Source organism: Cavia porcellus, unplaced genomic scaffold (assembly GCF_034190915.1).
Source record: "Cavia porcellus strain 051 isolate PalLab524CR breed Dunkin Hartley unplaced genomic scaffold, mCavPor4.1 scaffold_7, whole genome shotgun sequence".
Taxonomy (NCBI): domain Eukaryota; kingdom Metazoa; phylum Chordata; class Mammalia; order Rodentia; family Caviidae; genus Cavia; species Cavia porcellus.
This window is the reverse complement of record NW_026947490.1, coordinates 48932988-49208374: the sequence shown is the minus strand read 5'-3', so window position 1 is coordinate 49208374 and position 275387 is coordinate 48932988. Positions and strand designations below refer to the sequence as shown.

Here is a 275387-nt window from a genome sequence, read left to right as displayed (position 1 = left end):
CTGGGTGCAGCCGGCCTGCGGGTGAGTGGGTGCGCATCGGGGGCCTGGCCGGGGCTGGGACTAGGGTCAGGCTGAGGGTCAGGCCCAGGGCCAGGGCTAGAAGCCGCGCTCCTCGCTGGCGCTCGCTGCGCCAGGCCGCGGCTCCTGGCCTGCTCCCTCAGCAGCCCCGCCGCGTCCGTCCGTCCGCTCGGTCCGCCCTTCTGTCCTCTGTCCCGGGGCCAGAGCTCCCAGGAGCGCAAACGGTCCTGCCCGCCTGGTGCTCCCGGCTGGATGGCGGCGCGCTGAGATCCCGGCGGTGCGTGCCACGGTGGCTCCACAGTCGGTCCGACGGCTGCGTGGGCAGGCAGCGGGCGGGGGCGCCGGACGGGCTGGAGTTGGGCACGTCGGGTGGAGGGGGCCTGCGCTACGGGTGGGCGGCGGGGCGGCGGGGCGGCGGTTAGGGGTGGCGTGGAGCTGCGGCAGGAGCCCGCAGGCTTGCCGGGATGCGGAGTCAGGGGTCCAGGCTGGACGTGGGACAGGCGGCGGCGGCGGCCTGGGCGCAGAGCGGCGTCGTCCTCGTTAGTATAGTGGTGAGTATCCCCGCCTGTCACGCGGGAGACCGGGGTTCGATTCCCCGACGGGGAGGCCGCTCAACCTTTTGCCCGCCCGCGGCGATCGCTGCGCCAGGCCCAAGGGCCCCTTCCACTTGCCTGCCCGCCACCCCCGAGCCCCCGGCCCTCTCGCCTGCCTCCGCGGCTTGGCGGCCGGCCGCCTGCAAGGCCAGGGAGCAGGGTCTCCTGTGAGCACGCGCCGGCCCAGGCAGAGCAGGCAGAGCGCCCACGGAGCTCAGCGAGCGGAGCACCGCGGCTGCCCAGACAAGTATCCGGGCGGGCGGGCGGCGCGTCGGTCGGCGGGGGCCAGGACAGGACGGGCGCCGGCTGGGCGCCCCGGTGCGGGAGCGCCAGGCGTCGGGCAGGGCAGCGGCGGAGCCTGGCGTGGGTCGCTCGGGGCGCCGCGCCCGGGGCCTTCCGGGCGTGTGGCGTTGGTGGTATAGTGGTGAGCATAGCTGCCTTCCAAGCAGTTGACCCGGGTTCGATTCCCGGCCAACGCAGCAGCAGGGCCTCCTTTTGCCTGGGGCTGGGGCTGGGGCTGGGGCTGGGGCTGGCAAGCCGCGTGTGCTGGTATGTGGGAGCTCGGGCCTAGGGCCAGTAGATGCCCGGCCGAAGGCGGAGCCCGACCTTTTGAGGGCAGGGCGAGCCAGCTCAGGGACAGCGGCCGCCAGGGCGCGAGGCTTGCCAGGCGCGGCGGGAGGGAGGCGGGTTCCACGTCGCCTTTGCAAGGCAGGCCGGGCGGGGCCCAGGCGCCAGGGCCCCAATTGCACAGGAGGCGCTGGCTGCAGGCGCACGGGGCGCACGCCGGGACGAGCGACCGACGCTCCCTGGTGGTCTAGTGGTTAGGATTCGGCGCTCTCACCGCCGCGGCCCGGGTTCGATTCCCGGTCAGGGAAGCCCTTCTTTTGGTTCTCCCACTTCTGCCCTCACCACTCTTCTTCCCAACTAGACTCCCTTTCCTTCCCCTTGCCTTTCCCCTTGCCCTTCCCCTTCCCCTTCCCCTTCCCCTCCCTCTTCCCCTTCCCCTTCCCTTCCCTGGGCCTGCCGCTGCCCCTGCCCCTACCCCTGCCCCTGCCCCTGCCCCTTCCCCTTCGCCACCCCTTCCAGTTCGCCTCCTCCCTCTCCTCCTCCTCCTCCTCCTCCCCCTCCAGTCCCCCTGCCCTCCCCGTGGTTTTGGCAGGACACCCCAGCCTCCTGGCCTGCCACCTCTTCTTGCACGCCCCCTGCTTACCCGCGCGCCGCACACGGTGCCAACGCACATCTCCAGCCGCCCAACACGCCTGCGCCCTGGCGCGCCTCCTGTGCCACAGGCCTGCCCGGGGACTCGCTCAGGGAACACCTGCACCTGGCCACCTGCTCCCAGTGCCGCAAGCAACAAGCCCTGTCCATCTCAGCGGCTTGGCTTCCGCTGTCAGCCCCTGACACACAGCCTTCTCTCGCCTCTCCCCATGCCTCAGCCCCCCACCCACCCACCCACCCCATGCACCCGGGACACCTGCTGCTGACCCGACCCGACCCGACCTGCTCCGACCCTTGACCCTTCGGCATGGAACAACGCTCTTGGTGCACTCTTGTCCTACAGTCATACTCTTGCAGGGTTGACATCTGGAGCATTCATTCTATGACCTTACCCATCCTTTGGAATACACTGGAGACTGTTTCCTGGGTATCTCCCGGTTCAGAGGACAAAGTCGCCTCATTTGTCTTCTCCGCCGGTTTCTCATTTTCCTTCACTTATTGCTTCCTTTCTCTTCGGAATTCATCTCTGGGCCCGTTCTCAAGAAGACAGGGGAACTCTTTCTCTCCACCCGTAGGTAAAGCATAACCAAAGATGAACGCGCTTTCCCTGGCTTGTGTCTGCCTGACATGTTCTGCTGCTGCGATCAGGAGCTTAAGCCACCCTCTTGGAGAGGGATTGTTGAGGTCGCGGAGCCCTGAGACCCCGGGGAGGAAAACGCGTCTTCAATCAGAGGCACCAGCACTTCCCAAGGAAAGCTTTAGAGGACACTCAAGAATGGCGTGGTGCAGGCCCTCACAGAAGCCAGGGCCGCTGTCCCCTGCAACTGGAAATCCTTGTGTGTTTTTGGTGGTGGGAATCTTGGCATTGGATCACCCGTTCTCTTCCACTGAGTCTAGTGGGTGGGCAAGTGGCAAGTGGAAAGGGAATGGTGCAGACCACGCTTAGTGCCATGTGGTGCGAGACAAGAAGGAGAAACAGAACACAAAGCCAGTCCCGTCCCCCCCCCCCCCGCCCGCCAAATGAAAATCCAACACGAACACGCCAAAGGGAAGCTGGGCTTTCTGCCTGGAATCGCTTTCTTGTACCTTCCTGTGCCTGGGGCTTGGGTTGCTGGAGTCTCCTTGTACAGGTGCTTTCTAGGTTCTTTCTCTCCTGTACAAGGAATTGGTGGAGCAAAGTGCAACACGGAGCCAGGCTCATCGTGCACCAAAGCTATGAAAGCAGTCCTTCGTGCTCAGGCTCTCTCAGTGCTCGGCTCTCCCCCTACACAGCATCCTTCTTCCTCGACTTTCCTTTGGCCCATACCTGCTCTCCACAGCATGCTTCCATTCTACCTCGCCTCAAAACAAAACTCGTTTTGGAAGGGAAGTGAAACAGGCTCTGTAGAGTGCAGGTGGCCAGGTAAGGATAAGGGGAACAAAACGAACCCAAGAAAACAAGAAAAAAGCAAACGAACAAAGATGCTGCAGAGCACAGGCTGGGCCACTGGCAGAGTTAACAGTACAAATCCGGCTTGGCTGTGCCTGGCTTTTGGATCTCACACTCCTCAGGATGAAGTGAGGTCTAGGCCAACTTATCCTATGACAGCACTAAGAGTTCTAGGGAAAATCACCCAAACGGACAGGCTGCTTGTATCTAGGTGGAACTTGTTCTGCACATGTGTGCTGGAATTGTGTGACTGACAGGTGATGTCCCCTTGCCCAGCCAGTTTGCCGTGCTCTAATCTCCTGCCTCATTGCCTCAGGTCCACTTGCAATCAATTAGTTGGAAAAGAGGGCACTAGAGGCTGAGATGATGGTAGAGAGCAGCTCTTTTTGAGGTGCAAATGTGGCCAGAGGCAGCTTCTAGGTAGGAAACAAGTTAGGCTTTATCACAATGGAATCAGGGACCATACTTTAAGATGCTACCCGTAGATCAATCATACAAAGGCATATACTCAATATGTCCATCAGCGTAGGAAATTATGTGTGTCTCTGTGTGTCTGTATGTTTGTCTGAATGCCAGATGAATGAAGAGGGAGAGAAAAAAAAATGAAGAGCAAGATTATGTTAAGAAAGAAAGGAGGAATCCAAAGGTAATAAAAGACTAGGGAACCCAGCTCCCTGACATACCTGTGAAGAAATGCACAGGGCATCAACCAAAGGATGGTCATTTAATACGTAGAACAAACACACCTACATTTATACACATGTACACATGGTCTCATATGAACATCATTCTATTGCGCCAGATACATTCCTGTCCCTTTTCCGTAACCATTCACTCTCTTGTTACCATTCCATATGAGTACACACACATAGACCGATAAATAAATGCCTGTGAGCACACACACACACACACTGTGAAGGGACACGACATAATTAAATGGACAGCAAAATGTAGACAAAGGTTCCCAAGGTGAAAAACAGTAAAGCACTCAGTATGCTGGTCACTACTTTGAGGTGCCCACATGGAAAGTTAGATTCCAGATGGTACTTGTCAGGGTTTCCCTTCCCTTCTAGTACCAGGTATCTCCCCACCCCCAGATACACCCTCCATGCAGCTTGGTTAAATCTTGCTAGCCAGGCTGGCCAGGCTGTGTTGCTGGGCTCCCCTCAGTCCAGCCACAGTAGCTGTCCTTTGTCTGCAGCTGCTGCCTAAAGCCAACAGCAGAGCTCAGCCCACGGGCCACCCATCCTTGATGTTCATTGAGGCCCACCCGCAGCCCATCACACCAGCCAGAGCTAAGTCCCTGGAGGGACTTGGGAAACTCTCCCTCAACTCACTTCACCTCACCTCTCCTTCTCCTCTGCTCTCCTCCTTTTTCCTTTCTTGGACCACCAGTGGCCCCCACCCTCTCCCGGATGCCCAGCCTTAGCACCCCTTGGGCAGAGGTTCTTGGGGCTGGGGCGGGTTGTCCGTGGCTCAGGAGGTGGCAATGGACGAAGGTGTGGGTTCTCCTGGGTAGTAAAACTCTCTGGTCCTAGTAAAGAAGAGAGCAGAGTGGGCAGGGAAGCCCCGAGGTTGATGGCCTACACTTGAGCGCTTGGGAAGCCAGGGAATTCCTGGGGTGAAGGGTGTGTCTTGGGGAGCAAGTTCTGGAACTTTGAGATCAGTGGGTGGTGTGTTGCTTCTCAAGTAGACAATTCTTTTGTGGTAATCCATGCGTGCACCTGCGGGATGTCCCAGATCCGTGGGATCACCCCAATCTGGTGTAGGGAGTGAGATGGCCAGGCAGGAAGTAGCTTCTGCCCTGCTGGGCTCCCCTTCAGTACAGTCCAGCTATCATTTTTGTGCTGCTGCTGCCTCAAACCATTGTCTGATTTTAATGTGCCAATATTACTAATCTACTAATTTCCCAAAATTACATCTTCATTGTTAGCGTGAGTAATTTATTCTCAAAGCTTGTTAGGAAATTTGGATGTAAAATGATGCTTCTGCCTTTTTTTTTTTTTTTTTGGATGCTTCTGCTTTTGCGGATCTAAATTATATATCTTTAGCAAACCTACCCTGTGCACCTTATCAAAATGTTTAGAATCAACTCAACATTTTAGCAGAGCAATTGATGTCTATTGGAGCTGCTTGATTGCCCATACGTGGAGAATGAAGAAACTTTTCTACATTTTCAAGATATGTGTTGTTCTGGTGTTTAAAGTATGATGCACTGCTTGGTTCCTAATTAGAAAATTAAGCACACTAGCCAGGCATGGTCGCACACTAGCCGTGTGTGGTCGCATCTGCCTCTAATCTGAGACTTCACAGCCTGAGGCAAGAGGATTATTGTATTTCAAGATCAGTTTGGCTACATAGGGAGTGCAACATCCCTGAACCTAAAATGGACATATGGGAATCTCTGAATAGTTGGTGGGATGTAGTGATGCAAATATTAGGGGTGTTGCTAATAATTTCCAGGCTATAAAGAACTCCAAAAGATTAACTGCTTTGGGAATCTCGAAAACCAAGGGAAATTTACATTCATTATTAAAGTTGTTTTTCTTGACTGAAAATACATGGCATGTGTCAATCTTAAAATTAAATATCTTCAGGTTATACATTTGTGATTCTCTATGTAAAGCCATGGCTCATAAGGGGCATATTTGAATAACTGTGTTGTTAATGATACAGGCTGATGCTTGTGCACTGGACCTCTGAGTCTCTTGAGTCTTTATATGTTTTAGCTTCTCCTGGGATATTTAGTACTTTCGTTATTCTTGGGAGAGCTGCAGAGCTCACTGTCATGCGGCTTAATTTACTTGAACAAACGCTCAAACGTGGGTTTAACTTTCAGAAAGCGATGGACCTGGGCTTCAGAGAACTTTGTTAAAGACATCGGGCTAAACTCCGAAGGTGAGGTCTCTAGTTCAGTTTGGCGGCGAGCTGCATTTCCAGCGCACCCCTGCGCACTCCATTCCCCACTTCCTTAAGGCAGTAGCCAACTTGGTTTTGCTGGTTGCTCCCCCCAGTTTTGGGAAAAAGAGGCCAACTGTCTATGGCGCCAGTGAATTAGGGAGGAAGAAAACGAGAACTCGAATGATGTACTGTGGGAATCGTTTAATGTTCTGAGTTTTAGAGTTAATTACTCAACCCTAGAGTAGAGATGTCAGAGAGCAAAGTCCAGCGGCACCTTAATGATGACTAAAGTTTTGTAAATATCACAGCTTACAGGTCCCCACCTAGTGGCTTAGTCTCTGTGGCGCAATCGGTTAGCGCGTTCGGCTGTTAACCGAAAGGTTGGTGGTTCGAGCCCACCCAGGGACGGCAACGTTTTTTACGCTCACTATCACAATAAAATCCCTGGGATTTATAGTTTTCTCTTTTCTCTGCCCTCCGTGACTGGAAAGTTCTACTTTAGATCCAAAAAGCTTACAGATTAGTTGCCTCATAAAAGGCACTTCCTAGCTCACACTACATCCACACTTGGAGGCTGACCTGGGTCAAATCACAGTTCCCTGTGGTTTTTCCTCAAGAAGCTAACTAACTCTTGAGAAATTTCTTCCCTGCAGAATCTCACAGCCACTGGGCCTTTGCAGGTGGGCTCTGGTATGACAGAAACAGTTTTCTGGCTCTTTTTTGCTCAGTTAATTCTCATAGCAGATGCTAAACAGCTGGAGAAATCCACTGACCTCTGGCCAATTTGAAAGGATATAGACCTGGTCACCCTTTTATGGCCACTGACATCTTGTTCCTTGTAACTCAGGTTAGGGTTCACTCTCTCTTGCTATACTGAAAAAAATAAAAATAAAAAAGTTTTAAAAATCTGCAAGAAGGGCTTGGGATTTAGCTCAGTGGCATAAACGCCTGCCTGGTAAGCTCTAGGTTGTAAACTTGATCCCCAGTTTGTGTGTGTGTGTGTGTGGTGGGGGAATCCGGACAGAGGCCAAGTGTTGTGGCACATGTCTCTAATCCCAGCACTGGGGAGGCTGAGTCAGGAGGATTGCTGCAAATTGGAGGCCAGCAATGGCTATAATTGAGTTCAAGGCCAGCTTGAACTGCATAGGGGAACCTTGTCAAAAAAAAAAAAAGGACAGGAAAGACCTCATTAGTCATATTAGCTAGGTATAGAGGGATAATTTTCTCTTTTTTCCTTGAGGTAGAAAATGGTTTTTTCATTACTACATTTAAAGTTTCTCAGCTACTGAGAGGTACCAATTTCGAACAAGTGCCTCTGCGACAGGGAATGTGTAGAGAACCTGAACTTTTCGATTCCGAAGGGTAGAAATTAACTGTTGACCAGTAATATTTCAAATAGGAACTGAAGGGATAATTTATTAAAAACCATTACGTTTGTCAGTGGTGTCATTTTAAGAGAGTAAATATGGAGGGGAGGGCAAATATTGAAATACTTGCATTTTTATTTATTTATTTTATTTTTATTTTTATTTTTTTGTCTTTTGAGACAAGACCTCTCTCTGAACCAGAATGTCCTTTTACTCCCTGTGTAGCCCAGGCTGACCTCAAACTCTTAGCAATCCTCCTCAGCTTCCCAAGTGTTGGGATTATAGACATGTGCCACTACAGCTGGCAAAAAAGAAGCAATTTTAACAAAATCTGTCTAGACTTTTCTCAGGTTTGACGTCTCAGTGAGCATATGAACATTACAAGTTTCAGCTGGGAATTGCATCTCTTGCTTTTAGGAAACACCATGAAGATGAGAGCCATCTTTTTACTCCTGCCTCTTTTCAAGTGTGTTTATCTTAGTCAGTGTGCCAGAGTGCTCTATTTTTAACTATTTTAACAGCCTGTACTCCTTAATGTACTCTAATTTACCCAGCTACCCAGCTAGTTAGAAACTGCCCTTCTACAGAGAGCTGCAGTAAATGTTCTAGAAATCCTTTAAGAGCTTTACCCTTTCCCCCAGCCCTTCTCTCTGAATATTATGCTCTCTTTAGGTGATCTCACCATTCCTGTATCTGTAGTTACACCACAGACAGCTCTCAAATGTGTGTCTCTAGCATTTCCCTGAGTTCTAAATCCGTCCAAGTGTCCACCTGCCTGCCTCACACAACCTCTTAGCCCATGCCATGAGGAAGAATTTTTCCAGAAGGTCCATTTATCAGGCTTAGTCCTGGGAGCACCACTAGGAAGTCCTTAGATTATAGGAAGTGTACCTCAGAAAAGCATGGTGGGACCTCCTTTTCATGCCGATTTCTCCTTGCTGGATTGTGATAGGTTTGCTGCACCAAGCACTTTGGCCATGTTGTGCTGCCCTTACCAGAACTGTGAGCCATGATAAATTTCTCTCTAATTTATCAGTAGCTGACAAATTCAACCCTCAAATTCACCTCCCAGGCCGAATGTGGTGGTGCATGCCTCTAATCCTAGCACTGGGAGGCTAAGGCAGGAGGATTGTTGCAAGTTTGAGACCATCCTGGGCTACAAAGTGAGCTCAAAGCCAGCCTGAACTGCATAGTAAGGCCCTGTCTCAAAAAGACAAAAAAAAAAAAAAAAAATCACCTCCCAAATGGACTCCATCTTCTCTCTACTCATCTGAACAGGCATGTAGCTTTTCCAGTGCTGTCCTGTTGAAGGGCACAACCACCTCCTTGAGGTCTTTTTCCCAGGAAATCTGTTAGTTATCAAGTCCTTTCCACTTTCATCCTGCCTGCTCATCCTCTTAGCCCAGAGCCAGTTTCCCTGGGAAGTGGAGCCCTGCCTGCCTATGGTATCTTGGTGTAGCAGATGCTGTTAGGACTCCAGTTTGTTCCCACATCAGGAACTCCAAGGAGTTGGACTTTCTCCTCAGGAAAAGCCAACTTTTTGTCTTCTCAGATTTTGTTCTTAGCTTAGGAGTCTTTTTTTTTTTTTTTTTTTGAGCTAAATCCCCAGCCCTCCGGTGATTTTTTAGAAAATGCCAAATCCAGGCTCACTGCTGATCTCTACATATGCACCCATTATACATCTGTTCACTTGTCTATTTATGTGTGCATTGGTTCATTCACTCATTCATGGTGACTGGGTACTCTGCAGGAGCTGAGAATAGAATTATGATACAGTTACTATGGTTATGTAACTCCTGCACTCCTGGAAATAAGGATGGTGTGAACTGATTGTGCTTCTTGGGGAACTTCCAGCACAAATGGGTTCCCTGGTCCATAATTCTCCTCCTTTTTCTTCCATTTATTTAGAAAGTGATGAAGGTTCAAGGCTGTACTTGTGCTGTGCTGTTCAGGCATCCTATATTGGTTGAAGCAAAGTGGCTCTTGAGATCACCTCAATCGATTCCACTTCCAGTATCAGGATAGCAAAACTGTGTCCTTGGCCACAGAATTGAGTTTCCCCAGGTGTTGGCACTAGGGCCTGACAGTACCCCAGAGTACACTTCTAGTGTTTGGCCACAAATGATTCAACAGGAACTGGTAGCCAGTGGACTTTACCTCAGCTTTATCTTATAGCTGTTCACTAAAAGTCTACCATTGTCCTTTGAGATGCAAAATACCCTTTCTTTGGTCCTAGAAGCTGGGTGTGCTAGCACATGCCTGAAATCCCCAGCACTTAGGAGGCTGAGGAAGGAGAATCACTGTAAATTTGAGGCCAGCCTGGGCTACATAGTGTGTTCAAGGCCTGTCTGAACTATATAGAAAGTATAGTAAAACCCTGTGCCAAAAAAGACCAATAAGGAAAAAAATTTCCCTTCTTTTTGTCCCTAGGACTTCATGTTCCTCATCTCTCTATAGGCTACTCACCTAATTTCTTTGTTCTTTTAATTTTTATTAGTATAGTACAAGGAGTGGTCGAAAAATACAGTTATGCTTAAATTAAAACCAGTAAAAGACAAATTGCCACAAAGGACGGGATAAAGTGTGTTCAAAGTGAGGAGAGAACTCTTAGAAGGATTAACAGCAATGTGTATTTTATTATAATAAAGTTAGAAAGTTGGTGTGGGGAAAATCTTGACATTAGCAATATAATTTATACAGGGTAACTTTCAAGGCAGTTTGATAACATAGTTTTAGGTTTTTTGATAATCTGATACACATACTTTAAATGGTACAGGACACATAAACTGTCTTGTGGTTAGTAGTAAACTAATAAATACGTAACTAGCAGGAAATGTAAAAACCTTTTATTGGCACATATTTGCAGTACATAGTGATTACATTCAATGTGGGGAGTTGGTACCTGCATATAACACATCTTAATATTCGTCTTATTTCTAGATCATGGTGTAACTACAGGAAAAAAATTCGTCTTATTTCTGAGTTGTTCTAATAATAGAGATGAAGATTCTTGGATGAGAGAAGCTTCTTGAGTAAGAGTTATCTTGGGTGTTTTTTTGTTGTTGTTGTTCTTTTTTTTTTGAGACAGGGTCGCGTTATGCAGTTCAGGCTGGCCACGTGCTCACTTTGTAGCCCAGGATGGTCTTGAATTTGCAATGATCCTCCTGCCTCAGCCTCCAGAGTACTGGAATTACAGGAGTGTGCCACCACACCCAGCTAAGCGTCATCTTGACAAAAGACTTTTGAGTTTAAAAAAAAAAAAAAAAGCTAACTAACCCCACACCTTCAAAACACCATGTTGGGACAGGCATGGGTTAACTGTTATGTATACTCACACTCAAAAAGTGGAGATTGGAGGTGCACAGCAATCTCGAATCCACAGCTATTCTAACACCCAGGCAGGGGTGTACATCACCAGTCTCTCATCAGTTCTGTCTCTGGGAACGTGTCAGTAGCTGTCAATTCCACCTCTTTAATTATCTTAACTTTCTCATAGGAGAGTGCCAGTGTAGGAGTTCATTACTTTTTTCAGCTTGATTCCTGCCCCTAGAACTTTGGAGGGCTAGCTGTGTATAGTGGCACATGCCAGGAATGCCAGCACTCTGAGAGGCTCTGGACCTGCCAAGTCTAAGCTCTGTCCTTACAGACAGCCTTGCACTGATCACCTGCCCCTTACCTGCACACACCGAAGCCTAAGCCACCTCTGGCCTATTCACATTTCAGGTATCTGTATAGATACTTCTTTTTTTTTCTCTCTCTCTCTCTTTTTTTTTTTTTTTTTTTTTTTTTTGTCTTTATCGGTACCAGGAATCGAACTCACGACTGCCTGCTTGCAAGGCAGGGGCTTATGCCGCTGAGCTAAATCCCCAGCCCCTGTATAGATACTTCTTAGGCCGCACACACCAGAGCATGACCTGGAAGAGGAGAGCAGCTCCGGGTGGATGTGCACCCCTTCAGCCTGAGGCAGGAGGCTCCCCCCTTTGCACTAGGGTTGGGCATGGGAGTGTGGGCTAAAGAGGGGGCATGTTGTCCTCAGTTCACCTAGGGAAACTGTAAATGTGAGAGAGGCACACATTGCAGGAAAATGGAGGAAGACAGGGAAGGGAGACAAACGACAAAGATTTTCATTTTCCTTCAGTTGACTTACAACAATCTTTCTTCCAACTTTTCTGCCACCTAATTTCTTGCTACCCTCTGACTCAGGTGACAGTCTGTATATCCAGCATCACACATGTTCCCTTCAAATATTCTTTAACTGTCCCTAATAGTTACTAAATGCACTGTAATCACAGCCCAGAATGTTGCTAGAAGGTCGTGCCTAACCACTTAATGTTTCTGCCTGATGGCCCATTGCTAGAATTTGTTCCTTTCACTGCTGCAACGTGGGCTTGACTCCTGTTCTGGGTAATAAGCTTTTACTATCATGGGCGCCCATACCATTGTCCCGCCAGAGCCATGCCCCTTCATCCTCAGTTCAAGTTGCCCAAGTCTTCACATCTTTCAAACTTCTCCCTGGTGACCCTGAAATCCATTTTGGGAACCCAGGAAGAGATCAATGGGCAACAAGCCCCAATGTCATGTAACGTGTCATTTTAGGGGCATTAAAAAAAAAAATCTATTTACTATAGTTTGTTTGGCAGGTAAAAGTAAGTAACATTACCATATAGAAATGTGTTCCTAATTTTCAAAAGAACAAACGGGCTGAGAGTGGTTTTCCATCTTAAAACATGTAAGTCTAATAGACTGGTTGCACTTCCCAAATGGGACTTGGGAACAGCAGCGGACCAACGACATTACCTGGACAAACTGCAGCCTTGGAATGAAACTGCTTCTAGAGTTTCAATGAACTGGGGACTCTGTGGGAGGCGGGGGAGGGCGTGTACATTAAAATGAAGAGAGAAGAAAGAAGAGGAAAAAGAATACAACAAAAAAATACGTCTGTTGTTTAAATTGTGCCTGCCCTAATTATATCTTCCTAGATTTAGGAGCCCTTTGAAAGGGCTCATTAAACGTAGATCCATAATTCTCAACAGAGGAGGATAGCAGAGAGCGAATTTACACTGTTTATTTTCTTTCCCTTGACAGAAAGTCACGGAGAGCTTTTAGCTACAACCAAGCCCGGTACTCTGCTCAAAAAGAGGTACTTTCCCTGACCGGGAATCGAACCCGGGCCGCGGCGGTGAAAGCACCGAATCCTAGCCACTAGACCACCAGGGAGAGACACTACCGTGAAGTGTTGGACAGCATCTTCCTGAAAAGATCGTTAAACCAAAACCATTGGACGTTTTCAGTACTGTACATGTTAGAAATTGTTAGGACAATCTGAAAAGTATTCCTAACATTTAAAGTACTTTTACCTTTGATCGGGTACTTTGTAAGTAAAATCCAATCAAACACTGGAGACTATGCTTGAGCAGGGGAGATGCCAGCAGTATTTTTGCCTTCCTCACCGCTCATTTACACGTAGCATTGCTGCTCCTGAAGGCCGCACAGTTCCGGCGGGCGAGGCAGTGGGATCCCGTGAGACTCTGAGAGAACGTGGAAAAGCTCGTTGCCCCTGGAACTGAGTTAACAAACGAGGGAGCCCCAGGGCCTCTTTAAAGCCATTCTAACCAGAATTTACTTCAAAGGCAAAAAGGAGGCGATGGTTTTCTAGGAGCGATCAACATCTGTGTATGCTGAAAAGGGTGTCGCGGAAGAAAAAGGAGAAGCAAGACAATCACCCCTTCTTTACCTTTCAGTCTTTCCTGACTCATCAGCAAGCCAAAGGCAGACAGCCAGAGGCAGCCAAAGCCGGCCCTGCTCGGAGCTGTGCTGTGATCTCCATTTGGATCCTCCTGGAGAAATCTTGCGTGCAGATCCATACACAGGACTCCAAGTTAGGAACTATGAGGGCTAAGCACTTCTTTGAGCAGCAAGCAGGCAGTTTTTTTAGGGAAGAGCGTGCACTTGGGAGAGGTCCACGCAGGCAGGGCCTAACGCGGGTGTCTGTCCTGAGGTCTAGGTTGGGTTTCCGTTTCCTCTTGAGGTCTTTGGGTTTGAACAGGGTTGTTGAGTGAAGGATTCTTTATAATGAACTAAGACTTTCCACCCCACGGCGGAAGTGGGAATTTTTGAACTTACAGGGACTAAGTTGGGACCAGCAAAGCAGCCTAGTCTCATGAGGAGGTAAAACTTAATGCAAACGCACGAGAGGGCATTGGTAGGCAGGATGGCCCTGGTTCACCGTGGAGCCCATGCCCCTGGGCGCCACTGTGCAAGACCAGGCAAGTGGGGGTGCTCTGCAAGGGCGAGTGATGCGCCCTTCTCAAAAAAGCCTGAGGATCGCAAATCAGGAAATCTAGCCATAAATTTCCTCTCAGCGGCCTGCTGCCAGTTTCTCAGAGCCAGCTCCACCAGAATATCCATATCCAGAAGTGAATTAAAAACAGTCGAGGACCAGGGATGTCTTTTAGCGGCTCTGCTCCTACCTGGCAAGTGTGAATTATGAATTTGATCCAGGTACCAAAAAAACGAAAACAAACAAAAAGTCAAGTCTATTTTGTGCAGCGTTTCCACTGTTCTAATAAAGACAAAAATACACGTGCATGTAGGAGCTATGAAATATGGGTTGTGGAATTTTTGTTTTCGTTTGCCTTGCTTTGTTTTGTTGTTTGTTTGTTCGCTGTTGTTTTTGTGACAGAGTCTCACTATGTAGCCCAGACTGGTCTTGAACTTGAGGCAGTCCTCCTGCCTCAGCCTCCCTAGTACTAGGATCACAGGAATATGCCAGGATTACAGGTGTGTGCAACCACACCTAGTTTGGATTGTGTAATTTTAGTAATTCTGCATATGAGCTAAATTCTTTTTGTCTAGAAACTATATTCGTGGCTTATAGTTATATGTTTTATATTGCTTGGTTAATTTATTCATTTATTTTTTTCTTAGTATGTATTTGCCATACATATTTATGCTCATTTTAGGGAGTAGGTACATATACTTAAATATCTTTTTTTCTTTTTTTGTCTTTTTGAGATAGGGCTCACTATGAGGTTCAGGTAGGCCTTGAACTCACTTTGTAGCCCAGGCTGGTCTCAAAGGATCCCCCTGCCTCAGCCTCTGGATTACAGGAGTACAATTACAGGAGTGTGCCAGCACACCTGGCTATTTAACATATTTTAATTCCCTCCTCTCTCCTTGCTTCCACCTCTCTCCATCTCTAAATCGTTTTCTCATCTGCAAAGGATCTATATCTGTTTACTATCACCTTTTATTTTATCTTTAAAAATTATTTATACTTTGGGTTTCTCATATAAGAGAAGTTATATCTAATCTTGTGTGTCTGATTCACTTCACCTAACATCATGGTGTCAAAGTTCATTGATTTATCATTAGATGTATATTAAAGTATATATATATATATGTATATATATTTTGTCTTTTTGAGACAGAGTCTCACAATACAGTTTAGGCTGGCCTTGAGCTCACTTTGTAGCCCAGGCTGCTCTCGAACTTGCAACAATCTTCCTGCCTCTGCCTCCTGAGTTCTGGGATTACTGCCCTGCGCCACCGTGCTTGGCTAAAGTACTGTATTTTAAACTCTTTTAATTGTTTTGATTTGTAGTGAACAAGATAGCTTTCTACTTCCTACTACAATTAACTCAAGCGGAGGCATTTTATGCATAATTATTTAAGTCATAAATACATCTTACAAAATTTTAAAAGAGAAAGAGTAAAACATAAGCCTTCTAACAACTTTTCTCTAAGCAAACACTCAGGTGTTCCCAGAGGCAATTGCTATTAGTGGCACATTCTTCGTCCTTTCAGATATATGTGGATATGTTACGTATGTGAAAGATAATTCTCCTTTTGAGGTACTGTGTTTTCTTTTGCACTGAAACACACAATATCCTATAGGAGTGGTAGCCCATGCCTATAGTTCCAGGGAGGCTGAGGCAGGAGAATTGCTATGAGTTCGAGGCCACCTTGGTCTACATAGTGAGTTCAAGGCCAGCCTGAGCTACATAGAGACGTTCTAACTCCAAAAAACAAACAAACAAAAAACTCCCTCTTGGCCAAGATAAACTCAAAGAGTTACAGTTGGCTACAGTGTGATAATCATGCTGTGAACCTACATCTCTATGTTTTTCTATTTGGCCATCAACATGAATTTTGCCATGAAAATGTTGGTGGCCTGACTATGCTATGTGATCCCCATGGCTTGGCAAGTGCTCTGAGCAACACCCACAGCCTGACACTGACTTTCACTCAGGAGAGAACGGTATCTGGTAATAGGCTACGTGCTCTGCTGTGGTTCCCCTAAACTGATATTATCTCTTCCCTTGCTACTTGTTGGGCACAGGCGCTCAACATACCATACCCCACCCGGGACTAAGGACCACGCCAGCTTCCGCAATGCGCTACGTCCCTCTTTAAATTAGCCAACCCGTGCGCACCCCGTGCTCACTCCGTACTCTGTGGCAACTCCTGATTGGCCACAGCTGGATATAGTAGCCAGAGCCTGCATCCCATTCCCGCCCTGCTTCCTTGTGGCAGCCTGTGATTGGTCACGGCCAAATATATAAACCAGAGCCCGCGTAAATAAACCAGCAGTTAACTGTCGTCCACAAGAGCGTCTCCTGTTTCATTGGGGCTGCGCTGGTCAGCTACTGCCATCTTTGTGGTTTATGTCTTTTTAAAAACCTATACTGGGTTGAGGATGTGCTTTGTGGAAGTATGTGTGAGGTCCTGGGTTTGATCTCCAGCACCACACACTCCAAAAAAAGTCATACTGGGCATAATGGTACAAACCTGTAATTCCAGCACTTGGGAGGCTGAAGCAGGAGGATTGTGAGTTTGAGGCCAGCTTGCACTAAATAGTGAGACTCTGTAAAAAAAAAAAAATCCAGAATTGGATAGTCATCAAATAGTTCTATTTCTTAAGTCATCAAATAGTTCTATTTCTCCTAATCATAGGCATGATCCAACAACTATGTTTTGTTTTTGAAATGCTTGAGATTCTTGAGAAAGTCAAGAGATTAAAACCAAAAAGTCATAAAAGCTGGTTTCAAAATTGGAATTACTTTCTCTACTTTCTTGCCAGATTACACATTTACAATCCAGTTTTCTTCCTTAAAACTAGTCCTGTACTGGACTGATTTCATAACATGTCTTAGCTTCCTATCACCACTACCATCAGTACTATAGAGGAAATCTTCCTTTGCCAGTTGTTCCCTTTGTTAGACAGATATCATTGTCATGAGAAGGAGGAGGTGGTGGAAAGCACAGCTGTGGAGAACAAAGAGTCAAGGACAGACTTAAGGTCTACAAGACAGTGGGGAGAGGAGACACAGCAGAAGCTCTGAGAGCCAGGATTTGGGTTCTGCAACCCAGCATGGAGAAAGAGCACCTGCTTCATGTGGAGGTCGGTGATTCCCCTCCCCTCTCCCAGGAAGAGGTGACTGATGCTGCTGTCACTGTGACTCAGCTCCCCACAAAGCACCGCCTTAGGAAGGGGCCTGGTAAGGACTGTGAGAAGTAGGGGGTGAAGGCTGACTGCCCTGAGCCAGATAGGGGGGAAGAGACCAACTGTGGGGACCCCCCCCCCAGCCCTCAGGACGACCCCAAGGGCTCTCTGAGCATGGAGGTCCCAGGCACTGAAGCTCTGCCTTCTCAGAGAAACACAGAGGAAAACACAATGGTGTGGCATCCTGAACTCCAGAATGGAGGAGCAAAGCTTACCAAAAGGGGCCTCTTGGGGTGCAACGGGTTACCTAGGTGCCATGTCACTACATATAAATAGAAATCACTCAGTAGAGACTTTTCTTAGCAGGGAACTCATTAAAGGAGTAACTTTCCTAATGGCTACTCCAGTTCCCAAAAATACATTCCAGTCTTCCCTCTTATCAGTTACATTGCAGTCTTGCCCTCTCCAGAGAACATGTGTGATGGCCACCTCAGTGTACCTACTTTGGGGGATATTTGGAATTTGTCAGCCATAGTTTGAGTGGGGTTAATCTAACCATGAAGTAGACACTAATTGATTTAACCTCTTTACACAGGCAGTTCTGTTCAATAATGACTTCTGCAAGAAATTAAATGCTTTTTCCTACTAGATATGGACAAGGGAGCCTATAGCCCAAGTGATCAACCATGGGTGTTTTAAGAACATGCGAGCCAAGAGATGAAGAGAGAGTAAAAAGTTAAGATGTGATTTTATACACTTCCCACGATGTGTGGAATCATTGTGCAATGCAAACATACACTAATAAAAATGTATTTTGCTTTTTTTTTTTTTTTAATTTTTGTCTTTTTGAGGCTGGGTCTCACTATGCAGTCCAGGCTGGCCTTGAGCTCACTTTGTAGTCCAGGCTAGTGTCGAACTTGCTACCATCCTCCTGCCTCAACAACCTGAGCGCTGGGATTCCAGGCGTGTGCCACTAGGCACAACTAATAATAAAAATTTTAAAAATTAAAAAAGAATATGAGTAGGTAACCTGTGGAGAATGGAGTCCACATGGAGAAAAAAGGACCAAGAGAAATTTTTTGAGTCTGTATAAAACTTAAAATTTTTTTCTTCTTTTTCTTTTTTTCCTTAAAATAAAATGGATTTGGAAAAGAAAAAAATATTTATAGTATCCTTATACTATACACCCAATGCACGTATATTTGCATCCATATACATCCAATAAGTGTATATTTATTTATACATAAATAAACATAATTTTAAAAAAACGTAAAACTTGCCTGAGAGCACATCTACCTACTGAGACAAGAGTTTCCTTCATCATTCAGGCCCCTGCAAGGGAATTGTCCATCAAAGTGACTTAACTTGATAAACTCGCTAGCGTTTGCAGTCAGCCTTTAGACGCGGCAGAGCTCTTGTCGCATTCTGCACGGCCTGAACCCAGCAGCCAGCTACTAATCGCGCTGAGTTTCCTAGGGAGGAGCCAGGAGTTCTCCGTGCCTGCTGTGATTGCGATCCAGGCCTCCCGGCTCCTTCCCCAGGGTAAGGCAAGGCCAAGTTGGTGGTTGGCTTGCCCGGGAACTCTGCTCTTAAGCAGCAGACACAGTCCGGACCCACCATATTTCAAGAGTAGTTCATACACAGCTTTGTCACAACTGAGTTTCCGTAGTGTAGTGGTTATCACGTTCGCCTCACATGCGAAAGGTCCCCGGTTCGAAACCGGGCGGAAACATAAGGTAACCTTTTTCTTCTGGTTCCGCCAGGAAATGACCGGGAGCTCGGAGAGACACAGACAGGCAGCGAGAGAGGACTACTGCGCCTCCTTGTGGCACCGGTGGGTAACTTGATCCCGCGGATTAACGGAGACCTCAGGCCACCAGGAATACCTGCTGCTACTTCACTTGTTTATTTTCTCTCTCTCTCTCTCTCTTTTTTTTTTTTTTTTTTTTTGTCTTTTTGGGACAAGGTCCCACCATGCAGTTCAGGTTGGCCTTGAGCTCACTTTGTAGTACAGGCTGGTCTCAGACTTGCAAAAATCCTCCTTGCTCCAGCTTCCCGAGTGCTGGGATTTACAGGTGTGCGCCACCACGCCCAGCTTCCTTTCCTTTCTATTCCTTTTCCTCCCTGATCCTCTTTTTCTTTTCTTTTTTCTTGACCCTCTTTTTCTTGAAGCAAGAAAAGTATGACCTATTGAAAAATACTAATCAATAGGAGATTCATAAACAATATAGATAATAAAATTAGCAGATTAGTACTTTAAAAGAACAGTTATAAATATACTTCACATATTCAAGAAGGTATAAAAAGGCACAGACATAGTAAGGGATATGGAAGAAGTAAAAAAGAGACAAATGAAATGCATTGGCTATGGTTGTGTAGAGAAACAGAATAGATGAAAAAATGTATAATTATGCGATGGGATGTCCTTTCAGTTCTTGTGTTAGAATTGAGTTATATGACACCCAGCGGGGGTCCACTGAGGATTAGAGAACTGCTCCATGTAGAAAACCCCTATCTGTGGTGTCAGCTGTGTGTGAGAAAACAAAACAGAATTTTCCTTCATTATGTTGCTGTGGTAAATGCTAAAGAGAAACAAAGACTGCTGCAGGATTTGAAGTCTTTCTCTGTCTCTCTGGGCTCTGTGGTGTGTGTGAATAAAATTTTAAACGGAATGATGAAAGGACTCCTGCCCCTCAGAAAGTGACTCTAAAGACTTGAAGAAAGTGAGGAAGCTAGCTATGCAACTAGCAGAGAGTTCCAGGATGATGGGCTGCAAGTGCAAAGGTCCCATGGGCAGGACAAGCTGTTGAGTTCCAGAAATAGCAAAGGCCAGTGTGATGGAATCAGAGTGATCTAGATTTAGGTAAAGTCCCTAAGAGGACATAGTGAGGACTTTGGCTTTTACCTTCCATGAGACACACACCTGTACAGTGTACTTTCTTGCAGTGTATAACAGAGCAGGCAATGCTCAAGAAAGCGAACATCCAAATAACCGGATCCTGTGGTTTCACTGGGGCTTCCTGTTGATATGGTATAGGAAAACTACAGCAAATAGAGCAGGGAAGGAATAACTGTAGCTCCCCTGGCAGCCCCACTTCTTCTCCAGCCCGGAATAATTAATTCCTGTCCTTCACTTTCGTCTCAGACCAGCCACCCTAGCATTCCCAGACTGCCCACTCTACTAGCTCTGTTCTAAGCAAAAACTGGTAACTTGGGGAGACCCTAAGGAAGAGGACAGGGCAAATTCCTCAGAGCTCCATAGACCTTGAAAAAAATTCATTCTGCTGGTCAGAATATTTCAGGACTTATGGCGAATACAAAGAAATAGAGTGATGGGCCTGTACCACCCAGTTGGGCCAGGACCATCCAGAGTTTATGAGAGTAAACAAGGCCACAGTTTCCCACGGATGTTACAAGTTTAAGTAATCACAGTAAAATGAAATTCGTAGGAGACTACTGTTTCGGACTAACCCTTCTGTATTAAAATCAACTAACCAAGTCAAAACGGAGTCTTTCATGCTAAAGTCCCACGTCACCAAACCAAAACTAACGTGTTTAGCTGACCTAAAAAGTTCCCACTTCCTTCCCGCAGAATGGGGCGGCCCGGCCAGGCTGCGATCTGCAGGGCAGCGCGCTACTCACATCCAGGGCCCCAGTGACCCGAGACCTGGACACCAACCCTGAACCTAGGCCAGCTTCGCAAAGCCAAGGCGGGAAAGCCTGTGGCCTGTGACCTGAAAAAAAAAAAAAAAAAAAAAAAAACAAAAAACCTAGATTTTCTCAAAAACCAAGGAAACTCCACAGCCCCGGCCCCGCCCGCCCCGGCTCTGCAGGCAGCCCCGCCCCTTCCCGCCTCTAGCCCCGCCCCGCAGAGGCCTTTCCGGTAAGCGGTGCTGAGTCAGGACCGGAAGGCGAGCGTGCTGATCTCATTTCTAGACGAGCGGCCGGCCTGGGGAGACCGTGCTGGGCCGCCCACGCAGGAAGGCGCAGGAAGGGCGTGGCGCAGGCCAGCGAGGGCAGCTACGGGCCGTGGTCTACGAGCTCTGGAGACCCGGCCTGCGCTGCCCCGAGGGATCTGCACCCTGCGCGCGCGTTCACGCCGTCTGCACTCTGATCCCGTGTTCCCCAACTTACAGATGCGTTATTGGTAAACGTTCCATGAACGTATAAGCCAGGGAAGTTCTGATTTCAACAGCTTGTTGTGAACGGCAGTTCTCTTTAGTTAAGTAATTTTCCAGATCTTTAATTTGCTGATAACCACTTTCCAATCATAATGACATTTTACACTTGCTTTGTTTCAGACTAATTCACAGTGTCATTTAGTCCTTTTAATAACCCGATGAAGAGTGCTACAGATAAAAAAACAAAGTTGTAAAGGAGGCCAGCTTGAGATCCCATTATATCACTGAGTAATGGAGCTAGGTGTAAACCGGGTCATTTACACGGATTGTCCACCCAGCCCTTTACACTTGGGGCCTCCCTTGAAACCAGTGCTACACACGGTGCACTTTGTCCTGCAGTACTTGGAGCAGTCGGCTGTGAGGTTCAAGCCAAATAAGAGATCATGAGTCCCAGGTTACCGTGGAAGGGATGGATTTTGCCTGGCAATCTGCTACAAGGTGAGGCAGTGGGGAAACTGCTGGAGGGGGGCCTTCGGATGCCAGCAATACTAACTCCTGCCTTGGACACAGCAGGTCTCTTTTACACCTGGGCAGCACACTCTCAAATATTCCAGTGAAACCTGAAGGTGAGGCTAGAGCTGGAAGGAGGAGTGTCAATCCCATATGGTTTTTGTTTTTATTTTTGTTTTGTGATAGGGTATAGCAGTGTTGCCCAGGCTATCCTGGACCTTTTGGGCTCCGGTGACCCTCCTGCCACAGCCTCTGGAGCAGATACTATAGGCAAATGCTGCTGCATTTGGCTTTCACATCACATTTAAGAAAAGTATGTGGTGTGGGATATTTTGTAACAATCCTTGTGAAAAATCCAACCTGCCACAGGGCAGAGGAACCACGAAAGAGCAAGCCTTTGCCTACAAGGCCTAAATAACTTCTACACCTGTATCTTGGTTTTAGTTATTGAGGGAGTCAGACTGCCACCATGCTAGGCTGACCAGAGGCCACCTAAAGCCTCTTCCAGCCAGCCATGCTTTCACACCTGCTAAAGATGTAGAATCACGGGTTAATGAGGCCCAGCATTCTTCAGCCTTGTTCTTAGCAGGCAACCATCACACTCTGCACTTTCTCAAGCCTTGTCCCTGGCAGGTAGCCACAGCTCCTTTTCACTGAACTCTTCCCCTTGAAAGCCTCATTTTGAACTTTTGCTTTCACTGCCCCTCCTCATGCTCATGACCCTAAGAAAGACCTCATAGCCTGTAAAGATTCGCTGGGCTGGTCTAGGTGTGTGTGTGTGGGGGGGGTGTCTCGCTCAAGTTTGTTCTAGTAAACTTGTCAGACTGATGAGCTCATACTTTTGTCTTTCATTTGTTTGTTTTGTTCTGAGACAGGGTCTTGTTACATAGCTTGGGCTGGCCTGGAAATCCTGCCTTAGCCTAAGTACTGGGATTACAGGAATGCCCGTCACTCCGGGCTCGCCCTCCTTCCTGAATTGAGTGAGTCTATGACTAAGATGGAAGTGATATAAGGTCAATAAAAGGTGATACATCTTCCACTTTGTTCTCCTGGGAGTCCAGCCATGTGAATGTGAGGGAGCAGGAACCTCAAGGAGAAGCTGTGTGTTGGGTCCTGCTGGCACCCCTTGCTGAGATCATGTTATTCGGCCCCCAACTCTCAGGTCACCTCCCACTTCCAGGTCTTCCCAGGTGAAGTCCCAGTGAACTGGGAACCTCTGCTGCCCCATTATGCCTTTTCCAAAGTCTTGGTCCACAGACTCTGTAAGTGTAATAAACTAGTTGTATAACCACATTAAATTTTAAAATAATCAGACAAAAAAAGGGGGGGGTGGTTGGGGATTTAGTTCAGTGGCATAAGCGCCTGCCTTGCAAGCAGGCAGTCATGAGTTCAATCCCCTTTTGTACCGATACAAAGGAAAAAGACCAAAAAAAAAAAAAAATTTAAATAATCATTTGTTTTTTAAGGTTCTCTTGGCTGGCAGGGACTCGGTCAGGGCTGTTGTGATGGGAGCCTGACCGAAGCTGGACCATTCAAAATAGCTTTGATTCCTCCAGGATCCCGTCTCTGTGGCAACATGACAGACTTCTTCTTCTTCTTCTTTTTTTTTAATCTTTTTATCGGTACCAGGGATCGAACTCACAACCACCTGCTTGCAAGGCAGGAGCTTATGCCACTGAACTAAATCCCCAGCCCCAACATGACAGACTTCTTACATGATAACTGACTTTGGAGAAGGATACTCTAGTCAGTGAAGGCAAAAACTAGAAATGTGTTAAAATTTTGCCCTTAAAGTTACATACTAGCACTTCCTCCCCATTGTGTTGGCTAACATAGGTCACAGAGCCAAGCCAGATTCAAATGAACAACAAAATTTCTCTCCCGCTGCCCTTTCTCCTGCTGGGGATTGAAACCCAGGTCCCTTATACTGAACTACACACTCCCAGCATTTTTTTCATTTTTTACTTCGAGACAAGGACTCTTAAGTTTTTTTGTTTTTTTGTTTTTTTTCCCTTCTTTTTTGGTACTGGGGATCAAATTCATGACCTCATGCTTGCTAGGCAGGTGCTATGCCACTGAGCTATCTATCCCTAGATCTCATGAAGTTGTAAATTGCCCAGATTAAAATGTGCTTAAAATGTGCAGTCCTCCTGCCTCAGCCTCCTAGGGTGCTGGCATTACTCTATGTCTTGAAGTCCAGGCCACATTGCAATGGGATGGGAAGGAGATACTGCTCTGGTCATCTTTAGAAACAATCATTACTGTTACTTAAATAAGCAAAAATTATGGTAACTTTACCTAAGCAATTAAAAATTTCCCCACTTCTCCTCATAATGTAAGGTAGACACCTAAGAACAAGGCTAGGTCATATGTAATATGCCATTTTTGCCCCCTACATATCTTAATGTAATTAGTAATTTGTGAGCCATTTCATCTCAAAATACTGGTGTGCACTAGAGAATCTTATAGAAAATTGAAGAAACATTTTGGGTCAGGATGGAAAATAGGAAGATTAACTTTGGATTTGTGTGGTGAATTAACTAATGGTCAACTTGTAACACCCAGTGGAACTGAAGGCTCACCTGAGGATTGTTGCCAACAGCAAAAATGGAGAACTAGAGGGGAAGATGGTGCTGTTGAATCTCCTGGAGAAGCTTGTCACACTGGCTCAACTATTCTCATCATCAGAGGAGCTCAGATCCTTACTGTCACTGGGGGTGGCTGTGGTTCTTTTGGGAGAAGCGGTGGTCCTTGCCTTGAGCACTGCTCCCTGGCTCCAGTGTAGGTCCCTCAGCTGCTGGCACAGATCCTTCATCCACTGGCACAGACTTTGCAGCTTCCACCTTTGCAAGTCCTTTGCAGATCTTTGATACTGCATGAAACACTGTTGTGGACTCATAGAGGACCCTGCTGTGGGCTCTAGGTCTTCAGCTGGGTTCATACAGGACATTGCCATGGGATCTCAGCCTTCAGTGGGATTGTTTGAGTCTTTAGTGTGTGGACAGATCTCCTGCACTCTTTTGCATTTAGCTTTTTAAGTGAATATTATAAAATAATCCTATAAATTATGTGTCCCTTGTAAACCCTGACTACATTTTGTTACTAAAGCGTTTGTACTCACCTCTGTCTATCATATGAGTGCTTAGACTTAAACACTCCTAGGAGGGTCAAATGATCATTGAGGCCTTTAAACATGACTTCTTTGCCCTCCATATCCTTTGTTCCTGCTCTAGTCCAATCCACAGTGATACCTCACCTTACCAGTTGCAGGGGACTTCTACAGTTGCATCTAATCCATTCTCTATGCCTGATCTTACAAATATACCTGAAATATAAAAAGATGGCTATATAACTTTTTAAAAAAATTTGGAAGGTAGTAAAATACAACAAAACAAGACAGAACAAAGCCAATCAAGACAATGCAATGAAATTGGTACAGAACTTCAGAGCAGGATACCAGGATAACAGTAATAGGTACCATAATATATCTTGTTATCTTCACAGTAGTTGTCCATTCAATCGGGTACAGCAAAATCAAACCAAAAATGGAACATTAGGGGCTGGGGGTTTAGCTCAGCGGCATAAGTACCTGCCTTGCAAACAGGCAGTCATGAGTTTGATCCCCGGTACTGATAAAAATGAAAAAAAAAGACAAAAAAAAGGAACATTATAAAACCTATCAAAACAGCACACTGAATAGAGCAAAACAATTAAACGGAACAAAGAAAAGCAGTGAAAACAATATTTGCCTTCAAAGAGAAGCTAGAAGGAAATCCCCCATATTTGCTCTATTGCATACAGTCATCCTCCCAAGAGATGCTCAGAGCTCTGGCCACAGGCCTGCATAATCAATTCAACAATACAAGCACTTAGTTGCTTCATGTGCCTTAGTTGCTATCAACTCCGGCTGTCCTTGACACCATCCCATCGCTAGGGGTGTGTATGGAATGGGACATTTGATTCTCAGGCTCACTGGAGACACGGACTTGTTTCCTCCCTGGCGCACCTGCTGCTTGCACCACTGCCCAGCTATATAACTTTTTATTAGTGATTTTGCTATGATGTTTTTAGATGCTGAAAGCTGGAAGGGGGCTAGAGATGTAGCTTAGTGGTGAAGTGCTTCCCTAGGTTTGATCTCTAAGGAAGGAAGGAAACAAAGAAAAGAAGGAAGGAAGGAAGGAAGGAAGGAAAAAAAGAAACAAACAAACAAACAAACTCAGGGACCAACCTTTTCACTTTAAGAATGATGAAATAGCCTCATAGAAAGTAAGCAGGCTGCACAAAGGCAGAGTGATTAGTTGGTGGCACAGGACTTCTTAATCTGCTGATCTTTCCCTCATCACATTACCTTTCAAGTAAAGAGGGGACGCACATTATAATAATAACATATTCCTGTAACCCATATTTACACTTTTCAATACCCTTTACTTCTTTTACAGCAACCTTGGGAAGTAGGTAGGAGAGATGTTATTATCCTTCATTTGCAGAATGAAATGGCAAAAGTCCTTGGTGACTTTTCCAGGATAGAATAAAGTGCTTTGGGTCACTGTAGGTTTCACATGTCTTATTTTTGTGATATTGGGGATTGAATCCAGGGCCTTTGTACTGAACTACACCCCCAGCCCTCTTTAAAAAAATTTTTTTTTGAAAGCAGGATCTCACTAAATCACCAGGTTCTTCAAGCTGGGCTCAAACTTGCAATCCTGCTGCTTCAGGCTTCCAGAGTTGATAGGTATAGGCTACCATGCCTGGCTGTAAATGTCTTCCTATAAAACTTTTGTTACCAATTTTTGTAACTAATCAACAAGAAATGGGAAGTGAAACTTTCTTAAGTAAAAAATAACAAAATGGGAACCATAAAGGAAAAGACACATTTAGCTAATTTAAAAATATGATTACACACATTGTTAAAACTAGAAAAATTCTCAAAGGAATAAATCCAAAACATATGACTAATAAAGAGTCTCTGTACTATAACCAGAGTGCCTACAAATTGAAAAAAAGAAAATGGGCCAAAGATATGAGTAGCAAGTCATGAAAGAGAGATTTTCTTGTAGCCAGTAATCATATGAAATGTGCTAATCCTTGAGAAAGTAGAAATTAAAAAATAATGAGACACAATTTTTCATCCATCAGATTGATGAAAAGAGTGATAATATTCAGTCACTGAAAGGACAGAAGAAGCACTTTTGTGTTTTGCTAGTTAAAATATAAATTACTACAATTTTTAAAGGTGATCGGCAACACATCCCAAAGTAGAAGCACACCTCTCTGTGGTATGAGTATGCATCCCCCAAAGCCTGTGTGTCAAGGGCTTGGCTCCCCTGCCTTGGTGCTACTGGGAGTGGGGAAACCTGAGAGGCAGGGCCTTTTGGAAGGTCTGCCAGTCACTGCAGTTGTGCCCTTGAAGAGGACATGGCCTATACCTTTTTCCTTTGCCTTCCAGCCAAGGCATGAGCAGGTTTGATGTGCTGCCCTCTGACACAGGCCTAAAGATGAGGGCCTTAGGGGAAAAAAAAAAAAAAAAAAGATGAGAGCCACCTGATCAGGGACTGCAACCTCTAAACTTATGAATCAAAGGAAACCTTTTGTCTTTTTAAATTGATTACTTTGGGTATTTGTTACAGAGATGGAAAACTGACTATACACACTCATTTCTGCCAGCAACCTACTTCCCATGTTTGGAGGATCACCTTCCACCTTACAAAAGACAGTTTTTCTGCTACCCCCAAATCCCAGACCTTGCTTTTCCAGCCATTGTAGCTGGACATGCTGCAGATCAAAGGCATGAGTCCCACATCTTGAGCTGGAAACAGGTGAGTAACAGTAGAGACACCAAATCTCTTCCGGTGAGGTTACAGCAACAGGAGCAGCTTCACCTAGTTTCCAAAGGTCACAGCTGTCAGGCAGGTCTCAGATACAACTGGGCCTGAGGGACAAAGAGGAGTCCAAAGCAGCACGCATAACCATTAAGTTAAAAAAAGGCATCAGAGTATAACACATTTATAACCATTCCTTAGGTCTCAGACCCAATGCAACCCCACAGAGCACGGTGGCATCTTCAGATGACACTTTGAGCCCAGTTCTGACACCTGGTCCCCTGCTGTCTAACTGCAAAACAAAGGATACAGCACTCCTGGTTCCCACAGCAAAGGTCTTTAAGAGTCTCTTGCCTTGGGACCTGGTTTAAAGCAAGAACATAGCTTTCTCAAATTCTCTTTCATTAATTCCTTACATGATTAAAGCTCCCAAGGAAATGCTATTCATCTATAAAGGACAGCAACACATTTTGCAATTCCAACATAACTTCTCAGTAAACTGTGGATAAGCATCCTAAGAATCCTGGTCCCCTGAGCCCCAGGAACAATTTCTGTATCTATAAAATGTATCTAGAATTGCACCAGTGCGGCTAGGGGGCTAGGGCGTAACTCTCTGTATGTATTTTACAATAAATTCTACCTAGACTTCTGCACAGCTGCCTATGTATCTTGACTGAATTATTTCATCAAGGACACAAAGAACTGAAGACTGAGGAGTGAGAGATAGGTTCCTTGCTGTGTCAGGACCTGGCTTCCCAGACAACGGCTTTTGCAGTAGCAGCCAATGACCAGAACCCCACGTAATCTAGGGGTCCCGGTGTAAAAAGAAAATGTAGGGTTTCTTGTTCCATCAGAGCATTAAGACAAAGGCCCAGAAGAAGGGCCCCTATGTGATACACAGATGGTGTGCTGTGAAGCCAGTCATGGTAGCATCAGTCAGTCACACCTGCGAGCCAGGTGGGGTTTTTTTTGTTTTGTTTTTTTTGCAGTACCGGGGATTGAGCTCACAACCTCTTGCTTGCCAGGCAGGTGCTTATGCCGCTGAGCTAAATCCCCAGCCCAAGCCATGGGTTTTACCCAGAGGCAATGGCAGTACAGGGGACCAATTCTGGATTGTCAAGAATAATTTAAAATCCAAGTTAGTTATCCTGCCTTCCAGAACTGTAATAGTTGCTTCTTGCCCCTTAAAAGTTACTTTTCTGCCTAACTAGCCTATAAATTTATATCACTTGCAACTAAGAACTCCAACAATGATGTTAAAAGGGCAAATGGAAATGTCAATGGTATAAGACAAGAAAAACACTTGGTCAGGGATGTAGCTCAGCAGTACAGTATCTGCCTGGCAAGCCCAAGGCCCTGAGTTTGAATCCTGATACCAAAAAAAGAGTAGTAAAAAAACTTCCAAAATCCTCCTCTCTGGGTGTGTGGCACACGCTTGCAATCCTAGCACTCACGAGGCTGAGGCAGGAGGATCATTGCTTGTTCCAGATCAGCCTGGGCTGCAAAATGAGCTCAAGCCCAGCCTGAATTTCATAGTGAGACCCTGTCTCACAAAAGGAAAAAAAAAAAAAAAAAGGAAAGAAAGAGAAGAAAAGAAAGGAAAAGCAAAACACCTGGAAGAATCTATAATTAGCCAGGTTCAGGGGCACATACCTGTAAAGTAATGAGTTCCTAATGAATTCTGGAGAATTGTTCATATGTTGGATTCATTCATAAGCTGACAAAGTGAGTCTTATAAAGTAAACTTGTGAAAATTCACAGCTTAGAAGTTGTTAAGCAGTTCCAGCTACTCAGGAAATTGAGGTGGGAGGATTGCAAGTTTCAGGCCTCCACGCCAAAAACCACCACCAATACCAACAATAAATACATAATAAGTGTTTAGTAGCAAAGAGAGTTCTCTGACAAAATTTCTTTTCCTAGTTTCATAGTAACAAAAATTTTTAGTTGGGCACATGCCCATTCTGATAAAAACTCTTGATTCTAGTCAAGTCTGGTGTGACACACACTTTTCATCTCAGCACTCTGGAAGGGTGAGGCAGGATGACGGTACAAGGAAGCAATTTCGTAACTTAGCAAGTCCTTGTCTCAAATTTAAAATTAAAATGAAAAGGTCTGGGATGTAGCTCAATGCAAAAATTTAGAATTCTAGTTCTTTTCCAAAATAACTGGTTACATTCTAGGACAAACCAGATTGAAACAACACTGTGTAGTCCATGCAGAGTTTAACAAAATTTAGTCCAAGTTCCTTAAGATGTTGCATGAAAAAAACCCAACAAAACAAAAAAACCAGTGACTGAATGAGTTGAAGCAAGGTTGCATACTAATTGTATCCCTCCTTCAATGTTAAAGAATCTCAGTGCACATTAGAAAATTAAACAGCTGAGAATTCCCACAGGAAAGAAATCTGTTTCTCTTTGTTTACTCAATCAGATTAAATGAGGACTAAAGATTTTAGATTTCAGGGTCTGGGCAGGCCACTTTGATGTTTTACCAGACTACCTGGATTGAAAACTGGCTCTACAATTTATTAGCTGTGTAATTTGGGGAAATTCTTTCACTTTCCTATGCTTCAGTTTTCTCATTTGTGAAAATGTACTATAATATTCCTGTCTTACATGAGGTTGTCATGAAAACAAGTTAAAATATTTTGGCTAATTTTTAACTGCTCAGTGATGATATAAGCATAATAACTGATCTAGAGTTTTTAGAAAATTTCTGACCCTGTGCCTGGTTTCTGACAAAAGAAAAAAAGAATGAGTGAGATTTGGGTCATTTAAGGCAGAAGTGCCAAGTGATCTGTGCATGTTAAAAAGAGGGCGACAGGAGCCTGGACATTCCCCCTTGCAACTGTTAAAATGAGAAACCATCTCATTCTGGCATCAGCCCCTGGCCCCCCAGTTACACTGCTCCCCAGCAGTCCTCAGGCAGGGTCACCTCCCCGCCCAGTGGTGGGACACACATGAAGTGCACTGCCTAACCATTTCTGAGTACACATTTCGGGGACATTTATACTGTTTTATGATCATTATTACTGTCCATGTCCAGACCTCTTTTCACTGTATAAAACTAAAACTCTGCACCCATGAAGCATATTCCCACCCAGCCCTAGGCAACCTCTGTTTCTGTCACTACAAACTGGACTCTTGTGGAATATTATGTGTATTGGATCATGCATCATTTGTCCTTTCTGACTTATTTTATTTTGTATAAGTATTTGTCCTTAGGTTTCATTCATATTGTAGCTTATGCTAGAATTTTCTTTTTTCCTTCCTTCCTTGTGTGTGTGTGTGTACACTCATGTGAGTGTATGCACACGTGCAGAGGACTGAACCCAGAGTCTTGTACATGGCAAATACACACACTCACTGTGAGATGTACTTTCTATCTTTGCCATTTTTTGTTTGTTTGTTTTTTGAGAAGGGGTTTCACTGTGTAGTCCATGTTGGCCTCGAATTCACTATGTAGTCCTGGCTGTCCTCAAGGAGCCTCTTGCCTCAGCCTTCCAAATGCTGGGATTATAGGCGTGCACCAGCACACCCAGTTTCCTTCCTTTCTGAGACTGAATAATATGCTACTGTGTAACGCTGGATAAAATTCCTGTTGCTTTTTTTTTTTTTTTTTTTTTTTGGTACTGGGAATGAACTCACAACTGCACACTTGAAAGGCAGGCGCTTATGCCGCTGAGCTAAATCCCAGCCCCCCTGTTGCTTTTTGCTACTTTAGGAGTTATGGCTTGGTGGCCGTCATTAGCATCCAACAAATTTGGAAAGTTATTTTTCTGTCTCACTAATCTCCTTTGTTGATTGACTCCTGGAGAAGCATTTACATTATGCATGCAGGAAGGTTAGCACATCTTATTAGCTGATTTTTTTTCACTACATAATTTCAATGTGTCAGAAAATTCATCTCTGAAAGAGAAGAAGTAAAGGCAAGACCAAGAATGATGTGGGATTGGCAAAATCATCATTTAGATGAGTACATCATGTTTTGTTTTGTTTTTTGTCTTTTTCCTTTTTATTGGTACCAGGGATCAAACTCAAGACTGCCTGCTTGCAAGGCAGGCACTTATGCCGCTGAGCTAAATCCCCAGTCCCAAGTACATCATTTTTAAGCTAGATACATGTTAATGTAGATTAAAGTGGAGACTAGGCCTGAAGAATCCGTGAGAAGACAAAAACACTGAGGTTTTGTAGATGACTTCAGCCTGGCTCAATTTGCAAACACATGCAAAGTTTAACACGGAATATTTCCTGTAAATATTTGTAATAAGTAAAAACAGAACTTGACTTCAACCAAGCAGAAGTAGCCAAAAATTTATATAACTATGGACTTTCCCATGAGATTGACTAAGGGGGTTGTTTAGTTGTAAAACTGCTAAAATATTTTCTTTGCTCTACTTTTGTGTTTAATAAAAGCCTCTATCTTGCATTCCTGCATTAGATCTCCAGGACCCCTTCTGGTTTGGAGTTATTTAAGTCATGAATTTTGTTTCCTTTGTTTTTTTGGGTTTTGGTTTTGTTTTGTTTTGTTTTGGTCTTTTTGAGACAGGTTCTCTCTATGCAGTTTGGGCAGGCCTTGAGCTCACTTTGTAGCCCAGGCTGGTCTCAAACTCCCAACGATCCTCCTGCCTCAGCTTCCCAACTGCTGGGATTACCGATGTGAGCCACCATGCCTGGCTGGGGTTTTGTTTTTTGAGACAGGGTCTGGCCATATAGTTCAGGCTGGCCTTGAACTCAGTATGCAGCTGGAGCTAGCCTTGAACTCCCAGCAATTCTCCTGCCTCAGAATCCTGAGTGCTGGGATTACAGGCACGCACTCCCACACTCATTTCTAATTCATGAATTTTGTTCAAATAAACTCTTTAAAGATTTTTGTGCTTCAGTTTCAGTTTTCATTTTCCCAGTACTAGTGATTGAGCCAGAGGCACTGCACTGAGCTACATCCCATCCATCATCTATTTTTGAGATGTAGTTTTAGTAAATTTCCCAGATTTGGCCATTCTGCTGCCTGGGTCTCCCAGAGTGCAGGGTTACTGGTGTGCACCACTGCACCCAGTTTGTTTATTTTCTAACAATCTGAAAGGACAGAACCACAGGGCTGAATTGCAGAGTTACATTTTATACGATCAGAAAATGAACTTCGGAAACAGGACTATTGTTACTGCTTCTTGCTTACATTTTCAGTGGAAACTGTAAAAGGAGTTGAGGTACATGCTGGGAAGGCAGCAACTGGGGGGATCACAGGGCAACAGGGAACGTGGAAGAACGTATATTCCGAAAGTGGGTTAGATGTCACTGCACTAAGAGCTATGCGCACTGCGTGAATCACAGTACTGGCCGTGGAGTAACCCAGCGCTCTCCATCACCCCGAGAGGAGCCAGTTATTTGGCGGCCTGGCTCCGCCCCTCCTTGCCTGCTGGGAACTGAGGAGGCCACCAATCTCCCAGGAGGCAGAGCTTCAGTGCCTGTGACCTCTCTCAGCGCCCAGGGAGCCCTTGGGGCCGTCCTGAGGGCTGGGAGGTCCCGCAGTTGGCCCCTTCCCGCTGTCTGGCTCAGGGCAGTCGGCCTTCACCCCCTACTTCTCACGGTCCTCACCAGGCCCCTTCCTAAGGCGGTGCTTTGTGGGGAGTTGAGTCACAGGGACAGCAGCGTCAGTCACCTCTTCCTGGGAGAGGGGAGGGGAATCACCGACCTCCACATGAAGCAGGTGCTCTTTCCTACGCTGGGTTGCAGAACCCAAATCCTGGCTCTCAGAGCTTCTGCTGTGTCTCCTCCCCCACTGTCTTGTAGACCTTAAGTCTGTCCTTGACTCTTTGCTTTTCCAGTTCTTTTTTGCTTTTTTTTTTTTTTTTCTTGCTGTATATTTCAGGCTGGCATTGATATCGCAGCACTCTTCCTGCCTCAGCCTCCTGAGTACCATGATTACAGGCATGTGCCACCACACCTGGCTCCAATTCATGCTGGCTACAAGTGGCAAAGGAATTTTGTGTGCACAGAATGTGGGATATTGTCTAAGGTTTTGTTGTTGTTGTTGTTGTTGTTGTTGTTACTGGGGTTTGAACTCACAACTTTGTACTTGCTAGGCAGGTGTGTATGCCACCAGACTAAATCCCCAGCCCTGTCTAAGATTAATCACCACTAGAGAGACTTTTAGAAAAGAAAAAAAAACTGATTGTGAAATTTGTCGTGTTGAAAGGGAGCACAGGTATTAACTTATTTTGAAACAAGGGCTCACTATGTAGTTCAGACTGACCTCAAACTCACCTTGCAGTGAGTGATCCTCCTGCCTCAGCCTCCCAAGGCAGTGATCCTCCTGCCTCAGCTTCCCAAGTGCTGAGGTTACAGGCATTCGCTGCCATGTCTGGCTGTATAGCTTTTATATTGTACTGTAGTGGGGGTTTTTTTGTTGTTTTTTTTTTTTTTTTTAAGAGGGTGATTTTTAAAAAAGTTTTTTAAACAAAACAAATCAAAACAAAAAAGATAGAAATGATATTGAATTTCAAAAAAAGGTAGGGAATTAACACTACTTAATATATTGCATATTGTCTTAGAAATTGTACAACTTACAAAATCTAGACACAAAAGTAATCAAACAGTGACAGTACTGTTTTTTTGTTTTGTTTTGTTTTTATTGGTACCAGGGATCAAACTCATGACTGCCTGCTTTCAAGGCAGGCACTTATGCCACTGAGCTAAATCCCCAGACCCCGACAGTACTGTTTTGTTTTTTGATGAACTGAGATTAGACAGTTGTGAGCCATCTTGTGAGCCCACAAGAAGGACTCACACCAGTCTCTTTTACAGATCCATCCATGGGAAGGCCCAAAGGTCAGCGGTGGAAGCCAGAAAGTCCATGCCAGCAGGGTGAAGGAGCTGTGCTGGTGGAATGAGGGTTCTAAGAGCCAAGAAGTCACACAATTTGTAATAGTAGCACAATTTGTAATAGCTAAATGTTGGAAACAACCAAAATGCCCATCGACCATAGGATGGATAAAAAAAGATGTGGTATTTTTATATAATAGAATATTAGTCACCTATAAAAAGGATGATCTTAGTGGCTTTTATAAGTAAATGGAGGCAACTCGAGACCATACTCATAAGTGAAATAAATCAAATTCACATTTATAAGTATCATATTGTCTCCCTAGTATAAAAAATAAAAATCTGAGAATAATGATTCTAAATATACAATAGATATTATAATAATGAAAGGGAAAGAAAGTGCTCAAGGACAGAACAACTAGGATAGGAAAAAGGAAAAAAGGAAGAAAGGAAAAAATTATAAGTATGTTGGTAAACACACATGAATATGTGTATGTATATGTATACTAGATAGATAACTATGTACTGTAGTGTTACACTGTACTTAACTTCTGTATTTTATACTGTATTCTAAGGTCTTACAACCTTTATGTTGTAAAAATAAAGAATTCTTTTTACATTTTAAGAAATACTGCTTTAAAAGCTTACTCTTGCTGGGGATTTAACTCAGCAGCATAAGCACTCGCCTGGCAAGCGCGGGCTTGTGAGGAGTTTGATCCCTGGTACCAAAAAAAAAAAGCTTACTCTTGTTTTATAATCATGTAAAATACATGGTCCCAAAATCAACTCTGAACAACAAAGTACATTCAGAGAAGTTTGTTTTCTAGCCCTGTTCTTTTCACCTAATTTCTTCTTTCCTTGAAGGTAATTAATTTTAATTATAAAGTATTTTTAAACACTTATACCTCCCTTTTTAGGCAGACAGCATGCTGTTTATCAATTCAATATTTTACTTTCTTCCTTAAAGTATTCTTGGGCTGGAGATGTACTTGGCACAGTGTTTCCCTAGCAGGACTCAGGTTTGATTCTCAGCATTAAAAAAAAAAAGTATTTCTTATCAATCACTCCCTAGGAGCATACGAAACTGTCCCTCATTGTTGATACACTGCCCAGACTGGGCTCAGCCTCCCAAAGTCCTGGGGTCACAGGCTTGTGTTACATACCAGCTTCTTCATTGCTTTTTTAGCTGCAGAATCTTCTATGTGTGGAGGACCATAGCCTCTTACTGACCGAGAAATGGGTTGTTTCATCTGTATCTGTTACAAGTAATGCGTCACTGAATAGCGTGGAGCTAGTGCACTTCTTTTCCTATTTTTGCCAGTGTCTTGGAGACAGATTCCCAGAAATAGGATTGCTCAATCAAAAGGCATCTAATTGCCTGAGCCAAACACCACCAAATCCCTTTCCATCAAGAGTGTACCATTTTGTATTTTTATACTCAATATATTAGGCTACTTGTTTTCTAAAGACTGGTCAACAGAGTATGCTTTTTAAAAAAAAGTTATTGGGGCTGGAGATTTAGCTCAGCAGCATAAGCGCCTGCCTTGCAAGTGTGTGGTCGTGAGTTTGATCCCCAGTACCTCTAAAAAAGAGAAAGACAAAAAAAAAGGGTATTGATTTATACTAATCTCATGGGTAAGATATTGTTGTAGTCAGGGGTTGTGCAGAGAACATTTAGAATCAGGACATAGAGTTTATAATATTATTTTTATAATGGTCACCAGGAGTTAACACAAGAAAATGCAGGAAATCTATCCGCAACACCAAAGACATAGAATATTTAGCCAAGGGCCTGAATCCCACAGCAATGTCCCACATAAGTCCAGATGAAAACCCAGAGCTCATGACAATGCCTCCCACAAATCCAACTGGAGGTCCAGAGCCCACAAGAAGGACTCACACCAGTCTCTTTTACAGATCCATGCTGGGAAGGCCCAAAGGTCAGCGGTGGAAGCCAGAAAGTCCATGCCAGCAGGGTGAAGGAGCTGTGCTGGTGGGATGAGGGTTCTACACTGGAGCTAAGAAGTCACACGTACAACAAAGACTAGCGCTGTCCTGAAACGCACCATGGCCATCCTCAGGGACACAGAGGCCCCGAGCTCCTCCAACGACAAGCACAGTCGGGTACATGCCAGGAAACCAGCGTGACGAGTTCATCCTGGAGGTAAGCGGCACTCGTCTTCCCCTCCAGAGCCAGGAAGCAGTGCTGGATGTGAGGACCAGAGCTTCTCCAGGAGAACCAACGGCTCAAACAGCAATTCGCAGAAGAACCCACAATGCCTCAATGCAACAAAGCATTAACGCCTCAACACCCCCTTCTCCTTCATCTATTTATGCTGGCAACTTTCCTCAGGTGGGACATCTTCGCTCAGTGCCATGCTGATGTAATCCAGTTGGTGTTAAATTGACCACCAGTTCTTAATCCATAACAAATATCGTATCTCCATGTTGTTTTAATTTGCATTTTTAAAATGTATGAACAATGCTGAACATGGTTTTTTGGGTTTTTTTGTTTTTTTTTTTTGTCTTTTTCTTTTTTATCAGTACTGGGGATCGAACTTATGACTGCCTGCTTGCAAGACAGGTACTTATGCCGCTGAGCTAATGCGGTTAATAGCAATTTGTGTTTATTTTTCTGTGAAATGTCTATTTATATCTCTAGCCCAGTTTTCTCTAAAGTTGTTATAGTCTTTCTCCCTCTCTATATCTGTATCTCTTTATCTTTTTTGAGAGGGTCTCACTTTGTCAATAAATGGGCAAAGGAACTGAGCAGACATATCTCAAAAGTACAAATGAATAATAAGTATATGAAAAAGAGTTCACTATCTTTAGTAACTAGGAAAATGCAAATCAAAACTACTCAATCCTGTCACAATGGCTATACAAAAAACACTGCTGGTGGCAATGTAAATCAGTTTGACCACTAGGGAAATCAGTAGAGAGCATCCCCAAAAAAACAAAAATAGAGCTATCATTCAATTCATCTACAGTATTTTTTGGTGTATACCCAAAGAGTTAAAGTCAGCACACTGAGGTCGGTATACCTATGCTTACTGTGCGTAGTTATTCATCAACAGGTGAATGGATAAACAAAATGTAGTATACATATACAACAGAGCATTGTTCAGCATAAGGAAGAACAAAATGAAGAAACTGAAGATTATGTTAAGCACAGGAGGCCAGATTCAGCAAGATAAGCAGTGGATGTTCTCCCTAGTACAGTATGTGCAATCTAAAATGATAACATAAAATTAGGCGGGAACACACATGGAAATCCATTATTTTGTAAAATTAATAAGCACTAATAATAAAGGAAAATGTAAAAAAGATAAGTGTTTCACCTAATTTTAAACATTATATGATATAGGAGGTGTGATTAAAGTGTGGTGAATGTTAAATATTTTTAAATTGTTACAGTGGAAGACACATTACCATTAATCCCTTTCAAATACCTTTTCTCACTTTGAACACACTTGTTTCATCATTCTTGCCACTTTCTAAGCAGTTCTGGAGGTCTTTCCTGAGTGCCTTTAGTTGTGCTGTCGTGGCTGAATTTGAAACATTACCTTTCATGACCATTTGGCTTTGGGGAAAGAGCCAGAAGTTGCGAGGTGTCTAATCTGGTGAATAAGGTGGAGGATAGCACACGGCAAGCTTTTATTTGACCTAAATTATCATAAACATTTAACCAATTCACGGTATTGAAGCAGACATGAAAAAACACTTATGACAGAGGACTCCCAGAACTGCTTCCCAAAGTGGCAAGAAAGCTGGGATAAACGTATTAAACAAGAGGGGGAGGGAGTATTTTGGATTCATGGAAATGTGTCTTGTAGTGAAATAAATTTTTAAATGAAAACATTCACCATACACTTTGACCACACATCATATACGCGTATCAAAATATCACATGGTACACTGTTATTATGTACAATTTTTATTTTTTACGTATGGCTTAAAAATGAATTTAACAAACTTTTTTTTAAAAAGTAGGGGGGATTATAATTAGATAAGAGGGAAGGACTAGGGGAATAGAGACATCATAGGGTAGGAATATCACCAAAATAGACACATTGAAATCCAATATTTGTAAAATTAATAGATGCTAATAAAAAAAGCATTGAAAAAAAAGCAGTATTCTTTGAGGCACATGAGGGCTGGAGGGAGCTGTAACCGCAACCTCCATTAGAGGGAGCCTTAGTCTCAGGAAAGGAAATGAGCTTAGTGATTTATAGAGAAGTTTTGTGTTTGCAGTCATGCATCTCTTCCAGGGTTACTATGTACAGCACTGTGATTTCACATCCAGTAAGGAGATCTACAACAGCCACGGGTATGAATAGTTGTGCCAGTAGCTTGGTTGGATGAGATTCTATCACCCCTCCCCCATAATCAGTCCCCAACTCACCACTGATCTTTGCTCCCCATCTCCAGGTACTGAGCAGAGTATCTTGGAGCTACTGGAAAGAAACCTGGGAAGCTGATGGCTTTCCTGCAGGCAGTGACGCAGCAGGTCAGACTATGTAATAGGTGCTTGCATCTTTACTAATCAGTTCTCATCATTATTCTGGTTTTAAAACTTTGCCACAAGAAGAAAAACACATTAAAAGTTGAGTTAAATTTTTGGCTAAACTTATACATTAGAAACTACTAACTATGGTACTTTATCTAACAATACAAAATTTTGAGGAATTTACAAAAGTTTTTTAGATAAGCTACCATAGTTACCGTTTTTAATATCTGGGAAGTGGTGTGGGATGACAGCAGACACTTTGGAGCATTAGTCAGCCTGGCAAGGCTTCAAGATCTGCCAGAAAAACCTCTGCAGAAGGCAGTTTGGAAACCTCCATCATTATATCCCCACTTCACAATTTCATTTAATTCCTTGTGTTTGTTGTTGTTGTTTGTTTTTTGAGATAGGGTCTCACCAAGTAGTCCAGGCTGGCCTCAAACTCTCGGTGATCCACCTGCCTCAGCCTCCCAAGTACTGGGATTATAGGTGTGCATATTATGCCCCGCTCCAGCATCACTGTTATTTTAACAACACCTAATTCAGAATAAGAGCAGCAGAGGCTATGATCACCCCCTGCTTAAGCTGACAGAATTTTTTTAAGTATATGTGCTGCCGAAGCGAGCATACCAGAATTTGTGTTCTTTCCATTCTCTCCTATTAGTCAGAATCTCTAGGGACAACCCAAATTACCAGTTCAGTAGTGTTCAACTTGGGAGCAAATCATCTTGGCTGGCTTGCAGAATAATAAAAATGATTGCAGTAAAAAAGAGATGATCAAGGAGACAAAAAGCGAGCCCACTTGCTATATACTACTATACTTGCTACTTTTGGAATAGGTTACCATAGCTTTATAATAGCCCCCCTTGAGGGAGGTTTTGCTCACCAGATAGTCTAAATGCTAAAATTATTGAACACTCACAATACATTAGGCATCATAGCTGGGGATTTAGCTCAGTGGCATAAGCAAGCCTACCCGGCAATTGTGAGGTTGTGGGTTTGATCCCCGGTACAATATATATATGCACCATACTAGGTGTGTTGTGTATATTTAATGCACAGAAAGAAGATTATCCCCCTGATTGACATGCCTTGAAATTTTGTTGTAGTTTTTTTCTATTTATCTTTGAATAAAATGGATTTAAAAAAAGATTATTCTCATTTTAGATATAAGATCCTAGAGAGATTAACCTGTTCAAGATCTCCATTTAAGACTGAGCTAGAATTCCCAGGCAATTTGAGTCCAGGACTTGTGCTGAGACTGTCACTCAGGCCCAGCTGGTACATGGCCCACAGAACAGAAGTAAACCTGCACTTCCATGAGGCTAATCGCAAACTACACAAAACATTTCCTTGGGCCCTACTTTTGGGCATCAGAAGTTAAGTACGTGATGGAAGTATGTCAAGGTGTATTTTGGGGATGGGACTTGACGAGCCCTTCTAACTTTGGAAGAGTTAAACCTGATCCTAGTCACCTGAAACCAATCACTTCATTTGAAGAAAGGCTAAAATTGAATACATTTTCTGCTGTTTTAGATCTAAAATGGCCCCACGGTTACATGGTGTAAAAGGTGGTTGGATCATGGGGGTGCTAAGTACGCTGCTCCTATAGGTGAGGTCTGCTTGCAAGTGGTGGGACCCAGAAGGTTGTGTGTATGCCCCTGGCTCCTCTCTTTCCTCTCAGATTCCTGGCTGCCATATGGGGAACAGCTTTCCTTGCCACATGGTTCTGCAGTGCCCCTTCTGCCTTGGAGCCAGCCAGCTGCAGACTGAAAACACTGAAACTCTGAGCCAAAATAAACCTCTTTAAGTTATAGGTGTCAAGTATTTTGTCACAGCTACAGGAAAATGACTTTTATTAGGTAAAGCCAGGTGTGATGGTGCACACCTCCCATCCCGGCTCTCTCCTGGTCTCAGTTATCTCTTTGCACAACTTCTTTATTTTTTGTGGTTCTGCAGACTGAATCCAAGGTCTTCATGTTGAGTTATATCTCCAGTTCATCCCTCCATCCTTCCTTCCTCCCTTCCTTGTTTTCCCCCTTCCTTTCTCCCTCCTCCCCTTTCTTTTTTCTTCTAATCTTTTGTGTTTTAAACTCATGACTTCACAGTTGCCAGGAGGCCCTGTGCCACTGAGCCATATCCCCAGCCCTCATCTTTCTAATCTTGACACAGAGTTACACTAAATTGCCCAAGATGGGATTAAATTTGTGATCCTCCTGCCTCAGCTTCCCAGAGAGCTAGAATTATAGGGGACACCACCAACCCAGATAGTCTTATTTCTTAGTGTCTTCATTTTGGCACCTTACAATACAGACAATTGACAAAGCAGTTCCACTTCACTAATTCTCCTATTAGCTCAGAGGGTAGGCATTATAACACCAACTGAGAGGAATCACAGAGGTTGCCTAGTCCCCCTGATACTAAGCTTGTGTCCTGGCACATCCATGTGACTCTCAAACCTGATGCTTTCTAGTTTCTCTCACCAGCCCCATCCTGTCTCCCTGTGCCAGCTCCTCTTTCCGCACCACCAGCCAACACTAAGACCTGTGTTCCTAGGCCTGTAATGGAGGAGACAGGAAGCATTTAGGACCAAGGATATATTTTTCCTTCTGGGAACAAATCAAATGAGTCACTTTTTAGATGTTGTTTGATACTCCAAGAAAATAAAACATTGAGACCTATAAACAGTATCTTACCAGTTATATAAGCTGTCTGTTCTCTGGAGCATAATGCTCAACACCTAAATTTAAATGGTGAAGAGTTAATTTAGCTCATGTTTTGGGGGATTTGGCCCATGGGCAGCTGACTTCAAGGCAGAAACATCACGCAGAAAGCATGGTAGAGCTCAGCTCTTGAAGCAGAGCAAGGCAACAGTGCTGGAGAGGCAGATAAGGGACAAGACCTAGATGATCCCTCCCATGCTGGCCTCTGTGACACACAGAAACACCCAGAAGTGTGCACCACCAGTTCCCCTAAGGGGGATCCCAAAGCCAATCAAATTGACACCCTCCCCTAAGTGCCACACCATTGTTACATTGCTATGACATTGTCTAGAAACTTTACTCACTTCATCTCATTTACCCTGTAAAGCCAGGCTATTAATTTCCACAACACGAATGAGCCAGACAATGAAGTGAAGACAATTAAGTGAAACCAGCAGTAGCTCAAGGCCTTACAGCTTCTTCGTTCTTGTGCTGAACAAACAAGTCCCGTTTCTAGCTCTCCAGTCTGTGGTTCATCAGGACACACCGCCCAATGACAGTGGTCCTTGGGATTCCAGGGTTTGTTAATGTGGTTAAAGTGCTAGTCAAGCACAAATTGGGAATTTAAAGGAAAACTAAGTTATGCTACGAAAGAGGGAGACAGAGGGTGAGAGAGAGAGAGAAGGCTGTTACTCAGCTGATTTTCTAATGTTTACTCAACCCTACACATCTCTAAAATGAAGCCTGACTTTCATAAAGTATGGAAACAGTGTGAACCAAGGAAAAAACAAAGCAAACTGCTGATTGGGAGGGAGTCCCAGATATCTGCCTTCTGCTGTTGCCTGGCAACGAGTGTAAACAGCACAGGATCATGGCCACTAACTACAGTGCCAACCAGGTAAGTGCTTTCTCTTCTTTACCATATTCCTTTACATTTAATCTTGCCTTCTAGATGCTGCTGTCTTTGGACTGTGATCATCGAAGAGATGTTAAGAGTGCTGGGAGACAGTGTAAAGTTGGGAGGCCCCTGAGATAAGCAAAAGGGATCTCTGGGTCACATTTGTAGACTGCAAACTAGAGGTCAGCAATTGTTTTCTGTAACTGGCTAGAGAATACACATTTTATAGGCTTTGCACATCAACAAGCAAAGTCAAAGATACTCTATAGATACTAACATGAGAAAAAATATTTTTCTATAAAACTCTGTCAAATTCCAAATATAATTACTGAGTACAATGTTTTTTGTAATACTAAGAAAAATAGAACTCTTTAGGATGAGAAGCTATTTTTGTTTTGTTTTTTTGTCTTTTTATCGGTACCAGGGTCGAACTCACGACTGCCTGCTTGCAAGGCAGGCACTTATGCCGCTGAGCTAAATCCCCAGCCCCCAACATTTCAACTTTTAAACAGCAATTTTTACTTGACACTCCTTATTATTTTTTTTTTTTAACTGGGGATCAAACTCACAACCTTGCACTTGCCAGGCAGCACTATATCCCTGGCCATACATGATAATCTCATATTTTACATTTTCTTTTTTATTCTAAGTCTTTAAAATCCAGTGTATTTTATATCTATCAAGCCCCTCAATTTGGGCTAGGCACGTTTCAACTGCTCAGAAGTTACATGTAGCTATGGCTGTTTGTGGAACAGCATACGCCTGAACCAGATTGCACCCCTGGTACACTAAATTAGTATCTACATGTTTCAGGCCATTGTTTTTCAAATCTAAGAAACCATGCCTCATCATTTCCTGAACTAGGGCCTTTGGGCCTCACAGGTCTCCTCATCTTTGTCTTCACAGTATGAAAAAGCTTTCTCACCCACCTATCTGCAGAATTGGTCTCTTGCCAAGCCGACAAAACAGGTACTCCAAGTTCAGCACTCCTACAAGGGCAGTTTATGGTTCTTTTTTTTTTTTTTTTTTTGTTTGGTCTTTTTCGTTTTTATCGGTACCAGGGATCGAACTCACAACTGCTTGCTTGCAAGGCAGGCGCTTATGCCGCTGAGCTAAATCCCCAGCCCCTAGTTTATGGTTCTTTACATCGTTAATTTCTTGCCACCAGACTTCTGAGCCTTCTCTAAGTGTCCTCCTCTCCTCCCCCTAACCTTTACTCCAGCCCTTCAGATAGGTCCTCCCTCTTTGTTGCTGCTGTTGCTTTCCTCCTTTCACTCACAGGCACACTTCTCCCCTACTTCCACCCCAGAGCATCTCTTCCCATGAAGGCTACACTCAGATTATTGCCAATGATCGTGGTCATCTGTTGCCTTCTGTGCCCCGTTCCAAGGTAAGATACCTGTCTCTATTCCTATCAACAAGAATAAAGAATTGAGGCACTAACCTAGAAAATTAAAGTGCAATCTAAATCACATGGACAGGTGAATTCTCCAAGTTTCAAACAGTTTATCCAACAGGGCAGATTTGTGCTTCACACACACAAGTCCTTAAGTGGATAAATGATCTGAGGAAATCAATGTCTTCAGGTGACGATGTCTCTTTTGCCACAATTGGCCTTAAGATGTAAAGTTTAAACTGGTTGAGCGAAGGGTATAAAAGATTAGGGTAACCTAAATGAGGGACAGGAGAGAGTGGGGGAGATTATGCTTTCAGCTTGTTTCATTACCATGCATTCCCAAAGGTTTAAGAATGGCAGTTAAGACCAAGAAAGATCCTAGGAACAGGAGGACTGTTAGGACAGTGAGAAATCCCTGAGTCCCTTTTCCTTTCAGGCAAGTCCCTGGGGTTCCTTCATGGGCACCTGGCAAATGCCTCTGAAGATACCCCCTGCTCGGGTGACAATGACTGCCCGGACAACTGCTGATGCTGCCTCGCTCACCAAATGGATACAGAAAAATCCTGACTTTCTCAAGGCCTCTAATGGGCCGTGCCCTGCAATCTTAGGCAAGGTATCTATTCTCATCTAACCTTAAACCCTACTGTCTCTACTTGCTTTCAAACTAGAAAAAAAAAAAAAAAAAAAAAAAAAAAGAACATGCAGTGTTTTGCCACCTCTCCCCCCTGCAAGGGAAGCTCTGACTAAATTCGTTTTATCCTATCTAACCTCTGATGATTTTCTAAGGTCTTAAGGGATGAGTGAACTGAGGACATTTTACTTCCCCCTCCTCCCATCTCAGAAAATAATCTAATCTCAAGGGAAGACTAGGAAAATCCAATTTAACTATTTTTATTTGCAAACTGTCCTTTTTGCTCCTGGTAAGCAAAGATGGAGTTAGAATTATGTGGTGGACTGGGGATCATTTGGACCTGGCTAGAAACATGTCTCTTCTACTCTATCCTGACAGCCCCATGATGCAGACTGTCAGAAGATACTCGGGAAGAAGTCTGCCACAAAAATGGTACAACAAGCACCATGTCCAACCATAATTCCAAGCTCTCCAAATACTAGTCTTGATTCCCTAGATGAATCTCGAAGTTCACACCCCTCTGCAGGTCACACTCCAGGTCCCCAAACCCCACTCAACTCTCCTGAAAGCCCACCGGGAAGCCCTGTATGTCTGAAAGCAGGTCCTAATCTTGCTGAAATCCAGAACTGCAAACCTGGAACTTCTGAGGGGATCAAGGGGTCACACTGAGAAAAATCTGTCCAAGCCTTGATCTGAAGTGAATGCCATCCCCTGGTCAGAAATGTGGAAAAGAGAAATTGTGGGGTAGGAGTAAAGGCAAATTTGGACAATAAATACCATTTGTTGACTGACTTGATCTGGATTTTCTTCTCTCAACTCAACTGAAGAGGTTTGGGGGAAAAAGAGCAGGGAAAAGAACACTTCAGTGATTGGGGGTTAACACATTTGGATTGAGTCAGTTATACTCCAGAAATGACCCAGAGAAAATTGATCCTATCACAGTGAAAGGGCAGAACCTTAAAGAATTAGCCCTTTTTCTTATCCCTTCATTTTTCATCTTGAGTATGCGTAGCTAACAATTTCAAAATTAAAACTGTATAGAAGAAGTGTGTGTTTGGAGATAGTGGAAGGGAGGCAGGAGCTGGGGATGGAGCTCCATGATAGAGTACCTGTCTAGAATGTGTCCTGGGTTCACACATACACACATGGCAGAAGATGCCATCCTGCCTAAGACTTTATATCAAAAGTATATATACTTGGAAATCTGAAGATACGGAAGTGAACAGAAGACACAGAAGAAAAATAAAGTGATGGTAAGTAGAAACTTAGGACAGAAAAACTGCACTGCTACCTACTTGCTTTCTCTTCCAGCTGTGGAATGGTAAAAAGCTATCAAAAAACAAAAAAGTCACGATGTCCCCTATTTTCCAGTTCCCAAAATATGTTTATCATTGACCCCATTCTGCATTTTCCTGGCAGTGTTAAATATAATGCCCCTGCCAAGCATTTTCCTAATTCTAATGCCAAAGAGTTGCCTTGTGAACATCTGTCCTTCCCTCAAAGGACAAAGTAGAGGAGAGCCGGTTAAGCTGCAGGAAGAGTACAAGACGTCCAAGGACGCGCCTAGCAAAAAGGGCAGACTATGTAGCACAGCCTGCCGCGGCAGCAGATCCCACCATCTTAGGCAAGGACTTCTTGCCCACCTGACATAGGCTAATGCCACAGCCATTCCTCTCCAAACTGCAGTGAACTAGTTGGCCAACAACTCATAAGGGCAGGAAGATGGATTTCTTACTCCAGAGTTTGCAAAGATTATCAAGACAGAGCTCCTGCCAAGGGATTTAGGGACCCAAAAGCCCGATCTATATGGATTATAAAGGCAGCAAGTTTTCTTCCCATAAAAGCAGCAAGTTTTTTTCCCATCATCTTGCCTTTTCTGAGGATCCTCTATATTTAAATCTCTGGCTACTTGTATTTGATCTTCTGAAAATTTTTCCAGTGGGTCGGTCAGCTGTAGGACAAACTGTTTCCCTGCTAGGAAAGGTCACAGGGTTGGGGTGGAGGTTAGCACCTTTACCATCTCTTGATTTTTCTAGATTTAAGGAGAGTCAAAGATAAAAGGAGTATTTTAATTATTTCAGAAAAGATGGTACATCAACTTGGATTAGAAAACATGACATTTAAAGGGTTTTTTTTTTTCCATAAATGCAAAAACAAAACAAAATGAAAACCAACCAGAGATTTAAAAAAAACCTTAAAATAGTTAATGATCATTTTTTGGATTTTCCTCTTCTAAAAAGCTATGTGTCTTTTTCCTAGGGCACCTGCTCTGAGAACCAACCCATCCTTTTTATCTCCCTCTAGCTGGGCCAGGACAATTCCCTTCCATCCCCACCTCCCTTCTTTCAGTCACACTGTGTGGGTGCTAAAGACCCTGGGCTCTGACCAATGAACAGAACTGTCCTTTAAGCCAGCAACCCACAGGCAGTGGCACCCAAAGCCTCACCCCCCAGCCCCCATGGCAGAAGCCATAGAGCTGGCATTGTTTCTACTGTCTCAGGAAGAAGGAGCCAAAAGCTGACCCTCAGCACAAATCAAAGTCCAATGTGGAGAGAAAAAAAGGCTTCTAGGCCCAGAGTAGGCTGTAAGCTGTGGGTAAGAAAAGGGCATTTTTACAGCTATTCCATGTGAGAAACAAGGAAAAAACTGGACCCTTGCTGCTATTGTGGTTTTACAAGCCAGTCTACTGAGCTAAGTGGGATCTGCAAACACAGAAGGATCAAAACAGATCAGGGAACTTTGCTGGCTGGAAATAAGAGCGACAATCAGGGGTGAAGCAGTTTGTGACAATTAATTTGTAGGAAGATGATGCTGGGAACGTCAGCTCTTCACATGGCTGCCAGCCCTGCAGAGGACAACACAGAAAGAACCAAGACAGCCACCCCAGACTGGTAGAGCTGGGCAGTCTTCAGGCCTTTTCCCAGGTCCCACATCTGTAGAAAAAGGAAAAATAAATTCACTGATCAGGACCCTGATCACTTTCCTAGCTCCTGTCTTAGAATTTTTTACATGCATGATTCTAGAGAAAAGTACTCATACCCTTACTTCTTACCTTTTCCCTTCTCAAAAGTATCCACCACCCACTCTGCCAGGGATAGAAACTCTAGTCCTATTATGTGGTGGTGAGGAATTCTCTAGAATACCAAACTCTACACACAATAGCTTCCTGACTAAAAAGATACAACTTTTCCTCATGACAACATAGCTAGGTCAGTGTTTGCCCAAAGGGTGTTTCCCCCAAAACTTGGTTCTGTATAATGGTTTATGGCACCATGGGGGGAAAAGTTCTGTGCTCATATAAATTTATTTTTTTCCTTCCTCCCTTCCTTCTTTTCTTCCTTTTTTCCTTCCTTCCTTCTTTCCCTCTTTACTTCCTTTTTTTCTTCTTTTGTACTAGGAATTGTACTCAGGACCTTGCATGTGCCGGGCAGGCACTGTGCTGCGAAGCTATATAATGGCTCCCTCATATAAAATTTTCAAGCATTTAACTGCCATATTCTCAAATAATTTATGAATGCACATGGTTGATCTCTAAAAGGGTACATAATATTCATGATATGGTCACTCACAGAATTCCTTTTTAGAGAAAACACTTCTATAGAATACTATTTCTCAATTTTGTTTTGACAATGATCCCAATAAGAAGTATCTTTTAGACTAGAACCCCATAGAGATGTATACATATCATAGCAAAAATTCATGAAACAGCAAACGATTTTTACCATTACTAATGTGTGCTGCATTCATATTTTCTGTTTACATTTCTCCTTTTTGGTAGCAACCCACTAAATTAGTTTTCTATCCATTATGTCAAAACCCATTAACTAGACTCCCTTGTGCTCTAAGGATATTAACATATGATAGTGATTCCTCGGTTCATGAATGCTTTCATTTGTGAACAATCTGGTTTTTTTCTTTCTTTCTTTCTCTCTCTGTCTCTCTCTTTTTTAATTTGCTTTTCAAGCAGAAGTGTCTGACAAAATTTTGTTTTTGTTTGAAAACTCTACATCAGGTGACACACAACCACAGCCATCTTTCCTACATGAACACAAACGTGGCTAGCTTTTCCAAATTAAAGCATAAGAAAAAGCCTTCCAGTTCTATATTTTCCACACACAGCTGCCTTAACACACACATTTCCTACAAGTTATTCTGCATATCAAACTGACTAAGCTAGGAGTAACTTTAGAGAAAAGCTTGGTAGTAGGTGAGGGGAACAAGGTGAGACCATGTCCTTATCTCAATCCCTGAATCAGATCAGGAACCGGGCACATCCCACAGAGAGCTGACTTGCTTGTGGAGGCACACAGTGTTTTGCAATAAACTGACTCCCACTGAGTGGAGATGGTAGGAGGACAGTCTAGAGTGCTCCCACTCTTACATCAATACCACTTTCCAGCCCCCATTAGTTCTGCTGGTCAGGCAACTTCCAAGCTCAGAGGCCAAAACAGACTGTCCAGGAAACAGTTAAAAGTCTGACTAGAACCCAGAGCCAGTCTTTGTTAGAAGAAAAAAGGAAAGCAGATTTAAAGATTTAAGAAAAAGCCTTCCATTTCTTTATTTGTCTCAAGAAAGAGATTATCATCATAAACAGGAACAGGGGCAATAAAGCAGAGTGAGGCCTGGGACTTCATAAAACCTCATTCCTGCCCTCTCCCTGTACTGAACAAAAGCACACGTGGTGGCAAATCCATGCTTGAGCTAGGACGCGAATGGAAGAAGCTGGTCAGCTGACCTTCTTTGGAAAGCTTTGTTCTGTGGAATAAAGTCATTAATGGAAATGCCCTCCCTCTCCATTCTCTTCCCCTGAGGGAAGTGAGAAGTCCTTTTAAATCAAATCAAATATCACCTCAGGGAACAATTGATAAACACACTTAATTTAATAGGTCAGACACTCACTTCTTTTTATTTAATTAAGCTGTCTATTGGACCAGACTGAAATCCAGAAAGTGCTTGCCCCAAGGTGCTGATGCAGAAGTTACAAAGGATCAAATTAATGTAAAAACATCCATCTGACAGATGGCTCAGGATCGCAAGTAATGGAAAACTAGAAGGGCTAAAATTTTAATTGTCTTCTTGAGGTAGCATGTAAATCTAGGGATAAGGAGGCCACAAATTTATGGAATCCCTAAGTGCTGATTTGACAGACTGATCTGTGACACGGGACAGGTTTGACTAAGAGACACAGAGACATCAGTTTTGAGCTGATACCAAGATCACACAGGTGGCAATGTGGACAGCTTTCAGCCCATCAAAAGACTCCTAGACCCAAAATTAAAACCTGGGACCACTGGAATCTGGTTTCTGTGCAAGTTGGCCTATTCTCACTGATCACTCAAAAGGAACAGACAAGGTTAACAAAATCTATTATCAAGGTAACAAAAGTAATGTATTTGAGCCCAGAAAGCAGTAGATGTGTGTACTAAGCTTATAAGTGAGAGCCCCTCACCTGTGTCTAGAACAGTGCTTAACAGACAAAAGGTACCAATTCATATTTACATAATAAATATGTCTTCTATGCCAGACACTGACCTAGTTTGAGCAGTTGCTTTTAATAGCATCCCTCTTAAGACTGGGAAAGTTCTCAAAGAAACTAAATATCTGCTTGGCCTATGCCCATTAAGGAAAGTAAACAGAGTCTTGTTTAATTTTCCCCAAAATGACCTTGAGTAAAGATTCAGCACTATTAACCCTAGGAATAGCTCTAGGAATTAGTGTTATAGCAAGTGCCTAGCAACCCTGAGGCCTGGGATCAATCCTCACCTTGCGTTTAAAACAAAACAAAACAAAACAGATGAAAAGGGAAGAAACAGAAAAGAATCTTCTCAGCCTCTGTACTCACTTCATCCAGAATTGTCTTTTGTTTGTTTGTATGTAAGCATGTACGCTATGTATTTATTTGTTTGAGAAAGATAGGGTCTTGCTATGTACCCTAGGCTGACCTTGAAGAGCAGTGCTCTTACTATTATAGACAAGCAAGTTAGGATGAAGGCAGCAGGCAGCTAGAGAGCACTAGGGCCAAGGTAGAATCAGGATGACAAGGCCTTAGTCAGATAGGAAGGAGCCTGAGGTCAAGAGTTACTAAGAATGAGGGGGAACGATTAAGTCCAAGCAAGGTAATAATCAAGGTGATGGATGACCACTGTGACAAATTCTGCTCCTACTCATCTGGAAAATGGTTTTTCCTTTTCACTTTGCTCTTTAATTAAAACACTTAAACAGGAGAGTGGCCAAGAAGCACCTTGCAAACATACTACATGCCCTGAATCCTCATAGGCTCATTTCTAGGAGTTTTGTTTTTGTGATAAGCTCTTGCTATATAGATCAGGCTAACCTTGACTTCATGGGGATAATTCTAGATTAGGCTGCAAAGTGCTGGGACTACAGGCATGTGTCAACACATCTGGCCCATTTCCAGTTTAAGTAAGCTTATTTTTTATTTTTCAGTACCAGGAATCCAACTCAGAGCTTTGCAATTGCCATAAGTAAGCTTGTTTTAGTCTAACAGATTGACCTGAGTTGGACTCAGAGTGGTCTGAGCTGCAGTCATCTTTTCACATAAAAACTAAAGAGTCTCCTTGGCAACCTACTCCTGGGGCCCATCCTGACTACTGTGAACTATTTGTCTCTTCTTAATAAACTTTCTTCCTGTCTACCTCCCTTGTCCTTGAATTCAATCTTCAATTGTGTGTGACACAGTGATTACACTGTTACACTACTTTGGCTTCCTCAATGCTGAGATTACAGGCCTGAATCATGATGACCAGCACTTCCACTAAGAAAATATTCAGATCCACAATTAACTTACCAAGTGACGGATCCCATTCCAGGTGTGATACATGAGTGGGAAGGCGAGTGTAAACTTGGCTGAATAGATCAGTGTTGGTCCCAGACACAAAGACTTCACAACTTCCAAGTAAGACTCAAAGTTCCCAGGAAGCAACAGGGCCGACACACCTAACAGAGAGACCCCTGAGAAGAAAACCAGGTAGCCCATTATAAATACTCTCCAGTTATAATTGAGATAATGTGCAAAACTGGGTTCTGTGAAAGCCCCTGACACCTCATACTATTCTAAACTATTCTGAAATAGACACAATTGGAACTCGTTCTTCAGTTTAAGTGGGAGACAGGACACTGGGGATCTGCTGGAAGTCTCAGTTTGCAATACACCTGGCACATCATTCCTCCTTTCAATCTCTCTCTCTATGAAAACCTGATTTGACAAAGTCACCCCCTGTTGTACCATCCTTCCTGTAGAAAGAGTAAAAACAGCATATTCAGCCCTAGGACAAGAAAGAAAATATTTTACATCATTCAAATCTCTATCAATAGAAACTTAGCTCAAAATAGTAAGAAACCTAAATGTTTTAACTGTAAAACTCAAACCAGAGTGACAAAAAATATATATATATATAATTTGACTTCATCAAAATTAAAAGATTTTGTGCTGCAAACAATACTATCAAATAGAAAGGGTAAAAAGGCAGCCTCCAAGAATGGAAAGAAATGTGTGTAAGTCACATGTTTGATGAGGGACTGATGTGTGTATATGTAAACCTACTCCAGCACTGAGCAGAGATGAGAATTGGTTATTTTAGAGAATATAAAAGCTCTTTAAAATGTAAACAGATTTCAAATATGATGCAGCAATTTCACTCCTCTGCCAGAAAAGAAAAACATGTCCATACAAAAAGCTGTATGCAGATGTTCATGGCAGCATTATTCACAATAACCCCAAAATGGAAAAATCAAAATGTCTACAAATGATGAGTGGGTAAATTAAATATGGTATATCCCTACAAGAGAATGGTATTTGGCCATAAAAAGAAATGGTACAACTTGAGTGAACTTTGAAAACATGCCAAGTCAAAGTAGCCAATCACAAATTTTTTTTTAACTTTTTTTTTTTTTTTTTTTTTTTTTTTTGGTACCAGGGATTGAACTCATGACCACCTGCTTGCAAGGCAGGTGCTTATCCCACTGAGCTAAATCCCCAGCCCCACCAATCACAAATTTGTATCATATACTTCCATCTATAAGAAATGTCCAGGATAACCTGGAATGGTGGCACATACTTGTAAACATCACTTGAGAGGCAGGAGGAACCCATGAGTTCAAGGCCATTTTGGGTTACATGGTGAGTTCAAGATAAGCCTGAACTGCAGAGTAAGACCTAGTCCCCCAAAACAAACAAATAAACAAAAACACAACACAATAAAAGCACCACCATGACCATTAAAAAATGGTCAAGAATCTTTTTAAAAAAAATTTTTTTTTTCTTTTTTACCCGTACCGGGGATCAAACTCATGACCACACACTTGCAAGGCAGGTGCTTATGCTGCTGAGCTAAATCCCCAGCTCATGGTTAAGAATTTTAGACATTTCAGGGCTGGGGATATAGCTCTGTGGCACAGCACCTGCTTAAGTTTGATGGCACACGCCTGTAATCCCAGCACTTCGAAGACTGAGGCAAGAGGACTGTTGTACATTCAAGACCAGCCTGGGCTACAAAGTGAGCTCAAGGCCAGCCTAAACAGCATAAAACAGTCTCAAAAAGATTTAAAAAAAAGGAATTGTGATTTGACTTGATTTGATTTTTTGAGTACTGGGATTGAACTCATGACCTCATGCTTGCCAGGCAGGTACTTAGGCCACTGAGCTAAATCCCCAACCCCAGAATTGTGATTTTTAACTAAGAAAGCTTATAGGGCTTTGGTAGAGGTTTTACGGTTTTTGTTTTGAGACAGGGTCCTGCTATATAGTTCAGACTGGCCTTAAACTCAACTATGTAGCCCACAATGGCCTCAAACTTGTGGTGATGCCTCCTGCCTCAGCTTCCTCAGTGCTGGGATTACAAGCATGCATCACCATGCCCAGCTAGCTTATCATTAATACATGACATTATTCTTTATTTTGTTCTTAAAATGATACATGTTGACTGATCTGTATAGCACCTATAAAAGAAGATCCATGAAAAAAACTAGGCAATAGGGGGCCAGGGATTTAGCTCAGTGGCATAAGCGCCTGCCTTGTAAAGCAGGCAGTTGTGAGTTCGATCCCCAGTACCGATAAAAAGGAAAATACAAAAAAACAAAAAAAACCTAGGCAATATATCTCATTGTTCAGAGGAAAACATGTCTTATACCAGAGCCAGTAAGTACACACAGCAGAAATGTTGAGTAGAAAACAGATACACAGGATCAGTGGCCCTAGCTATTAAGATCAACCAATCTTTGTTTTGATTACATGCTTACCAGACACCTGAGGATTAAAATATGGTTCCCCACATCCACTTGCTTGTAGGGAAGACAACTTACATCTCTGGAAATAGTACAAATTTTCTCACTGTAAGTCTTCTGTTTGAAGTACTAGGGATCAAAACAGGTCTCACACATGCAAAGCAATTACTGAGTTATATTCCCTCTCATGGTAAATTCTAAATGGGCATTCTGTTTATAGTATCAAGTTTCTTAGTGAATCAGTCCACAGAGCTGAATAAATATTGAACAAAGTCAAATTTCTTTGCCTACAGAGCAAAGGATTGATTCTGGTAGCAAGCTAACTTTTCCACCCTTTGAGAGTTCACAGTATGAAGAAAGATATAAACTGATTAAATGTACCGAGAAAAAAGGACATAAGAAAAAGGAAGCACATGTTAAATGAAAGACTGCTCTGCTACCCTAAAGAATACCTTTTTTAAAAAAATTATCACTGTTGATAAAGGCAGAAGTCTTTCTTACGTCTTCCCTGACTTAAACTATAAGTCACAACTGGTGGCACTCAGTCTAAAACATGTTCAGCTATGTAGTTTATTTGTAGTATTTGTTTCTTTTCAGTTTTTTGTTCTGTATTTTGTTTTTTTCAGTACAGAAAATTGAACATGCACTGAGTTACGACCCAGCCTTTTAAAATTTTTTTCTTTTATTCTGAGATGGGGTCTCACTAAGTTGTCCAGGCTGCCTTTGAACTTATGATCTTCCCACCTGAGTCCCCCAGAGTGCTGGGATGTACTACCATGCATAGCTGGCTAGTAAAATACTACTTATACATACAACTCTATCAAAAGTAGAAAAGAAGGGGCTGGGGATTTAGCTCAGTGGCATAAGCGCCTGCCTTGCAAGAAGGCAGTCGTGAGTTCAATCCCTGGTACCGATAAAAACGAAAAAGACAAAAAAAAAAAAAAAAAGTAGAAAAGAAGTCAGGTGGATGGCACACGCTCGTAATTCCAGTACTCTGGGAAACTGAAGGATCAAAAGTTTGAGCACAGCACGGGAAACTTTTAGATTTATCCAAAAACAAATACTGGAATAATTAAGAATTATTAAGAATTCTTAGAATTACTAAGAATTACATTTTTCTCTAGCTTAGTTTTTGATACACCCATCTAACCTTATGTATATGACATATTTTGCTTCCTCCTGCAACCAGTTCCCACTAATTTGTATTCAAAATCTTTTGATACTTTCCCTAGCACTTTCTTGAGGAAATCCTGAAAAAAAAGCACACCGACTTAACCTACCAAAAGTAAAGGAAACAACAGAATCACATTTGGTTGAATTACTTATGTATTTACTTATGAAACAGGGTCTAAGAAGTTCAGGCTGGTCTTGAATTCATATAGATCCTCCTGCCTCAGCCTCCAAGAATGCTGAGATTATAGGTGTGTGCCACCACACCAAGCACAGAATTATATTTATACTGCTAAGAACATAAGCCCCAAAATGAAAGATATGGTTGGCAGGGCTAAGGGAACTCTGAAAGAGAATTCTGCCTTCACCACTACCTATGTAGATTTTATCACCAGTTCTAAAAGGACAATTAAGAATCAGGAATTTAAAGTGCTTAGGAAAAAAGTATAGCATTAGTAGGTAGATTTCTGAGTTCAGGGTTTAAGTCCCAGCCTTATCATTTAAGTACTATACTAAGCATATTTAGATAAACTTGTTTTTGAGCCTTAGTATCATCAACTGTTAAATGGGAAATCCTAGTTTTTAAGACTGTTATAAGGACTAAGTAATTATGTAAATGTTTAATAAATAATGGCTGAGTAATAACTGTATTTGAAATAGGTGGTTTTTCTTATGGGTTCAATCTTTAAACAAACAAACAAAAAATACACACATACACACATAGCTCAAATGAAACCAAAGTTCCTGGCATACATCAGCATGGTGGTTAGTTCTGATGCTGCCATTATGGAGAACTTTTCCAGAATGTTTTAATTGTCTACAATGTTTCTGTAGTCAGAAAACAAGGTTTTTAGACAATGTGTCTGGGAGTTCTAGGAGATTTGGGATCATTACACAATTCCAACATGGATTTAATTAGAAGACAGATCATGTTGGCTGGCTACCTTTCTATTTTTTCAAAAATAAGGCTCACCTTTCAAACAGAAATGACTTCAATCAAAAGTTACTTTATCCAAACTTTTCTTCATCATGTCAGAAAAATATGTAAGAAGAAATTCAACAAGGTTTACTAAACCCTCTGCTGATGCCCAGTATACTAAGAAACAGGAAACAGCCTCCACTCTTAGAACCCAAGTGCCAGAGTAGACTCCTTTAATAGCAAAATGGTTTAAAATGGGAAAACAAAGTCACTGACACTGTCCCATATAATCATTTAGACAAATTAAATGGTGCTTCTGCATGGCTGCCAAGACCAGCTCTTGCTGACTCCACAGTAGTTAAATGCTATATATGGAAATGTGCACCCTGTCAGTAAGTCCTAGTGCCACTTCCAAAGCCATCAAAAAGCTCTTTCAGACACTTCTTCTTAGCAAGCCCCTGAGATGTCACTGCAAATGAAAATGAAAACATCCAGAAGAGCCTAGGTGATGAAGCTAAGTGGTGATTAAAAATCAGGTTGATAGCAGCTGATTGCTCTCTTATCTGAAGTGTTGTCATACTAATCTCACCATGATGTGTTCTGCTCACCTGCTTCCCTACAATCTCTCTCTCAGGGTCACGAAGTATTCATGTGATGAGGTGAAGTAAGGCATGTCTGAGTAGCATTCTGTTCTGGTAATAATCAGTTTTTCCAAGTCATTCTATCTTGGTAATGCATGAACTAAAAGCAGTCATGAAATGCGAAGGATTTAGGATGGGATTTTTAACTACAAACCATTGACATTTTCTCATGAGTACATGATTAATTATTCTAATTATTAACAAAAATAATAATCACCACCATGCCTGTATTAGAACTTTAAATTCTCACCACTGTAAGTAGGTATTATTGTAAGAAGAAAAGGAAATGATGATATAGCACACTAAAAGCAACTCAATGTCTTTTTCTTTCTTTCTTCCTTCTTTCCTTCCTTCCTCCCTCTCTCCCTCCCTCCCTTCCTTCCTACTGGGAATCAAACTCAGAACCTTGCATGTACCAGGCAGATGCCTGTGCTGCTGAGCTATAACTCTGGCCCTCTCAAGATCTTTCAAGGGATCTCAAAGACGACAAGAACTCTTGGTAACTTTTCTAGTCAGTGACCTAGCTGCTCTTTAGTCTTGCCTAAATTGAGACTAAAACCTATGAAACAGCCATGAGCTAAAATACTGTGGGGAATTTTTACAGATACCCAAAATTCATGGGCTAGAAAGCCAGTTTAAAAATTAGCACATCAAAAAAAAAAAAAAGAAAAGAAAGAAAAGAAAATTAGCAAATCAGAACAAATGGAGAAGCCTGGCATGGTGGCTCACGCCTGTAATACCCCAGCACTCGGGAGGCTGAGGTGGGAGGATCATTGTGAGTTCAAGACTGGCCTGGGCTACAAAGTGAGCGCAAGGCCAGCCTGAACTGCAAAGTGAGACCCTGTCTCAAAAAAAGACCAAAAAAAAAAAAAAAAAAAAGCACAAATGGAGAAATAATTGTTTGTTTTTGGAACCAAGAATCAAACTCAGGATGAACTCAGAAACTTGTGCTTGCCAGGCAGGTACTTGTGCCACTGAGCTATATCCCTGGCCCTGGAGAAATAATTTTGAGGAAAATGTCATCTGCACTAAGGTAAGGCCACAAAATCAAAATCACCTACAAGTCACAAGAATATACTTTTCTGGGGCTGGGGATTTGGCTCAGCGGCATAAGCGTATGCCTTGCAAGCAGGCAGTGATGAGTTCGATCCCTGGTACCGATAAAAAGGAAAAAGACAAAAAAAAGAATATATTTTTCTACTGACTGGAAAATCTGTGTCCTCCAGGTTCAGAGTTCCTCTCTTCTAGAGTTAAGAATAAACACTCTTAACACTTGTCTTATAGGTCTTCATTTTTTTCTCTCTCTGTTTTCTATGCTCCTGACTACCTGGTTCTCTCTGTCACTCCCTTTTTGCCCCTCCCAATAGGCAGGCCCAACACAAATGCCTGTAAGAGCTAAGTGGAGCTGGGTGTGGTGGCACACACCGGTAATCCCTGCACTCAGGAGCCTGAGGATAAAGGATCAACTCAAATTTGAAGCCAGCCTAGGCTACATGGTGAGTTCAAGGCCAGCCTGCATTACAAAGCAAGAACCTGTCTCAGAATTTCAGAAAACAAACAAAAAAAAAAAACCAAATGTCTACAAGAGCTATACAAATGTGCAAAATTGTATAAGGGAACACAGACTAATGTGGTTCAGAATGAACTGTGAGGGATGGGTAAATATCATGACCCACCTAAAGGCATTCAATTCTACATTTTTTTTCTTTAAAAAAAAGTTATGCGTTAGGCCAGGGATTTAGCTCAACAGCAGAAGCCTCTGCCTGGCAAGTGCTAGGTCATCAGTTCAATCCCTAGAACTACAACAACAACAAAAAAGTTATGCCTTAACTCATAGTAATGGTACATGCTTATGGGGTGTACAGTGTGATGTTTCAATACATGCATACCTAGAGTAATGATCAAATCAGGGCAATTAGCATTATCATTTTTTCCTGTGAAAAACATTCAAAATTCTTTAGTAATTTTGAAATACATAATACCTTACTGTTAATTACAATCATCCTAACCCAAAACTTCAAAATTCCTGGAATAAAACATATTTGAGAAACACCTCATGACACTGGTTTGCACAAGAATTTTTTGGATGACACCTCAAAAGTACCGGGAACAAAAGCAAGAAGAGACAAATGGGATTACATCAAACTAAAAGGCTTTTGCAACAACAAAGTGAACATTAACACAGCAAAAAACCTACAAAATGGAAGAAGATACTTGCAAACTATGTTATTAGATGAGGGGTTAATATCTAGACTATATAAGGAACTCAACAGCAAGAAAACAATTGGATTTAAAAATGGGCAAAGAATTCAATTTTTTTTAAACACAGTACAACCAAACAAAATGCATCTGTTAACCAAATATGGACCACAGGCTGCCAATTTGTATCCCCTAAAATAGACTATAATACTATCAACTACATTTCTGCCTCATTTAATTTCAATTACATTCTGGTCTTAGGTCTCTAACACACTTTATTAGGTCATCTTGGTTTATCTAGTTAGTTTGGAGGTCAAAGCGATACACAAAAAAATGTACATATTTAATATATATTATTTGCTTCAGCTTCCCCAGCGCTGGGACTATAGGTATGTGCCACCACACCCAACAGTATTTAGAAACTGAGTGTTGAAACTTGTTCTATCAGTTCAATGCAAGCAGGTTAAAAACCAGGAACCACACATGAGTTCCCAGGCCAATCAATCGTCTTTTTTATTTATTGGTGCTGGGGATCGAACTCACAATCTTGCGCTTGCCAGGCAGGTGCTTATGTCACCGAGATAAACGCCGGCCCTGTTTTTTTTGTTGTTTTTTTTTTTTAATTTTATAACAATCATCATTCTACTTGAATTCTATCATCCCTTTACCAACCAAAGCAATGACAGCATAGGAATGACAGCATCAGATCTCAGACAGGACTTCCCATCCTTAGTAATCAACGATACTATCTCTGTGTATGTATATACTGTATACACACATATAGATGTGTGTACATATATTATTCTCATACATATGTATACTGTACTATAAATAGCCGAGACTTAGCTTAATATAATTCCGACCAATGCCAGCTCCCTAAATATAAGATCCCTACCTTAGAGCCACTAGCCCTGCTGTAGGCACTTCAATAAAAATAGTTTATAGAGGCCTAGGAGGGGCCCTGAAGGATATTACAAAAAACAGAAAGAAGGGTATTTTTCCAGTACTACCACTTTACCAAAGCAAATTAAGAAAAATCCCTTTCCTGCCCTGACAGTTTTAATGGCATCAAATTTCTGAAGCAGAATCAGATAACATGCTAGGACAGGAAGGTTGCCCTTTGCTCTATATTATACACATGGGCCATCTCCCTGCAAACTGGTAATGATGCCTGATAGGATGAATAAAACTTGGGCTTTGCTCTCAGCCTAAAGTATCAAGAGACAGGGGGTTGGAGCTTTCATAACATAAAGCAGTAGGGCTTCTGTCTCTCAGGTATATAACTTCATACAATTCAGGCAATATTATTTCCTTGATATGTCCTAGGATGAGTTTAAAGGCATAACAGGGAACCAACCATAGGAGAGAAGAGTCTGTATACATGGCACCGATTTTTATGGTGTTCCAATCATAAGGTTATTTTCCTTTGCCAGCAAAGGGCCTTTGCCAGCAAAGGACTGGCAGCTCAGGACAGAGGGCTTGTTGAGTATGTGCTATAACAGTTCATCCAAGCATTTCTTTTAAAAATGGTTTGCATATAAGAACTGGTTTGCATATAAGACAGCACCATTCTCTGGGTGACTTAAGGAGACAGAACAAACTGAAGATTTACCTATGCAGTGCTCTAATGCCTGATAACCTCCCTCCCGCTCTTGCTCCCTCTGAATCAAGCACATCTCAGCTAAATGAGCAATCATATCATACAGAAATACAAGTGTTGAAATACAATACAGTTCAGTAGTCTTTTAATGTTTACTGGTTTATTATAAATAATACTATGAAAGATATAAATGAACCACCAGACAAAAAGGTATGAAAAGGTTAGAAGGGTCCCAAGTCCAGGAGCTTCTGTCCCCAGAGAGTTGGATGCATCTCCTTCCCATCATGTGGATGTGTTTATCACTCCAGAAATTAGTTACATAGCTATTAAAGGTTAGCATGGAAGGGAATAACCTAAGCTACCTCGAGAACCAGAACGTGAAAACATAATTACACACAGAGCAGAAATTTAGAAAACATGAGACACTCGTGAGGCCAAGTTAGAACTAAGAAGCCAAGTTGCACTGTCCCGTGCACTAGCCAGAGCACAGGCCAAGAGAGATGAGCTACTTGCCACTCCACCTCAAGCGACTGGCTGATATGGAGAACACAAGCTGAGATGATAGCAACTGGAGTAAAGAAACAACACAATGCCTGTATTGTTTGACTGACTTTGCAGGCCTAAAGCCAGTAGTTTGGGCATCTATTTAGAGAATAATAATATGCAATATAGTAACTACTAGGGATTTTCTACTGTCTGGCTTTTGAAATCCAATATTGTTCTCATTATTCTGTTTTGTTCTATTTCCTTTAAAACTAACTTTAAAAACAGAAATAAAAAAAAAAAAAAAGAAACTTAGAAAACATGGCTAGGTGTATAGCTTAGTACATTAGGCTAAGGTACAGGGTCCTAGGTCTGATCTGCAGCATGGCAAAAGAAACTTAGGAAACAAACATGTAAAAACATGTAGTAACAGTAGAGGAGACTAGTATTCATTCTGAAAGTATTTACTGAATATCCACTGCCACTGTAGGCATCCTGTTACATTGATACAAATACAGACAGATTTGGTCTGAGCCCTCATGGGACATACAATCCAGTAAGAAAGAATAATAATGAGCAAGCAAATTACAACTCTGATTATGTATTATGAAAGGAAAAACTAGAATTCTTTGAGAGTATGTATTTGTGAGAATCTAATCTATTTTTTTGTTTTTGTTTTTGCTGAAGGTGAGGGTACAACGCACACTTACAGTCCAGAAAACAGAAAACTAAAAAAGCAAAATATGTATCTATGTCTCCAGCACTAACCAAAGAAATATAAACAGTCTCCTGATTCTCTTGTATATTCCCACTGTGAAAAGATTCATCAGATCCCAGAAGCCTGCACTCCATCCAATACACCTCCCTTCCTTAAAAGGATGTACTAAGCACAGTATACAATTCACTCTGTGACCGTATTTCATATTATATGAATGAATAAATAGATACTCCAGTCTGTGTGCCAAGATTTTGAGATGTGTTAGTGTGTTAGTCTTCTGGAACCTGGTAATTCCAGGTGACAAAGAATAGATGCTAAACCTGAGGTACTAAAAGAATTTCCCACCACCCCTGCTGCCACTGTGCGTGCAGCTTGGCACAGGGGCCGGGTCTGTGGGCACACTGCCTTCTGCTGCCAGCAGGACTGTTTCATGCTGCCTGGAACACAATGCCCCCCAAAAAGGGGGATGATGGAATTAAACTATCCCCAATCTTTGGAAGATTTAGAACTTCACTGAAAATAGGTACTGTTGGATTGCCAAATGCTGGGAAATCCACCTTAATGTATTACTGAAGAGTCAGGCTTTAGCAGAAAACTTTCCATCTGCACTACTGATCTTAATGAGAGCAAAGTCCCTGTGCCAGATGAAAGAGTTGACTTCCTTTGCCAGTATCACAAACCAGCAAACAAAATCCTGCCTTGCTAAATGTCATGGATATTGCTGGCCTGTGAAAAAGAATTCACAATGGCAGGGCTTGGGAAATGCCTTTTTATCTCATATTAGTGCTTGTGATGGTATCTTTCATCTAACACGTGATTTTGAAGATGGTGATATCACCATGTTGAAGGAATTATAGATCCCAATTGAGATATAGAAATAATTAATGAAAAGCTGTAGCTTAAAGATGAGGAAATGATTCCGCCCACTATAGATAAACTACAAACAGTGGCCATGAGAGAACGAGATAAGAAACTAAAACCTGAATATGATATAAGGTACAAAGTCAAATACTGAATTATAGATCAAAAGAAATCTGTTCACTTCTATCATGATTGGAATGACAGAGATTGAAGTGTTGAATAAACACTTATTTTTTACTTCGAAGTCAATGGTCTACTTGGTTAATCTTTCTGAAAAAGACATTAGCGAGATAAACAAGTGGCTGATAAAAATTAAAGAATGGGTGGACAAGTATGACCCAGGTGCCTTGGTCATTCCTTTTGTGGGGCTTTGGAATTCAAGTTGCAAGAATTGAGTGCTGAGGAGAGACAGAAGTATCTGGAACAAACATGACACAAAAATACTTTGCCAAAAATCATTAAGGCTAGGTTTGTAGTACTCCAACTAGAATTCTTTTTCACTACAGGCCCAGATGAAGCATGTGCACCAACTATGAGGAAAAGGACGAAGGCTCCTCATGCTGCAGGAAAGATTCACACAGATTTTGAAAAGGGATTCATTATGGCTGAAGTAACAACATACAAAGATTTTAAAGAGGAAGTTTCTGAAAATGCAATCAAAGCAGCTGGAACACAGACAACAAGGCAGAAATTATATTGCTGAATATCTTCTTCAAATTTAATACACTTCAGCAACCAAAAAAGAAGTAAAATTTTTTTAATAATTGCTCGGATAAACATACAATTTCCAAAAGGCATATGGTTTTTTAAATTAAAATTTCTGAAAACTGAAGGGACAAATTTAAGTTGGGTAATGGAAATCTACAAAGAAATTATTTTTGTTTTTAAATTATAAAATACTGTGTACTTCCACTGAAATGTAAGTTACTAAATGTGAACAACCTTGCTTTTCATGTGATTAAGACCCTATTTCAAATTGCTGAAGCTTTAGCTGCATGTCTGTAATCCCAGCACTCGAGAGGCTGAGGTAGGAGGATCACTGCAAATTTGAGACCAGCCTGGGCTACAAAGTGAGCTCTAAGCCAGCCAGAAATACATAGGGAGACCTTGTCACCAAAAAAAGACAAAACAAACAAACAAAAACCCCACAAATTGTAGAAGCTTTCCAAGAGCCGTATTACTCTCATGACACTTCATTAATCTCCACTGTGTGAGCCAAGCCTGACACATTATAGACAGTGAGGACAATGCGGCTTGCTCCTTTTAGAATCTACAGATAATGTATACTGTACAGTACTCCAGATGTCTATACTCAATAAAACATTTGGTAAACCAAAAAAATAAAGTAAAAGCATGTCAGAAGGCTGATGACTGATCTTGCCTCTCATGGCCACTTTTTCTAGTTTATCTATAATGGGCCCAATCATTTCCTCATCTTTAAGCTGCAGCCTTTCATTAATTATTTCTGTATCTCAATTGGGATCCATACTTCCTTCAACATGGTGAAATCATCTTCAATGCTGATGACTGCTCTTGGACTATGTTTCTTTACTCAGCTGGCTCATCTCCATTACATTTCAATCTCTGCTCTATTATTTTAATCAATTTAACATCAGAAAATGAGTTTAAAACTAGATTAAACTATATAAACTGGGCTGGGGATTTAGCTCAGCGGCATAAGCACCTGCCTTGCAAGCAAGCAGTCGTGAGTTCAATTCCCGGTACTGATAAAAAAAAAAAAAAAGAACGATATAAACTATATAAGTTAAACTAGAAAATGAGTTTAAAAATTCGCTAAGAAAAGAATCTGAGGATATGGAAACTCATAATTAATTGTTAAAGCAATGAAGTTTAAGGGGTCTCATCATTCTCTCTGTATCAGGTGGCTGAACTGCCAAGGAGGCAGTGACAAAAGCCACAGAGACAGCAGTTCTTCCCAGAAGTATATGTGTGCATATATTAAAATATTCATACATACCTCCACTCAAGGCTACACCAGTGCCGCGATGGCAAATGGACATCACCATAGGAAGAGACCATCTACAAAGAAACATGTAGATAATTTTTAAAAAGGAAAAGATACCAGGTGTGGTGGCACATACCTATAATCCTAGCCAGTTGAGAGGCTTGAGGCAGAAGCATCAAAAGGTTAAGCCAACCTGGGTAACTTAGTGAGACCTTATTTCAAAATAAAAAAAGAAAGGGTGGGATATGTAGCTCAGTAGTAGAGTGCCCTTGGGTACCATTCCCAGCATCACAAGCACATACACAACAGAGAAAAAAGATAACCTCATAGTAAAGAATCATCTTGGCAAAAAACAAAAACAAAAAACTAATATATTTAATATTTCTTTTCTTTTTTTTTTTTTGTGACAGGGTCTCATTATGTAGTTTAGGCTTAAACTCACTATGTAATTCAAGTTGGCCTCGAACTCATGGCAATGCTCTATCTCAACCTCTGAAGTGCTGGGATTATAGCTGTATACCACCATGCCCAGCCCATTAATATTTTCTATTTCCACTTTCTAATTTGAAATAAGAAAACTGAGCTGGACATGATGGCTCATACCTGTAATCCCAGCATTGAGGAGGATAAACTGGGGCTGGGGATTTAGCTCAGCGGCATAAGCGCCTGTCTTGCAAGCAGGCAGTCCTGAGTTCAATCCCCGGTACCGATAAAAAGGAAAAAAAACTGGTGCCAAAAATGAAGGGAAAGAGGAGGATAAACCAGGAGGATGGCCATGAGTTCTGGGCCAGCCCAGGCTACATAAGCAAGTTCAAGGCCAGCCTGTACTACATAGCAAGACCTCGTCTCAAATAAGCAAAGCAAAGTAAAACAACACAACAGAAAGAAAGGGGAGGAAAGAGAAAGGAAACTATGCTGGTGTAGCTCACTGGCAGAGCATTTGCATTATCTTGCATGAGGCACTACAAAAGACAAAGAAAACTGATTTATTAAGAAAAGTCTTTCCCCTTTTAATAAACTGCATGACTATTAGAGCTGAGAGAAACTACTCTTTTTACAAGGAGAAATGACATAAGCCACCATGTTTATACCAGTGCAAGTAGGTACAATTACAAAGTAATCACCAGAATACAACAACCCGGGTTCTGCTGTTTTCCAGTCCCAACAGCGAAGTAGAAAAAAATCTGATGAGTTTTACTTATTCAGTTTAACAGAAATATATGATCATTCTTAAGACTTCCTTATATCCTCTCAAATAACCATATTTAACATACCACTTTATCCCCAATAAATTACGCAACCCTCAATTTTATATCCAATTTTGCTGGATTTTATAAATATTACTTAATCCATGATAGAAATTTGTCATCAGCCGGGCATGGGGGCTCACACCTGTAATCCCAGCACTCAGGAGGCTGAGGCAGGAGGATCATTGTGAGTTCAGGACCAGCCTAGGCTACAAAGTGAGCCCAAGACCAGCCTGAACTGTACAGCAAGACCCTGTCTCAAAAAGACAAAAAAAAAGTCATCAAATTCCTCTTTAAATCATGAATCATCAGTTTGCCAAAGCACTTCCACAGAAGGACAACTGTCATCTTATTCTAGACCTAGTTCTCATGCTCAAGAAGAGGATTGGTCAGTAAAATAGAAACAAGAATGTTTGGAGAAAGCTGACATTTGGAATGTCAGCACAGAGGGAATACAGAGGGAATACAGAACATAGTCAGGCCACATACTCAATATTCTGAAGCAAAGTAATTTAAGGTTGAAAAGATCTCAAAAAGTTCTACCTAGCAATAAAAAGAGTCACACCCATAATCCCGGTACTCGGGAGGCTGAAACAGGAGGACTGCCAGTTTGAGACCAGCCCAGACTACCAAATAAATTCAAAGCGAACTTGGACTTCTATGCAGTAAGACTTTGCCTTAAAAAAAAAAAAGTAGTAATGCTCAAAAACACAAAGAAGAATTGGCTAAGCATTACTCTGATGAATTCATTTTCACTGGACAAAGGCAAAAGGTAGAATAACATAACCAAGGACAAACAGAACAATGGCATAATTTGATAAGATTCAGAAGAATAAAACCCAGAATGAGCTGAGATTTGCAAAAATGTCAAGGACAACAAAAAGGGGCTTTTAAAATTGTATTCAGGGAAAGAAAGCCTAATTGGCATAGACAATTTTACGTTAACTGATAACAGAGTGTGAAATAGACTGCTCTAGTATTTTGTCAGAAATGATTACCAGACTGAAAAAGACTAAACATTGATGGGACAACACTGAAATCCTAAAGACTTAAGGACACTGTAAGACATCGCTCAGCATTCTGAATGCACCAGATGAATTAGAACCCCATAACAGAAAAAACACAGCTGAATGTAAATGCTACCCTCATTTTAAAAAGTAGTTAAACCATAGCTTGCTTAGTCTAGTACTGAGTAGGTGAAGCATTTTATTTATCTAGTACCACATAATCTTCAAGAAGCTTGTCATTTCTTACCAGTCAAGTATTTAGCCCCTTCCCTTGGGCTCAGGCAGGACTTCATGCCTCAGGAAACAATGCAGCAGAAATCAGGATGCAAGGCTTTTGGATTTCCCTTCCTCCCTCATGCTGTAAGGAAGCCCAAAGCAGTTTACATAGAAGGTTTGGGTACTGAGTACACAGCGTTTACATGGAAAAGCCCATGTAAAGAAAATAAGGGCCCCCCAGACAGCCAGAACAAGGCCAAGATGTGAGCAATTGATCTTTGGATGAATTTAATCCCCAGCTTCTCTGTTTTCCAGCAGAGGCCCCAGATATTATGGAACGGAGACAAGTCATCTCTACTATTTCCTGTGTGAACATCTGGTTAAGACTCTAGTCAAGACTTTTAATTATCTTACAGAAGAGGTGAGCAGTAGGAAATTCACTTTTGTGGAAAACACTGAGCTCCTTCTGAACAAAAGTTACAGCTTACTTATCTTTCATTTCTGACTTCCTGAAAGAGTACCTAGCACACTGAGAGCCAGCTACTGGCATAAATTGCATTAACCTTTTTTTTTTTTTTTTTTTTGTCTTTTACGTTTTTATCGGTACCAGGGATCGAACTCACGACCACACACTTGCAAGGAAGGTGCTTATGACGCTGAGCTAAATCCCCAGCCCCCATAAACTGCATTAACTTTATTTCCTTTTTTCTTACTTTGTTAATGGAATGCTAACAAAAGGAATACCAGAGACAGAGAATATACAAATTTTAGCAAGTAATCTAACAATTGTGCGCCAAATAGTACTATCAAAAAAGTAAAAGCACTTCTCCAAAGATATACAAATGGCAATAAATACATGAAAAGATGCTCAACATCACCGACTATTTATTTCCATGTCTTTCCAAAGAACTCTGAATAGTCAGGAATAAAGGGTGATTTCAGATATCCCAGACACCTTTCCCTAACATATCACCCCAGAAAAAACTTCTGTGTTCTCTATTTCTTTTTTTCTACAAAAGTGTCAATTGTGTCTGGGGATTTCACTTCTGTCCAACCAGAACAGCTAACTATGTAGGCTTTAACTATAGATTTAGAATAATTAAGGACATTTCTCATCATTATAATCCTCCCCCAAATCATGTATCTCTTTTACAAAGGCTTCACCATAAAGCAGCAAGGGACCACTTGTTAGTCTATTCTGGTAGAATGTTTAGTTTCTGCAATCAGAATTATTCCTGGAATCTGAGTTAGGAAAAAACCCAAAGTTGTGGTATTTGTGGAGGTGGTCAAAATATGGCCAGCCTTCCTGGCAGAAACTAAAGAAAAAAGGGTAGACAAGCTCAAGATGCTTTGCTGGGTTAACTTGAGGAAAAAAAAAAAAAGCAGCAGATTTTCAGCAACTTTTCTCAGAGATCACTGATAAAAAGTTACCAATGTCACTTCTGCGAAGAGACATATTTATATGTATATACATGTCTTCGGGGTGCCTGCCAACATATGAGGAATGATTGAAAACTATATTACATTTTAAATTTTTAAAATTTTATTTCAGTAAAAGATATACTGTCATTAATCCCCCTCAAAATACTCCTCCTCACTCAAAACATATTTATCCCATTGTCATCGCCACTTTCCAAAGCAGTTCTGGAAGTCTTCTTTGTGAGTATCTTTAATTGTGCTGTTGTGGCTTAATGTTCTGGATCAATTAAAAACACTTACTTTTTTTGACTTTGGAAGTTGCACAGAGCCAGATCCAGAGCTACATGAGGACATACTGTTGTTTTCATGTGGCAGAAACTGCTAATGAGGAATGCTCAAAAAATATGGTGACTGTTTAAAATGAAAAAATGTGTTCTAATTAAGAACACATTGTCATTAATCCCCTCAAAATACTTCCCCCCCTTCAAACACACTTACCCCATCATTTCTGGCAATGTTATTTACTGTAATAATTTTTAAAATCTAAATACTCAACATGTTTTTCCATCACCTTTTGTATATTTTAGCTATATCCAATGAGAGGGTCCAGATTCTGATTTCACAGAGCTGTTGTGAATAAATACTGGCCAAGTCTGGGACACTCTGAACATCAGAATAAATAATGAGAATAACAGAGCATAACTCTTCAGGAAAAATATGAATCTTTCAGTCCAAACTGAAGAATAAATCAAGATTTGCCCTATAGAAATAAATACATCATGTTGGGCAGAGCAGCACACGCCTGTAATTCCAGCACTTGGGAGGCTGAGACAAGAGAATCACTATGAATTCAAGGCCAGCCTGGGTTACATAGTGAATTTAAAGCTAGCCTGAACTGCATAGTGAGATCCTGCCCCTCTCCCCCAAAGAAAGGTAAAGAAAGAAACCTAGGAGATACATGCAATTAGAAAAATCACAATTTGACAACCATCACAGTATTTACTGATTTAGGCAAGTAGTATCAACAAATGCCAGTGGGTAAATGATGAAAATCAAAGTATTTAGAGCTCCAAAATAGCTTTCCACAAACTATGGATGAACTGATAAATACATTTACAGTGGAGAAATCCAGTAGACAAATCTTGGGAACTAAGGACCTTGTGCTTGCCAGGTAGTGACACTGAGCTACATCCCTGGCTCCAGTAGGCAAATCTTTACCAGTGACAAAGTCCATCACCAGTTATTAATGAAAATGTAGTTCCTGATACAATGCGCTGGGCAGAGTACAGCATCACTTCAGGGGTACTGCTGCCCAAAATGCATAAATCACAAGAAAACATCAGACAAACTCTGAGGAATATTCTAAAAATGCCAAGGTCATAAAAGATAAGGAAAACTAAAACTATTCCATATTAAAGAGATGTGACAACTAAATGCAATACAAAATTCTGGATTTGATATGATTAAATTCAGGACCCTCATATTGATTGATTGTCTCGATTATCTGGGTGGATTACAATGTAATTTTTACAAGAGTCCTTAAAAGTAGAAAAGGGAGGCAGAAGGTTAGAACTCTTATTATTACAAAGTAAGGACTCTGCTGTTGCCTGCTTTGAAGACAGGAACCAAGAGGCCGGGGATTTAGCTCAGCGGCATAAGCCCCGGCCTTGCAAGCAGGCAATCGTGAGTTCGATCCCCGGTACCAATTAAAAAAAGAAGATAGGAGCCAAGTATGGTGGTATGTCTCTGTAGTCCTAAGTATTCAGGAGGCTGAGGCAGGAGAACCTCAAGTTCAAGGCCAGCCCCACAAATAAAAAAATAGAAGAAGGCCATAGCCAAAGAATGTGGAAGGCTTACAGAAGCTACAAATGGCAAGAAAACTGAATCTTTCTTAAGGTCAACAGAAAGAAATGCAAATCCTAACAATACCTCAATTCATAGATCTGTATCACACTTCTAAATCACAGGACTGTAAGACTATAAATTTGTGTTATTTTAAGTCACTAGGTTTATAAAAGTTTGTTATATGGACACTTTGTTGAAAACTATACAGCATAATGGGGCACTATCTTCAAAGCAGGCAACAACAGAGTCCTCACTTTGTAACAGAGCATAGTTTCTATAATTTGCTCATAAATCATTCAGTTAAGATTAACAAGCTGACAATCTACAAAAAGGCAGATAGGAACACTATTATTTCTGAAACTTTATGAAAATCTGATACTATTTCAAAAATGTTTTAAAGTAATGGAATTACATTTGACTTATCAAAATTTCCTAAATTACAGTTTTGCAAAATAGACAAGACCACAAGACAGAATTTAGTTATCTCCATATAAAAAAGGCCCAAGAAAACTTTGTTCTCTTCCTCCACTCTGAAGGGTTCAACTTCTTTATACAGCTGTACACCTGTTGAGTAAATATTTCTCACCAGTTGAGGCACATACCAGGGAGGCTGAGGACCAATCTCCAGAATTTGACCTCCTATCCCTAGCTTCTCTGGTGCAAGTCCTTACCTGTAGATAGTGAAGTGGGGAGATACAGGACGGTTTGAACTTGTGTTCTTATTCCAGAACCGCTCCATCTCTTCTTTGGCTGTGGTTCCCAAAGGCACAGCACTAAAATAAAACCAGGTTTTAAAAGACATTAAAAGTAAGCTTGGTTTAATATTTTACATAACAAAAGTTTGGTTTTTTTTAAAGGCAAGGTGAGCTGGACAAACCTCCTGCCTCCTGGACAAAGCTCCTCCAACTGCCTTATCTTTATGCTGAGTTTGAGTCAATAAATAACCTTGACTGTAGCTGGGCATGGTGGTGCCTGCCTGTAATCCTAGAATCTGGGAGGCTGAGGTAGGAAGATTCCTGATACTTTCAGGTCAGCCTTCAATACTTCATGAAATTAGGGCCAGTCTAAACTACATAATGAGAATCTGTCTTTAAAAAAAAAAGTCAGTAACAACAAAACACTTCAACCGATACTAGAGGGTTGGCTCAGTAGTAAAGTGTTTGCTTAGCATGCACAAAACCTTGGGTTTGGTTCCCAGCACTGCAAATAAATAAATGAATAAAACAATTTAGGGGGTAAACCTTCAATTGCCCAAAGAAATTATATCAGAGTATCAGAGGATAACTCTTCTAATTCCTACTAATAGATAGGTCCAACAGTGAAAAATTCAACTTCTATAGGCCAAGTATAAAACTTTAACTCCATTTGAACAAACATAGGTCTTGGATGCTACCTCATTATTATTATCTGTACTCTTCTATCTTTCTAAGGACAGAAGGTTCTTAAAAATTAAGACTTGCTAAATTTGAGACTTATAGCTAAATGGATCTCGAGACTATACTCTTAAGTGAAATAAATCGGACACACATGTGTAAATATTGTACTCTCTTGGTGTGACAAACTGAAAGTGCAAATAAGAACCAAAATGTATAATAGAAACTGTGAAATAGGAAGAAATTGTTCAAAAGGAAAGAGGAGCTAGGGGATGGCGGGAGGAAGGACAAAGAAAAACATGAGAAAAGAAGGATAAAATGGAAACAAAGCTTTGTAAATAAAGAAGGGAACAGAAATTGAAGGGAGGAGAAGGAAATGGGAAAAAAAACAGGAATCAAGACATATCTTGTACAGGTACAAATTCCCTATGATGAATGTGATCATTATGTATACCTAAATTGTAACTGTATTGATTTTTTAAAAATCTGTACTCACTTCAGTACCTCAAAAATTCCTTGTTTTATTCTGTAACAGGATCTCACTATGTAGCCCGGATTGACCTCAAACTCAGTGACTTCCTGCCTCAGTCTCCTAAGTGCCGAGATTATAGCCATTTGCCACCATGCCCAGCTCTTGGTTTCTCTTGTCAGTGGGCTAAAATGAAAGCAACCATTAAAGAGTTATGCTCAACAATCTATTATGTGCTTGTATTAATTATTCCAAGGCTGGGGGTGTGGGTTAGTGGTATAGTGCTGCCTAGTATGCACAAGACCCTGGGTTCAATCTCCAGAACATTAAAAAAAAGAAAAAACCCAAAAATACAACTGAGAAAAACTCCACTGAAACATGATCCATTCCAAGGGTAGGGCATCTCAGTGGTTGATTGTGTATGTAGTATGTACAAAGCCCTAAGATCAATGGCCAGCACCAATAAATAAGTACGAAAGGAAAACACTGCAACTTTATGGTAGGAAAAAACCTATTTCCTTATGCAAACGATCAAAGATAAAAATAACTAAGGACACAAACAGCATCAACTTGTCCCTGATATGAAGTAATGCACTGTTTCCAATCCTTAGAAAAGTCACACAAACTCAACTTTTAAGACACTACAAAACAACAGGTCTATATTATTCAAAATGTCAGTGTCCTAAAAGACAAGGAAGGCTAAAACACAGTTCCACACTAAAAATACTGCCAGGGATGGGAACACACATCTTTAATTTCAGCATTCTGGAGGACCAAGGCAGGAGGAAAACAAGCTCAAGCCAAACCTGGGCAACTTAGCAAGACTCTGTCTTTAAAATTTATTTATTTATTTATTTTTAAATTTTAAAGAGAGGGGGAAAAAAATCACAATAAAAACCATGATACAGAATTTCAAAATAAGATAATAGGAAACTAACAATGGTTAATATATTGTATACTTACCTTTATAGTTGCTCAGATTACAAGATAGAGGCATGCAAAGCTGATCAAACAATATAAGTACAAACTGTTCTTTTCAATGAATAGAAATCAGTAGTATAATTATCTTAGCTGGGCTGGGGATTTAGCTCAGCGGCATAAGCACCTGCCTTGCAAGCAGGCAGTCGTGAGTTCGATCCCCGGTACCAATGAAAAAGAAAAAGACAAAAAAAAAAAAAAATTGTAATTATCTTAGCTATCACTTATACATTTTTAAAGAGGGCTGGGAATATCACTCAGCTCAGTGTAAATGTCCTGTGTGAATGTTCAATCCTCAATAGCACAAAAACAAACATACAAACAAAAAAGTACTACCCTTACGAAAATATGACAGCTAAATATATTTGTGAGCCTAATTAGACTCTAGGTGGAGGAAAAGGAGATTCTATTTCTATAAAATATATTAACCTGTGAAAAGAAAATCAACTATATATCATTAAAGCATTTGTGAATATTAAATTTCTAAACTTGATAATTATGTTTTTAAATTACACTGTTATATGATTATTTTTAGGAGATTAAGAGGTAAAAGATCATGATGCTTGCAAAGTACTCTCAAAGAATTTAGTGAATATAACAAGTATATATTAGGCTAAGCCACACTAAATTGTCAAATATTCAACCAGATTTGGTCTACAAAACAGTAATTTCGTATAGCACAACCAACAGTGTGATAAGCAAATACAACAAAATGTTAATAATTGATGAATCTGGGGAAAGGGTATATAGAAATTGATCATACTGTTCTTATAACTTTTCTGAAAGTGTAAAATATTTCCAAAATAAAAAGTTAAAAGAAAAAGCTGGGGGCTGGGGATTTAGCTAAGCAGCGTAAGCACCTGCTTGGCAAGCACGAGGTCATAAGTTCAATCACTGGTACCAGAAAGAAGAAAGAAAAAGAAAAAGAAAAAGAAAAAGAAAAAGAAAAAGAAAAAGAAAAAGAAAAAGAAAAAGCCGGGCTTGGTGGCGCATGCCTGTAATCCCAGTACTCGGGAAGCTGAAGCAGGAGGATCATTGCAAGTTCGAGACCAGCGTGGGCTACAAAGTAAGCTCAAGGTCAGCTGGAAATGCATAGGGAGACCTTGTCTCAAAAAGACCACAAAAAAAAAAAAAAAAAAAAAAAAAAAAAGTTAAAGAAAAAACTTTGAGTTCAATCCCTGGTTAAAAAAAAAAAAAAAAAAAAAAAAAAAAAGGAAAGAAAAGAAAAAACTCAAAGGCAAGCAGTTGTGGCCTAGTGTTAAGGTGATGGACCAGAAAAACCCAAAAAGACAACTGTTAAGCTCAACAGATCCAGAGTAAATACTAAACAGAAAGAAATACATTAAAACTCAAGTCTTGAAACTGCCTAAAATTAGACGGTATAAGAAAAAAAACACTGAGGGGACAAAAATTGAAGAGAATTAGATACTTTTTTTTTTTTTTATTGGTACCGGGGATCGAACTCACGACTGCCTCTTTGCAAGGCAGGTGATTATGCTGCTGAGCTAAATCCCCAACCCCCAGAAAATTAGATACTGAAGTAAGAATCAAGAACTAAGAGCAAACCATTGAAGTAAAAGACAAAAACAAAAAAAGCTGAAAGAGGAAAATTTTAAAAAGACCAAATGAATACCTTTCCTTCTACTACCCCCAGACAAAACAGTGGGGCTACGGTGTAGCTCAGTGGTAGACCACTTGCCTGGGAAGTATGAGGCCATGAGTTAAGAAAAGAAATCATAAAACTTAGTGATAATGATTATTAAATTTTCAGCAAAATATCTACAAATCTCCCATATCTAAATTAACAACCTTCTGCTTCTCCCTGAGGAAAAAAACAAGTTAAATAATAATAATATGCACAGACTTACAAACTTACTTTCTGATACAGAGCTGAGGACTAAGGTGGGAACGGAGGCAATGACGGCCAGCATGTCTGCAAGATAAGAGTCAAGAATCAATACACATTCAGAGATAACCTGAGTATATCAAATCCTCCTTTTTGTATTACACTGGACTTAAGTGCACAGGAATAGACTTAAAAATGAGAGCTGACTGTAGCTCACAGTAGAGTGCTTGCTTAGCAAGCATGAGGCTTTTTGGGTTTAATTCTCAACACTGCCAAAACAAAAACAAAAAACCCCAAACAAAAACTGGAGTAAACCACTAACAACAAGCATATAGTTTAGCTTGTTGGAGAGACCTGTTGTAAATAGATTAAAAATTAAACAAGGGATCTGTGGAAGGAGGGTCCTAATAGTTAAGTTAAGGAACCACTACCAGGTCCAGACAATCTGAATGAGCTTCAAGTCAAAAAGTCTCTATATAATCATACACAGGATTTTTAACACTCCTACATACAGGTATGTAAAGATATGTAAATTTCCTACTTAAAAGTTGTTCTTGGCCAGGGATATAGCTCAGTGACATAAATGGCTGTCTGGCAAATGCAAGGCCTAGAGTTCACTCCCTGGGGTGGAGAGTGGGAGTTGCTCTTGGGCCTGGGATATAGCTCAGTAGCATACCATCTGCCTGGTAAGGTAGTCGTTTGATTCCTGGTACCAAAATAAAATAAAATAAAATAAATTGTTTTAAAAGTTTCTCTTTCTGACATGTATACATTAGTGCCAATACTGCTTTTCTTTACTTTTTAAAATTTTTTTTATTTTTAGTTTTTTGAGACAGGGTCTAACTATATTTCAGGCTGGCCAGCAATTCTCTTGCCCTCGCCTCTGCTTTTCAAGTCGAAAAGTAACATGTGGGCTGGGGATTTAGCTCAGTGGCATAAGTTTCTGCCTGGCAAGTGTGAGGTTGTGAGTTTGATCCCCAGTACCACAAAAAAAGAAAAGAAAAGAAAAGAAAAATGACATGTGACAAGGTATTTTATTAAGGTTAAATTAAACCGACCCAAAGTTTATGTCATATTAGGAAAAATATAAAGCCATTATTCTCTTTAGTTATTACATCAAATCTTTCTAAAAGCAATAAAGATCACTGTGATGGTCTAAAAGCAAAAATTAAAAATCTGTTGTTTCCACAAAAGTTTATTGTGTACCCATTATATCTCAGCAAAGCACTACAGGAACACAAGTGTCACGCGGTTACATCTTCTAAAAGAGCTAATGAGCTGGGCGTGGTGGTGTGCACCTGCCGTAAAATTTTTTTTTTTTAAGCCAGTCAAATTTAGCAGTAGGGAGGTGGTATACCAACTTTAGTGACACTAATGTTAATAAGTTCTGATAACCCAGGGCTGGGGATTTAGCTCAGCGGCATAAGCGCCTGCCTTGCAAGCAGGCAGTCGTGAGTTCGATCCCTGGTACCGAAAAAGACAAAAAAAAAAAAAAAAAGTTCTGATAACCCACTGCAATTGGACCAGCCACCTGCCGCAAATTTGAGGCAGTGAGCTCAAACGCAGCCTGAAATACATAGCAAAACCCTGTCTCAAAAAAACTTATGTAAATAAACAAGCAAGCTCATGATATCCCTCATGTCACTGATACTAAACATTTTTAAGAATCTTATACTTTACAGCAGTTCACTAAAAGGCCCACAATTTGAAAGGAAAAATCCAATCAACGCTGCCTTCACAATCCAGCTCTTCCTTCTTCCCAGCTTTGGAGACAAGAGGTGAATACAGACATTGTTTACCCAAGACTCCCAGAAAGAAGTGGGAACAAATCTCTTTAATCAACTGAATTGTCTCTGAAGTTGCAGGGGATGCATTCCTCACACCAGCTAGGTCCAGTTACTCAGTACCAGCAAGAGTTTGTAGATGTGGGTTGGAATCTATGGCAAGTTCTGTCTAGTGCCATTGTTTTCCAGACAAATATCAATGTAAGCTTTCCACAGACCCTTACAGAAATGAGATGTACAAACTCTATCATCTTATTTGAAATATGACAAAAGGAAATACCTACTCTTTTCTTTCCTATGAAACCAGGACCCCTGATATTTTATTTTTTCATTAAATGGTATTAAAATATTATAGCAGATGGTAATATTTTATTGTTTGTCTCACTGTGTAATCCAAACACTTTAACTCTTTGTGTACCCCAAGTTGGTCCCAAACTCTCACAATCTCCCACCTCAGCCTCCTAAATTCTTAGATTACAGATATGTGTCACTGTACCCAGTCCTTTGTTGGTTCTTAGAGTATCCTCTCTCCTCTTTTCATCTCTTTTTTTTTTTTTTTTTTTTTTTTAGGTCACAACCTTTAATTTCCAGTTAGTATTGTCTCTTTCATTTTCTGTTTGTTTTGTCTTAATGTTAGCATGCCTCTTTCGAAATGCATAAGTATCTCCCCAAAACTGTCAAGTCATTTTTGAAACTCCTCTGGATATTGGATTTAGGAGCACAGGAATAGATTTTAAATGAGGGTTGACTCTGTACTAGTACTAGGAAAGAATACCAGAAAATAAAAATGCCAGAATGAAGTCTTGGATCTGTATGAGTAACTTGAGGGAGTCACTGAACTTCAGCTTTTCCATTTATAAAATGAGACTAAGATATCCCTTATTGGTATAGGGAAGACTAATAAGAAAATGCACAGGATCACATTATATTATTTCACTGTTCTCCCTAAGGCCTTCAGAATTCACAACACATTTTTCTTAAAGCTCTCAATGATGACAAAAATATCTGTCTGCTGGAAAATGGATTTGACTTCTGGAAAAAAAAATTATTCAAAGCCAAGTCTATGTGACCAAACTGAATACTATTTTTTAGTCCAAAACAAGATGCTACTATAATACAAATGAGTTTCTCTTATATGACCTCGAAACTTTACCAATGGAAGCCCCAAAATTTTATAAATGTCTCAAGTAACAGCAAAAAAAAGATATATAACCTTGAATAACATGCTGGGGAGGAATCATTTGTATACAGAAACATGCATGCCTTTGTTCTGATGGAAACTCAGTCTGAAAAGTTCATCCATTAAAACCCACCTCCTGACGTCAAAAAGCACGATTTTTTCAGTATTACTTGCTGTGTCTGCCATACTTCCCCATCACTGTTTATATCTATCAGCTGTATGTTGTTTAATAATTCATCTAGTTATCTGTCCTGCTGGACTTTGAGCTCCTGAGGATAGGATTGGAACACTGCATCTATAATGCCTGTAAATATCTGACACATAGAAGAGGCTCACAAATGATCATGAATGAATATGGGATTTTGATTGAGACAGGCTCTCACTATGTAGTTAGGCTGCCCTTGAACTCACTATGTAGCCCAGACTGGCCTCAAACTCAGTGACCCTGATGCCTCAGCCTCCCAAGTACTGGGCCTATAGGTGTGTGCCACCAAGTCCAGCAGGTGTCTGTTGTTTTGTTTTGGTGCTGGGGTTCATATCCAAAGCCTCTTGCATGTTGAACAAGGTTCTGTCTCTGAGCAATCTCATTAATTGAGAGTTAAACCTCACATTTTAGAGGCATTATAGAGTTTATATTATTAGAAGACAGCTGACTGTTGGTGACTTCATGCTTAGCACATACATTATTAGATAGAAGCCCAGCTGTTCTCACTTAGGTATCTATTCCTTCTTGACTTTGGCAAGTCATTCCTTACCGAGTACAGAGGGAGTTTATGTAACTTGGCTGCTGTTCATCCCTGGCTGGCCCTTGAGCTGTTTGAGGAACGTACCAAGTACAGAGCACTATTCAAAAGGCATGACACACAATACTCTGGTAACTAGTAATTTTTAATTAGCAAATTATTAAAACTGTGTGGGGGCCGGGACAGTGCCTGCCTGGCAAGCACGAAGCTCTGAATTCGATTCCAGGTATCCATATGCACAGACAAAAAAACTGGGCCGGGGATATAGCTCTGCAGCACAACTACCTGCCTGGCAAGCACAAGGTCCTGAGTTAGATTCTAGGTCCCCCCAAAAAAGAAACAAAACAAATAAATTGTTTAAGCAGGAGGCCAGTTTAGGAAGATACTGGTCACAGGATATATTACAGTTAAACACAAGGAATTAGTGCAAGTACACTATTGTACCACATAGTGATTTTTTTTTTTTTTTTTTTTTTTTTTTTTTTTGAGACAAGGTTGCAATTCAGGCTAGCTTTGAATTGACTATGTAGCCCAGGCTGGCCTCAAACTTGTGGCAATCATCCTGCCTCAACCTCCTGAATGCTGGAATTACAGGTGTATGCCACCATATCTAATTGGTGATTTTTATCATTTTGTAATGAATATATAAACCATAAAAATTGTATATAGATACTATGTAATGTATATATATATATATATATATATACTGCACAATGTTTCACAATAGTGAAACAATTTTACATATGAGAATAGACTGCAAGTGCTCTCACCACCCTAAAAAAGAAGTACGGGATAATACATGATGAGTTATATTTAACACAATGTATACATATTTTGAAACATCATGTTGCACACAATATATAGTCTTTGTCAATTAAAATTAAATATAATTTTTACAAAGGCCTACTATTTCTTTTAAGTGGGACTCATTAAATTTTTCAACCCACAAATAAATAAACCATCCTCATAGTCTCTGTCCTTGACTTGTCCAAAATAAATGAAATTAGCGACAACACTAAAACTACACTTTCTGGGCAGTATGTCTTTATTTCTTTTTCTTTTTGAGAAAAGATTTTGCTATGCAGTTCAGGCTGGCCTTGAACCTGCAGCCATCCTCTTTCCTCAGTCTCTCAAGCGCTGGATTAAAGATGTATGCCATCATGCCTAGCCAGAAGGTATATCTGTAAAAGCCCTTGTGAGAAAGACAGGCTCTTCCCACGAGCATTTCAGATCATCACTAAAGAAAAAGTCCTTTTTTGGCACTGAATTCTAGTGTGGACAATGCTATACAACTCAAGTTGACAATATCTGGATTCATTTAATGACTGGTCACAAAGGATTAGCCCCAGGACCCCCAGAAGATACCAAAATCCATGAATGCTTAACACTCTTCTATAAAATGCAGCAGTGTTTGCATACAAAGGTTGATTTTAAAAATGTTTTAACCTGTTAAAAAACTATCATAAAAGACATTGCATTGGGGCTGGGGATTTAGTTCAGCGGCATAAGCACCTGCCTTGCAAGCAGGCAGTCGTATGTTCGATCCCTGGTACCGATAAAAAGGAAAAAGACAAAAAAAAAAAAAAAAAAAGACATTGCATTAATCCCCCTCAAAAATTCTGTTTCACTTCAAACACATTCATCCTTATTCTTGCCTCTTTATGAAGCAGTTCTGGAAGTCCTCTTTTGTGTCTTTACAACATTATCAAAAATATAGTGAATGCTGCTCCTGAGTGCCATTTAATGGAAAATGAACTTCATTCATTATTGTGCATCCTTATCTATCATTGTGAGACTTTTTAGCTCTTCTTCAAAGTCAAAAAGACTATGAAAGGCAAGTTTTTAATCAAATCTGGTCATTAAGACAGCCATGACACTGCAACTAAAGATGCAAAAGGATACTCCTGGAACTGCTTCAGAAAATGGCTGAAATAAGTGTTTTTAAAGTGAGGGAAAGGATTTTGAGAGGGATTAATAATGGCCATGTATCTAACACATTGAAACATTAGCTCCATTTTTGATTATATCACACATTATTGGTAGTTTATTACATTCAAATTTGTAAGGGCTTGTAAAACAGTTGTTATACCATGTTATTCAAATGATAAGGGAAAAAAGCCTGTACACATACACTGCAGATACAACCCATTACAAGTCTAACTACACAGTAAACTGAAGTGAAGCAAACAAGTCTCCCAATAATATGGTGCTAGAGATGAAGGATCCGTGAAACAGTGTGGGCCACAACAGGGTATACCAACATAGCCCTTTATTCACTAGGACTCAGTGTAATGCTTAGCTGGTGGCAAATTCAAGTTTTGCTTTTTGGAACTTTCTGGAATTTGTTTTTAAAGTATTTCCATCTGAGGTTTGTTGGTTCAGTTCATGGATAAGAAACCCATGGATAAAAGGAGCAACTGTGTAATGAGCTTCAACTTCTAAACACTAATCCTGAAACCCATAAAATTATTTAACCAAGCAAGGTAGCACAGATCTGTATGGCCAGCACTAGGAGGCTGAAGCAAAAGGATTTCAAGTTTGAGGCCAGCACAGGCAAATCTGCATCTTAAATCCTGTCTCAAAATTTAAAAAAAAAAAATTGATAAAGGGCTGGGATATAGCTTAGTGCAAAGACCCTGTGTTCAATCCCCAGTACCACAAAAAATAAGGAAAAAAAAAGAAAGAACACTTGGAATCCATGTTTCAAGCCAACTGTTCCTCCAAAATCCCCTAACATTTAGCAAATACTAGTCAAAGAACTGAAAAGTACTCAATTATGATAAAATCATCAGGACTTAAAGGAGGCAAGTCTGGCAACAATGGTCTTCATACATCTTAGAAAGGTATATATTTATCTTCATATAAAGATGAAGGAGGACAAGTGGGGAGTTTAGTTCAGTGGCACAGCACCTGCATGGCAAGCATAAGTTCAAGTCCCAGTACCTTCCCCAAATAAAAATAAAAATAAATAACATTAAGGAGGAGGAGAAAATGAACGATTAAGAAACCTGACTTCAACTGCATGAGGAATCATTTTTTCACGAAGAAAACTAAACAGTTCCTCTATTTTTATACTGTGTGACTAAACTGGGAAGAGAAATGAGAAGGCATTTGGAGAAATCAGGGATTGAATCTCAACAGCACTGAGTCTAACTTTCCATAACAAACAGTTTCCAAAAATAGGGCTGGCACAAAACTATGTTGGGATGTGTACCAGGATTGTTGAAAGGCGCTAATCGTTAGGACTAGAAAGGTTGAGTATAGAATGAAACCTAGACAGTGGAGAGTTAAGAAAAAAATCTACGCTACTTCTCTTAACGGTGAATTGAATTTTTGAGAAAAGCCGCAATCCTCACTCTATGACTTTCTATTCCAAGGTTAAAAAAAAAAAATTAACTAGGGTGCAGCATAGGAACAACTGAGTGCTAATGCTAGCAGCTGAAATGGCAGGAATCCAGATTTCCTTCACTCTCTGCCTGTGGCCAGTTAGGAACCTGGACAGGGCCCACTCACTGCCAGTAGTAGCTAGTTTTTGCAGAAGAAAGAACCAAAGGGAAAGCGCAGCAAGATATTCCCCCAATCCCACCCCACACATCCTGACCCAACCCCTAAATATGACCTCCAAACTGCAGGATCAATGGTCAGCTAACAGCGAGATTAAAACAATTTTTACACGGCTCGGCTCTGGGTGACACCACATGAGCTATTTGGGGAGAAGGAACAGCGGTGGGTGAGTTAGAAAAGGTGACAGCTGCGCCACTCCTAAGTACGGAAAAAGTGACCTCAAAGCCCTACAGAATTGCAAGGCAGAGGCTGGGGGAGGGGAGGGGCTGCTAGGATTCCAGAGCGCGTGGCCTGCACACCGACGGGTTCTTTCCTTGCAGGAGCACAGGATAAAACGCTGTCGGCAAGCCGCAAGGGGCCAGGTCAGAAGTCCTAAAGGTTGCGGGTACCAACTCCCACCCAAATTAAAGTCACCTCAACAAGAGCGCCGCCATCTTGGGTTCCGGACTGGACGGAAGTGACGTAGATGCCTTGTGCTCTGAGGCTGGCAGAGGGGTGGGAGGGGCAGGGAGGGGAGGGGCTGATCAGTCACGTGATAGCGTTGAGCGCTTTAAAGGGCTGAGCGTTGTGTTTCGTTTTCTGTATTGCTTGACTCCGCAGATTTTTGCCGATGTTTGCCAGGAGTTTTGCAGAAATACCGCTATCTTGGGCTCTGCAGTATGCGTTTTACTAGCGTACACATTCATTTTTGTATTGTTAGAACAGCGCGCTTTGCTCAGGTAGTACCTGCCTCTGTCCGCGGCTCGGCTGACGGAGACATCCAGGGAAACAAATACTATGGGCTCCCTACCTTTCTACTGTGCAGCTTCAGCAAGGAAGAGATAACACACAATGAGATATAAGTTAGGAGAGTGAGGTAGGGCGGTCACCACCATTCCCAAAGGCTAGGAGCCACCTCTAACCACCAAGATTAGGCCCTATCGTTCCAGGGCTTGAGCTGCTTCTCAAGACAACCCTCCTTTGTTCCATGTTTCAAACCTATGTGGGTGACACCCACAATCTGAAGAACCTGGGATGTGGGAGAATCCGCTTTGATTTATATAAACAGTTATGGGGAACTGTATATAAATAGTTTCGAGGAATGCAGCAGAGAAATCAATTGCAGAGCACTTGCAACTGGAGAAAAAGGGCAAGTGAAAAATGAATAAAAGAAAATACAGAAATCCTTGACCCTTGGGGGGGTGAGTTGGGGAGGAGTAAAGGGGACAGCCCAGAGCAGCAACTATTCACTAAAACATACTCGGTTATATTAATATTCAGATCTCATATTTAGCACACTCATATTTTTCCTTTCAGGATTTAAATAGCACAAACGTGCTTCATTTTGCATCAAGCGAAGAAAGCTGTTTTGCATTTCTATACTGCTTGACAGAGAAAGCATTTTCATAGATTTTAGGATTGGAAAGGACCTTTGAGACTCACTAATCCAACCTGTTGTCCAATGCAAGACTCTCCTTTGCAGTGTTCCTCAGATCTTCAAGACTGCGCCAACACATTTTAGTATGGATTCCTAAAACAACAAAAACTTTTAAACAGCTTAACCATGAGAAAGTCAGGGCTGGTATATACTTCAGTGGCATAAGTGCCTGCCTGGCAAGTGCAAGGTTGAGTTTGATTTTGGGACGACAACAACAAAAAAAGTCGTTTTAATGTAATTTTCTAGAACTTCCAGTCCTTAATCTTCGTTTGGCCCTCTGGAGCTTCCTACTAATGAATAACTCTTTCACTTAGCCTGTTTATTCATTTGTTTAGTTGCTTTTTTTGTTTGTTTGTTTGTTTTGAGTTTGCAGTTCAGGCTGATTTTGAACTCACTATGCAGCTGAGGTTGACTCAAATTCATGGCAGTCCTCCTGTCTCAGTCTCCTGAGTGGTGGGATTATAGGTCTGCACCACCACACATGGCAACTCTTTACATAATTTTATTTACCATATCTGACCTTCTGACTTTTGCCAATCTGTGAACAGTGCTGTAAGGGATCTGAGACATAGATACTGTCCTTGAGGAGGAAATATAAAACTGAATTGTGGTGGCTCACATCTGTAATCCAGGCTCTCAGGAGGCTGAGGCAGGAAGATCATTGCAAATTTGAGACCAGCCTAGGCTACAAAGTGAACTCAAGGCTACTCTGAAATGCAACAGAGACCCTGTCTCAAAAAGATAAAAAAAAAAAACCCTGAATAATCCCACTTACATGTGAGGTTAAGGTATAAAGATTGCAAATTCCAGGAGAATTTGGACAATTATAGTGAGACATTGTATCAAAACATTTAAAAGACCCGGGAATGTAGCTCAGTGATAGAGTATGTCTAAGCTCCTAGTCTACATAGAGACATCCTGTCTGAAAACAAACAAACTCAGATCTGGTCGTGCAAACATTCTTAACTCCATCCCCAAATCTTCAGAAGATGCTTACAATGTACTGAATTAAACCTACCCTTTCATCTGTAATTTAAGGCCCTATACAAACTGGCTTCAGCTATTCCATTCAATTAGTTTCCTTTTATGCCCCTTCAGATTCCCTCAAATCCAATAAAATCAGATCAAATCAAAGCCAGTGACACAAAATCTGCCCTAAATATGCCCAGTGCCTACTGAACACCTGCCTGCGTGCACATGTACTCAATCATGTTTTCTCACCACCTAGTTCTTGCTTTTTCTCTTCTGTCACTTTTTACCTAGTCCTTCTTTTCAAAATATCACACATTCTTCAAGGTTGGTCCATGTCTAACTGCTTCCTAGATATGACTACATGTTCTTCTGAACTTCATTTCTGAGGGTTTTGTTTTGTTTTTTCTGTCCTGTTTTTGCAGTACTGGAGATGGAATCCAGGTCCTTGCACATACTAGGCAAACACTCTACCACTGAACTACACCCTGACCCTCATATAACTTGTCCTTCCAACACTTTGTTTACTGCTAAAACAAGCATTATAATTTATTATAGCTGGTTGCTGATGAGTTTGTCATTTGATTCCTCCCTTTCAGCTCCTCAAACTAGATTTCAAACTTTTAGGAAGAACTTATTTTTTATTCTTTTATTACCTGCATTCCCAAACTTGACATATAGCCAATGTGCAGTGCAATTTTGTTGTCTTGGTCGAAACTGAAATGGGCTTAAAACTGTAGCATGAGCCCTGGAGAACTTTGTAACAAAGAGGGAAAGGTCTGGGGCTTCTTCCCTGAATTTTTTCAGTGCAGAAAACTTTCTGTCTTGGAAAAACCTCCCAGGATGTGGGAAGATGGGGGGGAGGATCCCCATAGACCCAGTCATCTCAAGAAGACTGTAATGCAGCTCATTGTAATCAAGACAACAGGGCATAATAGCCAATTCCCAGGGTTTTGTAGCATAAACCTGCTAGGGATCCAGGGGAGCCACTCTCAGACAAGGAGACTACAGAGGAATCCTTACCATGGATTTTGGATTTAGATTTCCTTGCCTATCTATTCCCCAGAGAAGTGTGTCTGTGTCCCTGTTTCTGTCCCTTTTCTTTACCACCCCCCCAACATTCCAGCCTGGGGTAGGGGGAGGCCAGCAGATACAAAGCCCTCTGTGTATGGGGTGGTATGTGTCCCCCCACCCCCCCACCCAGAGTATACAATGCCCCTTCTGCTCCCTGCACTCTACTGAGCTCCCCACCACCTCTCAACTGCACATGCCAGGACGCAATTGGTTACTGGCTCAGGACAGCCCCCTCATGATGACACCCCAGGGGATTTTAAGGAGGTTCCAGGAACCTCCCGCTCAGTTCCTTGTCCCCCACTCTCTCCACCCCACTGATGCTCCGGGCCCTGGCCCCTGCCCCAGCTATGGCTCCTGGGGCCCCCTGGTCCAGCCCCAGCCTTGTCTTGGCTGTGCTGCTCTTCTCTTCTTTGGGTAAGTGGAGCCACATAGCAGGGGAACCCTGCATCTCAGGGTTCATTGCATTGCAGGTTCAACCCTGCTTCATTGCATTCCTCGTAGCCAAGAGCCAGTGTACAAGAGCAGAAAGGCATTGTTCCATTCAGGAACAAAGATGTCATTTGGAAGGAAGCAGGAAAGGTATTCTGTGAAGGGAGGTGGTAAAAGAGTGGGCATGGGTGGAACATTGTGGGAAGCCATGATCATGCCCCAAGGGTCACAATGAAAGCCAGAGGAAAGAGGTGTTAGAACACAGGAGAGTAGCATCCAACACCAAGTTCTGCTCTCCACCCCACTCTTAGTAGTGCAAGAAGTGCCCAACCTTAATTTTCCAGAAAAGGCAAGGAGTATGATTTGAGGAGGGAGCCCAAATTTTGTGAGCTCAGTCTTTACTTCTTGGTGTCTCTGTTCTTTATCTCTTATGTGGCTGAATGGAGGTGAAGGAAAGTTCTAAGAGATTGTCCTTTTAAAGTTGCCTTGTTCTATAAGTTGAACAAATCTTTCCTTGTCCTCTGGCAGATGTTTGGTGAGCAAGAGAAGGTCAAAGCATGGTTAGCTGAATATGCCCTTCCCTTTTCCAATCTGCCCTGATTCCTGGTGCGATAGGTGAGCAATAGGCAAGTGGGGGTGGGAGTTGAGGAACAGTAGGGGAAAGGGACCGGTTAGAGAGTCTAGGGTTCTCATTATCAGCAACTTGCATCATAATCCCAAAACCTAGACTGTTTGGGGGCTGTATTGGACTATTCTGGGGCACCCTGGGAAAATGTTAAGGGTAAGAGTTGGATTAGGACACAGTGAGGTAAATGGGGAGAGAGAATCTTGGAGTATAAGCAGGAGAGAGTTCTGTCCCAGTATGTGGCCTGCTCATAGAGCCCCTGAGCAAAGCTGAGAAGTTCAGTCGTTGTTATCATAACAGGAAGAAGAAGTTAGAACCAAGGACTAAAATCTTTTGTGACACTGGGGATTCTCAAGGTGGCAGTAAGGTAGAATCCCCAGAAGGTGAATAAATGATACCAAATACTGAGATGGGAGACTCAGGACAGTGGGAGTAAGGGTGGGATTGGCATGAGCCCCTAATACCGGTTAGACAATGGGATTTTGTTTGGGTTCCTTCTTCTTCTGTAGAACAAAAGGGCCTATATTTGCCCCCATCCAGGGCCAGCCCACACACATTGTCTGCCAGGAATGTCCTTCGTTGTGTGGGTGAGTTTTGGGGAAAGCACATGGCCAGAACAGCCAAGAGGAAGGTGTGAATGGTTGAATCACAGAGGCCTATGTGCATAGTTACTTGAGCTCTAAGCTTGGGCTCCTGCTCTGCACCCAAATTCCCCTGAGAGGGGATGAGATTCTTCTTTCTCTAGCTGTCCCCACAGGAGCAAGCTGTCTAGAAACCAGATACTCGACAGTCAGGACTGCTGTATAAGGGAAGAATGTTCTCTAGTTATTTTCATTTCTTTTCTGTAAGAAATTTAAGTTTACTGTATTGTGAAGTATTATACAGCCATTAAAAATAAGACAGATGTCTATGAATCAACATCAAAATCTCCCTCAGACATCCGTGTTCTTTTTTTTTTCTTTTTTTTTATCAGTACCAGGGATCACTCACGACTCGCAACTCACGACAGGCAGGCGCTTATGCCGCTGAGCTAAATCTCCAGCCCCCAGACATCCGTGTTCTTAAGCTAAAAGAAAAAATTTAAAGTAGCACATAGTACAATGTATATTTTTAAAATGGCCCTACAAAACTACCATTTGTTGTAAATACAACTCTACCTTGAGTTTATTGAGTTTATATTGATTCTGATACAAAAGAAAAGCATATATTGAACTGGTAGTTGTGATACTGTGTAGGAGGGACTACAGGAAAAGAATTGGCAGAGGTGTATATGTCAAAGGAGACTAGCTTTATCTCTATTGTTTGAATAGTTTATAAGAAGAATGGAATATATATTAAGTGGGTAATTTATAAAAATTTTTAAATCTTTCATCAAAGGGATAGCTTAAGAGTTAGACAATGGGGGCTGGGGATTTAGCTCAGTGGCATAAGCGCCTGCCTTGCAAGCGTGTGGTCATGAGTTCATCCCTGGTACCGATAAAAAAGAAAAAGCCAAAAAAAAAAAAAAATAGGGTTAGACAATGGCTCAAAGGGAAAGTGGGACTCGGAGATGACCCATCCCTGGAAGACTGCAAAAGCCCCTCTTGCTGCTGACTTCATTTCCCCTCCACGCTAGCTGAGATCTTGGACAGAAGGACACAGCTTTTACACTCATCAATTCAGTTGGCTCAGGGATTTGGGCCTCAGATTCAGTTGCCGTTGCTGTAGGCTCCAGTTGCTGACTCAGCGTTGCTGCCTGTTGATCGCTCATCCTCTAAAGCCCTGGATTGGCCCACATGTGTATCTGATTTCCACTCTGTACTTGCAGTGCTGTCCCCAGCCCAGGCCATTGTGGTTTACACGGACAGGGAGGTCCATGGTGCTGTGGGATCTCAGGTGACCCTGCACTGCTCCTTCTGGTCCAGTGAGTGGGTCTCAGACGACATCTCTTTCACCTGGCGCTACCAGCCTGAAGGGGGCAGAGATGCCATTTCGGTGAGTGCCTGAGGGAATTCTGGGGTTTGATGACAGAAAAGTGCTTCTGAGAACACAGTAGAGAATTTGGGCTAAGGATGGGGAAATTCTTCATGAGCCATAAGCCCAACTTTGGTAAGGTAAGTAGCAATCTTTGTCACACTGACCAGGCCCTGTCTCCCCCAGCACTACCTCTCTGAGCCAGGATTCCTTACCCTGAGGCCAGAGTTCTGCCTCCACAGCTTTGTTCTCTCTGAAGTCCCCCCACTTGCTTTCCCTCTTCCTTCCAGATCTTCCATTATGCCAAGGGACAGCCCTACATCGATGAGGTGGGGGCCTTCAAAGAGCGCATCCAGTGGGTAGGGGACCCTCGCTGGAAGGATGGCTCCATTGTCATACACAACCTAGACTACAGTGACAACGGCACTTTCACTTGTGACGTCAAAAACCCGCCAGACATAGTGGGCAAGACCTCTCAGGTCACGCTCTATGTCTTTGAAAAAGGTGTGAGAAGCAGTAGGGGACCAGGGAGGGTCACCAGGCTGAGGGAAAAGGCAGAAACCCCAGCCCAAGGGTGTTCAGGCTGGGGCAGGGGCAGCCTCGGCTAGCAGGGCAGGCACCCCTAACCGCAGGGCAGGGGTGTGGGGAGAGAAACCAGCGGCCCAGGACCCTGCTCATCGCCCTACTTCTCCCTCCCCTGGTAGTGCCGACTAGGTACGGAGTGGTGCTGGGGGCCGTCATCGGGGGCGTCCTTGGGGTAGTGCTGTTAGCAGTGCTGCTTTTCTATCTGGTTCGGTACTGCTGGCTGCGCAGACAGGCGGCCCTGCAAAGGAGGCTCAGGTAAGGGGCGGAGCCTGCTCCCCACTCGCTCTGTCCCCGCCCCTACACGCGCGCCTGGGCGGAGCCTGCTCCAGTGGGTGGGAGGGACACGGGAAACCAGAAGAAGCCTCCGAGGTGGTCTAGAGAGGCCAAGTTCACCGCGCCCCTTTGTCGCGCAGTGCCATGGAGAAGGGGAAGTTGCACAAGGCTGCAAAGGACTCCTCGAAGCGTGGGCGACAGGTCAGCGGCACTTGGGGACCAGCTGGGAAGGACCCGGGGAGCCCCTGGGCGGCTGTGAGGGTGGGCTGGGAACCAGGGATCCCCTCCAAGCCGAGGCCTGAGCTGTGCGCGCCTCCCCGCAGACACCCGTGCTGTATGCCATGCTGGACCATAGCAGAAGCACCAAAGCTGCCAGCGAGAAGAAGGCCAAAGGGCTGGGGGAGTCTCGCAAGGATAAGAAATAGCGGTTAGCGGGCCGGGCGGGGGATCGGGGGCCAGGGGCGGAGCCCTCCAGAGGCGCTCAGGTGGTGGTCATCGAGATGGAGCTACGGAAGGATGAGCAGAGCTCGGAGCTCCGGCCTGCTGTCAAGTCCCCCAGCAAAACCAGCCTCAAGAACGCCCTCAAGAATATGATGGGCCTGAACTCAGACAAGTGATCGCCGCCGCCCCGGGCCCTGCCAGAGCAGGGGGACCTAGGCCCCTCTCATCCCCCGTCTAGGTGCTTCCCTCCCTTGCTCCCCAGCCCCTGCCCTGCCCTCACTTCCTTTGAGATGTAAGTTTCATTCCAAAATCCGTTCCCAAGCACTTGTATCCCCCCTCATCTTCACACCCTGGGTTTCTGGGAGCCCATAGGCTACCCCTACCCCTCACCCACCCCCAAGGGCTATGTGTTTGGTGCCTGGCCCTCTGGCATCAAGAAGAAAGGAACCTTGACAGCTGCCGTCTCACCTGCGGGCTACCTGGCCTTCCCATGCCCCCAGCTGACCCCTCTGGCTCCTGACTTTCTTGCCCCTCCATCAGTGGCCCAGCTCCACATTCTGTGCTCCCACTAACACCCAGGTCACACGGATCATACTCTCTTTCAGGGTTATTTAGGTTATTGATTATTTTTTATTTTTAATCCATTCTTTGTTTGTTCGTTTGCCTATGCCAATGCTCTGCCCTGACCCCCATGACTGAGGACCAATGACGTCATGCGGCTTTTGCAGCTCCCCCACCCCATGAAGTCCTTCATGGTGAGCCAACCCAAGCTGAGGGGCCCCTGATCCTCAGCCCTCGGCTGTAAGACGGATGCCCCTCCACACACACACCCACTTCGGAGTGCAGTTCTGAGACTCAAGATCCTGCGGAAGGAGAGGGAAACAGTGGATCCTCACAGGTCCAGGGTGAAGCAGGGGGCAAATGAGCCTCAAAAAATGGCTTTAAACAATCATCCTGAAGGCAGGAAAACCAATGGGAAATAAGGGAAAAAGAAAGAGGCTGCACTCCCAGCCACAGGGGATTCTTAGGGATTTTTCTACATTCTGTATATTTCTTCTCAAACCTCCAAATGTCTTTAAATGTTTAATAAACACTGACCTTTCCAGAAGCTGCTGTCTCTACCTTGCCTTTCCTAGTTCTCCTGGGAACAATCCCCAACCCTTGCCTGTCCTTGGTCTCCTGTGCTGCTTCCTTATCAACAGGTGTCTGCTGTTATCAACAGGTGTCTGCTGAGTCTATGAGCTGATACCGTATAGAGAAATACCGCTGAAATAGGTCTACCAGACGTGTTTGTACATTCATCAAATAACCAGTGAGCTTGTACTATGCGCTAAACTGTGCCAGGTTCTGTTTTTACAAGAGTGGAAACGGAATCATTCTATCAAGATCTGAATTCTAAAACATCCCAGTCATTAGCTGTGTTACCCATGATAGTTAAATTTGGTAAGCTTCAAGCATTTGTAAACAATGAGACCATGATACCTGCCCTATTTAATTCCCAGAATTTTTGTGGTAATTAAGTGAGATCCTGTGTGTGGAAATTTTTGTAAACTGTAAGTTAATACACAGCTAAGATATTACAGGTCAGTTCCTTAAAAGAAGCTATGTAAATTTATTTTTTATTAATACGTGTTTGCAGTACTTTAAGATGTTTCTAACTCTTGCTTTTTTGGGGGGGTGGTGGTATTGGGGATCAAACTCACAACCTTGTGCTTGCTAGGCAGGTGCTTATGCTGCTGAGCTAAATCCCCAGCCCTTTCTAACTCTTGCTCAAAGGGGTACATTTTAGGCCTCAAAAAGACAAAAAAAAGAAAAAAAACATATACTTTATAAACAAGCACACTTCTCATTCACCTCTTAGAAAACACACAACTTTGATTTGTTGATAAACTATTATTTATTTTTTATTATTATTACATATTTTTTGAGATAGGGTCTCACTTTGTAGTTCAGCTGGCCTTGAACTCACTGTGTAATCCAGGCTGTCCTCAAACTCATGGCAATACTTCTGCTTCAGCCTCTTAAGCACTGGGATTACAGGCATATATACCACCATGTCTGGATGTTTTGACACTATTTTAGATATACTACTAGCACTACATTGGCTAATTATTTGGTATGTAGTGTACATATATCAATGTCCTGTAATCCTTTAAATTACTGTGGAAAAATATACATGTATGATTTTCCTTTGTGTGATCACTGCTGGCAAAAACTCAAACTCCCACAAGTCATTTCTTCTCCTTTTTAAGAGGCTAAAGATAGGATTAGCATGGCTTTGCCAAAACCTGAGTACTTCCATTTATTTGGGGGTGTATCTTGCTTCTTTTAAAAGAAAAACAGTCTGAATTAATATAAAACCTAGTGAAAAAAAACCCAGTAGATGCTAGAAAACTTTTTGAGGAGTGAGGGAATAACTTAAGATACAATTCACTAAAACTGAGGCTAAGTGAAAGATTTTCTTTCTCTTTTGTTATTTTGGGTTTGTTTTGTTTTGTTTTGTTTTGTTTTGTTTTTTGGTACTGGGGATCAGGACCAACTCACAACTTTACACTTACCAAGCAAGTGCTTCAATCCTTGTGCTAAATCCCCAGCCCAAAAGATTTCTTATTAGGTAACCAGTCCATTAGTTATTAGGTAGTTGCAGTGGGCAGCTGGATACTGTGTTTAAATCTTCTGGCCTTTTATCAGAATCAAATGGGACTTGTCACTCCTGAGACATGACCTATCTCAAATTGTCTCATTTAATTATACTTTTGTTATAAAAATGATTAGCACTGCATCTGACCAGCTCTATTAACCCAATGGGCTGAATACTGTATTTTCTATTCCATCAAGTTTGCAGGTACCCTAAAAAGCATTTTGTAACCCTTTGATGGGGAATCATGGTTATTTTACCATTGTTTCTCTGAAGGCCACATTGCAGCTGACTGACGACTCTGTAGGAGGATATTAACCTTCCACTTTGTGAGCTCTGCCCAAAAAGTATGTATACGTCATCAGATAACCTAATGGCCTGTCATCTTAACCCCATTTTCTTCCTATCTGCCAATATTACATTAAAAGTTCCTTTCAAGTACAACCACAGATATTTTATTCTGATTCCCTTAACTAGTAACAGTCAATTTTTACAGATTTCTTCATTATTTTTACCCAGAAGAACATCAAGGTCACTACACTCTGTTAAGCAAAAACACCACCTGGCTTCTCCTGAGACAGGTGGACAACAGAACCACCGTGACCTGACTAAAGCATTCCTGCAGGGCATTACCAGCATCCTCCTCACATCAAAATCAAATATAAAAATCTCAACCTCTCACCCTGAGCACTCAGTCCCTTTTTGGATTCATCTGCTGCCCTCATGCAGTGTATCAATAAACCCTTAATATCTCTATATTTCTTTTATTTCTTTAAGTTTACTGGTACATTTTAGGTATATATAATGATCATATTCATCATAGGGAATTTGTACCTGAACATGATATGACTTGATTTTTCCCCATTCCTCTACCTTCCCTTTGACCCCTCTTCTCCTCCTTATTTACAAAAGGTTTGTTTTCATTTTTTCCTTCTTTTCTCATCATTTTTCCCTTCCTTCCTTTCCCCCTCTTTCCCTAGTTGTCCTTCCTATTTGAATATTTTCTTCCTATGTCACAATGTCTATTATACATTTTGGTCCTCATTTAGTCTTAAGGTTTTTTATACTAGAGAAACAATGTGATATTTACATGTGTGTCTGATTCATTTCACTTAAGAGTATGACATCTGTTTAGCTAGCAATGTCTCAAGTTTATCCTTCTTTATAGCAAAACACCTCTGTATTTCTTTTTTTTTTTTTACTTTCCTTGACTCTAAAATGTATTTCTTGATTATTGGTAAATTATCTCTACTATCTGTGGCACCAGCATCTCAGACTCTGCACCTTGCATGGCACCTTCCACAATGCATCACCACAAGCATCACACACTTCTATGAATTTATCTAGAACTATGTTTATTTTTCACAATTCCAACCAAGGTAAATAACATTCATCTCTCCCCTGGAATTAAGTATTAAATAGAGCCTATAATGATTCAGGTTTATCTGGAAACAGTGTTATCCTATGAGAAACTTTGAACTCCATCTAATTGTTATTTAAAAAAAAAAAAAGTCATCTATGACTGTCTTAGTTACTTTTCTCATTGCTGAGACAAAATACCTAACACCCAAAATTAAAGAAGGAAAAGTTTATTTGGCTCACAGTTTGTAGAGGTTTCAGTTCATAGTTGGCTGGTTCCAAGGCAAGGTGGCAAGGCAGAGGGGCACCACAGAGGAGAAACAGTCCATAGCAGGCAGAAGGCAGCAAGCTACAAGCAACAAGAGGCAGCAGCAGCACTCTATCTGTCCCTTATATCCCATCCAGTCTACCCACTCTGACGGTACCCAGAGTGGAGCACCCTTAATCCTACCCAGAACTGCCAAACCAATCAGTGGACCAATTTAGTAATCACATATCCTTGTCCCAGCCTCACACACTTAATCCTGGTATCACACATTCTAGATCCTTCCACTCTGAAAAGCCCACCCATGGCTGCATAAGGCTGTGGGGGGGAGGACATCTAAACTCAAACCATAAAAATGATCTTCAGTACCTCATTAGTAAAAATATCAGTTTTGATCAGACACGTGAACACTTTAAGGTAATAAGGTCTCAGGGCTGGGGATTTAGCTCAGCGGCATAAGCACCTGCCTTGCAAGCAGGCGGTCGTGAGTTCAATCCCTGGTACTGATAAAAGTGAAAAAAGACCAAAAAAAAAAAAAAAGATAATAAGGTCTCTTCCAATGTTAACCTTAAATTTAAAAAATTATAATTCAATTTATGAATATACATAAAAATTTGATTAAGTTAGCAAATACAATCCTATAAGCAAACACAATAATAAATTGTGATTTGTTTTTTTGGTACCAGGGTTCAAACTCATGACCTTGCACTTGGCAGGCAGGTGCTTATGCCACTGAGCTAAATCCCTGGCATAAATTGTGATCTTGAAGAATTAAATCTGGGAGGCTAGGCATGGTGGCAGAAGGATCACTGTGAATTTGTAGCCTGAGCTACAAAGTGAGTTCAAGGCCAGCCTGGACTACACAGCGAGACACTGTCTCAAAATGACCAAAAAAAAAAAAAGCCCGGAGATGAAAGAATGTGTTAGGATTATAAAATCTAACAAAATGAATTATGTCAACCTAGAGGAAAGAACTTGTTGTAAACAAGATATGAAAAAGATGGTAACATTAAGAACCACTTTTAGGTGAAATAAAGAAGTTTTCTGAAGATTAACTTTTTTTGAGAAAGGAATTTCTATTATTTTAAGGGTAGAGGAAAGGTCATTTGCCCAACGCTACACAGCAAACTACTGGCCTAATTTTATATCTGTCTGATTTCAGAGGCTGATGACAACTATTCTTTAAAACTCACAAGAGCTGGCTGTGGTGATGCTCACCTACAACACCAGTACTTGGTAGGCTGAGCAGCAGGATAATCAAGAGTTTGAGACAAGCCTGGACTATATAGCAAGACCCCATATCAGAAAAAATAACAATCACCAGAAACACACATTTAAGAAAACATCATAGCCAAGTGCAGTGATACATGACTGTAAACCCAGTGCTCTGGGAGGCTGAGGCAGAGGATTTCAAATTAGAGCCCAGTTTAGGCATCCAAGAAAACATTTTTTTGAGACAGGGTCTCACTATGTAGTTCAGAATGGCCTTGAACTCACTAGCCTAGACTGGCCTTGAACTCAAGGTGCCCCTCCTGCTACAGCCTCCCGAGTGCTGAGATTAAAGGCTTGAGCCCCATGACCAGCTCAAAATAAGAAAAAATTGAAAAGGAGCTAGGGTCTATTGTTTTCCTCAGGATGGCCCACCCTGTGTCCTCTAGGGTGTACCTATATCTTGGTTTTTCCTCTTTTACTCAGCCCACGCTCACTCTGCAGAGCCACTTTCTGATTTACTCTTCACTTTTTTAAGCAAACCTTGTTACCATGAAAAAAAAATTTTTTTAAAAAATAAATAAAAAGGGGCTGAGAATATACCTCAGGAGCATAAGTGCCTGCCTAGGTTTGATTCCCGGTACAAAAAAAAAAAAAAAGATTTTGAGAAAAATATATAAAAAGGCGCTAGGGATGTAGCACAGAACAAAGGCCCTGGATTCAATCCCTGGAACTTCAAAAATAAACAAACAAACAAAAAATAAATATAGGAAAGCTAGGGTATAGTTGAGTCCATGGTAGAGCATTTGCCTACCATTCATAAGGATTTGGACTTGACCCCAAGCACTAAAAGGGGGAAAGAGGTTTGAAACACTGTAGTCATCATTATTGAAATAGAAAACAAGACATGTGCATTCATTATCATCAATAGTATTCAACATTGTTTTTTGAAGAATTTAGCTAGTATGAATTAAACTAATTTTTTTGGGGGGTGGGGCTTTTTTGAGACAGAGTCTCACTATGCCGTTCAGTCTGGACTTGAGCTCACTTTGTAGCCCAAGACAGTGAACTCACAGTGATCCTCCTGCCTCAGCCTCCCAAATGCTGGGATTATAGGAGTGTACCACCACGCCAGGCTCAAATTTTATATATTTTAGAACAAAAGAGAAAATTATTTTTTTAGATGATGTAATGCATCCCTAGGAAACCCTTAAGACTCATTAGAAAACCATTGAATTCATCAGTCAATTTAGTAATATGACTATAAGATAAATTTATTGCTCTATATAACAAGAAATCTAGACTTAACTGGAAATGAAGAGCCCATGGTTGACAGTAAAAAGAAGCAAGACAAAAACTAATGAAAAGTACATAACTTATAAGAAGAAAATTATAAAGTGTACTGAAAGACTGAAGATCTGAATAAATTAAAAATGTTTCATTCCATTAAGGCAATCTGAAAAGAATAAAACTGTCCTCCACCAATAATAAGTATATTTAAAACATTCCCCTGGGAATTCCAGTGGGCTACTTTTAGAATTGGGCCTATTTTAAAGTCTGTATGGATGAATAAATACACAGGAACTTCTGGGAACATTTTGAATCAGAAAAATAAGATTGCCCTGTTGCATATTAAAACTTACTGTATAGCTACTGTACTCTGTTTAATGCAAACACATTTAAATATTTGTTCAAATAAAACAGAACAGAGTCCAGAAACACGCAAGTGAATGTGGTACACATCATGCTGTTAAAGTAGCATTTTGGTCAGCATAGTGTTGAACACCTGTAATGCCAGCACTCAGGAGATAGGAGTAGGAGGATCACTGTGAGTTTGAGGCCAATGTAGGCTACGTAGTGAGTTCAAGGCCAGCCTGGGCTACAGAGCAAGACCCTCTCTCAAGAAAGAAAAAGAAAGGGAATTTCAATTCTGTGATGAATAAATTAATTATTCTCCAGTTCTTGTGCTTAAACTATTCTCTTGCCTCAGCCTCCCAAGTAGTTGGGATTGTAAGCACACATCATCATGCCTGGCACAAATTGATTATCTAATAAAAGTTATTAGTTGACTTATATATCTGGAGGGAAAAAAGTAAGATTATTATGTTTGATATCCCCTATCTCAGGATATTTTCTTCCAACTGTTGTTCTGAGTCTTCTGTTAGTCATTCCAACTTTCAAATAGACATCCACTTCCAAGTAATGAAGGTATTAAAATCACTTAACCCATGGGCATAAGCCATTACTGTACTTGGCTATGAAATAAGTTCCAAGATTAGATACAATACCACCGGAATGGACTCTGGATATGACATTTGGTGAGTCCACAAATGGTTGTACTAGCAAAAACATAATCAATAAGGAAATCAAATCCATATTCAGAGTGTGTTTATTCCAAAGAGGACAAATCTTTGCCTCCTCTGTGATGGAAACAGCACAATATATTTAACTCACCATCAATTGGCAGCTGGCCCCCCAAGAAAATAGTATCAATTAGTGTTGGTGTATACAGTTGGTATATTAAGGCTTTGGCAGTAGCATTGATCAGATCAGCATTGGTAAAGGCAAGTCTATATCGTGGCCAATTTGTTCAAAAGTCTATTGAGCAACCAGTGGGGTAATCAAGGAAAGAGGCTTTTGGTGGGCCGTCATATGAAACATGACTGTTTTCACAGTCAGAATTCACTCTGAGCATTTCAATTGCATTTCTCTTCTCCAGACTGCCTTGTCATCAATCTTCCAATCCTATTACTTCCAAGTCTCTGACTGTCCAACCAAAACATTAGCAACTGTCTGGGAATCAGATAGATCTGTACTACTGGTTATCTCTCACAGGTACTGACTATCAAGGGAATTTTCATTGACTATCATCTGTCAGAATTATCACTGAGTGGGACTGTATTGCTGTAACTCTTTATTTGGGGGTGGTACTAGCATATGGTACAGATCCACATGCAAACAAGATTCAAGGGTTGTTTTTTTCCTTAGTTAACTGGTTCCAAGGAACACCCACTAGGCCACAAGCAACCTGAGAACATGTAGCAGGAACTTGAGACACCTGTTCATACCACTTACCTTCTGGACTTCCTCAACCTTGCTCTCTCACATACTGTAGTCAGGGTTTTCCAAAAGATGAACCAACAAGCTTGAGGATGGATAGTTAGACAGTCAGACACATAGATATTTTATTATAAAGAATTGGCTTATGGTATAAATTCCAGTTTGGAGATGAAAGCAGATCAAAGTCCCAGCTTAGAGACTATGAGGTATAGAGAGTGAAATTTCTCTTGTTCAGCCTTATGTTTTATTCAGGCCTTCAATGGACTGAACAAGCCGGATAATAGGAAAGGCAGTCTGTTTTATTTGGACTATTGATTCAAAAAACCCCATTGTAGGCTACCCAGGGGCCCTCAGGAGATTTTCACAAGTGAGTTCCCAAGGTTAAAGAATACACATGTGCAGAACATCAGCAATAACAGCAAGCAGCATGGGGCAGGGCAGAGAGCCAGAGTGACAGCAAGAGCAAGAGCTGCCTGTGTCTTCATTGTGTAATTCCTATACAGGTTGTTATCTCATGTTTACAGTCTTGCATAGGCCGTAACCAGCACATGCCTGTTTACCTGTTAAGCCATGATTACATAACTGTATCCACTGTGCGCCTGTACTAGACAAGCAGGGTCACATCCTCAGGGGTCCTTAGATGCTCCTAGGCTTTGAAGCAGTCTAAATGGTTCCCCACACTCATCAAGAATAATATGTAGGGCTGGGGATTTAGCCCAGCAGCTCAAGTGTTTTCCTGATAAGCGTGAAGTTGTGAGTTCAATCCCTGGTACCAAAATAATAATAATAATAATAACATGTAGCTAAATATCTAGGTACCCCATGGACCAATCAAGTTGACAAACAAACTAGCCATCATGTAATTATTACATTTTTTTTGTGTGTGTCTTTTTCCTTTTTATCGGTACTAGGGATTGAACCCACAACTGCCTGCTTGCAACGCAGGCGCTTATACCACTGAGCTAAATTCCCAACCCCTTACATTTTCTTTTATGGTAAGTGGTTGTAGCACACACCCAGCCGAATGGTTGGTTAGATTGGTCAACAGTACTTGGTTTATGATGGGAAGCTCAGGCCCCATAGTTACCTGGCATATTCTTTTTTTTTTTTTTTTTTTTTTTTTTACCGGTTCCGGTGATCGAACTCACGACTGCCTGCTTGCAAGGCAAGTGCTTATGCCGTTGAGCTAAATCCCAGCCCCTGCCTTTTTTTTTTTAATCCTGGCATATTCTTGGTGCATCCAATATAGCTGTTGAAATTCTTGCGGGGAGAATGGTGGAGGATGAAGAAATGAAGGCAAGAGTCAGAACACAGAAAACTGAGGTCAGATGGAGTCCTCTCTCATGGGAGGAGGAAACTTCCCAAAGACCGCAGTGTATTTATGTATATAATCAGCAAGAGATTGATAACAGGATAAACCCCCCACATAATGGTAGAAAGCACCTGTCTAACAACTTATTTGTCTGGCTCGCCTCAGATGCTCTGTGTTCTTGGGCTGGCTTTGCTGTAGCCCTGCATGTATGATCAATCTTCAGCTCAGCCACTCTGCACATCTTCTAATCTTTTCCTATTTCATTCACTCAAGGAAGCTGAATGTGTCCCCTGGTTTCCAGGTCAAGCTCACACATCAAACACTAGGGGAGCAGAACCAAATATGAGTTAAGAAATCAGCAAGGCCTAATGTTTGAGGTAACAGTGACAGAGGAAGATTTTTCAATGGGTACAAAGTTACAGTTAGATAGAAATAAGTTCTGATATTTTATTGCACAGTATACAACTATAGATAATGATAATGTGTATTTCCAAAAAAAAAAAAAAACCAGAAAAATATTTTGAATATATCACCACAAAGAAATGATGTTTGGGAAGATAGGAATGCTTAGGCTGATTTGAACCCTATGCAATGTATGCATTTATCCAAACATTACATAGAACCTCTTAAGTGTAGACAGTTTTTATGTCAATTAAAAATCAGTAACTAAATAAAAAAGAAAAATTTTCCTCCTTCTCCTAAAAAAAAAAAAAAAAAAAAAAAGGAAAACCTGAAGTTTTGGGTGAGGATGTAGTTTAGTGGCAGAGTACTTCTCTCGCGTGCCCAAAGCCCAGGGTTCAATCTCCAGCACTTCTAAAGAACAAAAACAAAAAGTCTGAAGTTTTAATGAGGTTATTTAATCTCTAGGAACCCCTCTGAGTCTATAAAATGAGAGTGCTAATATTCACTTGTTATTGATAATCTAAGAAAATACTGACTGTCAAATTATTAGATTGCTGTTAAAGAGTCATTCTTTTGATAGGCCCAATTTGGAATAGTTTTACTAACACTACCCTCTCTTTAAAAGTACCTTGGAATCATCAAGAAAATTTTAAGATTTTAAGTCAGATTTATCTTCTAGATCTGAAGCCCTCATAATATTTGTTATGTAATCTAGTGGATTTTTCTCTTAGAAAAATCAAATTAACAAATACTATTATTTAAAGCTGGGGTGGATTGACAATTGGCAATCAACTTGTAACACCCAGCTGAATTGAATCAGCGTGGTGCTGGGTGTGAAGGGCCCACCTGAGGATTGTTGCCAACAGCATAAAAATGAGAACTGGAGGGGAAGTGGTGTTGGTTCTCTTTGGTGTTGCTGATTCTCCTGTTGTCACTGGTTCTCCTTGAGGAGCTTATCAAGATTCTTTCCTGATATGAACTTGGTTGTTCCCTTCAGAGGAGGAGCTTCAGACCTTGCTGTCACTGCGAATGGCTGCAGTTCATTTATGGGGAACTCTGGTCCTTACTTTAAGCATTGCTTCCTGGCTCCGGAGGAGAAGATAGGGTGCTGTTCAGTCTCCTTGGGAAGCTTGTCACACTGGTTTCCTAATATGAACTTGACTGTTCTCATCATTGGAGGAACTCGGAACCTCACTGTCGCTGAGAATGGTTATGGTACTTTTTTGAGAGCTCTGATCTTTAATTTGAGCATTGCTTCTTGGCTCCAGTGCAAGTCCCTCAGCCTGCTGGCATAGATCCTTCATCCCGCTGGCACAGACTTTCTAGCATCTACTTCTGACCTTTGGGCCTTCCCAGCTCAGAAACAGACTTGCATGAGACATTGTCATGGGCTCTAAGTCTTCAGCTGGACACATGTAGGACATTGCCCTGGGATCCAGAACCTCAGCTGGATTCTTTGGATCTTTAGTGTGTGGACAGATTTCCTGCACTGTTTTGTATTTGACTCTTTGGGTGACTATTATAAAATAATCCTATAGGTTGTATATCTTGTATTAAATTGTTTTCCTTGCAAACCCTGACTGCAACAAAAGTCATACCAAAATCTATGTTATATAATTCTTTCCAAAAGACAATTTTGAGGCAATATCTCACTAAGTTGCTAAATTGCTCAAGATGGCTTCCGAGTTTTGATCTGTTGGCCTTGGAGAGTATTGTGACTACAAACATGCTACAGGTCCTTCATGCTAGGCTGAGTGCATTTTGAGATAAGGTCTAGCTACGTGACTAAGTTGCCCAGATTGGGCCTGAACTTTGCAATCTTATTCAGCATTCTAAGGAGCTGGGATTAAAGATATGGGCCATCATACCCAGCTCCATTGGTTTTTGCTTTTGTTGGTTTGTTTGTTTTTTGAGACAGGGTCTCATTATGTAGTTCAGTATGACCTTGAACTCACTATGTAGTCTAGGCTGGCCTTAAATTCTAGCCAATCTGAGCCGGGCATGGTCGCTCATGCCTGTAATCCCAGCACTCGGAAGGCTGAAGGCAGGAGGATCGTTGCGAGTTTGAGACTAGCCTGGGCTTAAAGTGAGCTCAAGGCCAGCCTGAAGTACATAGCGAGACTCTGTCTCAAAAAGACAAAAAAAAAAAATTCTAGCCAATTCTCCTGTGTCAGCCTCCCAAGTGCTGGGGATTACAGGCATGTGCCACCACACCTGGCTTCCAACGGGTTTGTCAAGGAAGATATGAGACAATTCTTTACACTGTCCTGATCATTGCAATATTGTATAGCATCCTGGCTCCTGGACACTAAATACCAGGATCCTCCAACATCATCTCCATGTGTGTTATACTACACACACACACACACACACACACACACACACACACACACTCACGGACACCCCAAAATACCCCTACATATTCCCAAAATATCCCCTAGAGGGCAGTACTGCTCCCATTGAGAATTGATTTAAAAGAGTAAATGAGGCCTGGGATTCTACCAAGATTTAGAAAAGGGAGTAGTTTTGCCTCAGAATGATCACACCCATTCACAGTATAGCCTGTCGGTGCTTCTTTCTCTCCTGACCTGCACATCGTCACTGCCTCCCAAACTCAAACCACTTTTCATTTCAGGGAGTCTGATCACAGGTTCCCTGGAGCAATAAGGAGGTAGCTAGATAAGGAAATCAAGGTGCTGGTACAATTCTGGGAGGAATCCACTAAAGTAGGCAGATAAAGCCAGCATCTGTGCCTCCATTTGAAGGATGAAGGTCCAGAGCTGACCTGTCCGGGCTATGAGGGACCAAGCAGGTATGCCTGAGCCCAGGGGAGGGATACTGTGTCCCTTTGTTCTATTCACCATCGTTAACAACTACTCTGGGTGGCCTTGAATTCATTCAACCCTTTCTCAAAGTAGAAAAAAAAAAGCTCAAATTATGGAGTCAGTGTTCTCTAGTGCTGGTCTTAGTGTAACCATTCACTTGCTTTGGAAAAGTTTTCAGGACAAAAATATTTCTGTGCCTCAGTTTCTTTGGTTGCATAATGAAGATAATAATGGTAAATCATGAGTTGGTACATGAGCAAGGACTTGGATCAGAATCTGACATACGCTATGTTACAAATCCTAGCTCTTACTGTCATCATTATTTATATCTTAGAGGTTTTACAAGTAGTATAAGGCTAGAGAATCATCCCAGTTTGAGGGGTGAGTATCCCTAAGGAGGACCTTAGGTACAAAGAGCACTAAATCAATAGAAAGTTATGTGCAGGTAAGAAAACTCAGCTTCCCTAAAGAGGAGATGGGAACCTCAACTCACCCTGTGGAGTGCGTTCATTGACTCGTTAGAGAAAAGGAATATCAAGTCAGGTGTGGTGGTTCATGCCTGTAATCCCAATACGCTGGAGCCTGAAGCAGAGGGTTGCAAGTTGGAGCCTAGTGTGGGCAATTTAGTAAGACTCTCTCACTCACTTGGTCACTAAATAAATAAAATTTTTTAAAGAAGGGGGGGCATGTAACTCAGTGCAAAAGCCCTGAGTTCAATCTTTAGCAGTACTGCAACAAAAAAAAAAAGAGAAAAAGAGCTCCAGAACATGTTAGTGAGAGGCATAAGCAGATTTCTTAGGCAGAGTTAGAGTATATGGGAGAATAAAGAAATCTCCAGATGAAGAGGTTCAGACTGCCCCTTTTACCACAGACCTCGGCTGGCCTTTCAAAAGAGATTAGCTGATATGGGAAAGGTTCTGATGATCATCTCCTCAGTTCTGGTTTCATGAGCTCTAGAGGAATTCTACAATTTGAAGGGCAGTTGGAGTCCCATGAGATGACTGTGGCTTTCTGGGAATAGACAGCCTTGGTTTCATGGGGTAGTTGCTCCCATTTAGGGGAGGTGGTCTATGCCACTCTGCTTTTCCTGGAATCCAAGGTGATTGCAAGTTTAGGGACCATGACTGGAGACTTCTAGGCATTGCACAAGGGAAGTCTGGAACTGAACCATAATAAAACCTGGCAATTTGCAGTCCCTGCAAATCCTGCAAATTACTTTAGTTACTCTTATTTTATTGGCCTCAGTCTTGAAAGCAGTTGAAATGGACTGGGTGAACATAGGGCACTTAAACTTTGCATTACAGACTCTGCTTAAGAGATTAAGGTGCCTTTGTGCAGAGCTGAGCAGAAATCTGCTTAAAACCAAAGTTTCAAGGAAATAAAGGAATATAAATTGAAAACAAGAGACATCAAGTTTTGTCTTGATTTTAGTTACCTATTGGGCATCTGCAATCTAAGGCTTACAGGTCCCTGTCTCTATCCATTATTCAATCTTCAGGGAATTACAGAATCAGTCAATTTGGCTTTGCAAGTGTCCTAGACAGCCAGGAACCTAGTATATGAGAAGGTGACAATCTGAGCTTCTGGGATGCATGCTCACAATTCTAGGGAGTAATGTTATGGAGTACAGATATGGATAACCTTGGGTAACTGTGGTCATTCTTCCAACTATAAACCAGTACTTTAGAAGCAGAGGATTGGAGTTTTCAAGCTCTCTGGATAACCAGCAGAAAAGAACTGGAGACGGATTTAATCACCACTATCCAACAATTTAATCAATCATTCTTATGCAATGAAGCCTCCATAAAAACCCGAAACAGTGACATGCAGGGCTCAGCTCAGGCAGCTTCCATGTTGGTGAAGACGTTGAGGAGCTGGGAGATTGATGTGCCCACAGATGGCATGGAAGTGCCGCACACTCATCTCTGTGCCTTGCCCTATGCATTTCTTCCATCTGGCTATTTCTCACCAATATCCTTTCTAATTTACTGGTAGTATTCAGCACAAATAGTGCTTTCCTGAGCTCTGAAAGCCATTCTAAAATCACTGAACAAGATGGAGACCACACAGTGGGGCTTCTTGATTTGCAGCCCAGTGACCAGAAGCACTGGTCACAATGTGGGACTTGCACCTGTCCTTATCTCTGAATAGTTGGTGCCATTTGTGATTTGTAGGTCATACAGTTGATGTCTGGAAAGTTGAAGAATTTTTTTTGTGCACAAAAGGGGAAAACTCAAGGACTTGGTGTTAGAATCATTGACGTTTTTTTCTTTTGATCTTTCTTCCTTTAGTTTTTCTGTTTATCTCTTCTGTTGTCATTTATAACAGCGTTCACTAATTCCCCAAAGACTTTCAGTTTTTGTTCCACACAATAAAGCACTCAAGAAAAACTCCTGTGACTAATGCAGATCATTTCCTCACCACAGAGAAAGGGACAGGAAAGAGAAGTAGGTTCTAAAGGCCTAAGAAAGAGATCCCGGCTAAAGCTTGGGACCCTAAGGCCTTACAGGCAGTCCAGAGAGTCAAGACCTCATTGGAGTACTGAGTCTCCATTTATTTATTTATTTATTTATGGTACTAGGGATCAAACTCATGAGCTCACACTTGCAAGGCAGGTGCTTATGCCGCTGAGCTAAATCCCCAGATAAGTCTCCATTTCTGATTAGGACCATTTTTCCCAAAGCATTGAGTATGTGGTTGCTACTATGCTGTTTATTAAAAATATGAGAACACTATAACGTGTTTGGAGCAAGGGATAGTGAAGGGGAAATCATTTCATTAATATGTTACAGATCAGTGTGGCACAGAACAAATCAGCAGATACCCTGCAATCATGAGAGTCTACAGAAGAGGGGCTGGCGGCTGAGAATACCACCCTAAGCACCTGGCAGCTCTCAAAAGCCTACACGAATAGTGAGTGGAAGCACCAGTGTGTTCTCCAAGCAATAGAGGAACAGGAGATGCCCCTATTTTCGTAGGATGCACTGGACACATGCCAGGTGTGGCAATACAATAATTCTTTCATTTGTCTACAAAACTGGGATATCATACTACCTACAGTGCCTGAACAGATTCCAAATTAACAATAAACTTCCTTTTCTCTGGCATCATGAGGAAGTACCTCCTTTCACAGGACTTTCCTACAGATGACACATAGATAAACTCTGGGATATTGCCTTCCAGAGATACTGTCCCTTGTTTCTTATTCTTAGATGCTACATGGTTTTGACTTCTACACTCTAGAATCAAGAAGGGAAAGGGAAATATTAAGAAATAATAAACCAAGAAAGTAGAACAGTTCTTTCCAGAGGCTGGAAGAGAGGAGATGTAGTGTTATTGTTTAAATTTTTAGTGTTGTGATGCACAGCTGCAATCTCAACATTCAAAAGGCTAGAACAGGAGGATTGCTGCAAACTGAAGGCCAGCCTGAACTACATAGTGAGACCCTGTCTCAGAAAAATAAAACACAAACAAAGAAAGTTTTAGTTCTACAGCATGAAAAGATCATGGAGATGAACAGTGGGGTTGGTAAACATCATAAATGTATTTAATACTTTGCTGTATGAAAATGGCTAAAGCCAGGTGTGGTGGTTCAAGCCTATAATCCCAGCACTTGGGAGACTGAAGCAGGAAGATTACTATGAGTTGAAGGCCAGGCAGAGCTATATAGTAAGTTTCAGGCCAGCTTGGACTACAAAACAAGATCCTGTCTCAAAAAAATTGGAAAAAAAAGAAGTGGTTAAAATGGCAAATTTTTAGGGGTAGGATGGATACTAGGAATTGAATCTAGGTCTTTCACACTTAGCTACAAAATGAACCCAATTTTATTTCAAGATAGTGTCTCTGTAAGTCACTAAATTGCCCAGGCTGGGTTCAAACTTGTGACCCTCCCATGTCAGCCTTCCAGAGTGCTGATTACTGGCATGGGCCACTATACCCGGCTTGGGTAACTTTAATGTTATGCATTATTTATCACAGTAAAAAAAAAAAAAAGAAAGTTGGGCATGGTAGTGTTCCCCTGTAATCCTAGCACTCAGGGAAGCTGAAGCAGGAGGAGTGCAAGTTTGAGGCCAGCCTTGGAAACTTAATAAGACCCCAGCAGAAATACAGAAAAGTAAATAAATAAAGTATCAGTGGGCTGAGGATGTAATTCAGTATGAAGCCCCTGATTTCAATTCCCAGTACAAAAGAGAGAGAGAGAATAAAAGAAGAAAAAGCAAAGTGAAAGGAGTAGCTGTCGATGTCCGCTCCCGGCCGATGTTCCCCTTGACGGACCCCTCTCAGGAGCTCCCTGACTGGGCCTGCTCAGATACCCTGCGTACTTTTGTAAGCTCTTGAGAGCTTTCTCCACAACCACCCTCGCTCTTAGTGTTGCTACCTAACATGTTTCCCATCTTTTAATATGTTACTCACCGCGTGAGGCCCAAGGAATCCGCCACTTACGCGTGAGCCTGAGGGGAGTCTAAAAGCCCTGTAGGTGCGCGCCACCCAGAGCCCAGGCTTATCCCCAACTCACCTGTCTCGCAGCTCTGTACTGGAGCGTTGTCCACTTCCACGTCTCGGGGGTGATCAGTCCCCGTACGGGCCACCAAATGTCGATGTCCGCTCCCGGCCGGCAGGAAGGACACACGACAAAGTCTGGTAGTGGACAACCTTTTCTTTTTATTTTCCTTCTCCGTACAGCCTGCCCTGGGTTCTCCCAGCTGAAGCCTCCTCTGGTCCGCTCCCCGCGGCTCCTTTTGTGCTTCAGTCTGCCCCAAAGCCTCTACCGGTCCGCTCTCCGCGGCTCCTTTTGTGCTTTTACTTCTGGGCTTCTACCTGGCTTCTTCTTCCGCCCAGGGGTGGCACCGGTATATATACGGGTACAGTGTCCAATCATGTTAAAGTAAGCAAGGCAAGCTGATTGGCTAACATCATCAGTTGCCAGGCAGACTATATTGTTGAGCGGGTTGTTTACGCGGTAAGCAGGAAACTAACATATTCGATGGGAGGGGTAATCTACCTCAGGCTTTGCTCTTTACCACAGGCCGCACGTCCGCCGCGCAAGGCGAGCTATCACAGACTCGGCTCCCAACATCTCCCCCTATTTTATTTTTTATGAATGTGCGCATCGTAGCCCTTCCTGGACTGGGTGCAGAGGCTTATGCCCTATGTGTAGGCCCACCGTAGGTCCTTGGCTTAGACCCTGGTTGGCCATGCCATGGTCTGCCAAGGCCCTGAGGCCCTCGTCCTTTTTCTAGGGCCAGGCACAAACTGGACGGAACCTGGATGCACACAAGCTTGCACTCATTTCCTCTCCGTAAAGAAATCCCCTCGGAGAGAAATTTAGACCTGGGCAGCATCTAACAGTCCAGCGGCTTACGTGCAGGATGGGGTAGGGCCTGGCTTAGGTCGAGTCGTGCTGGGGAGGCACGCTCTTACCCGTCATTGACTCACCTACCCTGCTGTGTATTGTCACCTTATGGAGGAGAATGAGGGATGCCCGCCATATCTAGACTCGGTCGTGGGCCAATTGAGCAAGCCATGCATATGCCTGAGGATCTTCTTGTCCATTTCGGGCTACCGCTATTTCTATTCATCTTATTGGTTGGTCTGTGATGGATCTCCAGTAGGGCAGGTCTGATCTTCAGTCGAGGGCTTTGTTGCCCGTGTCAGTCTCTCCGGTATCCACAGTGGTTCTCGTCCCGGTTCCTGTGGGAAAACACAAACCGCGCCTCGGTTCCAGCTGACCACTGGATCCGGGCCCATCCATTGTCCTGTCAGGACATCTTTCCACTTCACCCACCCTTTATGGTTGGGGGAAGGGTTGCAGTGCTCCACAGCTGGGGAGCGATTATCATTATTTAAATTTAAAAAATTGTGTGTGAATAGTGCCATGGATAATCGTGCCTTTGGGGCCAGGCCTTGGCCTACTCCCCCTTTTTGTTTTTGTAAAATTTCTTTGAGGCTTCTATGAGCCCTCTCAATGATTCCTTGACCTTGGGGATTGTATGGGATACCATGTTTTAATTGAACCTCCATCATTTTGCAGAACTCATTGAAGGCTTTGCCTATATAGGCTGGTCCATTATCAGTTTTTAATATTTTTGGTTTGCCCCATGCGGCCCAAGCTGCCAGGCAATGATTGATCACATTAGACACTTTTTCACCTGTTTCTGCTGTTGCGAATATGACGTGAGAACAGGTGTCTGTGGAAACATGAACATATTTAAGAGTCCCAAACTCCTGTATATGTGTGATGTCCATCTGCCAAACATCACCAGGGATCAAACCTCGAGGGTTTACTCCCATCAGTATGGCAGGTTTGTATGTGGCACAGGAGTCACATAGTCGCACGATATCTCGTGCATCTGCTCTAGAAACATGGAAATGGTTTGCTAGTGTCCTGGCATTAACATGAAACTTATCATGGAAGGCACGGGCTCGCTCGATTGGTGTTAGTAAGGTAAAAATCCATAACGGGCGAGTGGCAGTGTCAGCAGCCGCATTCCCCTGTGCCATGGGCCCCGGCAGGGATGTATGTGCTCTTATGTGGGTGGTGAAGACCTTATGGTGTCTGTTCTGAAGCAATGTCTGGATAGACAGGAACAGTCCAGCCACTGTGGAAGTGGATCTAATTAAACTGGCAGTCTCAAGCACTTGTATAGCATTGACCACATACCTAGAATCGGAGACAATGTTAATGGCTTCTGAGAACCGTTCAAGAATCATTTTAACGATCTGCAGTTCTACCACCTGAGGCTGATCTGGTTTAAATTGTATGGTAACCGGGGGCTTGCCTAGGATCACATAGGCGCCTATCCCCGTCTTGGAGCCATCTGTGTATATTGTAGTTGCTAGGACTAATGGCTCAGAGGCAGTAACCGTTGGAAAAATTATAGGGTGCTGAGTGACAAATGACAAGATAGGGTCTTTAGGGTATTGATTGTTTATATCCCCATGGAAAACACATCTCAGAATGGCCCAGGTATCTATGCAGGCAGCCAGGGTCTTGATCTGGCTGGCGGTATAGGGTACTCGGATGGCTTGTGGTCCTGAGCCAAAATGTTGGACAGCTCTATCATGCGCTTCAAGGGCCAATGAAGCGACTGCCTCCGGGTAATGCTCTATGACTTTTGCAGGTGAGACCTTAGGGTGTATCCACAGTAGTGGTCCTTTCTGCCAAATCACCGCTGTAGGCTGTAGACTAGTCTGTAGCAAACAGACATCAAAGGGTCGCCCTGGTTCAATTCTGTGTAAGGTAGCCCCACCTAAGGCTTTTTCCACTCTCTGTAAGGCAGCTCTTGCCTCAGGAGTGAGCCTCCTGTGGGAGGCTATATCTGGGTCTCCCTTCAGAAGGTCGAACAGGGGTTTGAGATCTGAATTTGGTATATGTAAATATGGCCTAATCCAATTAATGTCTCCCAATAGCTTTTGCATGTCATTTAGGGTCCTAACGCCATCCATCCTAATGGTGACCTTCTGCGGAGAGACTAGCATAGGGGAGATTCTCGCGCCTAAGTAGGTCACCATTTCTCCTCCCTGAATCTTGTCGGGGGCAACATGCAGATTAGCTTGTCTCAGGGCCTCGACCAACTGGCTGAGCATATTATTTAGCATGTCTGGGTCCCTGCCGCTGAGCAAAAGGTCGTCCATGTAATGCATACATCTTATCTTGGGAAAGGATTTTCGTAGGGGGGCCAGTAGGGAATCAAGGTAAATCTGACACATAGTGGGACTGTTGGCCATACCTTGGGGCAACGTTACCCACTCGTATCTGAGATCAGGGCTTTCTTGGTTAATGGTGGGCAAAGTAAAGGCGAACCTATGAGTGTCCTCTGGGTGCAGGGGAATTGAGAAGAAACAGTCTCTAAGGTCTATAACATAAACTGGCCAGGACTGAGGGATGGCTGAGAGAGCTGGCAGCCCCCTCTGGACCGCCCCCAGGGGCTGCATCTGCGCGTTGACCGCCCTTAGATCATGGAGCAGCCTCCACTTGCCAGACTTTTTCTTAATTATAAAAATGGGGGTGTTCCATGGGGAGGTTGACGGCTTAATATGTCCTAATCTAAGTTGTGTACTGACTATTTCTGACAAGGCTAATAGCTTCTCCTTAGGCAGGGGCCACTGAGGTACCCAAACCGGATCATTTGATTTCCAGGTGATTTTGATCGAAGTGGGTAGGAGAGCTTCTTCAGCGGCCCCTAAGAAAAACCCAATCCTTGCCTACCTTTTTTGTTTTCTACTGGTATTGGGGATGTCCGACCCTGCAGGGCATTGCCCAAGCCTTTGCCGGGGGTATATCCCTGGTTCCTGAGTATATCCTTAGCCTGGGGGGAGCAGTTTGACGTAAGCGTGACATCCATCTGAGTGAGGATGTCCCTTCCCCATAGAGACACTGGCAACTGCAACACAAACGGTTGGAAATGGCCCTGATGACCCTCCTCATCGCACCAGAGCAGGGTTGAAGCACTAACCTGAGGAGCTGACACCATCCCCAGGCCCTGCAGCGTGTTATCTGCAGTGTTGGTGGGCCAGTTGGAAGGCCAATCCTTTCTGGAGATAATGGAACGGTCAGCTCCTGTGTCTAGGAGCCCTGTTATATTCTTGCCATTGACCTTAAGTGAGAGCATGGGCCTTTTACCAAGTGTCATATGGAGTCCCTCAAAGACTTCCCCTGAGGAACCGAAACCTTGACTTTCTCTAATTTTCTGCTTTGAGGGAAATCTCTTGTGGAGACTGGGGAGCAGCAAGAGCTGCGCTATCTTGTCTCCTTTATTGATTACCATAGTACCCACAAGAGATTGAACCATAATTTTAATATGTCCTGTGTAGTCTGAGTCTATGACCCCTGGGACTACTGTGAGACCCCGAAGGGCCGTGGAGGATCTCCCGATCACCAGACCCACGGAATTTTCGGGTAACGGTCCCTTAAAGGTGGTTTCAACCACTTGAACACCCATATCAGGCACTAATATAAGTCCTGAGGCGACACTGAGGTCCACACCTGCTGACCCAGGGGTGGCCCTTGTTGAAGGCTGCCACCCTGAGCTGTCCTGTCTCTGGGGCGGGGGCCCGCCTGTGAAGGGGGCCCCCTCTGGCCGTTTTTTGGCTCTCTAGCATCTTGTCCACAAATACGGTTGCCCTGAGCATCAAAGACCGACCTACACTCCTCAGCTTTGTGTGATCCCTTTTTGCATCGCCCACAAACATATGGTTCTTCATTCCTAGGGCGAGGCCTAGCATCTGCATTGTTTGGGCAATGACGTTTAATGTGTCCTGGCTCCCCGCAGGCAAAACACCCTTTAGCCTTACATTCCCCTTCTAACCCGCGAGGTCCCCTCTGCTGTACAGCCGCGGCCAGGAGAGCAGCCACTCCCGAGTTGGAGAGCGGCCCCCCTATCTCTCTGCATATCCTAATCCAGGCGTTGAGGTCCTTGTTCTTATGAGGAGCTATCGCTGCCTTGCACTCCTTTGTACATTGCTCAAAAATCAGCTGTCTTACCAGCGGTTGAGCCACTCCCGGATCAGGAAATATCTTATCGGCAGCATCTTGCATTCGGGCCACAAAGTCAACAAATGGCTCTGTGGTACCCTGAATTATTTTTGAAAGACACAAGGAGGCTGTTCCGGCACCACTTACCTGTTTCCAGGCGCGGAGCCCTATGGCATTGATTTGTTCATAGACAGCGCCGGGGAACTGGGTCTGGTCATCAGCGTGCCGACCTTCTCCCATAAGCATTTCCTTGTTCCACCCCCGGTTTCCCCAATTGGCGTTTCTCTCAGCCTGCTCTGCAGAGAACTCTGCGTACCAGGCTCGCCAATCCAGGTAACTGCCCGAGGGCAGACACGCCTTTGCCAGCTGAATCCAGTCCGCGGGGGTGAGGGGCCCAGAAGACAGATTCTCCAGCATGGCAATGGTGTAAGGCGCAGTCGGCCCAAAGGTTGTAACTGCATTTTTAAGTTCTCTAATCTGCTTTATCTCAAAAGGCTCCCATACATTGCGTCCCTGGCCCATAGCTACTTGTACAGGAAATATCCCGTAGGGGCCACTATCTATCCCAGGTGGATGTACCTCATGAGACAAGCGTCCCCCCTGCCAAAGCCGCCTGTAAAAATACCGACCCGCCGGCGGCGGAGCATAAGACAGCGGCCGTGATTGGGCGGAAAATGGGGGCCCGTGCATCACTTCCTGTTCTGGCGAAAGGGGAGAGAGCTCCCAGGCGGCCGCCTCGTGGCGAGGAATCGCCTCCCGGAAACGGCCCCCAAGGTGGGGCGGAAGGCTTCGCCTCCCTCTCGCGCCGGGGAGCGCTCAGGAGCTCTCTACTCCTCCGCAGACCAGGTTGAGCAGAGCGCAATTCGCGGGGCAACGCTGGAAAAGAACCCTGCGACTCCTTATTGAGCGATTTAGGCTCCTGACAGCTGGTCTCTTTGGCCTCCTTGCCATTCAACTTTCCCTCGTCCTCGGAGTCAGACGACTCCGAGGCTAGAGCCCCGTCCTCCTCCTTAGCATCCTTGTTCCCCTTGACGGACCCCTCTCAGGAGCTCCCTGACTGGGCCTGCTCAGATACCCTGCGTACTTTTGTAAGCTCTTGAGAGCTTTCTCCACAACCACCCTCGCTCTTAGTGTTGCTACCTAACATGTTTCCCATCTTTTAATATGTTACTCACCGCGTGAGGCCCAAGGAATCCGCCACTTACGCGTGAGCCTGAGGGGAGTCTAAAAGCCCTGTAGGTGCGCGCCACCCAGAGCCCAGGCTTATCCCCAACTCACCTGTCTCGCAGCTCTGTACTGGAGCGTTGTCCACTTCCACGTCTCGGGGGTGATCAGTCCCCGTACGGGCCACCAAATGTCGATGTCCGCTCCCGGCCGGCAGGAAGGACACACGACAAAGTCTGGTAGTGGACAACCTTTTCTTTTTATTTTCCTTCTCCGTACAGCCTGCCCTGGGTTCTCCCAGCTGAAGCCTCCTCTGGTCCGCTCCCCGCGGCTCCTTTTGTGCTTCAGTCTGCCCCAAAGCCTCTACCGGTCCGCTCTCCGCGGCTCCTTTTGTGCTTTTACTTCTGGGCTTCTACCTGGCTTCTTCTTCCGCCCAGGGGTGGCACCGGTATATATACGGGTACAGTGTCCAATCATGTTAAAGTAAGCAAGGCAAGCTGATTGGCTAACATCATCAGTTGCCAGGCAGACTATATTGTTGAGCGGGTTGTTTACGCGGTAAGCAGGAAACTAACATATTCGATGGGAGGGGTAATCTACCTCAGGCTTTGCTCTTTACCACAGGCCGCACGTCCGCCGCGCAAGGCGAGCTATCACAGACGCGGCTCCCAACAAGTAGCAAGTAAGGATCTCCTTTTGGTTCATTCTTTCATAACTTGCTGCTGGTTTCAATGTGGAACAATATAAGCTTACTTGCAAGCCATCATTTTATTTGTGGTTCAAAATCTTCAGCGTAACGGTGGTGATCTCTACTGACCGGAATGATTGTCTCCTTCGTTCCAGTCTAATAAACACTGGGTGGAGGGGAGAATGGCAAAGAACCACAGAGCGGGAAGTAAGATAGGTCATTTGGGGTAGGGATCTAGAAGGCCAGGCTTATTTTTGGAAGGATGTGTACCCTGTGTGTTGTTAGCTGCAGGAGAATGGGAGATGAACTTGGCTGCAGGTGTGGTCCGGGGGTGGCAGTGGCAGCAGAGACACCACGTGGGCGGCGCATCAAGGTGAAGACAAGGTCGGGAGAAGGAAGGCAGAACTGGCTTCAGCCTGAGAATTGTTCATGCAGAAGTAGCTTCCTGTGCCCCCATGGAACCCATGCAGTTGTTCTCGCTGTCCTCCCTGAGGCCAGCTCAGGCTTGCATTCATATTTCTCCCAAGAAAAAACACTAGTAGAGGTTCAATGACCCCATTGGAGGGATTTTTATTTGTTATAATTATTAAACATGCTAAAATCACAGAGTAGCTATTCCATTTCTGCCCTGACTTCGCAGGGGGCAGGTGGGAACTAATGGAATCACTTGGCTCGCACAGCCTCGGGACTGGGGGTTTGGGGGAGTAGAGTTGAGGGTTAGAGGTAGGCAGGTTAGCAAAGCCCCAAGAATCTTTCATGTACTGCACTTGTAATGGCCATAGCCTGTGGTTTTAGAGATCTCCCCATTCTTGACTTTTCTTTCTTCCCTGAATCCCCTCTATACCTTAATTCCTTGCTAATGGCCTTAGAGCCTATTCTGCCTCTGCCTGTTATGGTCTTAGACTGGATGGTGAGTGAAAGTTTTCTTTGCCTCCTTAGGTGGGAGCTAAACTGTTCAGCATGCACTAATGTGGTAAGCTGCTAGGTACAGGTCTGCCTGGGGAAAAGGAGGCTCCAGTCCCCACGGTGACTTTGATCCTAGGAAGTTGGAGGTGGTGGGTGGAAAGATCTGGAATGTCACATGAAGTGGGAATGTTGTAACCGGCAGACAGTGCCTCTGCCCCAGTCTCAGGTACCCTATTCTAAAGGCTCCTCCCTTTTCCACATTGTTGATAGGGAGTGGGGAAGGGACCTGTCAACCTGAAAGCCTCTTATGCTCCAACCCCACAGGGCAGACCTAGGTACTTAGCCCAAGGAAAGACTGGTTCACCCTTAGGGAGATGGCTGCCACTGAAGTTTTCATCTTCTCCATGTTCTTTGTGCCTCTACTGCTGTGATGGCTTCAGAGTGTCAGAGAAAAGAGTTTAGAGCTAGGTTGGCTTTGCCTCAGTGAGAGGCTAGAGGGACAAAGGGCCAAGACACATGGGAGTCAGGGCTGTGGAGAAGGGAAAAGAAGGTAGCAGCGTGAAGGGCAAGACTGGCCATTCAGGGGCTAGGGTCCTTTTTCCTTTTCTGGAATCGCCGGAACTTGCCCTGAATGGCAAGAGCAGCCTTCTCTGTCTCCGGTGCCGTCAGATCGATGTCAATCTCCTCCTCCTCCTCAGCCTTCTTGGCATTGCCAGCTTTCCCTGTGATGGTTGGATACAATTGATTAGTCCACCTGCTCACTTGACCCCTGTTCCTTGGGCCCCAAATACAACCGTTAAGGGGCTCCTCCAATCTTTGCTAGGATTATGGGTGACTGATAATTCCTCTAGAAGCTTGAATCACAATACTTAGGCTGGGAACCCACTACAGTTACTTTAGGAGTAGTTTTGCTATTTTGACAAATGTCTTCAATACCATTTATCCCTAAATCCTACAGTTCAGATCCCAAAAATACTTTTCCCATACTTTTGCTAATTTTTCTTTCTTTCTTTCTTTCTTTTCTTTCTTTCTTTCTTTCTTTCTTTCTTTCTTTCTTTCTTTCTTTCTTTCTTTTTTTTCTTTCTTTCTTTCTTTCTTTCTTTCTTTCTTTCTTCCTTCCTTCCTTCCTTCCTTCCTTCCTTCCTTCCTTTTTTGTTTTTGTTTTGTTTTTGTGAGACAACATCTCACTATGTTCAAGCTGGACTTCAACTCACTTTGTAGCCCAAACTGGCCTTGAATTTACAGCAAGTCCCCTATCTCAGCACCCCCAGGGCTGGAATTACAGGCATGTGCCACCATACCCAGTTTTGCCCCTAATTTCTGATGGAGACAATGACCAGGATTACCTGATGAGTTTCTTTTTATCATTGTACTGGCCATCCCAAACCACTGCAGACCTATTAGCTTCTAAAATAAATGAGGAAATACTGAAAGGTTTTCTTCTTAAAAAGAAGTGGAGGGGCTGGGGATTTAGTTCAGCGGCATAAGCGCCTGCCTTGCAAGCAGGCAGTCGTGAGTTCGATCCCTGGTACCGATAAAAAGGAAAAAAAAAAAAAAAAAAAAGAAGTGGAAAGAAGCTTGTAGATATTCTTATTCATCTGAGGTCTAACTTTTGGAGATTACAGATTTACATCCCTGTTTGTCTTCATGCCCTTACCTTCACATGCTCTGCAAGCTGCTTCCCCCAACCCTACTCACCTTTTTCCTCTGGGCCAGATGCCTGGTTGGTTGCTGGGGATGTTTTGGTGTTAAGCTGAGGGAAAAAAAACAGAATATTAGACATTTGTGGGACTACTAAGGTACCATCCCCTTAGGTGCTCATGCTGTTTATGATTAGGCACATTCTCTTGGTCTTTTGAAGAAGTAGGTCTTGAGATCATGGAGAGAAGAAAAATCACTCAACAAGTATTTACTGGTGCTAGGGAAATGAGAAAGGACAAAACAAAGAGACCTGGTCTTTGTGGAGATTAATCTAGTGTATTCTCAGACAAATAAGTAAATAACATGACTACAATGTTAGATAGTGATACCTGCTATAGAGAGAAGGCAGATAGTAAGTGTAGGGGGGAAAACAGGAATTGAGTTTTACACAGAGTTGTCTGGAAAAGCCTATCTGACAGATGGCATCTGAGCAAAGAACTGAATGAGATGAAGAAGTAAAGGCTGTGACAAGCGCTTGCCAAGGCAATGGGTGAATACATGATTAGCTTGTCTGAGGAACAACAAGCAACTGGCGTAGCTGGAGGAGAGCAAGGAAGGAAGAAAGATGTATGCAGGGGAAATCAGAGCTAACCAGGTGGGCAGATTTTCTGTGCACTAGAAGGGTACAGAAGCTGCTGAGACAAAAGCTTCCCTGGGGCAATCTCCTGGGGCAGTCTCCACATGTCAGGGGAGATAGATGCTGCGGCCTTTGTTTGGCTTTGTTCCTCACAGCTCCAAAAAGAATCAGGATCTTGATAAGTTCTATGAGCTGAAGTTCAAAGCTTGGCCCATTATGAACCAGTTTGGTCCCTCAGCACTTATACAACTCTCCAATTTTTCATCCGTAAAACCGGAATCAGCCAGCACCCCTCCACAAGGCTCCATGCCCAATAGCACCACTGTGGTAAAGATACCAGGGACTCCTGGGACAGGAGGTCATCTCAGCCCTGAGAACAATCAGGTATTGATTAAGAAGAAGTTATAGGACTTAGTAAAATAAGTGGATCCTAATAAACAGTTGGATGAAGATGTGGAGGAGACACTGCTACAGATGGCTGATGACTTTATCAAGAGCATGGTAATGGCAGCCTGCCAGCTTGCTCAGCATCGTAAGTCCAGCACGCTGGTCCAGCTGTATCTAGAGTGCCAGTAGAACATGTGGAACCTAGGATTCAGCTCTGAAGAAATCTGGCCCTACAAAAAAGCTTGCACCACAGAAGCATATAAGCAGAGAATGGCATTGATCTGGAAAACACTAAGAAATAACATACAAATAAACCAAGCATGGTGGCTCACACCTGTGATCCTGGCACTCAGGAGGTTGAGGCAGGAGGATCATTGTGAGTTAGAAACCAGTCTGGGTTATACAGTGAGTTCAAGACCAGCCTGAATTGCAAAGTGAGACCCTGTCTCAGAAAGACAAAAAAGAAGAAGAAGAAGAAGAAGAAGAAGAAGAAGAAGAAGAAGAAGAAGAAGAAGAAGAAGAAGAAGAAGAAGAAGAAGAAGAAGAAGAAAGCAAGCAAACAAGAAATAAGTAACACACAGGAAGGCCAGCCATCTAATCCCTGGAGTTTGTTTTTTAAAATGCTTTACAGAGAAGCATATATTTTTTTATTAACAGTGCAGCAATATCTATAATGATTGAGAAGATCTACCAAAAGAATAAAGCTTCCTACCTCTACAAAAAAACGAAAACAAAAACAAACAGGGAGGGTACAGAAGAAGCAAAAGATTCATTCAACAGGTATATCAGGCCCTAGGATGTACTGTTCTAGGCACTGAGCATACAGCAGAAAGGAAAAAAAAAAAGGTCCTGGGACTCACTGAGCAAACATGCAAGTTAATGACATGCTAGGAAAGAAAATAAAATCAAGTAGTCTTGGAAGGTGTCTCTAAAGACTGACACTGAGTAGAGGCTTTAATCACCTACAAGAGTGAGCCACATAAATGTCTGTGTGAAGAACCTTATGGGCAGATAAGACAGGAAGGAGAAAGTCATGACGCAGGTCGGTGCCTAGGATGTTTATGGAACAGTAAGAAACCATCATGGCCACAGCTAAGCAAAGGAGAGATGATAAAAAATGAGGCTGGGGACAGAGCCAGAATTCATCCTTGACCCTGGGCAAAGAGTGGATTTTTGTCTAACTTGAAAGTCAGTAGAGGTTTGAGGGCAGACAAAAACAGGCTGGGACATGTTTTTCAAGGATATCTGTGACTGATGGGTGAGAATAAACTGTAGAGACAAGAAAGAAACCAGGGGAAATAATTAGGAGCATCTTGAGGTGACACCAACTAGGATGTATTCACACTTCAGAGAAGTTTCATGGTAAAATAAGCTGGATCTATTTTTTGTTACAGAGGGTCATAGGAAAAGACAGCAGAGAAACTGGAGAGTAGCTGGAGCGACTGTGGGCTCATGGGAGGGTGTTTGTTAAGACAGGAGATTAAGTGTATTTGAACGATGCTGGAAATGATTCAGTAGAGAACAAAAAAAATGATCATGGAACAGAGAGAGAACAATTATCCAAGGGAAGTCTTGGATAAGCAAGAGAAAATGGACTTCATGCATGAGTAGAGGGTTTGGCCTCAGACACAGAGAAACATCATCTACATTACAGAAATGAAAGTACAGAATGGACGCAAGCATGGTGGCAGATTCGGTGGGAACGCCATAGGAGTTCAATTGTTTTCCCAGTGAAAGGAGGACAGTTGTCCACTGAAAGTGAAGAAAAGACAAGAAGCGTTAAAGACTTGAGAGGGGGAGGATGATGAGAGACATGATCATCTAAGTCAGAGAGTGAATGTTTGAGAAATAGAGCAGGATTGGCTGACAGTAAAAAAGAACCTCTTAAGGTAGATGGCCACAGATTTAAAGGTCAAAAAGATATTGTTATCTCCCAGGGAAAGTGAAGCGATAAGGAAAGTACCCAAAAAATATTCATTGAGCATTTACTGTGAGACAAACATTATTCAATTTAATCCTCTGAAGTATCTGAAGGGTCACCCCGCTTTATAATTGAGGAAATAGGCTTAGAGAGATGGCAAAGATTTTGCTCCAGGTCAAGACACACAAGTAGAAAATAGTGGACTTGGTTTTGGAATCCAAGAAGACTGACCTGTCATTCTCACACAATCGAGCTGTACCACCCCTGCAAAACCAAATGCTGCCATATTGTCACAAATACACAAACATGTCGACAAGTACTGAATCTAAATGTAAAGTATATGGATATGTATGAATTCTTTCAAGTAAAATTTTCTAATAAGGAGAAAATAAAAATAAAATGGTGTTTTTAAAAGGCTGATAGCATGGTGTATTTGATATAAGATTATGTCCTACATAGGTTATAAGCCAGGCACAGCAGCACATGCCTGTAATCCTAGCTACCTAAGAGGCTATGGCAGGAGGATTGCAAATATAAAACTAGCTTTGGCAACTTGGCAACCTTCTTTCCTTTTTCCTTCCTTCCTTCCTTCCCTCCTAACTTTGTATCTTCCTATCAATCTATCATCTGAACATTATCATTTTAAATTCTGAAAGAGCATATACAAAAGTGTTCCTGAAAAATCTATGGAATTCCTGCTAATCTCTCTTTGAGTGAAAAAAAGCTTCTATAGGAGGCTGGGGATTTAGCTCAGTGGTGCAAGCACCTGCCTGGCAAGCATAAGGTCATGAGTTCAAACCCAGGTACCAAAAACAAAAACAAAACAACATAAAAAGCTTCCATAGAAAGATTATTTCTTTTTCCTTTTTTTTCTTTTTCGTTATACTGGGAATTGAACATAGTCTTTGCACAGAGCTACCTCTGCAGCTCTTTTTTTATTTTTATTTTTTTATTTTGAACAAGGTCTCTCTAAGTTACTAAATTGCCCAGGCTGGGCTCACACTTTTGATCTCCTGTCTCCTGGAGTGCTAGGATTACAGGTGTGCATCATCCTACTTGGCTAGGATTATTCCTAAAACTCTTGGGAAACTGGTCTAATCATTGCTTTTTCTCTTCCTGTGATCTCCTTGGGATCTTTTTATTTTTGGAGTCAGGGTCTTGCTATGTAATTCAGGCTGGCCTTGAACTCACTATGTAGTCCAGGCTGGCCAGGAATTTGTAGCAATCCTGCTGCCTCAGCCTCACAAGTACTAGGATTACAGGCCTGTGCCACCATGCCTGGTTTATAGGGGTCAATTACTTTTACGTTTTGCACATGAATGAAATAATATCCCAGTACTTACAAGATGACACTTTATACTACGGCATTCTGTCATCATTAAGAGGTCTGTCCACACTGCAAAAGTGTGACATGGACGAGGTCTGCAGTAATAGGATAAGAGTCAAAGGTCTCAACAAGAGACATGAGTCAAGAGGCAATTTCCACTTCAGGGGCATCGGCGTGAGGATCACAAGTTTGAGTCTAGGCTGGGTAACTTCAGTGAGACTGTCTCAAAACAAAAAGGTAAGGAAGGAGCTCAGTGGTAGAGTGCTTGCCTACCATGTGTGAGGCCCTGGATTCAATCCCTAGTACTACAAGGAGGAAAAAAAGAGGCAAAAACTGTAGTCTCATGATCTCTGACTTCAAATTCTACCTTTCTCTATTGTCAGCAAGCCCTCAACTCTGATCCTTATTTTAATAATCATGTTTCTGCCTGTGTCTAACTAAGCCTTTTCTCGAATCCATCAGTACTCCCTCATCCCACTTGCTCCCCTTTAAAGGGAAATCTCAAGCCCATTCTTTTTTTGGGGGCGGGGGGGCGGGGGGGGGAGACTTGAACTCAGGACATTGCCCTTCCCAGGCAGGTGCCAACATCATTCTAGATATCTCTCCTCAGATGACTCTTTCTCTACTTTGCTTTGTGTATCAGTGGACCTTGAGGACCCCCTAAACAGGGGTATGTGTCAGGACTGAACACAGGGCTGCCATATTCCCTCTGTCCTGCCAGCTGCCTCTTCCTCAGCCTCTCCTGAGATTACCGACCCTGGAATGGAATAATGACGCAGGTGTCATCTGACTCCCCAGGAGTTTCCAGCTCCACTTAGGTTAAATTTATGAAAGGTCAGAATCTAACCACCCCGATCTCCATGGGGAGAGGCCAGAAGACAGTGCTGCAGAGAATAAAACCCCTCTTACAACACCCCTTGAAGTCTCCCTCCAGCTGCTGTTGGAAAGTAGTGTGCTAGAGCTTCTGCCTCCTGTTCCTCCTCTCTTCACTCTCACTAGCCAGCTCTCAAAATAGCCAGTGTGGACACTGGATTTCTGGATTTGGGTGTGATTGGAGGTAGGGACAGTTAGGTCACAAGCTATTGGCTATCATCTTCTATGTGGTCCTCAGTCCTTCCCTGATCTCCGACCTCTGCCTCAGCCCTCCCAGAAACTCAGCTACTGTAAATGAACCAAGATCCTCTGATACATCCACTTGCAAGCCACCAGACTACCATACTTCATGTAGGCACAAAGGCCCGCAAGCCCACATACTCTCTGGAGCACCTCTTACAAAAACTCACACCTCTAGAGGAGTGATGCTTCACCCACAAGAGCTATAACTTGTCGGTGTTGCTCAGTCTCTCTCAGCCCCTCATCTTGTCAGTACGGATTACAAACCTCTCAGGGTCTCATATACTCTTTTCAATACTTCACTTTTCTGACCATAAATAACAACAGTGAAATGGTTCGGCAAATCCTTCCTTTTCCTTGCAGGACCTAAGCAGGGGACCTGGAAAGCGTCAAGGACTTCACAATATTACCTCACCTTATTTTACATTAATAATCACCTGTCTCATACTATGATATGAGACACTACTGGTGACTTCTCTATGTACTTTAAAAACACACACTGAGTCATTGTAAGAGCACTATAAAATTGTTACTGCTATTATTCTCATTTTACAGATCAGGAAACTAAGGTTAAGAGAGGTTAGTTTTTTTTGTCTAAAGGTTACAGAGCTAGGAAGTCACACAACAGTCAGGCAGCTGGCTTCCGAGCCCAGCCTCTCCATCCACAGTCGCCAACACTTCCTTCATGTCCACTCCCCAGGGCATGTGGGGAACAGGCTCCTGTCCTCCCCTTATGAAGGCATCTTGCAGGTCACGTGAGGACATGATCCAGACCACACCTACTGATTCAGATTGCTGCTCTGCTGGTTGACCTGATCACTGGATTCTGACTTTTGTCCCCCATGCCTCCTCCATGGGTCTCCTGATCCACAATGGGCTGACCTCTGGGGGACAACTACAGCCATGGCGTTCATTCTTTACCCCCAGGGCCACATCCAAGCCCTTCAGAGTCAGAGCGTTCCACGAGCAGGATCATCTCTCTTACTTCTATCCCAGTGGCCCCCTGGCCTACCCTCAAGTCTATTAGCCCAAGTTTCAAGTGAGCTTGGAGCTTGTTCAGTTCAGTCTCACTGCCCACACAGGACTAAATGGTTCTCACTTCTCAATACCTACGGAATGCTAATTAGCAACTGCACGGCCCATCAAGGCTTGCCTTTCCCTGGAGAGACCTAGTTTCTTTCCTTGCCTACCTTGCTGCATCCTTTTCCTCCTCACCCATGGGCCTGATTCACAACAATGTTCCACTCCATCCTCTTGGCAGTGGCTGCCAATTTCCCAGGAGTCCTCTTTGATTCTTTGGTTTCCTTTGCAGCTGAAGGCTGTAGACTCTCCCTTCCCATGGGGAAGCAGAAAGTGAGGCCTCCTGGTTTTAGTTTTGGGTTTTGTTTGTTTTCAGTATTGGGACTTGAATCACTTTGGGAGTGCTAAATTAACATTCCTAGCCCTTTTAGTTTTGTCTGAGACTTGCTAAACTGCCCCAACTGTGTGGGATATGGTGATGCACACTCATAATCCCAGCACTCTTAAGGCTTAAGGCAGGAGGACTGCCACAAATCTGAGGCAGCTTGGGTTACACCATGAGTTCAAGGTCAGTCTGGACTATATAACAAAACCTTGTCTCAAAAAAAAAAAAAAAAAAAAAAAAAAGCCCTAAGTGGCCTTGAACTTGCGATCTTCCCACCATAGCTTCCCCAGAAGTTGAGATTACAAGCATGCTCCTGGATTTTTCTTTAGGCTTTGAGACTACAGAGAGGGACATGACACAGTCCTTTCTTTCCCTAGTAGTTTCTATTTCCTCCCCCTTCCAGCAAAGGGAATGACCCTGTCTACTTTTTCTCGTGTAAGTGTTGGAACACTCAAGGTTTAGGACTACTCTTTGCTGTTCTCTCTTCCTAGATAATTTTACCTGCTCCTATAACTTTAGCTATCACTACTCTGTCAAATACAACAAGGGCTGGCAGGCTGCCTGAGGCCGCATATGCCAGTAACTTCAGTTTTGGGGGCAGAACATTGTGAGTTCAAGGCCAGCCTGGAAATCTTATCTCAAAAAACAAAACAAACAAAAAGAACAGAAATTCTGCTGGGCACGGAGGGATGGCTGAGTTCAAGGCCAGCCTGAACTACATAGTGAAACCCTGTTTAAAAAAAAAAAAAAAAACAAGCTACAGTGCATGGGTCAAATCTGATCTTCAGCCTGTTTTTGTAAATAAAGTTTTTCTGGAATACAGACAAACTCACTTGTTTACATATTACCCATGCCTGCTCTGGCACTATAGTGGCAGAGTTGAGAGCATAAAGCTCACAAAGCCCAAAGTATATTCTTTTTTTTTTTTTTTTTTTTGTCTTTTTCCTTTTTATCGGTACCAGGGATCGAACTCACGACTGCCTGCTTGCAAGGCAGGCGTTTATGCCACTGAGCTAAATCCCCAGACCAAAGTATATTCTGTAATGGACCAGACTATTCTATCTGGTCCATTACAGAAAAAAGTGACAGACCCTTTCAATAGAATTTTCTGTAATAGAAATGTTTTAGCCAGGCATAGTGGCACATGCCTGTAATCTCAGCACTCTGGGAGGGTGAGACAGAGGATTACAAGTTCAAACCTAGTCTGGGGAACTTAGTGAGACCCCGTATCAAAATAAAGAACAAAAAAGCTGCTCAGTGCAAAGATCTTGGGTTCAAGGCTTAGTAGTGGGTTCAATCCTGGTAGCACAAAAGAAAAAAGTAAGAAAAGTTTTGTATCCGTGCTATCTATTATGGCATCCAATAGGGACATGTGGCCACTGTGTTTTTTAAAATGGGCTAATGCAGGGCCCGGGATTTAGCTCAGTGGAATAAGATAAGCACCTGCCTGGCAAACATGAGGTCATGAGTTCAATCCCTGGTACCACAAAAAAATAAAGTTGGCTAATGCAAATTAATATTTTATTTTATTAATTAAGATGTAAGTTAAACAGTTACATTCAGCTAATGGCTACCATACTGAATAACACAGAACATTATTTCTATTCCAGCTGTCTAATCTGAACATTCAAGCATCTTCACTTAGATGTTTTATAGGAACTTAAAACTTCATGTGCCTCAAACTGAATTCGTAATCCGAGCCACCCAACCTAATCTTCTGCAACTACCTTCCGTTTCATCTACTTACACTAGCCAGGAACCTGGCAAGTGTTCTTCAAATCCTTCTTTCCCTCACATTGCATATCAAATTCAATATTAATCATCTTCTAAATATCTCTTAAACTATTTACTTCTCTCTACTGTTGCCACCCTGCATGAGTCCATTTAATTTGTCATATCAAAAATCTGCTTCCGAAGGTGTGGGAAAGGGCATTGCTTCTGCAAGTGTGCCTGGGAAAGAGCTGAAGATGAAAGGAAGACCCTTTCACGAGGGGTTACTCATCTTACTAGTATTATAGTTATTGTGCATTTGTCTCCCCTTTCCTATAATCAGCCACCTCTAGATTTCATTTCCCTGAAAGCATGGTCCGTATATCCCATTTACTTGTGTATCACCTGTAAAAACTGTGACCCATATCTTGCACTGGTAGACACGCAAAAGAAACATGTAAATTAATAAGCTTCAAATTCCTGGGAGTTGCAAGGTGTTCCATTGAGTGGTGCCACACAGAGTGGGGTTTACACCCTGGATCTGCAGAGACTGTCTGTTCAGATCCCAGCTCTACTATTCTTAGCTATATGACCCTGAGTGAATTACTAAACCTTGTCACGCAAAGGTAGCATACCTGCAAAAGAGAAACATCTATTTTGAAAGATGGAATGAACTACAGAAAAAATATATAAAGTTACAGATTAAATTAAATTATTATTATTCTGAAATAATATAGTTCTGAACTCTACACAAGAGTAGGTCTAGGTCAGCTTATGGCTTGTCTTTCTAGCATTTGGGAGGCCGAGACAGGAGAATTGCTGGGAGTTCAAGGCCAGGCTGACCTACATAGTGAAACCCTGTTTCAATAAATAAATAAATTGTAGAGTACTGAAATCAAAGTGTGGTATTACCATGCAGTAGACCTTCACTAAGTGGGACTGAAGGAATAACCGGGACTGTTCTAAGGACTCTTGCACTTATTCTGCTACCATACGGTCTTCATGAATGATCTTCTTTGACTTGAATCCTGGAAAAGCCCATTCTCCCTGTCTTCCCAATGTCTGTCCCCAAGAATAGCTGAATAGCTTTCAACTTCTGGTAGCTCTTTGAGTCTCAGGCTCTGTCTTCTCTTTCTCTCTTCTCTCTCTCATTATAGAAAACAGGAGAAGATTAATGATTAAAAGCACATCAATCATATCTCTCTTGATCAAATCCTTGTCCCCCTTTGTATGGCACAGATGATCCTGTGTCTATTCCTCGCCTTATGAGGTAGTATTGTCTTAGCAAAGCATCTGAAGACAGTCGAAGCTGTGGGAGCTCAGGTGCTGTTTTCCATTATGCTACCATTATGGGGAATATGCACCCTATAACTCTGGCCCAGACACCCTGCTCCCTTCTCTCACTGAGTTTCTTTCTTCCTTTGTTGCCTTCCTCTTTAATAGCGTTACCACAGCAACCACTGCCACCAGAAGAGGAAAGATAGTGTCATACTCCCTCTGCTCCAAGCAGCAAGTTAGCACTAAACCTGAGAAAGGTATATTCAGCTTTCCTCAGACTCTCCAAACCACTGGGTTCTTTAAAGAGGGGTCACAGGTGTTCAAAAGCAATAAAGAGGAATAAGGATCCTGGGCCAACCTAATCTGTACATTTGCATGATATAGCCTAGATGCTATGCAAATGAGAATACAGGATGAAGATGGCCAGAGTCAGTTAGTTTAAATAAACAGACACAAGTACTAGGAATTCTGTTTTCAACTTAGAGCAGAGACACCTAAAAGAGGTTGAGTCCTTAAAAGCCTAGATATGAGCCTTCTTGCCTGTGGGTTGACATAAATCCTAGGCTTCATATACTAACTGCTTGCTCTTAGGGATACAGGAAATAAAAGGGAACAGGAGCTAGTGGCTATGCTTCCCAGTGGTGACAAAGAGGCTGCATCTCTCCTACTCCCCAGGGATTTTCCAGCCCTGCCAACAGTTTCCTCCAATGTCAAATGAAGGTCACCACTGAAGGACCTTCTACAGGCCTCTGGGATCCCCTGGTGCCCTGGATAACCCTGGACTGCTGTTTTTGGAGCACTTTTGGAACTGTTTCAATTCTTCCAGTGCAGCAACCAGCTGCAGTCCTCAAACAGCTTCAGAAAGACTTGCTCAAGGTCACCCTCAAGATAATAACAGAAAGAAAAAAAAAAAAAAGAATTCTTACTCCAGGTTCTACATATACATATTCCTCTCCCATTATATGAAGCCCAGCCTTGTATCTTAGATGCCTCTTAGAACCTCAACAGCCTCTGCTCCTAAAGCCCCTTGATGTGTCCCTCCCCGCTTAGACAGCCCCTACCGTTTCCTGAAATAGCAATACCCCCCACTGGAGTCAGAGGCAGAATCCACAGCCTATGCCAGCTTACCGTATGCAGTGAGTCAACAGCCCCAGCCCATTTCCCCCAGCATGTGTGCATGGGCTGCACACTTTAATGAGTGGTTATTTGTGGCAGTCTGCACACAGCTTGGAGCTGTGCCTTTACCCCAAGAAGGGGCCAGGGGTTGGGGGAGAGAGAGTAGTGCCAGAGCATCATTTATTACTATAATCTTCAACCCTGCATCCTACCCATGGTGTTAATGTACTAAAATAAACTCAGGAATGCCCCCCAGAGCCTACAAAGCAAACACTCAGCTGGAAGGCTTTGTGTGGGTGGGAGGGAGGCTACACAGAGGACACCAGCAGGATGATAAGTGGCACCTCTTTTCCCTCCTTTCCCTCCGTGGAGGGCTGGAAAACCCAGGTGGGTCTGCTTTTAGGAGTCCACCCCAAAGGGAAGCAGAAATCAGACATGCTTTATCCAGATGAGTGAAAAGAATAGGATGGAAGGTGCAGATTTCTTGCAAAAAAGGTGTTTTATTGCATTTTGATTTATCTCTGCAGTATTTGAATTGAACCCAGGGCCTTTGCTCTGAGTTGAATTCCCAGCATTTTTTTTTTTTTTTTTTTTTTTTTGTACTATGGATCAAACTCACAACCTCGTGCTTGCCAGGCAGGCTCTTATGCCGCTGAGCTAAATCCCCAGCCCTTATTTTTTATTTTGAGACAAAGTCTCACTAAATTGCCTGGGTTGGGCTTAAATTTGAGATTCTCCTACCTCAGCTGCTCAGAGGCCTGGGATTATACGTATAAACCACCACATCCAGCAAAAAGTGATTTTGAATCTGCTTCTGATTTAGCATAGTCTCATTGTTAAAATAATAATTCTGGGGCAGGTCAAGCCATTTTGATCATCAGATCTGGAATATGAATTTAGAAAATCATGCACTTAGGATTCTGTAATCCTAATGAGGTTTCATTATTTAACTTGATGATTTAATTTTTTTTTTAATCTAACCTAATTTTTCTTTCTCCTTTTTGTCTTTTCCCTCTGAAAACCTTCATACTGTTCATCTGGAAGTCAATTGGCCAATGAAGAAAAGCTGAATGTCCTACACCTGTTTGGTTACTAGATACATGAATTTTACTGCTTTCTTGCGCTCCATCTTCCAAGTCGAAAACATACAAAATAATCTAATTGCTCTGATAGTAACACCCTAGATTTCAGAGAGAAAACCTGCCCTGGGCCTTGGTGCTCTGCAGTTATAAGACTCAGTCACAAGGGATGGACACTAGAAACTAAGAAAATATGAAAAGTAAGGCTAGGCATGGCGGTGCACATGAGTAATCCCAGCATTCGAGAGGCTGAGACAGGATGATTGCTGCAAGTTTGAGGCCAGCCTGAAATACACACTAAACTCAAGGCCATTCTGAACCTCGTGAGATCCTCCCTTAAAAAAAAGAAAAAAGAAAGAAAGAGAAAAAAAGGCCTCTACAATTCTCTTTTTCTTTATTCCTACCAGTTTACCTGCTTCACTCCATCATATGCAGTGCATTCAATTTTTTGGTACTTTTTGTTGTTGTTGTTGTTTTCCCCATACAAAGGATCAAACTTCAGGGCCTCACACACGCTAAGCAAACATTCTATCACTAAGCTACATCCTCAGTCCCTCGATGAACTCATTTTTAAGATGACTATGCATCTTTATGATGGATAGTATCTGCCCTGCCCAATACTCTCCCAATATGTACCATGTTAGTAATTATTCCATATGGGACTGGGGATTTAGCTCAGTGGCATAAGTGCCTGCCTGGCAAATGTGAGGTCGTGAGTTCAATCCTCGGTACCAAATATATATATATATATATATATATATATATATATATATATAATTCCATATGGATCTTTCACCTCTCTCATCCTATTGTTCAACATTTGTTGAATGACACTGTTTATATTTCTTGTAGAAAGCTCTATAATACTTTATATTCATGAGAAGTGGCCTATAAATTACTTACCATTCACTGGTGTGACAAGTTTAAAATGTCCCACGGAAAGTTCTTTTGGGATGAGAAGTCAGCAGAATTGTGCCCTAGTCTTGGTTCTAGTCCTGTGTAAACTTAGATAAGCTTAGGATCTCCTGTAAAATGAGAAGATTGGGCCAGATGATCCTTAGAGCTCTTAAACAAATCTAAATTTAGGACACTAAAATGTTTTGATATTTTATTTGAGGTTATCTTGATGAGAGATACATCTGACTTTCTATCTAAGTTTATTTTTTTTCCATGACAGAATGGGCTCATGAAAGACTGTTTGGAAATTTAGAAAAGTAGAAAGAAAACAGGAAAAAAAAGAAAGAAAGAAAGAAAGAAAGAAAGAAAGAAAGAAAGAAAACAGAGGAATTCACAGAGCCACCACTCTGAAGAGACAATCATTGATCTATCTTCCTCTTTCCACCAGCAACCCAATATCCACCACTTCCATAGTTAAGACCGTTCTCAGGCAAACATAAAAGATGCATCAGGTTTGTGTATTTGGATTCCAGTTGCTTACTGAAGGACTGCCTTTACTTAGTTACTTAGGGTTGCCTGTCTCATGGAGACTTAATATTCTAAGAGGTTAACTGATCACAGTCACCACTTGGATAAAAGAGTCTTCTACATTCCCATGTTACAGGATGACAACATCATCTACTTACTACCAACCTGAAGCTACAAATCAAGCAGCTAAAGCCAACAGCCTAACTGCGTGACCAGGAAAGGGATGAGCAAGCTTGAAAACCAAACTCTAGTTTCTTTACTTTGGAAGACAGATGCTTCCAGAGGTTGAAGGTATTCCAATAACAAGTAGCTATTCCTTATATGCTGTATGTCCAATATAACTATCATCATCATAACAAATATCAGTGGGAGAAATTTGGTTTTCCTCCAGGTTCCTCTGTACCAGGTTCCCTAGAACAGAAAACATAACCAAACTGTATCACTGTGACTGAATTTCCTCTGTGAAAAAGTTGCATACGCAAACAGAGGTGCACAGAAAAGTGTGACATCCCATGCCTTTTAGGTAAGGAGAGAGCACCAGTTTTAATGATCTAGTTGATCTATCCCTCACTCTAGCCCCTACCAGCCAAAGAACAGGAAGGTATCATGAGGACAGTCACAGTAATCCATGATCCCACTTCAGCAGAATGACTGCTGGATCCTGGGATTCCTCCAGCTACATTCCTCACAGATGAGAAATTCCTCCCAGAAGAATTACAGTTCTGCATTAAGCAGCCAGCTATACTGCATGGGAGGAATTACAGAAAAGAGCGCTCAGGCACTGACTGCATCCCTGGTTCCTGTCTTCACTGAAAGCAGGGAAAGTTATTAAACTAGAGGAGACAGACTGTGATTCACAGCAATCAAGACCTGCCTGCAGCTGTGAATGCAGACAAGCTGGAGATTGTCTCTACAGCTCCTCTATGCGCCAGCACACACTCTCAATGCTCTGCTGCAGTACTGAGTGACAGCAAAGGGCCACCAAAGCAAAACAGAGAGAGATAAAACTCCCCAGCAGCCCCCACCAGAACCCCTGTAATGTTAGCTGTGCTAGGTCTGGAGGCTCCTTCCTAGTTTTTACTCTTTACTTGAATTAGAAGCCTCTTAAAGACATGCCAAATCCTCTCATTTCTTGTAGCTTCTCTGAAGCAAGGAAATAAGTGCATTGGGGAGATGAAACTTATGTACGCGCAGAGTACCCAAGGCTTTCCTGGCCCGGGCAACTCAGCCTGAAAGAGGAGACCCATGGGGCTGGGCTGAGAGAATGGAGCAGTTCGGAGTCTCCCTAGAGCTACAGGGCTCTAGGCGACACTTCCACTTTTCATCATAGTTTTTAAAAGAGGAAGAAAACAAGCTGCAGTTGGCCTCCAAGGAAGCAGAGATTCCCCAGGGGATCTAGTTCAGAGACAGCTGGTCTCCATGTAACCCAGGTGGCTGCTTCTGGATGGTATGAATACTCATCCCTGAAATCAGGCTCCGCTCAGTAGGAGGCAGCTCTGTAGGCTAAATTGCTAGTTAGAACCCATTTGCTTTGACAGCCTAGGCTGCCAAGCAATTCTGCACACCCAGTTACATGTATCCACATCCAAGGATCTACTCTCACCACCCTGCTGAGACCCTAACTGAGGCACGCCAAGTTCAACTGCTGTCAGAAGGCGCCCAAGACCTGACTTCCCCCAGCAAGTACCCAATTGTGTCCCTGGCCACGAATCAGCTTTGTCACTCCACCTCATACCACTATAAGGACCAGCTCCCATACTGTGCCCTGCACAACGGCCACAGACTTCTCCCCTCAAACCACATGCTAACCACAAACCTTTATGCTGGAATAACAATTGGATAAACTCTCAAGGGATGACTTGGATTAAAATTTCCAGCTTTAGAAACAGCAGGGTGAGGAGGAGTGGTCCAAACCCTCAGTTAAAAGAGGGGAAAGAAAACCTCCCTTCTCATACTGGAGCTGAAAAAAAGCAAGAGCAGAGAAGGCTGCTTCATTTTTCTTTTTCTGCCTGAGACTACCATGGTCACAGTCACAACCAGTTTGAGGAACGGGAAACCACTTTGTTTCTTCTGCAGCCCCCAAGACTAGCTGAATTTTCCAGGATAAATTTAGAGGACATGGCAACCAAGACAACATAGCAGTTGGCACTAATTGGCTCCCTAGATAATGGCTCTTGGTGGGAGCCAACAGAACTCCTACTGACAATCTTCACTTTAGTGTCTGAACTCAGACCCAGCCTCCCAGGTCCTCCACTAACCTGATGTCCTTGGAATTCTTATGCTAGTTTTTGGTAATACTGTAACAGTAAAACACACACACACATACACACACACAGAGTGGGATAATAGCTAATACAGACTGAGTGCCTGCTCTGTACTAAGTACTTTTCAAAGTATTTTGCATATATGATTTAATCTCATTTACTCATTAAAACAACCCATTTTATAGATTAAAAAGATGAACCATATAAAAGTTTTATAATTTGCCTAAGGTCACATAGCTAGTCAATAGTTGAACTTGTGCCTGGTGTGCAGCTGAGAAGCTAGGCTGAACACAAGGGCCTGAGTACCAGAGAAGAACTTTAGAGGACAAGTTTGTGATTCCATTATCTGGACCAACTTCACTTGGAAAGAACAATCCACGAGATTGCAGGCATAGTCAGCTTTCCAAAGTCTCTGCGTTGACCACCACCATGGACAGTGTTCTTTGGAATGAGTAAATCAGCTGAAGAATCAAGTCTGGCTCCTAGCACCCCAAAGAGCCTGCCTGAAGACTTAGAGGTAAGAAGCGCTGCAGAGGGGAGACATCTCCTGTGGCGCTAGACATGCCTCCACAGCAGGGCTTCTAGTACCAGAAATGGTCCCTCCAATGTTCCCGACTGAATGCGTAGAAGATGCCACCTTCCCAACAGGGGAAAAGTGGTCATCCCCGGGCACCATGGCTGGAGCTCTTGCTGGTTCTACCTGAGCAATGCAAAAGCAACACAACTCTAGGAGAGGGTAGCTGAATGCCAAGAGGGGAATGAAGGAAACCAGCATCAGCCCAGAGCAGTAAGACAGGCAAGGGCAGCACGCCGAGATGGTTTCTGTCTTGGAGCTCATTCCCTCCCTCTAAAACCACCCCATTTGGGATGCTTAAAACACTCCTCCTTTTAACAGCTTCACAACACCCGGAGATGGGAGCTTCCCGGGAGGGCCAACGGGCATCCCGGAGTCTCCGAGGGGCCCGAGCCTCAGCCGAGCCTCAGCCTCCTCCCGCCGCAGCCCTCACCCACCCGGTGTGCGGGGCCGCGCCGCTCACCTCGCTCATCGCGGCTGCGGGACCCGAGCACAGGTGAGGCGCGGGGTCCCCGGGGGCGCGTGGACAGCAGTCGGGAGTCGCGGGCTCCGAAGGTAGGACCTCGGCTGAGCAGAAGTAGCAAGTTGGTGCGCAGAGCTGCCGCTTGGCTGCCAGCACCTGCGGCGCTCAGCGCCCAGCGCCCAGCGCCCTGCTCCCAGCCTGGGAACCCTGCGACCCAGTCCTGGCCCTCGCACCTCTGGGGGGCTCCACCTTTTATAACCAGTGCGGTACCCACCTCACCGCTCAAACCCGGCCAACCGGAGCGCCTCCTACCGCAGAGTGACAGCCCCTCGGATCCAATGGTGGCAAGTTCGGAGGCCTGCTGCATTTCCAAACTAGGGTAAGACAGAGAGCGGGAAGGAGGGGGACCCTGTCGTCGGGGGATGAGAGGACAGAAAATGAAGTAGGGAGAGCGATGAAGAGGGGCCAAGAAGTGGTACGCGAGAAAGGCAAGGAGCGAGAGGGAAGGAAAGAGCGTATGAGTTTGAGAAAGAAGAAAAACTGGACGTGGAGAGGTACGTGGAAAGCAGGAACCGGTGAAAGAAAGGAGTTAAACCAAAATGTGGCAAATTAAGATTGAATGGCGAACCTCGTGGAGAGGGAGGGGGAGGAGAAAGAGAGACTGGAGCAAAAGCCAGCGCTTGGTCGCAAATAATAGGTAAATTTTGAACTGCCTATTTGATTTGGAAGATTGTGGAGTTTAGGAGCTGGTAGACACTTGGATTCATCAAATGCTTTTCCCCACCCGAGACAAAATAAAAGGTAAACTCTCCAATGGTGGTCCTCCAGGGTCCATTTGAATAGATAATGAGCTTCCCTAAAGCTAATTTACAACTGTGTTTTCATTCAAATTCAGTCCAATAGTGTGCCCTCCATTGTGCCACTGCCTTGAAGATTAAAAAAAAAAGACACAATTTTCACCTATTGTTACCACTGAAATATGCAAATCCAATCTCCCAGAGGCTAGCTTGCACCTTCCTGCAACCAGGGAACAATATATCCTTTGATGGGCTATGTTTGAGTCTCCCTGGTGTAGGTAGCAAAGGTAAAAACCCACAATCCAAGCCAATCTATATGGATTATTCTCCAATAAGGCAGAAGTTACTATGCTTATAATTTTTAAGAAAAAAGGTGTGATAAGGGAAGTAGAAAGCAAAGAGAATACCTAGGTAAATAAACTTCATGAACTTCCTGGTAAATTCAGTTAGTAGTCCAGTAACTTTCATTTCTGCTTTAAGAAAATCTTTTAAATTCTCATATCCCTACTACTTCTGGACATTGTAATTTTACTTACAGCTTCAGCCAGCCAAAGCTGAATATTTTTAGCTTTAGCAATTACGCGCTTTTGACGGTATTTTTCATGGCCTGTTAAAACAGTCATTAATAGCTGAGTTTGTCTCCCGCAGCAGTCACTGATGGCTTCCCAACAATCAGATTTAGGTAAGACTTCAAATAGCTTTTGCTCAAGCTAGATCCTCTGTTCAGTGCATTTCCTTTGCTAGGTTGGAAAGAGAGAAGATGGAAAAAAAGATCACCTCTTTTTTTCATCCACCTGAGATCTTCTGGCTCTCACTTTCCAATGGGATCTAGTTGCCTGAGTTAATAAATTTCCAACCAGGCTAGATTCCACTCACTCAGTGCAGCCTCCCTACTCAGACTTCTCCCACCTTTCTAATGAACAGCTAATTAACTTTAAAAAGATGTCTTTAGTGAAATAGACTTCCCATAGTTCTTTTTTTTTTTTTTTTTTGTCTTTTTCGTTTTTATCGGTACCAGGGATCGAACTCACGACTGCCTGCTTGCAAGGCAGGCGCTTATGCCGCTGAGCTAAATCCCCAGCCCCCTACTTCCCATAGTTCTTAAACATCTGTGAAAAGATTATAAAGAGAATTCAAGATCCTAGATCAGAGATCAAGTTTTTCCTATAAACAACCAAAAAACAAAATATTTTAGAATTTGAACCATATCTGCAATCTGTTAAGACTCAGACCTCCCATTTGTAACTTGAAAGTAGCTGTGGACAGCTTGTGAATATATAGGTGTGTCTGTGTTCTAATAACACTTTACTTGTGGGCACTGAAGTTTGAATTTCACATCATTTCATCTGTTACTAAATATTCATCTTTTAAATTTTTAATATAAAACCATTCTTAGCTCACAGGCAGCTGGCCAAATTTGATTCATAGGTCATAAATTGCAAGCTCCTGTCATAGATGATTAAACATCCAAGGATAAAAAAATAATAAATTATATGATAGTAAATAGTAGTAGGTCAAAGAAGAAGGACATCAGCTAGGACCAAAAGTCAAAAGCTTCCAGGGGAAAACAAGATTTAGGTTGCACTTTAAAGGGAAGGTAGAAACTTAATTAATTTTGTTTTTTAAAAATAAAAGGTAACAGCCAGGCATGGTGGCTCACACCTATAATCCCAGCACTTGGGAGGCTGAGGCAGGAGGATCATTGCAAGTTCGAGGCCAGCGTAGGCTACAAAGTGAGCTCAAGGCCAAGCTGAACTGCAGAGAGACCCTGTCTCGAAAAGACAAAAATAAATAAATAAAAAATAAAAGGTAAGATCGAATATAGACAGGAAAGAAAATAGATGTCTTTCTCTGGCTTCTGGGTGATTACAAGAGAAATGTAATGAAAGAAGACTCAGGGTTATGATTAAGAAGTTTTGGAACATATGGAAGGGCCTTGATATCAGAATAAAGAGCTTAAATTTAGTGGGCATGAGGGGCTGGGATTTAGCTCAGTGCCTGCCTTGCAAGCAGGCAGTCTTGAGTTCGATCCCCCGGTACCGGTAAAAACCGAAAAAGACAAAAAAAAAAAAAAAAAAAAAAATTTTAGTGGGCATGGTGGTAGAAGCCTGTAATCCCAGTTACTTAGGAGGTTCTGGTGGGAGTACTGTAATTGTAAAGCTAGCTTGGGCAATTTGGCAAGACCTTGTCTCCCAAGAAAGACCCTGTTTAAAAAAAAAGATGGAGACCTGGAGCTGTAGTTCAATGGTATAGTACCTGTAAGCGTTACCAGCCAGGGTGCTGGGGACTCTTTCTAGAGATCTTTTCTAGGTTCTTCTTGTTTTTAGTAAAAAATTGGGCAAAACAAGCAAAAAGTTAGTGAGGTTTTACATTTATTAAAGGTAGGGAAAAAAACATGCTGTGCAGAGTGAGTGCAGGTCAATTAAAAGTAAAAAAAAGAAGTGTGAGAGTAGTCCGTTGTGAGGAGAGAACCCAGCGGCCAATCTGAATGGCAGCCATCTTTTTATCTCCCCTTCTTCAGGCTAAGGTCAGGTGTAGGCCTCTATCAAAAACCTACTTTAGTTCTCATGAGAAGAACTGAAGATAGGGCTTTCTTTTTTTTTTTTTTTTTTAATTTTATTTAAGGAGAAAAGAAAAAAAAAAGCAGGGAAAGGGTACAAGTTATACAGATTTACAGAAAAAAAATGAACAGTAGGAAATCACTAGTTAATGGATTACATATTGTCATCTTAGAAATAATTGTTCAAGTCACAAAATTAAAGCTTGTAAAGTGGACATTCCATCAATGATACTGCAAACAGTTCTGTTCATTGATCCAATAAAACTCTGTGATATCATTTTCTATCTTATACACTTAAATATACATGCAGTTATATAGTTTAGAGTACTTTCTTTTCCTCTCTTTTGTACCATGACTATTACACATTTTGGGTTTCATTGCTCCCACGGTTCTTAATACTTTTTTGGAAGAGAGTAAAACCAAATGTGACATAACAGAACAGAATCGGTCAAGTCAAAAGGGTGGACATAATAGATAATGTAAAAACATAATACAGGTGATCAACAATGGTTACCATAATGTCTCCCGCTATCTCTAATAGAATTGCCTATATCATTAGTTATAATACAATTGAACAAAACAGTAAAGAATAAAACCGACAAAACCAAAACATTGGAGACATTGTAGGTCTTCAAAAGTAGCTAAAAGTCAACAAGAATGGGCGTCATAATGAATCTCATTATCTTCACAGCTGATGCCTAAACTTTCGAACCTGATACTATCCAGCAAAACAGAATAGGGGAACATCAGTTAAAAACCAGATGGTGAGAGTAATACAGGGCTTTAAATCAAGGTAATGAAAAGTCAAAATGGGTTACTATAATATATCCTGCTATTTTTTTCCTTTAATTAAAAGGATAAAGATAAAAAAGTAAATAATGGAGTGGAGATTGAGATAAAAGAGGGCATAACAACCAAACAGCGCAGATCAAAACATAACCATTTAAGCAGAATAGTGTTTCACCACCAGATAATCCTAACCTAAAAGTAGTTACCATATTGTTTCTTTCTTTGAAATCCTTGAGTACAACTTCGTATACTGTAGCATTAAGTATATCAAAACAATGTAAAACCATTCAAGAGAATGACAGCATTACAGAGTATTTAGAATCGACTAACAGAAAATGAACAATGGTTTCTGTATAATCTCCTTGTCTTTAAAAGGTTTTTGCTTATACTATCGTACATAATAAAATCCAATAAGATACAGCCTATTTAGACCATTGGAGACAGAAGGACAAAAGCTAGATGAGACTTCAAAACAAGATGATACTAAATCAGTATTACCTATTAAGATGTCATTTTCTCCAAAATAGCTGTTCCTATCATCCAATCTTCTCTGCCTCATTTCTGTTAAGCTCTTTTTCTGTCAGTAGCTGTCAGTTTGTCTTCTTCATTTTGTTCTCTGCTCCATTTGTTGTGGCCTCCCCGCCACTATTTCTGGGTTCTTTGTATTTTTCTTTTTTTAGAATATCCTGCAATACTTTCTGTAGAGTTGAATTGGTGGTTGCAAATTCCCCCAGTTCCTCTTTATCCTGGAAGCACCTTGTTTTTCCATCAATTTCCAGGGACAGTTGTGCAGGATATCTCAATCTTGGCTGGAGATTATTATCTTTCAATGCTTGAATTATTTCCCCCCACGCTCTTTGTGATTTGATGGTTTGTGCAGAGAAATCTGCTGTAATTCTGATGGGTGTTCCCTTGTAAGTGGTCTGTTTCTTGTCTCTTACAGCTTTTAATATTCTGTTCTTGTATTGAATTTCTGGAATTTTTATTATTATATGCCTGGGTGTTGCTCTGTTTGGGTTGTAGGTAGCTGGGGTCCTGTATGCCTCATACATCTGAGTATCTTTACCTTTTGCTAAATTAGGAAAATTCTCCTGGATTATTTCTGTGAGTAGCTTTTGTAGTTCACTTGTTTGCATCCCTACTTCTTCTTTTATGTTCTTAATCCTTAAGTTATGGATCCTCTTATCATCTTCTTGTCTTTGTATTATTGCTGTTTGTTTCTTTGTTATTTTTAAGAAGTTTTTCATTTCATTCTCCCATATTACAAATCTGCCCTCCAGTTCAGATAGTCTGTCCTTAGTTTCTTTCAAGCTGTTATGCCAGTCTTCGATAGACTTCTTAGTATCTTGGTAGTCCCTTTGAACCTGCTTCACGTATTCTATGCTTTCTCTGTTTTCTCCATCAAACAATTCTCCCCTTTTTTTCTGTTCTTCCATTCCATCACCTGTTTTTTCTTGGGTGGTGCTTAGCATTTCTCTAACTATTCTGCATACTTCTAGCTTCAGGTCGTTGATAACTTCATTCCTGAATTGGTCTATGAGGCTCTCTATATGGTGCCTTATGTGTATTGGTGCGGTGTCTGCTATTGCCTGTTTCTCAGAATTGGGGGCCGAGGAGACTTTCTTGTTGCTGCCTCTTCCCATGCTGCCTCTTCTTCTCTGTTCCTTATATATGCAAGCTTATATAAGAGGCCCAGCTTCTCTCCCAGTCAGCCACAGCCTGATCGAATTGCGCCAGTTAGGTGTTCCCGCTCACCGCTGCGCACCAGGGAGTTACGGACCAGGCAGCCTACGCGTCTCCCCTCCCGGCCACCGTCAGGCTCTGGGATCTGGGTTGGGACAGTCTACCAGGTCCGCCGGCAGCGTCACGCAGGCCAGGCACTTTTCACCAATCCCGCCCGAGAGGGGGATGTGTGGCTGGAGTCGCCACCGCGCCCTGCTCCCGCAGGACTGCTCGGGCCCAGAAAGTCCTCTGCTGGAGTCAAACTGTGGTAGAGTGTCAGTTTCTCTCACTCACCTCACCATAAGTCAGTGCACGCCTCCCTGCCGTTCGCAGATTGCCGTTCTCAGAGCTTCTGCACGTCTCTCCCCTTGCCGAGCCGCTGTAGAGGCAGCCAGCCGCTGCGCGGCGGGAAACCCAAATCGCGGCTTACAATGGCGCGGTTCCAGCCTCCACACCGAGTCTTTTCTGTTCCTGTTTTAGCACCAGGACTGCATTCCAAGTTGGCTTCTCTCAGCCCAGTTCGTTCCTGAGTCAGCACAGCATATCTCCACCTGCTTATGTCTCCTTAGTCCGCACCATTCCTGGCTTCTGAGCCGAGTCTTTCAGAGAGCCGCCGGTAGTTGCTGTTATCTGTCCGCCATGTTCTCCCGGAAGAGTCAAATGGCAACTTAATTGTGTGTACTGAGCAATTGGCTAGATCTTACATCTTTGACATCCTCCATAATATATTAAAAGATCTGCAATACAGTGTTTCTTAGTGCTGGTCTTCCTCTTTTCTACGTTAGAGATAGACAAGCCCAATGTGGGCGCGTCTGGAGACCTAAGACCCTGAGGCACCCGCGGTAACATTAACAGGTGACCTGACCCCGCCGAGGGAAAAGCCATGAGGACCTCGGGGTCTGGAGCTGGGCGGGAGGCTGCAGCTCCCAGAGCTCGTTCTGCCGCCTCCTCTCAGACCTCAGCCCGACCCCATCCCTTCCCCGGCTCCCGTCCCACAATATCACCACTGTGTGTCTTTCCGGTCTCCAAGAGTCCTTCCATAAGGCCTGTAGGCCGTAGAAGTCTCAGTAAGCAGTCTAGCCGGGACAGAAATTCTCAGCACTACGTTGTGGTCAGGGCAGCCATGACACCGGAAGTCCACACCCCGAAGATAGGGCTTTCTGATTGGTTCAGGGGCAAGGCTGGGCATGTCTCATGGTTCTTCATGATTGACAGGTTGGTCACATTCACTTGCCCAGCTGGCTTGCCACATCCTAATCTCCTACCTCACTGGCATGTGTGAGGCTCTGGATTCAATCTTCACTACAACTACTACTAATAATAATAGTGACACTTGATGACTAAAAGGACTTAGAGAAGGGTTCAAAGTTATAAAATCCTAGAAATCATCTAATCCTTCATTGTCCAATTTTTTTTCTTCTTCCTGTACCTTTGGTACCAGAGATTGAACTCATGACCTCATGCTTGCCAGGCAGGCCTTGTGCCACTGAGCTAAACCCATGGCCCCCTACACTGAATGTTAAGCTCACATTATGGCCACACATTGGGTATTGGGATAAAAAAAACCCATGCAGGGACTGGGGATTTAGCTCAGCACCATAAGTGCCTGCTTTGCAATTACATGGTCGTGAGTTCAATCCCCGGTACCGATTAAAAAAAAAAAAAGAAAGAAAGAAAGAAAAAGAAAAACCCATGCAATATAGACCTTATGGTCTAGTACAGGACAGACAGTCATGCAAACACAAAGGCATGATATTTTTATAAGACCTGTGATAGAAGTTTTGGAAAATGCAGTGGAAGTTCAGAGAAAAGAATATAATAAAAATTAACTTGAGGAGGCATCAGAAATGACTAGTAAGAATAGCATGATTCAGGGGCTGGGGATTTAGCTCAGTGGGATAAGCGCCTGCCTTGCAAGCAGGCAGTCGTGAGTTCGATCCCTGGTACCAATAAAAACGAAAAAGGCAAAAAAAAAAAAAAAAAAAAAAAAAGACTAGCACGATTCCATGCAACTAAAGTTATAGGTTTTGAAAAGATTCACATTCTAAGATGATGAAAAATGAAATAAAGCATATAAAGGTATTCCATAAGCTGTGATATTAAAATGCTAGCTATTTTTACATTTTACTGGAACCTTACAAGAAGATGAAATATTAGAAAAGAATACAAGCCAGGCATGGTGCCACATACCTGTAATCCCAGAAGGAAGAAAAAGAGAGAGAGAGAGAAAGGAGAAGAGAAGAGAAGAGAAGAAGGGCGGGGGGGAGAAGAAGAAAAGGAAGAAAAAGAAGACAGAAAACAAAACAAACAAACAAAAAGAAGACATCAGGACTTCAAAAGCAACAGGGAGCTTATTTGGGAGAAATATAAGAAAAAGCCCACTAAATTCAACAAACCATGGAAGATCACTGGTAATTTTTTTTTTTTTTTTTTTGGCGGGTCTTTTTTGAGACAGGATCTCCCTCTGCAGTTCAGGCAGGTCTTGAACTCACAACAGTCCTCCTGCCTCAGCCCACTGAGTGTTGGCATTCCAGGTGTGCACTACCACGCTAGGCTGATCATTGATAATTTTTTTTTGTTGTCTTTTTCGTTTTTATCGGTATCAGGGATCGAACTCACGACTGCCTGCTTGCAAGGCAGGCGCTTATGCCGCTGAGCTAAATCCCCAGCCCCTAAATTTAAAGAAAAAAATGAAAACCAAATAATAAGGCTCAAATGATGGGAATCTTTCATCTTCAAGGAAGTGTTTGTACCAGCATAGGGTGAGGGTGGGAGTGGCCAAACAATATGGAACAGGCCCACACTGGAAATTTGGCTTAGTGGACAACAAAGTGAAGTCAGCCAGGTATCAAATGCAAATGTGTAAGATAGGAACAGTGTGTAGCAACAGTTCAGAAGTCACAGGGAATCAGGAATCAGGCTGAAAGACTAATGGAATCCTTCCAAAGAGTCAGGGCAGCAGAGGACAATCAGCTATGACAGACGGCAGCTGAAGGAAAATAGGAACGTATCCAGATGACACATTGGAACCTGCAGTATTAGCAAAGTGCCTGGCACAAAATAGATATCCATTAAATAAATATTTATTGAGTGAATGAATGTGTTCCTTTGATGTTTAGTTAAATGAATGAATGCCACAATAATAGCTTATATTGAGAATCAGTCCTTAGTTCATACCCTACCCTACTTATTTAATCAAGAAAATGTTTATTATATGTACCTGGAATATATGAGACCCTAAGGAACCAGATTCTCCCCTTAACTTCAGCAACTCACGATTGAATGACAGAAACAAGTAGCTGTTCTGCAATGTGACAAGTACTATGACAAATTTGTGCATAGAAGAATAACTAACCCAGAAGCTCCCAGAAGTGATATGCACATAGATCTGAAGGGCCAAAGGGATCAGAAGGACCTGGCAGGAGAGCTTGGAAGTAGATGGGCATGAGGGGTACAGTGGTTCCAACCAGACAAACAACAAGGGCAGATGTTCAGAGGTATGAACAATTTGTTATGGGAACTCTAAATGTTTAAGTACACCAAGAGCCAAAATGGGATGTGCTAGGTCAGGGAAGAGAATCAAGGATGAAATAAAAGAGGCCAGAGTAGTAAGTAGGGGTCAGATCATAAAGGACTTTGTGTGACATGCTAAAGAAATTGGAAAAAAAAAAGAAAAGAAATTGGATTTTTTTTTCCGTCTGAAGGTGATGGAAAGCAACTGGAGAATTTTAAGCAGGGGAAAGACATGATCAAATTTGCATTTTAGAAATAGCAACAGTGTGGAGGATGGGTTGGAAGAGGAGGCTGAAATTAGGGAGAATAATTTAGTAGGTTACTGCAGTGATAAGTCAAAAATGGTGAGGGCCTGAACTCAGCTAAGGGATAACAGGCATTTAGGGGGCAATACAAAGAATGACAAGTCACAGCTTTTGGTCATTTTTAGGGTGTGAGGGATAGAAAGCTAAGTGATCCCCATTTTCTGGGTTGGAATCTGGGAGAGGAAACAATAGAAAGGAAGGAAAGCAAGAGGAGAATAGACTGAACATACATCACTTTCCTTCCATGATTTAATCAATGTATGAGGAACTTTACAGATATTACTTTGTTTTTACTACAAACCTGGATAATGATTGTTATTATCCCTTTTTGTCAGATTAAAAATTAGAATTCCAAGAGATTACTCACATGCCACAATAAAAGGTGTGCTTCAGATTCTGGCCCAGGCCAGGTGTATTGGAAGGTGAGAACATCAGTTCCCTCTGAAAGCCTGCCACCATAGATGCAAGAGGCCTCCTGGAACTGATTCCAGCTGTGGTCCTGCTCCACCCAAGGGACCCTAATGCTCAGAAAGCATTTCTTTGTATAGAAAATCCAGCTCAGAGAAGTCTGTGCCCTCAGAAACTGTCTCTCAAAGACCTGTCAGGTGGACTTCTCCAAGAGGAATATGAGGGCATGTATCTAGATGTCCCCCCAAAGCCTTACATACTCATTGGTGGGGCTTTTGGGAGGTGGCTGGATTAGGATGTGTGATACTGGATTATAGATGTATAATTGGATTAGTTTAATGATTCTTTTATCATGATTTTGGGTGATGGAATTGCCAAAGAGGGGAGCCGTACCCTGGGTATAAGTAGCATCGATCAGTAGGTTTGTAGCCTGGATGGACTATAAGGGAAAGAGAGAAGGCAGGCTTGCTGCTTTCTGCCCACCTCATCATGGACTGTTTCTCTTCTTCCCTGTCCTTCTGCCATGCCACCCTGCCTTGGAGCCAGCTGACTAAAGACTGAAACCTCTACAAACAATATGCTAAAATAAATACCTCCTTTAACTTGTAGGTACTGAGTATTTTGTCCCAGCAATGAGGAAGTAACAAGCCAAAGAACGAGTCTCAGGGTAATCCTTTGCCCCCACTGAAGGGACAGTCCTGGGCTAGAATATTTTTCTTCCTTGTATGACTGTCCCTAAGTATTTAATCCTGCCCTAGGAAGAAGAGGTGTGCCTCCCTTCTCTGGTCTTATGTTGGCCTATTATGATGATATATGATTCTCATGCTCTGTGGAACTATGCAACTGTGTCTCAGTTGCATCAAATTACTAAAGAAGGTGCAAAGAATTAATTCATCTATCCAGAATGAGAATCAACTTGGGTACCACGGCACTCACCTCTAAACCTAGTGACTCAGGAGCTAAGGCAGGAAGATTGCAAGTTTGAGGCCAGTTTGGGCAACTTAGACCCTGTCTCAAAAATTTTAAAAATTGAAGATGGCAGAGTGATGAACCGCAAAGAAAAGAGTATCTCCAACATTTGGTGTCCAGATGTTGGAATATAGCAACTTGAGGAAGAAGGAGGAACACAGAAAGAATCTGAAGTAAGAATTGAAGTCCACAGGTAGAACAAAGAGAGAGACTTCAATGAAGAAGGGGATGGCAGGTGATAGATTTCCCTGAGCCTGATTCACTGCATGAAAGGGTAACTACTGGTGACCCTGGAGGACTGCAAGGAAAATGCATCAATGGAGTAGAGCACTGGATGCAGTGGACTGCAGTGGCTGGTGAATTATTTGCATTCGGAAATCCCTCCACCTCAGGAGAGACTAGTAGCCATCTTGGAAAAGGGCCAACTGAGCTCAGAACTCACAACAGAGGTTGGCTGTCTCAATCTAGCAGCTGCCTGTGTCAGGGTTAGGCTTCCAGGTTCAAGTTGGCAGAAGTGAAGGAGATGAGTTCAAGCTGACAGGAAGCATATGGAGTGTTGCAGGTTAAACAAATCGGGTTTGAGCCCTACAACCAGCAACTAGCCAAAACTTAATGGAACTAAAAATGCAGGATTGCTGATATTATCCACTACCCCACCATCGAACTATAGCTGGCTTGCTTGGACTAATTAACATAGATCTTCACTCTGTCTTCTCACTTTATCTACTATGACAGCAGATACATGCCTTGAAGTAGACTTTTTTTACTTTATTTTTTTTCTTTATTGCTCTTGTTTTTATGAGTGTGAACATTGTTTAAAGTTTATTGTTGTTGCAGTTCTGGTCTGATCTTATTTCCATGTCTCCTATCTCTCTTTCCCTCTTGTCTTTTTCACCAGTTTCCCAAAGTTTGCATGATCTTCCTTTTTCCTCCAGCCTTGCTTTCAACCTCTTCTCTTTCTCCTTCCTTTTCCCCTTCTTCCTCTTTTTCTTCTTCTTCTTCTATTTTTCTGTTTCCCCTAATCGCTTTCAAATTTTCTCTACTGGGAGAAAACCACATATTGAGGGCTTATTTACTGTGCACAATTTTATGGTTTGTTTTAGATTTTGTTATATAATCACAAATTTAGTTCATAAGGTTAGAGCTGGTAAATTAAAGTTACCAGTTTGTCATTTTCTAGGCTGTGTTTAATTCTATCATTACTACTGATAGTATCACTTTAGCCAAGGTGATTTATTGTTCTGAATTATTTGCTCTTGGTATGTCAAGACTGAGATGACCTAAGGATCGGGTCATAAAAATACTATAGGTCAGGGCTGGGGATTTAGCTCAGCAGCATAAGCGCCTGCCTTGCAAGCAGGCAGTTGTGAGTTCGATCCCTGGTACCAATAAAAAGGAAAAAGACCAAAAAAAAACTATAGGTCGACTTCTGGGAGAACATGGCAGATAGATAACAACAGCTACGGAGGCTCTCTGAGATAGCCAGCTTAGAGTCCAGGAATGGTGTGGTGTGAGGAGTCCTAAGCAAGGGGAGATATACCCTGCCAACCCAGGAACAAACTAAACTGAGAGAAACCAACTGGAAATGCAATCTGGGTGCTATAACAGGAACAGATAAAATCTCAGCGTGGAAGCTGGAACCTGCGCCTCTGGAAATTGCAATTTGAATTTCCTGCCACTGCCGCCGCCGCCACATCCCAATCAGCACAGCAGGGAGAGACAGTGAAAGCTCTGAGAGTGGGAAGCAGTGACCGGAGTTGAGAGCTGGACTAGCGAGGAGCCCTGCATCAACATGTGGTGAGTGAGAGGAACGGGGATCTTTCCATAGACTAGGAGGCTCCAAAAGAGGACATTCTGGGACTGGGCAGACTAGCTGGAATAGGACGCTGCAGTGACTTTAGTTGCATCTTCCCCTCTCAAGCAGGATTGGTGCGGAGCGCTTGGCCTGGGTGACGCTGCTGACTAAGACCCAGTAGGCTAGCCCAAATCAGGTCTCAGCACCTGGCGGTGCACTCTAGCAGTAGAGCCTTCACTAGGTTGACCTGGAAGGGCAGGCCCAGCAGAGGCTGCCCAGGTCTGTGTCTCCTTAGTACACTGCAGTGGGCAGGAACACCTAGCCCGCACAATTCAAACAAACTGTAACCAACAAAGAAAAAAACTGGACCTCCTATATATGCTTGCATGGAAGGAACAAAAAGTATGGGAAGAGGGAGCAACAAGAAAGGGTCCTCAGTCCCCAATCCTGAGAACACTGATCCAGGAAAGGTAAATGCAAAGGAGAATGAGGACAGAAAACATGCAATATCAGACATGGCACCAATAGACATAAAGCAATATCTCTGGAGCCTCACAGACAAGTTCAAAAGTGAAGTATTTAATGAAATAAAGCAAGATATAAGCAGAATAGTTAGAGAAATGCTAAGCACCACTCAAGAAAAAACAGATGGTGGAATGAAGAACAGAAAAAAAGGGGAGAATTGCTTGATGGAGAAAATAGATGCTAGAACTGCTAGATGGAGAAAACATAGAAAACATGAAGCAGGTTCAAAGAGATTACCAGGAAACTAAAAATTCTATTGAAAGCTGGCATAACAGCTTGAAAGAAACTAAGGATAGATTATCTGAACTGGAGGGCAGATTTGCAATGTGGGAGCATGAAACAAAAAACTTCTTAAAAATAACAAGAAAACAAACAGCAATAATACAAAGGCTAGAAAACGATAAGAGGATCTATAACTTAAGAATTAAGAATATAAAAGAAGAAATAGGGACACAAACAAATGAACTACAAAAGCTATTCACAGAAATAATCCAGGAGAATTTCCCTAATTTAACAAAAGGTAAAGATACTTAGATATATGAGGCATACAGGACCCCAGCTACCTACAACCCAAACAGAGCTACACCCAGGCATATAATAATCAAAATTCCAGAAATCCAATATAAGAACAGAATATTAAAAGCTGTCAGAGACAAGAAACAGATCACTTACAAGGGAACACCCATCGAATTACAGCAGACTTCTCGCCACAAACCATCAAATCACGAAGAGTGTGGGGTGAAATAATTCAAGCTTTGAAAGACAATAACCTCCAGCCAAGATTGATATGTCCTGCACAACTGTCCCTAGAAATTGATGGAAAAACAAGGTGCTTCCAGGAAAAAAGGAACTAGGGAAATTTGCAACCACCAATTCAACTCTACAGAGAATACTGCAGGATATTTCTAAAAAAGAAAAATACCAAGATTCCAGAAACAATGGCAGAGAGGCCACAATGAATGGAGCAGAAAGCAAAATGAAGAAGACAAACTGACAACTAATGACAGAAAAAGAGCACTAATACATTTGTAATGGGAGCCCTCAACACTCCACTGCACTGTTACAAATAGGAAAGTGGACCAAATATCAACAGTGAAATATCAGAACTGAACCAAACTTTTGAACAAATGTACTTAGTGGATGTCTACAAAGTGTTCCACCTCATAACAGCAGAATACACATTCTTTTCAACTGCACATGGGATATTCTCCAAAATAGACAATATACTAGCTTGTAAAACATGCTTAAGTAAACACAAATGAATTGATGTGTATTATCAGACCACAGTGCAATGAAATTGGAAATCAATGGCAAAAGAAACCACAAGAATTTCATAAGCATATGGAAATTAAAGAACACCCTGCTGAACAAGTGAGTCACAGATGAAATTAAAAAGAAATTAGACAGTTTCTACAATTAAATAATAACACCAATACAATATACCAGAATTTACAGGGTGCAATGAAAATACCTATGAGGGAAATTTATAGTAGTGAATTCTCACATCAGAAAAACAGAGTGAGCTCAAATAAATAACCTCATGTTGAACTTCAAACTTCTAGAAAAACAAGACCAAATCAAATCCAAAGCTCATATGAGGGAGGAAATTTTAAAAATCAAAGCAGAAATTAGTGCAATGGATACTAAGAAAACAATACAAAGAATCAATGAATCAAAGAGTTGGTTCTTCAAAAGATTAAACAAAAGTAATGAACCCTTAGCCAACCCTTTTCCTTTTTTATCAAAAAAAGGAAAGAAAAGACTCCAATCTGTGCGGTTAATAATGAAAATGGTGAAATCACAGGAATCCATAAGATCAAACCTACTTTGAGAACCATTATTCTAAATATAATGGAAAACCAGAAGAAATGGACAGATTCCTAAATACATATGAATTAAAGAAAACTAAACCAAGAAGACATAAAAATTCTAAATTACACAGTATTAGTCAATGAAATTCAAGATGTAATTAAAAATCTACCAACAAAATAAAGCCCAAGTCCTGATGGATTCCCTGCTGAATTCTACAAGAATTTTAGAGAAAAAATTATGCCACTATTTCTCAAATTCTTTAATGAAATTGAAAGGGAAGTAATACTCCCAAAGTCAGTCCTGGAAGCATTATCCTGATAACAAAGCCAGAGAAGGATACATCCAAGAAAAGATAACTACAGACCAATCTCCCTAATGAACGCATACACAAAAATCCTCAATAAGGGGCTAGGGGAGCAGGGTGGGGTGGCACACGCCTATAATCCTAGCACTCCAGAGGCTAGGAATGGAGGATCATAGCAAATTCTAGACCAGCCTGGGCCACAAAATGAACTCAAAGCCAGCCTAAACTTCATAGTGAGACCCTGTCTCAAAAAGACAAAAAAATTAAAAATAAGGGGCCAAGGATATAGCTCAGCAGCATGGTGACTGCCTAGCAAGCGTGAGGTCATGAGTTTGAGTCCTGATTCCTGGTACCAAAAAAAAAAAAAAATCCTCAGTAAGATACTGGCAAACACAACACAGCAAATCATCAAGAATATTATACACCATCACTATAACTAAGTAGGATTCATGCCAGATATGCAGGAATGGTTCAACATATGCAAACCAATAAATACAATATCATGGTTCAAATATGGTTCAAATGGTTCAACATATGCAAACCAATAAATGCAATATCAAACAAAGCCAAGGACAAAAATATATGACTATCTCAATAGATGCAGAGAAAGCATTTGACAAAGTCCAACATTAGTTCATGATAAAAACCTACAGAAAATTAGAATAATGATCTTTATCTCAATCTGATAAAATCCAGCTAAAACAAGCCAACAACCAACATCATACTAAATGGACAAAAACTGAAAACTTTCACTCTAAAATCAGGAACATAGCAAGCCATCCAAACCCCTCCTGTCTCTTAGAAGCTATTCCTATTCCCTATTTCTTCATTTCTACTACTCAGTCTTTTTCTCCAATAAATTTGCCTACACTTAAAAATAAATAAATTAAAATAAAGTAAGGTCAGGAACAATATAAGCATGTCACTGTCACCACTCTTATTCAGTGTAGCTCTGAAAATATTAACTAGAGCAGTTAGACAAGAAAAATAAAAAGAAAAATATAGGAAAGGAAGAAGTTAAATTATCATTTACAGATGACATGATACTCTAGATAGAAGACCCCAAAAGCCCCGCCAAATAATTCTAGATTTAATAACCAAATTCAGAAGCATAGCTGGATACAAACACTCATCTGGGCATGATGGCACATCCCTAAAGTCCCAGTACTTGGAAGCTGAGCCAGGAGATCACTGTGAATTCAAGGCCAGACTCAACTACATAGTGAGACCCTGTTTCAAAAAAAAAAGCAGACCAAACCAAACCGACCCTCCCTCCAAAAAAAGCCAACACAAAAATCAATAACCATCGTGCATACAAATAAGGCACTAGGACTAAGGACATAGCTCAGCAGCACAGTGCCTGCCTGGCAAGTGTGAGGTCATGAGTTCAATCCCTAGTAAAAAAAAAAAAAAAAAAAAAAAAAAAGGAAAAAGAAAACAAAGAAAGAAACAGAGAGAAATTAGGGAAGCAACAGCTTTTACAATAGCATCAAAAAAAAAAAAAAAGTATCTAGGAATCAGTTTAACAAAGGAAGTAAATGACCTTGTTATGGTTTGTGTTTAGATGTCCTCACAAAGCCTCATGTGGTCATGGTGGGGCGGTCCTTTCCAAGGCTACTAAATCACTAGTTTATGAATGGTTTATTGTCTAGTTCTGGGATTCGGGGTATGAGTGCTGCACCCATCCAGGGGCGGGTAACCAGCATATAATACAGAGGAGAGAATGAGGCTGTGCTTCTCTCTCTCCCTTTTTGCCTTTTCACTCTGTGGCTTTTGGAATCTGCTGCTCCAGTCATTGGCTGTCCCTCAGCGACACCACCCTCTCCTGGAACGAGCTGATTATGGACTGAAACGTCCAAAAAACTCTAAGCTAAATAAAGCTTTCCTTCCTTCATTTTGGGCATCGGTATTTTGTGTCAGCAATGAGAGAAAAGTAACCAAGACAGATCTTAACATTGAAAATTACAGTACTCTGAAAAAAAGATACTGAAGAGGATATCAGAAAATGGAAAAATATTCCTTATTCTTGGGTAGGAAGAATCAACATAGTGAAAATGGTTATCTTTGCAAAATTGTTATACAGATTTAATGCAGTCTTGATCAAAATTCCAGTGGCATATCACACAGAGTTAGATAAAAACAATTCTAAAACTCATTTGGAACCAAAAGAGACATAGAAAAAGCAATTTTGGGCAACAAAATTAAGGCAGGGAGCATCACAATCCTTGACTTAAAATCACACTACAGAGCTATTGTGATTTTTTTAAAAAAATGGCAAAAAAAAAAAAAAAAAAAAAAACCAGACCTGAGGATAAATGGAAAGATTACAAGACACAGAAACAACTCCAGACACACTCACTCAGCCACCTTCTCTTTGACAAAGGAGACAAACATCTTCACTAGATGAAAGATAACTTCTTTAAAAATGGTGCTGATAGGGTTGGGGATTTAGCTCAGCGGTATAAGCGCCTGCCTTGCAAGTGTGTGGTCGTGAGTTTGATCCCTGGTACCGATAAAAATGAAAAAAAAACAAAAAAAAAAAAAAAGAAAGAAAAAGAAAAATGGTGCTGATAAAGCTCACTTTCTACATGCTGAAGATTAAAACCTGATCCATATATTGCACCATGCACTAATCTAAAATTGCAATGGATATAAGATCTAAATAATTAACCAGAAACACTAAATCTCCTGGAAAGTAGAATAGGTGGAATTTTTTAAGACATTTCTAGCTAAATGAGCTAGAGACCATACTTGAGATCATTCTCCTAGGTAAAATAAATTACACACATAATCTGGGTGTGGTGGCACATGCCTGAAATCCCAGCACCCAGGAGGCTGAGGCAGGAAGATCATTGCAAATTTGAGACCAGCCTAGGCTACAAAGTGAGCTCAAGACCAGCCTGAATTGCACAGTAAGACACTATCTCAAAAAGACCACCCCAAAAAATCAGACACACATTTTCTTTTCTTTTCTTTTCTTTTTTTTTTTTTGTCTTTTTTTGAGACAGGGTCTCACTATGCAGTTCAGGCTTGAGCTCACTTTGTAGCCCAGGCTGGTCTCCAACTTGCAACGATCCTCCCACCTCAGCCTCCTGAGTGCTGGGATTACAGGCGTGAGCCACCATGCCCGGCCACATTTTCAAATATGGCATGATTTCTCTGGTGTAGGAAATGGAAAGTGTAAATAAGGACCAAAATATATAATAGATATTAAGAAAGGGAAAGAAAATGTTCAAGTGAGAAAGGGAACAAGTGAGGGGGAAAGGCTAAATTAAAGGAGAGATAAGAAAAAATAGAAGAAAAAATGGAACAAAGTTTTTGTAAATAAGGAGGAAAAGGGGGACTGAAAGGGGGAAGGGGAATGAGGAAAAAGTGGAATCAAAATATATCATGTAAGATACAGACTCTCTATGATGAATGTCATCATTATGTACATCTAAATGTACCAATAAAATAAAAAAGGTTTTTAAATGAAAGCAAAGCTTTTGTGAATAAGGAGGTGGGGGAGAAGGGTTGAGGAGAGGGACGGGGATGACAAATAAAGAAGCAAGACAAATCATGTACAGATGCAAATTTTCTATGATAAATGTTATCTTTATATATATCTAAAATGTGCCAATAAAACGAAAATGTAAAAAAAAATTTAAAATAAAAATGCTAGCTGGGCACAGTAGTGTACGCCTGTAACCCCAGCACTTAGGAGGCTGAAGCAGGAGGATCACTGCAAATTCAAGACCAGCTTGGGCTACAAAATGAGCTCAAGGCCAGTCTGAACTACATAGTGAAACCCTGTCTCAAAAAGATGAAAATAAATAAAAAATTAAAAATAATAAGATAAAATAAAAATTCTGGACTTGGTGATGCACACCTGTAATCACAGCACTCAGAAGACTAAGGCAGAACTGCTATAAGTTTGAGGGAACCCGGGGCTATATAGTGGGGTCAGGATCATCCTAAACTGTGTAACAAGACTTTATCTCAAGAATAAAAAAAGTTCTCAAAATTAAGAAAAGGATGGGATGGGGCTGGAGATTTATCTCAGTGGCACAAGCACCTGCCTTGCAACCGCGCAGTCGTGAGTTCAATCCCCGGTACCAAAAAACAAAGGATCGGATGTAGCTCAGTGGTAGAGTACCACTGAATTTAATCCTCAGTACCAATTAATAAATATATAGATGATAGATGGATAGATGATAAATGATAGACAGACAGAATTTGAATCTAAGTCTGTGTGACTCTAAGGCTTATGCTCTTTCCACTTTCCACCAGTTAGATCACACAGGAGGAGTTAGTTTGTAGAGGACTGATAATGAAATTCATTTGAGACATATTGAATCTGAGATGCCCTTGTGATATTCAAGTGAAGTCATCTAATGAACCATTGGGTATTATATATCTGTCCTTGTACAAGTTATTTAAAGTCCCTTGGCCTCCATTTTTAATCTGTAAAATGGTGATATTACCTATCATAAGGAGTTAACTCAGACAGATTCTCACATAATACTCTGCTTCCATCAAGCACTCAATAAGAATAAATGAATGAAGAAACTAATACCTATAATATTGTATACATTATTTTGGGGGATGGTGGCACATGCCTGTAATTCAAGTGCTTGGGAGGGTGAGGTGGGAGGATCACCATAAATTCGAGGTCATTCTGGGTTACATAGTGAGTTCAGCATATGTTATCCAAGCTATATAGTCAGACCCTGTCTCCAAAAAACCCCCAAAATACATATATTCTTCACCACACAGTTTAGAACTTGATTATTGCTTTCTTTTAAGGTCTATTAGTTCAATTCCCTTATTTTAAGATATCTCACCTGTGTATCTTAAAACCCTCCTCCCTTATTGATCTCTATAAATGAGTATAAGTGTCTTTATAATAGGAATCTCTCTTGTGCCCCTCCTGCATGGTCTCTAACTACAGAATTGGGGCTTGATGACCAGTTGCTGCTGCAAGTTGTCAACTATGGGAGGGGATCAGGGCTCAAGCACGGAGGACCCTCTGTCTCCTCCAGCAGCATCTTTGGGAATCGATGGTACCATCTTGCACTCAATCATCTGTGCTACAAGCCCAGAGTCATCTGTACCTCTGCTTCCTCTATCTCAGCACGCACTTTCTAGTAGCCACCTGATTCCAGTGATTTCACTTCACCTGTGTATCTTCAAACCCTCCTCTCTTCTGCATCCTACCATTACCCTAGATGAGACTTCATTTTCTCACACCTTCATTATGGTAAGAGCTTTTAAACTAGTCTTCTCAAAAGCATCTTCCAAACAGCTGGGGATGTAGCTCAGAGCAAAGGTCCTGGGTTCAATTCTCAGTACAAAAAGAAAGGAAAGATAGAAAGATGTAAGGCCCCTTCTTAAAAAATCATATTTTGGGACCAGGAGTTTAACTCAGCAGGAGAAGTGCCTACCTGGCAAGCACAAGGTCATGAGTTCAATCCTGGTAACTAACTAAATAAATAAAGAAAGAATCATTATTTCAAACCAGGTATGGTAGTGCATGCCTGTAATTCCAGCACTCTGGAGGCTGAAGCAGGACGATGGCCATGAGTTCAAGGGCAGTTTGAATTACAGAGTAGGACCTTATTCCAAAAACAAAGCAACAACATAAATCTTTATTTCAAAGCTCAGCGTTGCAACTAGCTGGGACTCCTCTGAATGTGTGGTCTTTGTGTGGCTGCACAGATCACACACTTGTAAAGCCAGTGATGGCAGAGTTCTTAACCACAATTCCCTGTGACTTATTAGCAGTCACTCTGTTTTCATTCTCAGCCATCACTAATAAGGAAATGGGACTCCTTCTAGCTCTATGCTCAGGCCCTTAGTTAGACCCTTCAATTTACAATTGTTTGTTTGTTTATAACTCAGCCAGGGCTTCAAACTCATGATTCTCCTGCCTCAGCCTCTCAACTGCTAGAATTACAGGCATACATGTGCCCATCTGGCTTAAACTCTCTTTTTTTTTTTTTTTTTTTTTTTTTTTTGCAGTACTGGGGATTGAACTCATACCTCACACTTGCCAGACAAGCATTTATGCCACTGAGCTAAATCCCTGGCCCTTACACTCTTAAAATAACTTCCTTCGAGCTGGGTGTGGTGGCTCACGCCTGTAATCCCAGCACTTGGGAGGCTGAGGCAGGGGGATCATTGCAAGTTCGAGATCAGCCTGGGCTACAAAATGAGCTCAAGGCTTGCCCGAACTGCATAGACACCCTGTCTCAAAAATAAATAAATAAATAAATAAATAACTTCCTTCTAGGAGTCTGAGGCAGTTGTTATACCTTTTCTTTCACTACTGGCATACAGCTGTGAAAATACTCACTTGCTCTCTTCCCAGCTATCCAGGACCCGTATACATAAAAGGCCACAAAGGTAGCCTTGAAACTCAGCAATGAGGAAAGCATCTATAAATTTAATAAGGAACAGCTTCTAATAAGTCCAGAGGTCCTTGCTCAACACAATTGCTCATGTGCCACCAACCAGGACCTTGGTCATGCTGGAAGAACCTCCCACCCAGGCCTTTGCCCTGGGTCCTGAGTCCGTGCCACATACAACATATGCGACACATGCCTCTTGTTTTCCAGCCACCGAAGGCCACAATCTCCAACTGTGTACTGCTCTGGAGACCATGGAAAGCTGGGTCAGTGTGGGAGCTTGGGAAAGGCATCCCACAGCAGAGTCTGTGGCCTGCATGCTGTACATTGCTAACAAGGAACAGGTAGGAAGTCTGTTGGGGGCCAGTGATGAAAAGGAGCCTTCTTGTTTCTAGAATGGGTAATGTTAGGAATCAGGTCCAGGTTTGGGAAGAGGCTCTGCAGAACAGAGAGAAGGTCAAGTGTTTTCCAGAGCTAACTGCTAACTCCTCCCACATTCAGGAGTCTGTGATGGCTACCCCAACACCTGAATCCATGTGCAGTGGGGAAGATGAGCCCAGAAACTGTGTGGTATGTGGGGACCGAGCTACAGGTTATCATTTCCATGCCCTGACCTGTGAGGGCTGCAAGGGCTTCTTCAGGTGAGACCCTCCTCTGCTGCAGACAGTCAACCCTCCCCAGCCAGACTCCTTTGGTCCCTCGCGCATGCTTGGGCTTGTTCAGGTACATTACTTGCTGTATCTGAGTCGATTCTGTGGGTAGTACCCTATATTCTGGTTACCACAGCACTGTGTAAACTGGTGGAATAAGAGAGGCCAACCATCTGTGTCATGCACATAGCCCAGAGTACTTATGTGCCTACTATCTGCAAAGCAGCCAGGCTTACCTAAATGACCCTGTGTCCTCATAAAAATACTTGAGATCTGTCATACCCTATACACCCTTGAGGACCTCTGGACACAACTCAGATTAGCTTGCTGGAAACTTCCCAAGTCTTTTAGACCATATCCTCTCAACTCCTCATATGCCTGTCTACTGGTTTTCTACTCCCACCCAGAATCTATATCATCTCTGTCACTTATAGACGAGCAGTCAGCAAAAGCACTGGTCCCACCTGTCCCTTTGCTGGAAGTTGTGAAATCAGCAAGGCCCAGAGGCGGCACTGCCCTGCCTGCAGGTTGCAGAAGTGTCTAGACGCTGGCATGAGGAAAGACAGTGAGTTGGCATCCCACCATCCCAAGAATCTATTCCCTGTATCTCTACACTTGGTCTTTGTTCTGAATAGCACTTTTCCCACATAGCGTGCCAAAGAAGCCTTTTGAAGCTAGGTGGATTATGTCACTATTATGCTCAAAACCTGCAGTGGCTCCTCATTGTTCGGAAAGTGTGTGAGTTCATGGCCGAGTTCCTGCACCCCACCTTTTGAGCTTTACTTTCTTTTTTTTTTTTTTTTTTTGTCTTTTTCATTTTTATCGGTACCGGGGATCGAACTCACGACCGCCTGCTTACAAGGCAGGCGCTTATGCCGCTGAGCTAAACCCCCAGCCCCTGAGCTTTACTTTCGAACTCTTTCCCCCTTGCTCCATTCATTCCAGCCACAGACTTCCTCAAATACAGCAAGCACTCTCCTCCCCAGGGCTTGCATTCTATCTGACATGCCCTCCCCTGGATATTGTATGGCTTGCTTTCTCTCTCTTCTGCCTCTTGAGTATAATACCTGTCACCTAGTCAGTACTTCGTAATGGTTGAATTAAACAATGTTTCTCTATGCCAGTAACCAGTTTTGTTTCCCGAAATGACATAACAGGCTCATAGACATTAAGTTGCTCAGGTTCATTCAGCGTAAAAGTTATAGTCAGTATACAAAGTCTGTGGGACTCCCAGGCTCACCTGTTCCATGATATCAACTACTTCATAATAGGGAGCAACAGAAAGGAAACCATAGAAGCCAAACATCTTGGTTTGAATTCAGTCTGTATCACTCATTTTATGACCTTGGACCTGTCACTGGAAACTAAGCTTGTTTACATTTCTGAAACAGATGAATACTACTTGCCCTCTCTACCACAGAGTTGTTTCATCCAGTGAAATCTGACCTCAGAACCTTTGAATTTTTTTTTTTTTTTTTTTTTTTGTGGGTACCAGGGATTGAACTCACGACCACACTTTGCAAGGCAGGCGCTTATGCCACTGAGCTAAATCCCCAGCCCAACCTTTGAAATTATAATGCCAGTGTAATGAGAAGTGCCTACCTATACTACCACAATCGAGGAGCCCGAGGCAGGAGGATAAGTTTGTGCTCAGCCTGGGCAACTTTGGACTGACTGTGTCTCAAAATAAAAAGAAGAGCTAGTGAGTATAGCTCAGTGGTGAAAGCCCTAGGCTTAATCACCAGTACCACATATAAAATATAATGCTATACGTTAGGTACTAAGATCTTCATTGTTTCTCCGGACGCCAAACATCTCATAGCTTTCCACTTTGCTTTCCACCCTTCATCTCTCATGGTGCAGTTTTCTACTGTAGTGCTCCACAGGCACTTAGGAGGTTGCTGAGACCGTGTAGGAGTCCCCAGCCAACTGGAGCAGTCAAGCTCAGGGAAGTTCTAAGAGTTCAGCCAAGATCAAGGAAGTGTTAGAAACTCTCTTCCCTCCCCCATTGTTGCGCAGGGCACCTGGAGGCCCAGATCTGGGACTGTTAGACAGGTGCTGTCTGCTGGTCTCAGTGGTCTTGTCGTATCTCTCACTTGGCACAGTGATACTGTCAGCAGAAGCCCTGGCATTGCGGCGAGCCAAGCAGGCCCAGCGGCGGGCCCAGCAAACAGCTCTGCAGCTGAGTAAGGAGCAAAAAGTGATGGTCCAGATCCTTCTGGATGCCCATACTCGCCATGTGAGGACCATGTTTGACCAGTTTGTTCAGTTCAGGGTGAGCACTTTGCAGAATTTGGGCTGGGAAGTGACCAAAAGGGAACCCAAAAAGGTAGCCCAAGGGAAAGGACTGTGTTCCCTGTACCAAGAGATGACAAGTCTTCTGTAACCCCAGGCTGGTAAGGATCCTCAGCAAATAACTCTTCTAAGACAAGGCAGCCAAGGCCTACAGGACAGCCTTGGCCCCAGGGCGTCTCACTCACATTAGATCTCTGCAGCCTCCAGCTTACCTGTTCATCCGACACCAGCGCCCACCCATCATGGTCCCTGAGCTGCCTCTGCTCATGCACTTCGCAGATATCAACACCTTCATGATAGAGCAAATTATCAAGTTCACCAAGGAACTGCCCCTTTTCCGGTGAGTGGCCCGCCCTCAACTTCTAGGTAACAAATATTTCATAAATTTCCACCTTCTTTCCCCTCAAAAGCCACTGATCAAGTTAACATTTCTGTCTAAACGTCAGTTCACAAATTTTCAGTTTTTCACTTTTAAATGGTACTGGAGGATGAACTGAGGGGTCTTATGCACATTAAGCAAGCACCATACCACTAAGCTACATCTGCAGCCCGTTTTGAAACAGGGCCTTGCTATGGCTTGAATTTAAATCTGCTTCAGCCTCCCAGGTAGCTGAGACATAAGATTGTTCCACCATACCCAGATCTAACTTTGTTTGAGGGGAGTCCCTCTCCATCTCTAGAGTCCAAGGTTTGGTCTCAAGTGCCCTTATTTCTGACAATCCACAGGTCCCTGCCCATGGAGGACCAAATCTCCCTTCTCAAGGGGGCAGCGATAGAAATGATTCAGATTGCACTGAATACCACTTTCTGTCTCCAAACTCAAAACTTCCTCTGTGGGCCTCTTCACTACACTATAGAAGATGGAATTCATGGTACGATGGTGGCAGAACCGTTGAAGGCATGGGTCCTTGTGCCACGGAATATGGTAAGGTGACTTGGAGTCCTAAATCCAGTGTCTCTCACAGTGGGATTCCAGAGAGACTTTTTGGAGTTGCTCTTTCACTTCCATGGGACACTGAGACGACTAAAGCTCCAGGAGCCCGAATATGTGCTCATGGCTGCCATGTCCCTCTTCTCTCCTGGTGAGCATTTCCCACAACCCAGAAACTGTGATCCTGCCACCTGTGTCCAAATGTTGGACTCCTTGAATGCACCCACCTCCAGCCATTCAGCCTCCAAACCTAGAGGGTCAGTACCATCTGCAGCTCTGTGGGCAGCGTGTAGGCCTCCCCTTACCTTGACCTTCCCAGCTCCTTATCTTACAGATCGGCCTGGAGTTACCCAGAGGGAAGAGGTTGATCAGCTACAGCAGTGCATGGCACTGACTCTAGACAGTTACATCAAAGGCCAGCAGCTGAGGTCTCGAAATCGGTACGTGGGCTTAGAGACTGCACCTACGAAAGGAAGCTTAGGGAAGCATAGAACTTAGGATAAATAAAGATTTTTATGCTTTTTCTTTGGGAAAACAGGTCTCTTGTGGTTCTGGTCCTTCCTGTGGACCATCCTGTTTCAAACAGTTCCATCATCAAATTGCATTTACTGCAGCTTCATCTCACTTTTTCCAGATTTTTTTTTTTTATTCAGTAGAGATGCAAAGTAGTAGCTCACAGGCTCAGTATAACAGCATTCCTGAGATTGATGACATCCATCACTTTGTCACTCCAACATCTCTAGACCAAAGTAGCCCCTGAAGAGTTTTGCTCACTCTTTTTCCCAGGCCCTTTTTCTCCTCTCTAGGGGGCCAAGTCCTTGGAGTTTTCATATCCTTTGAAGTTATGGTCATTTGCAGTCCCATGGCCAAAGCCAATCCCTGGTTCAGTAGTCTACAATCTACATAGGTTCTGAAGTAAGCACCACTTCTGTCTTGCTCACTGCTTAGTGAATGAGTCAACTTGCCAGAAAGGGGATGCTTTATACCACATAATTACAAACCTACCTTCTAGAACTTGCTCTAGAAGGCCAGATTCTCACATTCCGTACAGATGAAGTTCTGGCCAAAGTTGAGGCTTTCTTTACACTTGGCCCCCAGAGATCTGGGTTCAGGAAAAACTAAGCATGGTGAGAGAAGACAGTGTCAGAGGCCTCCTTGGGGATCTTTGGAATTTTTGATAAATTTGTCATATCAGAGTGTGACTTTCTCTAACATTCAGACAGGATTACTCAGGGACAGTTCAGGAGATCAGGGCCTCAGAACAGAATACCCATCTGCCTTATTTCCCTTCTCTCTCTCTGGTCTTCCTGATACTTCCTCCACAGGTTTCTGTATGCAAAACTGCTGGGCCTGTTGGTGGAGCTCCGGAGCATTAACAGCATATACTGGCACCAAATCCAGCTCATCCAGGGACTGCCCGCCATGATGCCCCTGCTCCAGGAACTCTGCAGCTGAGGCCGGGCTCATCACCTCCCCAGCCCTCCTGGGCCATGCTGGACGGGAAAGGGAAATTGTTGGGACAACATATTGGGAACAGGAGGAAGGGAGCTCAGTGATTACAGTGAAACACAAAAGTAATAACTGCCTCTTCATGCGGTTGTGGGGGTCAAGTTGTTCTCTGGAAGCACAGAATGTGAAGAAGGAAGCACCCTCAGGGAAAAGAGGTAATGCTCCTTCTGGGAATGGGAGACCCCCACTTTCTGAGGCTAAAGATTTAGCCTCTCAGCCCTACTTTCTCAGCCTCAGGAGGCTGTGGGATAGGACAACAGAATGGCGAGCAAGTCTCATGCAGACTTTTCCGCTCTGAAGAGGAATGGGCCAGGTGCTTTAGTCCAAAGGAAAACGAGGACGAGAGGAAGAAAATTCAGCCAGACACACCTCTTAATCTTCTCCCTTTGTCCAGAGCCACAAGCCTGGGGAAGGGGAGAGTGGGTCTGGTGGCAGAAGTAGGAGCCTCAAACCACCGCCTCATCAGCTGACCCTGTGGCAACTCCAGTTCTGAGGAGGGCATGGTCCTGTCCCCCACTCTGCTCCTGAGACCTAAGGGTCACCTAGCAAGATGGGCTCTGGAGAGGAACCTAGTGTTTGGCCCCATGGCACCTGACTCAGAGGTTCAAGCTGCTGTGGGCCCAGCTCTGGGACAACCTCAGCCCACAGTGATGCTGAAGCCACAGTGGAACCTGTTGCGCCAGTGGTTGAGGAAAGCTCCAAGAGCTAGGGTGACGGGCAGGGGAGGCATCTTCTTCTCCAGCACAGCACCTACACACCAGTTACTATCCACCAAGCCTGCAAGGGAAATGAGTATCAGCAAGGTTATTTAACCGGCCTTGGAGAAAGGAGACTGCGGAAGTAAGGGAGGGCCTCCCTCCCTCTGTATCCCCTGATCCCTCAGCACTTCCAAATGTCATCACAGTGACACTCACCTCTAAACACCATGTTGGCCTGGGGCAGAGTCAGGTGGTAACCAAAGGAGAAGGTTGTGTCCTGTAGCCTTGTGTTTGCCTCAAATTCCACTCCAACCTGAACCTGAGAAACATAGGCAAGGAGAGGGGGATCCATGTCACTGAAGACCAGAGGGTCCTCATAGGGGACCAGCAGAATGAAGGCAATGTGACAGTGTGAGTCATACCCAGTGTGAGGAGGAAAAACACTAGGCCAGAGATGATCAAATCATGTTATACACATGTACAAATATGCAAAAATGAAACTTACTATTCTGTGTGACTAATATGCACTCATTTTTTAAAATGACAGTGAGAGGGAAAAAAAATTGGCCAGCAGAATTTGTGGAGGTCTAGAGTGGCAAAAGTTGACAACTGACTTGTTAGGGTAGGAAATGACATCGGAAGCCTTACCTGTTCATTTGCCCTGTGGTAATAACTTGCATGGGCCCCACCTGATCCCACATTCAATGTAGCTACCCAGTGTACAGCTGTAAGAACCAAAGGATGGGAAAAGGAGCGTTACAGGAGGACACAGGCAAGAACACCAACAAAGTTACAACTGCCCCTCCCTGTCACTACCCTGCTTTACCCCATACCCGAGTACTTCCCAGCCAGGGTCAGGATGGCCCCTTCTTCGCCTGGCCGCCGGTGATAAACTAGCTCTCCTCCAAGCACCAGCCGATGAGTGAGGCTCTGCAGGAAGTGAGCAACCATGATCACTGTGGAGGAATGGAAAGGCATGGAATCAGTCACAGAGACCAGGTCGGGCCTGCACCCCCATCCCCAGTTACCCCCATTCCTGCTCACTACCCAAGAAGTTCCTTCTCTAACTCCTAACCCAGACATGGCAAACCTGTGGCACATGTGCTGGAGCAGGCATACAGAGCCCTCTGTGTCAGTATGCAAGCCAAGTGCATAAGTTGTTTTTTCTAAACTAAAACTTCAATATTCAGGTGTAATTGCAGTGTTGGCATTTTGCAATAAATAAGTGGGTTTGGGGTTACAGTTTGGGCACTTGGTCTAAGAGTTTCACCATTACTGTCCTAAATTATACAGTAAACAAAGAAGCAGAACCAACATTAGCAAATGGGCAACCAAGACAAAAAGAACCCTGTCCCAATTTCTCACCTGATTCCCCAATCAGGTCAGGATTTCCTAGGGTCAGAGTGGCTGTGTAATCATCTCCCCGATACTCGCCATCAAACTGCCATGTCAGGAACTTAGCCTGCTGTGTCTGAGCAGGGAGACAAGAAGTCAAATTGCCCTCCTTCTTTCTATGATTTCTTCTGCCTCTGCTCCACCCCTGGGTCCCCCAGGGCAGGATACCCATGGAGGAGAAAAAGAAGTGCCTCAGTGGATGGAGGCGGGAACTGGGGGTCACCTGGAAGACAGCCTTAGCTCGGAGCCGCTCTGCCAACAGAAGCAAGACCTGGGCGTTGAGGCTGCCACTGCTGTCCATATCCCCCACCACAGTGGGGAACACCTGTTGAGGAGGGTAGACAGTAAGGCTGAGCTGGGGAGCATCACTCAAACTAAACCCAACTCACTACTGTAGGATTTCATTAACATTATCCCGCGCCCCCTGGTGGTGGCACAAAGACAAACTCTGATATCCTCACACAGGAATGTTTCTCTGCCCCTTCCCATTCAAAGGAAACTCAAAAAATCCAGTTACTTCCCATTCTTCCCCATAACATGTACATTTCCTTCTCCTTCAGCTCTAAATCCCAGGTGAGCTTTTAGGGAGTTGACTTAGGGGTGTGATGCCCTCACCTCAGTAGGGCTAAGCTGCCAGTCCCCTGCATAAGCGGCATGGAGGTGATAGCCCGGCAGGCCCAGGGCACTCAAATGCACAGTGTGAGACACCTAAAGAAAGAAGAGGCAATGGAAGAAAGAGCATTCCTGCTTTATTTCAATCCCTTGTTCCACCCTTCATGTTCTCCCCATTTGGAGGGACTCTCAAGAATCCCCAATATTCCAGCATAGGCAGAGGGTCACCAAACTTAAAGCAACAAGTCCCACAGGCAAGGGAAGTACAGAGAACCCCCACATCCTCCCTCACTTGTCCCAGATAGCCTGATTAAGGTTGGACTACAGAGGAAAAAAGGATCTAGGAACGGGTAGAGAGGAACTGTAAGAAAGGGCCAGAGGAGTGGGAGCACCTGGAAATGGCTGCTCAGAACCTTGTTGACAACGAGCTTCACTCCCTCCATCTGTGCTGGGAATACATCTGAAGGGGGTGAGGGGAAGGGAAGGAATAAGCACAGACCAGGAACCTCTACCCAAAGAGGTACTCTCCCCTTCCAATCCCAAAGGAAGCACGGGAGGAATTGACCTCCTTTTAGATCCTGCAACAAAATGCTCCACTTCATTTGGGCATCTGAACCTCCTTGAGGCTGGATGCCCCTGTGTTCTCCCCAGTCCTGCTCCTATCACTGGAAGGATACCCAGTATTCCCTCCCGTCCTCTGCCCCTTCAACTTGAGACAGCCGGATACCAAGTTCTCACCTTTGCAGAGTCGGTGCAACTCATCGAAGCTCCCAGGATTGGGCAGAGGTTCTTCTCGGCGGGGGCTCCGGCGGGGCAAAGTCCCCATCGGTGCCAGGCCCAGTGTGTTCCCCATTTTAATCCAGAGGACAAGGAGGGACCAGGATTAGCCTGGGAAAAGACGCTGTTGCTCCCTCTACCAGCCATGAGTCCCACCCCCCATCATCCAGCCCCCCCAGTCCCAGAAACTTCCACATGGTCCAATGCTAGCCCTGGAACAGAAAGAGCTGGAGGAGAGAGCATCGATGAGGAGCCTGAACCTCAGGCACACTCCCGCCCCATCTTTGATCCCTCACCCCCACCTGTCACCCCTGTCCTTTCGCTCATTCTTTAATCATCCCTCTTACCACGGACCTCATCTATCTTGCTAGTCTCCCTACTTTTCATTCCTGCGTCCCCCAAACAGACCCTCACTGGAGCAGTAGTCCTTACCATCTCAGACCATCCTGCTGCCCCTTTCCCCTAGGCACACCCCGGTCATCTTGATGGGGGCAGCCATCTTGAGTGATGGCAGAATTGAAGCTTCACGCTACATTCTTAGCGCGGTCTTGAGCGCCATCTTGGAAGCGGGCAAAGAAATCAATCAAAGACCCAACCCTCTCCTGTGAGCTCCTCCCAATCCATGAAAAAAAGGAGTCGCGATCTCCCAGTAGCCAATGAAAGAGATGGAAGTAAAAGAGTGACAGGCCTGATGACCTGAAAGTTTCAACCCCGGCACTGCAGAGGCGGGTGAAATTTAATTGGTGGCGTCTTTGTAGCAGCTCAGATCTCCCGGCCTTTCCAAAATTGGGATAAACCTATGAGCGTGCAAGACACTAGAGGGAGCATGCCGTCGCTTAGGCCAATGAAGCTCCTTCCATCTCCCGTGACGCAAAAAAAAAAAAAAAAAAAAAAAAAAATTCCAGCCTTGACACGAGTTTTGTGAAGAGTGACGGAGGGAACAACTATGAAGACTTCTTTTTGTCCTGGGCATTGAACCCAGGGCCTTCGCACCGAGCTATTTCCCCAGCGCTTTTTTCTATTTCAGATTTTGAGACAGGGTCTCGCTGAATTCCTTACATTGTGCAATCTGGGTTCCAGTTTTGAGATCCTCCCACCTCAACCTTTCAGGGTCTGGGATTACAGGTGTGTGCCATATCACATCAGGCTGAAGACTTGTTTTGAACCTTGGTTCATGTCACCTTACCACCACTAATACATCCTTCCCACAGAGGCTCTAGGGCCTTTCACAGTACATCTCCGAATGACTACCTCTCACAAGAAAACAGACCTGGGGGAAAGAGTCCTTCAGCCTCATAGGAAGAGTTTGGGCTGTACTATCAGTTGGATTCCTTCATCATATGAACCCATCCCAGTAGGAACAGATGTTGGTATGCGAACATATTTCACATCACACTATTATTGTTCCTATTCCTACAAGAGTGGGGTCTACAGCTCTCCTATTTGTCCTTTTGGTGAACTGGGAACCGACATAAGAGTTAGGGTTAGAGGAGCAGGTTCTGGTAGAATGGTTCCCTATAACAGCTGCCTTCTAGAGCCAACCCTCCCCTCTCCCAGTCTCAAGTCACAGTAAGGAAATCAAATCTAGGAACAGGACTGCAGCCTGTGAATATGCTTCACCCCAGGGCCAGAGGCAAACAATAGAGTAACCCTCAAGCACTATGTATTCCACAGGAAAAATAGATGATTTCTTGGTTTTCGGTCACTACCCCCGCTTACTAACTCCCACATCTCCACTCCCAACTCTCAGGAATGTTCTATCTGCATAGGAGGTAAGCTTTGGGGGCAAAAGAGTGAAAAATACAAATGTTCCTGATATATGTTTAGCTGATTCCACTGAACACTCTGGGTCTGAACAATGTACCTCTGCCTCCTTCTCTCACAACTAGGACTGGGGCAAGGGCCAGGGCCTTGCCATCAGGAATGCTATTTGCCCCTCTGATTCAATATTGGTTGACCACCACCTCAAACAGATAAGGTGAATAAGTGACCAGGCACCTTCAATCTTTATCCAGGCAAAAGTCTTTCACCTTTTTTCCTATGAGAGCTCTCTGGTTGGGAGTGGGAGGGTAAAACCTGTTTCTTAAATTTGTTTTCCTGGAGGTAGGGTATGCTCATTGATCAGTGAGCAGGAGGGTCATTCTGAGTACTCACTTTTTTCTCCCCCATCTCATTACACATTAACTCAAACAGGACAGACTTGATAGCACCTGCCCTCTGACCCTGACCTCATTCCCCTCCCTCCAATTCTTTCATACTGCCCCTGATTTCTCCTTTCTTCTGTTCCCCAATACCTCTGTGCTAAACTGCAGTGATGAGAGGTAGGTTCAGGTGATGAAATCTACCCATAATTGGTTACCAAAGATTGGATGTCAGAACTAGAAATCTTGCTTTCCCATTGTATAAAAATCTAAGAACTGATAATCGCAGGTCCCAAAAGAATACACCTTAAGCAGACCTGAAGTGTACCCTCTTGCCCTCTCCCAAGGCCTTACCCCCAGTACCTTCCCCATTGCGTTGAGTCCCCCTTACTTGTCCTCACCTCCCCCATTTCTCCAGTTTTTCTCCACAAGGTTCAACACACACACACACACACACACACACACACACACACACACACACACACACGAGTCTATCACCTGACAGTGGGTGGAGAAGTAGACCAATATATAGCTGTGCCTCTGCAACTAGTCCAGGAACAGCCAGCCAAGGACAGAGACGCTGACAAGGTATGGTGAGCAAGCAAGAGGTGTGGGCAGCATGCAAAAGGAGGGAACCGGAGTGGAGGGCAGGGGAGGGCAGGGACTGAAGCCCATTTGACTAGAGTATCCCTTCCCACCACCAGCACACGAAAACACTGTTCCTCTGTCACCTTTTCACCATGAAGCTCCTTGCAATGACTGTGCTGCTGCTTACCATCTGCAGCCTAGAAGGTGAGTGTCATATGGAGAAGGGGCCCAAAGATAGACAGGGCTGGAGGTCCTGGACACTCATCTATGTGTGCTCCTTTCTTCAAATCTGGTGACCAGAGGGCTCAAAAACTAAATCAATAGCATTCCCTCTCTAAAATCTGGAAGGCCCATTCAAAGACACTACCGGGTACTTTTGGTGGAAAGCGCAGAGAATGGGGGTGGATACTGGGAGAGGTGTAGCAGGAGACCAGGCCTCCTTACTGGAGACCCAGCTGAGAAGAGTACGTGTGTCTGCGCAGGAGCTTTGGTTCGGAGGCAGACAGAGGAGTCAAATCTGCAGAGACTGTTCTCTCAGTACTTCCAGACCATGACCAGCTATGGCAAGGACCTGTTGGAAAAGGTGAAGGCCCAGGAGCTTCAGACTCAAGCTCAGTAAGTCTTAAGGAGAGGGGTTCAGGGGCTGTGGGACCGTGGTGAGAAGGAAGGGAAGGTGGGAGGTCTCACAGGAGACTGAGCTTGGGATTGGGGTAAGGATGGATTCAACTTAAATTGGAAAGAAAAACTTATGTGTCACCCAAGGATCCCATGCACCTGTTAGACAGATGGAGACAGCACAGAAATCAGTCTTGAACGTCAGCATCCAGGGTGTATTCCTCTGGCCAGTACAGGGCCTGCTTCTCCTCTTAGGAATCTTACCATGGCCAAATGTACCCGGTATATAGTTTGGGGACCTAAGTCAATTTGTCCTAACCTTTGCCAGAGACTAAAGTCCTTCACATTGACCTCTAACCCCTCTCTATCCAGGGCTTACTTCACAAAGACGCAGGAGGAGTTGGTACCTCTGGTCAAGAAGGCTGGAAATGATCTGTTTAACATCTTGAGCAATTTCGTGGACTTCAAAAAAACACAGCCTCCTGCCCAGTGAGGTGTCTAGATCATTGCCCTACAGCTCCTGCTGGCCCCTGGAACACCCACGGGCTAGATCTAGAGCCCTTATCTCTACTTACTTTCCATTTTCTACAATAAATGCAGGAGTCAAACTCTGAGCCTTGTGTGTTTGGGTAACAAGAACACCAGAGTAGGGGAGGAATCGGAGGAAAGAAAAAGACAAATCTGCTTCAGAAAGAAGGATGCCAGGCAAGGTGGTGCATGTCTATAATCTCACCACTCATGAGGCTGAGACAGGCAGATTGCTGCAAGTTCAGGGCCAACATGTGCCGTGACCCATGTGGCCCTTTGAGGTTTATGGGTGAAGGACCTTGGACCTCAAGAGGAAGAGAAAATAAAGAACAGACAAAGCTGGGGTCAGGTGGAGCTCTTATCCTCCTGATGGGAGGAAAGGTATTGACCCCTCACTGCAAGGGCCTTAATTTATACCTTTTAGCAACTAAATGTCACATGACACCCTGTTGTCCTAGCAGCCACTGTTCAGATTGTCTTCAGCCAGGTGTTCTCCCGGCTGAAGCAGCTTCTTCACATGCTAGCCCCAGGCACTCTTTGTTGTTGGGATGGTCATGCTCCAGCCTTGTGTGTGTGGTCAATTTCCGGCTTCAATGACTTCCAAAAAGCCTGGGATACATAGTGAGTTCAAGGTCAGCCTGAACTACATAATGAGAACCTGCCCTGTCTCAAAAACAAAAAAACAAAACAAAACAAAACAAAAGGCTTTGGTATGGAGTGTGGAGAAAGTGTTGAGATAAATGATAGAAATGTCAGAGCAGGGGCTGGAGATTTAGCTCAGCGCCATAAGCGCATGCCTTGCAAGCAGGCAATTGTGAGTTTGATCCCCGGTACCAATAAAAGGAAAAAGACAAAAAAAAAAAAAAAAAAAAAAAAAAAAAAAATGGTCAGAGCAGGGGCTACAGATACAGCTTAGTGGCACAATACCTGCCTGGCAAACCGATGTTTTTCTTCCTCAAACTGAAAGAGTTTTCCAGAGGCCTGGGAAGAGCCTCCCTGTAAGTCATGGATCTAGGAAAAGATTGAAAGTCCATAAACTCCCTGGTGCCGATAAAAATGAAAAAGACAAAAAAAAAAAAAAAAGTCCATAAATTCTGGATACTACAGAAAACGAAGGCACTATAATAAATAAAGGAGAGAGAGAGAGAGACAGACAGACAGAGAGACAGACAGACAGTCAGACTTGCAGCAGAGACATATTTTATTTGAGACAAAAAACTTGAGAGAGGCTGCTGGCTCCAAAATACCAGAGCAACTCTTTTACAGAGTAAGGGGTTTATATTTAGGGGAGCTGAGTAGTAGAGAATGAGGAAGCTGGAAACTATTCTAGGATCAGGTCATCTATCTTTTTTTTTGTCCTGGGAATTAAAGTCAGGATCTTGTACTTGCCAGGCAATTGTTGTGCCACTTAGCTATATTCCCAGCTAGATCATCTATCTTAATCTGTGATCAGTGATCCATTTCATGTTTATAATAAGGTTCACTTTTTTTTTTTTTTTTTTTTAAGATTCACTATTCTTGAAGAGCCGAGGGCCTTTTGCTTTGGCATGGTCTGTTCTATAAAGAGGACTTAATTAGGGGTATTGATATTTTTACAATGCTAAAACAATGTGGGAAAGGGTCAAAACTCATGGGAAGATGTCCTTTGGACTTTTCCTTACAGACATCCCTCAGAATGTCTTCCTAGTTATACTAGGAAGAGAAAAAAGCTCCCCCAAATTAACCCAGTGTTCCAAGACACTGTCTGAGCTGAGGGGACCCTGTGTTTCTCCCATCTTATAAGGAAAGGAAAAGCTGGGAATACTCCACTGCCCAAAAGTGCTCTAGTCCTCCATTCTGATTTGGACCCTGTGTGGGGAAGGCCCATTCTCAGCCCTTTGCCTACCATTGTCCAGGAGCTGTCCATGGAACAGGATGGGCAGCTGTCTCAGAGCCTGGATGTGGGTAGCCATGAAAGTCATTTAAAGGCCTGACGGGTGTGTAACTTAGTGAACACATGGGGCTAGGGAAAATTTAGGAGCTGTAGTATCTGAATTGCATCAAAAGAGACTGAAGATCAGTCAATGGGAGGAGAAAAATAAATAAAAAATGTAGGACAAAGGAAAATGAGGCATTTTCCAATAAAGATGTGTCATCACGTTATTTACTGCAATGCTGGGGATTAAAGCCAGGCCCTTTCATATTAGGCAAGGGCTCTACCACTGAGCTATACTCCCGGTTCCCTATTTTAAAACAGTTGCTTCTCTACCCAGGCTCATTTCTTGCATCTCATTTGAAATCACTTTTCTTTCAGAGAGTAGAGATGGCTCCGATTTCTTATAGGTAGTGACAACCTCCTTAGTTTGGCCTTCAAGACTCTTTCAAAACATCCACACTTTCTCATGTGGCAAATGTGCAAGGACACAGATATCTCAGTCAGTCACTTGTATCAAGTAGACCTTGAATGGTTATTTCATTTAAGAGCCTGAATTTCTCCTAGGGGCTGGTGAGCATATCAACTGGTGTAAGTAGCTAGAAACTAGTTTGGAAAGTGTAAGTCACTATGCAGGGCAAAGTACTGCTCAATACATGGTATTGCCAGTAGTTAGCTCTAGACTTGTTGGGAAGGGAGCTGTTTTGGGTAGCACTGAGGGGACTCTTTGGCCATCCACCCATGTGCTGGGTGAAATGATTTTCCACTTGGACCAACTTGTTCCCCTTTGCCTTACCCACTTCCAACCCTTATCTGATCCTGTCTCTAAGGTCCCTCTTGTCCGAATCCCCTGAAAAGTCATGGATTTCCATAAAACTGTCCACTAGGAATTTCTCAGGCACATGCACTGGATTGGCCTTATCTGGGTTGGTGACTATTGGGATTAAACATAGGCTCCCCCACCACATAACCTTGCAAATGCTGAAGTCCATGTTGGGTGCATAAGTTTTTCCTCTGCCCTCATGTCTCCAAAAGTGCATGTCCTTCCAACAGAGTGACAGTATACCCCCAAGGCACCTAGGATCAAGGTGCCATCCTTCCCCCAGCCACTCAGCACTTATTCATATATTGAGCAAACAGCCCTGAAATCCATTAGACTGTGAGTTCTGTGAGGTTGGGAACTGAGTTTACCTTTTTAAAAATTGTATCTCCAATACTCTGTCTAGTGCTCAGTGGAGGCTAAATAAATAGATGATAAATTAATGACTCAGTGGAGTCCAGTCTGTGGCAGCTTTATTGGCAGTACTCCCTGGCCATTATTTAGTAGGAGCTGGGAATGGGGAAGGCAAGAAGGACAGGAGAAGGGAATGGGACCAGAAAAGAACCATCAATGAATAGCATCTTAGCACAAGTCTTTAACAGGGAGGAGGACTGGTAGACACTAATCAGGGGTTTAGCATGATTATTGGGATGGGGCCAGCTGGCATTAACCGAGGGAGGGCCTAGGTGATGCCAACCATGAGGGCTGCGAGGAGAACTGGAAGCTGAAGAAGGAGGTAACAAGGACATGTGGTCTAAAGTTACTGGGGCGGTTTCTCATGCTTCAGTGTTTCATAAGTCTCCTGGTTCCGAGTGCTCAGACCCTAAAGGTGGAAATCAAGGATGAGAAGCTTGAGCCCAATGCAGGTCCCCCTAACCCCCTTCTTTTCAAAAGTCACTCACCGTGTAAATGCCATCTGGTTTCTGCAGAGATGGAAGAGAAAAGGCATTAGAGATCCATGTGTCATGGAGGAGCCCTTGGCTCTCCTTTCCCATCCCAGGAGGCATCTGTGTGAGGACTCTGGCCAGCTGCCTTAAGGCTGGAGGGGGCTCACAAGGGTGCTCCCAGACTCAAACATGCTTTTTGTTCATGTGGCTACAAACACACATCCACACCATGGCACACAACTCTCATGTATTCACCGGTCCCCCTGCTTTTTCTATCCCATTGTCTGGTGGGTATTTCACTTGTGGCTCAGCTAGGTGGCAGGGTTCATAGACTGAGGTGAAAGAGGCACCTCTGAGCTGCATAGGAAGCAGCAGTGCCAGACACACACCCTCCCACGAAAGGCCAGAACCCCAGGCTAGCTGAGGGCCTGGAAAACTGCAGGAGGATCCATACCTCATAGCTGGCTACAGTTGCCTTTCGCACTTGGATCTGGAGTGAAGAAAAGTTAATCAGTAAAGGAGAAGTTAAAGGCTCATCTCCCTTAACCCCAGACTTTGGGGGAGAATCTCTTTGATTCCCCTCCAATGCATGCTACTGCCACCCTCCCACTTCTCCAAATCCCACCCCACCCTGCCTTACCTTGAGTCGACAATAGAGCAGAGTCAGGATTATACCATACAAGAACAAGATGGCATCCAGGATATAGCAGAGCTGAGGCTCGCCCAGGGCCGCTGAGGGGAAAGAGGATGCCCATGGGGTCAGGGACCTCAGTGGGGATCTGGTGCTTGCAGGAGATGACAGGGCTCTAGAAAGGGGGTCAGAGCCTGGAAAGGAGCCCTCTGTGGGAAGTAACTATCTTCCTCTATGGATTCCCGTTTCTCCTTCTTTTCCCATTCCCTCAGTAGGGCAGAGATAGAACGGGCGGCATGGATTCTACTGCAGGACTTACAAGGACTAAGCTGAAGACTTCCGTCTCAGCCCAATCCTCTTTTTAGTCCTGTGACTCCCAGGCAGCACTGAGCACTTCATTCACCTCAAGGACTCATCTAAGTTCACGGGCTAAGACTAAAACCTCAGCTCAGAAGGGAAGGGGCTAGAGGCAGTGTCAATTTCAGCGAAGAAACCACAGGAGTGTCTCTATTCAGTCCTGTGACCTGTGGCTGAGGGCTGGACAGGAAGGATGTGAGCTGGGGAAGGGAGGGAAGGCAATTACTCTATTATTGGTCATCTAGCATGAGCCTCATGCTTTCTGACCCACAAGACATTTCAGTAGGCAAAAAAATGTGTCCACTTTCCTTGGCTGTGTAGACACCACTGGCCCTGCATACAAGGCTGGGAGAATGACAAGAGGCCCAAGGGAATGACCACAAACTAAATCCAAAATGTAGATTCCTCTTCCGTCTACTCTGCTCTTTCACTCACCCTGGGCCTCTGAGAGGGGAAGTTTTGCGTAATTTTAAAAAATCACATAGAGCCTGGGCTCTGGAGACTGTTCCTAACTCTGATCAGGGCCGACAGAGTACGTGTCACTAACATGGGTCAAGTACTGACACCGGTCAAGTACTTTTCTACAACACTCTCACACAAGCTATTGCACAAATCTCAAAACTACCCTGTGAGGGAAACATCATCTTCACCGTTTTATGGATAATAAAACCCAGGCGCTCGGAAAAACTAAGTAACTCATTCAGGGCTCAAGTTGAGTGACACAGCCAGAACTCAAATCCAGGTTGTCTGTCTCCAGAGTCTGTACTTTCCTTTATGTACTGGCGTCCCAGCCTCCGTCATTGCCAGGAAGCTGCCTAGTGGTTCACTTAATTTTTTTCCTCTACCTTCTCAGGCCAGATAGTGGAACTCCTCCCCAGACAAACGATTTCAGTTTCTCTAGTTTCACTGGAGAAGAGTTTACCAAACTCTTCCCAAAATTCTGCCACCAACCCGTTCCAAAATACACACCCGATCACTTTCCCTGCTAGACAACCCAAGGCAAGCAAAAGCTCTTACAGAGGTGGTGGGGCCTGCCCTCATCTGCCTCTATTTCTCGCTGTTCAGGTCTCCAGGCCTGAGCATTTCATGGCACCCCTCTTCCTCTTGCTTGTCAACAGAAGTGTGCCCTAAAAGGCCTACAACTGGGTTTACCTCGAGACCCCTTGCCTCCCCACAAAGCCCGAGGACAGCCGCCCCACCAGCCAGAGGGGGTTGTGTACATTTAAGTAGCTAGCAAAAGGCTCTGAGCAGAGGATTGGAGGCACCCCAGAGGGAATGCTGAGCAGGGGAATCAAGTTCTCTTCCCAGACCAGCTCTTCATGCCATACAAAAATGCTCTTCCCCTGCCAGACAGACCCTTCACATCAATCCTGAAGAAAGCCTGGAATGAGGTAGGGACTAAAAAGAAGGGATCCAGGACTAGCACCACCCCCTCCAGGGGTCTGCATAGCATCAGCTTCAGCGTTTGTGTCTGTCTGAGCCCTGTGCTCACCATCAGCCTTCTTCCTCCTTTTCTTGATCCAGCCTTAACGCCCACCCTGGGGCCAACTCACTGGCCCTCACTAAACCTTCTCACCTGCTTGTTCAACCAAAAGGAGTAAGAGCAAGACCACTGCTGGATACATCACGGGCAGGGGGCTGAGGGGCTGTGAGCTGCCAATCAGATCTCTGACAGCGCCGTGCAGCTGTGCTCCGCTAGCAGGTCCCTGACCACAGAGTTCCCCCCTTCCTGCCCCGCCTTCCCCAACACTTTGGCCCCTTCCCCTTCCTGCACCAGAGGCCGGGCGGTGCCCGGAAGGGCCAACTAGAGAAGCTGGGAGATCTGGGCTCAGCCTCTGCCCTTCAATGACCACCCTATCTACCCTTGCAACCAATGAGGAGTCTCCCGCTTGCGAAAGGCAGTTTTCACTCTTTCCCTCCTCCCTGGTGAGCTACATGGGCAAGATAGTGCTCTCAAGATTCCCCTGAATCCTGCTACAGACCTTTCCTTCCCACCAGGAACATCACACCCAGCTTGATTTGAGGAGTTTACCAATTTGTGTGGATACCGAGGTTTGGGCAGGAGGAAGTGAGGGGAAAAGGGGAAATGGGGAATATAAAAATAGAAAAGGATGAGAGACAGAGAAGGAGGGTACACAAGAAGAGCTGCGGGGAGCTAAATGTAACAGAAATGCAAAGTAAAACCCAAGACACCAACAAAAAAATACTAGGGGCTGGGGATTTAGCTCAGCGGCATAAGTGCCAGCCTTGCAAGCAGGCAGTCGTGAGTTCGATCCCCGGTACCGATAAAAAGGAAAAAGACAAAAAAAACAAAAACATACCAAGCCAGGTGTTGTGGGGCTCTTGAACCCTATAGTATTCTGATCCTGTATCGAATGCTTCCCCAAATCCTCTCCTTACTTTCTCAGACCATGGCCTAGAGTGTTTCCCTCCTTATCCTCTTAAATATTTTTTGAACTGTAATCCTAGCACTCAGAAGGCTGAGGCACAACGATCACAAGGTTGAGGCCAGCCTTAGCTACTTAGTGAATTCAAGGTCAGCTTGAACTACTCAGTGAGACACTGTCTCAAAAAACAAAACAAAACAAAACAAAAAAAAGACATACCAGGTATTTGTATTTAGGGGCCACAAGGCGGCTAATTTATTATTTCTCCTTTTCTAGTACATGCACAGGAAGTCCACACAGCTAAATGCACATGTACACATGCACACAGCCTCATGTCCAGTGAGGAACAGGCTCTGCAGAGGCAGCTGCTAGTCAGGGAGATCCGATGCTGTTCCCTCCTTACCGATCTATTTCTCCAAACACAATATCTTGGGTACCTAGAAGGTCAGAGCACAGAGAGAAGTGCTGTTACCAACGATCCAGAACCCACTGCTGTGTCCGGGAGAAGGAGATCTTGAGCCTGTGCCATAATCTGTGCTGAACAGGGCTATTTGGTTTCTGCTCCCACTGGAGCCCCCAATTCCTTGTTCAGGACATTTCCACTGCATAAGAAGTCTCATACCTATGATGGCAACGACGTCTGCCAACATGTGTCCCTGAGACATCATGTCCAAGCCAGCCTGGGGGATGCAGACAGCAACAGGGTTAGCCCAGATTTGCACAGAGAGAAGACTTCACAAAAACCTTAACTAAGGAGAATAAACTATGGGATTTACTGAAATTAGAATCACTGGGATTACTTCTTACCAGGTGGGCAAAACCAGGAGCCTTGATCTTGCAACGGTAAGGGCGGCTGCTACCATCAGACACTAGGTACACCCCAAACTCTCCCTGTCCAAAGAGGAAGGTAGGAGCCTTGTCAATAGGCAGGACACTTGGCTTTGCCCAACAGCCCTTCTGTTCTCCTCTCCCTCCCTGCCAGGCAAGCATTCTGTTGAATGGTGTCCTCTGCCACCCACACTTCACACAGCTTTTCCTTCCCCTCTTCTCACCTTGGGAGCCTCAATGGCTGTGTACGTGGCTCCCGGAGGAACTTGGTAGCCCTCAGTATACAACTTGAAGTGATGGATCAGCGACTCCATGGAAGTCTGAAGACGGACAAAGGCAGCATCGCTGAAGCAGACCTAGCTGCCTCCTAGGCCTTCCCTCAGCAACAGAATCTCCAGCCCCTACCGATTAAAAATTCCATGGAAGTCAGTAAGCAGAGAAGACACAGAATAAAAAGGAGAGCTAGGAGAGGTTCAGAATCTTACACAGTAAAGAAGTAAAACTGGGGATCTGGGGTTTAGCTCAGTGGCCTAAGTGCCTGCTTGGCAAATGTGAGGTTGTGAGTTTGATCCCCGGCAAAAAAAAAAAAAAAAAAAAAAAAAAACCCAAATAAACAACAACAAAAAATTAAAACTGAAAAGTAGAATTTAATCCAAGGATTCTCCTCCCTGACCACTGGTCCCTTCCAATACTGCACTGTCCCTCTTCCTGAAGCCGACCTTCATCTCTGCACGCTTAGGTGGAGACACTTTGGCATCATCAACCTTGATCTCTCCAGGAGGCATCTTGTTCAGACACTGTTCAATGATTCGAAGGGACTGGCGCATCTCCTCTACCCGACACAGGTACCTAGAGCAGGTGGGACAGACTCAGAGCAAGAGTAGAGTGTGCAGAGAGGCAGCTCTGGGGCTGGGAAGACGCCCACTGGCTGACCTCGAGTTAGGAAAACATTCTTCACTGTTCTGTTAGAACGACACCTCTGCATAGCGTGACTGCTCATGAGCCTTATAGTATTCTGATCCTGTATCAAGTCCTTCCCCAAACCCTCTCCTTATTTTCTCAGACCATGGCCTAGAGTGTTTTCCTCCTTATCCTCTTAAATACTTTTTGAACTGCAGAATGCAGGGTCAGATGGAAAAACAAACAAAACCCTCATAGCAAAGTTTAGGGTCAACAAACAGGAATGGAATTTTAAACTTAAGAATTTCGTGGAGAGAACACTCAATTAGGAAGAGTATAGTCTTAACCATTAACAGCACAATCCCAGGTTAATCTGTAATTTTTATGCCCCAGACATCAGTTAACAAAATGTAGCCTAAACTAGTTCTTTGTAAAACAGAGATTATCATAAATAAGCTGCCATACATGTGCAACCTAGTCTTTTCTTTCAGTACTGGGGATAGAACCCAGGGCCTTACAAATACTAAACATGTGCTCTGCCACTGAGTTATATCCCCAGGTCATGTATACACAAGTTCCCATAGATACTTGGAAGCTTGCAAGGAGAGTAGACAGGAAAGTAGCGAGGAGAAAATTTAGGCAGGGGCAAGGAGCTGGACAATGAACTGGGAAAGGATCTGGGCCTTACCTATCATAGCAGTCTCCTCGAGAACCAATAGGGACATCAAACTCCACCTGGTCATAAACATCATAGGGCTGGGTCTTCCGCAGATCCCACTGGATACCTGAGCCCCGGAGCATCACTCCACTGTAGGGTACAAAGGGCATCACAGGCTGCACACCACAAAGCAAGAAAGGAGGCCCATTTTTCCTTTGTCTCCCCTTTCCCCACACTCCTGGTGTGAGACACAAAGTCAGGGCATGACAAGTAGGGCATGAAACATCCTTGAAAGCCAAGACACTGGGCAGGAACTCCCCACTCCCAACCCCATCTCCAGGGAGAGAAGTTGTACTCTCTCACCTAAAACCATAGTTAAGTGCATCTTCTGCTTTTACAACCCCAATGTCGACTGTTCGATTTCGCCAGATCCTATTGTTAGTCAGCATCTATCAACCAAGAAAACTAGTGTGGTGATACTCTTCATAACAATCCCCAAATACCTCTGTATTTCTTTGTAGGCAGGAACTAAACCTCAAAAGCCCTTTGGAGGGGGGTTTCCTACCCACTTCTACCTTACCTCCTCCACTTCATCAATCCGAAGAGAGAAGTTCTTAGAAAACTGATAGATGTCATCCAGGAGGCCAAGGGGTAGGTCCTAGAAGGTGTCAAGCCCCGGAGACAGTGAACACAGCTGAGTCTCCTCTAAGGACAGCCAGTTCACACCCCTTTTCCAGGGAACAGGGTGAGTCCCCATCAGCCGGTGCTGCCCTCCAGTGGCCACACAGGGAAGCAGACAAGGCTGGAAATCCCCAGGCAAAGGAGCCCCTTACCTGGTGTACTCCTCCGGGTCGGATGTAAGCAGCATGCATTCGGGCTCCAGACACCCGCTCATAGAACTCAAACATCTTAATAAGACACACTGGGAATTAGTCACAAAGTACTGGGCCCATACGTCCAATAACACGGTGGCCGACTACCCTGCCTTTTGCCTTTTTGTGCCAACAGATCTCTCGTAAGAGTCCCTCACTGAATTACCTTGCTCCCCAAAATGGTCTCCTCTTCTTTTAATCTTGTTGCCTTCATATTTTCCCTATTTCCTGTACTTACTTCCCTAATCCAATTCCCAAGCTTCCCTCTCCTACCTTTTCCCGTTCCTCAAACATCCAGAAGAAAGGGGTCATGGCCCCAATGTCCAGGGCATGTGTGGTCACGGCCATGATGTGGTTCAAAAGTCGTGTGATTTCTCCAAACAGCACTGTGGTGAAGGAAGACAAGAAGAGATGCATATTAAAGCCACAGATCCGGCTTGGAGAGCAGTCCAGGCAGAGCTTGGAGGCTGGACACTAAGCTTGGGTTCCAAAACGCTCCTATGATGGGGAAGGGGTGGTGAAGGCACTGTGCTGTGCTTGCAGTGGGCAGCAGGGGTAAGGGGCAGCACATACCTCGGATCCACTGTGCCCGGGGAGGAGGCTGGATGTTTAGCAGCTTCTCCACCGCTAGTGAATATGCCTGCTCGTTACACATCATGGACACGTAGTCTAAGCGGTCAAAGTATGGAAGGGCCTGGGAAAGGGAAAATCCAGGTCACAGCTAAGAGGCTCATGAGCCCAGAGATTCTTGCCAGAAGCCTGACATTGGAAGATGGTGCTGCATGAGCCCCCCTTCTCTCAGCAGCCCCACCAAGGCAGGATAGACTGCCCGGGAACCAACAACATGCTGGCAAACATTTAAAACCTGCCTCCCTAGGGGTGGGGTTTAGCTCAGTGGCACAAGCATCTGCTTGGCAAGCGCGAGGTCCTGAGTTCGATCCCTGGTACCAAAAAAATAAAGTAAAATAAAACCTGGGTCTCCACAGTAAGGGGAAAATCCTGATCTGTCAATTTCCATGCTAAAAATACTCCCACCAACCAACATTACATGACTGAGTGCAGCACTGGGAAAAGCAGCAGGCTATTATACAGTCTTTCTACTGCACATGTGTGAGGAAATCAAATGCTTCAAAGGCACTGCATAGGAAAATATGCCAACAAGGAAATGAGTTTTGCGTATTTAAATTTTTTTTTTCAGATAGGATCTTGGGGCTGGGGATTTAGCTCAGCAGCACAAGCAACTTCCTGGCATGCACAAAGTCATGACTTTGACCCCTGGTACGAAAAACAACAACAACAACAAAAACCCAGGATCTCACTTTGCAGCCCAGGTTGGCCTTGAACTTGTAATGATCATCCTGTCTCAGCCTCAAGAGTGCTGGGATTACTGGTCTGCACACTATGCCTGGCTTTATTTTTTAAGCAACAGACAAAAACCTAACAATTGTACATATTAATGCGGTACCTGGGATGTTTCAATATATGTAAAGTTTTGAGTATTTATTTTTGTTTTTAATACATTAAGTCATAAACTTAAAAAAATCATAACTCTATAGAATTCAGTTTGTTTTGTTTTGTCTTTTTTTTTTTTTTGGTCTTTTTATTGGTACCGGCGATCGAACTCACGACTGCCTGCTTGCAAGGCAGGCGCTTATGCCGCTGAGCTAAATCCCCAGCCCCCTTGTTTTTTCTTTTGAGACAGGGTTTCTGTATGTAGCCCAAGTGGGGCTCGAACATGTGATACTCCTGCCTCAACCATCAGTAACAGGTTCCCAAAGTTTCTAAAAACTTAACATTTAGGTTTCGGTAAGCCAGTATGTGCTGGCTCTAGCACATCACAATAAACAGAACTGTGGTCTCAATATCACCTCTGTCAGAGTGTCAGAGTGTCTTGGACTTCTAATTCTCTTTTTTCTCTTGAGTCTCTTAAAACTGAGCTATTAAAAGGTAATGAGTTACAGCGGTATCTAGGAGTAAGGGATTTGAGGAAGACAGAGCACCAGGTAAACATGGCCTTCTTCCAGAGTGCCCACTACGGCCTAGTCCTAGCTGTCTGCTGAGCCAGCGTCAGCTTCCAGGAAGGAGGCGGGGCTAAGACCGATCCTTGGGACAGCCTGTTCTTGTCCTGACATCACTGACACCCATGGATGCTGGGCCCAGAATCCATAACAGCGAGACTCTGGGGAATTGCATCCCAGTCACTGTGCACCTCTGACCTTGGGATACGTCTAAATCCAGACGCCACTATCCAATTCCTTCCAATCTGAGTCTATTGGGGAGTTTTACGGCTTTCCTGATAACAGCAAACTGTCACAAATCCAGAGCTGGTCACTCTGACTCACAGTTTCACAAACAAACTTAGCTGGGAGATACAAGAATCAGCTGCAAATTTAAAAGCTGACGTCTCTCCTCTCCTCTAATTTTAAGGACACTGGATTTGACGTACTAGTATGAGAGGGAAAACTGAGGCACTAGAGTCATGGTAAAGGGGGCAGCCAAAAGTCAGCCGGAGAGAAGTGGGGGATTATAGCTCATCTCAAAGCACTGCTGAGGGATAAACCAAATCTAAACTCAAGCACCTCCCTCCATCCTCCCTACCAGGCCTGCTCCAATAACCTCTGTGCGCTATTACCCATAACACCCTCCTCTCCCCAGGCAAAAGCCCAGATCCCATCAACAGGCTCCCCCACACCTGTAGGTAAGTCTTGTACTCAATGAGCTTCTCAGTGCCTCGGTGCAGGAGCCCAATGTGAGGGTCGCACTTCCGCACCATCTCCCCACTCAGATCCATCACCAGCCGCAGGACTCCATGGGCTGCTGGGTGCTGGGGCCCAAAGTTCAGGGTTAGGTTGGAAACTATGTTTTCCTTTGGAGGGTCCACATCTGAGAAATGGGAAATAGGTGAAAGCCAAATAGTAATTCCCGTGCAAACCCCCGAGAGACAGCAAGGAGTTAGTCTCTCCCTGCGGATCTTTCATCTCACCATTCCATTCCTTGTTAATTTCCTCATTGCTGGTATAACTAGGAAGAAAACCATTAGGTAGCAAAAAGGCAAGAGAGAGACCTACATTTCCTAATGAGCGGGACTATCTTACTCTCTCTTACAAATATCTTTTTAATAATTACAGGTAACATTTATATCACCTTAGTATGCAACAGTTACTACTCTACTATGCACTTCACTTATTTTGAATTAATTCTCACGTCGATCATAGTACTGTCCCCATTTTACTGGAGAGATTGAGGTGAGAGAGCTCAAATGACTTCTCCAGGATCACAAAACAAATTAAGCGGCAGAGCCAGGATCTGAACTAAGTCTGTTCTGCTCTTGAGTCTATGTATACTTTGTGTGTGTTTGTGGGAGGGAAAGGGTATTGGGGATGGGACCCAGGGGTGCTTCACTGCTGAGCCTTAGTTTTGAGACATGGTCTTCCTAAATTGCCAGGCTGGCCTAAAATTTGTAACCCTCCTGCCTCCATTGTATGTGCCATCCTGCCTAATTATGCACTCTTAACTATTAGAATATAATGGGGGGGGGGAATATAATGCCTTCTGAATGTATCTGGTAAATGCCAATCAGGAAACATTTGCTTAATGCATAATGCTACTAAGTGACATTTTGTTTTGATTTGGTTTGGTTTGGTTTTGAGACAGGTCTCACTATATAGTTCAGACCGGCCTTGAACTCACTATGTAGCACAGGCTGGCCTCAAATTCAGTGATCCTCCTGCCTCCTGAATGCTGGGATTACAGGAGTGCACCACCATGCTTGGGCTCTAAATGGCAGTTTTTACCCTCAAGGAGTTTATACTTTAAGTTGGGAAAATAAATGCATGTGAAAAATGGTAACACAGGTCAAATTTGTAAGTTACCAAGCAATCACCTCAGGTATTACGTATTTAATGGACGCAAAGAGCACAGTGAAGACTTCATATAGATAGCATCTGAGCTGGCCCAGGCATGGGGGTACCTGTAATTCTAGCACTTGGGAGGCTGAAACATTGTGAGTGATCATTGTGAGTTTGAGACTAGTCTGGGTTATAAAGTGAGCTCAAGACTCCAGCCTTTGCTTAGGGAGACCCTGTCCTTAAAAAAAAAAAAAAAAAAAAAAAAGACCAGATATGAAACGTGAAAAAAGCCACATGGTTGACTTATGAGGATATCACACATCAAAATCAAAGTCAAGAGGAAGCGCTATTTTTTTTTTTCTTTTTAGAGCTGAATATATTTATTGAGAAGAAATAAAGCTTCTGTCTGGGAAAGAGACAGAAGGGTTCCTGAGTGGATTGCCCAGAAGCACTAATTTTGGTGAGAGGAAAGAACAGTTTTCAAGTAAGTGTCACTTGAGTGCCAATAGGAAAATCACATTGTCCATACAGGCAAATTAAAATAGGCTAAGGCTGGTCACTGAGGCACACACCTGTAATCCCAGCAGGAGGATCACTTGAGCTTGGTGCCAGCCTGGGCTACATAGTGAGTTCAAGGCCAGCCTGAACTGCAGTGAGGTCCTCAAAATAAATTAATTAATTAAAATAAATTACCTCAAAAATAAATTAATTAATTAAAATGGACTAAACTTGAAAGAAGATGAATATTTAAATCTATTAGGGATTTTTGGCTATTGGCTGAATCTCTTTTCTGTCCTACTACAGTAAAAGCTATAATAACAAGTATCATTTGTTCAATAGTAAAAGAAGCAAGCATCGCTGGGTGTAGTGGCACACTCCTGTAATCCTAGCACTCACTCGGGAGGCTGAGGTAGAAGGACCATTGCCAGTTTGAGACCAGCCTTGGTTACAAGTGAGCCCAAGGCCAGCCTGAACTGCATTCTGAGACCCTGTCTCAAAAAGAACAAAAAGGAAAAGCGAGCAGGACAGGGGCTAAAATTTGCTTAACACAAAGGATTAGAACACAATTACAAATCAGCTTGGAACAGGAATAGGTTTGCGACAGCAGCTCTGGACACTCACCATTCCAAGGTGGAGGCTTCCAGTGGGCTGTTTCCTTAGTAGGGTACATGACAGGACCCGAAAACTGCTGTGCCCATTCCACATCTGGCTGCCACTGCCGAGCACCTCTAGGAGTTAAAAGACAGATCCTAGAGAAGGGCCTGAACAATGCTTAGTTCCTCAGTTTCCATTCACTCTAAAAAGGTTCCAAGGACGGATGTCTTGGATTTTTCAACGCCACATTACTGAGTCAAAATACGTTGAATTCTAGAGAGTCCATTTCTATTAATAAGTCATTCCTGGACTTACTTCCCCTAGCACTCTTGTGCATGTAAGACTGGGCATCCTAACTCCTTCGTATTTTCATTACATTCTCATTCTCATTCATGTGGATATGAATGCGAGAAAGGTGTTTAAAGATCACCTAAGACTATGAAGAGAATGAATGGGTGAATCCTGGCTCCTCTGCTGAGCTCTGGAAGAGAGATGCACGTAATTAACTAAAGTTGAAGGGCAAAGACTACCACTCCACTAATTTTACCCCTGGTAAAACGGGTTCAAAACCCTCTTCCCTTTCTCGGTTGCAATGGGTGCCACGACATTTTGGAACCTGAGAAATCAGAGCAGGTGAGAGGGTCACAGACCTGGGTCATTCTTTTCGGAGGGTCGCTGGGCCCAAAGAGTGACCTCGGATTCGACAAACTCTACCCTTAGGAAAAACGCTTCGAGGGCTGCCATCGGTCTCACCTGTTGGGCTGAATAAGCAGTCGGACCCCGGGCCAGGGCCGCAGCACTTGGGCCCCAACACCACGTAGGGTGCAAAGAGCCCTCAGCGCCGCCATCTTACCGCAACTGCAGCCTGTGGGAAGGAGAACCGGGCGGAAGTGACTCCTGCGCGCCTCCATGTGGGCTTCCCCTATATTAGCATCACTGGAACGCCATTTTGGAAGAGGGCAAAACTGTCAATCAGGAACCTGACCATTTCCGGGTTCTGCTCCTTGGCTTCACTTAAATAACAGTGACTGCTGTCATCCTTACTGGGGGCGGGCCGTCTCAGGGCTGTTCTAAACTACTGTAAGCGAGGGAGACTTGCTGCTGTTCCTGAGCTCTCCTCCCTTTCCCAGACGCGCACTCACGCGGATCCTTCCTACTCCCTTCTGCTTTGGCCGCTTCCCTTGGTAGTCATGCTCAGCGAAGAGAGTGTTTGAGCCTTACCCTTGCCAATTACCTCCCCATGAGGAAATCCAAAAGATCTGGAACAGCTAAGCCAGCTGATTTCCAGATGCCCCGAAAAGGGATAAGGAAAAGGGGCCCAGTTGTGGCTAGGCGGGCCTGACAGCTCCCGCCAAACCAAAACAAAGAAAGAGAAGGAAGCCAAGGCCACCAGCATTGGTGGAGGCTCTCCCCCTCCCACCCCCGCCCAGTGTGAAGGAGCTACTTCAACCCAGATGGGAGAGGGAAGGTCCTCTGTGGGTGACCCTGACATCCTCAGGGCTTCCTGAATCACAGACTTGGTCAGTGGCCTCAGAGGTGCCTCATGCCTGCAGTCCACTCTGTCCAGTGTATTTTCCCACGTCTTTCTCATCCTGTCGCAGTTCTTCCCAGTAGTGACCAACAGCATAAAAGTATAAGAGCACCAGGACTCTGATCTCAATTGGTACCGACAAGACTATTGCTTCCAAGGCCAATTCCTGTCTCTCCCTCTGCTTCCAAACCCAGCTCCAGCTGGCCCACTCACCCGTGAAGTTTATACAACTTTCCCACCCTGGACTGTTTAAGGGAGAGTTAACCCTAAACCCTAAACAAGGTCCCTGCGATCCAGCCCACCAGCAGTGTAGCAGGCTAGAACAGACAGACAGACCAGGGAGTGGCAAAGACAGAGAATTCCTTGCTGCCGAGAAAGAGCAGAAAGCCAGACTTCTACCCTGAGAATTGACCTAATGGGAACCATACCAAAGGGTGGGGCCAGATCCCTGGCTATGGGAACTGACCAGGACCTGGCATAGACAGGCGGACCTCACAGAGCCAGGACAGAGGCTTGTCCTTTATCCTCTACATTCCTCACCCTTTCCTTATCTTTTACTCTTACAGTTGAAACACAGTAAATGTGATGATGGGATTAGGGGGGCTGTATTTATTTGGCTTAATCTAGCCTAGAAATCAGGGTAGACTCTGGGCCATGTAGCAACTTCAGCTGGGCCTGGGGTGAGGGCTCCTGGGGGGTTGCCTAGGACACTGCATCTTTTGTGTCTTCTCCCTGCCACTGACCCCCACCACACACATACACATACACAAGCTGCTGCTACCACTCTAAGGCCCTTTGTCTTTCTCTGCTTAGTCACTCCCTTTGTCCTCCTCTCAGATGGGGGATGGAAAGGGGTTAGTAAGAGCTCTCTGGTGATAGCTCCTCTTGCCCCTGCTCCTCTGGCGCCCCCTCCCTTGCATGATCCTACAGCCCCAGTCTCAGCCTCTACTTAGGACCAGAGAGGGTTAGGCCTGTAGCAGGTCAAAAGTGGGTATAGCAATCACAGTCGGTAGGTAATACGGGAAGTGATGGGCACCAGAACAGGCCTTAGTGACCTGGTCAGGAAGGGAGGAGGAGAGGAAGTATTCTTGCGGATATGATGTGGGAAACAGGAGGTGACCAGGCAGAGAGTGAATAAGGGGATGGAGTCAGGGGGAGGTGGTCCCCCTCTGGGAAAGGGAAGGGACTGCTGATTATACTCTTCTTCCTGGGGATTTCCTGGGGAAATAGTAGCCATGTAATGGTGTGAGCAGAAATTGCCCCAGACTTCTGAACCTTTGACTTCTTTGTCTTGAGAATCTACTCCAAGACCTCTGTTCTGAGTCTCCTCCAATCTGAAGCCAGTGCAATAATTTGCTTCTCTAACGGCAACTCTGTTCCCCAGGTACTTTCTCCACCCCAAGGAGAATGAGAAATCAAAGATTACTAGATATTCCAGGAACTATCAGGTTTTCAGGACTTGACAGGGACAGAGAGGGGATTCCCTCAGAATGACATAGGGTAATTCTTGGTTCCTGAGAGCAAGTCCTTGCCTGTGCTAGGTTGGCTGACTTGAGGCTGGGGGAGGGCTTAGGACTATTGGGAATGGGTAGGAGCAGGGCCAAGAGCCTGGGGAAATCTGCTGGGAGCTGGGCCAGGGAAAATGGGGAGTCAGGAAGTGGGAAGGAGGAGCCCTGGCAATGGGAAATGGAGGCTGGAATGGCTGTTGGGGCTATGGAGGGTGCAAAAGGGCTGGGAGTGGGTAATTTAGGAAGCCTGAGAGGCCACCCTGGAGTCTCCTATAAAGAAAGTCATTAATCCCTGCTGATTGTCTGCATATCTATTCCAGAAGAATCATCCTAACTTTGGGCAGTGAACTAACTCCCTGATCACCTGAACTTGTCTCTTGCCTCCTGAACTTGTCTCTCTGCCTTCTCTGGCTGTCTGCTTGGTCCCATCCTGAGTATGTCAAGCTACCTGCTCAGTTCTTCCTTACCTGTTCCCCACTTGGTCCTGAAAATCAGCCTCTGGGGGCAGAGGGCAGTGTGGAGGAGCCTTGAGAATGGAGAGGCCACGAAGGATTAGACAGTAGGAGCAGAAATTCTCCCAGGACATGATCTGTGTTGGCCAGACCCTTTCCCTGACTCCCTGCCTCCCCTGGGGCTTTGTCCCACCAAAAAGGAAAATAGACAGCTGAGGATTCCTTGTGGGGTTTAGGGGGAGAAAGGCTATGTCATCAGCTGGCTCAGTGTCCAAAATTCATCCAGCTGCTGGAGTTCCCCTCCCCCGCCCCGGCAAGTCCTTTTTTTTTTTTTTTTTTAAATTAAGGAAAACAAAAACCGAGGATTTTTGAAAGCTATGAGACACCCATGCAGACTCACAGAACTCCCGACTGAGTGGCTTACTGGTCAGCCAATCAGTCGAGAGTTTGGGTTGCTTAAAAGAGCTGGCGCGGAGAGAGGCTGGGGAGAGCCCACAGGGAGACCCGCAGACACATAAATACGGAGAGACAGAGGAGAGAAGCTGAGACAAAGCACAGCGAGAGGACAGGACGCAAAGGCAGGGCAAGCACAGAGGCGCAGCCAGACAGAGTCCTGCAAAGGGAGAGGCTAGAGAAGCTGTGAGCAGGAGAGACAGGAGGGTGCAGGAAGACAGTTTGGAGAAGCGACCCCTGAGCAGCTCTCTTAAGTACAAGGATTAACTTTTCTCATCTGTGAAGGTTCTCATCCCCTCTGAAAACTGCCTGTGGCCTTGCCACGAGGAAGCCCTAAGCTTTAGACAGGAGCTTTCTACAGCTAAGGTGTAGAGGACCTGGTGACTCCAGATGGCCTCTGTCCCTGCCAGCAGCAGCCCCTGTGCCATGTCCCTTACAGGCTCACATCCCGGGAGGGGCCTGGCTGGGCTCTGGCTGTGGAGAGTCCATCCTCGCCTGCTGCCCCCTGCAGCACCTCTTGAAGGACTGGTGTGGCTGCTGCTGCTGCTACTGCTGGTCTCTCTCCTGCCCTCAGCCAGGCCGGCTAGCCCCCTTCCCCGGGAGGAGGAGATCGTGTTTCCAGAGAAGCTCAACGGCAGCTTTCTGCCAGGTTCGGATGCCCCCGCTAGACTCTTGTACCGTTTGCCGGCCTTTGGGGAGATGCTGCTGCTAGAGCTGGAGCAGGATCCTGGTGTGCGGGTTGAGGGGCTGACTGTGCAGTACCTGGGCCAGGCACCTGAACTGCTGGGTGGAGTGGAGCCAGGCACCTACCTAACTGGCACCATCAATGGAGATCCAGAGTCGGTGGCATCTCTGCACTGGGACGGAGGAGCCCTCTTAGGGGTGTTGCAGTACCGAGGGGCTGAGCTCCACCTCCAACCCCTGGAAGGAGGCACTCTTAACTCAGCTGGGGGCCCAGGGGCCCACATCCTTCGCCGGAAAAGTCCTGCCAGCGGCCAGGGTCCCATGTGCAATGTCAAGGCTCCTCCTAGGAGTCCCCATCCCGGCCCCCGAAGAGCCAAGGTAAGCAACTCTATAGAGTGTGTCCTGCACTGTCCTCCGGCCATGTCTGTCCCACTAACCCCTATTCACCCTCTCCCCACCCACTTCCACTTCTGGCCATTCCACTCCTCTCTCTTCTGTCTGCCTCTCCTTTCTCTCCACTGGCCTCCTGTCTAGGAAAGACTCTGGCCTCTCTGCCCAGCCCCTCTAACAGATCCACTCTGAGGGTTCCTAGAGGTGGGTCACATATGCTAGGCTGGAAACAGTCGCTCCCCTTTCCTTCCTCCCTGCCTGCCCATGGCGTCCCCTGCTGGCACTCTCCCCAGCAATAAAGCTCTAACAGCCCCTCGGCATTGGCTTTTTTCCCTGCCCCAATGATTTTCACTCCCACACCCAACTAAAGGAGTGAGGTTTGAGGCCAGGCCAAAGGAATTGGACTCTGGTTTCTGATGCTGCCTTCGAAATTGTTCTGGCAAACTGCAAACTAGGACAGGAGTGGGCAGTGTAAGAAAGGATCCCCATACCTCTTGGTCAGCCCCACCCTGAGGAGTGACTGTGAGGCTGCCTGGGGCTCCATCCTTTCCTTCTTCCCACCCCTAGACCACCACTCCCCTCTCCCTCCCTTGCTTTAAGCTTTAATCCAGACCAGACCTCCCTCCACACCCGCCACGCTGAGATCTGGCCCCAGCCCTAGCTGCTGACTGAATTGTTCCTCCAACCGCACAGGGCAGACACGTTGCAGCCCAGCCCTCCAGCCCTAGTCCCACAGGCCCCAGCCATACATACTCAGGCCTGGGGGACCCCCAAAGCCACTCCCAGAGGCAACCCAGTGGCTTTTAACCTGGGGGGCCCTCACAGCCCTGTGACGTGGCATTTGTCTTTCCTCCTCTTCAGAATCAACAGCTGATTCCTCAGCTTTACCACAAAAGCCCTGGGATTTGGGGTTGAGGGGAGGGCCCAACCCAGACTGTCAGGAATCTCAGGGGTATGCAGGGCCCAGCTGTCTCTGCTTATTTCCAGACCCAGGAAGTGAGGGAGGGGGAAAGCCATCCATGGGTCCCAGAAGCTACTTCAAGATCCTCCTCTCCCTCTTTCTCCCCAGCGCTTTGCTTCACTGAGTAGATTCGTGGAGACCCTGGTGGTGGCCGATGACAAGATGGCAGCATTCCATGGTGCAGGCCTAAAGCGTTATCTGCTGACAGTTATGGCAGCAGCAGCCAAGGCCTTCAAGCACCCAAGCATCCGCAATCCTGTCAGCTTGGTGGTGACTCGACTAGTGATTCTGGGGTCAGGCCAAGAGGGGCCTCAGGTGGGGCCCAGTGCTGCCCAGACACTACGCAGCTTCTGTGCCTGGCAACGGGGCCTCAATACACCAGAGGACTCGGACCCTGACCACTTCGACACAGCCATTCTGTTTACCCGTCAGGTGAGACCCGTCAGTACAGGTTGGGCACAACCAAGAGGCACCACTCCTTGAACTGTAATGGAAATGGTGCCTGGCTCCAGCCACACTGCCATGTGGGATCCTCTGGGCCCTAACAGTGCTGGGTCCTCACAGCCCAGGCCCCGCCACCAACTCAGATTCTACCACTGTGAGCCCATGGGTGCTGGCTCTTTCAATGCAGCTTCTACAATCCCTCCCTATAGGACTTATGTGGGGTCTCCACTTGTGACACTCTGGGTATGGCTGATGTGGGCACTGTGTGCGACCCGGCTCGAAGTTGTGCTGTGGTAGAGGACGACGGGCTCCAGTCAGCCTTCACTGCTGCTCATGAACTGGGTAAGGGGAGGTTGGGGTCAGGGAGCAACTGGGGTACATAAATGAGGGGATCGTGAGCTTACCAAGGTACAAATGGGGACCCAAAGGTATTTCTTCCTGTCCCCATCCCCGGGCCTAGATCCAATTCTTAAATTTTCCTGTTAAATAAAATAGGATGTGGAAACCTACCATGAAGTGTGTGTGTGTGTGTGTGTGTGTGTGTGTGTGTGTATTTGGAGGAAGAGACAGTGAGGGAATGGGGGTTCAGGACTGGGAGTGTGGTCTCCAATGACACCTTCCTTTGGGAAAGGGAAATCAGGGCAGCATGGGGTCTACCTTAGGAGCTGTTAGCATCAGACAGAGATTGGGGCAAGGTAGAATGGCAAATGGCATTCCAGCCACAACCGGGTTCATGAGGGAGCCCCCCATGGGTTCAGGGATGGGACCCTGAACACTAGCAAGACCTCTGCTCTCCCAGGCCATGTGTTCAACATGCTTCACGATAACTCCAAGCAGTGCATCAGTTCGAATGGGCAGGGAAGCAGCTCCCACCACGTCATGGCTCCTGTGATGGCTCACGTGGACCCCGAGGAGCCCTGGTCTCCCTGCAGTGCCCACTTCATCACTGAATTCCTGGACAATGGCTACGGTAAGCAGACAGCCCTCACCCTTCCCTGGATGGGACTCAGTTGCATCACACAGACTCCGCCACTTGCTTCCTTTGCATGTGGAAGGCTGAGAAACTGCTGTCTTTGTATGCATACCACTTCCTAGCAAAATAAATTGCTCAGTGAGAGGAGCAAAGTTTTGGCTCAAGAGAATTAGAACTGGTCTTCTTAGGTCCGACATTGGAATGAGGTAAATGTGAAGGAGGTGGCTACGGTGTCACCCACTGAGCTGTGCAAGAACAGCAGCATAGCTGTTCTAGGCAGAGCTGCTGATGAGAAACAGACTCTGGCAGGTAAAGCAGGAAGACTTGGCGTTCCAGGTTCCTATCCTGAGTCTGTCCCTTAGGTGTACGCAGATGGGTAACGGTCAGTCATTTCACCTCTTGCTGCTTGTAGCTGATGTGTAAACTAGGTAAAATGATAATAGCTACCTCCTAGGAATTTGCCACAGTTAAATATCACTTAGCCTGTGCTCACCACATAGTAAGCATCCAATAAAGCCTCACATAGCCCTAGGATTTATTTTTCAGGGATTCCCCAGGCCCTGGCAAGCCTAAGCTTTCATTGGGAATCCTAAATGCTCCCCTCCGCTCCTTGCTGACTTTGTACCTCTACTTCCTCCCAGGACACTGTCTCTTAGACAAGCCAGAGGCTCCCCTGAATCTTCCTGTGACTTTTCCTGGAAAGGACTACGATGCTGACCGCCAGTGCCAGCTGACCTTTGGGCCTGATTCACACCACTGTCCACAGCTGCCACCACCCTGTGCTGCTCTCTGGTGCTCTGGCCACCTCAATGGTCATGCCATGTGCCAAACCAAGCACTCACCTTGGGCTGATGGCACCCCCTGTGGGCCCACACAGGCCTGCATGGGTGGTCGCTGCCTCCACGTGGACCAGCTCAAGGACTTCAATGTGAGGTCACAGGGCAGGGTGGGTGAGGGTCTGGGGAGTCGGGACTCCCTAAGCCCAGAGAGAGTAAGTACCTTCATCCCACCTGTCCACTTTGTGCCTCTGCAGGTTCCACAGGCTGGTGGCTGGGGTCCTTGGGGACCATGGGGCGACTGCTCTCGGACCTGTGGGGGTGGTGTCCAGTTCTCCTCCCGGGACTGTACAAAGCCTGTGCCCCGGAATGGTGGCAAGTACTGTGAAGGCCGTCGCACTCGTTTCCGCTCCTGCAACACCCAGAATTGCCCAACTGGCTCAGGTGGGTCTCCTTGGGAAAGGAGGGTAGAACAGGGAGGACAGTCCGGAGAATAGGACCAAGGAGGTGTCAGCCGAGCATGGTGGTGCACTCTTGTAAAAATCCCAGTACTTGAGAGGCTGAGGCAGGGGAATTTTAGTGAGTTTGAGGCCAGCCTGGGTTAAAAAAGAACGCTTGTTGATTGACCCTGCTGCTGGTGTGGAATGACTTCACCTTTCTGAACCTGTCCCTGGCAGTCTGTGTATGCTGTCTAAAGGTTCTGAGGGGCTAGGTGAAGAGGTCTGGGGGTAGTGGGACAGTCTGAGGAGGGAGTTCTAACTATCCATTTCACCCTCTAGCATTGACCTTCCGTGAGGAGCAGTGTGCTGCCTACAACCATCGCACTGACCTCTTCAAGGGCTTCCCAGGGCCCATGGACTGGGTTCCTCGCTACGCTGGTGTGGCCCCTCGGGACCAGTGCAAACTCACCTGCCAGGCCCAGGCACTGGGCTACTACTATGTGCTGGAACCACGGGTAAGGGCCGTGTCTATGCTCAGATACTCCTCAATTGTCCCTTGGCTTCTAACAGCCAAGATCTTTCAAAACAGAACCATGCTGGCTTTCCCACAGCCATACCAACCAGTTCAGCCCAGGAGTCTGCTCAGACCTATCTATCCATGTGTGTTAGGGAAATAAGCCCTGGGCTGGATACAGGGCCAGTGAGCCTGCTCTGGCCTGTCACATTTCCCTTCTTTTCTCTCTCTCTTCCCCAAGCTCCTTGCTCTGTGTTTGGTGAGAATGGAAGGTTGTGGCCTTTTGAGCAAGTTCTTTACTCTCTTTATGGGCTTCCCTGTCAAACTATGGTGGTGGCAGCATTCAGCTCATGGACAGACAGTTCCTCAGTGGCAGGCTTCCTGGAGAAGAAAAACCAGCCCTAGCAGCCTTTAACTCCTTCCCTTCTCCTATCTGCAGAGAATTCCTGTTGGTTGGCGCCCTCTAGCGTCCATGTGGGCACAGCATCACGTTTAGGGTTTGGTTTCAGGACTGAGACCTAAAATTTCCACTTTAGCACCTTGGCCTGTCTTTTGTGTAGGCTCAACCTTTGGTTCCTCAACCTTTCTCACCTTAGTGTTTATCTCTAGAAACCTCAAATAATAGTTGGGAGGGTTTCGTGTTGATGTTTATGAATGCTTTGTCATACTGCCTGGTTCATAACATGTTTAAAAAATGTTATGCTTTTTATTTTTCCAGTACTAGGAATTGAACCCAGGGCCTTTGTACTAAGCTATATCCCAGCACTTTTTTTGTTTTAAACTTTTGAGACAAGGTCTCAGCACTTGAGAGGCTGAGGCCAGAGGATCATTGCAAGTTCAAGACCAACCTGGGCTACAAAGTAAGTTAGCATAGTGAGACTCTGTCTCAAAAAAACTAAAAAACAAAAAAACAAGGTCTCACCAAGTTGCTAAATTGCTCAGGCTGGGCTCAGACTTGTGATCCTCCTGTCTCAGGGTCCAAGAGTGCTGAGATTACAGATGTACACCACTGTGCCTGGTGAAAATGATGGCTTTTATAATTGTAATTCTGATTACCATCTTGCACAGTGGCTGGGTCTCACTCTACACACCATCCACATCCCCACACTTTAGCTTTTCCAATGCCCTGTGGGACCTGAGTCTTATTTGGCTTACCCGTTCCTCCCAATTTAGGAAGAACCATTTCACTGTTCCATCTCTCCTGTTCAGGTAGTGGATGGGACCCCCTGTTCCCCGGACAGCTCCTCAGTCTGTGTCCAGGGCCGCTGCATCCACGCTGGCTGTGACCGCATTATTGGCTCCAAAAAGAAGTTTGACAAGTGCATGGTGTGTGGCGGAGACGGCTCCAGCTGCAGCAAGCAATCCGGCTCCTTCAGAAAATTCAGGTTCCCTCATCATTTCTTTTCCTTTCCTAGATGCTGTTCTGGGCTCTGAGGATAGGGACATGAACTAACCGTGTTTCCATCCTGAGGAGATGGAGGAGCAGGGGGCTACCGTGTAGTGTCCCTGTGTTCAGCAGAGCACCAGGAAGATGTCCTTGGGCAAGAAGTGATCACTGAGTTGAGTCTAGGAAGGAGATAGGCACTGGACAGGCACGGAGGGAGTGGGAGAAAGAAGGGCACAGGATAGCTAGTGTCACTGTCCACAGAGAGGAGGGGAAAGGGTATGTGTCCAGGTAGCTCTGATGTAGGCTGCATGGCTCACATTGGAGAGGGGACGACCCTCTGCACACACATACGCACACCATCAGACACCAGTTCAGAGGCTGAGGGCCCTCAGGAGATACTGAGCTTCCCGTCTGCTCCTTCCACACAGGTACGGGTACAACACCGTGGTCACTATCCCTGCAGGGGCCACCCATATCCTTGTTCGGCAACAAGGACCCCCTGGCCCTCGGAACATTTACTTGGCTTTGAAGCTCGAAGATGGCTCCTATGCCCTGAATGGTGAATACACACTGATGCCCTCCTCCACAGATGTGGCACTGCCTGGGGCAGTTAGCTTGCACTACAGTGGGGCCACTTCAGCCTCAGAGACACTGTCGGGCCATGGGCCACTGGCCCAGCCCTTGATACTACAAGTCCTGGTGGCTGGCAACCCACAGAATGCTCGGCTTCGGTACAGCTTCTTCGTGCCCCGGCCAGTCCCTTCCACACCACGGCCGCCTCCACAGGACTGGCTGCACCGTCGGGCACAGATCCTGGAGATCCTCCGGCGTCGCCCCTGGGCGGGCAGGAAATAACCTCACCATCCCGGCTACCCTTTCTGGGCGCCGGGGCCTCAGACTCAGCTGGGAAAATGAGGGGGCTTCTGCCGCTTCCTCATGTTAAGACACAGCGGGGAGGGGTTGTGGGGTGCAGCCTACCCCTGCTCTCTGGCCTGCTGTGCAGGCTGGCCCTGCGCTTATCTCCCAAGAGGGCAGGGATGGGTTGGTGCACAAAAGGGGCTAGGAGACAGTCTCCTACCTACACTGTCCCCTCTTCCCTGCAGGCCACAGGTGGCAGGGGGAAGGCAGGGAGGGTCCTGGACCCCAGTTATATTTATTAGGTATTTATTCACTTTTACTTAGCACCAGGGAAGGGGACAAGGACTATGGTCCTAGGAAACTGACCTCCACCCCTCATAGTACTTGCCCTGGCTCGGAAATCCAGGGTGACAGTGATAAGTGTAAGTGGTGTGTGTGGGGGTGTGTATGCGTAAAAATGTGTGTGTGCACTTATGTATGAGGTACAACCTGCCCTGCTTTCCTCTCTCTGAATTTAATTTCTGGGGGAGGGAAAAGCCAAGGACAGGAGAAGCCTTCAGGGAGTGACAGGTTATCATATTTGTAAGATGTATGTTGAATTCTTCTATTTATGTGCTCCATTTGAGTCAGACAGGTGTGGATTGCATCTTGGCTCCGTGACTCTGAGCATTAGTTTTCTAATTTTCCAATAATAATACCTCCTTAGAGATTCATTGTTGTGTGGGTAATGTAAATAAAGAACTAGCACAATGCACAGCACTTGGTAGGTGCTCAACAAATAACAGCTGGTATTAGTCATTACCATCACACTTCTGTCCATGACTGCCCACCGCAGAGTCTACCGGGCACTTGAAAGTGGCAAAGAGCCATGTCAACGGTGCCCCTTTGACCCCCAGCCTCAGCACCTTTGGTTGGTGGAACCCTGTCCCAAGTTCCAAGGGACTGTCAAAAAGAGCTCTCTGATCCTCATCTGTGTAAGCACCCCGACGCATGAAGGCAACACAATAAACACTTGGCAAGTACAGTGGATGGGGACCTGAAAGTGCAAAAATAAACAGGACAGCATCAAGCCAGAGACAGGTGTGCAGTGATGGGACTGAGCGGAGCAGGGCTGTTGACATAGGAAGAGCCCCGGAGCAGAAGCCCACAGGTCTGAATTTGAGCTGGGGGCCAGCATCGAATTAGCTGGGTGGTGCTGGGTCACTGATGCTGATCCTCAGGCTACTCACATGCGGAATGGCACTAAAACTACCTGTTGCCACAGCGTTATTCTGGGAGCAAAGGTTTCCATATTTTCAAATAGTAAAGGCTTTGGCAATATGAGAGGTTACACTAATGATTACTGAATGACGGGGACAGGGTCTCCAGAATCAACCAAGTAAACCCAGCAGACATCTTTGAAGATGTGGGGATAGAATGGAATTCAACCGGAGGGAATGGATTTGGCCTGCTTGGGGACAGGTGACAAGGCAAAAGAGAATAGGATGAAGCAGGACCAGAGTGGAGGAGGGCTGAGTGTCCAGTGGTGGCTGAATACAAGAGGAACAGTGGAGTGCTGTCCGTCTGTCTGCACCGGTGACTTCACTGCAGCAAGAATCTGGCAGTCCTGTGTGAGTTGTGGATGGGATAGGGTAGGAAAAGGCAGTGGGCGGACCCTGTAGGAATTTGGAGTTTTGAGTGGCAGAAGTAGGACTGCTGGGAATCAGGGAATGGACCAAAGGTAGAGGAGAGAGAGGAACCAGAGGAAAAGAACACTGTGAGCTGAGAGGGCAGAATGGAGGGACTGGAGGAGTTGCACTCTTCCATCGCAGCCCCTGCTGGGCTGTTGCGCGGCTCGGGGTACAGTGGGTTCCATTCATTGGGGCCGAGCTGTGCCAATCAAGGTCTGTGCCAGGCAGAGCCTTACATCATGCCCCGTACTTTACACCACCCAGCACCACGCCTGCTCCCTCTGTGACAGTGAGAAAAGGGCCACCCACAGGCCTAAGTAAACCTGGCGCGACTGCTGGGCTCCATGCCCTGGTCTTCTCCCGATCAGGAAGAAGGAAGTGGCAACAGGACAGTGGGTCGAGGCCAAGCTATTGTCAATTGTTCCATCTAATTAGCCGAAGGGGACCACCAAGAATACATTCAAGGACCTTGGTGCTATGAGCTCATGTACAGAGAGCAGAGGTCTGTGTGGAGTTAACAGGAGGCACAAACAAAATAAATGCCCACATCCTGAAGGAGCTCACATTGCATTCTAGGGAGGAGAAGAAAAAATGATGGGGCAATACAAGGAACTGGAAGAAAAGGGCCAAATGCCTGAACAGGCTCTGCAGGGCGAAGGCGGGTGTGCCTTGGGTTGTGTCCTTGGGACAGGTAATCAGGATAGCCCTTCTCACTTTCTTAGGAGCTTTCAGTGATTTGCCCTTTGTAAATCACTTTTATATGTGCTATTTTAAGGAGAAATCCTTTGCTTGGTGGGTAGGGCTTTTACTGACATATAAAAGTGTTTTTTTTTTTATCATTTTGTTTTGTTTTAGATCGCAGTGGCTACCTCTATGATTGCATGGGTAGATAGGTGGATGGGAAAATAAGAGAAAAGAGGGTAGAGAGAGACAGAGCTCTTCAAAAAGAAATGATGGGGCCAGAGATTTAACTCAGCGGCACAAGCACCTGTCTGGCAAGCGTGAGATCATGAGTTTGATCCTTGATACAAAAAAAAAAAAAAAAAAAAAAAAAAAAAAGATGGGGCTGGGGATTTAACTCAGCAGCATAAGCATCTGCCTTGCAAGTGTGTGGTCGTGAGTTCGATCCCTGGTACCAATAAAAAGGAAAAAGATAAAAGAAAAAGAAAAGAAAAGATGGGGCTGGCCATATAGCTCAGCAGCACAAGCACCTGCCAGGCAAGTATGAGGCCTGAGTTCAATTTCCAGTCAAAAAAATATAAAAAGAAATGCTGGGCTGGGAGTTTAGCTCGGCAGCGTAAGTGCCTGCTCAGGAAACTCGAGGTCACGAGTTCGATCCCCCGAACCAAAGAAAAGAAAAGAAATGCTGGGCACCCAGTGCTCAATCTCAGGCAAATCCTGATCACTTTCTAGAATGATCATTTCTGTACCGCCCCTCCCTGATGCAGGTTATTGGCTCCAGCTAATACTCTAAAGTCAGGAGTCCAAGAATTTCTTACCGTGTTGTAAGAGCCCAGGAGACCTCTGTCCCACAACCCCACCCCGCCTCCCTACTTACTGCCACCGAGGGCCTGAGCTAGGAGGGTGTGGGTATACAGCAGGATCAGAAACAGGAATAACAGCAAGAAAGGTGGCCCTGAAACCACTGAAGTATCTAAAGGGAACAAGGAGGCTGAGTGCAGAGGAAGTAAATGCCTCATCACCCAGCCAAGTTCAAGCAGAGTTTGGACAATCATGAGATGCCAAGCGTTGTGCATGAGTACACGCTGGAGGTGGGGAAGAAGACTGCAGCAACAATGGAAACGGGCTAATTTCTTAAAGTTCCTCCAGCCCCAGAGATTCTCTGCTTCTACGGTTAGAACGGAGGAAATCTGAGCATTTATACAACACTATTTTTGTGCTGGAAGTGGAGAGCCAGGATTTCTGGAGACTGCAATGCAATGGACAGTTACACTTTTATTCCCTCACTTATTGAATCTCTATTCAGTACTACAATATTTTGTTTTCTCAAATACTCACATTGACAGGAAGGGACAAAACCAGCCTCTCATTGGTTGGGGCTGGTTGGAGGGAGGGAGGGGCAAGGAAGTGAATTTCAATATATTAACATTTGATTGGTTAAGAAGATGCTTCTGAGCCAATCGAATACCTTTCCCACTGACTGTCACTGGGGAGAAGTCAACATCACTGGCAGCAAGAGTAACCAGCAGGCAGCTGCAGGAAACCACCAGTTCTAAAAATGCTCCGAAAGAGGGGGTGCGGAGAGTGCGGGAGCAACAATACTGAACAACTTCCCCAGACAGGACCTTATATGGGGATGGCCGCAGAGTACTTAAGTAGCCTTAGGAAGGAAAGGGAGGGGAGGAAGTAGCTTAGGCATCCCTTACAGTCAGCAGAAAGCTGACTGTACATCCCAGAAAGCCAAACAAACAGTGACACACGTGTTGCACACATACATCCAGCTTCATAACATGCACTAGCACTCTCTTCTCATAATGTCTGTGCAAATAGGCATTACAGAGCCAAAAATATTGCTTTAAAAAGTTGTCCTGAAAATGAGTCTGGATCAAAGAACAAAATATATTAATTGACTTGATCTCCCCTGTTGAAAATGACTGGCTTTATGCCACTTATTTGTTCAATAAATAAACTGTTGGGTTATAAACTGTGGTCATCCTGTTCTTGGAGCATATGAAAAGAACATGGACCTTTGCAGTCAAACTGAATCCAAGCTTCACTACTTACTTACATAAAACAACGTTTTATGTTGTTTTATGTTATTACATAAATTATTTTTGTTTATGTTGGTACATAAATCCACTTGCTTTCTGCAAGCCTCACTTTCCTCGCCTGTAAAATGAGTTCCTACTCCCTGTCTTATAGAGAGGTCATCAAAACTTTAGCATATGCAATGCAAATGCTTAGCACTGTGTGTCTGTTTGCAAGTGACCGATACTGTTGTCTGTTTCTTGAATCACTTCCTTTGCTTGCTTTGCTTTCTGACTCACATAAAACCAAGGAACTATCTACTCAGATCTAAGATGAGATTTTTGTGCTGTTTTTTTCTTTTTCTTTTTTTGACATAGAATCTCACTATGTAGCCCAGCCTGGTTTCAAACAGACCTGCCTCAGCTTCTAGAGTACTGAGATTTCCTGAATGCACCACAGTGCCTAGCTTTTCTTTTTTTTTTTTTTTTTTTGTCTTTCTCATTTTTATCGGTACCAGGGATCGAACTCACGACTGCCTGCTTCCAAGGCAGGCGCTTATGCCGCTGAGCTAAATCCCCAGCCCCAGTGCCTAGCTTTTCTATAGAATTCGTGCCAAAAGTTGTTTACCTTTAGGGGATGATAAAAGGAAAGCATGATCTCTGTCCTCAGAGAGTTTATACTCTGTGGCTGACAGAGTCAGGGAGGACCAGACTGTGCTACAGATGCCATGACAGAGTGGGAGCAGCTTTCCCAGAATATGAGGTCACAGAAATGGTCCTGGAGGAGTCCTTTCTAGAAGTAAGCTGTAAGATCCAGGGACTCTATGGAGTCCCACATAGGGGTGCAGGTAGAAAGAAGGTTATCTCTTTCTTTTTAATTTTATTGGTACCTTTTAGATATACATAATAATAAATTCATCATAGGGGATTTGTATATAATATATCTTGCTGCTTCTTTCCCCCCATTTCCTTCCCCTCTCTTCAGCCCCTCTTCTCCTCCTTGTTTAGCAACTTTTTGGGGGTACTGGGGATCAAACTCAGGACCTTGCACTTGCTGGGCAGCACCTTCCTCTCCCTGTTTACAAAAGCTTTGTTTCCATTGTTTCCTTCTGGTCGCTCTCTCTTTTTTCTTGTCCCTTCTTTTTTTCCTCCTCCTCCATCCTTGTCCTCCTTTCTTGTTCCCCTGGGGAAGGATTTCTGCCTACTAGGTCAACTCCAGAGTCCTTCTATGTTATGCAAAATCTGAGTGAAGTAAATGGAGCAGATATGAAGCTGGAGGATGGTAGATGAGGCAAGAAACAGAGCAGGGCAAGAGCTGGACAAACTTGGGCTGCAAGTAGGGGCTGAGGGACGGTTTCGTTTTGTCTTGTTTTGTTTGAAACAAGATCCACTATGCAGTTCAGGATGGCCTTGAACTCACTCTGTAGCCCAAGTCAGCCTCAAATTCATTAAGATCCTCCCGCCTCAGCCTCCAGAGTGCTGGGGTTACAGGTACGCACAACCATGCCCAGCTTCTAGTGGGTATTTTTGGAGAGACATTACCATGCAGGTGGAAAATGTTAAATGAGAGAGAAGACTTTAAAGACATTACAGTGTGCTTCTGCTCTGTCTTCCTACCCCTGCCTCCAATGTTTCTTTGGGAAACAAAGCATAGGTTTAAATTATTTGAAACTAGTTGTGGTTACTAGACTGCTTCTTCTATTGTGTTGTATGTCACGAATACTAGGGCTCTAGGATTTACTTAGAATATAGAAAGACAGGATGCGGTGGTAGAAAACAGCAGATTAGATTTTGAGCTTTCAGAAATGTAGCAAATATAAGTGAAGATAAGTTCAGGGTGTGTGTGTCCAGGGTGAAGCTTCTTGAAAAGAGAGCGTGTGAAGAGATGGAAGGGAATGGTCAGGAGACGGTAGATAGGGAGGAGGTAGAAACTGAACATTAGGTCTGCAAGAGCCGAATACCATATCGGTAGAAGTTGGTTTTTACTGCAGTAGGCTTTTTTCTCTCTCTGTGTCTTTTTTTTTTTTTTTTTTTTTTTGTACCAGGAATAGAACTCAGGACCTTGAGCTTGGTAGGCAGGCACTTATGCAACTGAGCTATATTCCCTGGTCCATTTGTTTTGTTTTTTGAAACAGGGTCTTGCTACATAGTTCAGACTGACCTTGAACTCACTATGCAGCTGAGGCTGGTCTTCAACTCATGGCAATCCTCCTGCCTCAACCTCCTGAGTGCTAGGATTACAGGCATGCACCACTATGCCCAGCTCCAGTAAGCTTTTAAAACAAAACAAACAAAAGACAAAAGGAAAAGAAATGAGAATGTAGCCCAGAGACCTAGCAGTTGCCTGTCCCGTGCAAAGGCCCTGGGTTAAATCTTCAGCACAGCCAAAAACTAAAACCAAAGCAAACAAAACCCCAGAGCTTTGCTGGGCATGGTAGCACTGCCTGCAATCCCAGATACTCAGGAGACTGAGGCAGAAGGATCACAAATTTGAGGCCAGATTGCACAAGTTAGTGAGCTCCCATCTCAAAAATAAAAATTTAAAACAGGCTGGAGGTATAGCTGAGTGGTACACTTATCTAACGTGTGTGGGGCATTGCGTCAATCCTTAGTACGGCAACAATAACAAAATTAAAAAACAAACAGCAGCAGCAAAGGGGCTTTTACTTGACTGTTTTGTGCCCAAAATCCAGATGTAGTAAGTGTCAGCTGTTTGCTAGCACTTTCCTGTAGTTCTTTTTTAAAAAAATTTTTTGGCACCAAATAAAACTCGCAATGTCATGCTTGCCAGGCAGGTGCTTATGCCACTGAGCTAAATCCCCGGCCCCCTCCTGTAGTTCTTTCCACTATCACAAAGCATCATAATAGTGGGTTCAGTTCACCCAGGAAACTCAGAGGATGTTTTACACTGCCACACAGCCAAGGGCTTCAAAGCCACATGATGAAATTATATTTAAATGACTCTGCAGAGGAGGGGCAGAAAAGAACTGCCCGGAAATAAACCCAAATATCCACAGTGGTTTTGCTTGTCTTCGTACCATAATTTCTTTTCTCCTTTTCTCCATTTACCAGATAGTCAATCAACACACACTTCTTTTATAGCAAAGACATCATGTAAACTAATAAAAAATAACAATACATTTGTGGTTGGAATATTTAGAAATGTCTTGCCTCCTCTTCAACTTACTGTCCTTTCAGTCCTTCCAAAGATGAAGTTTTATTTCTTTCTTTCCTTTTTTTTGGTCTTTCTTTCTTTTTTTGTACCTGGAATCAAACTCATAACCTCATACTTGCTAGGCATGCCCTGTGCCACTGAGCTACATCCTTATTCCAAGATGAAGTTTTCAAGACTTGGCAACCATAACCTAAGAAACAAGGAAGGAATTTGGGAACAATCAGTCCCTCCATGGATGGCCAGCTCCTCCTCCCTCCCACCAGCCTCTGGGCCCAGGGTCCTCACAAGGCCCAGGGAGATCACTTCAGGCAAGGAGCTCAGTTGGGAACTTTTGTTGTAAAACCTAAATAGCTTTCCTGCCTCTGATCTTGACTCCTTTGACAGTGCTCTCCTTTCACCAATATTCAGACCATCCCTCTCTCTGTTTAAAATATTTCAATGTCTTCTTGTCCCTGGAGGAAAACCCCCTTTTTATTTATTTTTTATTTTACTTTTCAAAAGCCCTCTTTTTAACTTATTGATTATACCACTCTGTTGCATCCCTGGCTCCAATCTCTTTTAAAATGGTGTGCTGAGTCTTTCATCGTCTTGTACCTGCTCATCTCATCTCAAGTCTCAACCTCCCCTATCTTTTATTGTCTAGCCTTACTGATCTGATTTCAATTTCCCAAGTCCCCTAATCTCCTCCTCCTTTCAGGTTTTTGTGCTTATGTGGTTTCTTTATTTTAGTTTTTGTTTTTCTACCTGGAACATTGCTCATTTTCAGAAATAGGTAAAACATATGACTGCCGCGTTCTGCTAAAGAAAAACTAATCTGACAGTTGTTAAGACAGTAAAGACAACTGGACATGGCATAGGCTGTAATTCTAGCACTTGGGAAGTTGAGGCAGGAGGATCAGGCCAGCCTGGACTATATATTGAGTTCCAAGTCAACCTGAACTGCACAGTTGAAAGCTTGTCTCAAAAAACAAAACAAAAAACCCTAATACAACAACGACAATTGGGAATTTATAGGCAGAATAAGGGAGTGCATGGAAAGAAAAATTACAACAAGGGACGGGGGGGGGGGGGATTCCTAGTAAACTGACTTAGCAAGTTTTTCTGAATATAGGTGAGAGTGATAGTTATCAAGTGTGTGTGTATATGTACCTCTCACTTTTCTGGTTTAGCAGGATTCTTGCTAAAACTAACTAGGCTGGCACAAGATAGAGCAGAAGAATCAGACCTAATTAAGAAGAGGACCCAGAAGTGCCTGTCCAAAATTTGGTTAAGGAGTCAGTCTCCTTCAATACCCACATGAAAATGAACACATTTATTACATTAAACTCACGAAGAAAATGGCAGTTTCAGAACAGGAGAAAATCTAGAGGACACACACATTTACAGGTCGGACATACAACACTTTAATAAGAAAATGGAGGCAAAATCTGCTTCTTTTCCACAAGTGGGGAGTAAAAGTTTAATTGAACTATTAGACGAGACAGAATTTGCATTCGGATCATTTACCTATATTGAATTGTAAAATAACTCCAACGAAAACATAAAAAACAGAATCGTACAAAAGCATGTGCTATAAAGCTAAATCTTTTGTGGTTTCCCATTAGCCGGCACTATTTCTGGAAAGCCTTTCCGGAATCCCTCCGTGTGAATGAGGCGGCATTTCTGCGTTATCATATTCATCACGCTACTGTTTATATCCGTTCTTCCCCTCATACACACACAAGAGGCCAGGAACTTTTTTGAGGCTGACACAATGACTAATTCAAGTCTCTTATTGTTTCCTCAGTGGGCACATTTGCTTCTGAGAAACACAATATGTTAGGCGTGAGTAGATAAACATATTTCTCAGCAATGTAGTGTGCATGTTACTCTTAACACCTAGGGAAATACAGTTTTGCATTAAAGCAGACGCTGCCTTTCCCTCCACGCTCAATGTTTCATTACTTTATTAACTCTTTCTTTTTCAAGGCCTGCCGGATACTATGGAGATACAAAAAAGCGCTAGAGCAGTCTGCAATGATGTAGCCCCAGCAAGAAACAATTTTGATACGAAGTAGCACTAGGCTGCAGGGGGCGCTGCCGACAAGCTGGAGAAAGGCCCAGCCTGCCCCTGATGATAGTGAGGTCGTCGGCTGCACCAGAAACTGTTCCCTCAGCCCCGTGGAAAATGAAGTGCGTGAGCCACGGTCTTGACACACTTAAGGGGTGAGAAATGCAGTCGCGTTAGGACGCACCCACCCCGGGAGCAGTGCACAGCCACCCGGCCGGGCAGTCAGGGCTGTGCGGCCTGGCGGCCCCGCCCCGTGACGCCAGGCTCCGCTCCGAGGCGCCCGCTTCCAAGATGGCGGCGGCGAAACATGCCCGGCTGTCGGGGTGGCGGTGATGCCGGGAAGCTGGAGGCCAGGTACGTAAGCTGGGGATCGTGGAGCAAAACAGAGAGGCCTCAGAGAAAGGTCTGGACGGTCTGAAGAGTGAGTTTGGGGAGAAGGCTGGAGACAAGCTTGAGCAGACCTGGTAACTCAGAGGGAAGTGAAGACGGGGGCCGAGTGGGCTCACGTAGCACGGGAGGGCAAACGCGAGAGGAGAGAGGTGAGATGGGCGTGCTCCGAGAGACCAGGATTCTAACCCCAGGCCGAGTGCTGACCACGCCCCTCCAGGTGAGCTCGCCCAGGTACCCCTGCGGCCTCTGCCCCAGCCCTTCTGTCCATCAGCGACCCTTCATCAGCCAGAAGGGAAGAGTGGAGAAGGTAGAGGACGCCACCCCCACCCTGCTCTTTGCAGCTCCCCGGTGCACAGCTCCCTGCACCTGCGGAGCGTGAAGAAAGCAAAGAGCACGTTTCCTGCTTCCCTGGGTGCTCCTGAGGCCACTCAGTGGTCCTGACAAAACCGTGTTGCTTCTTGAACTGATTTTTGGTGTGAGGACGCAGTGTCTCCAGTAGTTGCTGGGTTCCCGATCCCCAGTCAAGTGCGTCCTGTTGGAGTGGGAGCAAGAGATTGAGTCCATACCTGACAGCGTCGGTAGGATCACTCCAGGTAGCCTGGGAGAAAGGCCAATGACCTGGCATCTTCTGCACCTCTTCTTTCCAACCACTTTCCCTCACTTCCTCTGGGAAACCGACTTAACCCTGCTCCTGATCTCTGCCCATGCAGGCGGCTGGTTATCTGCGACCACTTCTGCGGCAGCCGGTCCCAGATTCACTGGTGGAGAGCTGGATGGAGCCTTTTTCTGTCCTCTGTGGCATTTCCAATTTTAGATAATGCCTCACATCTCTGCGCCCCCGGGGCCCCCTGGAAACCCCATGAACAGGAAGAAGACAGCCTGAATCTAGGTGAGTCTCTTTTTCTCTAAAACTGGAGGAGGGGAGTGCTCTCCAGAGACTTGTGACAGGGACTTGAATGATGTAAGCATCCTGGGGAATGAGACTGAGAGTAGATGGTGGGAGTGGTTGGGGTGGTGGGGGAGAGTGAAACTTGGGCTGGAAGTGACAGGTGGTAGGGCTGTTGGTACTTATATTCTGTTTCTTTTCCTTGCGAGATTGTACACCTGTGTGCTCCTTTCTGTGACTCTGTTCTATACCTGTTTTTCTTCTTTGCCCCTGGCACCACCTTTACCCCATCCACTTGTCTTCCTGCTGGTTTGCTCTCCTCCTACCTGCTCCCAGAACTCCCCTCTCTCCTTCCTCAGACCTCACCTCAAGATGTTGCGGAGGCTGCTGGAGCGGCCCTGCACACTGGCCCTGCTTGTGGGCTCCCAGCTGGCCGTCATGATGTACCTGTCACTAGGGGGATTCCGAAGCCTTAGTGCCCTATTTGGCCGGGAACAGGGGCCAACATTTGATTATTCTCACCCTCGAGATGTCTACAGTAACCTCAGCCATCTGCCTGGGGCCCCTGGAGCCCCAGGAGGTCCTCCAGCTCCTCAAGGTCTGCCCTACTGTCCAGAGCGATCTCCTCTCCTAGGTGAGTGCAAAAGGAAGGAGAAGGAAAGGACAAGTGTCAGGGTGAGGAGCCTTGGGCAGGCACGGAGTGGCAGGAATGGGCTGAGGTGGAAACAGAGGGGACTCTGAATTCAGTTTACACGAGGTTGTCCTGTTGAACCAAGCTTTCCACTGTCTGCCCTTTTATAGGCTCTGTCTGCCCCAGGCTTGGAATTATTTCCCCAGTTGATGAGCCCTGGTTTAATTAGCTGGTAGCCTTGTTCTTTTCTACCCCCACTGCACCATTATATCCTGTAAGGTAGGACAAAGTTACGGAGCCCTAAAAAAGGAAGGCAAGGGGCTGGGAATTTAGCTCATTGGTTAAGCACCTGCCTGGCAAGTGCGAGGTCAGAGGTTTGATCCCCACTAAGGAAGGCAGGCTAGGCAGGAACCTGTACCTTCCAGGCTTTTACAGCAGCAATGCAAGGAAACCCAAGGTTTAGGTGAGGCCTGGGGAAACTGAGCCTGGGCTCAAACTGCCAGGGCCAGAGCTATTCCCAGGCCCTGGTCCTCATTCTTTTCTTCTTGCCCCTCCAACTCTTGAACTATCATTCCCGCCCAACAGTGGGTCCTGTGTCGGTGTCCTTTAGCCCGGTGCCATCACTAGCAGAGATTGTGGAGCGGAATCCCCGGGTAGAACCTGGGGGCCGGTACCGTCCTGCAGGGTGTGAGCCCCGCTCGCGAACAGCCATCATTGTGCCCCATCGTGCCCGGGAGCACCACCTGCGCCTGCTGCTCTACCACCTGCACCCCTTCCTGCAGCGCCAGCAGCTTGCTTATGGCATCTATGTCATCCACCAGGTACCCCGCTACCTACCCCACTCTGACTGTGTTTTGTGTTAAGAAGCTTCAAGTAAATGCTGTTCTCCTCTCATCTAATGAGTCCCTGGGATAATTGTAAGGTGCCTGGCTACGGAATGTGGAGAAGCACCTGGCCTTGTTCTTCCTAACTTGTTAGTCCTATACTTCTCATTATTCTGTGGGGTACTCCCTCTGTCCTATAGTATCCCTTGGTTTTTCGTTTTGTAAAGTGGCTTTATTTTGAATTGGGAAGATGGGGGCTGAAGTTCTAGCTCTGCAACTTGTGACATGCATGACTTTGAGCAAGATGCTTAACACTCTAAAATGAGACAAACAAGTCAGGCATGGTAGTGCATGCATGTAATCCCAGCACTCAGGAGGCTGAGGCAGGAAGATCACTCAGCTAAGTGCCATATTAGGCTACACAGAGAGTTTAAAGCAAGCCTGAACTACATAGTGAGATGATTTCAAAAAATGAACAGCAACAATAAAAAAAATAGAACACCAGAGAAAGAGACAAAGAGCAATAGATTAATATATCATGCATTTCACACAGTTGTCAGGATGAAATGCTAAATAGTAGCACTTAAATGTTAAGCACATACTGCTGTGCAAAAATTAGAATGATTAGCTGGGCATGGTGGTGCACTCCTGTAGTCCCAGCCCTCAGGAGGCTGAGGCAGGTGAATCATTGCAAGTTTGAGATCAGCCTGGGCTACAAAGTGAGTTCAAGGCCAGTCCAAACTGTGTAGTGTGACCCTGACTCAAAAAGACACATACACACACACACACACACACACACACACACACAAAATGAGTAAATGAAAAAGATACCTTCTCTTTCCCTTCATTCTCTCACTACACATTCTGCTTAGATTTCCCTCTTAACACTTTTGTACTTCACCCTCCTTTATGCTGCCTATCACATAATCTGGTCTCCCTCCATTATCTTTCAGGCTGGAAATGGAACATTTAACAGGGCAAAGCTACTGAATGTTGGGGTGCGGGAGGCCCTGCGGGATGAAGAGTGGGACTGCCTGTTCTTACATGATGTGGACCTCCTGCCAGAAAATGACCACAATCTCTATGTGTGCGACCCCCGGGGACCCCGCCATGTTGCTGTTGCCATGAACAAGTTTGGATACAGGTACAGGGCACTGAAGAGTGTTGGGAAGCAGAGAAATTAACCATGTTGTGGAAGGGCAGCCAGTGGGATTGTGGGTAGGGATGTCTCTCCAAAAGACTTGGAATACAAGGATCTTTCTCTTCCTAGCCTCCCATATCCCCAGTACTTTGGGGGAGTCTCGGCGCTCACTCCTGACCAGTACCTGAAGATGAATGGCTTCCCCAACGAATACTGGGGCTGGGGTGGTGAGGATGACGACATTGCTGCCAGGTTAGACTTCCTGCCACCTCCTCCCTCCCCACCCCAAACTTTAAGACCACCCCTGGCCATAGCCTTCCAGTGCTAACCTTTAGCTCTCTGATCCTGTACTGAGTGTGTTCCTTTCCTTTAGTGTTTTCCACCCGTCAGTTTTTGCACACTGCTGCCCATTCTATCCTCCTGTTTTCTATATGTGGTTAGTTATATTCCTAGGAGAGCAGATAAGATCAATAGGAAATACTGTCATAGGATTCCAGCTGGAAAGGGGCCTACAGACAGTTTAGTTCAGCCTTTTGCTGGGCTTGCATCCAGACCACATCCTGTGAAGATAGGAGGAGAGGGGTTCTGCTCCATGGGGCCTAGAATTGCTTAGTAAGGGAAAAGGCCTGTGCTGTTTGCATTGATGTCAACTCATTTTTCAGCATGTGAAACTTTCTGACCTCCAGCCTCAGCTGACCCAGTTTAATGTCTTGTATGACTATTTTGGCTCGGTATGCTGGACCCATTCTTCCCCTTCCCCTTGTGTCCTCTGGGGTGACATTCATGTGAATTCTCATCCAATGCATGTGTGCAAAGCACCCAGAAAATTCAAAATTTATATATTATTTTAGCTCCTTGCTAGGCCATCACTATTTGCTTCTGTGTGAGAAGAATGAGATTCAGTGACCTGTTTCTGTTCCTTTCATAATACAGAAGCAAGGGAGAACAGTCGGTGTAGTGTAGCTATTACTCCAAATGACAGTTGCTAGGCTAGGGCCACTTGCCTGTGATCCTAGCACTTGGGAGGCTGAGGTAAAGGGATTGCTGAGGTAAAGGGACTGCTGAGAGTTTGAGGCCAGCCTGGGCCGCACAGTTCAAGGCCAGCTGAACTACACAGTAAGACCTTGCCTCAAACACACAAACATGAAAACAGATTTCTGGGCTAGGGTAGCTTGGTGGTAGAGCATACATTTAGCATGTACAAAGTCCTGTGTTTGATCTCTAGCGTGCACGTGTACACACACACACACACACACACACACACACACACACACACGGCTGTTTAAGTTCCTTGTATAATTTTGACAAAATGGCCTCTCTCGTTGTCCCTCCGACACTCACTGCAGGGGCAGCTCCTGGGGCAGGGGTGCATTTAGGAAGCAAAGGTAGGAGGTGCAAATCCACCTTTGCTAATTGCTTAAAGACCCAAGGTACTGCCTGGCACTGGGCCCTGTGGATTTGTTTTTTTGATACCGGGGATCAAACTCATGACCTTGCACTTGCCAGGCAGGCACTTATGCCACTGAGCTAAATCCCTAGTCCCTGGGTCCTGTAGATTTGGATACATCCAGATTTTACCTTCCCTTCAGTCATTTCCTTCTTTCCATTTGACTTTCTCCCTTGAACTTAGTGCTTTTTCTACCTAACAGGTAAGAATTGTCCTTTGTATACAGAAACATGCAGCCCCTTCCTTGCTGGCCTTTATTCTTGTTCATTGCCAGCAGCCTTCCTCCACTCTGCATTCTCCACAATCCTCTCTTTTCCCTTAGGGTGCGCCTGGCTGGGATGAAGATCTCTCGGCCCCCTACATCTGTGGGGCACTATAAGATGGTAAAGCACCGAGGCGACAAGGGTAACGAGGAAAATCCCCACAGGTAGGAAGGAGAACTGCTTGGAAATTATTACTGGATTCTCAGGGCTCTGTATCCCTAGCCAGGAAACTCCCAAGGGTCCCTAGTGTCCTCATTGTTGCTTCTGCATCTCAGTATCCAACTTTTCACCCTCAGGTTTGACCTCCTGGTTCGTACCCAGAATTCCTGGACACAAGATGGGATGAACTCACTGACATACCGATTGCTGGCTCGAGAGCTGGGTCCTCTCTATACCAACGTCACAGCAGATATTGGGACTGACCCTCGGGGTCCCCGGGTTCCCTCTGGTCCCCGTTACCCACCTGGTTCTTCCCAGGCCTTCCGTCAAGAGATGCTACAGCGCCGGCCTCCAGCTAGGCCTGGCCCTTTGCCTACTGCCAACCACACAGCCCACCGTGGTTCACACTGACTCCGTCTTGCCCACCTTAATCATGAAACTGAAAAGAGGGTTGTATACTCCCCACCCTCAGAGCTCCTCATGTTCTTAGAGGGATGTGAGGGAACTGAACTTCAGTGCTGTGCTGGGGGACAGGAGCCTCTTCGCACTGTTGGACTGGAGCTGGGCTCCTCTAGATCTGGGGACTCACTCTTTCTAGGGTCACTTGCTAGGCCTTATGAATGTGAATCTTTGATGTCATGATTTTATGTGATGACTCCTGGGAGTCCCCTGCCCCTGGGGTAGGAGCAGGGCTGGACCCCAAGCCCCTTCCTCTTCCATGGAGATCATTGTCTTTCAAGAATAATCTGGCTTCTCTTGGGACCTCTGTGAATATTTATTCTATTTATGGTTCCTGGGAAGCTGTTCGGTGAAGGAAACCCTTCCCTGGGTACTTTCTGCCAGTGCTGGAGTAGCTTCCTTTTCTGGTCCAGGCTCAGAGGGCTGGGATTTTGATATATTTTCTAATAAAGGACTTTGTCTTGTCTTTGCTTCTGCTTTTTTTGCATCATAGGCACAATTTGTCCCCCTCTCCCAACATGCCTACAGGTGACAGAATAGCTACTCCAAGTTAAGCACCATCAACTTTTATTTTCTTTTTCTTTTTTTTTTTGTCTTTTTCCTTTTTAATTGGTACCAAAGATCGAACTCATGACTGCCTGCTTGCAAGGCAGGCGCTTTATGCCGCTGAGCTAAGTCCCCAGCCCCTAATCAACTTTTATTTTCATGGGTAGGAGTTGGGGATTAGCTGTTAGGTCCTGTGCCCAGGACACTGACTGCTGCCTGGCGCCCACTCTCTATACAGTCATTGACAGCAACCCCATCATACGAGGCGCCAGCCAAAGTCAGAGGCAACCTTTGAGCAGCCAGGAACTGCATAGCCGACTCTGGAAGGAAATGAGGAAAGACGTATTACTGCTGGGCTCTCCCTTGCTCAGCCTTCCTCAGCCCAGCTGCATTCCAAGCTTACCCATTTTTTGCCAGTGACCTAGTGTGTACTGGGGGATGCAGTTCTGGGGAGAGAGAAGGAGACAGGAAAAATTTTATTATCTATTTTCTAAGTTACAGCTGACATAAGGTCAAATATATCAGTTGCTGCCTTCAGCTTCCCCATTGTAATGGGGAGCTGATGGGTTTGGCCCCAACTCACCTTGTGTAGATGGACCAAGAAGTGACTTGGTTGCTCCTTCAATCCTAATTGTGTGGCAACTGCTTCCTGTGCCTGCTGTAGGAACAGCTCCTGAGATAGGGCATGGCCTCTAGCTTCCAATGTGTGTAACCAGGAACCTCCCAACATCACCTAGGGAGAGAATACAGCACTGACCAGCCGGGCCTTGCCTATGGTGGAACACAGGAGCCCCTAAAACCAAAGCCCACTAAACCAAGCTGTCCTCTCTCACAGTTACTCTGAGGCCAGGGGAATTCCCGTCCTGCTCGGGGAAAGCAATGGAGTCATACACGATTCCCAGAACAACTGGGTCTTCAGAGGATGGCACCAAATGTCCAAATCCCTGGTGAGGAAGAAACTGATAGATTAGGAGAGAAAGGGCTCCTGAGTCCATGTTCCCCCTTCCTCTCTTTGTCATACCTGGATAGGCAAATGGGTTCCCCGGTACTGCAGATTTACAACAGCTACAGACACGGCAGTGATTGTACTAAGGACATGAGCCAGAGGCGCAGCCTCAGCAGGGAGCAGCTTACTGAGCTCTGGAGATGAAGAGGCCTGATTCAGGAAGCATTCGCACCACAATTATATCAGCTGTCTTTGGGATTAGCCTCCCGAAGCACTGGTTGGGTTAGGGGCTGGGTAGGGTGTGGTCCTGCTGGCCCAGAAAGGTACAGCTTGCTGGGCAAATGGAGGGGCCAACCCCTTACCTGAAGCTGGAATGGCACTAATAATGTGGTCAGCCTCCAGACTGCTATCCCCTAGAGAGACCTGAAAAGATGAAAATATTTGAGACACACAGGGATAATGAATTTCAGGAGTAGGATAAGACTTTTGTTGCCTCATTTTCAAGTATTCCAGGCACTCAAGTGTCAGGAAGGACTGGGTGCTGACCCAGGATGAAGACACTGAATGACTGTCATCCTCACAAAGATCACTGCTCTGTATGCACTGGGAAGTGGGCCAGATGTCAGTGTAGCCACTCTGAAGTGTTCAGTGAAGCTAGATTGTCCTTTCTCCATCCCCAAGTCACTCACAAGCTACTTCTATCCACAGACTTACATCAAAGGAGTCTTTGAGGAAGATTCACAAGAAGGCCTAGCAACCTGGCGTAACTTTTTCTGCATAGCTTCTAAGGCAAACAATGTGTAACTCCAGTTCTATTACCCCTGGCCTGGTTAATCCTCTTGACAAAGATAAAAACACTGACACAGGTTCATTATACTCCAGAGGGTTCCCCTACCTTCCAGTGCCCTTCTGCATGGAGGCTGAGCCCACAGACTGGCTGGCCTCTGAGAACATGGACCCCCCTACTAGTCAGGTGGCTGTCAAGGGCCTGGGGCAACATCTCCAGTCCTCCTCTGAGTGACCACTGGGTCCAGCGCTCAGCCCGGGCCTGGCGAATAAGTGCTGAGTCTGGCTGTGGCCTCCGCCCTGCAGCAAAAGAAGCAAAAAAAAATAATTATCAAACCAGCATTTCTTGCACCAGACCCTTACTTTAGCAATTCTTAAACATCTTCACCCTTTGAACCAAGCTCCCCTCACCTGTCCCGAGCAGCAGCCCCAGGATTACAGAACGATGGCTTTGCTCAGCTTGGAAAAGACTGGGAAAGCAAGACCTGACGCTGAGCTCCCGGCTGTTGCCTGCAAACACCCCACGGCAGAGGCTGTCCATGGCTAGAGATGCCACCTTGAGGGTAAGACTGGGAATGAGAGGCCAGGGAATAAGCTGCACTGGTTTCTAACACCCCTGCTTGGTGATGAATGGGGTGGGGAGAGGGTGAGTTGGGCAATATTCCCACCGTAACAGAAGGATGGGAAGGAAAGGAAGGCATTCACTCCAGACACTGGAGATATCCAGAATAGGAAGAGAAGAGGGCATCCCTAAGTGATACAAAGAGTCGCTGCGGATAGTCCTGAGCAGGGGGCTCTGCAGCTGGTTTGGTATGGGAGAGGTCTGAGGCCTCTGATCAGTGTCACCTCAGGTCCAAGGCGGCGCTGGGCAAAACTGTGCACGGTTTCATCAGACTCTTTGCCCCGAGGTTTGGTCAAGTCTCTCAGTCCAGCCCAAAATAGAGGTTTGGAGAAGGGGGGTGAAGGGCGGAGGAGCCCCCTGCATAAAAGAAGGTACAGTGAAGAGGGACCGTCTGATTTACCCTCTAAGCTCCATGGGGTCATTTCCATTCAATTGGGTAAGAGGTGAGGAGGGAGAGTGGGGGTGGGAGAGGGTGAAGAGGTGGGGGTGGAGGTAACTAACTTCAAGGATGTGAGGATGAGGCTAAAACGGAACGATGTGCAGTAAGGGAATGATTGTTACCTGAGGCCAGTGGGTAGGAGATGCAGCGCACCACCCACATACAGAAACCTTTTCTGGGCAGCAGGATGGTCTCCCCGGACAGGCAACACTTCTGAATCCAAGCCAAGCTCAGACACCTGCTCTCCACCCCCCGCCCCAAAAGAGAGTAGAAATTAAGGAAAGGTCTGGCTCACCAAGTATACTTCCTCCCCTCTGCTCTATACCCTTCAGTGAAAGCCCATTCTGCCATCTATCTCTCTTCCACATTCCACAAGCCTCTTACCAGGAGTAAAGTCTGGGCTCCCAGCACTCCAGCCGTGCGAATTCCCCTAGGTCCAAGTTCAAAGATTGCACCATCCGGCCCCCGAATCGAGCGGATCCAGCCTCCCAGACGTTTACTGCCCTCCACCAGGACCACCTGGCAACAAGTGGGTGATACTGTAGCAGTATCTGTAGCTGGGATTGGAGACAGGGGTGGGCCGCGTCCCAGGGCCAGGATTCATCTAATTTTTGTTGGAAATATAAGAGTATTAACACTTGGTGGCTTCCAGCGTAGGTGGGGTACTCACCTTTGGCGGGCAGGAGCCTCGGCTCAGATAATAACTGGCGGCCAAGCCACTGATGCCTCCGCCCAGTACGACCACGGTACGGCCCATCAGAAAGCCTGGGGAAAGCGGGCGATACTGACAGGCAAACTGCGGGGCGCCCTGCACTCCAGAGGCCTCGCGGTTCCGCGTTCCACCCTAGGCCACTTAGTAATTAGAGGAAAGTGACCGCACCTGAGTGCTTGGGCGGGTGGAACAACGAGGTTTTCACCTGGGGACAAGACTCATCCACCAAATAGCGAGAAGCACAAGAAAATGAGGGATCCAGGAGGTAGAGTCCAAAGTCTCTCTTCGGCTGGTTCAGATAAGGACCACACCCGCGTTATCTGTTCTCGCAGGCCTCTGTAGCAGCATCTAAGTCTTGAGGGCCTTTTGCTTTCCGCATCCCACCCAGTTAAGTATAGTACTTTCAGTCGGCTGCCCCCGCCCCCAACCTTTTCGGTCCCTCCGGCGATCCGTCTACTCTATTGGCGACACTAGTCAGTTTCTCTTTTCTGCTTCTGGATTGGTGAGTCCTGGCTCACATTCACCAATGAGAGCACTGAATTGGCAATGACGCCATGAGGCGGGGCGACGGCAATCTTCCAAGTCAGATCAGAGTGCCCGGAGGTTAACCTGTTAGGTGCTGTCTTGTAGTGAGTACCGTCTCCGTCCTCCTCGGGGGTAAGACGGCGAGAGGCGAGTCCGGGAGTTAGCATTCCCCAGCTCAAGCTTCCCAGGCCCAGTTAGGGTAAGAACCCTGGAGGGAGGGCCCCATGAGCATTGGTGTTAGGAAAGGTAGATAGGGACACTAGGGGCCAGTCCGCGGGGAGGCGGCTCCATAAACAGCTCCTTGCTGTTAGCAACAGACGGGGCCTACGGGAGCTAAGGCCGCCCGGCAACGTAACTGTTGTTTGTCAACAGGGGTTTCGGACGTGTCGCTCTCGAGGGGCAGCCCCCAAGTTTGGCAAAACTTCTCGCTTCAGAGCCTGCGGTCTACTTTCAGGCTTCCCAGCAAGGCCTCCGGTCTAAAGATTTGCCTTCCAATACTAAACCCTTCACTGCCTGGCGCACCCGTCCGTCCCGCTCCACTCCTGACCCTTCCCGCCGGGTCCCGAGAGCGCCCCTAGCTGTTCAGAGGCGGAACTGGGTCCCAGGGTGACTCGCACTGAACTGTTTTGTTATCTCCACCCCTAAGTGCCAACACAAATAAGAGCATCACTTTTTCTTATTAAATTTATTCACAAAAAGTGAGATTGTAGAGGTTCTGGGGACTGTACATGGTTAAGGGACTGGTGAGCTCTATACACGGGGCTGGGAGAGAAGGGAGCCTCCAGGTAGAAGTGTAATCTTTATTAAAAAAAATAATGGGAGCTACAACCACCCCCTCCCCCCTCCCCGATTAAAAAGACACAAAAATAGACGTCTCTGAGGTAAATGGGGAGGCTGGGAGTTTAAGGGTGTTAGAAGGGGTTTTCAGGTGCCAGGGCTTAAAGGGGATGTCACAGGCACCGGGATGACTCCTGCATTAGTTGGTAGAACAGCACGTAGCCCTCACTGGATGCCACCTGATTTTCACTGACGGGGGAGACACTAGGAAGAAGGGAGATGGAGGAGTTGTAGTCATTTACTGTATATTCCCTCCCCACAAGACAAGGTCACAGTGTTCAGGAAGAGATAAGGAGTGACCACCCACCTTTCAGCAAGCACTTTGCCTCCTGGGGTTTCATAGAAAGGGAATGTTTTAGGGCTGCAGTGGGAATAGGAAAGGAGTTGAATAGGAGGCTGTTCTCACCGAGAGTCATTGTAGACATGCCAACCAGTCTGGCACCGGCACAGTGCTGTGTAGTGGCCATAGTGAACACTGCCCGAGTGGTTGCAAAGGGCATACAGCTGGTATATGGGGCTTCCTGTGGGGTTAGAGATGATCAAGTTCTGCGACAGAACTGTGGCTCGTCCTGAGGTACTTTAGGACCCTCCCTGCCATACCCACCGGCTTTGTCACTGGCAAAATCCCCTAGGCTCAGTCGCTGCAATGGGAAGTCTACACCTACTGAACTTTTTTTGATGGAGCCTCGAGAGGTGGAAAATCGATTCAGATCTGAATCCCAGTTAAGGAGCATTTATGAGCGGAGAGTGTCTAAGAGGGATTGCCGTTCTAAATGATGTCCCCCAACACATATTGGGGAAAGGTGCGCTGATAGGCTTTTCCAAAGGAAAACTAAACTCTCAAACATCTACAAACATGGAGGCTGAGGAAAAAGAATGCATGGGAGATGGCCTAAGATAAATAAGAATTTAACGATTAGGATATGGAGCACAAGGATTCGAGGGAATCTCTGTACTGTCAACTTTTTAGTACTTCGTGTTTTCTGCCGACATCGATCACATACCTGAACAAATGGCAAACAGTGTTAGGTTAATGTGCTGTCACCTCAGCTGGCTTTTCAGACACTGCAGTCCACATTCAAATTTAGTATACTTGCTATTATTTCTGTATCCTCTAGACCACAACCCTTTGGCCCTATGAGTAATAGGATATACCTGATACAACCCAGAGAAATAATATATTCCACATTCAAAGGCAACATGCATCCCCTTTTATGTATATATCCCCACCTCCCACCCTTATTATTCATTGTGAACCTCTACATACTGGGGCATTCTCTGATTCCAGCTCTTCTTCCTTGGTGAAAAGGCTGAAACAATCACGCAGAGATACCTTGCCCCCTGCAAATCCTTTCTGGGGGGAAAGAGGAAGTAAGGGTCAGCAAGTTCTGAATTTCCTTCTCCAATTCTTCATAGTCAATTCAGGCTTCAATTCTGCTCTAGAGACCCACAAGGTTCCCACCCACTCTCTGGGAGTAGGTAGGTTTGGGTCATAGAATGTGTGTTCCATCCACCCCAGGAATCCTCTGGAATCCCACCTTGGGGATGGGCAGGGACAGGTCACAAAAAACCTCGAAGGTCGTGGAGCGATACCCACAGGCCTGGCACTTGAGACAGCTTTTCAACTGGCCCACAAACAGATCTAGACAGAAGCAAAAGGGCAGCAGAAGTCACTGCTAGGTGCCTGAGACCCTTTCTTGGACTCTTCTCTCTTCCCACCCCTTACTAATGCTCCTAACAATGTGACACCATCTCACATCATCAGCCAGTCTGGTTCCCAAGACCCCTTGACAACATCAGTTTTTTTTCTCTCAAACCCCCTCCCTCCAGATTTTTCCCCTTGCTTTGTCCCATTCCATACCCACAATCTTGCTGTCTTCTCTCTCCAGGTAACGCTTCCACATTAGGTTGGCTCGGTCATCATCACTACCACAGATCAAGGGAAGTGGGGGAGGGTACCCATGAGACAGCAGGAATACTGGGTATCTCCAACACTTGAAGTGATCCACAGAGTGCTGTACACACCAGCTCCTTTCCTACATTTCAATTTTATTTTGTGTGTTTGCTTTTTTTTTTTTTTTTTTAATTCTATTTTTGAAACAGGGTCTTGCTACATAGTCCAGGCTGGCCTTGAATTGACTGTGTAGCCCACACTGGCCTAGAACTTGCTGGGATCCTCCTGTCTCTGCCTCCTGAGTGCTGAGATTACAGGAATGCGCCACCATGCCCAACATGCTCCCTAAATTTCTAGTTAAAGGAGTAATGTTTCAGGGAACTTTAGAGAGAATTCAAAGGAAAAGGAAAAGAAAGGGATGTACACAAGAGAAGAATGTGCTATCTTCCTCTACTTGGCGTCAAGCCTTTTATGCACTGTGCTGTAAATTATCCCCTCCTCCCTCAATTTGCTAACATATCTAGCACTCTCTTCTGTCTCCATCTGTATGTACCAGCCTCCCTCCTCCTCCTCCTTCCTTCCTTTTACTTCCACACTGGTTCTCAAACCAATTTTTTATGCTAATGGATTTCCTCTCATTTTAACTAGCTCAGTTCCATGAAAGATGAATGTAGACACTGATTACCCCACAGAAGGGGGGGACCCTTACCTTAATTCAGGTTCTTCTAGCAGAGCCCCTCCTCGGCGGGGCAGAGAGGGAACTGGACCATTGGCTAGAATAGGTGGAGCTCTGCGGCCTCGTCGATTGATTTCAAGATGGAGCCGCTCCATGAGGAGCTTCAGGAACTCTTGGGCATCCTGTTGACTACAGCCAGACAGAGAATATGAGCAGCTGACCCCCTTTCAAGCCTCTGCTCAGACAGGGATTCGTGCTTCCTAGATTGAGAGCATGTCATGGCTCAGAACAGTGCTGCTGAAGTCCCAGCTTGGCCTAACCCCAGATATGGCCAGTGAGAAATTTTATACCCTCCAGCTCTCCCACCTGTATCCAGAGAAGGAGGGAACATATTTCTGGAAGACAGCCCGGAATCGAGTAGGATTCACAGCTTCACAGGAGTCAGGGTGCCACAGGGCACCAATCACATCTGCAAAAGCTGTTAGGATGGGGGTGAGGAAGGGGAACAAAAATTAATGTCTCAAGGAAGCAAGCAGGAGGAAGCTCAGAGGGTAAAAAAACAACCCCTCGGGAATCAGGCACTGGGAAGGTGGGTACAACTGTCAGATTAAAGGGCTGGGGACCAGAAGCATTGGCAGACAGACCTACAAGAGGCTTCGGGGAAAAGGGAACAGTAGTTGTTACCCGACCTTCAGTGAGTTCTTGGGCTCGGCCCCCTCCAGGCACCTCTTGCCGGAAGTCCCTTCGAAGACAGAAGTCCCGAAGAGGCCGAGTGCTGCTCAAACACTGTAGCACAGCATTCAGGAAGCACTGGGGAGCAGCAGGGACACTGCTGTTATCTCTAGACTGACGCCCAGCAGCCTTAGAGAGAGCTTCAGTGCTCTTCCCATACCTTTCCCAAATCCACAGGTTTCTCCCCCATCTCCACCCTCCCAAGCATCATTTCACATCCATTTAGAGAGGAAAGACAGAATGGCTCTTACTGTATTTCCCAGATTTCGGAGGCCAACATGACCAGAGCCCAGAAGCAATGTGTGATGATGAGCCTGGAAGGTCAGAGTACAGTCAGTAGGTCCCCCTACATCCTAGCTGACACTGAAATCTTTCAACAGCATGCTGCCCACGGCCCATTCATGCTCAACCTCTACCCTCTTTCCCTTTCTGGTCTCCCTACCTCACTGGTCATGAGCAGTAAGCCCATCACAGCTGAGTGCACCACGGACTCAGCCATGGCTGCCCCACCTATTCCCCACTTACTCCTCTGCCCAGCTAGGCGGCGTTGCAGCTCCTGGGGCAACTCCCCAAGCACTGGCATGGTTGCCCAGCTGCTCCCCACTCCCACCTTGCTGCGCCCAAAGCCCCCTCCTGCCCCCGTGGTCCTTTCCTGCACCCTCTCCTGCTGGCTCTAACTGCAGTCAGGCTAGCTCACTTAGCTCGGGAAATGGGCAACCACATTAGCTCAGATGTGCTGATCCCGCCCCTCTTCAACTCCAGAGATTAATTAGGCCTAGAGAGAGTCCTAGGAGACAAGGTGCAGTAAGGGAAAGAAAAGGCCTGGGGACTCAAAAGAATTCTAAATAGTTGGGTTAATTCCCTGCGGACTGAAATAGCACACCATGCTTTGGAGTCACAGACAACCCAGGAAAAGGTCTAAAAGGCCCTGGAAATAAGGGAGATGAAAGTCTACTGTTGTAATCAGGGGCTGAAAAAGGAATTTTGGGAAAAGGGAGACAAAAGTGCCAATGGATGGCAAGAAAGCTGGAGATATACAGCATAAGGCTGCAAAGGTCATGTGTGCTGGCAAGTCCTTACCATCTTATCATCAGAGTAGAAAGGCTCGGAGGGCCGGGCAGATATCACGTGGAAGGAACTATGGGAAGTAGGGGGCTCTGTCCGTATGCTGAGCAGAGTGGGGGGTCCAGGAAAACCCCCAAGTCGGCGGAGAGAAGTGCTTCGTCTCAAAGTAGGTGGCTCAGGCCGGAGTGCCAAGCGGCTCAGTGCAGCCCCCAGCTCTCCGGCACCATGGTGCCCTCCCAAGGCAATCCCCATTGGACGCAAGTCCCCACTGCTCACAGATTTGGAACGGGTTAAGTTGGTCCGGGATGGGAGAGGCAGAGCCACAGCTGGTGGTGGTGAGCCAGGTAGAGGAACCCCATGATCTGCCCGAAGGGGGCCTCTTGAACGACAGCTTGAGGTCCGTCCCCTTGCAAGCTCCAGTTTCTTGAGTCGTTCATCGGGGGGACCTGGCCGGGGAGGTAGAGGTCGTAACATGGGGTTTGGCCCAGGAGCTGGGTTGCGGCGCTCCCTGCTGCGAGCTCGGGGGGCAAATGGTAACTTGGATCCTACTCGGGGCTGGACATTAACAGGTGGCTCTCGAGTCCGGCCTAGGCGGTGCTCCGAAGCCTGGGGCATTGTAGACACCGCAGGCTGGACCTGAGAGAAGAGAGAGTCAATATTTGAGTTTTGGAGGAATATGAGAATTTAGACTTCCATACTGCCTTCTCTGTTCGCTGAGGGAAAGAATCAGGTCTATATCAGTAACTGTAACCCCAGAACCTACCATAGTGTCTGGCACAAAGCAAACACTTAGTATCACTCAAGTAAACAAATGACTAAATGACTAAGCAGCTCATGACTTTGACCCTTTCTATATCCCACCTCTCCCCTACAGGATACAGCTCTACTGGAAAGCCTTTCTCAATCTCACTTTCAACTGTCTTTACATTCTATAAACTGGTAACAAGAGCCCTCCTCATTCGTAGATAGTCAAGTAAGATGTGCCCTGAACATGTGGTCAAATAGGAGTGTGGATACTAGGATAACATCCCAAAAGACAGCACTCCATTTTCAAACCCATCAGGTTGCAGATAAGCAGATTGAATGGGTGATTTGCAACCCATTCCCTCCCCCACCTCCAAGCTACGACATGGACTGAGGCTCAGAGGGCAACAGACTGGAAGATACACAGCTCCTAGACCACTAATCTCTGCACCCATCCCACCACGGCAGGGCTTTACCGGGCCCGCCCCCCTCGAGGGCAGAAAGGCCGAGGCAGCTGATTGGCTACAGGGTCCGGCAGCGTATTCCCCGCAGTCCTGGCATGCTGTCCCTGTAGCTCAGTTCTCTTAGGCCACACTGGGTCCCTACGAGCCTCTGCCTTTTAGGGAGAACGTCTTCTGGGGTCCAGAACTGTCTTCCTCGGCTCCCCGCCCCCAACCCCATCATGATGCCCCGGCTCATACCTGTCCCCCGTTGAGGCAGCGGGGGAGGCCAGGCGGGACCAGGCTCCAGTTCAAGGCCACCCCCTCCTACGCCCGTGCAGCCCCACTGCGGGCCAGGCTGCAGCTTTAACCGCAGTTGTTGCCCAGGTCACTCCCGCCGCAAGGGCCGCCGCCATCTTTGTTGGTCCCGCCCGGCCACCGGCCACCGGCTTCACCGTCTCTCAATGCGCCTGCGCACCCACATCCAGCTGCCTCCACCCGCCTCCTCGGCGCTTGCGTGAGCCCGCCCCCACGGCTCCATGGCAGACACCATGGAAACGAAGCCAACTTTAGAACCGCTAGTTTCCAGCCTGGGCCAGAGTGGTCTTTAAACTGTCGCTCCAAAGCAAGTTGCACCAAAGCGAGTCTAGCTTGCAGTCACCCATGCTGTGGCACACGGGATTGTAGACCTGACAGTCGAAAAATGGTCAGGAGGCTTGCAGCCCGGATTCTTTCGTCAAGCAGAGTGGCATTGTGGCAAGCTGCAGGCCTGGGTCAAACCTGCACATCAGTGAAGAAGCATCTAGCACTCTGCGCTCGGACAAGAAGATCCTAGGAGGCAGGGATGCTGGACCTGTAAACCATTCCTCAAGTTTCTTGCAGGCTCAAGCAACAGAGTAAAACATGGTTCACTGCTGAAGGCAGATCTTGGCAGCAGGGAGAACAAATCTTTCGTTCCCTAGCTCTGGAGGTCATCTTCTGTTTCCCCCTCTCTAGTGCCTCCACTTTTTAGCCTGCTCATCCTGTTAAAAGCCACCAATGTAGTGAAGAGTAGGGGCCCACTCCTGTAATCCTATCACTTGCGAGACTGAGGCCAGCACAGGGTTACATAGTGAGTTCAAGGCCAGCCTGAACTACATAGAGACTTGTCTCAAAAAACAAAAACTAAACTAAACATAACAAAAGCCATCAATGAAAACCACACGCTACCACAGGAAGCAGCTTTTATTGATGGATTATCTCCACAAATCAAAAGGGCAATGAACTCATTTTCAGTTTCCCCCTATCTCTCCAGAATCAAGGCCTCCATTGGTCTATCTGGGGAAAGGATATAAATTGCCTCTTGGTTTCCCAAAGCCCAAGTCTCTGTCTGTACAGCCTAATTTAGAAACTCTGATATTAGCATGTTGCTGCTTTTCCCCCCCAGGGATGCCCACAGCAGCTACTTAGTAACAACCAGAAGTGGAGGTATAAGAGGAAGCTGTCAGTAAGTAACAAGAGCATCCACAAGAAAATGAGAACATGGTCTATCAAAGGTCCCTGGAAGCTTTCTCAGTGGTTTGAGCCTTCATTGTTTGCATTTCTCTTTGTGCTGGATCACACCCTTCTGAATCAGATCAGGAATTTCCACTGCCAGCCATGGACCCAGCTGTAATGCAAGGGAGATCACATGAGATTACTATCATGGAGTCAATGCCCTTGTCCATTGGTTCTAATTCTGCAGAAAAGATTATAAGGGAATGGTGCCAAAGGGACAACATCATTACTGTATTCCTTGATCACTCTCATGTACTTTTCTTATACTGCTCAGCCCCTTGCCCAGCCAATTTACCAATTATACTAAACTTACCCCCAGGGCCATGAGATGAGCTAGTCCAAACTTGGGCACATTCCTGGCCCACAGAGGTTTGAAGTGATCTGTCAGGCATATTTTGCCACCCCTGTAAGAGGGATAAGAGGTGTTGACACAAAATGTTTACCACGCGGCATCGCAATCTCTGGGATCACAGACCACTACTACCACTCAGAATAGAGAACAAAGTCAGTAAGTACTTCGCCCAATCTTGGAGGAGGGAGGTCTGGAGCCCCTCTAGGCCAGCAGATTCTGGGAAAATCTGCCTCTTGAGTTCTGCTCTTAGGGCTTCTTTGGCTCATCTCCTGTGTAGTGTTACCTGTACATCTTTGCTGTCTTTCCATCCAGCTCGGGGACTGCAATTTCTGGAGCAGTAGTAGGATATGTGATAGGAATCTGGAAGAATTATAAAGACTTAATGAAACAGAGATTGAGATAGGAACTAATCTAATCAAACATAATTGGTTGAAAATGTTCAGCAAAATCCTCAAGTAGTATGAACATACCAGGATTCTGGATATGAAAATTAGTAACTATTATTTGTTTCAAACCTCAACTTCCTCCTCCTATTTTAAAAGGTTTTTTTTTTTTTTTTGGTGTTTTGTTTTGCTTTTGTTTTCTGAGACAGGGTCTTGTTATGTAGTTCAGGTTTGTCTTGAATTATGTAGCCAGGCTGGCCTCAAATTTGTGATTATTCTTCTGCTTCAGCCTCCCAAGTGCTGGGATTAAAGGCATGTGCCACCATGCCCAGCTTATTTGGTCCTTTTAAGAAAGGTTAGGTCAATCAGGTGCAGTTGGCTGATGCCTATAATCCCAGCATTCTGGAAGGTTGAGGCACAATTGCTACTTAAAACCCAAACTGAGCAATTTAGCAAAACCCTGTCTCAAAATAAAAAATAAAAAGGACCGAGGAGGTAGCTCATCGTGACACACACAAAAGCAGTTAGCTTGGGCCAGGGATATAGCTCAACAGTATAAGTGCCTGCCTGGCCAAGTGCAAGGTCCTGAGTTAAATTCCTGATACAAAAAGACAAAGCAAAAAAACAACCAATCAGTTGGCTTGTAACAATCACCTAATCTCTTCTCTTCTACTAACCTTCATGTTTCCCACTCCAACACACTCACGTCAAATTCGATGTCGAACTCATATTTGAGGAGGTCATGGATGTACCAGCATTTCCCAAACCACCTGTAATGAAGACCAAGCCTTCGTCCAATTGTCCATTCCTCTCACATTCAGTGATTTAGACCACCTACCTAGGAGATTCCTGGGATAGAAACTTGGGAACTCTGCAGTGTAGAACTAAAGACTCCTAAAATGGTATATTGGCAGTTTGGAGAGTGGGCTTTGGGATGCCAAACTGCTAAAACCAAGTAAGAGTCCCACCCTATACCTCCCAAGAGGGTCCCTTACCGGGTCCCTTCCTTGTTGGACTCCAGACGGAACCAATCATTATCTGCATTCTTGTTATTCTCCACATACTAAAAGTAGAAGAGGAAACTTTTGACAGGGTGTTAGGCAGCACCTTTCCCCTCAAAAGAAAAGTATAATTATTTTCTCCTTCAGTATGAATAACCAACTTTTCTGATGCAAGAAAAAATAAAGACAAGGTTATACTGATGAACTGGGGGCTTGCCCAGAGAAGAGAATGTTTCCGGTCTCATCCTATTTAGCAGTCACAAATGATTTGGAGTTACCATCTATCATCTTTTCACACTTTTGATAAAGTATACCCTCAGTTCACACCTCTATGCCCTTGATACCTCATATATACTCTGTCCCTTGATGACCTCATATATCCAAGTTTTTACTTTCATCCATGTGCTGATGACTCCCAAATTATGTTTGTTTGAGATAAGGTCTTGCAATGTAATTCAGGCTGGTCTTGAACTCATTATGCAGCACAGAGTGGCCTTGAACCCACAGTAATCTTCCTGCCTCAGGCTCCCTCATACAGGGATTACAGGCCTGTACCACCACACCTGGCTCCAAATTTTAATCTTTTATCCAGACCTTTCCTCAGACTGTCAGATTCCAATATCCAACTAAATATCATTTCATAGATACTTGAAGCTCAGAACTTCCATTTTGAATTTACTATTTCTTCAGATCTATTTCTCTTCCTGCATTCCCAATATTAGGTGGCAGTGTTAGCATTCACATAGTCACTCAAGCTAAATACCTGGGAATCACCCTTGATTTTCCCACTTCTTCACCCCACCAAATTCTTCATGATGTCCTACTGATTTTGCATTCTGAATATCCTTTAAATCTGCCCCACCACATCTGTCTAGTTTAGATTATGGTCTTTCACTTGAATTAAGGACTAACTAATTCGCCTCCCACCTTCAATTTTACTCCTGTTGACTGTATTTTTCTCTCAATCTGATCATGTTACTCCTCCTCATAAAATTCTTTGAAGGCATCTCAAGCCTATAAAAATAAAACTCAAGTACTCAAACCCATCTCCTTAGCTTGGTTCACCACTCCCTGCCTCGTATTTGGTGCTCTAGCAACTGTGAACTACTTCTTTGTATTCATGCCATCTCTAGCTTCTATTTTTATATGTTCTTGTGCCCTGAGCGTTCTTCTCCTCTCTTTTAGCAAGCTAACATGCTTGTCTTTTAAGTCTCAGCCCAAGTATTACCACTTTTAGGAAACCTTTCCTGACCATTTAAACTGGGTAAGTTATTTCTTATACTCTCAGAGTATATCAACCATTTGTTTCTCTCTCTCTCTACTGTTTTTTGTCTACCCCCGCACCACTTTATCCAGCTTTATAGCCTCTCCCTAGTGTCTTGCAGCACAGTTTAAAAATCTTTTTAACAATACTTAAGGTCGAACTGCTGTAGTGTGGACAGAGACCACACTACAAAGAAGATAAATGTGCTTCTCTTCCAATAGCAAGAATAGTTGAGAAGTTGGCAGTTTCTATCCATGAACTTTACTCCCCGATTCAACAACTAACACCTCTTTTGAGTTTTCAAACCTAGTGCGCGTTTCTCCCTCACTAAAAGTGAAGGAGGGAGCAAAATGTGTGCTGGGGCTTAGGGCCATAAGTCGTACTGTTGACCACCTCTCCGGCATCCACTAGAGTGTATACCTGGAGCGGTAGAGACACGTCACCTTCTGGGGAGGTGTCACTCCTGTTTTAAACTACAAGGTCTAGCCTCACTTAAACGTGCTCCCAACCTGAGTTTTTGCTTCTTCCTCAGTACCCATCCTTAGCCTCCCAGATCCACAGTCATTTCATTTCTATGAATTTATAAATTAAATTTTAAAACCGGAAAGGGCTTCCACACGGAGCCTATTTCTGAGGACACCTGATTTACCCGCAACCCATTTGCGACGCAGTCGTCTACAAGTGCCCAACTGACCCGGATAAGAGACTGATATTCCTCCTTCAGTCGCTGCACCCACAATTCCCGATCTCGGGGTCCGGCGTTTGTCTTCAGTACTGGGATCTCAGACACCACTCGGCGCGTAGCCTCATCCGCCATCTTGGAACAGGGCACAAGAGAAGTACGGAAGTGGTGTTGCCTGTAATGTACGGTAAGGGTGTCGCCATCTTTACTGTGGGAAGATGAGTCGGGTAAGGACATCTGTGAATATCATCTTTATCTTGCCGCAACGAAGACAAATTTGCCACCTGGTCACCCGCTTGTCGGTATGTTGGGAAAACCGGAATGGAAGAGCATCATCCTATCTTGAAGATGGCACGTATCAATAAACCTCCAGAGAGGACTCAGAGAGACTTCCGTTCATGCTCAGAGACGCAATCTCAGAAAACCCTCTGACATCTTCCCACACTTGGGGAGTCAGATAACATTTTTGACTCTTCTCGGCACCGTTCCAGGCGCTGCCTCCCTGAGACGCACGTTCACCTGTTTCTGCTTCAAGAAGACTTCCTTAGCTTACATATATAATGCAGCTGGGATAACAGAAGCTAAAGCAGTTATGGAAAAGTGTTGAGCTGATAGCTAACAAAATAGAAAACAAAATTGTCCTGAAGATTTAACACAACCGAATTAGAGAATTCTTAATAGTGCCAAAGAAGGTTATAAGTTACAAGAAAGCTTGTCTTAGATTAGCCCAATATTGGCATTCAATTGGCTAAACCAGCCAGTCTTTGGATTGAATTCATCCAAGAAGGAATTGTGTTTTATAACCAGTGATACACGATACTAATTCAGGCATGCCCCCCAAGCCTGGCTTTCTTTGTAGAAATTTCTACCTTCCAGCCTATGGCAGTAATTTTGGATCCAGTTCTGTCAATCATCACATTTCATGGCCCATCTACAAAATCGATATGCATCTTATGTCTAATTTCCCTGGCTGAAACTTCAATACAGTGTTGAATAAGAGTTGAAAATAGTTTTGTTTATTTTCTTTTTTGAGACAGGGTCTTGCTCCATAGTTCAGGTCTCACTGTGGACTCACTGTGTAACCCAGGTTGATCTCAAACTCCTGCCAATCCTCCTGTCTCGGCCTCCAGAGTATTGGGATTACAGGTGTGCACTACTCACCTGCCTTGGTCTTGTTTCTGATCAGTCTTTCTCCACTGAGTATGATGTTAGCCTTAAATTTTTCATAGATGCCCTTTATCAGGTTGAGGGAGTTCCTTTCTAGTCTTCCTGTTTTTTTTTTAATCATGTGGATATTGTGTATATTTTAAAGATTTTTTTTTTTGGTCTTTTTGAGACAGGGTCTCTTTATGAAGTTCAGGCTGGCCTTGAGCTCACTTTGTATCCCAGGCTGGTCTCAAACTCGCAACGATCTTCCTGCCTCAGCCTCTGGAGTGCTGGGATTACAGGTGTGAGCCACCACACCCGGCTAAAGACTTTTTTTCTAAGTGTGGTTTTTGTTTTACTGACATGCTGTACATATCTTTCATGAGAATATTGGATACTGGATAAAGCTAAGGAAAAGTTTTGTAAAACTTCACTTGAGATTGCTTTCCCAGTCCTTCATATGGAACTCTTGCCTCAAGATTTCTGAATATTTATTTTAAGTGGTAGAGACTGAGGTAGGACCTCACACATGCTAGGCAAGCGCCCTCCCACTAAACTGAGCTACCTCCGCTGCCTACTTACAGGCATATTCTGTGTACATTCCCTTTCTTTTACTTTTTTTTTCTTTTTCCGTTTTTATCGGTATCGGGGATCGAACTCATGACTGCCTGCTTGCAAGGCAGGCGCTTACGCCGCTGAGCTAAATCCCCAGCCCCTCTTTTACTTCTTTTGGGTCTAATATTGTAGATCTTGTATAAAACCCTCCACATTTCATCCCTGCCCCCAGTATGGCAGACTGAATTCAGAGGTGCTCTAGCACTGAGCTACATCCTTGTTCTTTTTATTTTTAAATTTTAATTTTGCTTTTGAGACAGGGTCTTATTTAGTTGAGGCTTGCCTTGAACTCACTTTGTAGCCCAGGCTGGCCTTAAACTTGTGACAATCCTCCTGCCTGAACCTTTTGAGTTTCTGAGTGCTGGTATTACAGGCAAGTGCTACCATGCCAAGCTTATTCCTTAGTTTACTTTTGCTTTTTTTTTTTTTTTTTTTTTTGGTGGGGGCAGGGGGGAGACAGGGTATTACTATGTAGTTCAAGCTGGCCTCAAACTCATGGTGATCCTCCTGCCTCAGCCTCCCCAGAGCTATCTAGGATTACAGAAGTGTGCCACCACATGGGTTCTTCATTTCTTTTTTTTTTTTTTGTCTTTTTTTCTTTTCATCGGTACCAGGGATCGAACTCATGACTACCTGCTTGCAACGCAGGCACTTATGCCACTGAGCTAAATCCCCAGCCCCTGGGTTCTTCATTTCTAAAGATAGGATTTTTTCAGTTCCCTTGTTACTGATATCCTGTTTCACTGCCATGCAGGCAACAAACGTACTTCATGGAATTTGAATTCTTTGAAATGTGTTGAAACTTGCTTTGTAGTATAATCTAACCAGTTTGTAACTTTTTTCCTTCGGCTTTTGCATGATAGATAAGCACTCTATGAGTAAGACAGATCTGGCTAGTTTTTTAGATTTTGGGGGTTTCGTTTTGTTTGCTTGTCTGTTTAGAGACAGGGTTTCACTATGCAGTTCAGGCTGGGCTTGAACTCACTGCCATCCTGACTCAGCCTCCCCAGTACTAAGATAACATGTGTGTGTTACTATGCCTGGCTTTTTATTTTTTTGAAACAGTTTCACTAAATTGTTCAGGCTGGGCTCAAAGTTTCAATCCTCCCTCACCCATCCAGGGTGCTGTAATTAACAGGCCTGTGCCACTAGGGCTGATGTTTTTTGCTACTGTGTGTATATGTATGTAGCATTTGTTTATTCATTCATTCACTTATTCATTTATGGAAACAAGGTCCTATATAGCCCAGGCAGGCTTTGAACTCAAGATTCCCTTGCCTCAGCATCTTTTTTTTTTTGTCTTTTTCATTTTTATCGGTACCAGGGATCGAACTCACGACCACCTGCTTGCAAGGCAGGCACTTATGCCGCTGAGCTAAATCCCCAGCCCCTCAGCATCTTAACAACAGATCAAAAGAAAAATTGATTAACTCTTAATCAGCTACTGGAGTTGAAGAGACTGCAATTTTTTTTTTTGGTCATGGCTGTAAAATAACAAGGAACTTGGAAAAAGTCAACCTCATGGGGGCAGCAGAGTCTTGCATAAAGAGCCTGCTGAATTACTGACCCAGTGAAACTTGTAATACTACTACTGGTTTTCTTTTGCTTTGTCATTTTGAGACAGAGTCTCACCATGCAGTGCAGGCTGACCTTAAACTCACTTTGTAGCCCAGTTTGGCCTTAAACTTGCAGTAATCCTCCTGCGTGAGCCTCCCTGGTGCTGGAATTGCAGACATACACCACTACATCCAGCTAAAATTTATAATACCACATTTCCCTGAAAAAAAAAAAATGAACTAAAAAATAAGCCTTACTGTGATTTTTCAGGATGCTGGTAATACAAACCATACCCCCCAAAATAAGCCCTAGTTAAGACTGTGAGTGAAGAGCCTGGCATGGCAGCACACACCTGTATTAAAACACTCAGCTGAGGCAGAAGTGACCTCACTGTAAGTTTGAGGTCAGCCTGAGCTAAAAAGTGAGTTTAAAGGGTAGAGTTTGGGCTTTGGAGAGTTAGGATGATGTTCTAAAGGTGGCTGTATTTGAATAATGAAGATTTTCATGCATGAATAAATGGATAAATATAAATTGTTGTGCATGAATTAGACATTCCCTAAAAATAAGCCTGATTGCATCTTTTGGAGCAAAAATGAATATAAGGCCCAGATCTATTTTGGATGAAATATGGTATTTACCAAGCACTAGGCCCTGTGCTAACACTTCTACATTATTAACATGACCATTACAACAATGATAGATGTCGTGAATGTTAGTTTCCTCTTTTATAGATGAGAAGGCAAGATTAGAGAGGTTAAGGAACTTGACCAGTCATATAAGTGCACAGCTTCAGAATGAAGAAAAGGGGACAGGTTGGGGAGACAATTGGACAACAGATTATTAAGATCCAGAAAATCAGTGTGGCCTCTATGCCTCTGCTCAGTAATGGAGACACCAGAGGGCTTACAGCTGGTTTGAAATTAAGACCTGAGACTGGGAGTCAGTGTGATCATGAATTAAAATGAATAACTGGTATAGCTTAGAGTTACTGGAGAATCAAAAACTAGAATAGACTATCGGGTTACGTTCTTGTAGAATAAAGTTCAATCCAGTGTTGGGGTATAGTCTGCTGGTAATGCATGAAGGAGGCTCTGGGTTTGATGCTCAGCACTAGAGGAAGGGAGAAGTAGAAGAATCATGGGAATATTTGTGAAAATGGGTCTACAATGGGATAGAAACTTTTTGGAGCAAATTTTTGATGAGAAAACAGTAACCCTGGCCATTTGTGGACAAGGGGTAGAAGGAAGGCCGTATCAGGAAGCAAGCCCAGTCTGGGAACTAGCGTTATGTGTTGGGTTGCTGCCAGGCTGGAACAGCCAGACCCCAGCTCCTTCTGGTATGGGTGCTGGCAAACAAGAAATACCCTCTTACCCCTGCACTGCCATAACTGACCAGCTTATCTGGAGAAACACAGGCTGTGATGATAGCTATGGAGGTGAAATGTAACTGGATGGCTGTGGTGCTTTGATGTTTCACTAACACTGCAGGTCTAGGGCCAGTGGTCTGATCGTAGGTTCAGAGGATAGTGGCAGGCAGTGTGACATCTAGGAGGGATCTCCTGAGGGTTGCAGCCTTTGTTGATTTCCTGTGATTTTGTTTTGGAAGCCCTATATCTTTTCCATTGTTTTGCTGGGTTGGATTTTATTTTCTTTTGAGAACGTCAAATCCAATGGCAGGAGCATTTTTTTTTTTTTTTGAGACAGGTCTTGCTATGTAGTTCAGTCTGGCCTTGAACTCACGTTGTAGCCCAGGTTGGTCTTGAACTTACAACGATCCCCTGCCTCAACCTATCCAGAGCTGGAATTGCAGGAGTGCACCACCACACCACACCTATTTTTTTTTTTTTTTTGGTTCCAGGGATCGAACTCAGGATCTCACACTTGCCAGGCAGGTGCTTGTGCCACTGAGCCATATCCCCAGCAAGAGCAGCTATTTCAAAAATAGTAAGAAATATTATGGTAGCAAATTTTGGATTTACTATTGGCTTGTTTTGAAGTCTTTTATTGCATTCATTATTTTGTTTTTATTGTTTCTATTCTATTCTGATTTTTTTTTTTTTTTTTGTCTCTTTAAGACAGGGTCTCTATGCAGTTCAGGCTGGCCTTGAGCTCACTTTGTAGCATAGGCTGGTCTCGAACTTGCAAGAATCCTCCTGCTTCAGCCTCCTGAGTGCTGGAATTACAAGCGTGAGCCACCACGCCTGGCTTATTCTGTTTGATTTCTACTGTCAGAAGTTATCTGCAGTTATTTTGAAGACATTAAAAGGTATTATGGTAGCTGTTGATATTGTAATGTTTTGAAGTCCTGTATCTTTTACACTGCTTTATTTTGATTGGTTTCATTCTGTCTTATACTCTTTAAAACAAAGCAAAGCAAAGCAAAACAAAACATCAGTCCTCTCAAAGCTGAGCAGCAGCATGGGCTAGGACTAATGTAGCAAGGCCTTAGGTTCAATTCCCAGAACCCCTCCCCCAAAGTATTTGGTGGGAATATGGTAGTTTTCTGAACAAATGTCATGTGCACATGGCTTGCTGACTCTGAGAGGGAAGACTAGGACAAATGAGTAAAAGAATTTTGTTTTTGTTTTTTGAGACAGGGTCTTGCTATGTAGTGCAGGATGGCCTTGAACTCACTTATAGAGCCCAGACTGACCTCAAACTCCGTGTGATTCTCCTGTGTCAGTTCCTGAGTGCTGGGATGACAGGTGTACACCAGTATACCCAGCCCAATGAGTAAGTTATAGAGACAGATTTTTGTAAGTATAAAAGAAAAAAAGGGGCTTTTTTTGGGGGGGGGGCAGTGTCTTTCTATGCAGTTCAGGCAAATCTTGAACTATGTAGTCCAGGCTGGCCTTGAATTTATGGTAATTTTCTTTGCCTCTGCCTCCTGAGTGCTGGGATTACAGGTTTGCACTATGTCTAGTTTTTTTTTCTCTCTCTTTTTTTTTTGGAGTCAGTCTCCCTATATAGTTCAGGCTGGATTTGAATTTACTATATTGCCCAAACTGGCCTCAAACTGATGGCAATCTGTTGAGGACCATTCTATATAAATTCTGGGGGGGGGGATTATTGATAATTAAGTTGTGATTAAAGGTTGTAAAAGGCCTAGTGTCTTTCCATGTGAGCCAGCTGTGGTAGGCAGGAACAGAATTCCCATGCCTCGGGTCACAGTTGAGACCTTAATGGTTCTGTGATGCCCCAGTGCAAGATTACATCAACTGAGGACCTCCTGATTCCTTGAGAACCCGGTAGTAAAAAAATAGAACTTAACGTTGGGAAAAGGACAAACTTCATCATCTGCCAATTTGCTCCATGTCCTCATCAGCATATGCTCATTGGCCACCCTCTGAGTCTGTGCAGCCCAGAGTCTTCAGATAATCCCTCCCATCATTTGGCACCCTAAACAAGGATCCCCTGATTAAGCCTGACAGGGAAGATCCACCCAACTGGAAAGTAGAGGATATAAGACTGTGGGATGAATTTGGGAAAGTCCAAATAGAAAATGAAAAGTAAAGCACTTGGTGCCAATGAAAGTTTCTGTAGCTAGGAAAATGGGGTACAAGCAATCTAAGGAGCAGCAAAATTACATCTAATTCTTTTTTTTTGTCTTTTTCATTTTTATTGGTACCGGAGATTGAACTCACAACTGCCTGCTTGCAAGGCAGGTGCTTATGCCGCTGAGCTAAATCCCTAGCCCCTACGTCTAATTCTTGTGTAAGCTACTTAAAACTAGCAGGAACTCTGAGTACTGGCACCTTAATTAAAATGGTGCATGAGATTGTTAAATTCAATTCTTTTTTCCCACAGGTGGCAACTTTAGATTTAGAAGATAGGGATAGAATCAGAGACAGTTTAAAAAGAACTCATAGCAAGGGTGAAACCGAGTCACCAAAAACATTCTTTTACGGATTAGTAAGATCTGTTTTAGGATCCTTAAAACACTATGCAGTCTAAAGTGCTAATGCTATATTATGGTAGCCATTGCTGACTTCCTATCATCTTCTTGTGAAGAACAATACTGCTTTTATTCTTTGTTTCAGCTGGTTTTAGCCTGTTTTGTATTATTTAATTTCAATATATATGAAGGTATGGACAGCTATTTTTATTTATTTTTTTGTTCTTTTTCGTTTTTATCAGTACCAGGGATCAAACTCACGACTGCCTGCTTGCAAGGCAGGCGCTTATGCCGTTGAGCTAAATTCCCAGCTGGACAGCTATTTTTTTTTTTTTTTTAAAGCAAGGGAAGGTTTATTTCTTACAGTTCTTTGAGATTTCAATCCATACTCAGCTGGCTCCAAGGCTGGATGGCATGGCATGGCAGCATTCATGGCCACTGGTTCAGAGAGTAGAAAGGCAGCACAGCTAGGTGGCGTTCGCTGTGCAGGCCTTCAGCTCTCGCCGCTCGGCTTGCAGCTTGTAATGCAGAGGTTCCCGGGCTGTTTGGAGTCTCTTGGCCGGGCCCAACCAGGAGCCAAGCAATATTCCAAAACTCCTCGGCGTGGAGGATGCTGGGCGGGGCCTGCCAGGTTCGGAGGGATTTACTTAGGCTCCTGCACAGCTAGGTGGATTATGTCGTGTTGGACAGCTATTTTGAAGAGAATAAAATACATGGTAGCCATTGTTGATTTGCCTATTGTCTGGTTTTGAAGGTCTGTAATGCTTTCATCCTGTTTTGATCAGTTTATACTCTTGTTTTTTTCAATTCATTGCGTGTGAAGATATGGACAATTATTTCAAAAAAATCAAGACACACATTAGCCACTGTTAATCTCCTGTTGTCTTGCTTTGAAATCCTGTGTCACTTGCATTGTTTTGTTCTGATCTGCTTTGTTCTGTTAGATTGTTTTATCCTCTTTAAAATTAAAAAAAATAAAGTGTCAATGCTAGAGCAAATTGTGAAAGATGACAATAGAGAAGAAAAATCAGATGGAAAAAAGAGCTGAAAATTACAACAGGAAGAAGGGTCGATACATGGGATGGTGAAATCTCCAGGAGTTCCCCCTATAATTGGGGAAGAACTAATGGTAGAAACAGCAGATGGAGAAATTCCAGGCCAGAGTCTTTAGGCTATCTAGGTCAGGGCTGCCTGGTGTTTCACATGTCTAGTTATCAGGCTGCAGAAAGAGAAGCAGCCAAGCAGGAAGAAATTCTTGGACCTTGCTTTCCAGTTTTTCTATAGATCTGACCCAGCTGGTAAGAATTAGCTGCTGGCAGAACATCAAGCTTTTTGACTTTAAGTTGTTAAAGGAATCAAACGGAGTATAACCAATAATGGAGCTCAAGGGGAGCTCCATTTACTTTGGGGATTTTAGATTCTGTTGTGGAGACTTATTAATCTCATGATGTGAGATGTCTTATCTGCTCCTATCTCGTCAGTATTTATGTTTTAGTGTTCCATTACAAGAGCAAGCTGTGGACCAGATTGACTGAAACAGACAGGATGACAGGGCTAATGTAACTTTGGAAACAGGGCAGTTTGCAGATGTGACCCAATGAGGCTTTTGAACAAATAAAACATATAATGAAAACATCTCGCCTTACTGTAGTGCCTGAGGACAGAGCTCCTGTTCAGTTTTTTCCTTAATATCTAGTAATTTGGGGGGAGGTACCGGGATTGAATTCAACATCTCATGCTTGCCAGGCAGATGCTTATGCTGCTGGGCTAAATCCCCAGCCCTTTCTTAATATCTTACAAGGGCCAAGAGAACCTTACACACAGCTTGTCGCCCAACTACAAGAAGTCGTGCACAGACAAATTCCTCATGCTCAAGGAACTGATATACTTATTCTTCAATTCATTTATGACAATGCCAACCAAGAATGTAAACAAGCTCATGAGAGGGGTTGGGGATTTAGCTCAGCGGCATAAGCACCTGCCTTGCAAGCAGGCGGTCGTGAGTTTGATCCCTGATACCCATAAAAAGTTTAAAAAGTTAAAAAAAAAAAAAAAGAAGAAGAAGAACAAGCTCATGTGAGCCTCTGAAGATGTAAACAGTTACATTAGGGCTTGTCGGTATCAGTTCAGAAACTCATAGGGCATCTATGTTAGCTCAAGCTATGCTAGTTCTTACAATACAAGGTAAAAATAATGCTAAAAGTGTTATATGTTTTAGTTGTGGTAAAAATGGGGTATCTTTGCCAACGATACATGTCTACAAGCCAAGGTAGTAAGTCTAACACCTCTGGAACTTCCACGAACTCTAGTCTGAGAAGTAAGGAAGCTGAACCTGGTCTTTGACCACAATGTAAAACGGGTAATCATTGCCTTTACACAGCCTAAACTATGTAATGAGATCCTGTCCTAAAAAAAAAGTTTAGACATTGCTGGTTGGGGAACAGAAAGGGGGCTCAACTCTTGTTCCCTCAAAGATTAGGGATGATGCCAATGGAAAATCAAGCTTTTAATCGGATTTCCAGTCAAAACCTCAGTCAGACTTACGCAGTCCAGACCCAAGAGCAAGTTTAGATTCTCAGAGGGATACTGCTTCTCTCACTCAAGGAACTCGGGGAGCACAGGAACAGAGCTACTGCCCAAAAGGTAAATCTTATCGGGGGCAACAAGCTAGTTGCTGTTCCCAGTGGAATTTGTGGGTCTCCACCTAAAAATACTACTGGATTAATTGTGAGAAAAATCTCTTTAAATTTAAAAGTATTGTTGATAAAAATTATAAAAATGAGTTTCAAGTCTTTGTAAAGACAATGGACATTTGGGAAAGCCTAAAGAATATATTGCTCAATTGATATTATTACCAGCATCTCCATCTGGTGACATCTATTTTTTTGGTCTTTTTCCTTTTTATCGGTACCGGGGATCAAACTCACAACTGCCTGCTTGCAAGGCAGGTGCTTATGCCGCTGAGCTAAATCTCCAGCCCCTGGTGACATCTATTTTAGACAGGGTCCTCAATTAGGATAAAAAAATGGGAGAAACTTCAAAAAGAGAAATTTATTTTACACAAGAGCTGATGGAGAAGCGACCCATGTATTCCATTAAAATTAACAGAAGAACTTATGAAGGGCTATTAGATATAGGTGTCAGTGTTTCTATAATTTCATCAATGGTCCCCTGGCCTGCTAAGTCAGCTTCTACATCACTGGTAGAACTCAGGTCAACCCAAGTTTTACGAAATGAGTGTCCCTTAACATATCATGGGCCTGAAACTCAATCGGCTTGTTTCTTCCCTATGTAGCTTCTGCTGCAAGAAACTAAAAAGAGATTTATTAAAAGAATAGAAAATGGGGGGCCGGGGGTTGACTCAGTGGCACAAGTGTCTGCTTGGCAAACATGAGGTCCTGAGTTTGATCCCTGGCACAAAAAAAAAAAAAAAAAAAAAAAAAAGGACTTATAAGAATAGAAAATGAAATTGACTACTCAGTCTCCTTCAGTTGCTCAAAAAGTTATAAGATATAATATATACAAGGTAAGGGCTGAGAAAAAATAATTCAAGGAAACCCCTAACCCTCAGATATTAAAATTAATTAGACCATTCTGGAATTAGGTATCAAAACCTTTTTCAAAGTGGTGGCCATCGATACTTCTCCCAAAAATGGCTTTACCCTTACAATGGAACACCTGTTTGAGTAGATCAATGGCCCCTCAGAAAGGAGAAGCTTGAGCTAGGAGTGGTGGCACATATTTGTAATCCCAGCACTCAAGAGGCTGAGGCAAAGGACTATTGCAAATTTGAGACCAGCTTGTGCTACACAGTGAGCCCAAGCCCAGCCTAAACTGTGTATTGAGATCCTGTCCTAAAAAAAAAAAAGAGAGAGAGAGAGAGAGAAGCTTCTACATCTATGAGTTAATACAGAAACAAGTTCAACTGGGTCACTTTGAGCTGTTAGTTAGTACTTGGAACATTCCTGTTATTCCTAAAAATTATGGCAAATGGAAAGTGTTGCAAGATTTGAGAGCAGTTAACACTTCTTTATGGCTAAGCTTTGCAGCCAGGGTTCCATCCCCTGCTGCTGTGCCTAGGGAGTGGCCCTTGTTGTCCTAGGTCTCAAGGATTGCTTTTTGACAATTCCTTTACATCTCTTTTTTTTTTTTCATTTTTATCAGTACCGGGGATAGAACTCATGACTGCCTGCTTGCAAGGCAGGTACTTATGCCGTTGAGCTAAATCCCCAGCCCCTTATTCCCTTACATCTTTCTGATCATCACAAGTTTGTTTTTTCTGCACCTAGTGTAAACTTTAAGGAACCTATGAAAAGATATGGATATCTTTCCCACAAGGGAGGAGAAACAGTCCTACCTTATGTCAACATTTTGTAGGACAAGTCCTGCAAAAATGCCAGAAAACAATTTCCTCAAGCAAGTATCATCTATTACATGGATGATATTTTATTAGTAATTTATTCTAAATCTCAGCTATATGACTTGTTTGCCTTGCTGAAAAGGCTTTTGGCCTTTGCATAGCCCCTAATAAGGTACAGACTTCCAGCCCTTGTTATTATTTAGGAACTTTATTAACAGAATAGGTAGTAAGACCTTTAAAAACCAAAGTAAGACAAGATCTCTTCTGACTTTGAATGATTTCCAAAAGTTGCTAGGAGATACTAATTGGGTCTGCCCTAAATTAGGCATAGCCACTTATCAATCAAAACATCTTTATGAAACTCTGCAAGGTGAACCCCAGACTGACTTTTCACATACCTTGAGTATGGAAGGCCTCTCAGGAGTTAAAGATAGTAGATTCAATGCTGCACCAACACTAGGTGTATCCTGTTAACAATTAATATCCTTTTATCTTGCATGTATTCGATATTCCACAATGTCCTATAGGATTGTTAAGTCAATTCTATGATTATTTCCCAGAGAATGGCTTTATATTCCTAATTAACTGGTGAAAACTTTACAATTATATACTGAACAAATTACTAAAATTATAACAAAAGGAAGAACTGTTCCATTCAGTTTTTCACTACTAATCCCTCTATAAAGATTCTACCCATAAATTTGACTCAAATGCTATCTTATTGTAACAAGCTATCTACTGGCAGGTGGATTTTGCAGACTTCACTAGACAGGTTGACAGTCACTTTCCTAACGATCCCCCTCTCCAATTCTGTCTTGATATTTTACCTAGAATAACCCAGTTATAGCCCATTTCTAATGCACCTACTTTTTTCACAGACAGCTCCTCTAAAGGAAATGTGGCCCTATAGAATCTAAATTTTCAGTATACCACTTGACTCCTAATTTTTGAGCACAGTGATCGGAAATAACTTGCATGCCAGGCATGGTGGTGCACACCTGTAATCTTAAGACTCAGGAGGCTGAGAGAAGGACTGCTGTGAGTATAGGCTAGCCTGGGTTGCATAAGTGAGCTCAAGGCCAGTCTGGATTACATAGTGAGATCCTGTCTTTAGGAAAAAAAAAAAAAAAAAAAAAAAAAAAAAAAAAAAAAATATATATATATATATATATATATATACATATATATATTTATAGCAGTGCATAAAAATGTAACTATGGATCTTGATGCCATCCAAAAGGAAGTTTTATCTATATCCTAACAGATTGCTATTTTTTTTTTTTTTTTGGTACTGGGGACTGAATAAACTGCTACTTTTGATGATCAGATTGAAAACTGGGATAAATATTCTGATGTACTTGCTCAGCTTAATCCCTCTAATTATCTCAAGATTCACATTTGGTTTATACTGCTGTGCTAACTGTAACTGGATTATGTCTGCTTGTTCTCATCTTAGTCTGCTACAAAGAAGCTCAAGCCAAACAATGTCTAAAGGCATTGCAGCCACAGGTCACGATGACTCACTTTCTACAAGCAAATAAAAAGAAAGGGAGATGTGTCAAGGACCATTTTACATAATTGTAGTTGAAAAATCATTTCATAATTAAAGTATGATTAGAGCTTGTCCAAGGCCTGATGCCTTGCCATGCAGGTCAGCTATGGTATTTGGGAACATAATTCCATGTACCTTGATGGTCTCGTGATGCTGTACACCCCAGAGCAAGACTGCACCAGATGAAGACATCCTGATTCCTTGAGAAACCAGTAGTTTCACCTTACGAAGGAGCAAACTCCTTCTCAACCTGACATCTCTCCCCACCATCAACATAAACAGCCTCATCAGCGTAATGTCACCACTGCCCTCTGCATCTTCTGATAATCTCTGATATTGGATATACCTAATGAATAGTGGTTAGCTAGCTTGGAGTGTCTTTTTACTCCTCTTGATGCTTTGAACTCCCAGCCCCCATCATGCATTACTAACTTTGTCTCTGTTTCTTATTTCATCCTTCCACCATATCCTTCATACAGGGAGTTGGGGACCTTGGGGGTTCCTGGTAAGTAAAGATGGGTTTAAAGTAAAAAGTGTGTCATCCCTCCCAGGCCTACTTTTCTTTTCTTCTTTTTTTTTTTTTTTTTCTTTTTTCTGGTACTGGGGATCGAACTCACGACCGCCTGCTTGCAAGGTAGGTGCTTATGCCGCTGAGTTAAATCCCCAGCCCCGCCAGGCCAACTTTTCATGGTTAATTTTCTCCAACTCTGGAGCGGAAAAAACCAAGGCCTTGCACACCCTATGCAAATTCTCTACCACTGAATTAATCCGCAGCCTCATGGTTAATTTTTTAATGTAAGTGTAAATGAGAGCAGGGTGTGTGGTAAATGCCTGTAATCTCAGCACTCAGGAGGCTGACGCAGGAGAATCACCATGAGTTCAAAACCAACCTCAGCTGCAGAGTGAGACCCTGTCTCAAACACAAAACAAAACCTAAGTATAATTGTGCTATATTCTCCTGCAGTTGCTTTTTCCAACTTACTATACTTTTCTCAAGTTTTAGATCTGTGCAAGTACATTCAACTGCTACTTGGACGTATCCATCTAGTGGTCTCACATGTTACCTAAAACTATTTTAGAATTCTCCCTCATGCAAAACTCTGCAGCTAACCCTCTCTTTAGTCAACACCTTTTATACTTTGTGCCTTCCAGTTCAATCTGGTTTCTATCCCACAACTTTATGAAATGGTTTACTCTAAATTTACTAAATGACTTTGTCGCAAAATCCAATGGACACATTATAGTCCACATCCTCACCTGCACGTTCTGTTACATTTAGTACTGGACCAGTTCTTTGATACTTTCAGGTTTTTCTTTCCTTTCTGTTTGCCTTTTCTCAGTGTTTTCTTTTTCAGCCTACTTTCCTCATCTCATTCTCTGAATGTATGGCATCCTTCATCCAGGCCATTTTACAACCACCTTTATACACACAAACACCTCAAACCTTTGAGATTCCCAACCGACATTGCCTAATATTTGTCTAACAAATATCACATAGGGACCTAAAATTTATTTTCTCCTCCAAAAACAAACACAAAAATCAACCAGACATGGTGCATGTCTGTAACCACAGCACTAAGAAGGCTGAGATAGGAGGATCCCTGTGAGGTCTAGCCAGCGCAGGCGACATAGTGAATTTAAATTCAGCTTTAACTACATAGCGAGGCCCTGTCCAAAAAAAAAAAAAAAAAATCACTCAAGTTAGAACGTTTATCACAATCTATGTCTCCCATGCTCCCGACGCTTTTTTAAAATTTAGTTTTTGCCGGACTGGAGACCTAATCCAGGGTCTCAAAGCAGCTCTTTTGCTGAGTCACATTCCTATTTCCTCCCAGTTTGAAAGCTTCACGGGTGTTCTGCTGTCTAACTTTGGGTTCTCCAATCCATCCTCCACACTGAAAGTAGTGATTATTTTTCCCCTCCCGCTACAGATTTAACCCAAAGTTTTTCACATGGTAAGCACACACTCTACCACTGAACCACACCTCCTGCCCCTTCCAAACCCAGGCTGCCCTCCAAAGCTCCAGGGATCCTCTGACCTCGGTGTCCTAAAATGCTGGGATTATAAGGCGCCAGCCACCACACCCGCCCCCCGGCAAGCAGTGATCAAATCTAATTGTTCACACTTCTGCTTAGACCCTTCAAAGCCTCTTTATTGCCCTTAGGATAAAGTTAATTTACAAGGCCTGGCGTAATCTGGTCCCTCATCCTCATCTCCATGCCTTGTGCATTACCTCTCTCCTTGGCCTTGCTGGGCTGTCAGCAGCTCCGGAGCGTACCTGCGCCCCAGCTCCCCGCCCCAGTAGAGTTCCCAAATCCTTCACGACTCAGCTCTGGCGACACTTCCTACAGGAAGTGGACGCTCAAAAGGCAAGCGCTCAAAGACTGAATTCCGCGAAAGAATCCCAATAGTGCTCCCTGCTCCATGTCGGGTTTACCGAACATCCGGGTGACCAGGAACAAAGGTCAAATCCAGATCTTGAACCTTCACCCACGTTCACACGACAGTCCAACCCCGGTGCTAATTCCGCCTTTATGCGTCATGGCTACCAATCCCAGAGTTTCAATGGGTCGCGAAGTCCACACCAGGTAACTGTAGCGCCACCTATATTTCTACACTGAAAAATGTTACACTGTCCTATCCCTACTGCCCCGAAGACTTCCTCCGGACAAACCTGCGTTGCCAGCTTGCCCCAAAGCAAGATGGCTGCCAATCTCCATTCTCTCCTCCCAATATGAAGCCATCCATTCTCCGTTTAATGCCGCTGCCAGGCTGCCCTGACTTAGTATGGCTACTCTGGCTCACGCCTCGCTATGGTCTCGAAGCCGCCGCTAACCGGCCAGGTTCCGGGAGGCGCTGTGCAGGATGCAGCCACCCCCGCCCCCCTTCCCCTCCCCCACGCCCGCGGCGGCGGTGGCGGCGGCCGGAGCCCGGATGCGGCGCCGTGAGACGGGACGGGAAGGCGGCGCGGATGGATCCAACATGGCGGCGCCGAGCCTGAGCCAAGAGTGAGGCGGCGGGGCGGCGAGGCAGTGGGGCGGTGGGGCAGCTAGGGTGGGGAGGGGGAGTCGAGCGGGACGGGGCGGGGCCGGGTGGGGCCGCAAAGGGCTCGGGGAAGGAAAGTAGAGGGGGAGGCGTTGGCGACGTCCAGCCTGAGAACCTCCGGAGAGGGAGGTGACGGGACGCTGCGAGGTGGGGGAGGGGCGCGGCCGAGGGGGGCGTGCAGGGGCGGTGGCAACCGTAGCAGAGGGCAGGGGTCGCGGAGCTGGGTGGGGGCGTGGGGAGGGGCGTCAACAAGGGCCGGGCCGAAGCAGGCCTGGGACATTAGAGAGGCGGAGGTGGGGAGTGGGGTTGGAACCGGCCGGATGGGAGCGGCTGGGAACGGGAGGGAGAGACCGAGGGTTCCCGGGGAAGGGGCTTGTGGCATGTGGTTGGAGGGAGGGCTGGACTCAGAGCTTGTGTGAGGGGGTAGGAGAAGGTGAGAACTGGACTTAAGGCGTTTTGTGGAGGGAGGTTTTGAAAGTGTTAAATTGCAAGTAGGAGGGGGAAGGGCCTAGACGAGAATTTGGGTGGAAAAGAAGAGAACGAAGGTTTAGGGACTGGAGAGAGTGTCGGTGTGACGAGCCAATGGAGAAAGTGAGAGACGGGGAGGAAAGTTTGGGAAGAAGGGGAATGGGTTGAGAGGACAGTGGAGCTACACGGGTGATAAGAGATTCGGGGGTTTCCCTCCCCCCTGTGGCAAGGGAGAGAGCCGAGTTAAGCAGCATCACTTGCAGCCAATTCTAATTGCCAGGCCCTTAGCTTTTAATAGGGTGGGAAGGGCAGAAGGGAATGGTCATGTGGGTTTGGAGAATTGGGGTTGAATGAGGGTTCAACTGGATTTGCTTTCCAAAAGGCCCTCTAGCTTACTGCTCCCTTGTTTTCCTGGTTACAAAAAGAAGGGAAAATGGGGAAGCTGGTGTGGAGTGTGGAGAAGTAAAAGAGTTTTATAGCTTTTAGTAATTAGCAGTGCAAGACTGGGGAAACAGATGCAGCTGTATTGGACCCTTGCATGCTGAGAAGTCTGAGAAGAAAACAGAAAAGACAAGATTGGCATCTGAGCAGGCTAATTCAGAGAACTGTTCTCAGACATTTTTTTTTTTTCCTGTTTAAGTGCTAGGAGAGAGAGGGTCAATATACATATATAGAAAATGTCTCCTGCTGAAACGTGGATGTGTGAGTGGATGCAGCCCCAGTGGGTATTTTGTTCTCCTTGTGTGCTAGTTAGAGGAGAAAGGGCAAAGACAGTTTGAAGGATAGTTCTAGTGTGATAAGTGATGGGAAGAAAGTGCTGTCTTTAACTGTAACCACTTTCTTCGCAGTTCTCGCTAAAGATGGAAGTCAACACTAATATTGTAACAAAATAGAAGGAGAAAAGAATTGAGAAGGAAGGTGAGAAAGTTACCAGAGGGTAATGGGTTTTCCTGGAAGCTGTCAAATTTGAGAACTTTCTCACCCTGAGACACTGGGACTGGAAATTCTTAGAGCTGGTATTATTTTGCCAATTGACTAATAGGGAGTTAGAGAAGCTTGAAGGTTTTGGTGTGAGTCAAGTCTTCATCTTGGAGTGGGGTCATTTTGATTGAAATAGCTTTAGAATTCTTTGAATTTTTGCGACTGAAATTGACTAACACTGTCAGAATAAAACTCCAAGTTTGACTCCCTACCCCATTTGTTTTTGTTTTTCTGCTGGCTTTGAAACTTGTGCTAGGAAGAGACCTGGGAAATTAAGTTTCTTCCAGAGGTAAGTCTAGAACTTTTTATTGTTTTTATAACAATGGAACAGAATGAAAATGGCATGAGCTATGCATTGGGGTAGATGACAAGGAAAATGAGATTTCACACACCTGAGTGCATTAAGATCTGTTGCACTCACTCCTCAGGTACCTGGAGATAGATAGGAGGGAAAAAAGGGGAAGCTGGGTGGCTTAGGATAAACCTCAAGTTTTAGTTCTTGTATTTTTGGTCTGCACTGCAAGAAACACTTTAACATATGGAAAGCTGTGGTAGTGCACTGTCTGCTAAATCTTGCTCTTACAGTGTTGCTGGGGTACTTTCAGCACAAGAGGGCTTTCCACTAGCTTTCTCTCCCAACTCTTCAGAGTTCCTGGATTCTTCTTTTGAAAACATACTTTGTAAACTCAGACTTCCAGATACTGGGTTATATTTCCCTAGTCTCATCAGCAAGAAACCTTTATCTGCTCTTAACTGTGGCTGGAATTTCTCTTACTCTTTTTTTCCTCCTGTGTAGTTTTCACTTGTTTCAAGAGATTACTTTTTTCACTTCTTCAATAGGACTTTCCTCTCACAACCTCTGCTTAAGTCAAGTATCTATAGTTTTCCTAAACCTACAGATACCATTCTTTTGGAGAAGAAACTAGTTTGCCATTTTCTTTTTGGTACTGGGGATCGGACTCATGACCTTGTGCTTGCCAGGCAGGCGCTTATACCACTGAGTTAAATCCCCAGCCCTTGATTGACATTTTTATTTCAAGACAGTACTCTTTTTTATTTCTTCCACATGTCTTTCCTCAGGGCTTCTGAGAAAGAGTGCTTCAGAAAGTTCAGGTATCATCCCTGGATGGGCCGAAACTAGACTGATTGGCCATGGAAACAATAGAGATTGGCCCATTAGGAGGGAGTCCTGTAAATACATGTAGATTGTCAATTGACCCTGGGCTGGCTTGGACTTTCCAAAAGAAAAACAAATAGTCGGGCATGGTGGCACATGCCTGTACTTCCAGCACTTAGAAGGCTGAAGCAGGAAGATCAAAAGTTCCAGGCTAGGGGCTGGGGATTTAGCTCAGCAGCATAAGTGCCTGCCTTGCAAGCAGGCAGTCGTGAGTTTGATCCCTGGTACCGATAAAAACGAAAAAGACAAAAAAAAAAAAAAAGTTCCAGGCCAGTCTGGGTTACTCAGGGCCAATGCTGGACTACATAGTGAGATAGTATCTCAAAAACAAACAACGACACAACAAATGTAAAACTTGTGGAAATACAATTCATATAATTAAAATTATTCTTGGGCAAATCTAGTGAGGGCATCATGTTAGTATCTCAAATAGAGCCAGAAAAGCCAGTAGTTAAGACATTGTTTACTGGAGTTTGACTCTTAGTCTGTAACCATGTTTCAGATGCCCAGTTAGAGATGTTTACAACACTCCTTTTATAGAACATTCTCCTCACCACTCTGATGCCTTTCAACTAGAATATCTATATTTTAGACTGAACCCCCTTACTTCACTGTCACAGAAAGCTGAGTATATTTTGGTTTATGAAGAGGTTGGTCATGCTCTTTTAATCCTGAAGATAGATTTTTAGCACCCTCATCTTAGTTGTTTGAGTGAGTTAACTCACAATCCTAGATGATAATTAAGTGGGAGAGCTGCCTATTAGCCTGTGTGTTAGCCTCCTGACATTTCTCCCAAGGACATGGCCTTGGGAGAGTTACTTTTGCTGTGTTTTGCCTCATTGACTGAGGTAGTGTAAGTCTGATCAGTGACCTAACAAGGAGGGGTTTGCTTCTGGCAAATTTTAGTACTTTAGAAATGGCCTTGAAGCTTAAGAGCAGGATCTTTTGCGTCTGTCTTGAAGAGGATGGCATTTCTCTGATTGTCACACAACTTCAGATTGAACTAGGTCAAAGTAGACCTTCCTGAACTGGGCAGAAGAGAGTGTAGCCCTACCACCTGCTCTTCATGTGAATGGCAACAACTGGTGAGGAGCCAGGGCTGAAGTAGGGTGAAGCTCCTTTGTCCTAGTTGAACTTGTTAAATGAGTTCAATGATCTTACTTCTGTTACCCTTTTTTCCTCTGGAATACTGTTTGATGGATTCGGTTTAGGAGGGGGGCTAGGATCTTCCTTCTTTAAATCTAGTGTGGAAAATGTGCATTCTTTTAGGTCTTCCTTTGCTTTACTCAGAAGGCTTCTTATCAGCATTATTGATTCTGTGAGCTAGACAATTCTGTGTAATAAGGGATTCTCTTGTGCATTATAGTGTGTTTAGCAGCAACCCTGGCCTCCTTATATGATGTTAGCAACCCCTTTCTTCTAGGCATGACAATCAAAAATTTCTCAAGACATTGTCAAGTATCCCCAGGGGCACAAATAATGCCCTTGATTGAGAACCACAGACATAGAAGCTCTGATGATTCCTAGTACATTGGATAATTTGGCATAGGATTTAGGACTTAAAGATGGCTATTTCCCCCTTCATCACTCAGAGAAAGCTACCCTTCAGGGACTGAGGCCCATTGTAGAATTGCATTCATCGATGCATATTTGAAACCACAGTTTTTCATATTTTATCTCATTTTCCAGTGGCAAAGCATGTGTGGACACTATTTCTCCATTTTCTGGGATGTACTGACATTTCAATAGGGAACTGTAGGGCCACCTACTGTTCTGATTGGTTGAATGTGAAACCTGCCCATCTGCTTTCTTTGGGAACTTCCTAATCAGCAGCTGGCCAAAGGGAACAGGTGGGATAGGGAATACAGAGAAGTTGTAAGGGCTCTGAGGAGGCTCAGTTTTCTCATAAGCAAGATGTTATTTTCCTTTAGCATCTCCATTTGTACCGAGTGACAAAGCAGGTGAAACGAGAGAGGAAGAGACAAGGAAAACCAGTCTAGTTGAAAAGCAGTTTCTTGTACTTTGAGTGGGGGGCATCTGGGCTCTAAACTGTATATGTATATGTATATGGGTTACATTTCCTTTCCACGTATCAGAACTCATGTACTAGGGTTATCACTTAAGGGGATAAATATGTCTGTGTGTTCATCTTTGGCTTACTTGCTCCTCATCTTTCTGAATCCTCATCAGTTTGGTTCTGCTGAAATAGTGTCTCATTTTATCCACCCCCCTGCTTGTTGTTGAGTATCCAACCCAGGACCTTGCATATCCTGAACATGCTTTCCTACCATTGAACTACATCCTCTATCCCCATTTTATAACTGATCTTATTGTTGAGTAAGGTGGTGTGTAAGTAGTTCTCTGTGGTATAGAGGCAGCACTGGCTATCCAGAATATGTGAATGGTAACTAAGTTACCTGCATCTGTCTTTAGTTGAATTCTTTCATTCTTGTACTTTTATATTGTATTCTTACACTTTTTAATTAGTATTGCATGTGGTGATCTCTTGGAGATTAAACTGAGCTCAACAACAGATTGTTTAACAAATACCAGTCTGCACCACTGGGCATTAGGGATATAACGATGAATTTGATTTAGTTCCTCCATGAATTTTATAGGATCAAAAAAATAATTTTAGTACATTGATATGAAGGAAATATGCACACTGTTCCATAAGAAGACTACTTTGCCCAGCCTGGGGGTGTAGTGAATGCATTTTGAAGATGGCAGCTGAGCCAACTTCGAGAACTGAGTAGGAGTTAGCCATCTGAAAAAGGGTGGTTATGGGGGTGTGGAACAGGGAAAGAAGAGGGGTATTCAAGCAAAGGCAACAGCCTAAAGAAAGGTAGAGAAGTAAACTGCTAAGCAAACTGATAATGTTAGAAAATAAAAGTTAAATGTTCAAGAATAGGATATGGGATGTGGTGGAATGTGAGGTTGGATCTTGGAAGGCCTGATATGCTGTGTATGAGTTTGGAGTGTTCAAGTTAAGGAAGGGTACTGATTCTTTTTCTTTTCTTTTTTTTTTTTTTTTTTGCATATTTGATTTCCTTGGATCTACTTGTTTTTTAGTTACAAAGTCATAAACATGTCAACCTTTAGTGGACACTTTTATTTTTGAGACAAGGTCTCACTATGTAGTTCAAGCTGGCTTTGAGCTCACTATGAAGGCAGGACAGGCCTGGCTTCTAACTCAAATTGATCTTGCCTACACCTCCCAAGTGCTGGGATTATAGGCATGCCAACCACAACCATTTTAGGGTAATGATTCTTAAAACAGTAAAGCGATTTGGTTTTTGTGCATGTTAGATAGCTAACTCAGCTAGATGTGGGGGGACAGATTTAGGTGAACTAAGATTGGTGGTAAGGAGAACTCTTAAAATAGACAGTTGAAGTAGTCCAGGTGAGAGACTGTTGGCATCGAAACTATGGCAGGGGCAGTAAAGGTGAAAAAGTGGGGGTAGATTTAAGAAGTAGAACTAGCATCAGCAGGAATTTAGCATCTGTTGGATTGTTGGAAGCTGTGATCAGAGGATGGAATAGTACTAGTGATACTGGCTGGGCAGTAATAATAAATGACTAGGGTAGGGGTTAAAGTTGTTAGATTTGTAGGCTGAAAATGGCTGGGTTATTGGCACTACCCATTTTGATAGAGGAACTTTGTAAATCAAATGCCAAATTATATAATGTGTATGAGATGTGAAGTTTTGGTGAATGTCAGTTACTTACCTGAGCAGTTAAGCATTTGAACTTGGTTAGATTGTAAGAAAATGAAGAGTTTTATAGGGATTGCATCTGAGACACAGAGGTCAAGAATGCATATATATCTGCTTCTTTTTTGTCTTTTTGAGATAGGATCTTGCTCTTCAGTTCAGGCTGGCCTTAAACTCATTTTGTAAACTAAGCTGGCCTCGAACTCACTGTGATCCTCCTACCTCTTTCTCCTGACTGCTGGGATAACGTGTGTGCTGCTATGGCCAGGGCTTATATCTTTAAAGTCTTTTTCATGACCATTTATGTAAGGTTTCTAAAGTGATGCTTGTGTGTGCACATGTGTGGTACTTACTAAGAATTGAGTGCAAAAATAGTAATGTGTGTATGCATTTTCTCATTGGATTCTGCTTTTCTCATCCCTGTTTTGTAGATGAGGGCAGAAGCTTTGAAGTTAGTGACTTGCTTAAAATTACACAGCTGTCAGGTGTGGTAGTGCATGTCTGTAATCTCAGCAGGAAGATTGCAAGTTGGAGCCCAGCTTGGTCAATTTAGCAACTTAAAGATACACTACCTTAAAAAGGCCTGGGAATGGGGCTGGGGATTTAGCTCAGCGGCATAAGCACCTGCCTTGCAAGCAGGCGGTCGTGAGTTCGATACCCGGTACCAATTAAAAAAAAAAAAGGCCTGGGAATGTAGCTCAGGATAAAGCCCCTAGGTTTAATCTCCAGTATCAGGTAAGAAAGTGTCACATTGCTACATAACTTGTTAGTGATATAACATAGCCAGAATTTAAACTAATTGTAACTGAAGATTTCTCAGCTTTCTCATTAATTTCTAAGTACATCTAATGCACCTTCTATATAACTAAAGGAGAATTCTCTATTCTGAAATCCTAGTATGGTGGTACAGCCTGTAATCCCAGCATTTAGAAGGCTGAGGCAGGAGGATCACAGGTTCAAGGCCAGCCTTGACCACATAGCAGTACCCTATATTAAAAACAAAAATAGAAAAAGAAATGAAGTACACAGGGGAGGAGAGAAGGCAGAGTTTTAAGTTTTCAGGACATAAAAACATTGTTTTGGGTAAGAGGAATAATCAAAGTACTATGTGTAGCAACTTTTGCTGAATAAGTAGTACTAAAATTAATAGAATATTTTCGTTCAGGAGAAGTGATTATAACTTCAGTAGAATCTGGACTGAGGGCATCATCTGTCAGGTATGGAGAGCTGTAGGCTTTGTTTATTTTATTTTTCTCATTTTTATCAGTACCAGGGATCAAACTCACGACTGCCTGCTTACAAGGCAGGTGCTTATGCCGCTGAGCTAAATCCCCAGTCCCCGGCTTTATTTTTAACGAACACTTTAAAAACATTTAATAAACATGTATCAAGCAGGAAACTGTACCAGCCATCATGTTAAGCACTAGGATGAATAAACTGGTTCCTGCTATTGCGCAGCTCATAGGTTGTTGCCCTATTCTCACAGTGCACTGGGGATTATAGCTGCTGAGCAGAGATTCTGGAAAGCGTTGTGTTCCTGAGCCCCCAGCATGGCGGGGCTAAAGCGGCGGGCAGGCCAGGTGTGGCCGGAAGAGCATGGTGAGCAGGAACATGGGCTGTACAGCCTGCACCGCATGTTTGACATCGTGGGAACCCATCTGACACACAGAGATGTGCGTGTGCTTTCCTTCCTCTTTGTTGACGTCATTGATGACCATGAGCGCGGACTCATCAGAAATGGACGTGACTTCTTACTGGCTCTGGAGCGCCAGGGCCGCTGTGATGAGAGTAACTTTCGCCAGGTGCTGCAGCTGCTACGCATCATAACTCGCCATGACCTGCTGCCCTACGTCACCCTCAAGAGGAGAAGGGCTGGTGAGGTTTTTCGGGTGGCTGCGAACACTGGACTCAGGGAAGAGTTCTGGGAGGCCTGGAGTGAGCAGCATAGGATTTAGAGGGGAGAGGGCCTGACCTTGGGGAGTATCTAGGATAAATGTGGAGGCGCACTGAAAAAAGTGAGAGGTGTACTTTCCCCTGAATGACTTTTCTCCCCTCTACAGTGTGCCCTGACCTTGTAGACAAGTATCTAGAGGAGACGTCTATTCGCTATGTGACCCCAAGAACCCTCAGTGATCCAGAACCGAGGCCTCCCCAGCCCCCTAAAACAGGTGAGAGGATATTACTCCTAATATGCATAATTAAGCAAGAGGACACAGATCCATCACATTCCTGGTTTTGCCAGCTTATATGAAAGGATACTGTTTTCTAACATCTAACTGCATAAAAAAATCAGGTGAGCTGTGAAGGCTTCATCCATGCCCTATGTTTGCTTTTATGTTGTGTCCTTTCAGGTCACAGTATTGCTAATGCTTTTAGTGCTAAGTCTAACTAATTCCTTTTACATTCCCAGAAGAGAGTGTGAATTTCTGCTGTCATCTTACTGTATTTTCTTTTCTTTTTTTTTTTTTTTTTTGTCTTTTTCGTTTTTATCGGTACCAGGGATCGAACTCACAACTGCCTGCTTGCAAGACAGGCGCTTATGCCGCTGAGCTAAATCCCCAGCCCCTCCTTACTGTATTTTCTTCCCTTCTACTTTTTGGTTAGTGCCTCCCCATTATCCTGTGGTATGCTGCCCCACTTCGGGTCCTCAGATGTGTAGCAAGCGGCCAGCCCGAGGGAGAGCCACACTTGGGAGCCAGCGAAAACGCCGGAAGTCAGTGACACCAGATCCCAAGGAAAAGCAGACATGTGGTGAGGAAGTTCATGGATTCCAGAGGTGGAGTAGGCTTTAGTACTGTTGGGGTACTGGGCAGCTCGTGTTATTTGAGGCAAAGCTCATGTTGACTGCTACTGCAAAGTGAGGTTAGCTCCCTGTTGTCTGAGGCAAAGCTCATGTTGATTGCTACTGCAAAGTGAGGTTAAATGGTTCAGGCTCTAGGACTCTCCATCTTCGTGGCAGGATACATTTCAACTACATGGAGTTAATACACAAAGGGATGCCAATATGACATCTTCAGTGCAGGAAAAACCAAGTATTAAAATGAACCGTGATGCCTGTAATTAGGAAGCTATCTCCTAGAAGCAAGATGTTTTTGAATGATAGTAATAATGCTGACCTGGGCACGTGCCATTTAAGGAAACCTCCTGCATTTAGCCAAGGATTTCAGAGATCTGTAGAAAAGAACTAATCCTGGGGAAATGGTAGAGAAGCTGTCAGATCATGTTCCCAACTTTGCTATTCTATCATTCTTTTCAGCTTTCAGACTTGGGTTGTAACTTATTCCTCACTGTACCACCTTTCGTTCCGTCCCTCTCCCATAGACATCAGACTGCGGGTTCGAGCTGAATACTGCCAGCATGACACTGCTCTGCAAGGCAACGTCTTCTCTAACAAGCAGGACCCACTTGAGCGCCAGTTTGAGCGCTTTAGCCAGGCCAACACCATCCTCAAGTCCCGGGACCTGGGCTCCATCATCTGTGATATCAAGTTCTCTGAGCTCACCTACCTCGATGCATTCTGGCGTGACTACATCAATGGCTCGTTACTAGAGGCACTTAAAGGTGTCTTTATCACAGACTCGCTTAAGCAAGCTGTGGGGCATGAAGCTATCAAGCTGCTGGTCAATGTAGATGAGGAGGACTATGAGCTTGGCCGACAGAAACTCCTGAGGAACTTGATGCTGCAAGCGTTGCCCTAACCTTTCCCCTTCTCAGTTCTCTGGGGACTGTTCCCACCACCCGCCTCTGGAGCTCACATACTGTTTTGGGGTTTGTTCTCTGCCCTTCCAACCAATCAAACCCCTGCCTTTTTTTTTTTTTTTTTTTAAAGAAAAAGACAAAGCGTGGAAGTGGTGGTCCCCAGCCCTCTCCGCACCCATGTGCCTGGGCTTACCCTGGTCTCCATCCCTGCCTTCCCCAATGTGTGTCTGCAGCCACCTCACCACTGAGCCGTAAGACAAATGTGTAGGGAAATGCAAAGTCTATAGGTCAGTCTTTGTAGGGGATTGAAGTGAACACTGCTTTTGGGTGCATTGAGGGGTTATCAATACTTTCGGCTTTATGAGGGCTCTTAAATTTTGTCTGAAAAACCAAAGGGCTGTGAGTAAGGGAGCTGTATGGAAGGTGGGATTCTGAAGTGTATTTTGGAAATTAATCACTCCCCTCTTCCAAATTACAAAATTTTTAAGAAACAGAAGCTGTGGCCCTTTCCACTCTCCTGGCCTCTGGTGCTGCTCCTTTCTGCCACCTTTTCTCCATTCCAAGGCTTGAAGCTGCTGCCTGGTGTGGCTTCTTCCTTTCTGTCCTTTGTCAGACCCTCTTCAAGAGAGTAACATAAGAGAACTTGGTCAGTCTCATTACCCTTCCCAACTTTGCTGTGTATAACACACACAGGGTAGATGGGAAAGAGGCGCCTGACTAAAATACACTCCCCCTAAAAAGGGGAAGGAGGAGTGTGACACTTTCCTTCCATGTTCAAGTGAAAATAAATAACATACCCTGCAGCCCTTCTCCCCTTTGCTTTCTTCTGGCTTGGGCAAAGGGCACCATAAGAGAAAGTGAAGTAATTTAGTATTGATTCGCCCTTCTTTTTTCCCTCTCTTCTACCCCTCCTCCCACTCCCAGGCCTGGGAGAATGGGGCTGGGATATGCACTGAGTGTTGCACTTTGTTTTAGGTAGGGGACATGTTGAATGAGCCAGGAGGCTTAGAACTGGAGCCTAGTCCAGCAGGTACAATTACCACCTTCCCATCCAGCTCCCAAAGGAGATGTCCAGACACAGACTTTATGATTATTATATATTTTTTTCAATGCTAGTGCTGGTCAGCCCTCAGCATAACTTCAGTTTTCATGAAATAAACAGTGACTATATAAAATTCCACTTTTCTGAAGCTGCAATCTGAGCTCAGGGGGAAGCCGTCTCTTTTCCCAGGAAGTTGAGCCTGTGTTACATCAATACAGTCAAGGTTTTCCAAGTGAGGGGAGCTGTGCTTGGGTCCTGCCTACAAATCACAGCAGTACTACCTCACAATGGGGGGGGTCTCAACTGGCAGAATCAAAAAGCTTAAGACAGTGGGTGACCAAGGTTGCCATAGAGGTCAGGCCTGCGGTGCTGAAATACAGGCATATGTTGGCGAACCTGTCGTAGGTAGTTGAGGTTGATCTGGGCAAGGCAGAGGCCTGGCCCATCAGAGCAGCGTGCTACGACTGTTCCCCAAGGGTCCACCACCATGCTGTGGCCATAACTTGCTCTCTTTTCATGGTGGCTTCCACACTGTGCTGCTGCCACTACATAGCACTGGGTTTCAATGGCACGGGCCCTCAGCAACACCTGAAGAGGAGATGAGAAACACTCAAGCACATAGAGCAGCTAGTAGGGAAGTCAGGAAATGGACACATTATCCATTGTCACCATTCTGATAACTGCCCTGGAATGACTTAATGATTTGCTACATTCTGTAACACACAAGCCACAATTGTGGGGAAGGAATTTTCCCACTAGGTGGGAAAAGGAAGAAAATCCTTCAACTTTTAAAGCCAAGGGAAGCAAATGAAGTTGACAAAGTCTTTATGTTCTGAAGAGGTGTCCTCTTACCTCCCAGTGGGCTGGGCCTGTAACTGATCCAAAAGCTGAAGGGTAGGTAAGTATTTCTGCTCCAGCTTGAGCCAATGCCAGAGAGAGTTCAGGAAACCGCATGTCATAGCAGATAGCTAGACCAATCTGAAATGAAAAGCAGCATACTTGGCATCCCTGTCCCATTTGTCACAACTTCCGTTACCACTTTGATGTATTCCTATTCCCCTCCCTCATTCTCTCCCACCTTCATTCTCACAACTCCTACCTTGCCTGCTGGGGTGCTGACAGGTGACTCGAGACTGGGCCCAGCTATGGTAGAGTTGCTTTCACGCATAGGTCCCTGCCCTGGAAGTTCTACGTCACATAAATGCGTCTTCCTGTAAGTGGCCACTACTGATCCTAGGATAAGAGGAAAAAGAAATGCTCATTGCTGGTGCTTTAGAAGCTGAGTTTAGCTACTTTTCTGCCTAAGGAGGAGACAGTTTATAGGCTAAGAACAGAAGTGCAAGTACTCCTAAAACCTTGGGCCAAGGAAATAGAGGAATGAAACAGTTTTGAAGAATCTAAGTTTAGGTACAAGAACCTGGGAAGAAGCAGGCTAAATGGTTATGAAATCTCACCCTTGCTGTTCAGAAGCACATGACAATTGTAGATTTTCTGAGTCTGCTCCCAGTCTTGGCCACGCTCATGGAAACCACCCAAGGACAGCCAGAGTCCACATTCCCTGGGGGGGAGGGGACACTGACAACTCTTCTTCAGGCTCTACCCTCATCTGACAATCCAGGGATACAGGCAAATAAAGATTCAATTTCCTCCCCATTCCCTGATACCTGGCAAGTTGGATATAATCTTCCAAAAGGTTCCCACCGAGTGGCTCAGACAGGCGGAGTGTCTCTGCAGGGTCCCGAGCAATGAAGTCAAATGCCTCAGGCAGGAAAGCTAGGCAAGCACCCAGTCGGGCAGCCTCTCGAACCAGCTCAGCACATGTTTTAAAGTTCTGTTGCTTGTCTGGTGTTGATGTTACCTGGCACACAGCCACTAGGGGCAGTTCCCAGGAGGACGAGGAGCTAGCCATGGCTCTGGGCCTGTGGATGGCATAGGCAGGATTCTCAGATTTCCTAGCATGGAGAAACCCAAGTTTAGCGAAGGGTTTAAATTGGAAGGCAGAAACACTGGATTTCCTTCTGACAATGCTCTTAGAATACTAACCCAAGGCCAGTGGAGCTTATTTATCAAATGTTCTGTGGATGGCTGACGTCTCTCACCATCCAGTTAACACTGACCATCTACTATGTGGCAGGAACTAAGGACAAAACAAAACATGTTACCTGTATTGAGCACAAAGTATTGAGAGTCCACGTATGCGGAGTCCAGGACACAGAGGAGACAGGAGCTGGTTGGTGATGAAGCCCAGCCTGAGGAAGGTGAGAAATCAGGACATCAAATTCCTCTTCAAGCAATACACTTCTAGGATTCTTCGATGTCTCCTTTCATGCTGAGTCTGAATCAGAGCCCTGTCAGTAAAGGCTCCCCTAACTGTTCAAAAACATCTTTTACTGTAAGTACGGGCTATGAGAGGAGATCCTAAAGTAAGAACATGGAGAAGGGGACTACAATCCGGACTCAATTTCCAGGGATCTCAAAAGTGGAACCCTTCTGCCAAAGACGCAGTCCAAAAGTCACCTCAGAGAAACCTTGGTTTTTCCAAGCCTCTCTCTCCCGACTGTGCGCAAAGCATATTTGATTGACTCAAAACATATTTCCCCCTTAAACTAGAACTTCTGCAGGGAAGTTCGCATACCCTCGCTCCCTATCACCCAAGGTGGACAGAGGGCACAAGACCAGACCCCAGTCCGAGTCTCCACCCTCCGAATAGCCGTCTTCCCCGCTTCTTTCTGGGGCAGGAATTTCTGTTGCACCGCAGAGGGAATTCACCGCAATGGGCGGGCTAGGGAGTAGGTCCTACATGAAAACGCAGCCAAAACCATTCACAGGATCCGATCCGAACAGCGGCCTGGAGCCAGCGGCACCAAGGCGAGGGGGCGGTAACTCCCGGACCGGACGTGACGTAGGACGGAGAGGCGCTGCGCAGGCCGGAAGCCTGGCAGGCGGCGAAAATGGCGGAGAGTAGCGGTCGCGCCGGCAAGAGCAGCGGGAGCGGTGCGGGGAAGGGGGCGGTGTCGGCCGAACAGGTGAGGCGCAGAGAACGTGCGGAGGGCACCTGAATGGGTCTGGGGTCGATGCGAGGCGGCGAGGGGGTGCCTGCAGCTTGTGCTGGCCTTCACTCCGTCCCCACGTTGCGTGGCTACCCGAGGGGAGGGTCTTTGGAGAAACCGGAGTAGCCTCGAGGGAGAGTAGGCGGGTGGGTAGGTGAGAGCCACGCCCCCCAGGTGCTGGGGAGTCTGGGGGAGGAGAAAGCCTGACTCGCAGCGTCTGGGAAGATGCCCAGGTCTGAGGCCAGGTGGATGGATCATCGCTTTCCTCACCGTGACTCTTCAGCGCTCTGAACGCGACACGGTTGGCCATGCCAGCGCGTGAAGAAGCCCAGAGGACTAGATAGTGGCGCGGTTGTGTAGTATGTTAAGTGAGCCTGAAACCACATTGACAGTCTCTGTCATTCTGTAGAACCGCGTGATTTACGTACTACAACAGTTCAGGGTTCTATAGTATTTTGACTCCGGACTCCGTGGACTAACTTTCTGTTAGGACCATCAATCCTAACAGTCTCCTGATATGGGGAAGCTTGTGGCGAGACAAATTAATCAGAAGGCCCTCGGTGCGTTGCTGATAGTAGGGCTATCATTTAATTAGAATGGGAAAAAATCTGCACGATAGAGATAAAAACTGTTAGCACGTTCACATCAGGTCTGTAATGTGTGTGTCTCGCTGCCAAGTGAGACGTGGTGGTACTTTCACTACTGTCCTATGGAGAGGCTTTTTAATTATTTTTGTGAGTAAAAAGACCGATAAAAGTGATTAAACTTGTCTGCACCACCTGGCCTGCTGATGAAACAATCTCGTATATACCACTGGTAGTTCAAGCCGAGGGGAATGTGTTAAGCAAGTTACAGTGTTTTATTTTTTGAGACAGGGTCCTGCTATGTAGTTTAGGCTGGCCTTGAACTCGTATAGTCCGAGCTGGCCTTAAATTCAGTGATGCGCCTGCCTCAGCCTCCCGAGTACTGAGATCACAGGCATGTGCTACCATGCTCAACTAGGTAAAGTATTTTATTTTTTTTAGGTACAGTATTTTAACCATAGCATAGGTTCACTAGTCAATTATTTATTGAACAGTTAATACAGGCAACGGTATTTGTAAAGAATTTTAAAAATTGTCCTATAGTTGGGTATATGGTGGCCCATGGCTGTAATCCCAACACTCAAGTAGGCTAAGGCTAGAAGATCATAAACAAGTTGGAGCTTAGCCTGAGTAATTTATTGATTTGGGTAGATCATGTCTCAAAACATAAACCTGCTGGGCTTGATGATACACACCTGTAATCACAGCACTCAGAAGGGTGAGGCAGGAGGGTCACTGAGTTTAAGACTAGCTGGAACTACGTAGCAAGACCCCTGTCTCAAGAAACCTAAAATTAAAAAAAGCATTAGCAATGTAGTGTGAAGGCCCTGGGTTCCATATCCAGTGCATGTGTATGTGCACAGAGGCGCACACACGTACAAGTAAAAATCCAAAACTGTCTTCTGCTATCCAAGAGCATAGTCTGGTGGTAAGTGCCATATGCAAAAAGATAAAATGAGGTAGAAGCTTTTTTTGTTTTTGTGGTAGATAGAATTTAACCCAGGTCCCCAAACATGTTAGGCAAGTATGCTACCTACTACTCAGCTATATCCCTAGCTAGAAGATAAGTTTTCTAAGAAAAGTATAAAGTGCTGTGGGACTTAGAGAAGAGAGGATGAGTTGATTTATGATATAGTAAAGTGAAAGAACGTAATATTTTTTGTAGATATACCGTGTCCTAGTCAGTGAGGGGAACCTTTTAGAGCTTTGATGATACCAACCAGCTTCAGGGCATGCTTGCTGAAGTTTTCTGCCACTGTAACTAGGCATTCTGCTGGATACAGGGAAACAAGCAATTGAAACAGTTACATGTTGCTCACAGACTCCCTTCAGAAAAGACAGGAAAGATTTGTGTCCCTTCTTTATGACAGTAGAAAAGAGAATCCTACCTAATGAAGCGGCCATGGGATTTGGCAGGTGGGTGGAAAGGGAAACTATGGTGTAGTGGGTTGGGTAGGAACATTCTTGTGTACTGGGCTCAGACCTAGCTTTGACTTCATTCTATTATTTCTTACTTATGTATGACCTCCAGTGAGTTACTGCTCCGACGTCCTGTCTGTAAAAACTGTAATAGCACCTATCTCCTTACTGTATTCAGGATATCAGGCAAGACAACTCATGTCAACTTCTGTATGATTGAATACAGTATTAAGGGCCAGGGATTTAGCTCAGTGGCTTAAGTGCCTGCCTGGCAAGCATGAGGTCATGTGTTCGATCCCTGCTTACCGCCCCCCCCCCCCGTCCAAATAATTATTAATAAGCTCTGGTTAGCTTTTGCTTCTAGACAAGAACATTCTTCAGCTTAATTCTAAAGGTCGAGAAAAGTTACTCAAGCAAAGAAAAAAGTGAAAGATTGTCTAGATGGGAGTAATAATTTGTTAAAAATCATTAAGGCGTGAAACTACTTGGCAGTTTGTAGTGCAGGTGGATTTAAAATTTGAGGTGGATTGCAAGACTTCAGTTAGGAAGAGCAATATAAGAAGAGTATAGATGTCCCTCAGATTTCTGTCTTTGGTAGGTAGTAGTGCCATAGGGAATGTTGGAAGGCCAGCATGTTTGGGGAGAAAGATAAATTTATTTTAGGATTTTTGTTAAATTAAAAAAAATATATTTTTTTGGTTTTGAAACAGGGTCTTGCTATGTAGTCCAGACTGGCCTGGAACTCATGGCAGTCCTCCTGCCTCAGCCTCCAGGTGTGGGCCACCATGCCTGGCTAAATATTTAATTTTTAAAATTTTTTAAAAAATTTTGAGACAGTGTCTCACTAATTTGTTCAGGCTGGTTTTAAACTTGTGATCTTCTTGCCTCACCCTCCCATGTATCTAGGATTATAGACATGTGACACTATGCCTGGGTTGGTTTATAAATTGTAATAAACAGATTTAAGTTAGAGATATAATTAGAGGTTTGAACTTTTGAGTGGTAGAAAAAAACGTGGTTGTAGATGAATATAATAATGTTCCATATTTTGTACAGAAAGTGAGAAAAGAAATGAAACAAGGGGTTTGGAAAAAAGTTTTTTGAAATGAATGTAAGTCTGTTTTTGTTTTGTTTAGACATGGTCTTGCTGTGTAATTCAGGCTTGCCTCAAACTCACAGCAATCCTCCTGCCTCAGCTTCCAGGTGCTACCACGCGTTGCTAAGGCTGTTTGTTGATTAATGTTCTCTGGCCTTTGTTTGTGTTCCAGAGAGAACATTGAGTAAAAAAAAACTTTTAAAAAAAATTAACAAAGTAAAAAAAAAAAAAATTCATAAAAAAAAAAGGGGGGCGGCTAGGAATTTAGCTCAGCGGCATAAGCACCTGCCTTGCAAGCAGGCAATCGTGAGTTCGATCCCCGGTACCGGAAAAAAGAAAAAAAAAAAATTAACAAAGTTTTTTCTTTTTTTTTTTTTTAAATCACTGCTATGAATGTGAACCACATGCGTCCTTTACAAATAAAATGGAAGTGAGCAACACTTTGCACTAGACCCTTTGTATTATCATCTGTTACTTAATTATTGCCTGTTTTTTTTTTTTTTTGTCTTTTTGAGACAGGGTCTGGCTCTGTAGTTCAGGTGGGCCTTGGGCTCATTTTGTAGCCCAGACTGGTCTCAAACTTGAAACATTCCTCCTGCTTCAGTCTCCTGAGTGCTGGGATTACAGGAGTGTGCCACCATAATTATTCCCTTTTGAAATGAGATCTAAATTTCACAGGCTTTGGATAACTTGGCCAAAGTCATTAACTGGAATAACAGGCCTTTTAAATGAGAGAACTGAGAATCAGATAAGTCTGTTTTTCCATTTATACCATGATTACATTAGAGCTAATTGAGCTGAGCCCTGCAATAAACAGGTGGCAGTGAAACAGAAAATAGGGGATAAGGTTGGAAGAGGAGAGTTGAGGAAAGCATAGATTGACATAAACTTTAGTATCTGATTATTATAGCTAAGTCATGAGGTAGAGTATAAGTTAGAGGGATGTACTCCTATCTGAACATGAACTGAATGCCTGTAATCCCAGTACTATGGAAGGCTGAGGCAGGAACATCACAAATTTAAGCCCAGTGTGGGTAATTTAGCAACTCAGAGTAAGAAATGGAGAGCCCATGTGGTGGCACATGCCTGTAATCCCAGCACTCAGCAGGCTGAGGCAGAATGATTGCCAGAAGTTCAAGGCCAGCCTGGTGTGAGTTCAGGACTAGCCTGGACAGGGCCAGGAGTTTAGCTCAGTGGCATAAGCACCTGAGTGCAGGGTCATGAGTTCGATCCCCCGTACCAAAAATAAATAAATAAATAAAAGGCTACCCTGGACTATACTGTGAGAACCTGTCTCAAAAAACAGAACAAAATGGGCTGGGGATTTAGCTCAGTGGCATAAGTGCCTGCCTGACAAGCACAAGGTTGTGAGTTTGAGCCCCACTACCCCCCCCCAAAAAAAAAAGATTAAAAAAGGCCAAAATTTAGCTCAGTGGCACAAGTACCTGTCTGGCAAATACAAGGTCATGAGTTCAATTCCTGGTACCAAAAAATGGAGGAAGAAGAGTATATGTTGTGCTATTAATATTTTTTCTACTATGAAAAATCATACTACATGTTTAGGAAATGTAGAAAACACAGGAAAAAGTACAAACTAGGAAATAAATCATGCATAATTCTACTATCTGGTGGTAACTATTCTTACCATTTTGGAGTATACCTTTGAAGGGTCTCCCCTTTCCTTTTTGCCTTTGTGTATATTCATATATGTGTGAACAAAAAGGGAATTATCGTGGTTCATTTCCTTTTGCTATAACAGGATACCAGAGACTGGATGACTGTAACTTCTGAAAATTTGGGAAATCCATGAGCAGTGTCAGCATCTGGCAAGGCCATCATAGCATGGGAGAAAGTGAAGGACAAGGACAAGTGAGCCCTATAAAAGGGAGCAGAATGAGGGGTAGACTCACTTTATAACAAGTTAGCAGCAGTGTGTTGACAAATTTGGGGAGTCTAAAACTGGGGAGATCATTTAGAAGATAGTTGTAGTAGTTTGGACCAAAGGGTAACGAAGGCCTGAACTAGGGTGATATCAAAGAGCTTAAGAGAAATTGCCAAGTATATGTTTTGCAATTGATGGCACAAGGGTATGTTCAGAGATAAAATGAGACTCTTGGCTCTTGCAGAAACAGGGAAGACAACTAAAATTCATTTGGAGCCAGAAGAAATCTAGAATAGCAAAAGCAATTCTGTGCAACAAAGGCATAGCACAATTACTTGATATTAAATTATACTACAGGTCCAGGGATTTAGCTCAGTGGCCTAAGCTCCTGCCTGACAAGCACGAGATTGTGAGTTCAATTGCCAGTACTCCCCACAATAAATAAATAAATAAATAAAATAAATTATACTGCAAAGTGGCTGTGATAAAAATGGCATGGGATGGTAGAGGGGAACACCAGACCCAAGGATCAGTGAAATAAATTAGAAGTACAGGATCAATTCCAGATATTCAGCCACTTTATCTTTGATAAAGGAGCCAAATACTTTATTTGGAAGAAAGATAGCCCTTTAATAAGTGGTGCTTTCCACATGTCGAAGATTAGAACTAGACGCATACCTTTTATCATGCACTAAACTAAAATTGAAAAGAATCAAAGATCTAAATATTAAACACTAAATCTGCTGGAATAGAGAATGGATAGAACTCTTGAAGATATTGGTATACGTAAAGATTTTATAAACGAAACTCTAATCACACAGGAACTATCACAAAGAATCAAAAACGGGATCCTTATCTTATTAAAAAGGTTTTGCACAGCAAGATAAACCACCAAGTGAGTGAAGAGACAAACCATAGTGTAGAAAAAAATTTGCCAGCTGTTCCTCAAAGGGCTAATACATAGAATAAAGAACTCAAAAAAATCAGACCCCCCACCAAATTTAAAGACCCAGTCCAAAAATAGGCATTTGAAATGAATAGATCTGATGAAGAGGTAGAAATGGAAAGTAAATAAAAAAAAAAAATTCAACATCACTGTTCATTTGAGAGATACAAATTAAAACAACACTGAGATTCTGTCTCATTCCAGTAAGAAGGGCTGTTATCAACAAATCAAAATAAATGCTGTCAGGGCTGTGGGGAAAAGGAACCCTTGCCTGCTGTTTGTGGGAGTATGGATGGACTGGTGCAACCACTGGAAATCAATGTGGAGAGACACTTCTAGGTAAATGGATGCACCTTGAGACCATACTCTTAACTGAAATAAATTGAACACATATGCTCAAATTTTACATGGTTTCTCTGACGTGAGAAACCATAAGTATAAATAAGGACCAAAATGTATATTGGAAATAGGAAGAAAATGTTCAAATGAGAAAGGGAAAAGTGTGGAGAGGGAAGAGAAAGGACAAGAAGAAAGCAGAATAAAAGCTAAAAATGAAAACAAAGGTTTTGTAAATGAAGGAAAGGGGCTGCAGGGAGGGGAGAGGAATGAGAAACAACAACAAAAACACAAGAGAAACAATTTAAAATGATCGGTTCAGCATTGAACAACCTGATTTTAAGGCATCTATACTGCACTTGGGTGGATATCGATCTATAATAATAGCAATGAGACAGATACCTCTATTTTATTATAAGGAGATTTTGAATGGAAGTAACACTGGGAGTGGTGGTGTATACTTGTGATCCCAGCACTCAGGAGGCTGAGGCAGGAGGATCATCATGTTTCAGACCAGCCTGGGTTACATGGTAAGTTCAGTGCTTGCCTGAACTCCACATGAGACCCTGTCTTCAAAAACAAAATCCCCCAAACAAAAAATTTTCTTTGATAGAGAGTTGAGTATGTAATAAAGGAGGGGTCACTGAACTGAAAAGGAGGTAAGTTAGTGGGGCATTGTCTTAGGAAATGCATTCCCTAGTGAATTGGATCATAATTCTCAATTTATTCTTTCACTGAATTCAACACGAATAACTTACGTGACAAGACCAAAAGACATGGGGGGGGGAGTAATGGTTGTAGATTTTTTCCTGAAGTTACTGACACTATATGATATTGATACAAAAGAAAGAAAACAAAACAGAAACATAAATCAAATGAAAATAATTTGATATATATGAGATTAATATAAGGTAAACTGGGAGTAAGATATTAGTAGAAAATCGACTGTTTTTCTTACAGTTTTTGTTTTATTTTGTTCTGAGTGAGGGTCTCACTGTGCAGTTCAGGATGTCCTTAAATTCACTGTGTAGCCCATGTTAGCCTTAACTTGCAGCAGTCTTCATGCCTCAGCCTCCTGAGTTGGAGTTATAGGTATGCACTATAGGTATGCCCACTGTTTTTTTTTTTTTTTAGATGGGATCCCATTATGTAGCCTAGGTTGGACTCCAGTTTGTGCTTCTCCTGCCTCAGTCTCCTGAATAGTGGAATTATGGGCATGCATACCATGCCTGGCAAAATAGATTTTTAAGATAAACCTGAGTACACCTGAGTACAAGTACCATTTCTATAGTTTACTATTACTTTAGCCAGCTCCCCACACTCCACCAGCCTTGGTCTCTTGATTTCTAATTGAAGGTACTGTACTCATCTTTGAAAGGGGGCCTGAATTGAGGGCCTTCACACGAGGTATATCCCAGCCATTTGCTTTAACTTCCGTTTGCTTTTTTTTTTTTTTTTTTTTTTTTTGCGGTTCCAGGGATTGAACGGTTTGCTTGTTTTTTAAGAAAGGGTTCTGTGTAGTTCAGGCTATCTTAACTCACTGGCCTAAGATGACCTTGAAATCATGGCAGTTTTCCTGCCTAATAAATGAGAGAGGTTTAGAAAATTGTACCTGGTAGGGCGAAGATTCCACACAGATTCCAGAAAAGCAAGTTACCCCTGGCTTAAGATGCTAAGAATGCTGAGTTAAGATTGAAGGGTAAGACTGATTGGAAGAAGTAAGCAGGGACCTGGCCCAGGCCCTCCCACACCTATTACTGGGTATCAAATCTAGGATCTTGCAGTAAGCTACAGCCTCTAGACTTTTTTTATTTTTTGAGACAAGGTCTCACTATGTAGTTTAGACTGGTCTTGAACTCATTATGTAGCCGAGGCAGGCCTCAAACTTGTAGAGATCCTCTTGCCTCAGTCTCCTGAGTGGTGGGATTCCAGGCACTATGCCTAGCCAACACAGTGCTTTTTTTTTTTTTTTTTTTTTTTTTTTGAGACAGGATCTTACTAAATTGCCCTGGCTGGCTTTGAAGTTGGGATACTCTTGGCTTAGCCTTCAGAGTAACTGAAGTTACAGTAGAGATCAGATCTTTGTAGGACTTGTTTACTGTTTTGAGGTGTCTGTGTTTTATTCTTTCATCAAACACTGTCAAAGGTTTTTGGTGTAGTAATAATGGAACTACATTATTAGATACATACGTAATTTAGATCATTTGTGCCACAGCGTGGGAGTGGGTTGGAGGAGGCAATCTGGAAGCTGTAGTGGCAGAGCTGTGGTGGAAGTAGATGGGTTTGAGGCAGTTTAAGAGATTGAGGATACAGTTTGAGGATACAGTTTAAGAGATTGACTGTGGCTAGTGAGTCAAGGGTGACTCCATGGTTTCTGGAGTTAATGTCTCAAATCTAGAATTATTAAGTTAATAAGAATAATAAAAGCTACCACAGATGCCTTTGAGAAGCAAGTATAAGCAAAGCATTGCTGGTAGCATGATGGATTTCTCTATCTACAGGCAGGACAAGCTGTAATATTGTTTTGTTTTTCAAATCCATTTTATTTCAAAGAGAAAAAAAATTAAAATTTCAAAACACATCAATCAGGGGAAACAAAGGTACATACATTGCATATTGTCATCCCCAAATCATTCACCCTGAGCACAAGACATCTGCATTCAGATGTCTTTTGACTAATTTCACTTTGGGGACTGTGACTCAAAAATGGTTGTACATTTTTTTTAATGGCCATAAAGTTTTTGTACTACTGCACAAAAATATTTAACATTACTGTTACTTATTACAGAAAAAATGGAAGCAACCTAAATTTCATAACCAGAGGACTAGTTAAGCAGTTTAAAAATAGATCAATAGGGTATAAGTTCTTTGTAGCCTTTAAAAAAGAAGAAATTTACTTCCTGTACAAAATTGTTTATACATGTAATTTATGAGAATGTGAAAAGCTGAAGTTAGACTAGTTGGTAATTTAACTTAGTTGGATACTTTGCAGTAGGCATATACTTATATAAGATGGTGATTTAATAGGTTCCAGACACTCATCACTGACCTGACCTCCTCTGCTCAAACCAGGCAATTTAAGAATAGAAGAGGAAAGAGGAGGAGAATTAGATCTAGTCATAGGGCAGAAGACTATTAGAAAAGTTGTATTTTAGAGGAAGAATGTGGGACCAAGCATGGTCTTGACTCTACCTAGCTGATCCCAGAAACAGGCAGGTTAAAATTCACTTATTTTAGATGAGTGTGGTAGTACACACCTGTAATGCCCAGCACCTGAAGACTCAGGCAGAAGGATCATGAGTTTGAGGTCAGCCTGGGCTAGATAGTGAGCTCTGTCTCAAATATAATTTTTTTGGTATTGGGAATCAAACTCAGGACCTCATGCTTGTCAGGCAGGTGCTGTGCCACTGAGCCATATCCCTGGCCCCATTTTTTTTTTTTTAAAGTGCTTGCTTTGCATTTAATTTAGAGTTAAGTTGTAGTTAGCTGATCTTAATTTGGTATTTGATTAAAAGTTTATAAATTAAGAAGAAATGGATTCATATCACATGGGGACATGGTTCAGTGGAAGAGAACACATTTAGCATGTATTAGGCCCTGGGTTTAAATCCTCATGCCCCCACCCCATGTTGAAGAAAGATTGACATTTGGGAGAAAAAAACAAAATCTCTTGAATTCCTGCTTGATGTGGTGGATTATGCCTATAATACCAGTACTGGGGAGGCTGAGTGTGACATTTGCCACAAGTTCAAGCCCAGCATGGGCTACACAGTAAAACCCTGTCTCAGAAAACCAAAATAATAATAATAAGCCCTTCTAATTACTAAAGAAAATTAATTTGGGCAGTCTCAGAAAATGTAGACATTTCAGCTGGTTAATTGATACATTTAACAGTATACATCCAGAATGGGCCATTAGAGAAAATATCTGGACTCTGAGTTAGTCATGGAATTTTCTTAGATGGAAATTAATTTGGGGGGGTCATGAGAAGGGGGGTCTTACAATATTATTCAGGTTGGTCTTGAGTGAGTGGGCTGTCATTCTCAGTAAATGAAATGATTTTTATCTGGAGCATTGACAGAGAAAAATGAACTATAAATGCAGTAGTTTTGATATAGGGTATGAAGGTAAAGGAAAAACAGCCTCTAAATTTGATTTCCAGAGTATTCGTTGAAGGTGCGTTGATTAAATTAGATTAAAATGAAGAGCTGATGGTAGGAGAAGGGAGCAAGTTTCTGAAAGCTCTTAGTCAACTATTTGTGTTTTTCTTCCCATTTAGTTTTTTGAAACAGAGTCTCATTGTGTAGTTTGGGCTGACCTTGCGTTCAATATGCAGCCCAGGCCGCTCTTAAACTTGTGAGGATCCTCCTTTCTCAGCCTCTTTGAGCACTGGGACTAGAAACATGTGCCTCCATGCCTGGCTCTTAGTCAGGTATGACTAGTTGGTTTATTGGGCAGTAGAAAGAATGTAAGAGTGGTATAAGTCAGCCATCCATTTAGACTATATTAGCTGAATATGAACCTTGCAGAGAACAAATTAGAGATAAAGAGCCCTAATGAAGGGGAGGTGAGTTTGGGATGGTGACATACACCTGTAGTCCCAGCACTTGGGAAGTTGAGGCAGGAGGATCACATGAGTTCGAGGCCAGTCTGGACTGCGTTGTGGGTCCCTGGCTTTATTTTTTTTATTTAATTAATTTATTCATTTTGAGACAGGGTCTTGTCATGTAGTTCAGGCTGGCCTTGAACTTACTGTGTAACCCAAACTGGCCTTTGAGTGCTGGTATTATAGGTGTGGCCACATGCCTGGCCTTGCTTTTGAATTACATGAATGAATGAATGGCTGGGAGGTGGTTGGTCATTGGTACTAGGGCAGTGTTTCTGACAGTGACATTGGAGATACCACAAATGAGAACGAAAGATTTGGCAGTGGTTTGCATGGAAGTGTCTGAGGGGGCACCTCTGGATTTATGGAGAAGACCATGAGCAGATCTCTTACAGAGCTGTTTCATGCTATTTGGTCCACATGGTACAACAGCCTTGCCAGTATCATTATGTACATTTTCTAGATAAGAAAAGTAAGGCTCGAGAGTATTACACAGTGGTTTTTAGTTCTGGCTGCCTATTAAAAACATGTGGGAAGCCAGGCCTGGTGATGCATGCTTGTAATCCCAGCTGCTCCTGAGGCTAAAACAAGAAAATTGCACATTTGAGACCAGCCTAATGTTATCTATCAGTTTGTCTGTCTGTCTATCCATCTTTCGTACCTTTTGGGGGCAGGGTCTCGATACACAGTTCAAGCTGGCAGTGCGCTCACTTTCTAACACAGACTGGTTTTGAATTTGTTTCAGCCTCCCGAGTGCTGGGATTACAGGAGTATGCCACCATACCTGTCTATAAATAATTGTGTAGCTGTTCAGAGGCTCATTTTTTTTTTTCAGATGCTCCCCAGGTGATCCTAACCGGTAGCCAGGGTTGAGAACCATACAATTAAATGTCTGCCAGGAAGTGACAGAGGCAGAACTTGAAACCTGATCTTTTGTTTCTGAATTTCAAATTTTTCTGCCATCCTACAAACCTCCCTTTCTCCCATTTTCTTCTCATATTGCATCTCCTACTTTTCATACTTCATTCTAGAGAGTCATAAGAACCTCGTACTGGATGTGAGGGTTGTGGTGGTAGTGTTAGTGCATGGTCTGGTTTTCATCTGTTGTTCTTTGCCCAGTTTCTGGAGAACTAGGAGCTGGTAGTAATCACCTCTCTGCCTTTACAAATGTTACTAAGAGGTTTGTTCTGGCCTCATCTTCCCACTATCCCTAACTTCTATCCTTCAAGCTTTAGCAAAGACATCTGACCAGGCACAGCGACACATGTCTGTGATCACTGCTACTTGAAAGTCTGAGGCAGGAGGAAAAAGAGATTGAGAGCAGCCTGGCGGTTTAGTGAAACTGCATGTCAAAATTTAAATTGGGTATGGTGGCACATGCGTGTATTCTCAGCACCCGGGAAGCTGAGGCAGGAGGATCATCATGAGTACAGGACCAGCCTGGTATACATAGGGAGACCTTGCCTGAAAAACAAAAATGAGGGGGGAAAAAAAGGGTTCCCCAACAACTCACCATTCCATCAGTTTGTTTCTTTTTTTTTGCATTGCTGGAGTTTGAATGTCAGGCCTTTTGCATACGAGGCAATGACTCTGCAACTGAGCTACATCCCAGCCTTACATCAGAAATGTTTTCTTCATCAGATTATTAGCTACAGTTAGCCAGAGGCCAAATCCTCTAGTTATATCTCCTGGTGCCTAGCAGATCTTTCAGTAAGTGGCTACTATGTAATGCAGACCTAAGAAGTTGCAAACTTGTGTCCAACCCCATTTCCAAAGTAGGTATCCCTTGTTGCATCTTTGTGAAACTTGCCACCCTACATACTATCTTTACTGCCTGTCGTTTCCACTGTCTTGTCTCTTTTCTTATACCTAAGGTAATTGCTGGCTTTAACCGCCTTCGGCAAGAACAGCGGGGCCTAGCATCTAAAGCAGCTGAGCTGGAGATGGAATTGAATGAGCACAGGTGAGAAGATCAGAGTAGAAGAGGTGGGCAGGCTGTTTAGTAACAGGGGTGCAGTAGAGTGGGAGTGAAATCTGAAGTCCTGCCTTGCCCTACTCCAGCCTAGTGATTGACACACTGAAGGAGGTAGATGAGACTCGCAAGTGCTTCCGCATGGTTGGAGGTGTGCTGGTGGAGCGGACTGTCAAAGAGGTGCTGCCTGCCTTGGAGAATAACAAGGAGCAGGTAAGTGAGCAAGAATCCCAAGTAGAAATTTTGGGCAACCAAGGGATAATGAAGGGGAGCCCAGGGACCTAGGGAATGTGGCAGGGAGTCTGGGTAGAAACGCATATTGGGGGCTGGGGATTTAGCTCAGTGGCATAAGCACCTGCCTTGCAAGTGTGCGGTCGTGAGTTCGATCCCCAGTACCTATAAGAAAAAGAAAAAGAAAAAGAAAAAAAAAAAAAGAAAAAGAAAAGAAACTCATATTGAAGGTAGTAGCCTGTGTTATTTGCACTCTGCTAAATCCAGCTGCTTAGATGAGGAATTGCTAGCTGTACCCTTCCTCATTGGCTCTTTGATGTAGTTGAATTGAGCAGAGTTAGAGCAGTGTGGTCCAGATATATCTATGTCAAAATCACCTGAAGAATTAGTTTATAATAGAGTTTCCTTGGACTCATTGATTAAAGCCTTGGGACTGCTATAAGTAACATTTTAAGTTCTTGTATTAAAATGTATAACCACTGTGTTTGAGAAAGGAATCATTTTTGTGTCTGAGCTAGGTGTAGAAGAGTCATCTCTTTGACTTTCCCTTACCATACATTCCAGAAGGGAGAGGAGAAGCCTGAGAGGCAGCTCCACTGCCCAGCTACTTCTAGTTCATTTGCCCTGCAGATACAGAAAATCATCGAGACGCTGACCCAGCAGCTTCAGGCAAAGGGAAAAGAACTCAATGAATTCCGGGAAAAGCACAACATTCGTCTCATGGGAGAAGATGAGAAGCCAGCAGCCAAGGAAAATTCGGAAGGGGCTGGGGCTAAGGCCAGCTCAGCTGGAGTGTTGGTCTCTTAGGGATCAGGCCTCTGCATTTTTTCTACCCTGACTCCCACTTCTGATTTCTCTTTATTATTATTATTATTATTTTCTCTGCTATTGTAATATTTTTTTGTTGTTAATTAAATGTTTTGGTCAGAATGCTTAGCTGTAGCCTGAAACTTTATTCCAGTTTAAGGGCAAGGACAGCATATGATTTGTGGTTTTTGTTACCATCAATCAGGTCAATAGTTTTTTTTTTTTTCCTTTTTTCCAGTACCGGGGATTGAACTCATGACCACCTTCTTGCAAGGCAGGTGCTTATGCCGCTGAGCTAAATCCCCAGCCCCTGGTCAGTAGTTTAGAGTATCACAAAGGACCTATACTTTGTCCTTTCCCTTGCAGATAAAGATGTTTCTATATATTGTCCCCACCCCAAAGAAAAGGATTCAGAGACAAATACTAACTCTCACATTGAATTTAATAAACCTTTGAAGCGAGGCAGACAGCTCTGATGGTAGTGCTTTGTGGCACTGTTGCTAGACAGAGAGATCCAGGGTGTAGACCTGTGGGCATGCTGTCCTGCCATCTTCACCAAAGCCCCCAAGCAGATAAAGCTGATCATTCCAGAGGCAGGTGCGATGGCCCACACGTTTCAGCCCACGGTCTGCACAGGGGAAGTGGAACCACAGGGAAGGAGATTTGCCTGTTGAGTAGGGGCAGAGGATGGTTATTGAGGCAATAACCCGTGAAAACTTAACCAAATGCTTGCCCATTATATTTCTCTTCACTTGGTTTGTGGGCATTTTGAAATGTTTTATTATTTTATGTACTCCTTTAACTCTTGTTAGTTCTTCCTACCACTCAGTTATTCAGCATCCTTTTTTTTGAAGTCTTTTGGTTCTGTGCCACCCCACCCCCAGCCCCACAAGCCACCTGCCATGCTCACGGCTCTCACGAGTATCATAGATGTAGAGGTCATTGCAGATCTTGTCTCTAGCTCTGGTCAGACTTTCTCCACCAAACAGCACAGCAAAGGGCCCCACCACAGAACAGGAGTGATGCCGCAGTCCCCGGGGCCCCTGTCGGGACCCCTGTTTACTGCTTACAAGCCTTGCAAGCTGTTCCGTCAACTGAGGGGCAACAGGTGGCTGCTCCTTGGGGAGAAAGAAGGGACTGTCTGAAGGAACTTGGGCATCACAATTTTAGCCCTTTTCATCTTAAGATTTGAATAGATAATACCTTAATCTTCCCATGAGTCCACTGCCCAGCTACTTCTAGTTCAGCTGAATTGCAGCCCCCAAAGAGCAAAAGCTGATGACCTGGGTGGAGCCCGGGAGTTTGCAGCAGGGCAGCACAGTGACCTGAGCGAGAGGCCGTGTGGCAGCCTTCTTCCTTGTAGCTGTGGATATGCAGAAATGCAGGCCTGAATGGGGCTTTCCCCCCAATTCCTCTTGTCAAGGATAGAAAGGAGGCCCGGAGTGGACCCCTGGGAAGGTTATATTGGAGAGCTCTGCTGCTTTAGATATGGCAGATCTGGGAAAGCCAGTGAGGAAGTGAGTTTGTGGCTAACTTAACTTGCCCGAGGCTTTTCTTGAGCCTTTTTTTTTTTTTTTTTTTTTTGTCTTTTTCGTTTTTATGGGTACCAGGGATCGAACTCACTTTCAAGGCAGGCGCTTATGCCGCTGAGGTAAATCCCCAGCCCCTTTAGAGTTTGGATAGAGAGGGTTTGAGGTTTGGTGGGAGGGGTGCCATACCAATAGGTTCGGGCGCCAGGGTCCAGCTTTAACTTGTAGAGGCTTCCGTAGCGTCGCTGAGTGCGAACCCCGCCCTCTCGGCCGGCTACCCACAGCTCTCGGTCAGAGAGACGAGTGCACGTGTGACTGCTCAGACCAGCTGGGGGGCAGTTGTCAGGGGCCGCTTTCCATTCTTCCCACGCTCCACGCTCCGTGTCCAGCACGACCACGGTAGCCAGGCGCCGCGAACCGTCCCAGCCACCCACGATGCAGAGCCAACGGCCGCCCAAGGATGTTGCGTCGTGGTGACTGCGCGGGGCACTCCCCTGGGCGCCCAAGCGCACGGCTTGGGCGTCCGCCGGGTCGAAGAGCACCGTGTCACTGCTGGGCACTGTCGTTCCACCTGCTAGGAGCCCCCCCACCAGATAGAACCGACCGCCCAGTTCGGTGCATGAATGAAAGGCCCGAGCCAGAAGCGCATCGCGTGCCACTGGCCGCCAGGTCCAGCCCGAGCCCCCAGCCCGAACCCCAGGCGCCGTAGCCGCCATAGGCCCGGGAGCGGAGCGAGGGCAGGTGGCACCCCCACTTAGACACACCAGGGTAGATCCAGACACCGCCCCGCACTCCACCGTTGCTCAGCAACCCTGCAGCCGCAGCGCGACTGCTGCAAACCGAAGTCGCAAAGTGGCGCTAGGGGGTGGGACCACGATGTTGCCCTGACGACCGGATAAGCCCGTGATCTGCGAGCATCCTGAAAGACTGTTAACCTCAGAAATTCAGGGAGCAAACAGTTTTTGAAGAACACCTGTAGCCGAAGCTGCGAACTGATTTGGGATTAGGATACTAGCGAGGCAGATGTTGCTCCGTGGCAGGAGCCGAATCCTCCCAGCGCCAGGATTTCTAACTCGCACTCGCTTTCCTGAGCGGAGAAAGGAAAGAAGTCAGAGACTGAAGAAGTGAAAGTGGAGTCGGGAGACTTGGGCTGAGGTCCAAACTATTTCCCCTGACTCTCTAGGCCTCCTCAGTGCTCTCCTTTATAAAATGTACTGTTGGTTTATCCAGTAGGTATCTAGCACCTTCTGCTGTAAAGCGTGGGAGAGGCCTCTCATTAGTTCTGGCCACTAGAGGGTAGTAGAACCCAGTTTCTCAGAGTCATACACACACACATATACACACACATACACACACACACAGAATGGAGTTAGAGGATGAAAGTAGGAATAGAATATATGTGCATGCCCGCTGGTGTGCTTCGTTGAGTGGATTCAGAAGGAAAAATACTTGAGGCTTGGTCAGCTTCTCTCTACAGTGTCCTAGTAAGAGGAATTATTTCATCTTGCTTCATCAGGCTCATACAATACAAGGAAACTGAGGCACCGTGGCACCTGGAATTTAGGATTAACGACAGGGAGTTTTTCCTGATAAGATCCACAGCAGAAGCTGCCCAACCTTAGAAGCTGGGTGGGGGTGAAATGGGGGAGGAGTGAGAAAAACAGACTCTGCCCCTCCCTGATACCTGCCTTTTGTTCAACCAGCTCCCTGAACTTAACTCTCCCTCCAGGACCCAGTAAAGAGTATCAAAGCCCAGATCCAAGCTGACTCAATTAAACCGCTGGAAGAAATGCAGATTTACTCGTGGCCCAGCAGTGGTGGCACAGAAATAGGGTTTGTGGCCCCTGTCTGGCTGGATTATTGGGAATGATGGCTGCCACTTTTGCCTTTGGCTTCCATACATCAACTTGGTCTCTATTATGCCTGAGAATTGAGGCTGAAGAGAAAGGCCAAGGCTTCAGTGGAAGTGGGCATGTGATTCAGGGGGCCAGCAGCTTAGCAGGCTTTTTGTTCCTGACCCCAGCTTTTGGTTGTCAGAGAGCACAGTATGGGAAGGGTACAGGCAGGAAGGCACAATTAAACCAGAAGGTTACCAGAAACTGGTACCCACCTGTATCTTACAGCTGAGAGCCATCATTGCTTTGAGATACTCTGCCTACCCAGCTATACTTTTCCTAGACAGGTGGGATCCTTGGTTTTCCAAGGCTATGATCAAAATCTCTCTCTTTCTTTTTGTCTTTTTCCTTTTTATCAGTACCAGGGATCGAACTCACGACTGCCTGCTTGCAAGGCAGGCGCTTATGCCGCTGAGCTAAATCCCCAGCCCGATAAAAATCTCTTAAAGATGCAAATTAACTAACTTCTAATATCCTTGACAGAAATCTGAAAGTCAGGGCTGGGGATGTGGCTCAGTGTTGAAGTGCTTGCCTTGCACACATAAGGCCCTGGGTTCATTCCCCAGCACCATACATACCCAAAAAATCTGAAAGCCCATTTTCTTCCTAAGACTCCTCACTGGCTCGCCTCCCAATGGCTGGAGCCAGATCTAACACACTCCAAAGGTTAGGCAAGGAGCTAAGGGGGAAAGTCACTTGGCTTCAACTTGATTGGCCTATGTGCCCATTTTAGGCTTTTGCTTTTGCCTGTCTTTGGTTATTCTACCCAAGTCTTATTTCCTACCTTTTGGGAGAAATAGGAACTCTTTACCCCAGTGGGCTTTTTAGCTTTTCTCTCCCAGTTTTGTTTTCCTTTTCTTCCCAGCTTCCACCGTGACTCAGAGTCCTTGGCAGTAGGCATATCACTTGGACATGGAGCCTGAACCTCCTATATTCTTTGGGGGTACCCCCTCCAGTTCTGTGTCTCTTCCAGGCCCACGTAGTAGAGACAGGTGACTATTGCTGCACCAGTGCTAGACCCAGGGAGAAAAGCAACCCAGAACTTTTACCTCCTCTGGCCAGTTTGAACCAAAGCCATATATATATTGGAGGAGTCAGAAAAGAAAACAGAATGTGGAGAGGTGGGGATAGGGGAGAAAATCAGCCAATCTGCCCTTGTGTGACATATACTTTACATCCTAGGACAGCATCTGCAGTGGTATATAATGACCTGCTGATGTGAAAGTTGAAAGGGAATGTGGGGTGAAGGGCTCCTGGTTCTTTGTGGCTGTGTCATCAGCATGCAAGCTAGGTGCTTGGAGACTAGAGTGTGAGAACCTCCAGAGTACTAGTGTCATCTAGGCTGGGCCCTGG

General features: G+C 44.3%; 18 protein-coding genes, 2 long non-coding RNA genes, 6 other non-coding genes and 2 pseudogenes across 62 annotated transcripts; 16 read left to right on the top strand and 12 right to left on the bottom strand.

The window, feature by feature from the left end:
- Positions 1 to 552: 552 nt before the first annotated feature.
- On the top strand, positions 553 to 624 carry Trnad-guc (transfer RNA aspartic acid (anticodon GUC)). Its single transcript has one exon. It is a non-coding gene; the product is annotated as a tRNA-Asp (tRNA).
- A 394-nt stretch (positions 625 to 1018) lies between these two features.
- On the top strand, positions 1019 to 1090 carry Trnag-ucc (transfer RNA glycine (anticodon UCC)). Its single transcript has one exon. It is a non-coding gene; the product is annotated as a tRNA-Gly (tRNA).
- Positions 1091 to 1414: 324 nt separating this feature from the next.
- Positions 1415 to 1486, top strand: Trnae-cuc (transfer RNA glutamic acid (anticodon CUC)). Its single transcript has one exon. It is a non-coding gene; the product is annotated as a tRNA-Glu (tRNA).
- Positions 1487 to 6493: 5007 nt separating this feature from the next.
- Trnan-guu (transfer RNA asparagine (anticodon GUU)) lies at positions 6494 to 6567 on the top strand. The gene has a single exon. It is a non-coding gene; the product is annotated as a tRNA-Asn (tRNA).
- Positions 6568 to 12671: 6104 nt separating this feature from the next.
- Trnae-uuc (transfer RNA glutamic acid (anticodon UUC)) lies at positions 12672 to 12743 on the bottom strand. Its single transcript has one exon. It is a non-coding gene; the product is annotated as a tRNA-Glu (tRNA).
- A 5887-nt stretch (positions 12744 to 18630) lies between these two features.
- On the top strand, positions 18631 to 18703 carry Trnav-cac (transfer RNA valine (anticodon CAC)). Its single transcript has one exon. It is a non-coding gene; the product is annotated as a tRNA-Val (tRNA).
- Positions 18704 to 25022: 6319 nt separating this feature from the next.
- Positions 25023 to 29176, bottom strand: LOC134476964 (uncharacterized). Its single transcript, XR_010048821.1, has 3 exons — positions 29075 to 29176; positions 27344 to 27531; positions 25023 to 25950 (listed from the first exon to the last, which is right to left on the bottom strand). It is a non-coding gene; the product is annotated as an uncharacterized LOC134476964 (long non-coding RNA).
- A 12246-nt stretch (positions 29177 to 41422) lies between these two features.
- Positions 41423 to 45167, top strand: Cfap126 (cilia and flagella associated protein 126). Of its 2 annotated transcripts, none has more exons than XM_063253561.1 (5): positions 41423 to 42349; positions 43256 to 43318; positions 43631 to 43739; positions 44182 to 44358; positions 44755 to 45167. In XM_063253561.1, the coding sequence occupies exons 1-5, from the start codon at positions 42189 to 42191 to the stop codon at positions 45043 to 45045; spliced, it is 801 nt and encodes a 266-aa protein (XP_063109631.1). In that variant the 5' UTR covers positions 41423 to 42188; the 3' UTR covers positions 45046 to 45167. The 2 variants fall into 2 exon arrangements, with proteins under 2 accessions (XP_063109631.1, XP_003466739.2); XM_003466691.5 differs by having other exon boundaries at positions 41432 to 42349; positions 43659 to 43739.
- A 1264-nt stretch (positions 45168 to 46431) lies between these two features.
- On the bottom strand, positions 46432 to 82347 carry Sdhc (succinate dehydrogenase complex subunit C). The gene is made up of 6 exons (XM_003466690.5): positions 82262 to 82347; positions 74607 to 74663; positions 70582 to 70683; positions 64189 to 64250; positions 51185 to 51348; positions 46432 to 47309 (listed from the first exon to the last, which is right to left on the bottom strand). The coding sequence occupies exons 1-6, from the start codon at positions 82279 to 82281 to the stop codon at positions 47205 to 47207; spliced, it is 510 nt and encodes a 169-aa protein (XP_003466738.2). The 5' UTR covers positions 82282 to 82347; the 3' UTR covers positions 46432 to 47204.
- On the top strand, positions 61797 to 63066 carry LOC100714835 (obg-like ATPase 1; annotated as a pseudogene).
- Positions 82348 to 85594: 3247 nt separating the features above from the next.
- On the top strand, positions 85595 to 90721 carry Mpz (myelin protein zero). Its single transcript, XM_003466594.4, has 6 exons — positions 85595 to 85721; positions 88169 to 88335; positions 88605 to 88818; positions 89019 to 89154; positions 89313 to 89373; positions 89496 to 90721. Exons 1-6 carry the CDS (start codon positions 85625 to 85627, stop codon positions 89595 to 89597), a joined length of 777 nt encoding a protein of 258 aa, XP_003466642.2. The 5' UTR covers positions 85595 to 85624; the 3' UTR covers positions 89598 to 90721.
- Positions 90722 to 114551: 23830 nt separating this feature from the next.
- Positions 114552 to 133498, bottom strand: Pcp4l1 (Purkinje cell protein 4 like 1). The gene is made up of 3 exons (XM_063253560.1): positions 133257 to 133498; positions 116615 to 116669; positions 114552 to 115638 (listed from the first exon to the last, which is right to left on the bottom strand). Exons 1-3 carry the CDS (start codon positions 133263 to 133265, stop codon positions 115496 to 115498), a joined length of 207 nt encoding a protein of 68 aa, XP_063109630.1. The 5' UTR covers positions 133266 to 133498; the 3' UTR covers positions 114552 to 115495.
- LOC134476780 (transcription initiation factor TFIID subunit 12-like) lies at positions 117345 to 122969 on the top strand (annotated as a pseudogene).
- A 146-nt stretch (positions 133499 to 133644) lies between the features above and the next one.
- Nr1i3 (nuclear receptor subfamily 1 group I member 3) lies at positions 133645 to 161741 on the top strand. Of its 5 annotated transcripts, none has more exons than XM_005002287.4 (10): positions 133645 to 133810; positions 155352 to 155485; positions 155643 to 155782; positions 156226 to 156356; positions 157897 to 158066; positions 158287 to 158426; positions 158813 to 158958; positions 159052 to 159168; positions 159352 to 159457; positions 160343 to 161741. In XM_005002287.4, the coding sequence occupies exons 1-10, from the start codon at positions 133711 to 133713 to the stop codon at positions 160470 to 160472; spliced, it is 1314 nt and encodes a 437-aa protein (XP_005002344.3). In that variant the 5' UTR covers positions 133645 to 133710; the 3' UTR covers positions 160473 to 161741. The 5 variants fall into 5 exon arrangements, with proteins under 5 accessions (XP_005002344.3, XP_063109625.1, XP_063109624.1 ...); XM_063253555.1 differs by having other exon boundaries at positions 155352 to 155407; positions 159040 to 159168; positions 160343 to 160598; XM_063253554.1 differs by having other exon boundaries at positions 157897 to 158030; positions 159040 to 159168; positions 160343 to 160598.
- Positions 159512 to 164597, bottom strand: Tomm40l (translocase of outer mitochondrial membrane 40 like). Of its 2 annotated transcripts, XM_063253557.1 has the most exons (10): positions 164441 to 164597; positions 163970 to 164119; positions 163624 to 163691; positions 163235 to 163327; positions 162843 to 162944; positions 162590 to 162695; positions 162058 to 162180; positions 161873 to 161949; positions 161441 to 161543; positions 159512 to 161303 (listed from the first exon to the last, which is right to left on the bottom strand). In XM_063253557.1, the coding sequence occupies exons 2-10, from the start codon at positions 164082 to 164084 to the stop codon at positions 161164 to 161166; spliced, it is 927 nt and encodes a 308-aa protein (XP_063109627.1). In that variant the 5' UTR covers positions 164085 to 164119; positions 164441 to 164597; the 3' UTR covers positions 159512 to 161163. The 2 variants fall into 2 exon arrangements, with proteins under 2 accessions (XP_063109627.1, XP_063109628.1); XM_063253558.1 differs by lacking the exons at positions 163624 to 163691; positions 164441 to 164597 and having other exon boundaries at positions 163970 to 164100.
- Positions 164598 to 166618: 2021 nt separating this feature from the next.
- Positions 166619 to 167966, top strand: Apoa2 (apolipoprotein A2). The gene is made up of 4 exons (XM_003466591.3): positions 166619 to 166737; positions 166854 to 166941; positions 167220 to 167352; positions 167725 to 167966. Exons 2-4 carry the CDS (start codon positions 166890 to 166892, stop codon positions 167843 to 167845), a joined length of 306 nt encoding a protein of 101 aa, XP_003466639.1. The 5' UTR covers positions 166619 to 166737; positions 166854 to 166889; the 3' UTR covers positions 167846 to 167966.
- A 3102-nt stretch (positions 167967 to 171068) lies between these two features.
- Positions 171069 to 174253, bottom strand: Fcer1g (Fc epsilon receptor Ig). The gene is made up of 5 exons (XM_003466590.4): positions 174064 to 174253; positions 172140 to 172231; positions 171954 to 171989; positions 171515 to 171535; positions 171069 to 171435 (listed from the first exon to the last, which is right to left on the bottom strand). The coding sequence occupies exons 1-5, from the start codon at positions 174110 to 174112 to the stop codon at positions 171373 to 171375; spliced, it is 261 nt and encodes an 86-aa protein (XP_003466638.2). The 5' UTR covers positions 174113 to 174253; the 3' UTR covers positions 171069 to 171372.
- An 846-nt stretch (positions 174254 to 175099) lies between these two features.
- Positions 175100 to 183945, bottom strand: Ndufs2 (NADH:ubiquinone oxidoreductase core subunit S2). Its single transcript, XM_003466589.5, has 14 exons — positions 183829 to 183945; positions 183103 to 183209; positions 180825 to 181015; positions 178706 to 178826; positions 178406 to 178518; positions 178094 to 178168; positions 177841 to 177918; positions 177624 to 177709; positions 177291 to 177410; positions 176422 to 176551; positions 175927 to 176022; positions 175682 to 175765; positions 175497 to 175554; positions 175100 to 175311 (listed from the first exon to the last, which is right to left on the bottom strand). Exons 1-14 carry the CDS (start codon positions 183921 to 183923, stop codon positions 175274 to 175276), a joined length of 1392 nt encoding a protein of 463 aa, XP_003466637.2. The 5' UTR covers positions 183924 to 183945; the 3' UTR covers positions 175100 to 175273.
- A 3035-nt stretch (positions 183946 to 186980) lies between these two features.
- Adamts4 (ADAM metallopeptidase with thrombospondin type 1 motif 4) lies at positions 186981 to 195200 on the top strand. Its single transcript, XM_003466588.5, has 9 exons — positions 186981 to 188081; positions 189163 to 189486; positions 189708 to 189840; positions 190298 to 190468; positions 191113 to 191399; positions 191505 to 191691; positions 192027 to 192202; positions 193411 to 193586; positions 194017 to 195200. The coding sequence occupies exons 1-9, from the start codon at positions 187410 to 187412 to the stop codon at positions 194441 to 194443; spliced, it is 2553 nt and encodes an 850-aa protein (XP_003466636.3). The 5' UTR covers positions 186981 to 187409; the 3' UTR covers positions 194444 to 195200.
- Positions 195201 to 204121: 8921 nt separating this feature from the next.
- Positions 204122 to 210715, top strand: B4galt3 (beta-1,4-galactosyltransferase 3). 4 transcript variants are annotated; one of them, XM_013149232.3, is made up of 8 exons: positions 204122 to 204403; positions 205150 to 205328; positions 205662 to 205959; positions 206542 to 206777; positions 207734 to 207924; positions 208051 to 208173; positions 209691 to 209795; positions 209928 to 210715. In XM_013149232.3, the coding sequence occupies exons 3-8, from the start codon at positions 205698 to 205700 to the stop codon at positions 210199 to 210201; spliced, it is 1191 nt and encodes a 396-aa protein (XP_013004686.1). In that variant the 5' UTR covers positions 204122 to 204403; positions 205150 to 205328; positions 205662 to 205697; the 3' UTR covers positions 210202 to 210715. The 4 variants fall into 4 exon arrangements, with proteins under 4 accessions (XP_013004686.1, XP_005002340.1, XP_023419496.1 ...); XM_005002283.4 differs by having other exon boundaries at positions 204123 to 204403; positions 205685 to 205959; XM_023563728.2 differs by lacking the exon at positions 204122 to 204403 and adding an exon at positions 204433 to 204656 and having other exon boundaries at positions 205685 to 205959.
- An 84-nt stretch (positions 210716 to 210799) lies between these two features.
- Ppox (protoporphyrinogen oxidase) lies at positions 210800 to 214751 on the bottom strand. Of its 3 annotated transcripts, XM_003466584.5 has the most exons (13): positions 214469 to 214751; positions 214259 to 214353; positions 213973 to 214107; positions 213711 to 213826; positions 213374 to 213506; positions 212939 to 213083; positions 212637 to 212827; positions 212104 to 212164; positions 211817 to 211935; positions 211629 to 211739; positions 211379 to 211528; positions 211199 to 211241; positions 210800 to 211115 (listed from the first exon to the last, which is right to left on the bottom strand). In XM_003466584.5, exons 2-13 carry the CDS (start codon positions 214343 to 214345, stop codon positions 210973 to 210975), a joined length of 1434 nt encoding a protein of 477 aa, XP_003466632.1. In that variant the 5' UTR covers positions 214346 to 214353; positions 214469 to 214751; the 3' UTR covers positions 210800 to 210972. The 3 variants fall into 3 exon arrangements, with proteins under 3 accessions (XP_003466632.1, XP_005002339.1, XP_023419491.1); XM_005002282.4 differs by having other exon boundaries at positions 214259 to 214751; XM_023563723.2 differs by lacking the exons at positions 213973 to 214107; positions 214259 to 214353; positions 214469 to 214751 and having other exon boundaries at positions 212939 to 213096.
- Positions 214752 to 214889: 138 nt separating this feature from the next.
- Positions 214890 to 215692, top strand: LOC106026967 (uncharacterized). Its single transcript, XR_001200565.2, has 2 exons — positions 214890 to 215024; positions 215198 to 215692. It is a non-coding gene; the product is annotated as an uncharacterized LOC106026967 (long non-coding RNA).
- Usp21 (ubiquitin specific peptidase 21) lies at positions 215496 to 222244 on the bottom strand. Of its 2 annotated transcripts, XM_003466583.5 has the most exons (13): positions 221475 to 222244; positions 220045 to 220665; positions 219216 to 219278; positions 218922 to 219042; positions 218599 to 218710; positions 218266 to 218421; positions 217524 to 217588; positions 217201 to 217304; positions 216930 to 217016; positions 216588 to 216666; positions 216267 to 216374; positions 216069 to 216183; positions 215496 to 215866 (listed from the first exon to the last, which is right to left on the bottom strand). In XM_003466583.5, the coding sequence occupies exons 2-13, from the start codon at positions 220642 to 220644 to the stop codon at positions 215776 to 215778; spliced, it is 1701 nt and encodes a 566-aa protein (XP_003466631.1). In that variant the 5' UTR covers positions 220645 to 220665; positions 221475 to 222244; the 3' UTR covers positions 215496 to 215775. The 2 variants fall into 2 exon arrangements, with proteins under 2 accessions (XP_003466631.1, XP_063109610.1); XM_063253540.1 differs by lacking the exons at positions 216267 to 216374; positions 216588 to 216666.
- A 175-nt stretch (positions 222245 to 222419) lies between these two features.
- Ufc1 (ubiquitin-fold modifier conjugating enzyme 1) lies at positions 222420 to 241987 on the bottom strand. 6 transcript variants are annotated; one of them, XM_013149228.2, is made up of 8 exons: positions 241790 to 241987; positions 238402 to 238470; positions 226444 to 226606; positions 224480 to 224547; positions 224191 to 224254; positions 223385 to 223461; positions 223063 to 223153; positions 222420 to 222861 (listed from the first exon to the last, which is right to left on the bottom strand). In XM_013149228.2, the coding sequence occupies exons 3-8, from the start codon at positions 226564 to 226566 to the stop codon at positions 222781 to 222783; spliced, it is 504 nt and encodes a 167-aa protein (XP_013004682.1). In that variant the 5' UTR covers positions 226567 to 226606; positions 238402 to 238470; positions 241790 to 241987; the 3' UTR covers positions 222420 to 222780. The 6 variants fall into 6 exon arrangements, with proteins under 6 accessions (XP_013004682.1, XP_005002338.1, XP_005002337.1 ...); XM_005002281.3 differs by lacking the exon at positions 238402 to 238470 and having other exon boundaries at positions 226444 to 226639; XM_005002280.3 differs by lacking the exon at positions 238402 to 238470.
- A 377-nt stretch (positions 241988 to 242364) lies between these two features.
- On the top strand, positions 242365 to 253819 carry Dedd (death effector domain containing). 8 transcript variants are annotated; one of them, XM_003466581.5, is made up of 7 exons: positions 242366 to 242564; positions 243918 to 243987; positions 244307 to 244339; positions 250427 to 250815; positions 251001 to 251108; positions 251545 to 251691; positions 252262 to 253819. In XM_003466581.5, exons 4-7 carry the CDS (start codon positions 250491 to 250493, stop codon positions 252636 to 252638), a joined length of 957 nt encoding a protein of 318 aa, XP_003466629.1. In that variant the 5' UTR covers positions 242366 to 242564; positions 243918 to 243987; positions 244307 to 244339; positions 250427 to 250490; the 3' UTR covers positions 252639 to 253819. The 8 variants fall into 8 exon arrangements, with proteins under 8 accessions (XP_013004680.1, XP_013004681.1, XP_003466629.1 ...); XM_023563724.2 differs by lacking the exon at positions 242366 to 242564 and adding an exon at positions 242732 to 242748; XM_063253546.1 differs by lacking the exon at positions 242366 to 242564 and adding an exon at positions 242986 to 243034.
- Nit1 (nitrilase 1) lies at positions 253059 to 256613 on the bottom strand. 9 transcript variants are annotated; one of them, XM_013149222.2, is made up of 8 exons: positions 256451 to 256592; positions 255844 to 255930; positions 255346 to 255633; positions 255136 to 255239; positions 254781 to 254914; positions 254534 to 254659; positions 254078 to 254269; positions 253059 to 253257 (listed from the first exon to the last, which is right to left on the bottom strand). In XM_013149222.2, exons 1-8 carry the CDS (start codon positions 256501 to 256503, stop codon positions 253249 to 253251), a joined length of 993 nt encoding a protein of 330 aa, XP_013004676.1. In that variant the 5' UTR covers positions 256504 to 256592; the 3' UTR covers positions 253059 to 253248. The 9 variants fall into 9 exon arrangements, with proteins under 9 accessions (XP_013004676.1, XP_005002333.1, XP_063109613.1 ...); XM_005002276.4 differs by lacking the exon at positions 253059 to 253257 and having other exon boundaries at positions 253723 to 254269; positions 256482 to 256613; XM_063253543.1 differs by lacking the exon at positions 253059 to 253257 and having other exon boundaries at positions 253723 to 254269; positions 255346 to 255600; positions 256482 to 256613.
- Positions 256574 to 270733, top strand: Pfdn2 (prefoldin subunit 2). Of its 2 annotated transcripts, none has more exons than XM_003466686.5 (4): positions 256574 to 256707; positions 269475 to 269563; positions 269662 to 269785; positions 270434 to 270733. In XM_003466686.5, exons 1-4 carry the CDS (start codon positions 256633 to 256635, stop codon positions 270608 to 270610), a joined length of 465 nt encoding a protein of 154 aa, XP_003466734.2. In that variant the 5' UTR covers positions 256574 to 256632; the 3' UTR covers positions 270611 to 270733. The 2 variants fall into 2 exon arrangements, with proteins under 2 accessions (XP_003466734.2, XP_063109619.1); XM_063253549.1 differs by having other exon boundaries at positions 270368 to 270733.
- Positions 270734 to 271034: 301 nt separating this feature from the next.
- Klhdc9 (kelch domain containing 9) lies at positions 271035 to 272963 on the bottom strand. Of its 4 annotated transcripts, none has more exons than XM_013149220.3 (4): positions 272329 to 272963; positions 271814 to 271973; positions 271508 to 271728; positions 271035 to 271277 (listed from the first exon to the last, which is right to left on the bottom strand). In XM_013149220.3, the coding sequence occupies exons 1-4, from the start codon at positions 272853 to 272855 to the stop codon at positions 271193 to 271195; spliced, it is 993 nt and encodes a 330-aa protein (XP_013004674.2). In that variant the 5' UTR covers positions 272856 to 272963; the 3' UTR covers positions 271035 to 271192. The 4 variants fall into 4 exon arrangements, with proteins under 4 accessions (XP_013004674.2, XP_063109612.1, XP_005002331.2 ...); XM_063253542.1 differs by having other exon boundaries at positions 271512 to 271728; XM_005002274.4 differs by having other exon boundaries at positions 271521 to 271728.
- Positions 272964 to 275387: the final 2424 nt, after the last annotated feature.

Excerpts from the sequence above, each read along its gene's own strand:
- Cfap126 (XM_063253561.1), top strand. The coding sequence starts at position 42,189 with ATGAAGCCTGACTTTCATAAAGTATGGAAACAGTGTGAACCAAGGAAA. Across the intron at positions 42,350-43,255 it reads CTAACTACAGTGCCAACCAG|TATGAAAAAGCTTTCTCACC; the intron begins GTAAGTGCTTTC and ends TTGTCTTCACAG. Across the intron at positions 43,319-43,630 it reads TTGCCAAGCCGACAAAACAG|GCACACTTCTCCCCTACTTC; the intron begins GTACTCCAAGTT and ends TTTCACTCACAG.
- Sdhc (XM_003466690.5), bottom strand. The coding sequence starts at position 82,281 with ATGGCGGCGCTCTTGTTGAG. Across the intron at positions 74,664-82,261 it reads ATGGCGGCGCTCTTGTTGAG|ACATGCTGGCCGTCATTGCC; the intron begins GTGACTTTAATT and ends CTTATCTTGCAG. Across the intron at positions 51,349-64,188 it reads TGGTGTAGCCTTGAGTGGAG|GGGTCTCTCTGTTAGGTGTG; the intron begins GTATGTATGAAT and ends TTTTCTTCTCAG.
- Mpz (XM_003466594.4), top strand. The coding sequence starts at position 85,625 with ATGCTCCGGGCCCTGGCCCCTGCCCCAGCTATGGCTCCTGGGGCCCCC. Across the intron at positions 88,336-88,604 it reads GGGGCAGAGATGCCATTTCG|ATCTTCCATTATGCCAAGGG; the intron begins GTGAGTGCCTGA and ends TCTTCCTTCCAG. Across the intron at positions 88,819-89,018 it reads GCTCTATGTCTTTGAAAAAG|TGCCGACTAGGTACGGAGTG; the intron begins GTGTGAGAAGCA and ends CTCCCCTGGTAG.
- Pcp4l1 (XM_063253560.1), bottom strand. Across the intron at positions 115,639-116,614 it reads ATCTGGCCCAGAGGAAAAAG|GGAAAGCTGGCAATGCCAAG; the intron begins GTGAGTAGGGTT and ends CAACCATCACAG.
- Nr1i3 (XM_063253552.1), top strand. The coding sequence starts at position 133,711 with ATGAAGAGGGGCCAAGAAGTGGTACGCGAGAAAGGCAAGGAGCGAGAG. Across the intron at positions 155,783-156,225 it reads GGCTGCAAGGGCTTCTTCAG|ACGAGCAGTCAGCAAAAGCA; the intron begins GTGAGACCCTCC and ends TGTCACTTATAG. Across the intron at positions 159,169-159,351 it reads CATGTCCCTCTTCTCTCCTG|ATCGGCCTGGAGTTACCCAG; the intron begins GTGAGCATTTCC and ends CTTATCTTACAG.
- Tomm40l (XM_063253557.1), bottom strand. The coding sequence starts at position 164,084 with ATGGGGAACACACTGGGCCTGGCACCGATGGGGACTTTGCCCCGCCGG. Across the intron at positions 162,945-163,234 it reads GGCAGCTTAGCCCTACTGAG|GTGTTCCCCACTGTGGTGGG; the intron begins GTGAGGGCATCA and ends CCTCCTCAACAG. Across the intron at positions 162,696-162,842 it reads GAGCTAAGGCTGTCTTCCAG|ACACAGCAGGCTAAGTTCCT; the intron begins GTGACCCCCAGT and ends CTCCCTGCTCAG.
- Apoa2 (XM_003466591.3), top strand. The coding sequence starts at position 166,890 with ATGAAGCTCCTTGCAATGACTGTGCTGCTGCTTACCATCTGCAGCCTA. Across the intron at positions 166,942-167,219 it reads TACCATCTGCAGCCTAGAAG|GAGCTTTGGTTCGGAGGCAG; the intron begins GTGAGTGTCATA and ends GTGTCTGCGCAG. Across the intron at positions 167,353-167,724 it reads GAGCTTCAGACTCAAGCTCA|GGCTTACTTCACAAAGACGC; the intron begins GTAAGTCTTAAG and ends CTCTCTATCCAG.
- Fcer1g (XM_003466590.4), bottom strand. The coding sequence starts at position 174,112 with ATGTATCCAGCAGTGGTCTTGCTCTTACTCCTTTTGGTTGAACAAGCA. Across the intron at positions 172,232-174,063 it reads CCTTTTGGTTGAACAAGCAG|CGGCCCTGGGCGAGCCTCAG; the intron begins GTGAGAAGGTTT and ends CTTTCCCCTCAG. Across the intron at positions 171,536-171,953 it reads CAACTGTAGCCAGCTATGAG|AAACCAGATGGCATTTACAC; the intron begins GTATGGATCCTC and ends CCATCTCTGCAG.
- Ndufs2 (XM_003466589.5), bottom strand. The coding sequence starts at position 183,923 with ATGGCGGCGCTGAGGGCTCTTTGCACCCTACGTGGTGTTGGGGCCCAA. Across the intron at positions 183,210-183,828 it reads CTGCTTATTCAGCCCAACAG|AGGTGCTCGGCAGTGGCAGC; the intron begins GTGAGACCGATG and ends TTTAACTCCTAG. Across the intron at positions 176,023-176,421 it reads CTAAGCGTGCAGAGATGAAG|ACTTCCATGGAGTCGCTGAT; the intron begins GTCGGCTTCAGG and ends GTCCGTCTTCAG.
- Adamts4 (XM_003466588.5), top strand. The coding sequence starts at position 187,410 with ATGGCCTCTGTCCCTGCCAGCAGCAGCCCCTGTGCCATGTCCCTTACA. Across the intron at positions 188,082-189,162 it reads CCGGCCCCCGAAGAGCCAAG|CGCTTTGCTTCACTGAGTAG; the intron begins GTAAGCAACTCT and ends CTTTCTCCCCAG. Across the intron at positions 189,841-190,297 it reads CACTGCTGCTCATGAACTGG|GCCATGTGTTCAACATGCTT; the intron begins GTAAGGGGAGGT and ends CTGCTCTCCCAG.
- B4galt3 (XM_013149232.3), top strand. The coding sequence starts at position 205,698 with ATGTTGCGGAGGCTGCTGGAGCGGCCCTGCACACTGGCCCTGCTTGTG. Across the intron at positions 207,925-208,050 it reads ATGAACAAGTTTGGATACAG|CCTCCCATATCCCCAGTACT; the intron begins GTACAGGGCACT and ends TTCTCTTCCTAG. Across the intron at positions 209,796-209,927 it reads AACGAGGAAAATCCCCACAG|GTTTGACCTCCTGGTTCGTA; the intron begins GTAGGAAGGAGA and ends TTTCACCCTCAG.
- Ppox (XM_005002282.4), bottom strand. The coding sequence starts at position 214,345 with ATGGGCCGTACCGTGGTCGTACTGGGCGGAGGCATCAGTGGCTTGGCC. Across the intron at positions 211,529-211,628 it reads CCCCTGGCCTCAGAGTAACT|GTGATGTTGGGAGGTTCCTG; the intron begins GTGAGAGAGGAC and ends TTCTCTCCCTAG. Across the intron at positions 211,242-211,378 it reads TCTTGGTCCATCTACACAAG|AACTGCATCCCCCAGTACAC; the intron begins GTGAGTTGGGGC and ends CTCTCTCCCCAG.
- Usp21 (XM_003466583.5), bottom strand. The coding sequence starts at position 220,644 with ATGCCCCAGGCTTCGGAGCACCGCCTAGGCCGGACTCGAGAGCCACCT. Across the intron at positions 218,711-218,921 it reads AGCCCAAGAACTCACTGAAG|CTTTTGCAGATGTGATTGGT; the intron begins GTCGGGTAACAA and ends CCATCCTAACAG. Across the intron at positions 217,017-217,200 it reads TGTCCCTGCCCATCCCCAAG|AAAGGATTTGCAGGGGGCAA; the intron begins GTGGGATTCCAG and ends CTTTCCCCCCAG.
- Ufc1 (XM_013149228.2), bottom strand. The coding sequence starts at position 226,566 with ATGGCGGATGAGGCTACGCGCCGAGTGGTGTCTGAGATCCCAGTACTG. Across the intron at positions 224,548-226,443 it reads AATATCAGTCTCTTATCCGG|TATGTGGAGAATAACAAGAA; the intron begins GTCAGTTGGGCA and ends TTCTACTTTTAG. Across the intron at positions 222,862-223,062 it reads CTCATCTCATGGCCCTGGGG|CTGGGTCCATGGCTGGCAGT; the intron begins GTAAGTTTAGTA and ends CTTGCATTACAG.
- Dedd (XM_013149227.3), top strand. The coding sequence starts at position 250,491 with ATGGCGGGGCTAAAGCGGCGGGCAGGCCAGGTGTGGCCGGAAGAGCAT. Across the intron at positions 250,816-251,000 it reads CCTCAAGAGGAGAAGGGCTG|TGTGCCCTGACCTTGTAGAC; the intron begins GTGAGGTTTTTC and ends TCCCCTCTACAG. Across the intron at positions 251,109-251,544 it reads TCCCCAGCCCCCTAAAACAG|TGCCTCCCCATTATCCTGTG; the intron begins GTGAGAGGATAT and ends CTTTTTGGTTAG.
- Nit1 (XM_005002275.3), bottom strand. The coding sequence starts at position 256,503 with ATGGTTTTGGCTGCGTTTTCATGTAGGACCTACTCCCTAGCCCGCCCA. Across the intron at positions 255,240-255,345 it reads GATTATATCCAACTTGCCAG|GGAATGTGGACTCTGGCTGT; the intron begins GTATCAGGGAAT and ends CCTCCCCCCCAG. Across the intron at positions 254,915-255,135 it reads TGTGCTTCTGAACAGCAAGG|GATCAGTAGTGGCCACTTAC; the intron begins GTGAGATTTCAT and ends CTCTTATCCTAG.
- Pfdn2 (XM_063253549.1), top strand. The coding sequence starts at position 256,633 with ATGGCGGAGAGTAGCGGTCGCGCCGGCAAGAGCAGCGGGAGCGGTGCG. Across the intron at positions 256,708-269,474 it reads GGGCGGTGTCGGCCGAACAG|GTAATTGCTGGCTTTAACCG; the intron begins GTGAGGCGCAGA and ends CTTATACCTAAG. Across the intron at positions 269,786-270,367 it reads TGGAGAATAACAAGGAGCAG|AAGGGAGAGGAGAAGCCTGA; the intron begins GTAAGTGAGCAA and ends CATACATTCCAG.
- Klhdc9 (XM_063253542.1), bottom strand. The coding sequence starts at position 272,855 with ATGGCGGCTACGGCGCCTGGGGTTCGGGCTGGGGGCTCGGGCTGGACC. Across the intron at positions 271,729-271,813 it reads GGACTCATGGGAAGATTAAG|GAGCAGCCACCTGTTGCCCC; the intron begins GTATTATCTATT and ends TTTCTCCCCAAG. Across the intron at positions 271,278-271,511 it reads TCGTGAGAGCCGTGAGCATG|GCAAATCTCCTTCCCTGTGG; the intron begins GCAGGTGGCTTG and ends CCTACTCAACAG.